Source organism: Dendronephthya gigantea, unplaced genomic scaffold (assembly GCF_004324835.1).
Source record: "Dendronephthya gigantea isolate DGI-Jeju-01 unplaced genomic scaffold, DenGig_1.0 000157F, whole genome shotgun sequence".
In the NCBI taxonomy this organism is placed as follows: domain Eukaryota; kingdom Metazoa; phylum Cnidaria; class Anthozoa; order Malacalcyonacea; family Nephtheidae; genus Dendronephthya; species Dendronephthya gigantea.
This window is the reverse complement of record NW_021163167.1, coordinates 182,633-470,990: the sequence shown is the minus strand read 5'-3', so window position 1 is coordinate 470,990 and position 288,358 is coordinate 182,633. Positions and strand designations below refer to the sequence as shown.

The 288,358-nt window shown below is 35.5% G+C and overlaps 14 protein-coding genes, 10 long non-coding RNA genes and 4 pseudogenes across 30 annotated transcripts in view; 10 read left to right on the top strand and 18 right to left on the bottom strand.

Moving 5' to 3' along the window:
- Window positions 1-17,683, top strand: part of LOC114537453 (fibrillin-2-like) — a 17,996-nt gene extending 313 nt beyond the window's left edge. The window contains exons 3-16 of the mRNA XM_028558497.1: window positions 815-937; window positions 1,244-1,366; window positions 2,310-2,432; window positions 2,739-2,861; window positions 3,794-3,916; window positions 4,223-4,345; window positions 5,225-5,347; window positions 6,963-7,091; window positions 9,567-9,682; window positions 11,126-11,196; window positions 12,794-12,981; window positions 16,094-16,228; window positions 16,323-16,440; window positions 17,272-17,683. Coding sequence (XP_028414298.1) covers window positions 815-937; window positions 1,244-1,366; window positions 2,310-2,432; window positions 2,739-2,861; window positions 3,794-3,916; window positions 4,223-4,345; window positions 5,225-5,347; window positions 6,963-7,091; window positions 9,567-9,682; window positions 11,126-11,196; window positions 12,794-12,981; window positions 16,094-16,228; window positions 16,323-16,440; window positions 17,272-17,404 — 1,751 coding nt within the window. The 3' untranslated portion in view covers window positions 17,405-17,683. The remainder of the gene's footprint in view (window positions 1-814; window positions 938-1,243; window positions 1,367-2,309; window positions 2,433-2,738; window positions 2,862-3,793; window positions 3,917-4,222; window positions 4,346-5,224; window positions 5,348-6,962; window positions 7,092-9,566; window positions 9,683-11,125; window positions 11,197-12,793; window positions 12,982-16,093; window positions 16,229-16,322; window positions 16,441-17,271) is intronic.
- A 4,229-nt stretch (window positions 17,684-21,912) lies between these two features.
- LOC114537471 lies at window positions 21,913-26,778 on the top strand. Its single transcript, XM_028558506.1, has 15 exons — window positions 21,913-22,570; window positions 22,684-22,792; window positions 22,946-23,169; window positions 23,311-23,360; window positions 23,470-23,551; window positions 23,707-23,883; window positions 23,957-24,102; window positions 24,168-24,276; window positions 24,461-24,544; window positions 24,745-24,925; window positions 24,995-25,084; window positions 25,178-25,316; window positions 25,390-25,458; window positions 25,559-25,746; window positions 25,811-26,778. Exons 1-15 carry the CDS (start codon window positions 22,055-22,057, stop codon window positions 26,467-26,469), a joined length of 2,823 nt encoding a protein of 940 aa, XP_028414307.1. The 5' UTR covers window positions 21,913-22,054; the 3' UTR covers window positions 26,470-26,778.
- Window positions 26,779-30,587: 3,809 nt separating this feature from the next.
- Window positions 30,588-34,088, bottom strand: LOC114537441. Of its 2 annotated transcripts, XM_028558481.1 has the most exons (6): window positions 33,933-34,088; window positions 33,200-33,341; window positions 32,581-32,773; window positions 32,360-32,507; window positions 32,207-32,266; window positions 30,588-32,063 (listed from the first exon to the last, which is right to left on the bottom strand). In XM_028558481.1, the coding sequence occupies exons 4-6, from the start codon at window positions 32,466-32,468 to the stop codon at window positions 31,315-31,317; spliced, it is 918 nt and encodes a 305-aa protein (XP_028414282.1). In that variant the 5' UTR covers window positions 32,469-32,507; window positions 32,581-32,773; window positions 33,200-33,341; window positions 33,933-34,088; the 3' UTR covers window positions 30,588-31,314. The 2 variants fall into 2 exon arrangements, with proteins under 2 accessions (XP_028414282.1, XP_028414283.1); XM_028558482.1 differs by having other exon boundaries at window positions 32,360-32,773.
- Window positions 34,089-42,113: 8,025 nt separating this feature from the next.
- Window positions 42,114-68,052, bottom strand: LOC114537457 (fibrillin-2-like). The gene is made up of 19 exons (XM_028558502.1): window positions 68,019-68,052; window positions 66,046-66,162; window positions 62,892-63,014; window positions 61,662-61,790; window positions 59,866-59,981; window positions 58,965-59,035; window positions 57,864-58,051; window positions 55,054-55,188; window positions 54,356-54,478; window positions 53,917-54,039; window positions 53,571-53,693; window positions 52,537-52,665; window positions 51,444-51,559; window positions 49,896-49,966; window positions 48,207-48,394; window positions 47,441-47,575; window positions 44,259-44,381; window positions 43,489-43,609; window positions 42,114-42,467 (listed from the first exon to the last, which is right to left on the bottom strand). The coding sequence occupies exons 1-19, from the start codon at window positions 68,050-68,052 to the stop codon at window positions 42,332-42,334; spliced, it is 2,301 nt and encodes a 766-aa protein (XP_028414303.1). The 3' UTR covers window positions 42,114-42,331.
- Window positions 68,053-71,054: 3,002 nt separating this feature from the next.
- On the bottom strand, window positions 71,055-74,666 carry LOC114537452 (uncharacterized protein K02A2.6-like). The gene has a single exon (XM_028558496.1). It carries the CDS (start codon window positions 74,664-74,666, stop codon window positions 71,055-71,057), a length of 3,612 nt encoding a protein of 1,203 aa, XP_028414297.1.
- Window positions 74,667-76,275: 1,609 nt separating this feature from the next.
- On the bottom strand, window positions 76,276-77,028 carry LOC114537458. The gene is made up of 3 exons (XR_003688586.1): window positions 76,999-77,028; window positions 76,703-76,819; window positions 76,276-76,315 (listed from the first exon to the last, which is right to left on the bottom strand). It is a non-coding gene; the product is annotated as an uncharacterized LOC114537458 (long non-coding RNA).
- Window positions 77,029-78,562: 1,534 nt separating this feature from the next.
- Window positions 78,563-80,106, bottom strand: LOC114537465. The gene is made up of 3 exons (XR_003688592.1): window positions 80,077-80,106; window positions 78,972-79,088; window positions 78,563-78,582 (listed from the first exon to the last, which is right to left on the bottom strand). It is a non-coding gene; the product is annotated as an uncharacterized LOC114537465 (long non-coding RNA).
- A 1,179-nt stretch (window positions 80,107-81,285) lies between these two features.
- LOC114537466 lies at window positions 81,286-82,025 on the bottom strand. Its single transcript, XR_003688593.1, has 3 exons — window positions 82,006-82,025; window positions 81,715-81,831; window positions 81,286-81,324 (listed from the first exon to the last, which is right to left on the bottom strand). It is a non-coding gene; the product is annotated as an uncharacterized LOC114537466 (long non-coding RNA).
- Window positions 82,026-82,419: 394 nt separating this feature from the next.
- On the bottom strand, window positions 82,420-83,174 carry LOC114537461. Its single transcript, XR_003688589.1, has 3 exons — window positions 83,145-83,174; window positions 82,852-82,968; window positions 82,420-82,458 (listed from the first exon to the last, which is right to left on the bottom strand). It is a non-coding gene; the product is annotated as an uncharacterized LOC114537461 (long non-coding RNA).
- Window positions 83,175-83,557: 383 nt separating this feature from the next.
- On the bottom strand, window positions 83,558-84,306 carry LOC114537460. The gene is made up of 3 exons (XR_003688588.1): window positions 84,277-84,306; window positions 83,990-84,106; window positions 83,558-83,596 (listed from the first exon to the last, which is right to left on the bottom strand). It is a non-coding gene; the product is annotated as an uncharacterized LOC114537460 (long non-coding RNA).
- A 1,539-nt stretch (window positions 84,307-85,845) lies between these two features.
- On the bottom strand, window positions 85,846-86,572 carry LOC114537467. Its single transcript, XR_003688594.1, has 3 exons — window positions 86,543-86,572; window positions 86,250-86,366; window positions 85,846-85,862 (listed from the first exon to the last, which is right to left on the bottom strand). It is a non-coding gene; the product is annotated as an uncharacterized LOC114537467 (long non-coding RNA).
- A 1,520-nt stretch (window positions 86,573-88,092) lies between these two features.
- On the bottom strand, window positions 88,093-88,841 carry LOC114537462. The gene is made up of 3 exons (XR_003688590.1): window positions 88,819-88,841; window positions 88,525-88,641; window positions 88,093-88,131 (listed from the first exon to the last, which is right to left on the bottom strand). It is a non-coding gene; the product is annotated as an uncharacterized LOC114537462 (long non-coding RNA).
- Window positions 88,842-91,512: 2,671 nt separating this feature from the next.
- Window positions 91,513-92,269, bottom strand: LOC114537463. The gene is made up of 3 exons (XR_003688591.1): window positions 92,240-92,269; window positions 91,943-92,059; window positions 91,513-91,549 (listed from the first exon to the last, which is right to left on the bottom strand). It is a non-coding gene; the product is annotated as an uncharacterized LOC114537463 (long non-coding RNA).
- A 386-nt stretch (window positions 92,270-92,655) lies between these two features.
- On the bottom strand, window positions 92,656-93,415 carry LOC114537459. The gene is made up of 3 exons (XR_003688587.1): window positions 93,386-93,415; window positions 93,088-93,204; window positions 92,656-92,694 (listed from the first exon to the last, which is right to left on the bottom strand). It is a non-coding gene; the product is annotated as an uncharacterized LOC114537459 (long non-coding RNA).
- A 15,580-nt stretch (window positions 93,416-108,995) lies between these two features.
- Window positions 108,996-114,841, top strand: LOC114537451. The gene is made up of 16 exons (XM_028558495.1): window positions 108,996-109,494; window positions 109,841-109,943; window positions 110,406-110,626; window positions 110,783-110,832; window positions 110,999-111,080; window positions 111,469-111,642; window positions 111,731-111,876; window positions 112,154-112,265; window positions 112,380-112,463; window positions 112,589-112,769; window positions 112,928-113,017; window positions 113,129-113,200; window positions 113,475-113,535; window positions 113,716-113,784; window positions 113,942-114,129; window positions 114,306-114,841. Exons 1-16 carry the CDS (start codon window positions 109,036-109,038, stop codon window positions 114,839-114,841), a joined length of 2,628 nt encoding a protein of 875 aa, XP_028414296.1. The 5' UTR covers window positions 108,996-109,035.
- A 5,102-nt stretch (window positions 114,842-119,943) lies between these two features.
- LOC114537442 lies at window positions 119,944-123,286 on the bottom strand. Of its 3 annotated transcripts, none has more exons than XM_028558483.1 (6): window positions 122,892-123,286; window positions 122,505-122,640; window positions 121,875-122,065; window positions 121,302-121,446; window positions 121,127-121,186; window positions 119,944-120,778 (listed from the first exon to the last, which is right to left on the bottom strand). In XM_028558483.1, the coding sequence occupies exons 1-6, from the start codon at window positions 123,048-123,050 to the stop codon at window positions 119,994-119,996; spliced, it is 1,476 nt and encodes a 491-aa protein (XP_028414284.1). In that variant the 5' UTR covers window positions 123,051-123,286; the 3' UTR covers window positions 119,944-119,993. The 3 variants fall into 3 exon arrangements, with proteins under 3 accessions (XP_028414284.1, XP_028414285.1, XP_028414286.1); XM_028558484.1 differs by having other exon boundaries at window positions 121,314-121,446; XM_028558485.1 differs by having other exon boundaries at window positions 122,523-122,640.
- Window positions 123,287-138,584: 15,298 nt separating this feature from the next.
- On the bottom strand, window positions 138,585-144,814 carry LOC114537450 (low-density lipoprotein receptor-related protein 2-like). The gene is made up of 7 exons (XM_028558494.1): window positions 144,700-144,814; window positions 144,403-144,492; window positions 143,987-144,106; window positions 142,861-143,239; window positions 140,661-141,040; window positions 139,616-139,735; window positions 138,585-138,697 (listed from the first exon to the last, which is right to left on the bottom strand). Exons 1-7 carry the CDS (start codon window positions 144,812-144,814, stop codon window positions 138,585-138,587), a joined length of 1,317 nt encoding a protein of 438 aa, XP_028414295.1.
- A 4,725-nt stretch (window positions 144,815-149,539) lies between these two features.
- Window positions 149,540-159,874, bottom strand: LOC114537449 (adhesion G protein-coupled receptor E2-like). The gene is made up of 7 exons (XM_028558493.1): window positions 159,871-159,874; window positions 159,539-159,655; window positions 158,427-158,543; window positions 157,415-157,531; window positions 156,548-156,664; window positions 156,151-156,267; window positions 149,540-149,676 (listed from the first exon to the last, which is right to left on the bottom strand). Exons 1-7 carry the CDS (start codon window positions 159,872-159,874, stop codon window positions 149,540-149,542), a joined length of 726 nt encoding a protein of 241 aa, XP_028414294.1.
- Window positions 159,875-163,387: 3,513 nt separating this feature from the next.
- On the bottom strand, window positions 163,388-169,050 carry LOC114537473. Its single transcript, XR_003688595.1, has 3 exons — window positions 168,998-169,050; window positions 165,019-165,084; window positions 163,388-163,694 (listed from the first exon to the last, which is right to left on the bottom strand). It is a non-coding gene; the product is annotated as an uncharacterized LOC114537473 (long non-coding RNA).
- Window positions 169,051-174,233: 5,183 nt separating this feature from the next.
- Window positions 174,234-181,405, top strand: LOC114537445. The gene is made up of 5 exons (XM_028558488.1): window positions 174,234-174,313; window positions 177,046-178,067; window positions 178,545-178,822; window positions 179,065-179,142; window positions 180,888-181,405. Exons 2-5 carry the CDS (start codon window positions 177,058-177,060, stop codon window positions 181,349-181,351), a joined length of 1,830 nt encoding a protein of 609 aa, XP_028414289.1. The 5' UTR covers window positions 174,234-174,313; window positions 177,046-177,057; the 3' UTR covers window positions 181,352-181,405.
- A 4,374-nt stretch (window positions 181,406-185,779) lies between these two features.
- On the bottom strand, window positions 185,780-200,331 carry LOC114537439 (methylenetetrahydrofolate reductase-like). 3 transcript variants are annotated; one of them, XM_028558476.1, is made up of 11 exons: window positions 200,025-200,331; window positions 196,670-196,879; window positions 194,771-195,000; window positions 194,105-194,218; window positions 193,461-193,654; window positions 193,048-193,245; window positions 192,008-192,382; window positions 191,327-191,509; window positions 190,988-191,089; window positions 190,117-190,239; window positions 185,780-187,287 (listed from the first exon to the last, which is right to left on the bottom strand). In XM_028558476.1, the coding sequence occupies exons 2-11, from the start codon at window positions 196,867-196,869 to the stop codon at window positions 187,036-187,038; spliced, it is 1,971 nt and encodes a 656-aa protein (XP_028414277.1). In that variant the 5' UTR covers window positions 196,870-196,879; window positions 200,025-200,331; the 3' UTR covers window positions 185,780-187,035. The 3 variants fall into 3 exon arrangements, with proteins under 3 accessions (XP_028414277.1, XP_028414279.1, XP_028414276.1); XM_028558478.1 differs by lacking the exon at window positions 200,025-200,331 and adding an exon at window positions 196,952-199,071; XM_028558475.1 differs by lacking the exon at window positions 200,025-200,331 and having other exon boundaries at window positions 196,670-199,071.
- A 160-nt stretch (window positions 200,332-200,491) lies between these two features.
- On the top strand, window positions 200,492-205,391 carry LOC114537470 (dipeptidyl peptidase 1-like). The gene is made up of 5 exons (XM_028558505.1): window positions 200,492-200,974; window positions 201,456-201,681; window positions 202,397-202,644; window positions 203,339-203,611; window positions 204,677-205,391. The coding sequence occupies exons 1-5, from the start codon at window positions 200,572-200,574 to the stop codon at window positions 204,892-204,894; spliced, it is 1,368 nt and encodes a 455-aa protein (XP_028414306.1). The 5' UTR covers window positions 200,492-200,571; the 3' UTR covers window positions 204,895-205,391.
- Window positions 205,392-208,694: 3,303 nt separating this feature from the next.
- LOC114537476 lies at window positions 208,695-208,812 on the top strand (annotated as a pseudogene).
- Window positions 208,813-209,601: 789 nt separating this feature from the next.
- Window positions 209,602-209,722, top strand: LOC114537474 (annotated as a pseudogene).
- A 1,832-nt stretch (window positions 209,723-211,554) lies between these two features.
- On the top strand, window positions 211,555-211,673 carry LOC114537475 (annotated as a pseudogene).
- Window positions 211,674-216,173: 4,500 nt separating this feature from the next.
- On the top strand, window positions 216,174-220,528 carry LOC114537468 (annotated as a pseudogene).
- Window positions 220,529-224,073: 3,545 nt separating this feature from the next.
- Window positions 224,074-224,871, top strand: LOC114537469. Its single transcript, XM_028558504.1, has 2 exons — window positions 224,074-224,269; window positions 224,354-224,871. The coding sequence occupies exons 1-2, from the start codon at window positions 224,087-224,089 to the stop codon at window positions 224,822-224,824; spliced, it is 654 nt and encodes a 217-aa protein (XP_028414305.1). The 5' UTR covers window positions 224,074-224,086; the 3' UTR covers window positions 224,825-224,871.
- Window positions 224,872-254,068: 29,197 nt separating this feature from the next.
- Window positions 254,069-264,131, bottom strand: LOC114537456 (nucleosome assembly protein 1-like 1). 2 transcript variants are annotated; one of them, XM_028558500.1, is made up of 20 exons: window positions 263,992-264,131; window positions 262,828-262,880; window positions 262,697-262,752; window positions 262,265-262,311; window positions 261,719-261,767; window positions 261,343-261,435; window positions 260,223-260,330; window positions 259,691-259,754; window positions 259,467-259,540; window positions 258,408-258,515; window positions 257,974-258,024; window positions 257,281-257,369; window positions 257,050-257,120; window positions 256,651-256,725; window positions 256,141-256,157; window positions 255,668-255,742; window positions 255,523-255,561; window positions 254,900-254,917; window positions 254,689-254,766; window positions 254,069-254,100 (listed from the first exon to the last, which is right to left on the bottom strand). In XM_028558500.1, exons 2-20 carry the CDS (start codon window positions 262,871-262,873, stop codon window positions 254,071-254,073), a joined length of 1,188 nt encoding a protein of 395 aa, XP_028414301.1. In that variant the 5' UTR covers window positions 262,874-262,880; window positions 263,992-264,131; the 3' UTR covers window positions 254,069-254,070. The 2 variants fall into 2 exon arrangements, with proteins under 2 accessions (XP_028414301.1, XP_028414302.1); XM_028558501.1 differs by having other exon boundaries at window positions 259,691-259,751.
- Window positions 264,132-288,358: the final 24,227 nt, after the last annotated feature.

The window sequence follows — 288,358 nt, the reverse complement described above, 5'->3', positions numbered from 1 at the left end:
CATTTATATCCGTTTAGAATGTTACAGTAACAGTTAATCATAAAAGACTTTTATACTTCACTGAAAATGACAATAATGACCTTTACAGTTTAATTGGACGTTATTATTTAAAGAAAACCAACTCGATCGCTTAAAGTGCCTATACCATATTGTGGATTTTCAATATGTAAAAAGTTTAAGGTGTTATTAAAAAAATGCAATACATTTTGTTAGAGAAAAATCTTGATGGATTTATCTTAGCCTTTAAAGTTACCGGACCAGACCTCAAATCCTGAAATGCAGATCAGTTTTTTTTTGTTTAATTTATTTGACGCCATGTCCGGCAAGTTTAAAGGCTAATAAATCCATCCAGACAAAATTTTTTATTAACAAAGTATATTGCAAAGTTTTTTGAAATATCTTAAACTTTTGATGTATTCAAAATCTACAACCATGGTATGGGCAGTTTGTTATTCATGATTTATTATATGGCTGTTCAAAATCATTTCTTCTGATTAGTTGAGAGTGGGTCGTAAAACCCATATCCGGAGTGTGGTCCGTTTACTCCGTACCTGGACCAGTTCAGGCGTATAATAAACAGATTATTGACCTCGCTTTTTCAATCTGTGCTGTGAAATTTTAGACCGAGGTTTTTGCATGGATTATTCATTATCTATTTACGTTTAAGATGTTAAAAGTTAATCATAAGAGGCATTTATACTTCACTAAAAGTAACAATTATAACTACAGTCTAAATGGACGTTATTATATAAACATTCATTAAAGAAAATCAACTCGTACTATGTTTAATATTCATGATGTATTACCTTTAAAGATGTGGACGAATGCACATTTAAAACGCAAAAATGTCACAGCCAAGCAACGTGTAAAAACACCGCTGGTTCGTTCAACTGTACCTGTAATGAAGGTTATACAGGAGATGGAACCATGTGCACAGGTACGTAGTTTGCATTACAATTTCGTCATTATTTTGCTCTAAATTTAAAATCTAAAATTCTGGAATCGGCCGAGACCATTAACAGGCAGGCATGTAACGCTGTCTTTGGCACACCTATAATTATACTATAAATTATGCTCAGCAAGATAATAACCATTAATAGTTATTGATAAAAAGCATTTATACTTCAAAAAGTGACAATTATAAATTAATTATAATGTCTAATTGGACGTTATTATATGAACGCACGTGCATTAAGGTAAACCAACTCAGTCGTTTAATATTCAATCTTTATTGCCTTTGAAGATATTAACGAATGCACAGTTGGAGCTCATAATTGTCACAGTCAGGCAACGTGCAGTAATACCACTGGGTCGTTCAATTGTACCTGCAATGAAGGTTATTCAGGAAATGGAACCATGTGTGAAGGTATGCAATTAACAATACAACTTTGCAACCGCTCCCACAACAATTGCACCCGTTCGTTTCTCATCTATTGTCTAAACGCGGTTTGCCAACAAATTTACCTTATATGCATATGAAAGTCGTCAACATTTATATCCGTTTAGAATGTTACAGTAACAGTTAATCATAAAAGACTTTTATACTTCACTGAAAATGACAATAATGACCTTTACAGTCTAATTGGACGTTATTATTTAAAGAAAACCAACTCGATCGCTTAAAGTGCCTATACCATATTGTGGATTTTCAATATGTAAAAAGTTTAAGGTGTTATTAAAAAAATGCAATACATTTTGTTAGAGAAAAATCTTGATGGATTTATCTTAGCCTTTAAAGTTACCGGACCAGACCTCAAATCCTGAAATGCAGATCAGGTTTTTTTTGTTTAATTTATTTGACGCTATGTCCGGCAAGTTTAAAGGCTAATAAATCCATCCAGACAAAATTTTTCATTAACAAAGTATATTGCAAAGTTTTTTGAAATATCTTAAACTTTTGATGTATTCAAAATCTACAACCATGGTATGGGCAGTTTGTTATTCATGATTTATTATATGGCTGTTCAAAATCATTTCTTCTGATTAGTTGAGAGTGGGTCGTAAAACCCATATCCGGAGTGTGGTCCGTTTACTCCGTACCTGGACCAGTTCAGGCGTATAATAAACAGATTATTGACCTCGCTTGTTCAATCTGTGCTGTGAAATTTTAGACAGAGGTTTTTGCATGGATTATTCATTATCAATATATTTACGTTTAAGATGTTAAAAGTTAATCATAAGAGGCATTTATACTTCACTAAAAGTAACAATTATAACTACAGTCTAAATGGACGTTATTATATAAACATTCATTAAAGAAAATCAACTCGTACTATATGTTTAATATTCATGATGTATTACCTTTAAAGATGTGGACGAATGCACATTTAAAACGCAAAAATGTCACAGCCAAGCAACGTGTAAAAACACCGCTGGTTCGTTCAACTGTACCTGTAATGAAGGTTATACAGGAGATGGAACCATGTGCACAGGTACGTAGTTTGCATTACAATTTCGTCATTATTTTGCTCTAAATTTAAAATCTAAAATTCTGGAATCGGCCGAGACCATTAACAGGCAGGCATGTAACGCTGTCTTTGGCACACCTATAATTATACTATAAATTATGCTCAGCAAGATAATAACCATTAATAGTTATTGATAAAAAGCATTTATACTTCAAAAAGTGACAATTATAAATTAATTATAATGTCTAATTGGACGTTATTATATGAACGCACGTGCATTAAGGTAAACCAACTCAGTCGTTTAATATTCAATCTTTATTGCCTTTGAAGATATTAACGAATGCACAGTTGGAGCTCATAATTGTCACAGTCAGGCAACGTGCAGTAATACCACTGGGTCGTTCAATTGTACCTGCAATGAAGGTTATTCAGGAAATGGAACCATGTGTGAAGGTATGCGATTAACAATACAACTTTGCAACCGCTCCCACAACAATTGCACCCGTTCGTTTCTCATCTATTGTCTAAACGCGGTTTGCCAACAAATTTACCTTATATGCATATGAAAGTCGTCAACATTTATATCCGTTTAGAATGTTACAGTAACAGTTAATCATAAAAGACTTTTATACTTCACTGAAAATGACAATAATGACCTTTACAGTCTAATTGGACGTTATTATTTAAAGAAAACCAACTCGATCGCTTAAAGTGCCTATACCATATTGTGGATTTTCAATATGTAAAAAGTTTAAGGTGTTAAAAAAATGCAATACATTTTGTTAGAGAAAAATCTTGATGGATTTATCTTAGCCTTTAAAGTTACCGGACCAGACCTCAAATCCTGAAATGCAGATCAGTTTTTTTTGTTTAATTTATTTGACGCATGTCCGGCAAGTTTAAAGGCTAATAAATCCATCCAGACAAAATTTTTATTAACAAAGTATATTGCAAAGTTTTTTGAAATATCTTAAACTTTTGATGTATTCAAAATCTACAACCATGGTATGGGCAGTTTGTTATTCATGATTTATTATATGGCTGTTCAAAATCATTTCTTCTGATTAGTTGAGAGTGGGTCGTAAAACCCATATCCGGAGTGTGGTCCGTTTACTCCGTACCTGGACCAGTTCAGGCGTATAATAAACAGATTATTGACCTCGCTTTTCAATCTGTGCTGTGAAATTTTAGACAGAGGTTTTTGCATGGATTATTCATTATCTATATTTACGTTTAAGATGTTAAAAGTTAATCATAAGAGGCATTTATACTTCACTAAAAGTAACAATTATAACTACAGTCTAAATGGACGTTATTATATAAACATTCATTAAAGAAAATCAACTCGTACTATGTTTAATATTCATGATGTATTACCTTTAAAGATGTGGACGAATGCACATTTAAAACGCAAAAATGTCACAGCCAAGCAACGTGTAAAAACACCGCTGGTTCGTTCAACTGTACCTGTAATGAAGGTTATACAGGAGATGGAACCATGTGCACAGGTACGTAGTTTGCATTACAATTTCGTCATTATTTTGCTCTAAATTTAAAATCTAAAATTCTGGAATCGGCCGAGACCATTAACAGGCAGGCATGTAACGCTGTCTTTGGCACACCTATAATTATACTATAAATTATGCTCAGCAAGATAATAACCATTAATAGTTATTGATAAAAAGCATTTATACTTCAAAAAGTGACAATTATAAATTAATTATAATGTCTAATTGGACGTTATTATATGAACGCACGTGCATTAAGGTAAACCAACTCAGTCGTTTAATATTCAATCTTTATTGCCTTTGAAGATGTTAACGAATGCACAGTTGGAGCTCATAATTGTCACAGTCAGGCAACGTGCAGTAATACCACTGGGTCGTTCAATTGTACCTGCAATGAAGGTTATTCAGGAAATGGAACCATGTGTGAAGGTATGCAATTAACAATACAACTTTGCAACCGCTCCCACAACAATTGCACCCGTTCGTTTCTCATCTATTGTCTAAACGCGGTTTGCCAACAAATTTACCTTATATGCATATGAAAGTCGTCAACATTTATATCCGTTTAGAATGTTAACAGTTAATCATAAAAGACTTTTATACTTCACTGAAAATGACAATAATGACCTATACAGTCTAATTGGACGTTATTATTTAAAGAAAACCAACTCGATCGCTTAAAGTGCCTATACCATATTGTGGATTTTGAATATGTAAAAAGTTTAAGGTATTATTATCTTAGCCTTTAAAGTTACCGGACCAGACCTCAAATCCGGAAATGCAGATCAGTTTTTTTTTTGTTTAACCGATTTGACGCGATGTCCGGCAACTTTAAAGGCTAATAAATCCGTCAAGACAAAATTTACAAAGTATATTGCAAAGTTTTTTAAGATACCTTAAACTTTTGATGTATTCAAAATCCACAACAATAGTATGGGCAGTTTTATATTCATGATTTATTATAATGCGGTTTAAAATCATTTATTCTGATTGGTTGAGAGCAGTCCGTAAAACCCATATATGGAGTGTTGTCCGTTTACTCCGTACCTGGACTAGTTCAGGCGTATAATAAACAGATTGTTGACCTCGTTTGTTCAATCTGTGCTGTGAAATTTTAGACAGAGGTTTTTGCATGGATTATTCATTATCTATTTACGTTTAAGATGTTAAAAGTTAATCATAAAAGGCATTTATACTTCACTAAAAGTAACAATTATAACTATACAGTTTAATTGGACAGTATTATATGAACATTCATTAAAGAAAACCAACTCGGTGGTTAATATTCATGATTTATTACCTTTGAAGATTTGGACGAATGCACACTTAAAACGAATAATTGTCACAGCCAAGCAACGTGTAAAAATACCATTGGTTCTTTCACTTGTACCTGCAATGAAGATTATACCGGAAATGGAATTACATGCGAAGGTATTTTTCATTACAACTTTGGTGATGCTAGTGCGACCATTGCTCGCGTTGGCTGCTCATTATTTGTGAATCCTGGTTGCACCGTCTTAAATTTACCGAGTGTTAATCCACCGGCTATAAAAATTAATACGCTTGAATTTACTCGGGATTAAAAGCTTCTTGTAACTTTTATTTATCAGGAACCATAGTTATGATTTGCACAGTCTAGTCTTGCATTGTATACTCTTACATATGCAGCATTAGTTTGTCGATTTGAAAGTAAAGCATTGTTATTTGTTGAGGAAAACCTCGTCACTGTAAGCGCAAATGCGGTCTTTCTTTTTTCGCATAGATAGAGTTTTCTTCATACCTAAATGACGCGTGAAATTATCCAAAACGATTTTGATGTCATGATCTGCTTAAACCTTTCGTACATAATACAAATCGGTATTATACCCTAGCCGGCTGATGATTTTTTCCCGATTTGCTAATATTATTTTGGTGTTCAATGACTGTGAATATAATGAATTTTTAAATGAAGCAATGAAGAAAATAAAAGTAAGCTAAATTTTAATTTGATATCCTGACTTATATGTCTTTCCACATTCAATGGGGGTTTATTCCAGTTCAAGAGCTTTAATTTTTTTCACGTTATGGCAAATGAGAATTTTTGGTACATCCCATCTAACAATAGACCTTTTCAGCTTGTATGCAAATTGACCCATTTCAAGTTATTTTTCTTGGTTATTCCATGGTCACAACATATGAAATAGGTTAACTTAATTGCATGTAAGCTGAAAAGGTTTATTTGGTTCGATTGGAATCCAATCACATTACATGAAGGTGCGAAATTTACTTCTATAAATACGCTTCTTTACTGTCTCTCTAATTCAATTTTACTCTTTAAATAAAAGCAAACGATTATTACAACCTCGTACCCGAGGCAAATAAGTGCAAAAAAAATAAATCTTCGCGCTAGATACATCACAATTTTAATTGACTGCAATGACGTGAGGAAGCAGAGTATCGGCGCAGTTCATTAGGCTTAGTTGCACTTACTGCTTCCTGATAAAAAATCCCAAGATCAAAAATCCTAAAATCAAAATACATCGGATCGCCTTCAATTTAGGTGCAGCGGGAGGTTTCCAAAAAAGGTTAAATTTAATTCCAGCAGAATCTAGCTAGGTTAGCGTTAACCGGTTTTTAATAAACAACTGGGCGACCAGGATTCTTTTGAAGCTGCTCAAACTTTTAGTTGGAGATATTAATGTAGATACACCTTAAATGAAATGCATTTTATTCAAGTTTTACTCTCCCGAGCTACGTGCAAAAATGCAAAACATCCTTTTCAACAAATGCATGAAAAAGATTTCTTGTCCAATAAATGTAGAAATAACCCATAACATGAGAAAGAGGCTCAGGGGCGAAGACCGCAAGCCTCGTTCTCGAGTTATTACTTATTTCCATACCTATTTATCAAAATGAAAAATTCTTTTTCGTCAATGCGGTGAAGAAGGATGTTTTGTATCTTTGCGCGGCTCGTGAGAAATCCATCTCATTTACTTAAGGTAAAACGATAATGTTGTGACGTAATTACCCAAAAGGTCTATTGGATTTTCCATATCTTTCTTTCCAGACATAAACGAATGTGTTGGAGAATCGCGAAAATGTTCAGGTCAAGGTCAAGAATGTGTTAACTTCCCTGGAGCATACCGTTGCCATTGTACCAGTCCACGACAGCAAATTGTTGATGAAGAATGTACTGGTAGGTTTCGCGTGCATGTAGCTTAACATCGTTGGCAACCTGGGTCACCTGCATGTGCCTGAACTTCCTCTTAAGCCGATTGTTTGTTTTCAATGCAATACAAGCCTAGCCAATTGCTGATAACCAGTCTGGTTCACATTTCGCGCATGCGCCTAATCAACAAAAACATCGATTTTCTAATGTCCAGCATGCACTGTCCATAAATCTAGAATTTAAACAACTTTGGGTCTGTATATTGTGCGACAAAATGCTCTGGCGTCATCACAATATCTGGCCAGAATTTGTACCCCTAAACATTGCTTAAACATCACGAGTACTATAATTCCTGAATTGTACTCGACATCGCATGATTAGCTCTACAAGTTGCATATTTTGCGAGTTGTAATTGCACTATTTCTCATAGCGAATAAAAAAACACTCTAGTATATACAACTAGCCAGTCGCCATTCAGAATACAAAATATGAAATTTATCAATTTTTGTTTTTCAAAATGTATTTATTACCAAGTACTGAAAATTTTGAAAATTATCTTGGTTGATTTTGTAACCATCCGAATGATTTTGCCAAAGTAAATAAAATAGCGCGAAATTATTTGCATAGAAACTAAACAGTCCTGTACGTCCTAGCAAAGGCTATAAAGTTACGAAATACTAGAAAAAGTAGAAAATATTGTATAAAAATCTGAAAGAAGTGTGTTAAAAATTATGTCTTAAGATGGTCTAGTAGATTAAAATTTTCTCTCTTATTTTGAAAAAGATAAAAATCTTTTCATGACATATTGCAAGCCAAGTTGCTCTGAGTAAAAAAAGAATTGTAGGAATCTTCAATCACTATACAGTAATCCCTCGCTAACTCGAACTCCCAAGGGGGAAGAAAAATTGTTCGAGTTACCGGGGGTTCGAGTTAACCGGAGTTGGTGTCAGATTACGTTTATTATAAGTAATACAATAAGATATAAAATCCAATCGAATCATTCTTCAAGGGATACCAGGCCTCTCAATATGAATGGTCAGCGAGAGTGGACGACGTTTTGAAATTAAAAAGATCGAAAGAATACAAAATGAACTAAAAAAGTTAGATCAATAACGACCGTAGCACCACACAAAATCTTTTAAAATTTATAAGCATTTATATACAATTATACACTGATTAACTTGTTGTTATTTTGATCGTTTCCAGTTGTCAAAATTCTATCTTCTCACATTTTAAAGTTTGCTGATCTATGATTCGAAGCCAAAATTCGAGTTAACCGGATATATTTGACCAAGGGGTGACAAAATTTGTTCAAATTAGCGAGGAGTTCGAGTTAAGCGAGTTCGAGTTAAGCGGAATAAATTACTGTAAAAAACATTATCAAATTCAAGGGGAATTGGATTTAGTTCGAGTTAGCGAGGAGTTCGAGTTAAGCGAGTTCGAGTTAGCGGGGGACTACTGTAGTTACCCAGACCAAAAACATCAAATGGTGGAAGATAGACGATTTTTGTGAACACGATAACAAACTGGGTTTTGACGCTTGAACGACTGAACTAGTTTTATTTAGTTCTAAATATTTTTTCTCGGAGCTGAACTAATAAATAAAACTTCTGCAGTAATAAACGTTTTGCCATCGACTCCTTTTATTTGCTTGAGGTAAAACCTTAATTAATTACATTTTTCGTTTAATTCTTGCGTTCTTCATATACTTTTTGAGAACAAATATTCAGTATCGATTACGGAAACGTTTAAGTTTGCACTTTTCATCCCTGGAAATTTTTAAAACAGAATAAATCGTGATTTCAATGTTAGTACATTTAAAAGACTGCGACAAAGGGCTACGAAGATTTTACGATTTTATCATATCAAAAAGAAACAAACATTTATGTTTGGGGTAATGAAGCGAGTGGTGCAATGCATGATTATGAACGATTTAAATATAAATAAAGCTCCACTGGACCAAAAATATGTACTTACATCAGGTACTAATAAGTTACACAGGTATTGTAAAATCAACATTTCGTTTTCCAATATAAGATCGTTTTGTTGTCATAATGTATCTAAACATTGATCGGCAATACCCCTTAGGTTTAGACAGTGTTGTAAACAACTTGTAAAATGAATTTGTACTAAATAAGATTTGAATGCACATGCAAACCAGTTACAAACACTAGTGGTTGTATTTTTCCGATACAGTCAATCTAATTTGTATGTGGTATACAGGGTGTGAATGTGACCTTATTCACGAAATTTGGTTGGGTAAAAATGTCATTAATTATTCATGCTTTGATATGATTATACAGTGTTTGCCAACCATCACAGAAGATTATGATTAATGAAATAACTCAGCTCGCATTCATTTTAGTACACGCATACACTCCATACAGTATGCATGACTCTGTTACACAATTAAAATTTTACAGTATACATGTCCTGTCCTACCCCGCATAAACTAATTCAATTAAAACGCAACTTACACGCGTCTTCTCTTCCCTTTTATAGATATTCAGGCCTCTGTCGAAGGTCAATTTGTGATTATAAATCGCGTCTACATCTCTGCCTATGATGATCCACAAAGTTTAGAATACTTTCAATTTACTGAACTGTTACTCAATGAGGTACGTCAGCAACGTCATTCTGATAAATATTCATGGTGGCTCGTGTGCTTTTTGCTTAAATTTCTATTATGTTTTGCCGCACTGATTGCCCGCCCCCCCCCCCTTTGAATAATTGTGCAAATTTTAAACGATTTCGCGCAACGTATATTCAATGCGCTAAAAATTTAGATAATTAGCCTTACTTTTTCGAAACTCATAAAACAATATTTAAAACTGCGATGGTAAGTAATCGACTATAAGGTTTACCGTTTTAGAGGTGTAAGTTTCGTCCTTGTAACGGACGATTATACCTATATAATTTCCTGTAAAAGATTTTAAAATCTTCAGCGATAGAAGAACCGACGTCATGCATGAACAACGAAATGTTATGTTTAATACACAAGAGAGTTTTTCTTTTTTAAGAAAATTACTAATTTTGCAACGTAAGAAATTAGTTTATTTGTACAAGGTAAAACTTTTTAAAACATGTTCGTAAGAATTGGGCGATTGTGATTGGAAATGGGAATGGCTGTTTCAACCCCTAAAAGAAAAATTAACTTTAACTGAAATCATCAATTTATGAACACAACCACGTGTATTTGTTATATGCAGAGCTTTCTATCTTTTACCCGGGCCTGTGCATGTCAGTGCAATATTCACCATTGCACTACACAAATCCCGGGGTAACAAACCAAAAGTTAAAAAAATTGATGACTTAAGTATTAATTGATTCACCATGCAAAATGTCAAAAAAGTTTAATTTTCTTACAAAGAAACATCGCTGATATTCCAATAATACTATAATCCTAATATTAACACTATAAAAAGTCCACAAAACGTAATGTTTTCTGAGGTATCGGTAAATAAGTTTTTTACTCTATATCAGATATCACTTGCCAAAGAAAAGCCAAACACGGTAAACAGCGAAATATGCGCCACACGTGATTATAGTTGTTATTTCCCATGAGAAATAGCGCGTTATCTCCCTTTGCTGGGGTTGCGTGGGCGACGTTCGTCACTCTCGCGTGATTGTAGCAAAAACAAAATGGCCGACAGTTTTGGTTAGGACTGATAAAGAGAAATTAAAACACTCTTTGAAATTTCAGTTTCCAGAGATCCAAAACAAAATATGAAATAAAAATATTTAGGAGGAAGTAGAACTGACAAAAGGTAGTTCTTTGTTCATGAGAACGGGTTTTTCAATTCAAATTTAATTAACATGTAAACTTTCAGTGAAAGATTGACTGAGATAGTCGATCGAGTTAAATTTTTTACAATTTATTGTATAGCAAATATACCACTTGCTCCCGTCGTATATATGCATGGCTGATAGCCAACTCGGTGCTATATACGCATCTTGTCGGATATCAGCTGATATAATCATACGACTTGAGCTCGTGGTGTAATTTTTAAACATATATATACATAAATATGTACAATAATTCATATTTTGTCTTCTTATAGCTTACGAACCTCTACACGAGAACAGCGAGGCTACGTTTCACCTTTCAGTCAATCATCATTTTACGACTATTGTAAGTTTTAACAGCCTTTTTGAGATTTTGCTCAACTCTTTATACAGCGCCTTAGCTGTACAGGTGCATATACAGGGTGTCCCAAGAAACCCCTCAAAACTTTTACAATCGCGTGTTCTTAAGATTTCAATGATCAACGGATTTCTGCCTGCGGGGACTTAACGCAAATCATAAAATGCTAAATACAAAAATGTACAAATTGAAACTTCAACCCGTGTTGAAACTTTGTGTTGTTGTCAGGTAATCGCGTAAATACGGACAAAAAAAATTCGCTTTGAGAATGCTTTTTCGTTTGTTTATTTCATTTTTATGTTCAGTCATAGTCCCTTTAAGTTATTGTCACTTTGGATTTTTTAAAGCGCTCGAAGAATCGAAATAGGTCTACTACCGGCCTTTACAGAGGAAATTAGTCGAGCATAAGACGAATATATGAATATACACTCCACTCCCAGTTAAGCCTTTAGCTACAGTGCTCTCTTTATATACTTCTCTTTACGCATTTTTGGTTTGTTTAGATTTCGTTTATTACAGAAACGGACTGAAGCCCCGTTTACCCTATACAGTAAATTTTTTGGAACGGCACAGCTAAAATGGGTACGCGTGCCCCATTTCTTAGTGCTCAAGCTGACAATACAAAGGTCGGGAAAGAATAAAATGGGCAGTGGTATGCTCATTTTTCCGTGCCGTGCCGATTAACTGAGTGTAGTGTAAACGGGGCATGAGCCATCATATTTTAGCTTTTCATAACCGCGTTAAACCTAAAAATAATATGTGGTCCCAGCATACAATATATACAGACGATGGAGTTTTTTTTATTTGCTTGGTGAAGACGCAATGTTTGCGAATCGCTATTCAGTGTATCGAACAAATAGAAAATTCCCTAGTCCCCGCAAAACGCTGTGCGAAAGACTATTTACTCACAGAGATTTAAATTTCACTTCTTGCTCTATATGATATATAGAGCCTATCGATGGAAGTCCTAAGATAAAAGTTCGTAGGCTATAAGGGCTGCATGTATGCCTCGAGTGACGAGTTTATTTATCTTGGGGGATTTTGATTCATTGAAAGGTTGCTCTATTTTGTGCTGTTTTTTTAATATAGCCGTATTATTTATAGGGTTGCACTTTTTATTCCATTTTAGTAAAAAATTTTGTCGAATTTCTCACATTTTTAATTGGAAAAACTGATCCACTTGAGCGTTGCATACTTGCTAAACTCCCCCCCCCCCCCCACCGCCTTTGTAGCTTTCTCAGCGATCGACTCGAAATCCGTATCGAACCGTTACAAATATTATATGATTTACATGCAGATTTTTCCGTGGAAATCGCCCAGATCATTCACAGAAATAATTGTTTCCTGTTATCGTAATTTCTACTTTCTTAGTGTCATATACATTTCAGTCCCGGGCAAAATTACTGTATCAAAATCTAATCCCCATAAAATTATGGAACTGATAGAAAATATATTATTCGCGATTAACCTATCGAAATGCCACTGGATGCTAAAGAACAAAAGTTTCTGGTGGTAAACGTGAAGTCACGAATCTTGCATTATAATATGTTTAGATAAGTCTAATTTTCTCTTTTCACGATTACAGCCCAGGATCTGTTGTTTCTGATTACGTTGCAACATTCAATGATTCCACTGGAATAAACAGTAACAATATTCAAGACGAATTGGTCGAGTCAATGAATTTCACACAAAACGGCACATTTCTTGGGGCAGATCTCCAAATCAGCAAGAGCACAGATCGCACTGTAGTAAAAGGCCTTTTCAGTGTGAAAGGTATGTAACTCCCAAATATATTTTCGTTTTATTGAATATTTTCGCTAGAAGAAATACATGCATGCAAAATCCGCTCGCCTGAAGCAATTAACATATTTTCCAACAGTAAAATTTTATAATAGGCGAATTCATATTAGAGACGGGAAACTCGTCTAAGAGGGGAAACTCGTCTAACGTGAATTCGATCACAGACGCGTTTCTCGTCCGAATTTACCCGCCTAACTTTCCTGTCTAAACAGACGGGTAAGTTGGACGGGAATCCCGCGTCTAAACAATTTTATCGTAATAATTACGATACCCTTTTTGGCATTACCCGACCCATCACACGTATAACTTTATCCATTCCTATTCAATATATTTTGACGAAGATTTAGCATCAACTTTCCCGTTTAATATATGAATTCGGCTAATGCTCGTTTCTGCTGAATGATCGAAGGCGTATAAGTAAAATCCTATATAGCTATAATCAAGTACAATTATAAAGTCGATTCTTGCAGATTCAACAATGATCACAATTGTCCTGCGAATAGTTTGAACAATTTTTAACAATACTACAAACCAGGTTCACATTAAAAATAAATGCTTTACTAATCAAAATAATTTTAACGAATTTGATGAAAATAATTCAAATTTGTTGATAAATCCACAAAAATCCACATAACTTACAAAACACGTGCATGCTTTGAAATAAAAAATCTACCTTTTCAAAAACATGTAAGAACAAATGATTTACCAGAATTGAAAAACTGTGTAATACTGCCCCTGTGCATAAAAAATCATTTCCTTCTTTCACTTTTAGAATCTTTGATTTTAGCTATCCGAAGGCATAATTTACATTCTCTTTTAATCAATTTCACGAGTCAATTTATCGTAAATTTTCAAGATCATCCAAGTGAAAAAATGAATATTTTTTTTAAAAAAATTCAAAATATCAGTTATGCTGACGCGAACCGATATTTTATTTTAGCTAATAATAGCACATTTGCAAACGTTTGCTAGTCACCAGTTTCAACTCGTGTTGAATTTATACAAAAACACGTCCAGCGTCCATAATGACGGGCAACTTCAATTTAGTATTTGCATTCCCGGTAATTAAATTCTCCGGGCGGAATTAGTACCCTTGCCCGGCGCCCTGTAAAATATGCGCAATTTATAAACTTGTACAATGCATTACAAGCATTTAATGAAGCACAAATATAATTCCGACTGTATTTTCATCGAACAGAGAGCTGAGAGCTTATAGGACGAAACAGATGTATAGACATCTCTTACGTGAATATATATCACATTCGATGATAGGATCGATTAACGCGTCGTAGCATCAAGTCATGCATAGACATAATTCGCGCAGTTTTATATAGCTAACATTTAGATTATTTACTATGCAAGTATTTTGGCTATTCCGGATCCTTTAAAATAATTGGAGGATAAAATTTTTTTACATCATACATCTCGTTACATTTATTTGACAAAGAAACGCGGTGTATTTTGTATCTGTGAACTGAGAAAATTGCATGAGCAACTAAATGAATCATAGACATATTAGCAATAAACCTTTTGCTTGATTCAGTGTTTTGTTTAACCTGGACCTTTAAATTTTTTCTGGCAGAAGTCAAAGCCCTGAATCTGTTAGATAGGGACAAACGTGTGGTTGTTTAGGGCATGAAAACTTTGCACTATCCTTGGATCCCTAAGAGAAATATTATTTACAACAGAATATGATTATGCAAATGTTGCACATGTGCAAGGGAGAGAAAATGGTTTATATCTTAACTACAAATACATGCATGCAGCAATCCTCGCTATTTCAAAGTCAAGTAGATGCTCTTCCGAGCTAGCCACAACTCAGGTTATATTGTGAAACGACTGCAATGAATTGACAGCTAATAATAGTTCTGATAAAAGTGAAGAAAACATCACCCATATTTCTGCTGCATTAAGCGCCAGGTAATATTATGGACTCTTATACAGCCTAAGTAAACAGTAGCTACGTCAAATGTTATTCCTCGAATATTTATGTAGCGAATATTTGCATTTTCTCAGTAGTCGACGTTAAAAACATTTAAGTGAGATTTTTTACCAAAATTCAAATTTACACTTTCAAAAACAGTTAGAGCAATGTTGTGCTCGCTTTTCGTAATCAGTTATGTCTTTGCAAAACGACATGCCAAGTTCATATAAAATAAACTGGATCTCGGCAAGTATAAAATAATCAAAATTGATATGTACCTCTTTTTTAAAAAACACTTGGTACCTTATATATTATGTATCGGCACATCCTCATCCGTATCTGTATCTGTATATTAACTTATATAGTTTATCGATATGTTTGCCCAAAATAACTTTTCGTATTTTATTTTGTATAATGTTTTTAAAGTCGTCAGCAATTTAACTGTCATTTCGTAAACTCTTTTGTAAAAGTGTTTCATAAACTTGTTTCAAAATAAAACGAGAAAAAACAAGATAAAGGATGACAGATACAGTGGCGTAGCCAGCCCGAAAATTTAGTCATGCTATGCTAATTTTTTGGTGTAATTGACTGCGAAAACAATGAATTTCTAAAGAAATGAATAATGTTAATAACATAAAATTTGCATAGCATGACTAAATCGTCAGGCTGGCTACGCCACTGAGCAGATAACAAACATGGACACAGTTCAATAGAAAGCGGTGTAGGATAAATAATTCATAATGTGCAAACTTATAAGTGTTTTAAAAGGGTGCATCAACATTGTTTACACTTTATGAATTACAGTATGATTATTTTTGTACCGAACGATGGCAGTGTTCGCTATATATAATATACTCGATAAAATATAATATTAATTGATTCGAGATTTGAGTCATTTCATAATATGGGTTTAGGTCAGGTTAGCTTAGAGGCTTGTGTACTTGGTTTGAAGTAGCGAGGGGTTGGTGTTGCTGCATGCATGTATTTCTAAGTTATGTTGTATATGCAGTACACTATTTATTTAAAAAATATCACTTTATATACCAATGAGACTATATTAGCACATGCTTATAATTATATTATATAAATATCATGCATGTAACTATACCGTAAAGGAGATATACGTACACTCTTTTTACAATCTTTTTTTTTCTTTAACAGATTATGACGAATGCAATAAAAGTAGCATCCTGCATACTCCTGATTGTGGTAACAACTCACTATGTATGAACACAGACACAAGTTATAAGTGTGTTTGTCTTTCTGGATATGAAAAAAGTAACGGAAGCTGTCTTGGTAAGCATAAACACGTTCTGCTATACGGTTAAATATTCTATTTGTCTCAAAGTTTTGCATTTCTAATGTTACAATTCTTAACTCATTTTATTAGCCATTACTTTTGACAAAGATGATGTCAATATCGTCAGGAATTTGATGATTGTAGTCGTTATATGGAGTACACTGTGTTTTGCGATCGCCATTATTCTGGTTCTTATCGCTGGATTTAGGTAAGCCCCATTTACACTTGTTGGACTGAGATTTTTACTTTTCGTCGTTGAAAAAAAATTCTATTGATGCCCGTTAATTGTTCATGCAGGACGATTTCAGGTATCAGGTGTACGCGCATTGGGGGTAAAGAACTTTTAGTATTAACATATTTATATTATACAATAAAAACAATACAAAATGGATGCTTGGAAATACGGAAATTATTTCTTGCTGGTTGAACCCCGTTGGCGTAAACAAATTTCAAAATTCAAAACTAAGCCGACCATATTGCGTATTTGCTGTGACGTAGGGAAGAGTGATGTGTTCCCGACGGCTTTTCACAAAATTCAACCAAAAAGAGTTTGTATTTTCGCAAATTTCTCATATTTACAATGGCTTTTAAAACAAAAAAAATGTTTCGGAAATGTTTTGGGAAGTCAGTTGCCACATAGATTTAGTTTTTTGTGTATATTTTTGTATTTATAAGTACGAGTATTTTGATGTGTAACTTTGTGTATGTAGTTCGTAAATGTGAAAATACGACTTGAGAGTTGCCAACCTTATGTAAACATATACATAATACATAATTCAAGTGAAGTGCACTGAAAAAAATGGCGGCGCCCGCGATGATATGTCAACAGTTGAATTAAGGATGAGGATAATTCATGTAAAGCAACACAATAGCGGGCTATCTGTGATGTAGCCTGGCTATAGCTATGTTATAAATCTGCATAATCTCCCACGTAAAACAGTTGAGCAATGAAGATTGATTTCGCGTACTCTTTGAATAACATTTACTAATGCATAACCAACGAAAACTCCTATCTAATATGGTTTTATTATCTTATTAGCATGTGTGCAGAAGTGTATGATGAAAAACGTGAACAATTTGAGACAGAATTGCACTCAATGCCAGAGACTGTCACTTCTCCCGTCTACACGACATATCCTGCCATGGAACATTATTATGCAGACAACGAGTAAACATACTTTTTGAAATGAGGCCTATAAAATTGTTTTGCGGTTTTATGCACAACATAAAAATTTGTCCATAAATTTAATTATCTATGCACTCACATAACGTACTTATTGATTTCACGTATTATAATATTACTACTTTTATACAGTTTTTATACAGTTATACACTATTTAGTCGGCTATCAGCTCATGGTAATCGACTCGAGCTCGTGGTAATTTTTTTTATAATGTAGCTACTATAAACACCATTTTATGATAGAAATAAACATTGCGTAAAAAAATTAACCAGTTTCGCTATTGATTTACTTTCAGTCGATCTTTCGCTGAAAATATTATTAAATTTAATTTAAAAACGCGTTTTTATTAACAAAAAGCTGTTTATTGTCAGTTCTAATTACGGTCTCGCACGTAAATATTTTTTCTCCCATTTTGGTGATTTGTTTTAAATAATTTATGTGGAAACTAAACTTTCAAAGTGTTTTAATATCTCCTTTATTACTCCTAAGCATAACTGTTGGCCATTTTGTTTTTGCTAGAAGCGGAGTAATAGGGAGTAATAGAGAGTTATATATGGTTCCAGTTTTATTAAAGTTTATTACTGTCCCCTTTATGGTAGTTGCTACCGTAACCGTTTCGACAGACTATTCTACGGTTTCTCTGGATGACAGAATTTACCTGGAATGCTAGTGAGTTCTGCTGGTTCGTCAAGCTCTTCAGTCGTGATACTTTCGCGATGAAGTTGTCACCCTACGAATTCGCGTTTGAACGTCGGAGGAAATTGTTTCTCCTTGATCCAAGAACTTTGTAGCCTTTCGACAATAGATTGTCTGCTTTTTAAGATGGTAGGTAACTCGACGATGAAATGAATATTTGGGTTAATGCTATCTAGATTTTCAAGGGCACTTTGCACATCTTTGCGTTTCAGAGATGCATTGGAATCGTATCTTCGCCACCTGCAGGCGGGCGTAGGATAGGGTATTAGAGAGTTTATGATTCACTACGTTGCTAGGAAAGAGCGTTAGAAAGACTTGGTGACAAGCGCGGCCAATGCGTCGTGTGTGATTCCGACGCGTACTCTACGATTCTACAACGGAATTTTGTCTATTTTACGTTGTGATCACTACGCTACGAACTTCAATATCGAATATCGAATATTTTTTCATTCAAAACGTGAATATAAGATCTTATCTTTTGTTGTGTAATGAATTTATTCTTTTTATTCTTTTAACTACATTTTCTGTAGTATTCGATCGTTAAATTTAGTAATTTATTAGTAGCGTCCACATTTTTATCCTAGAACTGGAAGATTACAAAATACATATCCGAGATTGCATAAATTAATAAACAACGAATTACAACCACAAGCTCATCATTTTCTATTTCTTCTTGGCTGAACCTTTTGTGTTTCCAGTACAGGAGGCACTAGTGCAATTTGGACTGCCGGTTTGTTTCTCGAAAAGTTCAATCACGAAGTTCGTTTAATATAATCGTTTTCCATTTATATTATGCTAGCGCGTTGTGTTTGGTAACGTAAGGAACAGAATGGGATTTGGCTTGGGCCGCGTTTTGTTACCAAGCCTCTCTAACGCGTCTTCTCTAGCCGCGTCTTTTAACGCGTCTTCTCTAGCCGCGTCGTGAATCGTAAACTCCGTATTACTGCAAACGATCATTATCTCTGCGATGAAAGCACTATAACACTTCCAGAGACTTCTGGTGCAGTAGAGACAGCCTTCGAATTTAAAGCAATCTTTAAAGACTAATCATGAAGTATATCGTTACTATAAATAAAAATATCTTAAATAAAAATAAGTTGTTGCACAACGTTTGACACCACCGTTTTTTGCAATGTGGATGTTACGTAATATGGTTCTATAATTCTTATGCACATAAAGTTGAATATTTTTTGGCTTCAAACACGATTGGAATTCTCCATTATATTTAACAGATCGAGGGTTACATCAATAATTTATAATTTTCCTGTTGCCGTGCATGTTTTGATGTGATATTTTATGAAACTCGCACGTTTCCACTCTATGAAAGCTGCCCATAGTCCTGCACCTAGAACAAGTCAGGGAGATGATCGTTTTCCCCAGGGCACGAAAACTCCAAGATCGTGACGGAGATGATGTTAATCAGCCTTCTTTAGAAGAAATGCGGTGCCAATGTCGGGAAAAAAGGTGTGTCTGATCATGGCCGTTGCAATCTAGGATAAGAATCTGAGATATATAGGCTAGTTCACACTTAACCTTGGCAAACCGGTTTTATGTAGATTTACTATACGTTAGGTTTAGATTTACAATACATTTACACAACAACAATTGTCACACAACAAAAAATTAAATTGGACACATGAAAAAGATTATTTTACACGTAAAAAAATTTTGGGTGGAAAAAAAATGGACGAAAATTCGTCATAAGAAAAAGATTGAGATGAAAAAAAATTGACATGCAAAAAAAATTTGAAAGAAGAAAACATTTGAGAGGAAAAAAAATTTGGACACCTGAAAAAAATTGAAACGAAAAAATATTTTGCCACAAGAAAAAAAATTGACATGAAAAAAATTGAGCACAGGAAATAAAATTGAGACGAAAAAAATTGGCAGGGAAGAAAAAAATTGATACGAGGGGTACAATCTCCGGGCAATCTACTCTTACACGGCAAATAAGGCGCAGGTCTCAAACCGTTTAACCAACGCGCTGTAAACACACAAATATTGTTACACAAGAATAAAATTAACACAAAAAGAATTTGGACATATGAAAAAAAATTGGACACGTGAAAAAATTTTGGGTGGAAAAAAATTTGGACAAGAAAAAGGAAAGGAAAAAAATTGGATAGAGGAAAAAAATCGAGATGAAAAAAAATTTGGACACAGGAAAAAAAAATTGACAAAAAAACTCTACCGTCTATGATTAAGAACATTGGCGACTTTGAATGCGACCATTTTGTCAAAATAACCTGCAAAAAATTGTAACACAAGAAAAAGGTTTAAAGCAAAAAAGTTTGGACACAAGAAAAAATTTTCGCAGGTAAAAATTGAATACAAGAAAAAAAAATTGAAACGAAAATTTTTTTGCTACATTTCGACTATTTTCTGTCAAAATAACCTGGGGTACAATCTCCGAGCAGAATTAGTGCTCGGCAAATCAGGCACAGATGTCAAAATGTCCCAACGGCCCGCTGTAAAGTTTTTATTTTTCACTCTTTTTTCTCTCTTTGTTATTTTTCTATTTTTTTTGGAAATAAATTACAGCGTTTTTCTCCAAGCATGCGTAGAACCAAAGTGTACGGCACCTAAAATACAAAAAAAGGTTTTAATAAGGTTTCAATATGCTAGCCAAGTAAACATCAATTTCAAATTTAAAGATTTCATTGGTTAAGAGTACTTCGATTTCAGCATTGAGATCCAGTGCACTAAAAATTACGATTTACCCTGTTTTAAAAACTTCAAGAGTATAATCTTAAATCCATAATCGATCCCGAATATTTATTCTTTAAAAGATATATAAGGAAGGCGAGAAATAGATGAAAAGTTTTATCATTTCGAGTTTTACCCTGAGCAAAGGGGGACGATTGGCTTAGTCAATTGTATTCCGTTCAGTTTAAGTGAGATATTTTATATTTATTACCTGCGAAATGTTTATAATACTGCAAAAGTTTTATTTTTTGTAGACTCTAAATAAAACGAATGCCTTCGTTCCAGCGTTAAAACCTGGTTAGTTATCGTGTTTGAAAAAATCGTCCATTTTGCATCATTTGGTACGTCTGGTGTTCTTAACTTTTTTTCTCAGAATAACCTGCGTAGTACTATAGAAAGGATTAAATTTATAGTTATCCGAATTTAAAGAAGAAACTGCCAGACCTCCTTAATCCCACTCTTTAATTGCGAGTTGTAATTGTACTTTTCCTCATAGCCAATAAAAACTCACTCTAACTAGCCAATCAGCGTTCAAAATACAAAATGTAAATAGCGGAAGTTAAATTATAATAATTCTAAATTTACTATTTTCCAAGTGTTGTTGGGATAAAAATTTAGTAATTATATCCATGCTCAAAAGATTAAAGAAAATATATAATTAATAAACAATAATCGTGCATAGTTTCGAGTGCAATTTGGAAAAAAACATGCACTCTGCACTCGTGAGTTCAAGTCACAAAATTCAACTTAATTTCAAAATAAAACAGTTTCAATTAACGTTTCAACTTTTTACAATAACAATTATAACAGTTCGATGAACGTTTTGTCAGTATCTGAATCACTCTCGATTATGTGGAATCATCGTTTCCATGATTGTTCGCGTGGTCGTCTGTTGGTTTTCACCGAGAGATAAAATAAGGCCTTCGGCTTGCGTACTCCCGAAGCAACTTTCTCCTTGAGTTTAAAACAATCGTGGTTTGAAATTCCGAGGCTTGCAATTTAAACCACCTTGTCTGGTCTTCGTTAGCAAAGAAGTTTGTGTTGTATCGCAACGCCATTGTCCGCTTCGACAATGTTAAAGTCACCGGTTTCACATGTTCTAAAACGCTTGAAGCATGGGTTCTAAATTTTAGAACGACGCAATTAAGCGTCGCCAGATTATAATCTAAATAATCTAAGCGACGCTTTCGTTAGTTCAGTGTTAGTTACCAGGACCGGCGGGAAAGTAAATAACAACATGGCGGCTCGTCGAAGTGCTATGTTATCCACATCACAGCGTCCAAAGCGCTTTAAAGCGGCGAAAATCAGTGTTTTGAGTGTTTCAACGTCGGGAAAAAAATCAAGAAAAAGCTTTTCTTTAAAAGTTCGGAAAAATACAATTAGTGACAGAAGTGTTGATAGACAATATGGCCAAGGAGAGTTAGATTCAGCGGTGGATAATATAAATCAAGGCACATTTGAACAGGAAATATTTGACGAGTCAGATCAGGAGGGCCCTGTAACGTCTCAACACAATAAACGGAGATTTAAAGAGTTCAGTAGCTGGGGAAATATTCGGGAAGAACTGTTAAACGGCCGAATTGAGACAGAGGCCGAGGGGTTCTTTAATAGCAGCCAGAAATGTTGTGAATGTGGGCAAAATCAGGTTGATGTTCGTTGTAACGAATGTGGCATTGAGCAGTATTTCTGCCTATTATGTGCTGAAAATATTCACGGGCGACGAAATTATTTCCATGTTTTGGAAAAGCTTCAGGTAAATGCAATTCATACTTTATTTTCATGTAGAAAATAAGTAAATGTTAGCAAAACACCATGCAATCCAGAAAAAGAGGATAGAGTGTCATTTTTGTTTTCTTTTATATGTAGGATGAAAACATTGTGCCATTTTTTGTCAATCATGTTGTCATTGGAAGAGAGCATCAACAAAACTGTCCATCAGCCCAACCTAGAAATGTTGTTTGCATTGATCAGTTTGGTAATTAATTTCCTTTGTATAAACACATATATACTTGTAAGAGTTGTTGTTATTGTTAAAGGAGTTTCCATACATCTCAGGATAGAGTTTATCCATGAAATTCAAACATGATTTAGATTGAATAATTAGTTGCCAATTCTGTATGATATTTAGGTCGCCAACATCATAAACAGATACTGTTTTGTGATTGTGAGAAGGATGCTGTAACATTGATGAAAATGAAGTTATGGCCAGGAAGTGCAACAAGACCAACTCTTGCTTTCCAGGTTCAATTAATGGAGCTGGCTCGAACTCTTCTATTGGAGTGTCATGTTTCCCTGAAAAAGTTTTGTGATGCGCTAGGAATTTTTTCCAAAAAATCAACTCTTCCAAAATGGGTATAGTATTGTTTGTTTAAACATGCATTATCATTGCTACTAGAGGCTCACATTAGACTTCCACCACTGTGACCATTATATTAAAAAACATAACATACACATATCTTATTAATGGCTCACCAGATCACAATTTTTTGGCAGGTTAACAATATCTACTCCACACTAAATACTGATTCATTTGATGAATATCGGTAGAGTAACTATATAATTATTTTTGATATGTGGTACTGTAAATTCAGAAATGTAGAATGCTTATATGTTTGCATATCATATAATGCTGTATATATATTTAAAATCTAGCTATCATCAGTATTTGCTTGGAACTGGCTTTCCCATTAGAGAACAAACCATCACAAAGCACTCATGTCCTCTTTGTCCTAAGGTACAGTGGTAGTATTTATTAATTAACTGCCACATTAAATTTCAGGTTTGATTTAGAGCTGTATTACCTGTATATAGACATATAGTAAACATTGTCTTTGCACAAATGGCGTTGTAAAAAATAGTTTTGCAAGTAACTTGAATTTCTTCTTATAGGAAGGGGAATCTGGTATTCTTATAGAATCTATGGATGCTTGTTTTGGTTTGGTGCGAAAAAAGTCTGCTGCCAAATGTATTCTTCCCCCACGGCATCAACTGACTATGTTCGCAAATCAAACTGATGTTGATGAATTTGTTGAAAATTATACATCCAATGCCAAAAAAGCTGATACAGTAAGTATGCAATTTGAACCAATAATCTTGAACAACTGAAAGTGTTTTTATTAAGTCTTTTTCTATTATTTAGAGCTGCAATGAGTTTAAGGCTGGGGAAGTTAACAGTATGCTTCGGTCCAAAGGAAAAAATAGATTATATGATGAGAAAGGTGTTTTTGGTCGTGTATGCAGACATGATTATCCAAAAGGCTTTATAAATATCAAACATGGTGAAAGGTACAGTAATGTGTGTACAAATTGCCCATATATGTTTCACATGTTAATAGTTAATCATTTTACAGAATTGCATACTCTGTACATGAGCTAGAGCGAGTAATCAGGACTTCAGATGAAAATTGCAAGATTAGAATGACATATGATATTGCTTGCACATTGGTAGCACATTTAAAGGTAAACAAATGTACTAGTAAAACTAATTGAATTCTTATACTGGACTGTTTTTTCAACAAATTCGATTTTATTTAGCAAACAACTAAAAACATTTCAAATTTTCAATGCATTTTTGCTAAGTTGCATTATTGGGACATGTATTTTGGCAAATCAAAAATGTATATGCAGTATGGTATTTCTTTAGAAAAATTCAAGACAAGATATTTTGGACCGCATTGGGTTTGCAATACCTATTTTTCATTGCTATGGCCATAAGTCATCATGCCAGGTGATTTATTTGTTCTTTAACCACTAGTCTCTACTAATGTAGATGGTAAATAGCAAGGCTTTGATTAAATCAACAGCTTTATTACTTCAAAGGTTATAAAGAAGACTGCCACTATATAGTATCGCTGATAATATTGTTAATGTACTTCATGAAGTTCATACTTTACCTACCTGTTGAACTTCAATATTTGAACCTCTCAGGTAGAATTTAGTCCAAGACGACAAGAAGGGTATGGCCTGACAGATGGTGAAGGCATTGAAAGGCTGTGGTCTTACCTAAGAGGGTTTTCCTCAATCACCAAAGAAATGAGTGCTGGACGACGAACAGATGTGCTAACTGATGCTTTGTTACATTATGGTGCTCGTCAGCTTCGAAATTTCGGTATAGAATTGTCTTTAGGAAAAATAAGTGTGTAAAATAATTTTAATGTGCAACAATTGTATTGTTCAGGAACTTCATTGCAAGCGAAACTTAAAAGGTGCTCAAGTATAATAGTGCATACATTGTCGCAAATACAAGAACTATTTTCCAAATTGCCAGGTAATTTAAATAAAGCCTTTATATTAGTGTACTGACTATAAAAGAACAAAAATGTACAGAATATACGGTATAATAACTTCGTAATAATTTTAGTTGCATATGATCCGTTCCTTATTAACACTTGGATGGAAGAGGAACGCAAATGTATTCAAGAAAGGAATTCCAAGAAAATGCGTTCGTTGACATGGGAGGAACAATATGTTCAAAATCTTCTCCATCTTTACCAACTGAGGTAATTCTACTTTTGGACATTTGTATATTTAACTTAATTTATAACTAATGATCTTCTTTTTAATGTCTCCTAGAGCTCAGATTGGAAATATTCCAGAAGGAGATCACAGCCAACTTACAGATGTGGTGAAAAAAAGCAAAAAGTATAACAATTTTGTCGAGGGTTATAACTTGATGAATCAGCTTACTAGTGTATTGCATTCTCAACATTGTTACGTTGTCTCATGGATTCTTTTCTAATAGGGTTTTAAAAGCTGTTCAGCGTATAGAAAAACAACAAAAACTCAAAAAGAGATGGAAAACTGGAGAGAGTAAGTTCAACGCCGCCGCCATTTCTCTTGAACAAAGAAGGCAAGAGTCTGTGATGGAATTGACCTACTCTTCAGCGGTTGAAAGAATGTTTCTTATCTCTCTCAAGAACAAGTACGCAGGTAATGTATACGACAGGAAGGTTTTCAGGTAGTGTATTTTTATAACTTTAATATTTTTTGGTAGATGGGCAAGCAATTGCAGTCAAATTGTCCAAACAAATTTCACAAAGAACCAATGCCATCAAAGCTGCAGTTACCAGGTACAATGCATCATTGAATTCACTGGAAGACTGGATCCAAGAATTACCAGCAGAAATGCAATTTGAGGAAGCCAAAGATCCAAATTCCGTCATATACTCCCACCTAAATCACCAACAAACCAACGACACAGTGCCCTCCGCTGTGAAGAGAGCTGCAATTGATTCACATAATTTCTTAGAAAGGTGCAAAGAAGAACAGAGTATTCTGCTTTTAGAAGTCGAAAGGCTGTTTCGATACTACGTGGACAGAAAAGAAGAACTTGATAAGTACTGCATCACGCACTCTGGGGATCAACCAAAGCTCGTGAATGGTTTAATTGCAATGGCAAAGCAAGAAATTGTTGAAATATATAACGCATTATTTTTATTGAAGTCAAACCTTTCTGAGCACCTCAATGTGGAAGATATAATGATGAATGAAGTATGTATCAGAAAAATTGAAGCAGAACATTCGTGTGCTAAAGGTATGGGAAGAGAATTTGAATCCATTTCAAGTTTCGATGACGAAGTAGACGAAGAAGACACGCCATTGCTGGATTTTTCCGAGGACGATTCGGAAAGCTCCGATGACAGTCTAGAATAAACAAGTGAAGTCACTAAGACACACGCAGATAAAAAAGTGTAAATTCATATTTAAATACAATGTGGTCATGGGATCCTGTAAGCAGGTCATGTGGTCGTGTAAACATGTTTGTCCTACTTAAGGACTGTGTACTAGATTAAAAACAAATTATATGCACACATATTGTTCACACTCCAATGTATTTTTGTGTGCTTCATTTACATTCTAATTTAATTTATGTCAACTTACCCCATCTTAGGGTGCTTTACCACACTAACATAGCGTAGGTCACCTTAACTTGCCGCATAGTGGGGTGCTTAAATTGATACTTAAACGTAAGTTAGATCATGTTGATTCTTGTGTAATTTTTACATCTTAACCTAAGATGTGGTCATTGGGATCCTGTAATCAGGTCATGTGGTCGTGTAAACATGTTTGTCCTACTAAAGGACTGGGTACTTGATTAGAAACAAATTACACGCACTGCGCTTGTTCACACTCCAATGTATTTTTGTGTGCTTCATTTACATTCTAATTTAATTTATGTCAACTTACCCCTTCTTAGGGTGCTTTACCACACTAACATAGCATAGGTCACCTTAACTTGCCGCATAGTGGGGTGCTCAAATTGATACTTAAACGTAAGTTAGATCATGTTGATTCTTGTGTAATTTTTACATCTTAACCTAAGATGTGGTCATGGGATCCTGTAAGCAGGTCATGTGGTCGTGTAAACATGTTTGTCCTACTAAAGGACTGGGTACTAGATTAGAAACAAATTATACGCACAGAGCTTGTTCACACTCCAATGTATTTTTGTGTGCTTCATTTACATTCTAATTTAATTTATGTCAACTTACCCCATCTTAGGGTGCTTTACCACACTAACATAGCGTAGGTCACCTTAACTTGCCGCATAGTGGGGTGCTTAAATTGATACTTAAACGTAAGTTAGATCATGTTGATTCTTGTGTAATTTTTACATCTTAACCTAAGATGTGGTCATGGGATCCTGTAATCAGGTCATGTGGTCGTGTAAACATGTTTGTCCTACTAAAGGACTGGGTACTTGATTAGAAACAAATTACACGCACTGCGCTTGTTCACACTCCAATGTATTTTTATGTGCTTCATTTACATTCTAATTTAATTTATGTCAACTTACCCCTTCTTAGGGTGCTTTACCACACTAACATAGCATAGGTCACCTTAACTTGCCGCATAGTGGGGTGCTCAAATTGATACTTAAACGTAAGTTAGATCATGTTGATTCTTGAGTAATTTTTACATCTTAACCTAAGATGTGGTCATGGGATCCTGTAATCAGGTCATGTGGTCGTGTAAACATGTTTGTCCTACTAAAGGACTGGGTACTTGATTAGAAACAAATTACACGCACAGAGCTTGTTCACACTCCAATGTATTTTTGTGTGCTTCATTTACATTCTAATTTAATTTATGTCAACTTACCTCTTCTTAGGGTGCTTTACCACACTAACATAGCATAGGTCACCTTAACTTGCCGCATAGTGGGGTGCTCAAATTGATACTTAAACGTAAGTTAGATCATGTTGATTCTTGTGTAATTTTTACATCTTAACCTAAGATGTGGTCATGGGATCCTGTAAGCAGGTCATGTGGTCGTGTAAACATGTTTGTCCTACTAAAGGACTGGGTACTTGATTAGAAACAAATTACACGCACTGCGCTTGTTCACACTCCAATGTATTTTTATGTGCTTCATTTACATTCTAATTTAATTTATGTCAACTTACCCCTTCTTAGGGTGCTTTACCACACTAACATAGCATAGGTCACCTTAACTTGCCGCATAGTGGGGTGCTCAAATTGATACTTAAACGTAAGTTAGATCATGTTGATTCTTGAGTAATTTTTACATCTTAACCTAAGATGTGGTCATGGGATCCTGTAATCAGGTCATGTGGTCGTGTAAACATGTTTGTCCTACTAAAGGACTGGGTACTTGATTAGAAACAAATTACACGCACAGAGCTTGTTCACACTCCAATGTATTTTTGTGTGCTTCATTTACATTCTAATTTAATTTATGTCAACTTACCCTTCTTAGGGTGCTTTACCACACTAACATAGCATAGGTCACCTTAACTTGCCGCATAGTGGGGTGCTCAAATTGATACTTAAACGTAAGTTAGATCATGTTGATTCTTGTGTAATTTTTACATCTTAACCTAAGATGTGGTCATGGGATCCTGTAAGCAGGTCATGTGGTCGTGTAAACATGTTTGTCCTACTAAAGGACTGGGTACTAGATTAGAAACAAATTATACGCACAGAGCTTGTTCACACTCCAATGTATTTTTGTGTGCTTCATTTACATTCTAATTAAATTTATGTCAACTTACCCCATCTTAGGGTGCTTTACCACACTAACATAGCGTAGGTCACCTTAACTTGCCGCATAGTGGGGTGCTCAAATTGATACTTAAACGTAAGTTAGATCATGTTGATTCTTGAGTAATTTTTACATCTTAACCTAAGATGTGGTCATGGGATCCTGTTATTAAGTCATGTGGTCGTGTAAACATGTTTGTCCTACTAAAGGACTGGGTACTTGATTAGAAACAAATTACACGCACTGCGCTTGTTCACACTCCAATGTATTTTTGTGTGCTTCATTTACATTCTAATTTAATTTATGTCAACTTACCCCATCTTAGGGTGCTTTACCACACTAACATAGCATAGGTCACCTTAACTTGCCGCATAGTGGGGTGCTCAAATTGATACTTAAACGTAAGTTAGATCATGTTGATTCTTGTGTAATTTTTACATCTTAACCTAAGATGTGGTCATGGGATCCTGTAATCAGGTCATGTGGTCGTGTAAACATGTTTGTCCTACTAAAGGACTGGGTACTTGATTAGAAACAAATTACACGCACTGCGCTTGTTCACACTCCAATGTATTTTTGTGTGCTTCATTTACATTCTAATTTAATTTATGTCAACTTACCCCTTCTTAGGGTGCTTTACCACACTAAATAGCATAGGTCACCTTAACTTGCCGCATAGTGGGGTGCTCAAATTGATACTTAAACGTAAGTTAGATCATGTTGATTCTTGTGTAATTTTTACATCTTAACCTAAGATGTGGTCATGGGATCCTGTAAGCAGGTCATGTGGTCGTGTAAACATGTTTGTCCTACTAAAGGACTGGGTACTAGATTAGAAACAAATTATACGCACAGAGCTTGTTCACACTCCAATGTATTTTTGTGTGCTTCATTTACATTCTAATTAAATTTATGTCAACTTACCCCATCTTAGGGTGCTTTACCACACTAACATAGCGTAGGTCACCTTAACTTGCCGCATAGTGGGGTGCTCAAATTGATACTTAAACGTAAGTTAGATCATGTTGATTCTTGTGTAATTTTTACATCTTAACCTAAGATGTGGTCATGGGATCCTGTAATCAGGTCATGTGGTTGTGTAAACATGTTTGTCCTACTAAAGGACTGGGTACTTGATTAGAAACAAATTACACGCACTGCGCTTGTTTACACTCCAATGTATTTTTGTGTGCTTCATTTACATTCTAATTTAATTTATGTCAACTTACCCCATCTTAGGGTGCTTTACCACACTAACATAGCGTAGGTCACCTTAACTTGCCGCATTGTGGGGTGCTCAAATTGATACTTAAACGTAAGTTAGATCATGTTGATTCTTGTGTAATTTTTACATCTTAGCCTAAGATGTGGTCATGAGATCCTGTAAGCAGGTCATGTGGTCGTGTAAACATGTTTGTCCTACTAAAGGACTGGGTACTAGATTAGAAACAAATCATACGCACAGAGCTTGTTCACACTCCAATGTATTTTTGTGTGCTTCATTTACATTCTAATTTAATTTATGTCAACTTACCCCATCTTAGGGTGCTTTACCACACTAACATAGCGTAGGTCACCTTAACTTGCCGCATTGTGGGGTGCTCAAATTGATACTTAAACGTAAGTTAGATCATGTTGATTCTTGTGTAATTTTTACATCTTTAAGATGTGGTCATGAGATCCTGTAAGCAGGTCATGTGGTCGTGTAAACATGTTTGTCCTACTAAAGGACTGGGTACTAGATTAGAAACAAATCATACGCACAGAGCTTGTTCACACTCCAATGTATTTTTGTGTGCTTCATTTACATTCTAATTTAATTTATGTCAACTTACCCCATCTTAGGGTGCTTTACCACACTAACATAGCGTAGGTCACCTTAACTTGCCGCATTGTGGGGTGCTCAAATTGATACTTAAACGTAAGTTAGATCATGTTGATTCTTGTGTAATTTTTACATCTTAGCCTAAGATGTGGTCATGAGATCCTGTAAGCAGGTCATGTGGTCGTGTAAACATGTTTGTCCTACTAAAGGACTGGGTACTAGATTAGAAACAAATCATACGCACAGAGCTTGTTCACACTCCAATGTATTTTTGAGTGCTTCATTTACATTCTAATTTAATAACTGCGCTCTAACGAACACTCTAACATCACCTTGCCCTATCTTGGGGTGCTTGGTCACACTCAAACGTAAGTTAGATTATGTCGCTTGTTGGTGTATTTCAAAAAAGTAATCTTTAATGTACATGGTTTACTTAATTACAACATTGAGCAGAACATGATGAACGTAACAACAGATAGTTTGTAAATACAAGCCCAATACAAATGCAGTGTTTCCCTATGATGACGATAAAAATTTGGGTTGGGACGAGCTTGTGGCATCCGCAGTCAATCAGAAGCTCTCATTTCTCTTTATGATATTTACAAACAGCAGAGTCTGCCAAAGAGCCGCTTGAATTAACTTCAAATCTTAACTACAATATACTTAATTAAGAAAATCCCTGATGCTCCAAACACTTCACAATTGAAGTGTCAAAATCTACTGGTAGAACAATTGTCGTACGATTACATAGGAGCAAATGTTTCTTCAGCCGCAACGACCCCAGATTGCCATCAAAACAAATCACATTTAAGGCTTTGATTGATGTCTTTTTATGGAGAAGTTTAAATTCTAAATTTGAGGTCGCTTTATCCAGCCAATATCCTGAAATGCTGTCTTCTGGACTTAGAGATTCTATCTCCGTTGCGGTCCCAGGATGATAGAAAAGCCAATATGGGTCTTCTGTCTCGGTGTAAACTGGTAGAATATAACCTTTGTGTCTGAAACTGCTCTGATAGTTCGCGATAAGCGCTGACATAGCATCCTTTTCAAAATGACTGTGTAAATCTGTCATCAGGACTTGGAAATCACTTGCAGATAAATCCGGGTCAGCAACTTCTAAATCGTCCTTCTTAATTGACGTTTCTCCTGACAAAATTCTACCAATTTTGTCACTGTCTACAATTTTTGTTAATGCTTGGGAATGCTTTGAAGTGAGTTGAAGTGTTTCTTCACGGTCACTAGCCTGATTTTCAACGATGAAAAACTTTATGTTTTCTGAATTCTTCATAATGGCTTGAATGGTATTAGCACCATAGGAAGTTGGCTTTTTGAACTCTACACCATCAGGTAACCCTGTTACCTCAAACCCACCCTTATGGTAAGGTACACGAGCACAAAGTTTTCCAGAAGCCTCACCTGTCAAGCAGAAATACATACACATAATAAATTTACAATATATAGGTACTAAATAGATTAGTTTGGCATTCGACGCATGTCATGAGTGATGATTGAATAATTATATTTTGTACAAATATAAATGTAAATTATGCTAAGCTTACGGTATTTTCTGTTGAACATTGCAGCAACATCTGATGCTGAATACTTTTCGTTCGGGAATTCTGCAAAAAAAATAAGAACACAAATAATGATTAAACATCTGTAGTCAGTATTTAAAACATAAATGTACATACACATGTACTGTTCATACAAACCAAAAAATTCCATAAACTTTATTGTTGCCTCATTGTTCTCACTAAGGTACTTCAGACCTTTGCCAGTACCATAGTGGCTAATTTCTTTTGACTCATGCTCAAAAATCATGACCGATGCATCACAACCAAGGCTTTCCAAATATGACAACTAAAAAGATATAAAACACTAATTTGTTTTATATTATTAACTAGAATGACTTGTATGAAATATAAATGTATACCTGTGCTATTAGTTGTTTCTTTGCTTTCAATACTTGAGCTTTTTTTGTTTTGGTGTTAGCTCTGTTGTGCAATTATTAGCAAGTTCTCTAGCATTTTCTTTCCATTCTTCACATTTTTCCAATGAAAGTGATTTCCACTTATCAACTGCAAACTTCATTTTAGCTGACTTGCTTGATAACATTTGGCATTCGTCTAAATATTAGATTTCATTTATGTAAGTCATTTTACATACAAAATTACAGATTAAATATTGTTATACTATTTAATACTTTTTTGGTTTCAGCCCTATTTTAAAAATATTGATTTGAAATGACTAAAACCTAATTGGCATATCATTTGCAGATTTACAGAAGTTCTAATCAGAAGCAATCCACCTGGTTGCTTCTGTTGTGTTTGTCAAATTGTTCATGGAACTTATAACATGTTTTTGCACTGATGAATGCCCAGGTTATACTGCACATAACAAATACATGTGGTATTTACAAAGAAAAGGTACCAACTTAAAGACCCTTAATGGTAAATTATTCATTATTTTTTTGCATTGACAGAGTTTAAAGTTTAGCATTGCTCAAGTATAACATTTTTTAAATTAGTCACATGTTAGAAGAATACTAAAACCTGAATTCATCATTTGGGAACAGAAAAGATTATATCCAGTGATTGCACGTTTAGATGGCGGCTTGTTGGACTGTCTCTCTTCCAAATCATTTACAAAAGTAGAGCTTGCTTTTCGCTTTCTCCTTTCATTTCCTATCCATTTCTAAAAACAATAATTTATTTTACACATTATGGGTAGTCATGGCATGCTGACCCATGCATTTGCAGAAGCATTAACCATTATATACTATAATTAGATATTCAAAATACATGCTTAGAGAACACATTAATTTAATGTCTTTTAATTACAGTTGGGGTAGTTGTTTTTGGTCAACTAGTATTAAACAAATATATATTCTGCCAATTGTGCAATAGAATCTTTTTATTTCAAATAGTTTTCTATTGCATGGTTGCTTTCACTATTCGCTTTTTTAAATGGAACATTCCATCTTTCAAGTAATTATGTAATATAATTTAATTACATCCTTACCATTGCACGAATGAAAACAATCTGACATTATTAGTTCATTATAAAATGTATAATATAGGATACTCAAATGCTATAAATACGATAAACAGGCATAACTTTACAACACCGTACTAAATATAAATTGAATTTACACGAAACCAAGTAATTAAAGCATTATTATATACACCTAGAAACATTAATTTTGTTGTGAAACGATCACAAACGTTTAATAACATAACGTTTGCCATTTGAAGGGTTTATTTATATTAGAACAAATTCACTAACCTTGACTTTATCAACACTAAGATTCGCTTCTTGCGCAGCTTGGTCAATGAAAGCATGCATGCATGGAGACGTTGTGGTCATGCCTTTATCATAATATTCACAAAGAATTCGTTTTTTTTCATCGGTCAAGACAGCATAACAACCCCTTTCTGTCGCCATTTTGTTTATATTCAACACGTTGTAATAGTTATCCCAGCTTGCTTTGCGCGTGCGGATTAGATTATTTAGATTATAATCTGGCGACGCTTAATTGCGACGTTCTAAAATTTAGAACCCATGCTTCAAGCGTTTTAGAACATGTGAAACCGGTGTTAAAGTCGTCCATTTCCATTGGTGATGCTATTGCCTGCCCCGAAGACCAAACTACTGAGTAAGTAACCACTACATTGTTTGCACGAGTACCTCTGGTGTTTTGTAGCCGAGTTTTTCTTTCTCCCAAAGGATCTCTTCTTCCTCTTGCGATCGCCGTCGTGCTTAATTTGGTCTTTTCCCTCGACCACTTTCTCGAAGCAATTTAGCTTTTCACTCTAAAACTTTCTTGGATGTCGTGAAACTCTATCTCGTATTATGGAAAAAGTATATCCTCTTTCTCTGAGATGTCTGTCAAGGGAAGTTATCATTACTTTGAGGCTGTCTGGTTGGTAATCTTCACCCTGTTGATTTTTAACTTCAGCAAATTATTTAAATCGACCGGCTCATATTTTTTTATTTCGTTGGATATTTTTTTTCAAAACGCGATTAGTTCCACACTCGTAGGCAAGGTCAGCCTCGTACCCAGGCGCTTTAATAGTAAAAAATAATGTTGCATTCAGTTATTGTATAGAGGTCGGCCAAAATAAACGCGAGCGCGCGGGGAAATGAATTCAACATGGAAACAATCGCATGAATTATACAATATAATACAATACAATATAATTATATACTATAATTACTTGAATTAGATCCAGGTTTTTACAGATACACCGGTTTTTAAAAATGTTATAGGTTGATTAATATTGAACATTTCATGTAACAAATCATACTTACTTTTAAAAATCAAGTTGTTGCCATATCGCGTTAAATTCATCATCGGATTATTAAACCTGTAAACAAAGGAATATGAGTTTATCTTTTATTTCATGAACAGAAACCTCTGAATATTTTGTAAATGCGCTCGCTTTTTCTCAATAGTAATATGTAAATACGGCATGCGATTTTAATAATATTCGAGTACTACCAATATAGTCACTCCGACGGAAAATATTTAAATAAAAGTACCTTCAGATGATTCTTCGCCAAAGGAAACGTTCATAATACTTGGCTAGCCCGTCGACAGTCGATCCAGTAAAAAAATTATAACAATGAAAATAAAAACTGCAAAATACAAGCGTTTTCCAGAAATCGGTCACGATTTGCCAGAAATCGGTCATTTTCACCCAGGCGTTTCCTCGCTAAAACAAACCTCCCCAAGAACCCTTGCGCGCTTCCTTTTTTCAGCTGAACTCTATGCAATACCTGGATGCAACGTTATATATTTTACTATTAAAGCACCTGGGTACGAGGCTGAGGCAAGGTACTTTTGGCAGTGTTTGCATTTTTAGAACTGTCCTGCAAATCCTGAATTGTAGACTCGGTCGCCAAAGAAAATGCATTTAAGACGCCAGCCATTGTTATTGCTTTTTGTGAGATTGATAATTCAATTTTACTTGTGAAATATTTTGTTTAATTGGCTCTTATGCATGACTGCTTCATTGCTTGACTAACCAATCAGGAGCCCTATCAAAAACGTGTTAAAGAAATCAGCACTGGAATTTCCTATTTTTGGAACTGGGATTTCCTATTTTTGCGTGGCACTGGAATATCCCAAATATTACACTGCTCTAAAACAATCAGAATTGAGAGACTTTTTATGTATATTTTTTATGTATACCGATAGTTAACAAATCAACTTACGTGACCAGTTGACTTTGTAACCATGCAATCGTATTATTTTGGTTGCGTTAAGCAACTTGGCTAAATCATTGTGTGTATAGCATCATGAGAAATTGCCGTACCGTTAGACCAGTCTATGTTTGGTAAATTAAAGTCACCACATAGCAGAATCTGATCAAAGTGGGCATCCGATGCACAACGTAGAGTTTTCTTCAGTTCCTTCAAGTAATCTCTGTTAGTATCTGGTGGTCTATAAAATACTATTGCCAGGAATTTTCTTCGAGAGTCAGGTCTCAATTCGCAAGCTAGAATTTCAGCATTGCCCTCGAGGTCCTTTCGTCGGAGACTTTTTATCACGTTTCTTACTGCAAATAATACTCCCCCTCCAGTTATGTTTAATCTATCTCTCCTGTAGATCGTAAAGTCAAGACCCGGCACTGAGTAGTTCGCAGTTTAATATATGCGATTTTAACCATGTTTCAACAGCAAATATGCAGTCCACATCAACAGCTAATGTTTGAAATTCGTTGACATCATTGACTAGGCTTCTGGCATTCATGTACAAACACCGAATATCCGTACAGTATTCTCGTTGAGCCGGACCAGGTAGCGGATGTATATCGCCACTTTGGGTTATCGTTATGATAGAAGGATTATAGGACGCTGTACAATTGGCATAATAGTTTAGTCGTCTCCTCAAAAAGCCGAGTCGCTTGAAATTCAATCGTGTTTGGACTGTTGAATGAATTCGTTGAATAAAGGCTATAGAGCCACGTTTCACGTCGCTATTTACTTCGTTGACCAAGTTAGCATCAAGTAGCTTTACATTTGTAATGTATTTAGGATCAATATTACGTATTTTCAAGTAGAAAAGCAATAGAGACAGAAGCACCCCGAAGACACGTCCGTCCGCCATGCTTGACAGGGTTATTGATTGATGAGGTTACTGACCGAAACATCAGACCACCTCAGTTATCGAGTGTTAATACAGCTTATGAAAAGTTTTTTCTCCCTTTTTTAGGTGAAATGGTAAAATTTATAATGCAAGCTTGCGAAGACGAGAAAATAGAATGTGAATACGCTGCTGGGGGTATTGTAGGTAAAAAGATTATTATTATTTTTATATAACACCCCTGATCCCATACATGATAAGTTTAAATTTTAGTTTCTTTTCACTACACAAAAAAAACAAACGAAGGGTGTCATATCAAAAATTCTTTCAGGAAATTGTAAGATGCAGTTTTGAGAAAATTTGCATTAGATCAGAAAGGGAAAATGTCGGACTCACCCCAGAAAGATAGGAGTGCAATTAAAGATCATTTTATGTGGATTTTCCTACAAGAGGTAAAAATATATTGGATCTCATAGTTACATCCGTTCCAGAAAAGGTGTCAAATGTTGTCGGTTTCAACGATATTTTGTCCACTGATCATAAATTGATAAGTTTTAAATTAAACCTAAGGATATCACGCAAACCTAAGATTAAGCGTGCTGTTTATAATTTCAAAAAGGCTGACTGGGTCGGTCTTAGTGAAACACTCCGGCACACCCCATGGGACATGTGTTTTGTTCCTAATGATGTTGATTCATCCCTCTCGAATTGGTGTGACTTCTTTACATCCGCCGTTAATGCACATATCCCGAAATGCTTGATTAAAAATGTGCATAATCACCCATGGATCGATGATGAGCCTTTGTCTATGTTAAGACAAAAGAATATTATGAGAAGGAAAGCAAACAAAACGGGGTCAATTAATGACAATGTCAAATTCCAAAGCTTGAGGAAATCAGTAAAACAGCTGATTACACAGAAGAAAAGGGAGCATGGTTGTAAACTTAAAGAATCCATTACAAATAATCCGAAGCGCTTTTGGTCATTTGTAAAGTCATCTACACGAGACAAGGCATCGCCTCATCTCCTCCGGGATGGCCAAGTTTTTGTGAATGATCGGGTTGCTAAAACCAACAAATTAAATAGTTTCTTCCACTCTGTATTTTCTCCCAAGGAAACTTTTACCCAACATTCAAATCCAGAATCTATTTGTTCGTCTACTGCTCAATTGCCTGAAATTTGGGTGACTGAATCTGAAGTCGCGAAAGTCTTAAAGGGCATAGATCCTAATAAAGCGTGTGGTTCGGACAACATTCCTGGGATGTTGTTATTTAAGACAGCCGATGCAATAGCTCCATTACTATGTCGGCTTTTCAATCAGTCCCTGTCGGAGGGCTGTGTTCCTTTAATTTGGAAGTGCGCAAACATCGTACCTGTGCATAAGAATGACGACCCAACTTTAGCAACGAATTATAGGCCAATATCATTATTATGTATTATCTCCAAGGTCTTGGAACGTTGCATTTTCAATCATTGCTTTCAGTTTTTAAAATCAGACATAAATAACATTCAACATGGATTTATGCAAGGTCGATCAACTGTGACCCAGTTATTGACAGTCTATCACGATATACTGGATACCTTAGCGAGTGGTCGGGAAGTGGATGTTGTACATCTGGATTTTTCTAAGGCCTTCGATAAAGTGTCGCATAATCTATTGTTGAACAAACTTGATGGTTATGGGATACGAGGTTCTCTTTTGCAATGGTTCAACAGCTATCTTTCTCATAGACATCATCGTGTAGTGTTGGAGGGGGAATTCTCAGATTGGCTGCCTGTAACATCTGGAGTGCCCCAGGGATCAATCCTGGGTCCTCTACTATTCATCATATATGCCAACGACATGCCTGACTGCCTTGACGAATCTAAGTTAGCCTTGTTTGCTGACGATTTTAAACTTTTCAGAACTATGTCATCTGGAAATTCTTCTGCTGCTCTACAATCTGATCTTAATAGTTTGCACCAATGGAGTAAGGATTGGAAAATGACTTTCAACATCCCAAAATGTCTGGTACTACATATGTCCAGAAAACGAACACCAAGTTACATCAACACGGAATATTACCTCGGGGGGCAACGTCTACAAGTGGCAACTGCTACTAAAGACCTCGGAGTCATTATATCTAACAATCTGTCGTGGTCTATCCATATCAGTCGGATGTGTGCAAAAGCCAACAGAACCCTAGGTCTCATTAAACGCGTTTGCGGCAAGGATATAATAGATCAAGAGACCCGGAAGTTACTGTATATCACTCTTGTAAGGTCACAACTGGAATATGCTTCAAGTCTTTGGTCGCCATACACAGCTAAAGAACGCGCACTAATTGAAAATATTCAAAGGAGAGCAACTAAATTTATTTTAAATCACTATGGCCGAGACATGGCATACAAGGATAGATTGGCAAAACTGCACCTGTTGCCACTTGAATATAGGAGGGAAATTGCTGATCTCACTTTGGTATATAAATACAAATGTGGGATACTCAATGTGGATTTTAGTAACTTGTACATGCCTGTTTCCTCCCATTATAATACTCGTCGAACAGATAGTAATAATTTCCGTAACAACTTTAATCACAATCAATGCTACTACCAAATCTCGTTTTTTCCAGATCAATCAAATTATGGAACAATGTCCCACATGAGTTAACAACTTGTAATCAGAGTGTTACTTTTTTTAGGAGGCAACTTTTTTCTATGTACAATGAAAAACTTTTAACATACTCTCCACCATAATAGTTTTTTAAATAAATTTTATATTTTTGAATTGTATTATACTACACATTAAATAGACATAAGATAGTTTTATCTGCATGCAAGGAGATGATATCAATTGGGATTTTATCCTGTTTCTTCCCCTGTTGCTTATACATTATCATATTGTAATGTAATTTAGTGACAAATCCTATTAAACTAAACTAAACTAAATAAAGTTGGCATGACATAATATAACCACATTACACTACGTTTTTTCTCCCTCTACATAAGTCCATGCGAAGAGAAGAAAGGATTTTATACCTGATCCTTTAATAACAACTTATAGGGATGACAGAAAGACTTGAAGAAAATATAATATAAGATACCTAAATTCCAGAGGTCAAATGGTGGTACTCCAGTACCATTCTTCCACGAACACCCAATTTTGTTGGAATAGCTCAGACCACGTCTACAACCATACAATTTCACAGTGCCATCGCTGGTAATACTCTTCTGATGCTATTCTTGTTAGCCAAGCCTACCAATGCTTCGTTGAGTATGAGTTGTGTGTCCATATTGAACATTACATCTGCACCTACGACAGCGAGGTTCGTTCATTTGTAAATATCCAAAAGACGTCATGAAATACTCCTTCTGAAAGACTGTATTTAAAATAAAGAACATTGTCGTTGGTCAAGAAACAAAAGCAACTGAAGTCATTGAAATACAGCAGAGGCTCCAAAAGGCATGTTTAAAAGAGTAAAGTGTCCCTTTCAAAATTTTTCGTTTCGAAAGATATTGAAAAAGACATTCAAAAAACGAGAGCAGGCTTTGCCTCATCCTCTTCATCCCATGTTTTTTATAAAGACGACAACTTTTAAAATTGGATCTAAGCTCAGGACCGCATCAAGAATCCTAATTGTGGGATAAATATTTATGATATACGTCTTCCTAAAGGATTAATTTTTAAAGCAGTTATCGCTACAGTATGACCTAAACATAAGTATTTGAATATAAAACCCCCAAAATTACGTGGTGTAGCTATTGCTCTGTTTGATTTAGCTTGGACTGTCATTGTATGATGGTAAGGAAATTTTCAGGACAACACGTTTTCATTTCAAGTTTTGCGCTGAGAGCACTCGGGCAAAAAACATGAGTCGCAGTGTACTAATACCTTGTATCAAACTTGAGTGATCGCAGCCATTCTGTTTTGGCTGCAAATGGTCCTCGGAGGTAATCGCATACCACACATTCATTAAAGGACCTATGATATCCTGCAGTGTACTTAGCCGTCCAGTAGTCGAAGGATAACTGTCGAAATCCAAGTTCCCAATGTCCAGCTAAATTCCGATAACTTCCCCGTTGCCACTGATATGTCATCACGATAGCTTAAAACTCGCAGCAATCGATGCAAATCAATATCATCATCAAAGTGGGTTAGATAAGGTGCTATTAATAAAGTGATATTAATACGGGTTTTACCCCGAGAAAACAAGAGGTCCAATTGGCTTATTCTATTGTTTCATTGTTCTATTGTATTGTTCTCTATAATTTATGAATATATGCAAAATTTTTTCGTCGCTTTACCTAGCAAACTAAAACTCTCATTCCCCTTGTTTTGGGAAAAGATAACTGAAAAAGTAATAAAGCTAACTTGATAAAATTTTCATAGTAGTCTCTAAAGACAATTGGATCGGACGTGAACCTAAAAGTGTTGTATTTCGTTCAGTCTAAGTAAAAAACGACTGTTTATTTCAGATAGATCGTAGATATATTTATAGTTTGTAAAACGCTTTATTAGAGGTTCAGTACGTCAGGCTCCGGAGGCTCCGAGGCAAAAATATTTAGAACTAAATAAAACCAATTCCGCCGTTCTAGCGTTAAAACCCAGTTTGTTATCTTTTTTACAAAATTTGTCAATTTTCAACCAGACTCTAACCTTTTTATGCAATGTTTATTTCTCTCATGCATTATTTTTATGAGCTCGGTATGTCGTTTTGCGAGGACGTAACCGCATATTTAAGGCTTTACATCATCGTTTTAACTTCAAAAAGAGTTCATGATAGTGTAATTCGGAAATTTCATACAATAAATATGGGTAGTGTCGCAGCTCCTCGCAAGAATGATTTTTACAATACATTTCTGTTTCAACCAATAGCATAGCTTCGTTCTTTAGAAAGCATAGAAAAGCATCATCCAATTTGACGAAAGTTTTCGATCACTGTGACATGATTCACAAATATCGCTTTGAAGCTTTAAATAGAGTCGACTGCAATCACATGGTTTCAATAATCGAAAAACACTATTCAACGTTTAGTGTTTCGGGATTCTTTTATTTTTGCTGTTTTGAAGGTTTAGCTATAGTGAAGTTTTAACTAAGTCTATATGACTATAACTGCATGCAACGTTATGCAGCAGGTAAACGATTTCACTTCACCCTTACGACTGTGTTTGTTTGCGAAAAATGTGAAGCATCAGCTATTATAGTAAGGAGATGGATCTGGCCAGCTCAGGAAAAAGGTTTGCTTCGTTTGAAATGGCAAGAGGTTTCTGGATACAAGTATTTCTAGTAAAACAACTATACCACGAGCTCGAGTCGTATATGAGCTGATAGCCGGTCATATTTGTTTTTAAATATGATTACAAAAGATCGTCCACCACATCTAATAATTCAACTGTGATTTATTTATTCCTAATTTTGATTAAACATTAACATCTATGTATACACGGAAGTGAATAAAAAATACATACTGTATAAAAGTAGTAATATTACGTGAAATCAATAATCTAAGTATGTACTTTATGTGAGTGCATATAGATAATTAAATTTAGGGACAAATGTTTATGATGTGCATAAAATCGCAATACATTTTCATAGGCCTTATTTCAAAAAGTATGTTTACTCGTTGCCTGCATAATAATGTTCCATGGCCGGATATGTCGTGTAGACGGGAGAAGTGACAGTATCTGGCATTGATTGCAATTCTGTCTCAAATTGCGAATGACGTTTCTCATCATACATTTCTGAACACATGCTAATAAAAAAATATTAAATAGGAGTTAATTTTCGCTGGCTATATGCATTCATAAGTATTATTCAAGGAGGTATACAAAATTAATCTTCATTGCTCAATTGTTTTACGTGCAAGATTATGCAGATTTATAACATAGCTATAGAAAGGCTGAACTAACTAGCTATGGAACACAGAAACGCCAAGCGAAATGTATTATCATGAATCTAACAACATTCGACAAGATTTGCTTACGATTTTTTATTTCAAATATGAAATGAAAGAAAAACTAAGCAATTCATTTATGATTTCTTGAACTGGAGGTAGACGTGATAGGCATTGACAGTGGACAGCAAAAATTGAGTACTGGATTTTATAAACCTCTAGCTGATCTGAGTAATAAATTCCACAAATAAAAAAGAAGCTAGATTCTCGACAAAATTGAATTTAAATTTTTCAATTCATATGACTTCGGCACCAGAAAATTTTAAGGAATTCTATTGTTTTTATGCGTTTTTCTCCAACTGTAAATTAGAATGAAATGCTTTCGCTCCTTGTGCTATTACTTAAAAGAACAGCGACAATTATCTCTAGGCGCATGATTACTCAGTTTTGTCGAGGTGCCTCATGACGTCATGATATCAGATCAGCTGCCCTTGTATTCGTAGCTAAATTACCAAACTTAGCCACAATTGGTTGACGACAGTTTGAAATTGAGATGGCGTGAAGTAGAATAAAAAAACCTGTGCTTGATGAACAATTATCGAGGATCAATAGAACAACACCAGTTTATTAATTATAATCATCAATCTATAATACTCTCGTGCACAGTGTTATGGTATTTATTTCGAGGGTTGAAAATAATATCGAACGAGTTGGGGGCCGCGAACGAGTGAGCTATAATTTTTACGACGAGAAATAAATTCCAATGTGCGTACACCTGATTTATATAGGTGGATAATAAAAACCGTCCTTGATGAACAATTAACGAGCATCAATAGAATTTTTTTTCAACGACGAAAAGTAAAAATCTCATGTGGCTTACCTAAATCCAGCGATAAGAACCAGAATAATGGCGATCGTAAAACACAATGTACTCCATAAAATGACCGCAATCGTCAAATTCCTGACGATATTTACATCATCTTTATCAACCGCACTGGCCACTAAAAGGAGTTACAAATTAAAATCTAATCAAATCAATTGGCGACATACGTAAATTATGAGAGGCGTATTTTTTACAAGCTACTTTTAGAATAGGTTTATCATACGTTATTTGATATTAATGATAGTTATATCAAAAATGAATTAACAGCTTCTGATTAGCTAACAGCCACGTTTGAAATCGTCATGTTTAATTTGTACGTGGCCTCGCGAGATCAACGATATGTTGATGAAAAGCGAATTTCGCCTTTGATACTTTTGATATTACGTCATTGTCCCAAGGAGCCAGAATGTGAAAATTAAGGACACTTAACACAAAAACGAGCAAACGAATTTGCAATTTTCATTTAAACACAGAAGCAAATGAAAGAATTGTATTAACTTATACATTTATCTATTAATTTGTATACGTTTTGTTCATTTTTGAATATTTCAAGGACATTTTATCTGGATATTTCAAGATGAAATTTGTCCTGGATATTTCAAGGACATTTTGCCTTGGATATGTATATTAAGATTAAAGCTTAAATGTAGGATTTTAGTGATAAATTCTCGCCTTCTGGCAAATCTGCATTACATGCATTAAAAATGCATAATTTTGAAATAAAAATGTATATTATGACAAACCAAATAGTAATGCAAATCACATACCTTCGCATGTAGCACCATTTCCTGTATAACCGTCGTTACAGGTACAATTGAACGACCCAGTGGTATTACTGCACGTTGCATTACTGTGGCAATTATGAGTCCCAAGTGCGCATTCGTCAACATCTTCAAAAATAATATAATTGAAGATTAAACGACCGACACTGTTTAATAACTCGATGTAGCTACATATTATGTTCATATAGCAGTGTCAAATTCCACTGTCATAATTATGAGTGTTGCTTTTACCATCTTATCAGTGACAATTAATTATGAGTTCAAAGTTTGCATTCGTCAACATCTTCCAAGGTAACAAAGATTGAATATTTAACGTGGGAGTTGGTTTCGTTTAATGCACGTTCATATAACAACGTCCAAATAGACTGTTTAAATTTTAATTCCTCCTTTTATGAAATAAAGATGTATTTTATGACAAACAACGCGTTGCTAGATTGTCACAGTTGTCAGTGCCAAGTGCACATTCAACAACGTCTTTAAAGGTAATAAATCATGAATATTTGGCGAAGAAGACGGGCAGTTTCGATGAATGCGCACATTCGGTGCAGAATACTATTTTAGAGCTGCGATTATCAATTGGATAGCAAATGAGAAATAATGGAGAAATAAGGACTGAAGAAATATTCCAGAGTATATTATAGCATAAAATCATCTGAAGCACTTCTTTCGTAATATCGCATGAAGCAGCGCACGCATACATGCATGTTTAAAAACGTGGAACACTCATGTATAAACCATATACACACGTAAAAACGCACGAGTTGTAACAAGCCTGCAGCAAGCTTGTCGCAAGCTCGTTTCAACAAGCTTGTTGCAAGATTTATTCGCACCGCTTGTCCCAAGTTGTTGTGACGGACGTGTAGCAAGTTGTTGTCAGACTTGTAGCAAGTTTGTTGTGACAATGCTGTACCAAGGTTGTTGCCAACAAGCTTGCTACAAGTCTGACAACAACTTGCTACAAGCTTGTTGAACTTGAGCTGTTCCAAGCTTGTTATAACAAGGCCGTTACAAGCTTGTCGCGACAAGCTTGCTGCAAACATGGCCGCGCATTAAATCTCGCTTGAAAACACGCGTGTTTTCCCGGAGATTGTGAAACAAAAAACAAACAACACAAAGTTTGATGTAAAAATCATATTATTTTAAAAACAAATTCAAAGGTTAGCAATTAAATACAAACTTCACATTTGAAGTACCAAGATTACTAAAGGCTCAGTACAAGAACATATGTATTTTCCTTTCTGAGTATATAGCCTAATAATCAGTTCGTAAGAAAAGTTTCTTTGCATTCATATGGTAAAAATTAACTGGTGCATGAATATTCTTGTATAATACCAGTATTTCAGTCACTTGTTGAATTGACTTCGTCGTCCCATGCAAGAATCAACAGCTAGCTGCACCTCATTCCTATAATTCACTTTGTTTGATACGACTTTCCGGCCAATACCTCAGTTTAGCTCCAGTTTGATAATCAAATTCCTATAAAGTATAATATACAATGGCTTCAGGAATCAGTTACTTTAAAAAATATGCAAATATTTTTGAGGAAACTGGTTTGCAAATACGTTGAGGAAACTCCATCCTGTCTGCTGTGGCGAGGGTCTTGCTTGCCATCCAAGTCTAATGTCAAATAAGTAATGTACAAATACTTTATTACCATAATACGTAAATATATATTATTATTTCTAATCAGAGCATGCTAAAAACATACGCACAGATATTAAAAATAGGAAATTTTGCACTTTACCGCACACCTACTCGTCATTAAAAATATTTGAATTATTGAATACAAAAAACCGGCAAAGTTTCGATTTTGATAAATATCCACAGAAACTAACAGTTCAATGTTTATAAAAAGCAATAAATTCAACAAATATTTTAAAAACTATATAGTTTTAAAAGGCTAGCTTGTGTACTATAATAAATTGTGTTGCCGGCGTTGTGTACGCCATATCAATATTTGGATGAATTAAACGCACATACCTTTATTAAAACGTCGAACTGTAGTATTCTTCAAACTTTTTTAAGTTGCCCATCCGTTTTAACTGATATTTCAACGTTTATTAAACTTTTAAAGGCTTAAAAATCAAAGGTTTTGGCACAAAGATAGCTCAATGACCAGGTGAATCAGTGACTCTTGAAAGAGCAGGGAAATTTGCAAATATACTGACGTATATTTCAACCAATAAGATCACTTATACATAGTTTAAACAGAGTCTGAACCAATGAGATTACTCCGTTGAAATCGTCACTTCCTCAACGGTTCAACGGTTATAGATATCCTTGAAACAAGGAAATGTTCATCTGTAATGTTTTTAAGGAATTCGGATTCTTTTCAAATCTTATTACTAAAAGAAGTTATGTATATATATCAAATTTATTGAACAATGTTCAAACGGAGAAAATGCAAACGGGACACGAGATCCCATGCGAGGCATTCTTCCGAACTTCGTTGCAGAGTGTTAAAGTGTTTAAAAGCTCGTTGATCTTGCTTTTTCCATTTGATGAATGGCAATGATGAATAAAATCATATTTGGCCCAGTTCAAATTGATTTTGTTGTTATCGGAAAACTTTTTCCGTTAACAATGTCGCTACAATTTGTTGGAACTGTCTTGTTACAGCATTGTCACGCGCAGCCTTCGTACAAGCTTGTTGTGACAGGCTTGTTACAAGTTGATGACTATAACAACTTGTCAACAAGTTGCTCCAACAAGCTTGGTACAGCTTGTTGTCGACAAGCTTGCTACAACCTGTTGTCTCAACAAGCTTGTTACAACTTGTCAACAAGCTTGCTACAAGCTTGTTGAGCTAACAAGTTGTCAACAAGATGTGAGATTTTTAGGTGTGTACCACGCAGGTTGGTAAGTCTCGATTTCACTGCATGCGCGCAAAAACATTATTAGGAAAGAATACGTTAAAAGCACTTAAATTCCTTTGGAAAACAACTTAGTATGGACACGATTCGCCCAGGATAATTCAAGAACACTTTTTTGATGGTTCATTGCCATTTTATGTCTTTTAACCGAAGGACAATAATGCATTTCCTTTAAATTGGGGATTTTAGCAATAGATTTTAAATTGGTTGCAAATCTGCATCATAAACAATAAAAACGCACAATTTTGAGACAAATAGATAACCGTAGGTATGCATGAACGTGTTTATGCTTACCAAGACAGCTTCCGTTACTTTTTTCATATCCAGAAGGACAGACACATTCATAACTTGTGTCTGTGTTCATACATAACGAGTTGTTACCACAATCAGGAGCATGGATATTATTTTGTGGATTGCATTCGTCATAATCTGGGAAGATAAAGACCGTAAAAAGACTGTACGTACAGTATAATTATCTTCTTTAAGGTATCCAGCAACCCCCCGATATTTCAAACCAAGTACACAATCTCCTAAGCTTACCTGACCTATGTTATGAAACCCATATTATGAAATACTCAAATTATGAAATTATGATTATTATGAAATAATCAATCAATATTATATTTTTTCAAGTATAAAATATTATAGCTAACGCTGCCATCATTCGGTACAAAAAGAATCATACTGTAATTCATAAAGTGTAAACATGTTGATGCACTCTTTTAAAACACTTATAAGTTTACACATTATGAATTATTTCTCTTACACCGCTTTTGGTTGAACTGTATCAATGACTATGTTCTTCTTAGTTACCTGTCATTCTTTATCTTTTTTTTTTCTCGTTTTATTTTCAAACAAGTTTATGAAACGCTTTTACAAAAGAGTATACGAAATGAAAGTTAAATTGCTCACGACTGACATTTTAAATTCTGAAATTCTATTATAAAATTTCACTGTTGGAAATATATGTTAATTGCTTCAGGCGAGCAGATTTTGCATGCATGTATTTCTTGTTGCGAAAATATTCAATAAGTCGAAAATATATTTGGGAGTTACATACCTTTCACACTGAAAAGGCCTTTTACTACAGTGCGATCTGCGCTCTCGCTGATTTGGAGATCTGCTCCAAGAAATGTGCCGTTTTGTGTGAAATTCATTGAATCGACTAATTGTTGTTTAATATTGGTACTGTTTATTCCAGCGGAATCATTGAATGTTGCAACGTAATCAAGACCAGCAGATCCTGGGCTGCAATCGTGAAAAGAGAAAATTAGACTTATCTAAACATATTATAATGCAAGATTCGTGACTTAACGTTTACCAGAAACTTTTGTTGTTTAGCATCCAGTGGCATTTTGCTATATAGGTTCATCGTGAATAATAAATTTTTCCTATCAGTTCTATAATATTATGAGGATTAGATTTTGACACAGTAATTTTGCCCGGAACTGAAATGTATAATTGTGACACGGCGAAAGTAGAAATTACGATAGCAGGATACATATATTTCTGTAAAATTTTAATGATCTAGGCGGATTCTACGGAAAATATCTGTAAATCATATAATAATTATAAGGTTCGATACGGATTGCGAGTCGATCGCTGAGGAAGCTACAATGCCGACTGAAGGGGGGGGGGGGGGGAAGGAAAGCAAGTATGCAACGCTCAAGTGGTCAGTTTTTCCAATTAAAAAATGTGGTAAATTGGACAAAATTCTTCACTAAAATGCAACAAAAAGAGTAATCCTAAAAATATTACGGCTATATTAAAAAAACAGTACACAATGGAGCAACCTTTCAGTGAATCAAAATCCCCCAAGATAAATGCGAGGAATACATGCAGCCCTTATACCAAACGAACTTTTATCTTGGGACTTCCATCGATAGGCTCTATATACCTTATAGAGCAGCAATTGCAATTTAAATATCTGTGAGTGAATAGGCTCTCGCCCAGCGTTTTGCGGCGACTGGAGAGTTTTTCATTTGTTCGATACACTGAATAGCGATTCCAAACATTGCGTCTTTACCAAGGAAATAAGAAAAAACTGCCTCGTCTGTATATATTCTATGCTGGGACCATATATTATTTTTAAGTTTAACGCAGCTATGAAAAGCTAGAATACCTTGGATGAAGCCCCATTTACGCTACACTCAGTTTATCGGAAAGCCAAGGCTAAAAGGGCATACCATTGCCCATTTCATTCCTTCCCCTCCTTTGTATTGTCTGAGCACTAATGAAATGGGGTACGCGTACCCATTTTAGCCATGCCCTTCCAAGAAATTGACTGTATTGTGTAAACAGGGCTTCAGTCAGTTTCTGTAATAAACGAAAACTAAACAAACCAAAAAAGCCTGAAGAGAAGTGTATAAAGAGAGGACTGTAGCTAAAAGCTTAATTGGGGGGGGGGGTATATTCATATATTCGTCTTATGCTTGACTGAAGGGAATATGACTGAACACAAATATGAAATAAACAAACGAAAAAGCGAATTTTTTTGTCCGTATTTGCGATTACCTGGCAAAAACACAAAGTTTCAGCCCGGCCTGAAGTTTCAAATTGTACATTTTTGTATTTAGCATTTTATGATTTGAGTTAATTCCCGCAGGCAGAAATCCTTCATTCAAATCTCAAGAACAGGTGATTTTTAAAGTTTTGTGGGGTTTTTTGGGACACCCTGTATATGCAGCTGTACAGCTAAGGCGCTGTATAAAGAGTTGAGCAAAATCTCAAAAAGACTGTTAAAACTTACAATAGTCGTAAAATGATGCATTTCTGAAAGGTGAAACGTAGCCTCGCTGTTCTCGTGTAGAGGTTCGTAAGCTATAGGAAGACAAAATATGAATTATTGTACATATTTATGTATATATATATATATGTTTAAAAATTACACCACGAGCTCAAGTCTATATCGGCTGATATCCGACGAGATGCGTATATCGTACCGAGTTGGCTATCAGCCATGCTATATACGACGGGAGCAAGTGGTATATTTGTTATACAATAAAGCTACTATTTTCTGAACGAAATAAATATTGTATAAAAATTAAACTAGATCAACTATTGGTTTTATCTCAGTCAATCTTTCATTGAAAGTTTACATGCATGTTTTTCATGAAAACCCGTTTTCATGAACAAAGAACTACTTTTTTTCGGTTTTACTTCCTCCTAAATATTTTTATTTCATATTTTGTATATTTGTTTAGGATCTCTGGAAACTTAAGTTTCAAAGAGTGTTTTAATTTCTCTTTATCAGTCGTAACCAAAACTGTCGGCCATTTTGTTTTTGCTACAATCACGCGAGAGTGACCAAATTTTAATGCTGCCCACGCAACCTCTAAAAAGGGAGATAACGCGCTATTTCTCTAGGAAATCAATCAATAACAACTATAATCATGTGTGGAGCATATTTCGCTGTTTACCGTGTTTGGTTTTTCTTTGGCAAGTGGTATCTGATATAGAGTAAAAAACGTATTTTTTTACCGAGACCTCAGAAAACATTAAGTTTTGTGGACTTTTTCACTATAGTGTTAAGATTAGGATTATAATATCATAGGAATATCAGCAATGTTTCTTTGTAGAAAAATTAAACTTTCTTGACATTTTGCATGGTGAATTCATTAATACTTAAATCATCAATTTTTTGAGCTTTTGGTTTGTTACCCCGGGACTTGTGTAGTGCAATGGTGAATATTGCACTGACACAGGCCCCCGGGTAAAAGATAGAAAGCTCTGCATATAACAAATACACGTGGTTGTGTTCATAAATTGATGATTTAGCTTAAAGTTAATTTTTCTTTGAGGGGTTGAAACAGCCATTCCCATTTCTCTCACAATCGCCCAATTCTTACGAACATGTTTTATGCAGTTTTACCTTGTACAAATAAACTCTGTGCAAAATTAGTAATTTTTTTGAAAAAGAAAATCTCTCATTATCTCTTATTAAACATAATATTTCGTTGTTCATGCATGACGTCGGTTCCTCTCTCGCTGGAGATTTTAAAATCCTTTACGGGAAATTTTAGGTATTAAGCCGTTACAAGGACGAAACTTACACCTCCAAAACGGTAAACCTTATAGTCGATTACTTACATCGCAGTTTTAAATATCGTTCTATCAGTTTCGAAAAAGTAATTTTGAACACATCAAATATACGTTGCGGGAAATCGTTTAAAATTTGCACAATTATTTAAAGAGGGGACGGGCAATCAGTTTGATAAAGCATAATTGACAGTCCAAGCAAAAAGCACAAGAGCGACCATAAATATTAATTTTTTTATGAATGACGTTGTTGACGTACCTCAGTGAGTAACAGTTCAGTAAATAGAAAGTATTCTAAACTTTGTGTATCATTATAGGCGGGTTTGTAGACGCGATTTATAATCACAAATTGACCTTCGACAGAGGCCTGAATATCTATAAGAGGAAGAGAAGACGCATGAGAGTTGCGGTTTAATTGAATTGGTATGTATATGTGGGGTAGGACATTCATGTACACTGTAAAATTTTAATCGTGTAAGTAACAGAGTCATGCACACTGTATGCGAGTACTAAAATGAATGTGAGCTGAGTTATTTCATTAATTATAATCCTCTGTTATCGTTGGCAAACACTGCATTATCATATCAAAGCATGAATAATTAATGACATTTTTACCCAACCAAATTTCGTGAATAAGGTCACATTCACACCCTGTATACCACATTCAAATTAGATTGACTGTATCGGAAGGATGTAGCCCTTTGTCGCAGTCTTTTAAATGTACTAACATTGAAAATCATCATTTATCATTTTTTAAAAAATTTCCAGTGTAAACCTATATGTTTCCGTAGTCGATACTTAATAATTTTTCTCAAAAGTATATAAAGAACGCGAGAATTAAACTTTTCAGTACTTGGTAATAAGTACAATTTGAATGTTAAAATTGACAGATTTCGTATTTTGTATTCTGAATGGCGATTGGCTAGTTGTATATACTAGAGTGTTTTTTATTGGCTATGAGCCAGAGGGCAACTCCAATTGCAAAATATGCAATTTGTAGAGCTAATCATGAGATGTACAATCCAGGGTTAATACTCGTAATGATATTTTAATTACGCCAGGGCATTGTGTCGCACAATATACAGAACCCAAAGTTGTTTAAATTCTAATTTTATTGACAGTGCATATTGGACATTAGACAATCGATGTTTTTGTTGATAAGGCGCATGCGCGAAATATGAACTAGACTGTTAATCAGTAATACCCTGATGGGCTAGGTTTATATTACATTGAGAACACCGGTGTAAAAATCTCATTATAAGGATACAGAAACTATCGGCTTAAGAGGAATTGCAGGCACATGCAGGTAGCTGAGGTTGCCAACGATGTTAAGCTAAATACGCGAAACCTACCAGTACATTCTCCATCAATAATTTGCTGTCGTGGACTGGTACAATGGCAACGGTATGCTCCAGGGAAGTTGACACATTCTTGACCTTGACCTGAACATTTTCGCGATGCTCCAACACATTCGTTTATGTCTGCAAAGAAAGATATGAAAAATCCAATAGACCTTTTCGGTAGATACGTCACAACATTATCGTTTTAAATTCTGAACCACTTTAATTCAATCAGATGGATTTCAAGTTTTACTCTCGCGAGCCGCGTGCAAAGATACAAAACATTCTTCTTCAACACATGCACGGAAATAAGTTTTCATTTTGTTAAATAAGTAAGGAAATAAGTCATAACTGAAGAACGAGGCTCGCGGTCTTTGCCCCTAAGCTTAGTCAAGAACTAGCTTATTTCCACATTTTATTGGTGAAAATAATTTTTTTAAAACTAGCCAGTGGTGTTTTTACATGTTGCTTGATTGTCACAGTTGTCAGTGTCAAGTGCGCATTCATCAACATCTTTCAGTAAAGGCAATAAATCATGAATATTTGGCGAAAAAGGCGGGCAGATTCGATGAATGCGTACATTCGGGGCCGCTGCGATTGCAAATTGGATAGCAAATGAAAAATGGTTGAGAAATAAGAAAGACTGAAAAAGTTTTTGCATTAAAACGAGTTCTATATAATAATTCGATCTTAGGTTTCTTTTTAATTAAACTAAATCTTTATTGCAAATGAAGATAAATTTATAGCCTTAATAAATGTGGACGACTTGCATACAGATAATAAAAATTTGTTGGCAAACTTCGTTTAAAAAATCAGGATCTTAGCTAGACTTTTTAATTGGGGGACCGTTGTTAATTTATACACATCCACGTTTAAATATCATAAGAAATATCGAAAATAAATCACTTAACAATAGGTCAAATATTTGAATATACACTCCCCGTGCAATTAGGCTTCTAGTTACGGCTCTGTATTCAAGATGATCAATGCACGGGAGAATTGTCGTGCCAGTGCATCGTTACAAAGTTTTATTGTTAATTGCGTACCTTCACACATGATTCCATTTCCTGTAAAACCTTTATTGCAGGTACAAGTGAACGACCCATTGGTATTACTGCACGTTGCTTGACTGTGACAGGTGTGATTCCCAAGTGTGCATTCATCAACATCTTCAAAGGTAATAAAGATTGAATATTTAACGAAGGAGCTGGTTTTCTCTAATGATTAACTGTTAACGGGTTATTAATAATCTTGCTGAGCAGTTTATAATTATTATAGTTACAGGTGTTCCAAAGCAGCAGTGTTGTTAGTGTTGTTCGCATTCCGATTCCAGAAATTTAGATTTTAAATTTAGACCAAAACTATAACAAAATAGTAATGCAAAGCACATACCTTCGCATGCAGTACCATTTCCTGTATAACCGTCGTTACAGGTACAAATGAACGAACCGGTGGTATTACTGCACGTTGCCTTACTGTCGCAATTATGAGTCCCAAGTACGCATTCGTTAACATCTTGAAAGGTAATATAATTGAAGATTAAATGACCGAAACTGTTTAATAACTCGATGTGCATATTATGTTCATAATTATAGCAGTGTCAAATTTCACTGTCGTAATTATGAGCGTTGGTTCGAAAATCTCATCAGTGACCATTAATCATGAGTCCAAAGTTTTCATTCGTCAACATCTTCTGAAGTAACAAAGATCGAATATCTAATGCACGCTCGTATATTGTAACGTCCAAATAGACTGTAGAAGTTATAATCCCTCTTTTTATGATATAAAAATGTATTTTATGACAAACAAAATAGTAATAAAAAGTACATACCTTCGCACGTAGTTCCGTTTCCTGTATACCCTTCATTGCAGGTACAAGTGAACGACCCATTGGTGTTTTTACACGATGCTTGATTGTTACAGCTGTCATTGCGAAGTGCGCATTCATCGACATCTTTAAAAGTAATAAATCATGAATATTTGAAGAAGACAGGCAGTTTCGATGAATGCGTACATTCGGTGCAGAATAATATTTTCGAGCTGCGATTACTAATCGGATAGCGAATGAAAAATATTGGAGAAATAAGAAGGACTGAAGAAATATTCCAGAATATATTATATCATAAAACCATCTATAACATTTCATTCGTAATTTGCATCGCATGAAGTAGCGCACGCATCCATATTTAAAACAGGAAACACTTATATATGTATAAGCCATATACCACGCAGGTTGGTAAGTCTCGATTTCATTGCATGCAAACAACGTTAATAGGAAAAAAATACTTTAAAACCACTTAAATACCTTTCCAAAAACAACTTAGGATGGACACGATTTGCCCTTGATAATTCAATAACACTTTTTTACGGTTCATTGCCATTTTATGTCTTTTAACATAAGCACCATAATGCATTTCCTTCAAATTTAGGATTTTAGCAATAGATTTTTACTTTGTCGCAAATCTGCATTATAAACAATAAAAATGCACAATTTTGAGACAAATAGATATCAAACGTGTTTATGCTTACCAATACAGCCTGTGTTATTTTTTTCATATCCAGAAAAACAAATACATTCATAACTTGTGTTTGTGTTCCTACATAACGCGTTGTTACCACAATCAGGAGTATGGATAATATTTTGTGGATTACATTCGTCATAATCTGGGAGGAAAAAAATATTATCACATTAATTTTAACGATCGTAAAAAGAATAAAATGGCGGAAAGTTTTTTGCAAACAAACTAAACATCCCTGGCAGTGACGTAGCCAGCCTGACGATTTTGTCCCGCTATGTAAATTTCGAGTTATTATAATTATTAATTTCTTTAGAAATGTATTGTTTTCACAGTCAATGAACACCAAAATATTAGCATAGCGGGACAAATCGTCAGGCTGGCTACGCTACTGATCCCTGGAGGAAATAAAAAGGCCAGAAAGGTAATTGACAGTTCGCAACAAAGTACCAAAGTTGTACGATTTTCTTATGATAATAATAAACAAGTAATGTTGGTTGTACAATTAGGGATTAACTCTCCCCGACGACTTGTCCTATTTTTGCAAAATTTTTAAACATTACTCGTAATTTAATCCCGCTAATTGTAGTCGCAATCGCACGCGTGTAATTATTAATAATCATAAAAGCCTTTGTCAAAAACAAAATATTTACGAAGAAAATACGAAATTTATGTAATGTGATTATAAATAGACTACTAAGGAAAGGTGTACCCCTAAGGGGATAGCGTTGCCGACGATAATTAAAACTCTTATATGGACGGCCTTTGCCCCCCTATCCAAAAGACCGACAGGTAATTGAGTGCACGCAATATGGGAAAGGTGGCGAATGGCCAGCATCAATTTGAAAACTAACAAAGACCAAATACCCAAACCACAAACGGTCAGTTTAAGCGTGACATCGCAAAAGACGGAGTTCGTTTAAAGTTGAACCCACCTCCTCCCCAAAGCCTCCACTAACAATTAGGTACATTCGATGATTTACAGTAGCTGATATATATAGAGAGAGGACTGTTATATCTCAATAAGTGATGTTGTTATATAGGCGCTGTGTATTTTAAATGTGATTGGTTCATTCGTAGTCACATGACTTTAAATAAATGCAATGTTTCTCGCCAGGGAAACAAGTGAAAAATTGTTGCCCGCATATTGTCATAAAAAGTTTTTTGAAATGAAATTGTCGTGTAACATGTATGTTTTTGTTCCTATATAACAAAACATTTAATGTTCGCTACACCTCGGGAAATAGTGAGTTTTGTTTTCCCTCGAGCCTCAATGTTTCCCTCGACTTCGTCTCGGGAAACATTCAGACTCTTGGGAAAACAAAACTCACTATTTCCCTCGGGAGCATACATTAAGTGTATATTAGAAGGTGTATATATATATAAACATGTACTGGCGGTAGTTTGCCTCCACCCTTTTCTGAGCATAAATATTTGGAAACTTAAGGGAATGTATTCATAAATATCGTTTTGTTTGACAGAAATAAAGCGGCTAGGAGAACCATCACTCCTAGCCAATATTATCCCAAAACGGCGTAAAATTTAATGTGTCGTTATTAATGCTCTGAAAACTGAGCTAGCGGAAAGGGTATGCAAAATTCATGGCTGGCAATATATCTATTCGGAAATAAATCACATTACATAAAGGTATTTTGTGCCTAATCCATAATTTTTGGCCCTGAGAATTGTAAATCAATATTGCCTCGGTGATATTCTTAGGATAAACTATTTTCTCTGTCTGCATGGCACCAAGTTTAGAAATTAATGAGCGGAATCCCTTCGCCAGTGTAAACTTTTATATGCACGCATGTGCTTATTCTTTTGTGAATATATAACATGTCTCTTTGGTCATGATTTTCAAACTAGGAATCCATAGATAGTGCAAAGTTTCATACCCTCTAATACCTCATTATAGGGTTTTAACTTCTGTCAGTAAAAATCTAAGGAACCCGGTTTAACAAAACCCTGATTCAAGCAGAAAGTTCATTTTCAATATTTCGATTGCTCTTAAAATTATCGTGAAATTTGTACGCTTCATTTACCAGGCTAGATTACAATTGTAATTCCAAATTATTTCGTTGATTGTACAGTTGCATGTGAACTAATGAGATAGTATTTAGATGCCTGTATGTAAGGGGACAGATTTTGGTGAAAAGGCACTCCTGTAGCAATGCGTAATAAACGAAATATAGAATGTTTGCAAAGCATTGTTTGACCCATTGAACCTGCTATCATCATATTTAGACGATTGTGATATTCTTGATACTCGTTCGTGAAACTTCTACTTGAAGCTCTGTTCACACGATCCAATTTTGTTGGATCCAATTCACTTCTGAAGTGGTTTAATAGTTTGTTCAGTTGACTTGCAATGAATATGGGCAGCAAATACACTGAAGCCAATTCAGTATTGTTTCATCGATAATAGGCTATATCCCATACGTCAAAAGTGAATTGGATCGATCAAAATTGGATTGTGTAAGGGCACCTTTGCCCCAATTGCCCGGTAAGGGGGGGGGGGGCAGTTGTATTCTTTTTGAATTCACATCAGCTATATAAAATTATGTATCATATTCATCTTACTAATTGCTTCAACCCAATTACATCATTCTATAGAAACGCAATATCTTGTAATTTAAAGCCATAATAGAAAAATTATATGACAGAAGCTTCTCGAGTTTTTTCCTTAACTTGAGCCTGCCTGACTGCCGCCCGCTATTAATTTTAATACTTTTACACAAACGCCTCTGCGGACGAAGGTAGTGCTGTTGTTATATGTTAGCCAAAATATTGGATAAAGCGTTAATATATTTTGGAGTTAAATACCTTTCACACTAAATTGGCTTTTTACTTCAGTGAGATTTGTGCTCTTGCTGATTTGGAAATCTGCTCCAAGAAATGTGCCGTTTTGCGTTACATTCATTGACTCGACTAACTCTTCTTGAATATTTTCATTGTTTATTCCAGCGGAATCATTGAATGTTGCAACGTAATCAAAACCAACAGATCCTTCGCTGAAATCGTAAAAAAGAGAAATTAGACTTTACTAGATATATAATGCCAGATTCGTGTCTCAACGTTTACCGCCAGAAACTTTTGTTCCTTACAAATGATACTTTGAAACTCGTGATCTTTTCGTCATTTGCGAAAGTATATTTTGAAAATGTGTGGAGACGGCATACTCTGTGGCGTAACAAACCTGACCTGACGATTTAGTCATGCTATGAAAATTATTATTATTCATTTATTGCTTTTATTCATTATTCATTATCATTATTCATTTATTGCTTAGAAATTCATTAATTGCTTTCACATTCAATCAATACCAAAATATTAGCATTTAGCATCTAAATTGTCGGGCTGGCTGCGCCACTGGGGATCAGTAGCGTGAAAACCATAAATTTCTAAAGACATGCATGAATAATTATAATAACTCGAAATTTACGTATAGCGGGACAAAATCGTCAGGCTCGCTACTACGAACGTTTACAGTGTATTAAAACGTTTACAGTGCTATAAAATTTTTTTCTTATTATCATTATTCGTTTCTTTAGATATTCATTAATTGCTTTCACAGTCAATCATCACCAAAGTATCATCGATTGATTTACGGTGTACAGTGACGGATCAAAGGCAAGTGACGCATCAAAGGCAAGTCAGAATAATGGTAGATTTCTACTTATAGAGGAAATCCGTTCAAAAAACAGTCTCAAAAACACTCAAAATTGAAATCACACAATGTAATAGTTAGACAAGATAAAAGACCTTTATTAACCATATAGTTATAATTATTACAATATACATCAAATTTTAACAGCAGCCCGGTGATTTCAAAATTTTGTGTTTTTTTTGACACCTTTACACCTAATTCTAGCTACGGCCGTGAACAAAGAGTTGAGGAAAATTTCAAAGGCTGCTAAAACTTACAATAGTCGTAAAATGATGATCGACTGAAAGGTAAAACGTAGCCTCGGTGTTCTCGTGTAGAGATTCGTAAGCTATAGAAAGACAAAATATAAACTATTATAGATAATTATATATGCATATACTAATAATATGTTTGTATTCTTGTATTCTTATGCATATATTAATAACATTCTTGATATTTTGCATGGGTAATCAATACATGAAGAATCATCAATTTGCTTTCGGTCCGTTACCCCGGGGTTTATGTAGTTCAATGGTGAGTATTGCATTGACACAGGCCCGGGTAAAAGATAGAAAGCTCTGCTTATATGGTGTTGTTCACAAATTGACGATTTTAGTAAAAAAACTTTTTAGTATTTTTTAAAAAAGGAAGTCTCTCATATGTAACTATTAAACATAATATTTCGTTGTTCATGCATGACATCGGTTCTTCTTTTGCTGAAGATTTTAACATCCTTTACAGGAAATTTTAATGGGTATAAACGCGTTGCGAGGACCAAACTTATAGGTATACCTCCAACACTGTAAACCTTATAATCGATTACTTACAATCGTTGGTTTAAATATTGTGTTATTTCAAAAAAGTAAGGCTAATGATCCGAATTCAGAACACTTTTTCTATTCACAACACTTATAATGATACGCTAGTCAAACAACTAAAGCATATGGGAGTGTAGGAAATATGATGGATGATCCATCCATGCAAACGGAATTTTTTGCAGTTTCGACATGAAGTGTTCAGACGCCAATTCCATTGACCAAATTTATCTCTATTCCTCATTGAAACTGAAAATGTATATCAGTGTTGATGAATGGAATACAAAAACAAAAATATCGAAGCAAAAAGCACATGAGCGATTTCATGAATATTATTTTATAAGAATGTCGTAGTTGTACATACCTCAATGATTAACACTTGAGTAATTTGAAAGTATTCTAAACTTTGTGTATCATTATAGGCAGGGATGAAGACGCGATTTATAATCACAAATTGACCTTCGACAGATGCCTGAATATCTAAGAGGAAGAGAAGACGCATGAGAGTTGTTGTTTGATCGTTTAGGTAGGGTAGGACAGTCATGTACTGAAAATTTTAATTGTATAATGTTATTAATGTAATGTTAAAATTACGGCGTGCTAATTGGCCGATTTATTTCAGTAATAATACATTTCGTTGATTATTACATTTTGTAATCATCGGCAAATACTGTATTATCATTGGCTAAGAGGAGTGGGATTTGAGCGGCTCGTCCAACTTTGGTAAAATTTTCAAACATCACTCCTACTATTAATCCCGAATTGCACTCGGTCGCATGATTTTAATTGCACATTTTGCAATGTGTAATTACACTCTTGCCAATAAAAGATATATTATATTTAATAAAAAACATTGCAGTATATATACAACTAGCCAATCGGCATTCAGGATACAAAGTAAGAAAAACAAAATGAAAAAATGGCGCTTTTTTTCACAAAAAAACTAAACAGTCCTGAAATTCCCAAGAGAGGCGAAAATATTAGAGAAAGTAGAAAATCTTGGATAAAAATCGACCGAAATGATATACCTACATCAGATACTAATAAGTTATACAGGTATTGTAAAATCAACATTTTGTTTTCCAATATAAGATCTTTTCGTTGTCATAATATATCTATATATACTTTGATCGGCAACATCACTTAAGGTGGATTTCTATTCAGTACAAAATGTCGCATGGTCGACAATTTAGCTCAATTTTCAATCCCGATACACAAAGCACGCGAAATTTTAAACAAAAATTCAAAATGGCTGCCATGAAACTGAGACGGATTTTCTTCATTGAACTGCAGGTAACCTGGAACGCTATTATGAGCTGAAATACTTGACGCTAGATGTTGGGCTGGGTGTAAAATTAAAGCTATTGAAAAGTTATATTTCGAAATTTAAAGATTTAAACTACAAGGAAATTTTTAAAAAAAAACAATTACCAACCGCCAAAAAATCGAGAAATTTTCAAATATTTTTTAGATAATTATCTTTGTGGAAATCATTTTTATAGGGCTGAGTTTGCAAACAACAACAAATTTGCCTTTTCGTAGTTCGCTGCTGTTATTCCTTTGTCTAGGAGAAAGTTTCTCAAATTATACACATTCAAGGTTTCATCTGTTATCGTCGTGATATCCATTGTTATAGGCTTGTAGTATATATTGTTTTCAATGTTTTGCTTGTCCGAACTCTATCCCGCTCCGCAAATTAGACAATCAAATTTTTCCATCCAAAACCAACGCGCCACGTGCGGAAAGGTCTATTAGAAAAGCGATCGCAAAAAGTCGATCGCGTGACATTTTGTACCCAATGGAAATACTCTTTTAACCACGTGACGGAACGCGAGGTACTAACTCTGCCCAGATATTTTAACAACACCAGGACATTGTGTCGCACAATATACAGAACCAAAAGTTACTTAAATTCTAATTTTATGAACAGTGTATGGTTGACATTAGACGGTCTAGTTGGTCGTTTTTGTTGATTAGGCGCATGGGCGAAATATGAACCGGAATTGTAATTGGTAACACCTAGATTGGTTATTTTGGTATTACATTCAGAACACTGGTGTCCATATCTCGTTATAAGGTAATGAAACTAAGAGGAATTCCAGGCACATGCAGGTGGCCGAGGTTGCCAACGATGTTATACTTCATGTACACGAGACCTACCAGTACATTCTCCATCAATAATTTGCTGTCCTGGACTAATACAATTACAACGGTATGCTCCAGGAAAGTTGAAACATTCTTGACCTGCACCTGAACACTTTCGCGATGCTCCAACACATTCGTTTATGTCTGCAAAGATAGAAATGAGAAATCCATTTAGCCTAATATTGTAGAAAAGCAGAATTAACTAAAAGTTAGCATCAAATGTGGTATAACAACTCCCTAAAATAGACAATACCCTTCTCGACGTTTCGACCCGAGGACCTTCGTCAGGAAAGTTAGTATTAGCATTTCAGGAGAGTTAGTTTTTCAAAACAATTCTCTTGACGAAGGCCCTCAGGTCGAAACGTCGAGATGTATTTTGTCTATTTCAGGCAGTTGTCATACCACATTCGATGCCAAATTGTTTTGAAGACGCTGCTCTTTGGTTATTTTAACTAAAAGTTAATCAAATATTTGCATGTAGCTGCCTTCATAAGAGAGTTTTTTTGAGAATTTTTGAAAATAAGGCACAATGTATCCTATTAACAAAGATCCCTCCCTCCCTTGTGGTTGTCAATTGCAAGGAGATTCCCTCGCATTTGTCGAAACCCGGGGCCCATCGCTATGCTTTCCCTGGCAACGTGTCCCTGAAATATCATACAAAAGCAAAAGCTCAATTTCATTCAGTAAACTGTTGGCATTGACGTTGTTTATTTCTTGGACTTTACTTCTTTCTATCGTTTTTAAAGTTAGCTTTTTATCGTTGTATCCTTGTATTATTCTAATCTGTGAAGGTATTAAAATTTATTCCTTCTTGGACACCGTTTTTTTATCATTTTGACACTAAATATAATAACAAATACTGACTAGGCATCTCGGGAAAACAGGGTTTTTTATCCTGGTCCACTAACTGTTGCCCAAAGCACACAGCTGACTTTTTTCTAAACTTTTAAATCGACAAGCTAGTGCCGCATTTGCAAGTTTTGCCGCGTTGCTGGACTGTGACGGTTTATAGTCCGGTTAGGACTAAGTTGGGAGGGGGTTAAATATATTTACATACATTTACGTTTACATATCATAGGAACAATAGCGTACAAAATATATCAGCTGGAAGTAGGTCGAATATTTGAATATACTCTATCCCAATTTAATGAAGCTTCAAGCTATGGCCCAGTAATACGAAAGCTGATCAACGAACGGGACAATTGTCGTGCCAGTGGTTGCAAAGTCGTATTGTTAATTCCATACCTTCACACGTGGTTCCATCTCCTGTATAACCTTCATTGCAGGTACAAGTGAACGACCCAGTGGTATCATTGCACGTTGCTTCACTGTGGCAATTGTGAGTCCCAACTGTGCATTCGTTAACATCTTGAAAGGTAATATATATAATTGAAGATTTAACGAACGAGCTGGGTTTTTCAACGTACGTTTATGTAATAAAGCCCAATTAGATTGCGGTGCCCGCGCCAAGTTTGGCACCGCATTATATTCTGCCTGTGAGTTTGTTTGTTCGCATCAATACGTTTCCTTAATCGCCAAGTAAAAATTCCTTGTACATACTTGGAATGCTTGGAATTTTTTCCTAATTATTACTATTAATCTTGTTGTACGTTTGGCAAATTCCTTTTTTAAAGGAACGTTCTTTTTTCAATTTCAATCTCAAACTCTGATAATTGCGTGTATCTCTGCTTTTATGCACCCAAGAAGGACAAAAATACCACCATTCGATTCAGCGTAAGAAATTATACTTACAGGTCTTAAATATATTACTAAACAAGAGTATTCGCAGCGATTTATGACGTTTGAAAGACAAACGAAATTGAATTGTTGACAAATCGCTCAAAATTACTATGCTATACTTTACTAGTAATAGTAAGTTTGGTCTTTGACATCTTTCATATCGTTGGTTTTCTCTTTTAATTTTCGTCCTTAAATAAGTGGATCGGTCTTACATTGCGATTTATTTTATAGTACTTTGAGCCAAATATATTCCATTTCGAAGGTTTTAAAGTATAGTTTCAATAACCGAACTTTATGACAAATCGCTCAAAATTATTAAACAAATTAAAAATGCAGTACGCTTAATCCTTGACTTCTGTATCGTTGCTTTTCTAGTTTCCGGCTCTACGCCAGTTTATTCGTCTCACGTTTCTCTTCATTTTGATAGTATTCTTAGATATTATTTTTAGCCTAAATATTTTATTTCTGAAGATTTTAAAACGGCGCAATTCTGACCTTAATGTACCAACCAACCAGGCTGCGGCCGACAGGAGAATGTAAGTTGGTGATGTCGTTAGAAATGAGCGGACGTTTTATTTCTAGACAAGCATTGCGGGCACCGCATTTTAGTACTGTGTCTGGTTGTATAGTTGTTCCTTTTATGAAGTATAAATGTCTAACTGATGACGGATTATTATCTTCCGAGCTGTTTATATTATATACCTGTGCCAAAAAGACAGTATTGCGTGCTTGTTCATCGTATCTTATACCCGAATGCCGATTTAAGAAATTTTAACCAAAACTACAACAAAATGCTAACGGAAAGCACGTACTTTTCCACGTTCATATAACTTTTTTTTTTTTTGTAAGAGAAAATCATTACCCTTACAACGTAAATTATAGTTTTGGTTATTAGCGATTTGGAACAATTTGTTCATACGGCAATTCGTTATTTTTCACTTGATACACTTTTCTTAATGAGAGTATATAATTATCTTCATGGTAGTTGCATGGATGTCCAGAAAATGCATTGAAAGGAATTTTGAGTCAGTTTGATTCTGCCAGACGTGCTAGACTTTCAACTGAATTTCAACTGATTCACGCGCTCATTTACATCTTCCAGCAATGTGGCCTTCATCACTAATTGGATTTGCTTGAGCACAAAATTGAAGGTTTATGCCCTCAATTGAAGGTTTATGCCCTCAATTGAAGGTTTATGCCCACGCATCAATAGGGCGTGCATATATAGGATGGTTTTGTCAACTGATTCTCCAGTGAAGCTAGCAGCTGAGATATTTTGTGTTATAATATCCTTGTGATCACTAATGTCCCTTAGGGCTTCAATCGCCATGAGCAGTTTATAAAATATTTCCAAACGCAGTGGAAAACCAATCGTCAATAAGATTAGTTATTGTAATGTCATTGTTGTAAGGCTATTCCACTTGTTTTTATATGGTGGCGAATTTATCTTAATTACCGACAATAAGCCGCTGGAGATAATATATGGAAAGAGAAATGCAAAGGCCTCTACACGCATAGAGCGGTAGATTTCACGATTATAGCCCATTTTAAAGTAGTGTATAAATCTCGCGCGGAGAACCCCGCAGACTATTTATCAAGACATCCCACTGCAAAGAGCGTACACGAACAAGAGAAAATGACAGAGGTGTAGCTATAAATATTTTACTGTAATTAAATTCAAGTATCGAAAAAACAAATGGAGATCCTACACTAAAAGGTTTACGTGCTGCAATAAGACTTAACCATTGGGGATCTCCAGTCGTCAACGAGTATAAACATGTGAAAGATGAACATTCGATTTTTTCCGATTTTTATCGCATAGTTGTACAACACAGTTTACGACAGAGAGCATTTCATATCGCGCATGAACATGTACTTAGGTATACGTATACGGAGAACAAAAGCTTTGCTTCGGGAAAAGGCGTGGCTTCACCACATCGAAAACATGATAAAGAAGACTATGGATAAGTGCATCACCGGTCAAGCGGTTGCAAGTCCAAACCCACCCAGAACCAATTACCATCGCAGAGATGCCGAAAGCCTAATAAAAGTATTGACTTTTACGGGCCACTCGCGGCCGGAGAGTATATCTGCTTGTAGTCATTGTTCGTTATTTACGATTTCCAGAGAAAAAGGTGGTAAACTCTACAAAAGCTTCCGTGATAATCAGCCAAACTTGATAAAATATTCACGGTGCACGGCATCCCCAAAACCATTCGATCCGACAAAGCACCGCCATTCATTGGGGAAGACAACTTCCGTTGTTTACAGACTATAGGTATAAAAGCTGAGTTTCGACGCCCACAGTGGCTCCAAGGCAACGCAATTATAGAATGCTTTATTCGACCACTCGGCAAAGCTCTAAAGACTGCAAAGCTTCACGTTTGCAAGCATTAAATTGAGATTGATTTTGATTTATCAGTACAAATCTTTTGTATTTTTCCCCAAATAAAACATTCTAAATAATCATAAGCAAACTGAGCAAACCAGGAAATTAAATAATCGTGTGAGCTACTGTAGATAGGTGTCGGTGAAACAGCAATAGAAATATCGCTCGCATTCAAATCTTCGCCTTGCAATAGAAATTCAGAGAAAATATATTTCGACAAAGGATATAACAAATAATTTCGAACATCCAGATATTCTATCCTTACGTTACCTGTACAGTTGTAGCCATTGCCCTCATAGCCCATGTTACAAGTACAATTATATGAACCACCAGTATCGGTACAATTTGCCTTTACATTACAAGGATTTGTTTGACATTCATTGATATCTAGAAACATATTACAGATAACATTGGCAAGAAGAATATTGAGTTTGATTTTGATAATCTGAAGAAAAATTTTTCCATACTTTTCCCCAAAACAAAAATATTTTATTAAATATCTATCAACAAGCTGAGTAAATGACATGGTGAACAATAGCAAATGAAAAAGAATCTAAAATCCTCACTCCATCTTTAACTTAGGCACGCTGGAAGGTAAAGACTAAGTCATGGGTATATAAAACAACTACGAACGCAAACAAGGAAATAAGAGTAATCGTGTGAGCTAGGTAGCTGTCGGGGAAATAGCGGGTAAATATCGCTCGGGTTCAGCTTTGCCTTTCCGAAAGAAAGCCGGAAGAAAATAAATTTTGACAATGCAATTATACCAAATACCTTTGAATATGCCGATATTCTATTTTTACGTTACATGTACAGTTATAACCATTGCTCTCATATAGCCCATGCGACAAGTACAATTATATGAACAATCTGTATTAGTACAATTTGCATTTACATCACAAGGATTTGTTTGACATGCATTGATATCTAGAAATATAATTATTACAGATGACGTTCGCAAGGACTACATTAAGATTCATTTTGATCATCTGTACAAAATTTTGTATTTTTCTCGAAAATAAAACATATTACTATCAATCTGATTTAGCTGAGTAAATGGCATGGTGAATAATTGTAAATGAAAAAAGAATGTAAACTTTTTTCTCCTTCCTCAACTTAGGCACGTGAGATCCAAGCCAAAGACTAATTCATGTTTTAATTATTTAACTATTATAGCAAACAAAAATGGGAATTAAACCATTCATGTGGTCTACCTAGCTGTCGCGGAAACAGCGGATAAATATCGCTCGCATTCAGATTTGCCTTTGCGACAGAAGAACAGAAGAAAATAAATTTTAGCACTGCATGATATAACAAATCATTTGAATACGAGAATAACCTATTTTTACGTTACCTGTACAGTTGTAACCATTGCCCTCGTAGCCCATGTGACAAGTACAATTATATGAACCATCAGTATTAGTACAATTTGCATTTAAACCACAAGGATTTGTTTGACATTCATTGATATCTAGAAATAAATCATAGATGACGTTCAAAAGGATTTCATTGAGTTTGATTTTGATAATCTGTAGAAATCTTTTTCTTTACTTTTTCCTAACACAAAACTATTTTATTGTATAACTATTAGCAAGCTGACTTAGCTGAGTATATGGCATGGCGAACAATTGTAAATGAAAAAAGAATGTAAAATTTTCTTTATGCCGATATTTTATGTTCACCTTACCTATACAGTTGTAACCATTGCCCTCATAGCCCATGTTACAAGTACAATTATATGAACCATCAGTATTAGTGCACTTTGCATTTACATCACAAGGATTTGTTTGACATTCATTGATATCTAGAAATATATTATAGATTACGTTCAAAAGGATTTCATTGAGTTTGATTTTGATAATCTGTAGAAATCTTTTTCTATACTTTCACCCAAAACAAAAAATTTTCATTATATAATTATTAACAATCTGACTTAGTTGAGTTTATAACATGGTGAAAAATTGTAAATGAAAAAAGAATGTAAACTTCTTTTTCCTTCCTCAACTTAGGCACGTTGGATCCAAGCCAAAGACTAATTCATGTTTTAATTATTTAACTATTATAGCAAACAAAAACGGGAATTAAACTATTCATGTGGTCTACCTAGCTGTCGCGGAAACAGCGGATAAATATCGCTCGCATTCAGATTTGACTTTGCGACAAAAGAACAGAAGAAAATAAATTTTAGCACTGCATGATATAACAAATAATTTGAATACGAGAATAACCTATTTTTACGTTACCTGTACAGTTGTAACCATTGCCCTCGTAGCCCATGTGACAAGTACAATTATACCAACCATCGGTATTAGTGCAATTTGCATTTAAACCACAAGGATTTGTTTGACATTCATTGATATCTAGAAATATATCATAGATGACGTTCAAAAGCATTTCATTGAGTTTGATTTTGATAATCTGTAGAAATCTTTTTTTATACTTTTTCCTAACACAAAACTATTTTATTGTATAACTATTAGCAAGCTGACTTAGCTGAATATATGGCATGGCGAACAAATGTAAATGAAAAAAGAATGTAAAATTTTCTTAATGCCGATATTTTATGTTCACCTTACCTATACAGTTGTAACCATTGCCCTCATAGCCCATGTTACAAGTACAATTATATGAACCATCAGTATTAGTGCACTTTGCATTTACATCACAAGGATTTGTTTGACATTCATTGATATCTAGAAACATATTACAGATAACGTTGGCAAGAATTATCTTCAGTTTGATTTCGATAATCTGTAGAAATCTTTTTCTATACTTTTTCCCCCCAAAAATTCTTCATTGTATGATTATTAACAAGCAGACTTAGCTGAGTATATGGCATGGTGAACAATTGTATATCAAAAAAGAATGTAAAATTTTGTTGATGCCAATATTCTATATTAACCTTACCTGTACAGTTGTAACCATTGCCCTCATAGCCCATGTTACAAGTACAATTATATGAACCATCAGTATTAGTGCAATCTGCATTTACACCACAAGGATTTGTTTCACATTCATTGATATCTAGAAACATATTACACATAACGTTGGCAAGGACTAAATTGAGTTTGATTTTGATAATCTGTACAAATCTTTTCTATACTTTTCTCCAAAACAAAAGTATTAAATAACTGTTAACATGCTGAGTATAATTACAAATGAAAAAGAATCTAAAATCCTCTTTCCATTTTCAACTTAGGCATGTTGGAAGGAAAAGAATAATTCATGGGTATATAAAGCAACTACTAGAGCAAACAAGCAAATTAGCTAGAGTAATCGTGTGAGCTAGGTAGCTGACGAGGAAGCAGCGGATAAATAGCACCTTTCGAAAAGACCGTAAGCCGGAAGAAAATCAATTTTGACAATGCATATAACAAATACTTTTGAATATGCCGATATTCTATTTTTACGTTACCTGTACAGTTATAACCATTGCCTTCATAGCCCATGTGACAAGTACAATTATATGAACCATCAATATTGGTACAATTTGCATTTACATCACAAGGAGTTGCTTGACATGGATTGATTTCTAGAAATATATTATAGATGACGTTTCAAAGATTACATTGAGTTTGCTTTTGAAAAAATATTATTCATTATATAATTATTAACAAGCAGACATAGCTGAGTATGTATGTATGTATGTAACCTTTATTTAAAAAAAAAAACTTGATCGACGCTAGCCTCATCAACATTTGCTGGTTTCCATGAGGGGCGTCGATATACATGCAAAAGGAAAGTAAAAAATAACTATTTACAAACGAAACATGAAAGAAGAGAGAAGGTACAAAGTTAGTAGAAAATATGTACATTAAAGTTTTACTTATTATATGGTGTGACCTATTTAATGTGATATTCGTTTGAAAACGTATTCTGATTCTGCTAATTTTGCTTCCAGAGAAAGGCTATTCCAAAGTTTCGCGCCACTATATTTGAAACTTTTTTTAAGGAAATCCCTTTTCGGAAGAGGAAGAGCTAGATCAGTTAATTTCGTGAGCAATTGTAAATCAAAAAAGAATGTAAAATTTTGTTTATGCCGATATTCTATGTTCACTTTACCTGTACAGTTGTAACCATTGCCCTCATAGCCCATGTTACAAGTACAATTATATGAACCATCAGTGTTGGTGCAATTTGCATTTACATCACAAGGATTTTTTTGACATTCATTGATATCTAGAAACATATTACAGATAACGTTGGAACGGATTACATTGAGTTTGATTTTGATAATCTGTACAAATCTTTTCTATACTTTTTTCAAAAGAAAAATATTATTCATAATATAATTATAACAAGCAGACTAGCTTAGCTGAGCATATGGAATGGTGAACAATTGTAAAACAAAAAAGAATGTCAAATTTTGTTTATGCCGATATTCTACGTTCACCTTACCTGTACAGTTGTAATTACCATTGCCCTCATAGCCCATGTTACAAGTACAATTATATGAACCATCAGTATTAGTACAATTTGCATTTACACCACAAGGATTTGTTTGACATTCATTGATATCTGTAATAATTAAACACACTCTGATTTCATATTTTATACTTTATATTTTAAACTACAAAACGTCCCCCAAACTTTAACACGCTCCTTTCCTCGTATATCTCTCGTCCCCATGCTCCCGCCTAATAACGTCAATCATTACATCGCTTTCTCTTTTTTTTTTTTTTTTTTAAAACTCAACTGAATAACTATGAAATGTTTGTTATTGTTCCCAGTTCCCAAGTTTTAGGACACTAGTCCAGATGGTATTGGGTTACCAAATCTGTTTACAGGTTGTTGTTTTCTCGTTGATCTTCTTGGTGGTGGTTGGTGTTCTTCAAAATCCTGCATCTCATGATTCTCATCTTCGACTCCGTTACCTCGTGCATCATCCACGTTTTTGGTCTTCTCTTCGTCACTACTTTGAACAAAGTAGTTCATCCGCAGGTTTAACTACTTTGAAATGAGACACATTGCGTGTGATAGTACGTCTGTCGTTTCTAGCTGTGGCTGTTGCTCCTTTCCTCTTCACGATCGTAAATCGCTCAGGATTGAATCTAGGAGATAGCTTGTTAATTGGTTTTTGTTTGCAAATAACAATGTCACCTTCCTTGATTGTGGATGTTTTGGTGTTATTCTTGACATCATAATATTGCTTATTACTGATCTTCCTCTTCTCAATGTTTTCCTTAGCGCTTTAATGCTTGTTAACGATTTTCTTTGTTGATAGCTTAGGTAGACTTCCTTGAACCTTTCGGTTTAACAGTAACTCACATGGAGGTATCTTAGTAGTGGCATGCGGCGTTGAGCGATAATTTAATAAGAATCGTTGAAGTTCTTGTCTCCAATTCTTTCCCTCTAACACAGAAGTCTTTATCACTTTTCCTAGCGGCTTCATCACTCCTCCGATTACCATTCCCTTGGGGCCATAATGGAGTGCTTCTGGTCCATTCGACTCCCAAGGCAGCCATGTATCTTTTGAAGTCATCCCCATTAAAAGGTGGGCCATTATCAGTTTTAATTGTTTTTGGAATGCCGTGAGTTCCAAATATACGGTCTAGCTTAGGGATACAGGCCTTCGCTGAAGTTGACTTCACAATTTCCACTTCAGGAAACTTAGAATACGTGTCGGTTACCACAAGTAAATACTGTCCACAGTGGGGAATAGGACCATAAAAATCGAGTGCCAAGCTTTGCCATGGCTCCGTTGCTGTAGGCGTAATCCTCATCGGTTCAGGTGGACTACCGGGACCAACAGCTTGACAAGCCGCACAGTTTTCAATGGTTTTAATTTTACTATCCATTCCAGGATACCAAATTTTCTCTCGTAATAGCGCTTTAGTCTTTTCTATTCCCTGGTGTCCCACATGGCCAAGTTGCGTTGCACGGTCTTGTAATGAATTTGGTAAAACAATTCTGCTTCCCTTCAGAAGAAGGTCTCCTGCTTTCGTTGCTGTTAGTTCTTCCGCACACATGTGATAAGATTTGAGTTCTACATCCTTCTCGTCCCATTTCCCTGTTTTTAAGCATTCCACAACTCTGCTTAAAGTTGCGTCTGACAGGGTGGCATCCTTGATTTCTTGGAGTGTCATTGACTTTGTAGGCGCGTTGTTAATGATATAGTTTACATAATTATCTGCAATCTTTTCTTCGACTGTGGTTTTTTCTTGAGTGCTGGTAGGATGACGGCTCAAATAATCAGCTTCATTAATTGTTCCCTTCTTGTAAATCACACGGAAGTTGTACGGTTGCAACCGTAACATCCAGCGCTCTATACGAGCTGGAGGCTTAGATTTCGGATTATTGAAGATTGCTTCCAGAGCTTTATGGTCAGTATAGACATCGAACTCACTACCTAGAAGGAACAGTCGAAAGTGTTTAATTCCCCAAACTAGACTCAAACCTTCAATATCTGTCTGAGAATATCGACTTTCAACTGGAGACAGGGCTCTACTTGCGTAGGAGATAATACGGTACAGTTCTCCGGACTTTTCTCGTTGTGCTAAGATTGCACAAATTCCCAAAGGCGATGCATCAACAATAAGCAAGCTTCTTTTCTCTGTATCGAAATAAGCCATAGTAGGAGCTTGTGTCAATTTCTTTTTGATCTTCTCAAAGGCTCTTTGGTGAGTATTGTTCCATGTGAAAGCGACACTTTTTCTTGTGAGATTCCTCAGCGGTGTAGTAATTTCAGCATACTCTGGAACATACTCTCGGCACGTGTTAGCTAGACCCAAAAAACTGCGTACTTCGCTGGCATTCTTTGGTGCTCTGGCTTTGACCAAATTTTCTACTCTTGCTGGATCAGGTCTTGTTCCGGTTGCTGTAAAAATGAGACCATAGAAGTTAATCTCGTTGCGTAGGAAACTACACTTCTCGGGTTTCGCTTTTAAGTTGAGTTCATCTAGTCGTTTCAAGCAGTTTTCTAAGGCTTCATCGTGTTGCTTTCGTGTTTTCCCGTGAACGATTATATCGTCTGCGATATTCTTTACTCCACAAATGTCACTAAGGTGTTGTTGCAAAATGTTTTGGAATATTTCTGGTGCACTGTTTGTTCCATAGTTCAGTCGTTTGTAACGAAAGAGGCCTTCATGTGTCGAAAATGTGGTTATGTAGCGACTTTCTTCGGTCAGTTCTAACTGATGGTAGGCTTGTTTTAGATCGATCTTCGAGAAATATTTCGATCCATTCATCTCAGCACGAAAGTCGGAAAGGGTTGGCATGATATGTCTTTCCCGCTCAATCGCTTCATTGGCTGCCCTCATATCAACACAGATTCGTGTTCCGCCATCCTTCTTTGGGGTGCACACAACGGGCGAAATCCAGGGTGTAGGTTGGTCACAGACTCTTTCGATCATATCTTTCTCCATCAATTTTTCTAGCTCTTTTGATACATCTTTGCGAATATGATAAGGTATCCGGCGCTGCGGCTGAACTACCGGTTTAATATTCTTATTAATATGCAACCCGACTTGTTGAGTGTTCAATTTTCCTTCACCAACGAAAACATTTGCATATTTATCAATAATTTCCTGGATATCTTTATCGGCGCATTTCGGCGTTGATGCAAGCGCTGGCTGGCTTTTATCCGTGCTTTTATTGCTTTTTCCGGTGTTTTCCATATTCTTCGAAATGACTTCCGGTTTAGAAACTTCCGGTTTCAGTGGCGTCTCAAGTTCAGTGACTTTGTTTACCAATTGAATTAATGCCAAATCTTGAGCGGTTTTGGCACTAAGTAGATTTCCAGAGCCACCTTCGACAACATGAATAACCGAGACAGTATAACGTTTGTTCGACTCCAAGGTTGCCTGAAATTGACCTTTAAGAGGTAGTGGTTTATCCGAGCCATAAGCAAATATCTGTGTGGCACTCTTGCACAATTTTACGCTGGATTTGAGGCGATCGTACGTTTGGGAATCGATGACATCAACTGTGGCTCCTGTATCAACAATGAAATTAATGTTAGTTGAATTTATCCGTATGTTTGTTTTCGTCTTTGGGTGGTCTTTGGTTTTGTTCTTCACTGCGTACACATAATCGTCTTCTGAACTGGTCTCCGTCGAGGAATCGAGATGTTTGTTGACTGCCCGTGCATGATTTTTTTGTTTGGATTCTGATTTCAATTGTTCTTTTGATTGTTCTCTTCGTCGGGGCGATTCTTTTGGAAGTTGTGACTTGGGAAAACGACGCGATTGTTTCTTTCGACACACTCTCGAAAAATGACCAAGTATACCACACGCATTACAAGTTGAATTGGCAGCTGGACACGGGCGATCCCCATGAGGGTAAGCAAATCCACAATTATAACACATAGATTCAGCTGGTCTTCTCTCCACTTGATTAAGTTGTACATCTTTAAATTTTTCTTCCATCCCACTGGCTTGGGCTATACTGGTTTCAGATTTGCGACCATCGATCAACATATCTTTCAGTGAATAATTGCTTTCTTTCAACGCTTTCTTACGCAGTCTTGAAGATGTCCCATTGCACACAATTTGCATTTTTATCTCAAATTCAACATCAGTGAACTCACAATGCTTTGCTAATCTTCTCAAGCGTGTGTGAAATTCATCTATTGTTTCATTATCTTGTTGCGCTGCTTGTCTAAACATATATGTTCGGTAAATACGACTTTTCTCCGGTTCGAAATATGCAGTGAGGGCGTTGACAGCTGCTTCGTAATCTTTCTCGTCTCCTGTGTCTGGCAGTATTTTAAATATTTCGTGAACTTCAGGCCCAGCTTGGTACAGCAGAAGTGCTCTTTGACGTGCAGTATCCTTCACATTCGTAGCGACTAAATATGTTTTAAAACGTTGAATCCATTGTGTCCATCGAGCGCTTGTATTCGTTGGATCAGCCTTCGGTTCGAACAAAGGCATTGGCTGTAAGCCATTCATTGTAAAAAAATTTTGTCCTCGTCGCCAATGTAATAATTAAACACACTCTGATTTCATATTTTATACTTTATATTTTAAACTACAAAACGTCCCCCAAACTTTAACACGCTCCTTTCCTCGTATATCTCTCGTCCCCATGCTCCCGCCTAATAACGTCAATCATTACAATATCTATAAACACATTACAGATAACGTTGGCAAGGACTACATTGAGTTTGATTTTGATAATCTGTAGAAATCTTTTCTATACTTTTTCAAAAAGAAAATATTATTCATTATATAATTATAACAAGCAGACTACCTTAGCTGAGCATATGGAATGGTGAACAATTGTAAATCAAAAAAGAATGTCAAATTTTGTTTATGCCGATATTTTATGTTCACCTTACCTGTACAGTTGTAATTACCATTGCCCTTATAGCCCATGTTACAAGTACAATTATATGAACCATCAGTATTAGTACAATTTGCATTTACACCACAAGGATTTGTTTGACATTCATTGATATCTAGAAATATATTACATATAACGTTGGCAAGGATTAAATTGAGTTTGATTTTGATAATCTGTACAAATCTTCTCTATACTTTTCCCAAAACAAAAGTATTAAATAACTCTTAACAAGCTGAATATAATTACAAATGAAAAAGAATCTAAAATCCTCTTTCCATTTTCAACTTAGGCATGCTGGAAGGAAAAGACTAACTCAAGGGTATATAAAGCAACTATACTAGAGCAAACAAGCAAATTAGCTAGAGTAATCGTGTGAGCTAGGTAGCTGACGAGGAAGCAGCGGATAAATAGCACCTTTCGGAGAGATCGAAAGCCGGAAGAAAATCAATTTTGACAATGCACATAACAAATACTTTTGAATATGCCGATATTCTATTTTACGTTACCTGTACAGTTATCCATTGCCTTCATAGCCCATGTGACAAGTACAATTGTAAGAACCATCGATATTGGTACAATTTGCATTTACATCACAAGGATTTGTTTGACATGCATTGATTTCTAGAAATATATTATAGATGACGTTTGAAAGATTACATTGAGTCTTATTTAAAAAAAAATATATTATTCATTATATAATTATTAACAACCAGACTTAGCTTAGTATATGGCATGGTGAGCAATTGTAAATCAAAAAAGAATGTAAATTTTGTTTATGCCGATATTCTATGTTCACTTTACCTGTACAGTTGTTACCATTGCCCTCATAGCCCATGTTACATGTACAATTATATGAACCATCAGTGTTGGTGCAATTTGCATTTATATCACAAGGATTTGTTTGACATTCATTTATATCTAGAAACATATTACAGATGACGTTGGCAAGGACTACATTGAGTTTGATTTTGATAATCTGTAGAAATCTTTTCTATACTTTTTTAAAAAGAAAATATTATTCATTATATAATTATAACAAGCAGACTACCTTAGCTGAGCATATGGAATGGTGAACATTTGTAAATCAAAAAAGAATGTCAAATTTTGTTTTTGCCGATATTCTACGTTCACCTTACCTGTACAGTTGTAATTACCATTGCCCTCATAGCCCATGTTACAAGTACATTATATGAACCATCAGTATTAGTACAATTTGCATTTACACCACAAGGATTTGTTTGACATTCATTGATATCTGGAAACATATTACAGATAACGTTGGCAAGGATTAAATTGAGTTTGATTTTGATAATCTGTACAAATCTTCTCTATACTTTTCCCCAAAACAAAAGTATTAAATAACTCTTAACATGCTGAGTATAATTACAAATGAAAAGAATCTAAAATCCTTTTCCATTTTAAACTTAGGCATGCTGGAAGGAAAAGACTAACTCAAGGGTATATAAAGCAACTATACTAGAGCAACAAGCAAATTAGCTAGAGTAATCGTGTGAGCTAGGTAGCTGACGAGGAAGCAGCGGATAAATAGCACCTTTCTAAGAGATCGAAGCCGGAAGAAATCAATTTTGACAATGCACATAACAATACTTTTGAATATGCCGATATTCTATTTTTACGTTACCTGTACAGTTATAACCATTGCCTTCATAGCCCATGTGACAAGTACAATTGTACGAACCATCGATATTGGTACAATTTGCATTTACATCACAAGGATTTGTTTGACATGCATTGATTTCTAGAAATATATTATAGATGACGTTTGAAAGATTACATTGAGTTTTATTTTTGAAAAAAAAATATTATTCATTATATATTATTAACAACCAGACTTAGCTTAGTATATGGCATGGTGAGCAATTGTAAATCAAAAAAGAATGTAAATTTTGTTTATGCCGTATTCTATGTTCACTTTACCTGTACAGTTGTTACCATTGCCCTCATAGCCCATGTTACATGTACAATTATATGAACCATCAGTGTTGGTGCAATTTGCATTTACATCACAAGGATTTGTTTGACATTCATTTATATCTAGAAACATATTACAGATGACGTTGGCAAGGACTACATTGAGTTTGATTTTGATAATCTGTAGAAATCTTTTCTATACTTTTTTAAAAAGAAAAATTATTCATTATATAATTATAACAAGCAGACTAGCTTAGCTGAGCATATGGAATGGTGAACATTTGTAAATCAAAAAAGAATGTCAAATTTTGTTTTTGCCGATATTCTACGTTCACCTTACCTGTACAGTTGTAATTACCATTGCCCTCATAGCCCATGTTACAAGTACAATTATATGAACCATCAGTATTAGTACAATTTGCATTTACACCACAAGGATTTGTTTGACATTCATTGATATCTGGAACATATTACAGATAACGTTGGCAAGGATTAAATTGAGTTTGATTTTGATAATCTGTACAAATCTTCTCTATACTTTTCCCCAAAACAAAAGTATTAAATAACTCTTAACATGCTGAGTATAATTACAAATGAAAAAGAATCTAAAATCCTCTTTCCATTTTCAACTTAGGCATGCTGCAAGGAAAAGACTAACTCAAGGGTATATAAAGCAACTATACTAGAGCAAACAAGCAAATTAGCTAGACTAATCGTGTGAGCTAGGTAGCTGACGAGGAAGCAGCAGATAATAGCATCTTTCGGAGGATCGAAAGCCGGAAGAAAATCAATTTTGACAATGCACATAACAAATACTTTTGAATATGCCGATATTCTATTTTACGTTACCTGTACAGTTATAACCATTGCCTTCATAGCCCATGTGACAAGTACAATTGTATGAACCATCGATATTGGTACATTTGCATTTACATCACAAGGATTTGTTTGACATGCATTGATTTCTAGAAATATTTAGATGACGTTTGAAAGATTACATTGAGTTTTTTTAAAAAAAAAATATTATTCATTATATAATTATTAACAACCAGACTTAGCTTAGTATATGGCATGGTGAGCAATTGTAAATCAAAAAAGAATGTAAAATTTTGTTTATGCCGATATTCTATGTTCACTTTACCTGTACAGTTGTTACCATTGCCCTCATAGCCCATGTTACATGTACAATTATATGAACCATCAGTGTTGGTGCAATTTGCATTTACATCACAAGGATTTGTTTGACATTCATTTATATCTAGAAACATATTACAGATGACGTTGGCAAGGACTACATTGAGTTTGATTTTGATAATCTGTAGAAATCTTTTCTATACTTTTTAAAAAGAAAATATTCATTATATAATTATAACAAGCAGACTAGCTTAGCTGAGCATATGGAATGGTGAACATTTGTAAATCAAAAAGAATGTCAAATTTTGTTTTTGCCGATATTCTACGTTCACCTTACCTGTACAGTTGTAATTACCATTGCCCTCATAGCCCATGTTACAAGTACAATTATATGAACCATCAGTATTAGTACAATTTGCATTTACACCACAAGGATTGTTTGACATTCATTGATATCTGGAACATATTACAGATAACATTGGCAAGGATTAAATTGAGTTTGATTTTGATAATCTGTACAAATCTTCTCTATACTTTTCCCCAAAACAAAGTATTAAATAACTCTTAACATGCTGAGTATAATTACAAATGAAAAGAATCTAAAATCCCTTTCCATTTTCAACTTAGGCATGCTGGAAGGAAAAGACTAACTCAAGGGTATATAAAGCAACTATACTAGAGCAAACAAGCAAATTAGCTAGACTAATCGTGTGAGCTAGGTAGCTGACGAGGAAGCAGCGGTTAAATAGCACCTTTCGGAGAGATCGAAAGCCGGAAGAAAATCAATTTTGACAATGCACATAACAAATACTTTTGAATATGCCGATATTCTATTTTTACGTTACCTGTACAGTTATAACCATTGCCTTCATAGCCCATGTGACAAGTACAATTGTATGAACCATCGATATTGGTACAATTTGCATTTACATCACAAGGATTTGTTTGACATGCATTGATTTCTAGAAATATATTATAGATGACGTTTGAAAGATTACATTGAGTTTTATTTAAAAAAAAAATATTATTCATTATATAATTATTAACAACCAGACTTAGCTTAGTATATGGCATGGTGAGCAATTGTAAATCAAAAAAGAATGTGAAATTTTGTTTATGCCGATATTCTATGTTCACTTTACCGGTACAGTTGTTACCATTGCCCTCATAGCCCATGTTACAAGTACAATTATATGAACCATCAGTGTTGGTGCAATTTGCATTTACATCACAAGGATTTGTTTCACATTCATTTATATCTAGAAACATATTACAGATAACGTTGGCAAGGATTAAATTGAGTTTGATTTTGATAATCTGTAAAAATCTTTTCTATACTTTTCCCCAAAACAAAAGTATTAAATAACTCTTAACATGCTGAGTATAATTACAAATGAAAAAGAATCTAAAATCCTCTTTCCATTTTCAACTTAGGCATGCTGGATGGAAAAGACTAACTCAAGGGTATATAAAGCAACTATACTAGAGCAAACAAGCAAATTAGCTAGAGTAATCGTGTGAGCTAGGTAGCTGACGAGGAAGCAGCGGATAAATAGCACCTTTCTAAGAGATCGAAAGCCGGAAGAAAATCAATTTTGACAATGCACATAACAAATACTTTTGAATATGCCGATATTCTATTTTTACGTTACCTGTACAGTTATAACCATTGCCTTCATAGCCCATGTGACAAGTACAATTGTACGAACCATCGATATTGGTACAATTTGCATTTACATCACAAGGATTTGTTTGACATGCATTGATTTCTAGAAATATATTATAGATGACGTTTGAAAGATTACATTTAGTTTTATTTTGAAAAAAAAAAAATTATTCATTAAATAATTATTAACAACTAGACTTAGCTTAGTATATGGCATGGTGAGCAATTTTAATCAAAAAAGAATGTAAAATTTTGTTTATGCCGATATTCTATGTTCACTTTACCTGTACAGTTGTTACCATTGCCCTCATAGCCCATGTTACATGTACAATTATATGAACCATCAGTGTTGGTGCAATTTGCATTTATATCACAAGGATTTGTTTGACATTCATTATATCTAGAAACATATTACAGATAACGTTGGCAAGGACTACATTGAGTTTGATTTTGATAATCTGTAGAAATCTTTTCTTTACTTTTTTAAAAAGAAAATATTATTCTTTATTTATACAAGCAGACTACCTTAGCTGAGCATATGGAATGGTGAACATTTGTAAATCAAAAAAGAATGTCAAATTTTGTTTTTGCCGATATTCTACGTTCACCTTACCTGTACAGTTGTAATTACCATTGCCCTCATAGCCCATGTTACAAGTACAATTATATGAACCATCAGTATTAGTACAATTTGCATTTACACCACAAGGATTTGTTTGACATTCATTGATATCTGGAAACATATTACAGATAACGTGGCAAGGATTAAATTGAGTTTCATTTTGATAATCTGTACAAATCTTCTCTATACTTTTCCCCAAAACAAAAGTATTAAATAACTCTTAACATGCTGAGTATAATTACAAATGAAAAAGAATCTAAAATCCTCTTTCCATTTTCAACTTAGGCATGCTGGAAGGAAAAGACTAATTCAAGGGTATAAAGCAACTATACTAGAGCAAACAAGCAAATTAGCTAGACTAATCGTGTGAGCTAGGTAGCTGACGAGGAAGCAGCGGATAAATAGCACCTTTCGGAGAGATCGAAGCCGGAAGAAAATCAATTTTGACAATGCACATAACAAATACTTTTGAATATGCCGATATTCTATTTTTACGTTACCTGTACAGTTATAACCATTGCCTTCATAGCCCATGTGACAAGTACAATTGTATGAACCATCGATATTGGTACAATTTGCATTTACATCACAAGGATTGTTTGACATGCATTGATTTCTAGAAATATATTATAGATGACGTTTGAAAGATTACATTGAGTTTTATTTAAAAAAAAATATTTCATTATATAATTATTAACAACCAGACTTAGCTTAGTATATGGCATGGTGAGCAATTGTAAATCAAAAAAGAATGTAAAATTTTGTTTATGCCGATATTCTATGTTCACTTTACCTGTACAGTTGTTACCATTGCCCTCATAGCCCATGTTACATGTACAATTATATGAACCATCAGTGTTGGTGCAATTTGCATTTACATCACAAGGATTTGTTTCACATTCATTTATATCTAGAAACATATTACAGATAACGTTGGCAAGGATTAATTTGAGTTTGATTTTGATAATCTGTAAAAATCTTTTCTATACTTTTCCCCAAAACAAAGTATTAAATAACTCTTAAAATGCTGAGTATAATTACAAATGAAAAAGAATCTAAAATCCTCTTTCCATTTTCAACTTAGGCATGCTGGATGGAAAGACTAACTCAAGGGTATATAAGCAACTATACTAGAGCAAACAAGCAAATTAGCTAGAGTAATCGTGTGAGCTAGGTAGCTGACGAGGAAGCAGCGGATAAATAGCACCTTTCTAAGAGATCGAAAGCCGGAAGAAAATCAATTTTGACAATGCACATAACAAATACTTTTGAATATGCCGATATTCTATTTTTACGTTACCTGTACAGTTATAACCATTGCCTTCATAGCCCATGTGACAAGTACAATTGTACGAACCATCGATATTGGTACAATTTGCATTTACATCACAAGGATTTGTTTGACATGCATTGATTTCTAGAATATATTATAGATGACGTTTGAAAGATTACATTTAGTTTTATTTTGAAAAAAAAATTATTCATTAATAATTATTAACAACCAGACTTAGCTTAGTATATGGCATGGTGAGCAATTTTAATCAAAAAGAATGTAAATTTTGTTTATGCCGATATTCTATGTTCACTTTACCTGTACAGTTGTTACCATTGCCCTCATAGCCCATGTTACATGTACAATTATATGAACCATCAGTGTTGGTGCAATTTGCATTTACATCACAAGGATTTGTTTGACATTCATTTATATCTAGAAACATATTACAGATGACGTTGGCAAGGACTACATTGAGTTTGATTTTGATAATCTGTAGAAATCTTTTCTATACTTTTTTAAAAAGAAAATATTATTCATTATATATTATAACAAGCAGACTAGCTTAGCTGAGCATATGGAATGGTGAACATTGTAAATCAAAAAAGAATGTCAAATTTTGTTTTTGCCGATATTCTACGTTCACCTTACCTGTACAGTTGTAATTACCATTGCCCTCATAGCCCATGTTACAAGTACAATTATATGAACCATCAGTATTAGTACAATTTGCATTTACACCACAAGGATTTGTTTGACATTCATTGATATCTGGAAACATATTACAGATAACGTTGGCAAGGATTAAATTGAGTTTGATTTTGATAATCTGTACAAATCTTCTCTATACTTTTCCCCAAAACAAAAGTATTAAATAACTCTTAACATGCTGAGTATAATTACAAATGAAAAAGAATCTAAAATCCTCTTTCCATTTTCAACTTAGGCATGCTGCAAGGAAAAGACTAACTCAAGGGTATATAAAGCAACTATACTAGAGCAAACAAGCAAATTAGCTAGACTAATCGTGTGAGCTAGGTAGCTGACGAGGAAGCAGCAGATAAATAGCATCTTTCGGAGAGATCGAAAGCCGGAAGAAAATCAATTTTGACAATGCACATAACAAATACTTTTGAATATGCCGATATTCTATTTTTACGTTACCTGTACAGTTATAACCATTGCCTTCATAGCCCATGTGACAAGTACAATTGTATGAACCATCGATATTGGTACAATTTGCATTTACATCACAAGGATTTGTTTGACATGCATTGATTTCTAGAATATATTATAGATGACGTTTGAAAGATTACATTGAGTTTTATTTAAAAAAAAATTATTCATTATATAATTATTAACAACCAGACTTAGCTTAGTATATGGCATGGTGAGCAATTGTAAATCAAAAAAGAATGTAAAATTTTGTTTATGCCGATATTCTATGTTCACTTTACCTGTACAGTTGTTACCATTGCCCTCATAGCCCATGTTACATGTACAATTATATGAACCATCAGTGTTGGTGCAATTTGCATTTACATCACAAGGATTTGTTTGACATTCATTTATATCTAGAAACATATTACAGATGACGTTGGCAAGGACTACATTGAGTTTGATTTTGATAATCTGTAGAAATCTTTTCTATACTTTTTAAAAAGAAAATATTATTCATATTAATTATAACAAGCAGACTAGCTTAGCTGAGCATATGGAATGGTGAACATTTGTAAATCAAAAAAGAATGTCAAATTTTGTTTTTGCCGATATTCTACGTTCACCTTACCTGTACAGTTGTAATTACCATTGCCCTCATAGCCCATGTTACAAGTACAATTATATGAACCATCAGTATTAGTACAATTTGCATTTACACCACAAGGATTTGTTTGACATTCATTGATATCTGGAAACATATTACAGATAACGTTGGCAAGGATTAAATTGAGTTTGATTTTGATAATCTGTACAAATCTTCTCTATACTTTTCCCCAAAACAAAAGTATTAAATAACTCTTAACATGCTGAGTATAATTACAAATGAAAAAGAATCTAAAATCCTCTTTCCATTTTCAACTTAGGCATGCTGGAAGGAAAAGACTAACTCAAGGGTATATAAAGCAACTATACTAGAGCAAACAAGCAAATTAGCTAGAGTAATCGTGTGAGCTAGGTAGCTGACGAGGAAGCAGCGGTTAAATAGCACCTTTCGGAGAGATCGAAAGCCGGAAGAAAATCAATTTTGACAATGCACATAACAAATACTTTTGAATATGCCGATATTCTATTTTTACGTTACCTGTACAGTTATAACCATTGCCTTCATAGCCCATGTGACAAGTACAATTGTATGAACCATCGATATTGGTACAATTTGCATTTACATCACAAGGATTTGTTTGACATGCATTGATTTCTAGAAATATATTATAGATGACGTTTGAAAGATTACATTGAGTTTTATTTTGAAAAAAAAAAAATTATTCATTATATAATTATTAACAACCAGACTTAGCTTAGTATATGGCATATTGAGCAATTTTAATCAAAAAATTTGTTTATGCCGATATTCTATGTTCACTTTACCTGTACAGTTGTTACCATTGCCCTCATAGCCCATGTTACATGTACAATTATATGAACCATCAGTGTTGGTGCAATTTGCATTTACATCACAAGGATTTGTTTGACATTCATTTATATCTAGAAACATATTACAGATAACGTTGGCAAGGACTACATTGAGTTTGATTTTGATAATCTGTAGAAATCTTTTCTATACTTTTTCAAAAAGAAAATATTATTCATTATATAATTATAACAAGCAGACTAGCTTAGCTGAGCATATGGAATGGTGAACAATTGTAAATCAAAAAAGAATGTCAAATTTTGTTTATGCCGATATTCTATGTTCACCTTACCTGTACAGTTGTAATTACCATTGCCCTCATAGCCAATGTTACAAGTACAATTATATGAACCATCAGTATTAGTACAATTTGCATTTACACCACAAGGATTTGTTTGACATTCATTTATATCTAGAAACATATTACAGATAACGTTGGCAAGGACTACATTGAGTTTGATTTTGACAATCTGTAGAAATCTTTTCTATACTTTTTCAAAAGAAAATATTATTCATTATATAATTATAACAAGCAGACTACCTTAGCTGAGCATATGGAATGGTGAACAATTGTAAATCAAAAAAGAATGTCAATTTTGTTTATGCCGATATTCTATGTTCACCTTACCTGTACAGTTGTAATTACCATTGCCTTCATAGCCCATGTTACAGTACAATTATTATGAACCATCAGTATTAGTACAATTTGCATTTACACCACAAGGATTTGTTTGACATTCATTGATATCTAGAAACATATTACAGATGACGTTGGCAAGGATTAAATTGAGTTTGATTTTGAAAATCGGTAGAAATCTTTTCTATACTTTTCCCCAAAACAAAAGTATTAAATAACTGTTAACATGCTGAGTAAAATTACAAATGAAAAGAATCTAAAATCCTCTTTCCATTCTAACTTAGGCATGCTGGAGGAAAAGACTAACTCAAGGGTATACAGCATTTATACTAGAGCAAACAAGCAATTAGCTAGAGTAATCGTGTGAGCTAAGTAGCTGAAGAGGAAGCAGCAAATAAATAGCACCTTTCGGAGAGATCGAAAGCCGGAAGAAAATCAATTTTGACAATGCACATAACAAATACTTTTGAATATGCCGATATTCTATTTTTACGTTACCTGTACAGTTATAACCATTGCCTTCATAGCCCATGTGACAAGTACAATTGTACGAACCATCGATATTGGTACAATTTGCATTTACATCACAAGGATTTGTTTCACATGCATTGATTTCTAGAAATATATTATGGATGACGTTTGAAAGATTACATTGAGTTTTATTTTGAAAAAATATTATTCATTATATAAATATTAACAATCAGACTTAGTTTAGTATATGGCATGGTGAGCAATTGTAAATCAAAAAAGAATGTGAAATTTTGTTTATGCCGATATTCTATGTTCACTTTACCGGTACAGTTGTTACCATTGCCCTCATAGCCCATGTTACATGTACAATTATTGAACCATCGTGGTTGGTGCAATTTGCATTTACATCACAGGATTGTTGACATTCATTTATATCTAGAAACATATTACAGATGACGTTGGCAACGATTAAATTGAGTTTGATTTTGATATACTGTACAAATCTTCTCTATTTTTTGCCCAACAAAAGTATTAAATAACTGTTAACATGCTGAGTTATTACAAATGAAAAAGAATCTAAAATCCTCTTTCCATTTTCAACTTAGGCATGCTGCAAGGAAAAGACTAACTCAAGGGTATATAAAGCAACTATACTAGAGCAAACAAGCAAATTAGCTAGACTAATCGTGTGAGCTAGGTAGCTGACGAGGAAGCAGCAGATAATAGCATCTTTCGGAGAGATCGAAAGCCGGAAGAAAATCAATTTTGACAATGCACATAACAAATACTTTTGAATATGCCGATATTCTATTTTTACGTTACCTGTACAGTTATAACCATTGCCTTCATAGCCCATGTGACAAGTACAATTGTATGAACCATCGATATTGGTACAATTTGCATTTACATCACAAGGATTTGTTTGACATGCATTGATTTCTAGAAATTATTATAGATGACGTTTGAAGATTACATTGAGTTTTATTTTGAAAAAAAATATTATTCATTATATAATTATTAAACCAGACTTAGCTTAGTATATGGCATGGTGAGCAATTGTAAATCAAAAAAGAATGTAAAATTTTGTTTATGCCGATATTCTATGTTCACTTTACCTGTACAGTTGTTACCATTGCCCTCATAGCCCATGTTACATGTACAATTATATGAACCATCAGTGTTGGTGCAATTTGCATTTACTCACAAGGATTTGTTTGACATTCATTTATATCTAGAAACATATTACAGATGACGTTGGCAAGGACTACATTGAGTTTGATTTTGATAATCTGTAGAAATCTTTTCTATACTTTTTTAAAAAGAAAATATTATTCATTATACAATTATAACAAGCAGACTAGCTTAGCTGAGCATATGGAATGGTGAACATTTGTAAATCAAAAAGAATGTCAAATTTGTTTTTGCCGATATTCTGAGTTCACCTTACCTGTACAGTTGTATTACCATTGCCCTCATAGCCCATTTACAAGTACAATTATATGAACCATCAGTATTAGTACAATTTGCATTTACACCACAAGGATTTGTTTGACATTCATTGATATCTGGAAACATATTACAGATAACGTTGGCAAGGATTAAATTGAGTTTGATTTGATAATCTGTACAAATCTTCTCTATACTTTTCCCCAAAACAAAAGTATTAAATAACTCTTAACATGCTGAGTATAATTACAAATGAAAAAGAATCTAAAATCCTCTTTCCATTTTCAACTTAGGCATGCTGGAAGGAAAAGACTAATTCAAGGGTATATAAAGCAACTATACTAGAGCAAACAAGCAAATTAGCTAGACTAATCGTGTGAGCTAGGTAGCTGACGAGGAAGCAGCGGATAAATAGCACCTTTCGGAGAGATCGAAAGCCGGAAGAAAATCAATTTTGACAATGCACATAACAAATACTTTTGAATATGCCGATATTCTATTTTTACGTTACCTGTACAGTTATAACCATTGCTTTCATAGCCCATGTGACAAGTACAATTGTATGAACCATCGATATTGGTACATTTGCATTTACATCACAAGGATTTGTTTGACATGCATTGATTTCTAGAAATATATTATAGATGACGTTTGAAAGATTACATTGAGTTTTATTTTGAAAAAAAAATATTATTCATTATATAATTATTAACAACCAGACTTAGCTTAGTATATGGCATGGTGAGCAATTGTAAATCAAAAAAGAATGTAAAATTTTGTTTATGCCGATATTCTATGTTCACTTTACCTGTACAGTTGTTACCATTGCCCTCATAGCCCATGTTACATGTACAATTATATGAACCATCAGTGTTGGTGCAATTTGCATTTCACAAGGATTTGTTTGACATTCATTTATATCTAGAAACATATTACAGATGACGTTGGCAAGGACTACATTGAGTTTGATTTTGATAATCTGTAGAAATCTTTTCTATACTTTTTTAAAAAGAAAATATTATTCATTATATAATTTAACAAGCAGACTAGCTTAGCTGAGCATATGGAATGGTGAACATTTGTAAATCAAAAAAGAATGTCAAATTTTGTTTTTGCCGATATTCTACGTTCACCTTACCTGTACAGTTGTAATTACCATTGCCCTCATAGCCCATGTTACAAGTACAATTATATGAACCATCAGTATTAGTACAATTTGCATTTACACCACAAGGATTTGTTTGACATTCATTGATATCTGGAAACATATTACAGATAACGTTGGCAAGGATTAAATTGAGTTTGATTTTGATAATCTGTACAAATCTTCTCTATACTTTTCCCCAAAACAAAAGTATTAAATAACTCTTAACATGCTGAGTATAATTACAAATGAAAAAGAATCTAAAATCCTCTTTCCATTTTCAACTTAGGCATGCTGGAAGGAAAAGACTAACTCAAGGGTATATAAAGCAACTATACTAGAGCAAACAAGCAAATTAGCTAGAGTAATCGTGTGAGCTAGGTAGCTGACGAGGAAGCAGCGGATAAATAGCACCTTTCGGAGAGATCGAAAGCCGGAAGAAAATCAATTTTGACAATGCACATAACAAATACTTTTGAATATGCCGATATTCTATTTTTACGTTACCTGTACAGTTATAACCATTGCCTTCATAGCCCATGTGACAAGTACAATTGTATGAACCATCGATATTGGTACAATTTGCATTTACATCACAAGGATTTGTTTGACATGCATTGATTTCTAGAAATATATTATAGATGACGTTTGAAAGATTACATTGAGTTTTATTTAAAAAAAAAATATTCATTTATAATTATTAACAACCAGACTTAGCTTAGTATATGGCATGGTGGAGCAATTGTAAATCAAAAAAGAATGTAAAATTTTGTTTATGCCGATATTCTATGTTCACTTTACCTGTACAGTTGTTACCATTGCCCTCATAGCCCATGTTACATGTACAATTATATGAACCATCAGTGTTGGTGCAATTTGCATTTACATCACAAGGATTTGTTTGACATTCATTTATATCTAGAAACATATTACAGATGACGTTGGCAAGGACTACATTGAGTTTGATTTTGATAATCTGTAGAAATCTTTTCTATACTTTTTTAAAAAGAAAATATTATTCATATAATTATAACAAGCAGACTAGCTTAGCTGAGCATATGGAATGGTGAACATTTGTAAATCAAAAAAGAATGTCAAATTTTGTTTTTGCCGATATTCTACGTTCACCTTACCTGTACAGTTGTAATTACCATTGCCCTCATAGCCCATGTTACAAGTACAATTATATGAACCATCAGTATTAGTACAATTTGCATTTACACCACAAGGATTTGTTTGACATTCATTGATATCTGGAAACATATTACAGATAACGTTGGCAAGGATTAAATTGAGTTTGATTTTGATAATCTGTACAAATCTTCTCTATACTTTTCCCCAAAACAAAAGTATTAAATAACTCTTAACATGCTGAGTATAATTACAAATGAAAAAGAATCTAAAATCCTCTTTCCATTTTCAACTTAGGCATGCTGGAAGGAAAAGACTAACTCAAGGGTATATAAAGCAACTATACTAGAGCAAACAAGCAAATTAGCTAGAGTAATCGTGTGAGCTAGGTAGCTGACGAGGAAGCAGCGGTTAAATAGCACCTTTCGGAGAGATCGAAAGCCGGAAGAAAATCAATTTTGACAATGCACATAACAAATACTTGTTGAACTATGCCGATATTCTATTTTTACGTTACCTGTACAGTTATAACCATTGCCTTCATAGCCCATGTGACAAGTACAATTGTATGAAACCATCGATATTGTACAATTTGCATTTACATCACAAGGATTTGTTTGACATGCATTGATTTCTAGAAATATATATAGATGACGTTTGAAAGATTACATTGAGTTTTATTTTGAAAAAAAAAAAATTATTCATTATATAATTATTAACAACCAGACTTAGCTTAGTATATGGTATTGAGCAATTTTAATCAAAAAATTTGTTTATGCCGATATTCTATGTTCACTTTACCTGTACAGTTGTTACCATTGCCCTCATAGCCCATGTTACATGTACAATTATATGAACCATCAGTGTTGGTGCAATTTGCATTTACATCACAAGGATTTGTTTGACATTCATTTATATCTAGAAACATATTACAGATGACGTTGGCAAGGACTACATTGAGTTTGATTTTGATAATCTGTAGAAATCTTTTCTATACTTTTTCAAAAAGAAAATATTATTCATTATTAATATATATAACAAGCAGACTAGCTTAGCTGAGCATATGGAATGGTGAACAATTGTAAATCAAAAAAGAATGTCAAATTTTTGTTTATGCCGATATTCTATGTTCACCTTACCTGTACAGTTGTAATTACCATTGCCCTCATAGCCATGTTACAAGTACAATTATATGAACCATCAGTATTAGTACAATTTGCATTTACACCACAAGGATTTGTTTGACATTCATTTATATCTAGAAACATATTACAGATAACGTTGGCAAGGACTACATTGAGTTTGATTTTGACAATCTGTAGAAATCTTTTCTATACTTTTTCAAAAAGAAAATATTATTCATTATATAATTATAACAAGCAGACTACCTTAGCTGAGCATATGGAATGGTGAACAATTGTAAATCAAAAAAGAATGTCAAATTTTGTTTATGCCGATATTCTATGTTCACCTTACCTGTACAGTTGTAATTACCATTGCCTTCATAGCCCATGTTACAAGTACAATTATATGAACCATCAGTATTAGTACAATTTGCATTTACACCACAAGGATTTGTTTGACATTCATTGATATCTAGAAACATATTACAGATGACGTTGGCAAGGATTAAACTGAGTTTGATTTTGATAATCTGTAGAAATCTTTTCTATACTTTTCCCCAAAACAAAAGTATTAAATAACTGTTAACATGCTGAGTAAAATTACAAATGAAAAAGAATCTAAAATCCTCTTTCCATTCTAAACTTAGGCATGCTGGAAGGAAAAGACTAACTCAAGGGTATATACAGCATTTATACTAGAGCAAACAAGCAAATTAGCTAGAGTAATCGTGTGAGCTAAGTAGCTGAAGAGGAAGCAGCAAATAAATAGCACCTTTCGGAGAGATCGAAAGCCGGAAGAAAATCAATTTTGACAATGCATATAACAAATACTTTTGAATATGCCGATATTCTATTTCTACGTTACCTGTACAGTTATAACCATTGCCTTCATAGCCCATGTGACAAGTACAATTGTACGAACCATCGATATTGGTACAATTTGCATTTACATCACAAGGATTTGTTTCACATGCATTGATTTCTAGAAATATATTATGGATGACGTTTGAAAGATTACATTGAGTTTTATTTTGAAAAAATATTATTCATTATATAAATATTAACAATCAGACTTAGTTTAGTATATGGCATGGTGAGCAATTGTAAATCAAAAAAGAATGTGAAATTTTGTTTATGCCGATATTCTATGTTCACTTTACCGGTACAGTTGTTACCATTGCCCTCATAGCCCATGTTACATGTACAATTATATGAACCATCAGTGTTGGTGCAATTTGCATTTACATCACAAGGATTTGTTTGACATTCATTTATATCTAGAAACATATTACAGATGACGTTGGCAAGGATTAAATTGAGTTTGATTTTGATATACTGTACAAATCTTCTCTATATTTTTGCCCAAAACAAAAGTATTAAATAACTGTTAACATGCTGAGTATAATTACAAATGAAAAAGAATCTAAAATCCTCTTTCCATTTTCAACTTAGGCATGCTGCAAGGAAAAGACTAACTCAAGGGTATATAAAGCAACTATACTAGAGCAAACAAGCAAATTAGCTAGACTAATCGTGTGAGCTAGGTAGCTGACGAGGAAGCAGCAGATAAATAGCATCTTTCGGAGAGATCGAAAGCCGGAAGAAAATCAATTTTGACAATGCACATAACAAATACTTTTGAATATGCCGATATTCTATTTTTACGTTACCTGTACAGTTATAACCATTGCCTTCATAGCCCATGTGACAAGTACAATTGTATGAACCATCGATATTGGTACAATTTGCATTTACATCACAAGGATTTGTTTGACATGCATTGATTTCTAGAAATATATTATAGATGACGTTTGAAAGATTACATTGAGTTTTATTTTGAAAAAAAATATTATTCATTATATAATTATTAACAACCAGACTTAGCTTAGTATATGGCATGGTGAGCAATTGTAAATCAAAAAAGAATGTAAAATTTTGTTTATGCCGATATTCTATGTTCACTTTACCTGTACAGTTGTTACCATTGCCCTCATAGCCCATGTTACATGTACAATTATATGAACCATCAGTGTTGGTGCAATTTGCATTTACATCACAAGGATTTGTTTGACATTCATTTATATCTAGAAACATATTACAGATGACGTTGGCAAGGACTACATTGAGTTTGATTTTGATAATCTGTAGAAATCTTTTCTATACTTTTTTAAAAAGAAAATATTATTCATTATACAATTATAACAAGCAGACTAGCTTAGCTGAGCATATGGAATGGTGAACATTTGTAAATCAAAAAAGAATGTCAAATTTTGTTTTTGCCGATATTCTGAGTTCACCTTACCTGTACAGTTGTAATTACCATTGCCCTCATAGCCCATGTTACAAGTACAATTATATGAACCATCAGTATTAGTACAATTTGCATTTACACCACAAGGATTTGTTTGACATTCATTGATATCTGGAAACATATTACAGATAACGTTGGCAAGGATTAAATTGAGTTTGATTTTGATAATCTGTACAAATCTTCTCTATACTTTTCTCCAAAACAAAAGTATTAAATAACTCTTAACAAGCTGAGTATAATTACAAATGAAAAAGAATCTAAAATCCTTTTTCCATTTTCAACTTAGGCATGCTGGAAGGAAAAGACTAACTCAAGGGTATATAAAGCAACTATACTAGAGCAAACAAGCAAATTAGCTAGAGTAATCGTGTGAGCTAGGTAGCTGACGAGGAAGCAGCGGATAAATAGCACCTTTCGGAGAGATCAAAAGCCGGAAGAAAATCAATTTTGACAATGCACATAACAAATACTTTTGAATATGCCGATATTCTATTTTTACGTTACCTGTACAGTTATAACCATTGCCTTCATAGCCCATGTGACAAGTACAATTGTATGAACCATCGATATTGGTACAATTTGCATTTACATCACAAGGATTTGTTTGACATGCATTGATTTCTAGAAATATATTATAGATGACGTTTGAAAGATTACATTGAGTTTTATTTTGAAAAAAAAAATATTATTCATTATATAATTATTAACAACCAGACTTAGCTTAGTATATGGCATGGTGAGTATTTTTAATCAAAAAAGAATGTAAAATTTTGTTTATGCCGATATTCTATGTTCACTTTACCTGTACAGTTGTTACCATTGCCCTCATAGCCCATGTTACATGTACAATTATATGACCATCAGTGTTGGTGCAAATTTGCATTTTACATCACAAGATTTGTTTGACATTCATTTATATCTAGAAACATATTACAGATAACGTTGGCAAGGACTACATTGAGTTTGATTTTGATAATCTGTAGAAATCTTTTCTATACTTTTTTAAAAAGAAAATATTATTCATTATATAATTATAACAAGCAGACTACCTTAGCTGAGCATATGGAATGGTGAACAATTGTAAATCAAAAAAGAATTGAAATTTTGTTTCTGCCGATATTCTATGTTCACCTTACCTGTACAGTTGTAATTACCATTGCCCTCATAGCCCATGTTACAAGTACAATTATATGAACCATCAGTATTAGTACAATTTGCATTTACACCACAAGGATTTGTTTGACATTCATTGATATCTAGATACATATTACAGATAACGTTGGCAAGGATTTAATTGAGTTTGATTTTGATAATCTGTAGAAATCTTTTCTATACTTTTCCCGAAAACAAAATATATTTTATGAAATAATTATTGATAAGCGGCGGATATGACATGGTGAAAAATTGCAAATGAAAAAGAATAGAAAATCCTCTTTCCAACTTCAACTGCAACATTCTGGGAAGAAAAGGCTAATTCATGGGTATATAATATAACTACTAATAAGCAAATAAGAAATTAAACTGATCCTGTGAACTAAATAGCTGTCAAAGAAAAAAAAATTTTGACAGTGGATATAACAGATAATTTTGTGTATGCCGATATTCTGTGTTCACCTTACCTGTACAGTTGTAACCATTGCAATATATATATATTACAGATAACGTTGGCAAAGATTATATTGAGTTATATTTTGACAATCTGTAGAAATCTTTTTCTATATTTTTCCCCAAAACAAAATATACTTCATGAAATAACTATTGACAAGCTGCGTGTATGACATGGTGAACAATTGCAAATGAAAAAGAATTTAAAATCCTCTTTCCATCTTCAACTTACACATTCTGGGAAGAAAAGGCTAATTTATGGGTATAAAATACAACTACTAGAATAAACAAGGAAATTAAACTGATCCTGTGAACTAAATAGCTGTCGGGGAAACAGCTGTAGAAATATCGCTCGTGTTCAGGACTTGGATTTGCGATAGAAAACCAGAGAAAAATAAATGTTGACCGTGGATATAACAGATACTTTTGTCTATGCCGATCTTCTGATTTCACCTTACCTGTACAGTTGTAACCATTGCCATCATAGCCCATGTTACAAGTACAATTATATGAACCATCTGTATTAGTGCAATTTGCATTTGCATCACAAGGATTTGTTTCACATTCATCCATATCTAGAAATATATTACAGATGACAATCGAAAGGATTACGTTGAGTTTGATTTTGATAATCTGTAGCAATTTTTCTCTATACTTTTCCCCAAAACAAAAATATTTTATCAAATAATTATTACCAAGCTGGGTGTATCGTATGGTGAACAATTGAAAATTAAAAAGAATCAAAAATCATCTTTCCCGCTTCAACTTAGGCTTTTTGGTAAACAAAGACTATTTCATGTGTAAATATTAAAACTACTGGAGCAAACAAAAAAATTAGAGTAATCGTGTGAGCTAGGTTGCTGTTGGGGTAGCTGAGCTAGGTAGTGTGAGATAGGTAGCTGTCAAACCATTATCAAATTTCCATCTACTATTTTTTCCCAAATATTTTTTTAAAAAAAATTGTTAAAAATATTCTTTCCGCTGTCTTACCTGTGCAATTAAATCCATCTCCAGAATATCCAGGATCACATGTACAAAAATAGGATCCATCTGTGTTATTGCACGTAGCATTGGAATGACATGAAGAAGATGTTTGGCATTCGTTAACATCTGAAATGACAGTTGTAGCATTTTTATTTTCATTTTCTGTCTTTTACTTATACATTCGCGAAAAACATTATTTCTGGTGTAGGCCTATAATCTGTTCCATTAAATCCGTCTCCTGTATATATCGAGAATTAGATATGAAGATATAAGATCCGTTTGTGTTATTGGACGTAGGATTGGAATGACATGGGGGAGTTTTTAGGCATTCGTCAACATCTAATATGGCATTTTTAGTGTTTATTGCTCTATATGAATAGATTGAATAAATTAAATCATAATTTGTTTCAGAAGATTCAGAGCCTCTGATTGGCTAAAAGCCATGTTAACTTGAAAAAGAGTTCTGGAAAGTGCAATTACTTTGAAGTTTTGATAAAACAATGAAATCACTGTGTAATATATTTTGTGAAAAAAAAACATTCGGCGTTTAGCCCTTCAGTTGCCAGTTCGGGATTTAGTTTGAGCTGTTTTGATGTTATTAAAGTATATAACTTTTATTTAAGCTGTGAAAATCTATAAACTGCAGCTGGAAAACGGGTAATGTTTACTGTATTTTACCATTCACTAGACACTACTCTTTAAGCACTAGTTGTGTTTCGAGGGTTATAATACATCTTTTTCGTTTTTTATATTATAATCATTCCATTTGAATAGAAATTTTAAATGCGAAGCCTTTTAGCTAGTATATAACCATGTATGGACCATAGAAAAAAAAAACGGTTGATACCCTCATTTAGTGTTTGATTTTGATAATCTGTAGAAATCATTTTCTATACTTTTACCATAAAAAAATATTTCATTATATAATTATCAACCATCTGACTTAGCTGAGTATATAACATGGTGAATACTTGTAAATGAAAAAAGAATGTAAAATTCTCTCTCCTTCCTCAAACTAGGCACGTTAGATCAAAGCCAAAGACTATATCATGCTCTAATTATTCAACTATTAGAGCAAACAAGGAAATTAAACTAATCGGTGAGCAGATAGCTGTCGGGGAAACAGCAGTAGAAATATCGCTTGCGTTCAGAACTTGGATTTGCGTTAGAAAACCAGAGAAAAATAAAATTTGATTCTAGAATAACAGATAATTTTCTTTATGCCGATATTCTGTGTTCACCTTACCTGCACAGTTGTAACCATTGCCCTCATAGCCCATGTTACAAGTACAATTTATGAACACCTGTAGTAGTGCAATTTGCATTCACATCGCAAGGACTTGTTTGACATTCATTGATATCTGAAAATATATTACAAATGACGTTCGCAAGGATTATAATGAGTTTGATTTTATAATCTGTGCAAATCTTTTTGTACTTTCCCCAAAATTAAATATTTTATCAAATAATTATTAACAAGCTGAGTATATGGCATGGCGAAAAATTGCAAATGAAAAAGAATTTCAAATCCTTTTCTTTCTTCAACTTAAGCTTGTTGGAACGACGTTAAAAACTAATAAATGTTCTCATTATTCAACTATATTAGAGCAAACAAGGAAATTAAACTATTCCTGTGAGCTAGATAGCTACCGGGGAAACAGCTGTAGAAATAGCTTGCGTTCAGAACTTGGATTTGCGATAGAAAACCAGAGACAAAGAAAATTTGACTGTAGAATAACAGATAATTTTGTTTATGCCGAATCTGCGTTCACCTTACCTGTACAGTTGTAACCATTGCCCTCAAGCCCATGTTACAAGTACAATATATGAACCATCAGTATTAGTGCAATTTGCATTTACATCACAAGGATTAATTGTTTCACATTTATTAATATCTAGAAATATATTACAGATGACATTCAAAAGGATAACATTGAGTTTGATTTTGATAATCTGTAGAAATCTTTTTCTATACCGTTCCCCCCCAAAAAAATATTTACCAAATAATTAAAAAGCTGGGTGACCGCATTGTGAACAATTGCAAATGAAAAAGAGTCAAAAATCCTCTTCCCGCTTCAACTTAGGCTTGTTGGTGGGCAAAGACTATTTCATGTGTAAATATTAAAACTACTAGAACAAACAAGGAAATTAGAGCAAGCGTGTGAGCTAGGTAGCTGTCGGGGTAGCTGAGCTAGGTAGTGTGAGATAGGTAGCTGCCAAACCATATCAAATTTCCATCTACTATTTTTTCAAAAATTTTTTAAAAAGAAATTGTTAAAATAATTCTTTCCGCTGTCTTACCTGTGCAATTAAATCCATCTCCAGAAATCCAGAATCACATGTACAAAAATAAGATCCATCTGTGTTATTGCACGTAGCATTGGAATGACATGGGGAAGATGTTTGGCATTCGTCAACATCTGAAATGACAGTCGCAAAATTTTTTCTTCCATTTACTATTCTTTCTCAAACATTTGTTAAAGATATTTGTTAAAATAATATTTCCGTTGTCTTACCTGCGCAATTAAATCCATCTCCAGTATATCCAGAATCACATGTGCAAATATAAGATCCATCTGTGTTATTGCACGTAGCATTGGAATGACATGGAGAAGATGTTTGGCATTCGTTAACATCTGAAATGACAGTTGTAGCATTTTTATTCATTTTCTGTCTTTTACTCATACATTCGCGAAAAACATTATTTCTGGTGTAGGCCTATAATCTGTTCCATTAAATCCGTCTCCTGTATATATCGAGAATTACATATGAAGATATAAGATCCATTTGTGTTATTGGACGTAGGATTGGAATGACATGGGGGAGTTTTTAGGCATTCGTCAACATCTAATATGGCATTTTTAGTGTTTATTGCTCTATATATTGAATAGATTGAATAAATTAAATCATAATTTGTTTCAGAAGATTCAGAGCCTCTGATTGGCTAAAAGCCATGTTAACTTGAAAAAAGAGTTCTGGAAAGTGCAATTACTTTGAAGTTTTGATAAAACAATGAAATCACTGTGTAATATATTTTGTGAAAAAAAAACATTCGGCGTTAGCCCTTCAGTTGCCAGTTCGGGATTTAGTTTGAGCTGTTTTGATGTTATTAAAGTATATAACTTTCATTTAAGCTGTGAAAATCTATAAACTGCAGCTGGAAAACGGGTAATGTTTACTGTATTTTACCATTCACTAGACACTTCTCTTTAAGCACTAATTGGTTGTACGTTTTCGAGGGTTATAATACATCTTTTTCGTTTTTTATATTATAATCATTCCATTTGATATAGAAATTTTTAAATGCGAAGCCTTTAGCTAGTATATAACCATGTATGGACCATAGAAAAAAAAACGGTTGATACCCTCATTTAGTGTTTGATTTTGATAATCTGTAGAAATCATTTTCTATACTTTTACCATAAAAAAATATTCATTATATAATTATCAACCATCTGACTTAGCTGAGTATATAACATGGTGAACACTTGTAAATGAAAAAAGAATGTAAAATTCTCTCTCCTTCCTCAAACTAGGCACGTTAGATCAAAGCCAAAGACTATATCATGCTCTAATTATTCAACTATTAGAGCAAACAAGGAAATTAAACTAATCGTGTGAGCTAGATAGCTGTCGGGGAAACAGCAGTAGAAATATCGCTTGCGTTCAGAACTTGGATTTGGGTTAGAAAACCAGAGAAAAATAAAATTTGATTCTAGAATAACAGATAATTTTTTATGCCGATATTCTGTGTTCACCTTACCTGCACAGTTGTAACCATTGCCCTCATAGCCCATGTTACAAGTACAATTATATGAACCATCTGTATTAGTGCAATTTGCATTCACATCGCAAGGACTTGTTTGACATTCATTGATATCTGAAAATATATTACAGATGACGTTCGCAAGGATTATAAATGAGTTTGATTTTTATAATCTGTACAAATCTTTTTGTACTTTTCCCCAAAATTAAATATTTTATCAAATAATTATTAACAAGCTGAGTATATGGCATGGTGAAAAATTGCAAATGAAAAAGAATTTCAAATCCTTTTTCTTTCTTCAACTTAAGCTTGTTGGAACGACGTTAAAAACTAATAAATGTTCTCATTATTCAACTATATTAGAGCAAACAAGGAAATTAAACTATTCCTGTGAGCTAGATAGCTGCCGGGGAAACAGCTGTAGAAATATCGCTTGCGTTCAGAACTTGGATTTGCGATAGAAAACCAGAGACAAAGAAAATTTGACTGTAGAATAACAGATAATTTTGTTTATGCCGATATTTTGTGTTCACCTTACCTGTACAGTTGTAACCATTGCCCTCATAGCCCATGTTACAAGTACAATTATATGAACCATCAGTATTAGTGCAATTTGCATTTACATCACAAGGATTAATTGTTTCACATTCATTAATATCTAGAAATATATTACAGATGACATTCAAAAGGATAACATTGAGTTTGATTTTGATAATCTGTAGAAATCTTTTTCTATACTTTTCCCCCCAAAAAAATATTTTACCAAATAATTATTAAAAAGCTGGATGTACCGCATTGTGAACAATTGCAAATGAAAAAGAGTCAAAAATCCTCTTTCCCGCTTCAACTTAGGCTTGTTGGTGGGCAAAGACTATTTCATGTGTAAATATTAAAACTACTAGAACAAACAAGGAAATTAGAGCAATCGTGTGAGCTAGGTAGCTGTCGGGGTAGCTGAGCTAGGTAGTGTGAGATAGGTAGCTGCCAAACCATTATCAAATTTCTATCTACTATTTTTTCTCTAATATTTTTTAAAAAAAAATTGTTAAAAATATTCTTTCCGCTGTCTTACCTGTGCAATTAAATCCATCTCCAGAATATCCAGAATCACATGTACAAAAATAAGATCCATCTGTGTTATTGCACGTAGCATTGGAATGACATGGGGAAGATGTTTGGCATTCGTCAACATCTGAAATGACAGTCGCAAAATTTTTTTTCTTTTATTTACTATTCTTTCTCAAACATTTGTTAAAGATATTTGTTAAAATAATATTTCCGTTGTCTTACCTGCGCAATTAAATCCATCTCCAGTATATCCAGAATCACATGTGCAAATATAAGATCCATCTGTGTTATTGCACGTAGCATTGGAATGACATGGAGAAGATGTTTGGCATTCGTTAACATCTGAAATGACAGTTGTAGCATTTTTATTTTCATTTTCTGTCTTTTACTCATACATTCGCGAAAAACATTATTTCTGGTGTAGGCCTATAATCTGTTCCATTAAATCCGTCTCCTGTATATATCGAGAATTACATATGAAGATATAAGATCCATTTGTGTTATTGGACGTAGGATTGGAATGACATGGGGGAGTTTTTAGGCATTCGTCAACATCTAATATGGCATTTTTAGTGTTTATTGCTCTATATATTGAATAGATTGAATAAATTAAATCATAATTTGTTTCAGAAGATTCAGAGCCTCTGATTGGCTAAAAGCCATGTTAACTTGAAAAAGAGTTCTGGAAAGTGCAATTACTTTGAAGTTTTGATAAAACAATGAAATCACTGTGTAATATTTTGTGAAAAAAAAAACATTCGGCGTTTAGCCCTTCAGTTGCCAGTTCGGGATTTAGTTTGAGCTGTTTTGATGTTATTAAAGTATATAACTTTCATTTAAGCTGTGAAAATCTATAAACTGCAGCTGGAAAACGGGTAATGTTTACTGTATTTTACCATTCACTAGACACTTCTCTTTAAGCACTAATTGGTTGTACGTTTTCGAGGGTTATAATACATCTTTTTCGTTTTTAGTGCAAAGTTTCTGTGAAACTTTGCAGTATTGTGGTGAGTGGCGAAAATTCACATCAGACAGTCAGTCAGTCAGTCATAGTGTAAACTCCGGGGGGCGGAGTGTTTTTTGTTTGTCGTCTTTGATCCTATGTGGGTGGGTATCAGGAAGTTTGTTTGATCAAGTATATAGTTTTCTGATTTGTATATTCTTTAGCATTTTCAATTTGAACAAAATAGGAAAGAATTACTGTGGTTATTGTAAATTTTATAACATTCGTTACGATGATATGTGTGTTGTTCCCCCCGGTACACGCGATTTCATCTTGAACAGCGCATTAATGCGCATAAGGCCGCGATTAATATTCAGAAGCGCAAAATACAATAAGGAGCGATGGAGCGACGAAGTGTTGTTTTGAAATATTTTAAGCGAAAAGCGAGCAAATGTTCGAGAATTTGTGAACTCATTAAACGCAGAACCAAGAAAGAATACGTCCACATCCACTATCGTATTTTAACTACACGCATAACATAATATACACGACTTATTTTGATAATGTACTTCACGAATCTAACATGTGTTGATAGCAATTGATACTGCTGTATAATCGACTATGGAGGTTAAAATTTTTAACCATAACAGTGCTTAATAATTACTATTTGTTATAGAGAAACAATGGAGCGAGACAGTTCTGTTTAAAATGTACAAATCTGAAGCAAATGGCGATTACTAGCAAGTGCCGATCAGTATTATCAGGTTAAATGTATGCTAAGCTGCTACACGACATGCACTATTACTACACGTAATAAACACTATATTTGAACTGATCATTGATGCGCGCATCGTGTTATAAACACACGCATCGAATATTACACTGCGCGATTTATTTAGATCGTATACTTCATTGAATAGAGTGCTAGACAACACAAACTTCATGAAGCATAGGATTGTTTTGTATTTTACGTATTGCAGTTAATTCACGCTAAAATGTTGACAATTAAGTGCTAATATTATTTAGTTCGTTTTCTTACAGTACAACTTCATAGAGCTATATTTATTTAGTGCTTTGTATTTTATTTAGGTAGGCTATAGTGCGATTGCGCGCATATGGTTATGTAAATAGACGGATCGGTTTTGAATATATACAGGCGTCCAATCAGTCCAAAAGAAGGGCAAAGTAATTATTTCATCTGCGCGACCACATTTTAAAAGTCCCGTACGCCTATGCATAAACCAATTTTACTGTCATAAAAAATGCTTCAAAATGAAAACTGTGGATCCACACAGTGGGCATCAAGGCTAATATTGTTATGGTTGATATCCATATATAATATCGCGACTATAGTAATGTAATTTGAGTATGTTTGGTTATATTTTCGTGCTGTGTGGACAAGTGATCGATTCACGCATCGGTTATGTAAATCATGCAAGGTTTATTTACTTTAATTAAGGTTTATACAGTATAGTGCAATTTGAAACTATCTTGTGGGATTCTTCTCAGAAATATTTTATTATAAAATGTTGACATCATTTATTTAATACTTCAGTTCAGGCGAGAACGGGTTGTTTGTTTGAGCTATATTCGTCAAAAGCACAACTCGCAAAATAATGATGTACGTAAAAATTGAGCTAGACGCGAGAACACTCATTGACAAATATATATATATATATATATATATATATATTATATTATATATTATATATATAATTATATATATATATATATATATATATATAATATATAATATGGATAACCGCGCATTTTTGCACAATCACAAGTATAACAGCATTTGCATTATAGCTAAAACTTTGCACTATCCTCGGATCCCTAGTTTATATTATAATCATTCCATTTGATATAGAAATTTTTAAATGCGAAGCCTTTTAGCTAGTATATAACCATGTATGGACCATAGAAAAAAAAAAACGGTTGATACCCTCATTTAGTGTTTGATTTTGATAATCTGTAGAAATCATTTTCTATACTTTTACCATAAAAATATTTCATTATATAATTATCAACCATCTGACTTAGCTGAGTATATAACATGGTGAACACTTGTAAATGAAAAAAGAATGTAAAATTCTCTCTCCTTCCTCAAACTAGGCACGTTAGATCAAAGCCAAAGACTATATCATGCTCTAATTATTCAACTATTAGAGCAAACAAGGAAATTAAACTACTCGTGTGAGCTAGATAGCTGTCGGGGAAACAGCAGTAGAAATATCGCTTGCGTTCAGAACTTGGATTTGCGTTAGAAAACCAGAGAAAAATAAAATTTGATTCTAGAATAACCGATAATTTTCTTTATGCCGATATTCTGTGTTCACCTTACCTGCACAGTTGTAACCATTGCCCTCATAGCCCATGTTACAAGTACAATTATATGAACCATCTGTATTAGTGCAATTTGCATTCACATCGCAAGGACTTGTTTGACATTCATTGATATCTGAAAATATATTACAGATGACGTTCGCAAGGATTATAATGAGTTTGATTTTTATAATCTCTTCAAATCTTTTTGTACTTTTCCCCAAAATTAAATATTTTATCAAATAATTATTAACAAGCTGAGTATATGGCATGGTGAAAAATTGCAAATGAAAAAGAATTTCAAATCCTTTTTCTTTCTTCAACTTAAGCTTGTTGGAACGACGTTAAAAACTAATAAATGTTCTCATTATTCAACTATATTAGAGCAAACAAGGAAATTAAACTATTCCTGTGAGCTAGATAGCTGCCGGGGAAACAGCTGTAGAAATATCGCTTGCGTTCAGAACTTGGATTTGCGATAGAAACCAGAGACAAAGAAAATTTGACTGTAGAATAACAGATAATTTTGTTTATGCCGATATTCTGTGTTCACCTTACCTGTACAGTTGTAACCATTGCCCTCATAGCCCATGTTACAAGTACAATTATATGAACCATCAGTATTAGTGCAATTTGCATTTACATCACAAGGATTAATTGTTTCACATTCATTAATATCTAGAAATATATTACAGATGACATTCAAAAGGATAACATTGAGTTTGATTTTGATAATCTGTAGAAATCTTTTTCTATACCGTTTCCCCCCAAAAAAAATATTTTACCAAATAATTATTAAAAAGCTGGGTGTAGCGCATTGTGAACAATTGCAAATGAAAAAGAGTCAAAAATCCTCTTTCCCGCTTCAACTTAGGCTTGTTGGTGGGCAAAGACTATTTCATGTGTAAATATTAAAACTACTAGAACAAACAAGGAAATTAGAGCAATCGTGTGAGCTAGGTAGCTGTCGGGGTAGCTGAGCTAGGTAGTGTGAGATAGGTAGCTGCCAAACCATTATCAAATTTCCATCTACTATTTTTTCTCAATATTTTTTAAAAAAAATTGTTAAAAATATTCTTTCCGCTGTCTTACCTGTGCAATTAAATCCATCTCCAGAATATCCAGAATCACATGTACAAAAATAAGATCCATCTGTGTTATTGCACGTAGCATTGGAATGACATGGGGAAGATGTTTGGCATTCGTCAACATCTGAAATGACAGTCGCAAAATTTTTTTTCTTCCATTTACTATTCTTTTCTCAAACATTTGTTAAAGATATTTGTTAAAATAATATTTCCGTTGTCTTACCTGCGCAATTAAATCCATCTCCAGTATATCCAGAATCACATGTGCAAATATAAGATCCATCTGTGTTATTGCACGTAGCATTGGAATGACATGGAGAAGATGTTTGGCATTCGTTAACATCTGAAATGACAGTTGTAGCATTTTTATTTTCATTTTCTGTCTTTTACTCATACATTCGCGAAAAACATTATTTCTGGTGTAGGCCTATAATCTGTTCCATTAAATCCGTCTCCTGTATATATCGAGAATTACATATGAAGATATAAGATCCATTTGTGTTATTGGACGTAGGATTGGAATGACATGGGGGAGTTTTTAGGCATTCGTCAACATGTAATATGGCATTTTTAGTGTTTATTGCTCTATATATTGAATAGATTGAATAAATTAAATCATAATTTGTTTCAGAAGATTCAGAGCCTCTGATTGGCTAAAAGCCATGTTAACTTGAAAAAGAGTTCGGAAAGTGCAATACTTTGAGTTTTGATAAAACAATGAAATCACTGTGTAATATATTTAAAAAAAAACATTCGGCGTTAGCCCTTCAGTTGCCAGTTCGGGATTTAGTTTGAGCTGTTTGAGTATTAAAGTATATAACTTTCATTTAAGCTGTGAAAACTATAAACTGCAGCTGGAAAACGGTAATGTTTACTGTATTTTACCATTCACTAGACACTTCTCTAAGCACTAATGGTTGTACGTTTCGAGGGTTATAATACATCTTTTTCGTTTTTATATTTATAATCATTCCATTTGATATAGAAATTTTTAAATGCGAAGCCTTTTAGCTATAATAAACCATGTATGGACCATAGAAAAAAAAAACGGTTGATAACCCTCATTAGTGTTGATTTTGATAATCTGTAGAAATCATTTCTATACTTTTACCATAAAAAAAATTTCATTATATAATTATCAACCATCTGACTTAGCTGAGTATATACATGGTGAACACTTGTAAATGAAAAAAGAATGTAAAATTCTCTCTCCTTCCTCAAACTAGGCACGTTAGATCAAAGCCAAAGACTATATCATGCTCTAATTATTCAACTATTAGAGCAAACAAGGAAATTAAACTAATCGTGTGAGCTAGATAGCTGTCGGGGAAACAGCAGTAGAAATATCGCTTGCGTTCAGAACTTGGATTTGCGTTAGAAAACCAGAGAAAAATAAAATTTGATTCTAGAATAACAGATAATTTTCTTTATGCCGATATTCTGTGTTCACCTTACCTGCACAGTTGTAACCATTGCCCTCATAGCCCATGTTACAAGTACAATTATATGAACCATCTGTATTAGTGCAATTTGCATTCACATCGCAAGGAACTTGTTTGACTCATTGATATCTGAACATATATTACAGATGACGTTCGCAAAGATTATAATGAGTTGATTTTTATAATCTGTGCAAATCTTTTTGTACTTTTCCCCAAAATTAAATATTTTATCAAATAATTATTAACAAGCTGAGTATATGGCATGGTGAAAAATTGCAAATGAAAAAGAATTTCAAATCCTTTTTCTTTCTTCAACTTAAGCTTGTTGGAACGACGTTAAAAACTAATAAATGTTCTCATTATTCAACTATATTAGAGCAAACAAGGAAATTAAACTATTCCTGTGAGCTAGATAGCTGCCGGGGAAACAGCTGTAGAAATATCGCTTGCGTTCAGAACTTGGATTTGGCGATAGAAAATCAGAGACAAAGAAAATTTGACTGTAGAATAACAGATAATTTGTTTATGCCGATATTTGTGTTCACCTTACCTGTACAGTTGTAACCATTGCCCTCATAGCCCATGTTACAAGTACAATTATATGAACCATCAGTATTAGTGCAATTTGCATTTACATCACAAGGATTAATTGTTTCACATTCATTAATATCTAGAAATATTACAGATGACATTCAAAAGGATAACATTGAGTTTGATTTTGATAATCTGTAGAAATCTTTTTCTATACCGTTTCCCCCCAAAAAAAAATTTTACCAAATAATTATTAAAAAGCTGGATGTACCGCATTGTGAATTGAATGAAAAAGAGTCAAAATCCTCTTTCCCGCTTCAAATTAGCTTGTTGGTGGGCAAAGACTATTTCATGTGTAAATATTAAAACTACTAGAACAAACAAGGAAATTAGAGCAATCGTGTGAGCTAGGTAGCTGTCGGGGTAGCTGAGCTAGGTAGTGTGAGATAGGTAGCTGCCAAACCATTATCAAATTTCTATCTACTATTTTCTCAAATATTTTTTAAAAAAAAATTGTTAAAAATATTCTTTCCGCTGTCTTACCTGTGCAATTAAATCCATCTCCAGTATATCCAGAATCACATGTGCAAATATAAGATCCATCTGTGTTATTGCACGTAGCATTGGAATGACATGGAGAAGATGTTTGGCATTCGTTAACATCTGAAATGACAGTTGTAGCATTTTTATTTTCATTTTCTGTCTTTTACTCATACATTCGCGAAAACATTATTTCTGGTGTAGGCCTATAATCTGTTCCATTAAATCCGTCTCCTGTATATATCGAGAATTACATATGAAGATATAAGATCCATTTGTGTTATTGGACGTAGGATTGGAATGACATGGGGGAGTTTTAGGCATTCGTCAACATCTAATATGGCATTTTTAGTGTTTATTGCTCTATATATTGAATAGATTGAATAAATTAAATCATAATTTGTTTCAGAAGATTCAGAGCCTCTGATTGGCTAAAAGCCATGTTAACTTGAAAAAGAGTTCTGGAAAGTGCAATTACTTTGAAGTTTTGATAAAACAATGAAATCACTGTGTAATATATTTTGTGAAAAAAAAAACATTCGGCGTTTAGCCCTTCAGTTGCCAGTTCGGGATTTAGTTTGAGCTGTTTTGATGTTATTAAAGTATATAACTTTCATTTAAGCTGTGAAAATCTATAAACTGCAGCTGGAAAACGGGTAATGTTTACTGTATTTTACCATTCACTAGACACTTCTCTTTAAGCACTAATTGGTTGTACGTTTTCGAGGTTATAATACATCTTTTTCGTTTTTAGTGCAAAGTTTCTGTGAAACTTTGCAGTATTGTGGTGAGTGGCGAAAATTCACATCAGACAGTCAGTCAGTCAGTCATAGTGTAAACTCCGGGGGGCGGAGTGTTTTTTGTTTGTCGTCTTTGATCCTATGTGGGTGGGTATCAGGAAGTTTGTTTGATCAAGTATATAGTTTTCTGATTTGTATATTCTTTAGCATTTTCAATTTGAACAAAATAGGAAAGAATTACTGTGGTTATTGTAAATTTTATAACATTCGTTACGATGATATGTGTGTTGTTCCCCCCGGTACACGCGATTTCATCTTGAACAGCGCATTAATGCGCATAAGGCCGCGATTAATATTCAGAAGCGCAAATACAATAAGGAGCGATGGAGCGACGAAGTGTTGTTTTGAAATATTTTAAGCGAAAAGCGAGCAAATGTTCGAGAATTTGTGAACTCATTAAACGCAGAACCAAGAAAGAATACGTCCACATCCACTATCGTATTTTAACTACACGCATAACATAATATACACGACTTATTTGATAATGTACTTCACGAATCTAACATGTGTTGATAGCAATTGATACTGCTGTATAATCGACTATGGAGGTTAAAAATTTTTTAACCATAACAGTGCTTAATAATTACTATTTGTTATAGAGAAACAATGGAGCGAGACAGTTCTGTTTAAAATGTACAAATCTGAAGCAAATGGCGATATTACTAGCAAGTGCCGATCAGTATTATCAGGTTAAATGTATGCTAAGCTGCTACACGACATGCACTATTACTACACGTAATAAACACTATATTTGAACTGATCATTGATGCGCGCATCGTGTTATAAACACACGCATCGAATATTACACTGCGCGATTTATTTAGATCGTATACTTCATTGAATAGAGTGCTAGACAACACAAACTTCATGAAGCATAGGATTGTTTTGTATTTTACGTATTGCAGTTAATTCACGCTAAAATGTTGACAATTAAGTGCTAATATTATTTAGTTCGTTTTCTTACAGTACAACTTCATAGAGCTATATTTATTTAGTGCTTTGTATTTTATTTAGGTAGGCTATAGTGCGATTGCGCGCATATGGTTATGTAAATAGACGGATCGGTTTTGAATATATACAGGCGTCCAATCAGTCCAAAAGAAGGGCAAAGTAATTATTTCATCTGCGCGACCACATTTTAAAACACCCGTGTCACATATTCTCAGCGGCTGTAACCCAAGATTTCTCAATTGAGAAGTGCAGGTCTAACCCAGGCCAAATGATCATCTAAATCATTCAATATAATATTAAGCGACCAATCAGAATACTTGATATAAAACAGTTTAATCTTTGATTTGGTTGTATTTTATTATTATTCAAGAAAATTTCGCACTTCACTTCGGCGCAATTTTTTACAATTATGCGAAAGGCGTGCGTAAAAACTGTTGTGTTGGGAAGAAATGGAAAATCGTCAATAACTACACCGTTAACTGTTGATGTAGAAACAACAGCTTCAAATAAGCATTCGACAAGCCTCCACGCAGATTTGCATAGTGACGAATCGTGCGATTTGCAAATCGATCATAACGCTCAAACGCCTCATGAATTACCAGTCGTTGACGATTTAGAAAATGAAGAATCGGCCACACAAAGAAGAAATGTTAGTAATTATCTCAACTGGGAAAAAATTCGGCCTCAATTGCTGAAAGCAAAGTTCGAAGATGCGATTTTACCGAGTGGTGTCATGTGTGGTGTTTGCTCTCAAAATGAAGCCAATATTCGCTGTAAATATTGTGGTCCACGGCAGTTTTTTTGCGAGAACTGTGCTATTGAACAACACGAAAGTCGAAATAAGTTTCACGTGATGGATAAATGGATGGTATTGTCTATTATTAATGTTGATTAAAAAAACTTTAAAAATATGATAATATTTGCTAGCTTTTAAAAGCTCTCCTCCGTGGCTTAATTTCTATAAGGAGAAGCCAATTTAATGGCATAAACGTACGTCAAAGATGTCGTTTCATTCTATAATTTCTTATTCTATTTAATAACTATTTGCAACCTACATGTTACATATTTTCAAGATTTTAAAGATGTTGGTCTTTTGCAATACTGTAATATGCTATTTTCACACATTCAGTAAGACTTAAAAAGTTAAAATTCAAATGTGTTCAGGCAAATTAAACCTGCTTTAACCTACAAAACCTACATTCTTTATTTCTTAGGAAACTAAGTTCATCCCACTGTTTCCAGACAATTCTGTAATTGAGTGGGCCCACAATTGTGGGACACAAATTGTCAAGTTGTTTACACTTATTGATGCATTTGGTAAGGAATTTGTTCAGTATTCTTTGTTTGCATTAAAGCTACTAAATCTACAAGGTCAAACTTTCCAACAACTTAAGTATCAAGTTGCATAGGAATTAAAGCTTACCTAATTAAGCAGAGGTTTTATTTCTCCAAACTTTTAAACAGATTAGCCATCCATAAATACACAAACAAAAGCTGCATGCTAAAATTTCAACAAAAGTTAGACTATGATTAAGCTTTTATAACCAGAAACCCCATGCCATGATCATTAATTAACCCTCAGATATAATGCAGTTGCATGGATTAACTAAACAAGTGTGTAATTTCATTTTTTCTGCTGTAGAACAATATTGTTTAACAACCTTGTCTATTGTATGTTGGAACAATAGATATTATTTGGACTGTGAGAATTAACTGCAATAATTTTAATTTAATTATTGATTGCTATTGAATATTGCTACTACTTTCTATGATTGTTAGGTAATCAACACTTGAAGCGAGTGGCTTTTTGCAGTTGTGAAAGCCATGCTGTGACACTACTCCGGTTGCATTTCTGGCCTGGCTCTCCAGAAAGGCCTACTATTGGCTTTCATTTTAGAATTATGGATTTAGCTGAAAAGTTGTTTCTACATAATCAGGTTCCTTTGAAGGATTTTTCTGAGATAATCATGGAATTACTTCCATCACTGCAACCTGTTCATGTAAGTATTCAAAACCCTAAAATATAATATACAGAATTACTTTTCAATCATTCAGTTGCATGTATTCCACCCTTATTTTTCTAATTAGTTTAGAGCCAAAATATCAATTTTGGAAGGAAAAAAATTTAGACTGAAAAACTATTTTCTACATTTCAGGTTAAATCCTTTTACCGCACTTTAAATTCTGGATCTTTTGAGGAATACAGGTATGTACACTTTATTAAGTCATGCCTATTGATATATACCCTCTCTTTTACTGGCACACCCCAGTTATATTATACTTTATATTATACATTTTGCAATTAGTATGATTAGTACAATTATTATAATAGTATAAAAGATATAGGTACCGGTATTTTTTTTCTTTTCAAGATATTTTAAATACAAATTAAAATATCTGGATTCCTATATCCCAGGGCTATATAACGGTGTCATTTGTCCTATATGCCCAACGGTAAGAAATATATTTTGTTACAGTATTTATATTTTTTATTTATTTAATCAAGGTTTGCCATTATTTTGCCATGAAGGGCTTTACAACAGCTTATCTCCAAATATGTTATAGTAACTGTCATGCATGTAGTAGTTATAGGTTAAGAGAAGAAACTCTTAAAAATAGATGAGAACCAGCTTATCTCAACTTACATTAATTAGTGAAAAACACTGATATAATTTACTTGTAATTTACATTAATTAGTGTTTCATTTAGAGATTTAGATACCTAGGTTGCATTGCATGGGATACCAATAGTAATGCACTGTATATATGTTCACCCAGTGTGGTACTCTTTCATTTCATCAATGAATATATGTTTAAGGTCAATTCTATGTATATACCTATAGGAAAGTGGAACCTTAATTGAATGTGTTGATGCATGTTTTGGTCTGCCAAGAAGGAAAGGGAAAGGTGATATAAGCATTTCTTCACGCCACAAGACATTGTTGTTCAGCGATCAAGATGATGTTGATAACTTTGTTGATAATTATGAACACACAAAAGAGAAATCACAAACACAGGTAATTGTTTAAAAAGACGTTTGATTTGTTGCAAGCAATTTGTTAATGTGATTTGCAAAAAACTGTTTTAATATTATTTGTTTTTAAGGACTGTCACAGATTTCATGCTGGTGAAGTAATTTCAGCAATTAGAAGTAAAGGCAAAAATAAACTTTTTGATGAAAAAGGAGTGTTTGGCAGGGTTTGTCGGCATGACTTTCCAAAAAGCTTACTCAGCATCAAACATGGTGAAAGGTACATTCTTTTATCACTTACTATTTCACTGGTTAGCTATATTGTGAATACCCTGTTTTTATCATGCTAGACCAAATTCCATAAATAGTTTTAGAATTCTTATTAATCACATTTGATCACTATTTATATTCAGTTGTGTCAAGAATAGTAATTAGCATTAACATCTATAAGGTTTTTTTTACAGTAATCATCAACCACTTTCTATGTACCAACTATTTAAATGCACAAAAACATTTTGTGCGAATTCACCTTGTAAGTAAATTTCGCATCATTTTAGAATTTCCTATGCTGTATATGAGCTAGAAAAACTAAAGGCTGGCATTTCTGCAGAATCACTCAATTATGTTCTGATGTACGACATTGCCTGTGTTTTATCAAACCACCTGCAGGTTCTGTGTATAATTGCATTTTATTATTTTTATTTGGTATTTTCAAAAATCAGCATGATTCAAGAATTAATGATAATAATGTTCTAAATACAAGCATGCAATTTTTTTATGAAGGGCTCCGGCCAGCAGTCTTTGCTGTCGAATACAACTCTTGCAATACCAATATTTCATTGTTATGGGCATAAAGCCTCTTGCCAGGTAATTGTTTAAAAGAATTACATTTATGCGAAATGGACTGCATCTTTAGGACTTTAGAACAATTCCTTTAAGGCAGATTTCAAAGTTGTATGGCAACCGACCGTTCAAGTCCACATTCAATTTAGGTCAAATATAGTCCACGAAGAAAGGCCGAATGTTGGTTAACCGATGGAGAAGGCGTTGAGCGTTTTTGGTCATTTCTTAGACAGTTTTCCTCAATAACCAAAGAAATGTCTGTTGATAAAAGAAGTGATGTGCTAACTGACGCTACTATCCATTATGGTGAACATCTTGTTGCAAAATTTGGTAATATAATAGAAATTCAGTAAATCATTACCACTATTCGCTGTTCTTAGTGTGGATTCTCTAGGGTGCGGCCCAAGTTTATCTTTTTTTCATTACAGTCACACAACACAAAGAACCTCAAATTTTTTATTGCTAGTATGATCTTTTTTAAATTATAGGTCCTTCTCTAAAGTCGAAGCTCGTTAGGGCGCAGTCTTTGCTGATCACTGTTGACCAAGAATTGAGCAATTTAATCGCGAATTTGCCAGGTACGTTTTTCACAAGCGACTCGAATTCAAGTGCTTAAAATAATGACATTTTCTAGCAAACGCCTACCGGTACATATGACATGGTTACGTTCGTGTTTCTTATTATGATAGATGAGTGTAATGAGGCTAAAATTCGGAGCTGGATCAAGGAACAATTTGAAGAAATTGCACCAGTTATGGAAGGTAAATAGGTAAAACGTGCGGTGATATGCTGATGGATTTAACTAAGTGTACTTCCCACTTTTATAGTATACCTTTTTTAAATGGGATGTGTGGTTTTTTGTATATGAGTGAAAAGCGGACTAGTTTTCCTTTTGAAGCTCTGAAAAATTATTGCTAATAACCAGAATTCCGTTTCGATAGAGATACAAGCTGTTTGGGGAAATTGAGATCTGTGTTTTTTATACAAATATCAACAATAGCCTACTAAAATAAAGTCTAATATTTTATCGCCTAGACCTTGAATACCAGTGGGATGAATCTTATGTGGATTTACTTCTTTCAGCAAAAAAGTTGCGGTAACAAAATATTTTATGCAGAGAATAACAATTTCGGAATATGGCACTGCATATAACTTAGTTCACACTTATAAATGCTTATTCTGGTATGACTGCTTATTCCTATGGCATTGCTAGACATTTCACTTGTGTGTGCAAATGTATTTTGTTCTTGATATTTGGATTTTGTACTTTTTTCAGAAACGAAATGAGTTTTTCAAGAGAGGAAGAGCCGGAAAGGATTCCCAACATTGAGAGAAGGATAAGTAGGTGGGACATGCGGCTATACAGTGATAATTAAACAGACTGCTGTCTGTTCAATTATTAGTTGTTATTACATCTGCTGTTGTTATTGCAGGTATTCGTATTGCAGCTGTACTCTTCCGTCTGGCTATTGTTATTAGTTGATTCCTAGTTGGTTTTTTAGGAATGAAAAAGCGTTATATTCCCTGGAGAAACGTCATGGTGTTCGAACAAGATGGAAGAAAAAAGAAAAAGCATATCAAAATGCGTATACAAGACTTATTGCCAAGAAACAGCAAAAGTTACTTCATACCCTTCATAGGATGGCGTCGGAGAGAATGTTTTTATTAGAACTTAAAGCAAAATATGCTGGTATAGAAATATTTATTTTATGCTCTTTTACTTATCACACTACAAATAATGTATGTCCGAATACGCCTTTTCTTCCGTGAAGGTACTTTCTTCATTGGTGTTTATCTTTTACATGTATCTCCACTTGGATTTCCCTTGTTTTACTTAGTTGCCTCCGATTCTACTCCTTTTTTCAGATGGTCAAGCTATTGCAATAAAGCTTGGCAGTCAAATCGATCGCGTGGTCGCCAACATCACTCGGAACGTAAGCTTGATTAATGGGATGAATGAGAACGATGAGATTTCCTTTGATGATGTAAAGGATCCAAACGGGGAAGTATATCATGGTATTGTCGAACCCAATATTGAAACAGGAGTACCATCAAGAGTAAAAAATAGAGCGGTTGATCTTTTGTGTCTTAAAGATAGGTGTGAAGAGGAACAAAATATGGTGAAAAAAGAGATGTCTACATTTATTCATTTCTCACCAAACAGATTGAAAATAATTCAATCATTTATCGATCGTGAAGTTTCCAGCGACGACGAACTTGGTTTGCACTCCCTCGCCATTGAAAAGATGATGTTTTATCAGCGCCAAGTAAACGTAGTGAATGAGTTATGGTCCGGATTTAAAGTTTTACCTTTCACTACAGAGGACAGTGAGATGGTGGAGCCCATATCAGCCTTATATAAAGAAGATCTAGAATTTTATGATGATGTCGAATATATGTAAATACATACTATACTTGGAGGGTGAGCTTACTAAACATGTTGTGAAGATGTAACATTCTTATACAATGTGGGTAAAACTGACCCCTGTCTTTAGAATTAAAAAACATAAATAAAGTCGCTGTCAAATTTCATTTGGAAGGTGAGCTTACTAAACATGTTGTGAAGATGTAACATTCTTATACAATGTGGGTAAAACTGACCCCTGTCTTAAAAGTTAAAAAACGTAAATAAAGTCGGTGTCAAATTTCATTTGGAGGGTGAGCTTACTAAACATCTTGTGAAGATGTAACATTCTTATACAATGTGGGTAAAACTGACCCCTGTCTTTAGAATTAAAAAACATAAATAAAGTCGGTGTCAAATTTCATTTGGAGGGTGAGCTTACTAAACATGTTGTGAAGATGTAACATTCTTATACAATGTGGGTAAAACTGACCCCTGTGTTTAGAATTAAAAAACATAAATAAAGTCGGTGTCAAATTTCATTTGGAGGGTGAGCTTACTAAACATGTTGTGAAGATGTAACATTCTTATACAATGTGGGTAAACTGACCCCTGTCTTAAAAGTTAAAAAACGTAAATAAAGTCGGTATCAAATTCATTTGGAGGGTGAGCTTACTAAACATGTTGTGAAGATGTAACATTCTTATACAATGTGGGTAAAACTGACCCCTGTCTTAAAAGTTAAAAAACGTAAATAAAGTCGGTGTCAAATTTCATTTGGAGGGTGAGCTTACTAAACATGTTGTGAAGATGTAACATTCTTATACAATGTGGGTAAAACTGACCCCTGTCTTAAAAGTTAAAAAACGTAAATAAAGTCGGTGTCAAATTTCATTTGGAGGGTGAGCTTACTAAACATCTTGTGAAGATGTAACATTCTTATACAATGTGGGTAAAACTGACCCCTGTCTTTAGAATTAAAAAACATAAATAAAGTCGGTGTCAAATTTCATTTGGAGGGTGAGCTTACTAAACATGTTGTGAAGATGTAACATTCTTATACAATGTGGGTAAAACCGACCCCTATCTTAAAAGTTAAAAAACGTAAATAAAGTCGGTATCAAATTTCATTTGGAGGGTGAGCTTACTAAAGATGTTGTGAAGATGTAACATTCTTATACAATGTGGGTAAAACTGACCCCTATCTTAAAAGTTAAAAAACGTAAATAAAGTCGGTATCAAATTTCATTTGGAGGGTGAGCTTACTAAACATGTTGTGAAGATGTAACATTCTTATACAATGTGGGTAAAACTGACCCCTCTTAAAAGTTAAAAAACGTAAATAAAGTCGGTGTCAAATTTCATTTGGAGGGTGAGCTTACTAAACATCTTGTGAAGATGTAACATTCTTATACAATGTGGGTAAAACTGACCCCTGTCTTAAAAGTTAAAAAACGTAAATAAAGTCGGTGTCAAATTTCATTTGGAGGGTGAGCTTACTAAACATCTTGTGAAGATGTAACATTCTTATACAATGTGGGTAAAACTGACCCCTGTCTTTAGAATTAAAAAACATAAATAAAGTCGGTGTCAAATTTCATTTGGAGGGTGAGCTTACTAAACATGTTGTGAAGATGTAACATTCTTATACAATGTGGGTAAAACCGACCCCTATCTTAAAAGTTAAAAAACGTAAATAAAGTCGGTATCAAATTTCATTTGGAGGGTGAGCTTACTAAAGATGTTGTGAAGATGTAACATTCTTATACAATGTGGGTAAAACTGACCCCTATCTTAAAAGTTAAAAAACGTAAATAAAGTCGGTATCAAATTTCATTTGGAGGGTGAGCTTACTAAACATGTTGTGAAGATGTAACATTCTTATACAATGTGGGTAAAACTGACCCCTGTCTTTAGAATTAAAAAACGTAAATAAAGTCGTTATCAAATTTCATTTGGAGGGTGAGCTTACTAGGGATGTTGTGAAGATGTAACATTCTTATACAATGTGGGTAAAACTGACCCCTGTCTTTAGAATTAAAAAACATAAATAAAGTCGGTGTCAAATTTCATTTGGAGGGTGAGCTTACTAAACATGTTGTGAAGATGTAACATTCTTATACAATGTGGGTAAAACTGACCCCTGTCTTTAGAATTAAAAAACATAAATAAAGTCGGTGTCAAATTTCATTTGGAGGGTGAGCTTACTAAACATGTTGTGAAGATGTAACATTCTTATACAATGTGGGTAAAACCGACCCCTATCTTAAAAGTTAAAAAACGTAAATAAAGTCGGTATCAAATTTCATTTGGAGGGTGAGCTTACTAAAGATGTTGTGAAGATGTAACATTCTTATACAATGTGGGTAAAACTGACCCCTATCTTAAAAGTTAAAAAACGTAAATAAAGTCGGTATCAAATTTCATTTGGAGGGTGAGCTTACTAAACATGTTGTGAAGATGTAACATTCTTATACAATGTGGGTAAAACTGACCCCTGTCTTTAGAATTAAAAAACGTAAATAAAGTCGTTATCAAATTTCATTTGGAGGGTGAGCTTACTAGGGATGTTGTGAAGATGTAACATTCTTATACAATGTGGGTAAAACTGACCCCTGTCTTTAGAATTAAAAAACATAAATAAAGTCGGTGTCAAATTTCATTTGGAGGGTGAGCTTACTAAACATGTTGTGAAGATGTAACATTCTTATACAATGTGGGTAAAACTGACCCCTGTCTTTAGAATTAAAAAACATAAATAAAGTCGGTGTCAAATTTCATTTGGAGGGTGAGCTTACTAAACATGTTGTGAAGATGTAACATTCTTATACAATGTGGGTAAAACTGACCCCTGTCTTAAAAGTTAAAAAACGTAAATAAAGTCGGTGTCAAATTTCATTTGAAGAATCGTAATTAAAATGTTACGAAGTGAAATTTAAGACAGTAATATGAAATATTTGGGAAATAAGAAACCTTTTTTTAAACCTGATATGCGCGTATAGTATTACTTTGCTCTTGTGTTGCGAAAACAAAGCCAAAAGGCAAAGATTCCCGAGGTGTATTTTCGTTATTTGTCATTTATAGCCATTCTATAGCCATTCTATAGTCATTTTTGGCCATTCTAGAGCGTCTGTTCTAGATCACTCAGTTATTCAGGGATAGTTTGTTATCAGTTCGAGACATTAATTTCAAGGTAAACGAGACTGTAATTTCTATAAGCATATAGTTCTACATTTTATATCAATATTCACACTCCGTATTACTTATTACGCGAATTTGTTTGTTTGTAGAGCCCTATGATGGGAAGAAATAAGTTCAGAAGAAATATGACATGTTTTCCCTCGAAGGTCAGATCAGATTTGCCAATGAGAATTGCAATTTTGGTATTCATATTGGTACAAATTTTCACGACGTGGTAGTTGCCATAGCTTGTTCCTTTTTTTTCTTTGCGCAAGGAGTGACCACATGCTGCAGCTATGACGCTATAACTTATATGGGGCGATTGCTATTTCATTATTACATATCAAACAAAAATGGCTCGTTTCCCTAGAATTGCGCTACGAAAATATAATTAAATCGTGAATGAAATCTTTGAAGCACAGCATGATACTATAGTTAAAGAATAACTACCTACTTAGTACAGTTGGTGATACATTGATGAAAGAAGGGGCGTGTATGAAGATGTATTGAGACTAGTGTATATCACAGTATATACAGGGCTAATTTTAACAAATTTTAACTTTAAATAGTAAAGGTCTTTGAATGAAGGCCCTTTCCTTCCTACCTACTGAAAGTATGAAATATTTCTACGCTCTTACCACTCTTGATATCTTCATATTTTTAACCTAAATAATTCCGAATAATTTTATAGAGAAAAGACGGTGTCTGTCGAATTTCAACCTGCCCCCAGTATGGAAATTACATGAAACGCTTGGATAATCATCTGTCAGTATTCCATAAGGGTACAACTAGGGCAATGAACGACAGCCTACCTCACCCGGGCGCTTACAAAAGTGCTTATTTGGAAAATCTTCGACAAGGAAAAACAAATTATGTCATTGCTAATCTTGGAAAAAGTAAAGACCTCAGTGACGGAAAAATTTCAGCCAGAAAATCAAGTGTTCCCAGCACATCAAGTGTCGCCAGCACATCAAGTTCCTCTACACATAAAAAATGTATTGTAAAAAGGCGTTTGTTTTCCAAACAAAGTACGTCTACAAAGCAAAAGTTTGTTAAAAGAGGCAATTTTGAATTAAAATTCAGAAGTAAAATTGCAACAGCATCTGAGGACCAAATGAATCAGAATTCTTCCGACCAATTGGTTTCGCTTGAATCATCGAATAATTTCATTGGGGAATGGTGTGCTCATACTCTAAGATTTTTGATCCACAATACTTACTCGTTCAAACTTGGATCTTTACTATCTTTTATAAGAGAAAATCAATCATTGGAAGACTATCACAAAACCAAACTATGCAAAGATGTGTTTGGCGAAGTGCCATTAGATTTTCTAAAGGCCCTAAATTACCACAGAAGGCCGTTAAACAGCTACTTTCAGCGATTAAGATGTCTTCCAAACATAAGTCAGAAGACTGTGGATCTATGCATGCTTGTGAGACAACAGGTGGCAAATGTGTGTGTCCAGAACTAGACACAGCCTTTTTTATTTTCTGCAGAAAACCCTGTTTAAAGGAAAGGTTTGACTGCAAGAAATGCAGTAACTGGGCGATTCATACACACGTGTGCTTTGATTTTTTCTCATGCACCGTGTGTGACAAATATTACTCTAGCACAAAACCGAACTGTGGAAAATATTATGTTTAAATATATCGATATAAATTTGTAACCTGAAACCTTCCGATATTTAATTTTTGCATTTATATATATATATATATTGCATTTAATAAATACTGCATTTTTATTCGGTATTTATCGTGATAAATGACTGAAGCACATGATATATATTGAGAAAATATTTAAACTGGAGTCTATGAAGTACATGAGTCTACGATGAACCAACCAGAGCCCGAGCTAGAAGCCTTATTGGGGGAGGGGAGTGCATGTGTATTCATATCATTCGTTTTATGCCAAACTGATCATGAATACTATACATGATTATATCTCCCCCCCCCAATTAAGCAATCTAGCAACGGCCCTGGTACCAATTGACTATAATAATTAACCCTGTTACCCTGATAAAAAATTTGACATCATTTCCATTCGCAAGTATTTTCATTACGTAGTTTACCTAAAACTCCTTCGATCGCAAATCTAAATTGTTTTGGTAACTTAAAATTTTCAGTAGCTGCTTCCTCTATTGAAAAATATAATGGTCCATGAGCAGAACGAATAAGGTTCTTACCCGTAATAATGTCACTATGCAAGAATGTGTATGTGTCATCATCTACAAGATCCAACCACTGACCCCGTATTTTGGCCGAGGATACACACTTGGCTATACGCAATGGCTTATCATTCGTACGAAACAGCCAAAATCTTTCTTCTGCAGTCGTGTGTACAGGTAAAACTATGTTTTCAACCTGTCTTGAATGTTGCATGTTATGTCCAACTGCTAACCATGCATCAGGTGAAAAATAACCTTCACACAAACCATATAAGTTTGCCTTCTCTTCATCACTTAAATGCAAATCAACCACCTCAATCTCCTCCTCCATAATTCGCTTCTCAGAATCGGCCAGCACCCTTTGCGCAGCATCTTCTCCAGCAATTTTTACTAGTAAAGGTTTCACAACATTTACAGTTCCTTGTAAATCACCATTGTTACCAGAAACTGCAGTCGGGTAAACATTCAATGGTTCGTTGAGAGTTGGATCTTCAATGATGAATTTTATTTTGTCTGCAGCCTCCATGATTTTCTTTAGTTGCAAGGAACCATAGTTATATGGTTTCTTAAAAGAAATATCTTCAGGGAGACCAACAACTCTGAATCCACATTTCGAGTACGGCACCCGGCAGCTCTTTCCAACCGCTTCACCTTAAATTTAGAAATAATTCTGATGTTGTAAACATTTACAATATACTTTTCGGTTATCCAGTCTAGCTCTTATGAATCATCTCATGAATCATTATAGTATATTGCTAATAATTGCGCAACACCACTGATCATCGGGTGAAGTATGTATTCATCAAAGTTTAGTTGTACTGTAATAGATTCTTCAGGGCTGGTTGTATAAGAAGATGGTTAACCTTTTAACCTACGATTTACCTACGCAACCTATACAACCAGCTGTGATTGTTAAGTTACAGTATTTGCAGCCCTTTAAAGTTTAAAAACACATTACCGGTAGCAGTTGTGAACAATTTTCTGACAAAAAAGACTTACTGTATTTCTTGTTAAAGAGATCTTGCACATCATTTCTGCGGTACTTCTTAACAGAACTACCTAAGGTCATGTCATTGGTACTTTAGTTATAAACATAGAATCCCATTGGAATTGCTCTAAAATTGTCACAAGTCTTAAATAAAATTATTTTACCAGTGACCTGTAGAGAACTTACCAAAATACTCACGAAATTTTATGCCAATATCGGGGTTGCAAGATAAAAAATGATTTCCTTCATTGGATCCCAGTTGGAAAACAGTGCCTTCATTGTTGATCATCAAAGATGAAGTCTGGCAGCCCAAATCCTCCAGTATCCTGATCTATGGATAAACACACATCTAATGATCACATAATGATTGCCCTGTTTAATTTTTGTTCAACTTACAGTTTAACTATTGCACTGGCCAGTTTGGTAGTGTGGGGCTTTTTTGTCATTAATCATGCTATTTATCATACCATTATGATGTATATGTTTCTTTATCTATTTTGGCACTAAACTAAGGGAAATACTAATCTCTGTATGGTGCCTTAGAAAGCCAGGTGCTCTTATTTCTTGTCCTAACCCTACATTAACCTGTGTTATTCTCATTTAGCCAGATCCACAGTAGCCAAGCTTACCTGTTACTAACATAGAAAATTCTAGAAACCAAGATAAATGATAGCAAAAGAATGGGATGGGAGACCTAGTGCTCAACTATTCTAATTTAACAATATTACAAGTGCCAAACCAAATAAAGGTTTCCGCTACCTCCTCGACTAGCTTTTTGCAGTGTCTTTCAATAAGCTTTCTCTTTTGCTCATCATCCAACACTTTTATATCAACTGAGCTAAGGGCTTTAGCAGTTTCACCATATTTCTTTTTTTCATCCTCATTTTGCAAATTCCACCTTTCTGCAGCTAGTTTATTCCTTTCAGTATTAGACAAGCCTTTACACTCATCTAAATTAACACAGATATAAAAACTATTTTAGATACACAAAAAACCACATCAACCAACATTTTTGAAGAACTGTTTTTTCATCTCATCCAATAAGAGAAAACTCAATATGATGACTATACATTTTGCCTAATATTTAGTTCAATTGTTTTTTCATTTTAGAAATTTGAGCAGCATATTAGCTACTAAATAACATTTAGACATTCAACCCTTGTTTTGTAATCTTTCCAACTCAATTACCATTTCAATGTATTGAATATAATTATGAAGACTTCCTCTCTATTGAAGCCTTATTATAGGGCAAGTGAACACACATGACAGGGCAAAAATTAGGTTTAGGAGATACCATACCAAGATATAATTTGATTGTTAATGCCTGACCTAGCTCCATGCAATAAATATTGTTAATTTCAAAAATTAAATAAAGACAATTTCACTAACCAGACTTGAAAAACTCACTGCAAAATACATTGTATGAATGTGGTCCTTTTATGTGTTTGGCCCTCTTCAATGTAGATGTTTCATCAAAGGTTTGGCTGGTTGAAGGTTGTTTCCTTTTTTGGTTACCAATCCATTTCTAGGAATAAGCAATATACAGTGTAGTACACATATAAAATTGTAACCAATATATAATAATATAGTATACAGTAATTAGAAGGAGCACAACAACACAATTTTGAAGTACAAGCATAAAATCTTATTTATAGTTATTAAGCAATTCAAACAACTTTTTAAATAAACACTGTTTATGCATGTTACACTTTAATATATCTATTGAAAAAGACACTCTGGTTAATTCTTTAAGATGCACAGATAATCTGGGTTTACCTTAACTTGCGTTTTCGTCAGGCCCGTTTCTTGCGTAGCTTGATCGACTTTGCTGTCATATAAATGACCTGTTCCAACCATTCCATTACCATATAATCGCTCCAGAACGATTCTTTGAGCATCCGTAATACGATTTCTTTGACGTTTTGACGGTTCCATATTTTAAATGTCGAAATATATCAAAATAATACTAAAATTCTATCGAAGTGCAGTCGCGACGAGTGAACAAATTAGCATACACACAAATGCGCATAGAAAAGCACCGTTTATTGGATCAAACGTATTTGACCTTTGCCCTTTGCGCATAGCTGGCCATTGAATGATTTAGATGATCATTTGGCCTGGGTTAGACCTGCACTTCTCAATTGAGAAATCTTGGGTTACAGCCGCTGAGAATATGTGACACGGGTGTTAAAAGTCCCGTACGCCTATGCATAAACCAATTTTACTGTCATAAAAAATGCTTCAAAATGAAAACTGTGGATCCACACAGTGGGCATCAAGGCTAATTATATTGTTATGGTTGATATCCATATATAATATCGCGACTATAGTAATGTAATTTGAGTATGTTTGGTTATATTTTCGTGCTGTGTGGACAAGTGATCGATTCACGCATCGGTTATGTAAATCATGCAAGGTTTATTTACTTTAATTAAGGTTTATACAGTATAGTGCAATTTGAAACTATCTTGTGGGATTCTTCTCAGAAATATTTTATTATAAAATGTTGACATCATTTATTTAATACTTCAGTTCAGGCGAGAACGGGTTGTTTGTTTGAGCTATATTCGTCAAAAGCACAACTCGCAAAATAATGATGTACGTAAAAATTGAGCTAGACGCGAGAACACTCATTGACAAATATATTATATATATATATATATATATATATATATATATATATATATATATATATATATATATATATATATATATATATATATATATATATAATATGGATAACCGCGCATTTTTGCACAATCACAAGTATAACAGCATTTGCATTATAGCTAAAACTTTGCACTATCCTCGGATCCCTAGTTTATATTATAATCATTCCATTTGATATAGAAATTTTTAAATGCGAAGCCTTTTAGCTAGTATATAACCATGTATGGACCATAGAAAAAAAAAACGGTTGATACCCTCATTTAGTGTTTGATTTTGATAATCTGTAGAAATCATTTTCTATACTTTTACCATAAAAAAATATTTCATTATATAATTATCAACCATCTGACTTAGCTGAGTATATAACATGGTGAACACTTGTAAATGAAAAAAGAATGTAAAATTCTCTCTCCTTCCTCAAACTAGGCACGTTAGATCAAAGCCAAAGACTATATCATGCTCTAATTATTCAACTATTAGAGCAAACAAGGAAATTAAACTACTCGTGTGAGCTAGATAGCTGTCGGGGAAACAGCAGTAGAAATATCGCTTGCGTTCAGAACTTGGATTTGCGTTAGAAAACCAGAGAAAAATAAAATTTGATTCTAGAATAACCGATAATTTTCTTTATGCCGATATTCTGTGTTCACCTTACCTGCACAGTTGTAACCATTGCCCTCATAGCCCATGTTACAAGTACAATTATATGAACCATCTGTATTAGTGCAATTTGCATTCACATCGCAAGGACTTGTTTGACATTCATTGATATCTGAAAATATATTACAGATGACGTTCGCAAGGATTATAATGAGTTTGATTTTTATAATCTCTTCAAATCTTTTTGTACTTTTCCCCAAAATTAAATATTTTATCAAATAATTATTAACAAGCTGAGTATATGGCATGGTGAAAAATTGCAAATGAAAAAGAATTTCAAATCCTTTTTCTTTCTTCAACTTAAGCTTGTTGGAACGACGTTAAAAACTAATAAATGTTCTCATTATTCAACTATATTAGAGCAAACAAGGAAATTAAACTATTCCTGTGAGCTAGATAGCTGCCGGGGAAACAGCTGTAGAAATATCGCTTGCGTTCAGAACTTGGATTTGCGATAGAAAACCAGAGACAAAGAAAATTTGACTGTAGAATAACAGATAATTTTTGTTTATGCCGATATTCTGTGTTCACCTTACCTGTACAGTTGTAACCATTGCCCTCATAGCCCATGTTACAAGTACAATTATATGAACCATCAGTATTAGTGCAATTGCATTTACATCACAAGGATTAATTGTTTCACATTCATTAATATCTAGAAATATATTACAGATGACATTCAAAAGGATAACATTGAGTTTGATTTTGATAATCTGTAGAAATCTTTTTCTATACCGTTTCCCCCCAAAAAAATATTTTACCAAATAATTATTAAAAAGCTGGGTGTACCGCATTGTGAACAATTGCAAATGAAAAAGAGTCAAAAATCCTCTTTCCCGCTTCAACTTAGGCTTGTTGGTGGCAAAGACTATTTCATGTGTAAATATTAAAACTACTAGAAAAACAAGGAAATTAGAGCAATCGTGTGAGCTAGGTAGCTGTCGGGGTAGCTGAGCTAGGTAGTGTGAGATAGGTAGCTGCCAAACCATTATTAAATTTCCATCTACTATTTTTTCTCAAATATTTTTAAAAAAAAATTGTTAAAAATATTCTTTCCGCTGTCTTACCTGTGCAATTAAATCCATCTCCAGAATATCCAGAATCACATGTACAAAAATAAGATCCATCTGTGTTATTGCACGTAGCATTGGAATGACATGGGGAAGATGTTTGGCATTCGTCAACATCTGAAATGACAGTCGCAAAATTTTTTTTCTTTTATTTACTATTCTTTTCTCAAACATTTGTTAAAGAATTTGTTAAAATAATATTTCCGTTGTCTTACCTGCGCAATTAAATCCATCTCCAGTATATCCAGAATCACATGTGCAAAATAAGATCCATCTGTGTTATTGCACGTAGCATTGGAATGACATGGAGAAGATGTTTGGCATTCGTTAACATCTGAAATGACAGTTGTAGCATTTTTATTTTCATTTTCTGTCTTTTACTCATACATTCGCGAAAAACATTATTTCTGGTGTAGGCCTATAATCTGTTCCATTAAATCCGTCTCCTGTATATATCGAGAATTACATATGAAGATATAAGATCCATTTGTGTTATTGGACGTAGGATTGGAATGACATGGGGGAGTTTTTAGGCATTCGTCAACATCTAATATGGCATTTTTAGTGTTTATTGCTCTATATTGAATAGATTGAATAAATTAAATCATAATTTGTTTCAGAAGATTCAGAGCCTCTGATTGGCTAAAAGCCCATGTTAACTTGAAAAGAGTTCTGGAAAGTGCATTACTTTGAGTTTTGATACATGAATCACTGTGTAATTCTTTTGTAAAAAAAACATTCGGCGTTTAGCCCTTCAGTTGCCAGTTCGGGATTTAGTTAGCTTTTTGATGTTATTAAGTATATAACTTTCTTTAAGCTGTGAATCTATAAACTGCAGCTGGAAAACGGGTAATGTTTACTGTATTTTACCATTCACTAGACACTTCTCTTTAAGCACTAATTGTTTGTACGTTTTCGGGGTTATAATACATCTTTTTCGTTTTTTTATTTAATCATTCCATTTGATATAGAATTTTTAAATGCGAAGCCTTTTAGCTAGTATTAACCATGTATGGACCATAAAAAAAAAACGGTTGATACCCTCTTTAGTGTTTGATTTTGATATCTGTAGAAATCATTCTTCTATTTACCATAAAATATTTCATTTTATTTATCAACCATCTGACTTAGCTGAGTATATAACTGGTGAACACTTGTAATGAAAAAGAATGTAAATTCTCTCTCCTTCCTCAACTAGGCACGTTAGATCAAGCCAAGACTATTCTGCTCTAATTATTCAACTATTAGAGCACACAGAAATTAACTATGTGTGAGTAGTAGCTGTCGGGGAAACAGCAGTAGAAATATCGCTTGCGTTCAGAACTTGGATTTGCGTTAGAAAACCAGAGAAAAATAAAATTTGATTCTAGAATAACAGATAATTTTCTTTATGCCGATATTCTGTGTTCACCTTACCTGCACAGTTGTAACCATTGCCCTCATAGCCCATGTTACAAGTACAATTATATGAACCATCTGTATTAGTACAATTTGCATTTACACCACAAGGATTTGTTTGACATTCATTGATATCTGAAAATATATTACAGATGACGTTCGCAAGATTTAATGAGTTTGATTTTTATAATCTGTGCAAATCTTTTTGTACTTTTCCCCAAAATTAATATTTTATCATAATTATTAACAAGCTGAGTATATGGCATGGTGAAAAATGCAAATGAAAAGAATTTCAATCCTTTTTCTTTCTTCAACTTAAGCTTGTTGGAACGACGTTAAAAACTAATAAATGTTCTCATTATTCAACTATATTAGAGCAAACAAGGAAATTAAACTATTCCTGTGAGCTAGATAGCTGCCGGGGAAACAGCTGTAGAAATATCGCTTGCGTTCAGAACTTGGATTTGCGATAGAAAATCAGAGACAAAGAAAATTTGACTGTAGAATAACAGATAATTTTGTTTATGCCGATATTTGTGTTCACCTTACCTGTACAGTTGTAACCATTGCCCTCATAGCCCATGTTACAAGTACAATATATGAACCATCAGTATTAGTGCAATTTGCATTTACATCACAAGGATTAATTGTTTCACATTCATTAATATCTAGAAATATATTACAGATGACTTCAAAAGGATAACATTGAGTTTGATTTTGATAATCTGTAGAAATCTTTTTCTATACCGTTTCCCCCCAAAAAAATATTTTACCAAATAATTATTAAAAAGCTGGATGTACCGCATTGTGAACAATTGCAAATGAAAAAGAGTCAAAAATCCTCTTTCCCGCTTCAATTAGGCTTGTTGGTGGGCAAAGACTATTTCATGTGTAAATATTAAAACTACTAGAACAAACAAGGAATTAGAGCAATCGTGTGAGCTAGGTAGCTGTCGGGGGTAGCTGAGCTAGGTAGAGTAGTAGCTGCCAAACCATTATCAAATTTCATCTACTATTTTTCTAAAATAAAATTGTTAAAAATATTCTTTTCCGCTGTCTTACCTGTGCAATTAAATCCATCTCCAGAATATCCAGAATCACATGTACAAAAATAAGATCCATCTGTGTTATTGCACGTAGCATTGGAATGACATGGGGAAGATGTTTGGCATTCGTCAACATCTGAAATGACAGTCGCAAAATTTTTTTTCTTTTATTTACTATTCTTTTCTCAAACATTTGTTAAAGATATTTGTTAAAATAATATTTCCGTTGTCTTACCTGCGCAATTAAATCCATCTCCAGTATATCCAGAATCACATGTGCAAATATAAGATCCATCTGTGTTATTGCACGTAGCATTGGAATGACATGGAGAAGATGTTTGGCATTCGTTAACATCTGAAATGACAGTTGTAGCATTTTTATTTTCATTTTCTGTCTTTTACTCATACATTCGCGAAAAACATTATTTCTGGTGTAGGCCTATAATCTGTTCCATTAAATCCGTCTCCTGTATATATCGAGAATTACATATGAAGATATAAGATCCATTTGTGTTATTGGACGTAGGATTGGAATGACATGGGGGAGTTTTTAGGCATTCGTCAACTGTTATGGCATTTTTAGTGTTTATTGCTCTATATATTGAATAGATTGAATAAATTAAATCATAATTTGTTTCAGAAGATTCAGAGCCTCTGATTGGCTAAAAGCCATGTTAACTTGAAAAAGAGTTCTGGAAAGTGCAATTACTTTGAGTTTTGATAAAACAATGAAATCACTGTGTAATATATTTTGTGAAAAAAAAAACATTCGGCGTTTAGCCCTTCAGTTGCCAGTTCGGGATTTAGTTTGAGCTGTTTTGATGTTATTAAAGTATATAACTTTCATTTAAGCTGTGAAAATCTATAAACTGCAGCTGGAAAACGGGTAATGTTTACTGTATTTTACCATTCACTAGACACTTCTCTTTAAGCACTAATTGGTTGTACGTTTTCGAGGGTTATAATACATCTTTTTCGTTTTTTATATTATAATCATTCCATTTGATATAGAAATTTTTAAATGCGAAGCCTTTTAGCTAGTATATAACCATGTATGGACCATAGAAAAAAAAAACGGTTGATACCCTCATTTAGTGTTTGATTTTGATAATCTGTAGAAATCATTTTCTATACTTTTACCATAAAAAAATATTTCATTATATAATTATCAACCATCTGACTTAGCTGAGTATAACATGGTGAACACTTGTAAATGAAAAAAGAATGTAAATTCTCTCTCCTTCCTCAAACTAGGCACGTTAGATCAAAGCCAAAGACTATATCATGCTCTAATTATTCAACTATTAGAGCAAACAAGGAAATTAAACTAATCGTGTGAGCTAGATAGCTGTCGGGGAAACAGCAGTAGAAATATCGCTTGCGTTCAGAACTTGGATTTGCGTTAGAAAACCAGAGAAAAATAAAATTTGATTCTAGAATAACAGATAATTTTCTTTATGCCGATATTCTGTGTTCACCTTACCTGCACAGTTGTAACCATTGCCCTCATAGCCCATGTTACAAGTACAATTATATGAACCATCTGTATTAGTGCAATTTGCATTCACATCGCAAGGACTTGTTTGACATTCATTGATATCTGAAAATATATTACAGATGACGTTCGCAAGGATTATAATGAGTTTGATTTTTATAATCTGTGCAAATCTTTTTGTACTTTTCCCCAAAATTAAATATTTTATCAAATAATTATTAACAAGCTGAGTATATGGCATGGTGAAAAATTGCAAATGAAAAAGAATTTCAAATCCTTTTTCTTTCTTCAACTTAAGCTTGTTGGAACGACGTTAAAAACTAATAAATGTTCTCATTATTCAACTATATTAGAGCAAACAAGGAAATTAAACTATTCCTGTGAGCTAGATAGCTGCCGGGGAAACAGCTGTAGAAATATCGCTTGCGTTCAGAACTTGGATTTGCGATAGAAAACCAGAGACAAAGAAAATTTGACTGTAGAATAACAGATAATTTTGTTTATGCCGATATTCTGTGTTCACCTTACCTGTACAGTTGTAACCATTGCCCTCATAGCCCATGTTACAAGTACAATTATATGAACCATCAGTATTAGTGCAATTTGCATTTACATCACAAGGATTAATTGTTTCACATTTATTAATATCTAGAAATATATTACAGATGACATTCAAAAGGATAACATTGAGTTTGATTTTGATAATCTGTAGAAATCTTTTTCTATACCGTTTCCCCCCCAAAAAAATATTTTACCAAATAATTATTAAAAAGCTGGGTGTACCGCATTGTGAACAATTGCAAATGAAAAAGAGTCAAAAATCCTCTTTCCCGCTTCAACTTAGGCTTGTTGGTGGGCAAAGACTATTTCATGTGTAAATATTAAAACTACTAGAACAAACAAGGAAATTAGAGCAATCGTGTGAGCTAGGTAGCTGTCGGGGTAGCTGAGCTAGGTAGTGTGAGATAGGTAGCTGCCAAACCATTATCAAATTTCCATCTACTATTTTTTCTCAAAAATTTTTTAAAAAGAAATTGTTAAAAATATTCTTTCCGCTGTCTTACCTGTGCAATTAAATCCATCTCCAGAATATCCAGAATCACATGTACAAAAATAAGATCCATCTGTGTTATTGCACGTAGCATTGGAATGACATGGGGAAGATGTTTGGCATTCGTCAACATCTGAAATGACAGTCGCAAAATTTTTTTTCTTTATTTACTATTCTTTTCTCAAACATTTGTTAAAGATATTTGTTAAAATAATATTTCCGTTGTCTTACCTGCGCAATTAAATCCATCTCCAGTATATCCAGAATCACATGTGCAAATATAAGATCCATCTGTGTTATTGCACGTAGCATTGGAATGACATGGAGAAGATGTTTGGCATTCGTTAACATCTGAAATGACAGTTGTAGCATTTTTATTTTCATTTTCTGTCTTTTACTCATACATTCGCGAAAAACATTATTTCTGGTGTAGGCCTATAATCTGTTCCATTAAATCCGTCTCCTGTATATATCGAGAATTACATATGAAGATATAAGATCCATTTGTGTTATTGGACGTAGGATTGGAATGACATGGGGGAGTTTTTAGGCATTCGTCAACATCTAATATGGCATTTTTAGTGTTTATTGCTCTATATATTGAATAGATTGAATAAATTAAATCATAATTTGTTTCAGAAGATTCAGAGCCTCTGATTGGCTAAAAGCCATGTTAACTTGAAAAAGAGTTCTGGAAAGTGCAATTACTTTGAGTTTTGATAAAACAATGAAATCATGTGTAATATATTTTGTGAAAAAAAAACATTCGGCGTTTAGCCCTTCAGTTGCCAGTTCGGGATTTAGTTTGAGCTGTTTTGATGTTATTAAAGTATATAACTTTCATTTAAGCTGTGAAAATCTATAAACTGCAGCTGGAAAACGGGTAATGTTTACTGTATTTTACCATTCACTAGACACTTCTCTTTAAGCACTAATTGGTTGTACGTTTTCGAGGGTTATAATACATCTTTTTCGTTTTTTATATTATAATCATTCCATTTGATATAGAAATTTTTAAATGCGAAGCCTTTTAGCTAGTATATAACCATGTATGGACCATAGAAAAAAAAAACGGTTGATACCCTCATTTAGTGTTTGATTTTGATAATCTGTAGAAATCATTTTCTATACTTTTACCATAAAAAATATTTCATTATATAATTATCAACCATCTGACTTAGCTGAGTATATAACATGGTGAACACTTGTAAATGAAAAAAGAATGTAAAATTCTCTCTCCTTCCTCAAACTAGGCACGTTAGATCAAAGCCAAAGACTATATCATGCTCTAATTATTCAACTATTAGAGCAAACAAGGAAATTAAACTAATCGTGTGAGCTAGATAGCTGTCGGGGAAACAGCAGTAGAAATATCGCTTGCGTTCAGAACTTGGATTTGCGTTAGAAAACCAGAGAAAAATAAAATTTGATTCTAGAATAACAGATAATTTTCTTTATGCCGATATTCTGTGTTCACCTTACCTGCACAGTTGTAACCATTGCCCTCATAGCCCATGTTACAAGTACAATTATATGAACCATCTGTATTAGTGCAATTTGCATTCACATCGCAAGGACTTGTTTGACATTCATTGATATCTGAAAATAATTACAGATGACGTTCGCAAGGATTATAATGAGTTTGATTTTTATAATCTGTGCAAATCTTTTTGTACTTTTCCCCAAAATTAAATATTTTATCAAATAATTATTAACAAGCTGAGTATATGGCATGGTGAAAAATTGCAAATGAAAAAGAATTTCAAATCCTTTTTCTTTCTTCAACTTAAGCTTGTTGGAACGACGTTAAAAACTAATAAATGTTCTCATTATTCAACTATATTAGAGCAAACAAGGAAATTAAACTATTCCTGTGAGCTAGATAGCTGCCGGGGAAACAGCTGTAGAAATATCGCTTGCGTTCAGAACTTGGATTTGCGATAGAAAACCAGAGACAAAGAAAATTTGACTGTAGAATAACAGATAATTTTGTTTATGCCGATATTCTGTGTTCACCTTACCTGTACAGTTGTAACCATTGCCCTCATAGCCCATGTTACAAGTACAATTATATGAACCATCAGTATTAGTGCAATTTGCATTTACATCACAAGGATTAATTGTTTCACATTCATTAATATCTAGAAATATATTACAGATGACATTCAAAAGGATAACATTGAGTTTGATTTTGATAATCTGTAGAAATCTTTTTCTATACCGTTTCCCCCCAAAAAAATATTTTACCAAATAATTATTAAAAAGCTGGGTGTACCGCATTGTGAACAATTGCAAATGAAAAAGAGTCAAAAATCCTCTTTCCCGCTTCAACTTAGGCTTGTTGGTGGGCAAAGACTATTTCATGTGTAAATATTAAAACTACTAGAACAAACAAGGAAATTAGAGCAATCGTGTGAGCTAGGTAGCTGTCGGGGTAGCTGAGCTAGGTAGTGTGAGATAGGTAGCTGCCAAACCATTATCAAATTTCCATCTACTATTTTTTCTCAAATATTTTTTAAAAAAAATTGTTAAAATATTCTTTCCGCTGTCTTACCTGTGCAATTAAATCCATCTCCAGAATATCCAGAATCACATGTACAAAAATAAGATCCATCTGTGTTATTGCACGTAGCATTGGAATGACATGGGGAAGATGTTTGGCATTCGTCAACATCTGAAATGACAGTCGCAAAATTTTTTTCTTCCATTTACTATTCTTTTCTCAAACATTTGTTAAAGATATTTGTTAAAATAATATTTCCGTTGTCTTACCTGCGCAATTAAATCCATCTCCAGTATATCCAGAATCACATGTGCAAATATAAGATCCATCTGTGTTATTGCACGTAGCATTGGAATGACATGGAGAAGATGTTTGGCATTCGTTAACATCTGAAATGACAGTTGTAGCATTTTTATTTTCATTTTCTGTCTTTTACTCATACATTCGCGAAAAAATTATTTCTGGTGTAGGCCTATAATCTGTTCCATTAAATCCGTCTCCTGTATATATCGAGAATTACATATGAAGATATAAGATCCATTTGTGTTATTGGACGTAGGATTGGAATGACATGGGGGAGTTTTTAGGCATTCGTCAACATCTAATATGGCATTTTTAGTGTTTATTGCTCTATATATTGAATAGATTGAATAAATTAAATCATAATTTGTTTCAGAAGATTCAGAGCCTCTGATTGGCTAAAAGCCATGTTAACTTGAAAAAGAGTTCTGGAAAGTGCAATTACTTTGAAGTTTTGATAAAACAATGAAATCACTGTGTAATATATTTTGTGAAAAAAAAAACATTCGGCGTTTAGCCCTTCAGTTGCCAGTTCGGGATTTAGTTTGAGCTGTTTTGATGTTATTAAAGTATATAACTTTCATTTAAGCTGTGAAAATCTATAAACTGCAGCTGGAAAACGGGTAATGTTTACTGTATTTTACCATTCACTAGACACTTCTCTTTAAGCACTAATTGGTTGTACGTTTTCGAGGGTTATAATACATCTTTTTCGTTTTTATATTATAATCATTCCATTTGATATAGAAATTTTTAAATGCGAAGCCTTTTAGCTAGTATATAACCATGTATGGACCATAGAAAAAAAAAACGGTTGATACCCTCATTTAGTGTTTGATTTTGATAATCTGTAGAAATCATTTTCTATACTTTTACCATAAAAAAATATTTCATTATATAATTATCAACCATCTGACTTAGCTGAGTATATAACATGGTGAACACTTGTAAATGAAAAAAGAATGTAAAATTCTCTCTCCTTCCTCAAACTAGGCACGTTAGATCAAAGCCAAAGACTATATCATGCTCTAATTATTCAACTATTAGAGCAAACAAGGAAATTAAACTAATCGTGTGAGCTAGATAGCTGTCGGGGAAACAGCAGTAGAAATATCGCTTGCGTTCAGAACTTGGATTTGCGTTAGAAAACCAGAGAAAAATAAAATTTGATTCTAGAATAACAGATAATTTTCTTTATGCCGATATTCTGTGTTCACCTTACCTGCACAGTTGTAACCATTGCCCTCATAGCCCATGTTACAAGTACAATTATATGAACCATCTGTATTAGTGCAATTTGCATTCACATCGCAAGGACTTGTTTGACATTCATTGATATCTGAAAATATATTACAGATGACGTTCGCAAGGATTATAATGAGTTTGATTTTTATAATCTGTGCAAATCTTTTTGTACTTTTCCCCAAAATTAAATATTTTATCAAATAATTATTAACAAGCTGAGTATATGGCATGGTGAAAAATTGCAAATGAAAAAGAATTTCAAATCCTTTTTCTTTCTTCAACTTAAGCTTGTTGGAACGACGTTAAAAACTAATAAATGTTTCATTATTCAACTATATTAGAGCAAACAAGGAAATTAAACTATTCCTGTGAGCTAGATAGCTGCCGGGGAAACAGCTGTAGAAATATCGCTTGCGTTCAGAACTTGGATTTGCGATAGAAAACCAGAGACAAAGAAAATTTGACTGTAGAATAACAGATAATTTTGTTTATGCCGATATTCTGTGTTCACCTTACCTGTACAGTTGTAACCATTGCCCTCATAGCCCATGTTACAAGTACAATTATATGAACCATCAGTATTAGTGCAATTTGCATTTACATCACAAGGATTAATTGTTTCACATTCATTAATATCTAGAAATATATTACAGATGACATTCAAAAGGATAACATTGAGTTTGATTTTGATAATCTGTAGAAATCTTTTTCTATACCGTTTCCCCCCAAAAAAAATATTTTACCAAATAATTATTAAAAAGCTGGGTGTACCGCATTGTGAACAATTGCAAATGAAAAAGAGTCAAAAATCCTCTTTCCCGCTTCAACTTAGGCTTGTTGGTGGGCAAGACTATTTCATGTGTTGAAATATTAAAACTACAAACAAACAAGGAAATTAGAGCAATCGTGTGAGCTAGGTAGCTGTCGGGGTAGCTGAGCTAGGTAGTGTGAGATAGGTAGCTGCCAAACCATTATCAAATTTCTATCTACTATTTTTTCTCAAATATTTTTTAAAAAAAAATTGTTAAAAATATTCTTTCCGCTGTCTTACCTGTGCAATTAAATCCATCTCCAGAATATCCAGAATCACATGTACAAAAATAAGATCCATCTGTGTTATTGCACGTAGCATTGGAATGACATGGGGAAGATGTTTGGCATTCGTCAACATCTGAAATGACAGTCGCAAAATTTTTTTTCTTTTATTTACTATTCTTTTCTCAAACATTTGTTAAAGATATTTGTTAAAATAATATTTCCGTTGTCTTACCTGCGCAATTAAATCCATCTCCAGTATATCCAGAATCACATGTGCAAAATAAGATCCATCTGTGTTATTGCACGTAGCATTGGAATGACATGGAGAAGATGTTTGGCATTCGTTAACATCTGAAATGACAGTTGTAGCATTTTTATTTTCATTTTCTGTCTTTTACTCATACATTCGCGAAAAACATTATTTCTGGTGTAGGCCTATAATCTGTTCCATTAAATCCGTCTCCTGTATATATCGAGAATTACATATGAAGATATAAGATCCGTTTGTGTTATTGGACGTAGGATTGGAATGACATGGGGGAGTTTTTAGGCATTCGTCAACATGTAATATGGCATTTTTAGTGTTTATTGCTCTATATATTGAATAGATTGAATAAATTAAATCATAATTTGTTTCAGAAGATTCAGAGCCTCTGATTGGCTAAAAGCCATGTTAACTTGAAAAAGAGTTCTGGAAAGTGCAATTACTTTGAAGTTTTGATAAAACAATGAAATCACTGTGTAATATATTTTGTGAAAAAAAAACATTCGGCGTTTAGCCCTTCAGTTGCCAGTTCGGGATTTAGTTTGAGCTGTTTTGATGTTATTAAAGTATATAACTTTCATTTAAGCTGTGAAAATCTATAAACTGCAGCTGGAAAACGGGTAATGTTTACTGTATTTTACCATTCACTAGACACTTCTCTTTAAGCACTAATTGGTTGTACGTTTTCGAGGGTTATAATACATCTTTTTCGTTTTTTATATTATAATCATTCCATTTGATATAGAAATTTTTAAATGCGAAGCCTTTTAGCTAGTATATAACCATGTATGGACCATAGAAAAAAAAAACGGTTGATACCCTCATTTAGTGTTTGATTTTGATAATCTGTAGAAATCATTTTCTATACTTTTACCATAAAAAAATATTTCATTATATAATTATCAACCATCTGACTTAGCTGAGTATATAACATGGTGAACACTTGTAAATGAAAAAAGAATGTAAAATTCTCTCTCCTTCCTCAAACTAGGCACGTTAGATCAAAGCCAAAGACTATATCATGCTCTAATTATTCAACTATTAGAGCAAACAAGGAAATTAAACTACTCGTGTGAGCTAGATAGCTGTCGGGGAAACAGCAGTAGAAATATCGCTTGCGTTCAGAACTTGGATTTGCGTTAGAAAACCAGAGAAAATAAAATTTGATTCTAGAATAACCGATAATTTTCTTTATGCCGATATTCTGTGTTCACCTTACCTGCACAGTTGTAACCATTGCCCTCATAGCCCATGTTACAAGTACAATTATATGAACCATCTGTATTAGTGCAATTTGCATTCACATCGCAAGGACTTGTTTGACATTCATTGATATCTGAAAATATATTACAGATGACGTTCGCAAGGATTATAATGAGTTTGATTTTTATAATCTGTGCAAATCTTTTTGTACTTTTCCCCAAAATTAAATATTTTATCAAATAATTATTAACAAGCTGAGTATATGCATGGCGAAAAATTGCAAATGAAAAAGAATTTCAAATCCTTTTTCTTTCTTCAACTTAAGCTTGTTGGAACGACGTTAAAACTAATAAATGTTCTCATTATTCAACTATATTAGAGCAAACAAGGAAATTAAACTATTCCTGTGAGCTAGATAGCTACCGGGGAAACAGCTGTAGAAATATCGCTTGCGTTCAGAACTTGGATTTGCGATAGAAACCAGAGACAAAGAAAATTTGACTGTAGAATAACAGATAATTTTGTTTATGCCGATATTCTGTGTTCACCTTACCTGTACAGTTGTAACCATTGCCCTCATAGCCCATGTTACAAGTACAATTATATGAACCATCAGTATTAGTGCAATTTGCATTTACATCACAAGGATTAATTGTTTCACATTCATTAATATCTAGAAATATATTACAGATGACATTCAAAAGGATAACATTGAGTTTGATCTTGATAATCTGTAGAAATCTTTTTCTATACCGTTTCCCCCCAAAAAAAAATTTTACCAAATAATTATTAAAAAGCTGGGTGTACCGCATTGTGAACAATTGCAAATGAAAAAGAGTCAAAAATCCTCTTTCCCGCTTCAACTTAGGCTTGTTGGTGGGCAAAGACTATTTCATGTGTAAATATTAAAACTACTAGAACAAACAAGGAAATTAGAGCAATCGTGTGAGCTAGGTAGCTGTCGGGGTAGCTGAGCTAGGTAGTGTGAGATAGGTAGCTGTCAAACCATTATCAAATTTCCATCTACTATTTTTTCTCAAATATTTTTTAAAAAAAAATTGTTAAAAATATTCTTTCCGCTGTCTTACCTGTGCAATTAAATCCATCTCCAGAATATCCAGAATCACATGTACAAAAATAAGATCCATCTGTGTTATTGCACGTAGCATTGGAATGACATGGGGAAGATGTTTGGCATTCGTCAACATCTGAAATGACAGTCGCAAAATTTTTTTTCTTCCATTTACTATTCTTTTCTCAAACATTTGTTAAAGATATTTGTTAAAATAATATTTCCGTTGTCTTACCTGCGCAATTAAATCCATCTCCAGTATATCCAGAATCACATGTGCAAATATAAGATCCATCTGTGTTATTGCACGTAGCATTGGAATGACATGGAGAAGATGTTTGGCATTCGTTAACATCTGAAATGACAGTTGTAGCATTTTTATTTTCATTTTCTGTCTTTACTCATACATTTGCGAAAAACATTATTTCTGGTGTAGGCCTATAATCTGTTCCATTAAATCCGTCTCCTGTATATATCGAGAATTACATATGAAGATATAAGATCCATTTGTGTTATTGGACGTAGGATTGGAATGACATGGGGGGTTTTTAGGCATTCGTCAACATCTAATATGGCATTTTTAGTGTTTATTGCTCTATATATTGAATAGATTGAATAAATTAAATCATAATTTGTTTCAGAAGATTCAGAGCCTCTGATTGGCTAAAAGCCATGTTAACTGGAAAAAGAGTTCTGGAAAGTGCAATTACTTTGAAGTTTTGATAAAACAATGAAATCACTGTGTAATATATTTTGTGAAAAAAAAACATTCGGCGTTTAGCCCTTCAGTTGCCAGTTCGGGATTTAGTTTGAGCTGTTTTGATGTTATTAAAGTATATAACTTTCATTTAAGCTGTGAAAATCTATAAACTGCAGCTGGAAAACGGGTAATGTTTACTGTATTTTACCATTCACTAGACACTACTCTTTAAGCACTAATTGGTTGTACGTTTTCGAGGGTTATAATACATCTTTTTCGTTTTTTATATTATAATCATTCCATTTGATATAGAAATTTTTAAATGCGAAGCCTTTTAGCTAGTATATAACCATGTATGGACCATAGAAAAAAAAAACGGTTGATACCCTCATTTAATTATTAAGTCAATCAAACTCCTCCGACAGTGTAAACCACGCTTTTTTTCAAAAATACTGAGCAATTTTGGTTTCTTCCAAAAAAGTGATAATTTTTTTTCGGAACTAGCTATATCTGCATGATTGAGACCCCGTTTACACTAGAACTAAAGTTTCCGGATTCATCACGAAAGCGGAATGTTTTAGTACCGGATTCATGTTGCTGTTTACACACGCAGCAATTAATCTGATAGAAAATGTACTCGGTTTTAAGCCGTATCCGGAAACTTTGAATCCGTAAAAGTGGAAACTTCGTATCCAGAAACATTTGAATCCGGAAAATCTTTTTGTGTAAACGCTTTGCACGACGAATCCGAAGAAATAACAAATTACACAAAATCTCTGCGTACCTTCACAATTAGTTCCTATCCCAGTATAGCCTTCCTTGCATGTGCAGAAATAACTTCCTGGTGTGTTTGTACACGTTGCATTATCATGACAATATCCACCAACACAACATTCATCCAAATCTGAAAAAAATAAGTTGTGAGGTGCGTCAGTGAAGAATTCATTCTTCCTTCTAAACTTGTTTAGGATCGATTGATTTGGATCATAAAAGGCTTAAATACTTTCAAAAACACTTACTCAAAATTATTTTTCAATAATCATTTGCACATCAAAATACAATACTTGGCCGAGTATGTATTTATGTAAATTATAAGTATGTAAGTTTAAAAAGGAATGTTGTTAGTTATTTCTTATCCTAAGAAAGCTAATTCTTAAATTTTTACATATGAAACAACTAGGCTACATGTTAAAAAATTATGTACTTTATTCTATATTGGTGCTTTATATTTAGCGACAAATAAAGTTAAATTGCTGATGAGCCCTGTTTACGCTACACTCGATTTATTGGCGTGACACAGCACGGCTACATGGGTACCCGTACACATTTTGGCCTTTGTATTAGTAGCCTGAACCCTATTAAAATTGACTGTAGCGTAAATGGAGCTATGATTTTTCTGTGTTTATACACCAAATGAACCTGCCGCCTTTTAAAATGCCTATATCACTCGTGGAATCTTTATGCATTTCAAAAGAATGTAAAAAGTTAGTTAATATATTAAAAAAGTTTTTTGATTTAGTGCAACAATTTTGAAGATACTAGCCCTTAAACTACCTGCAGTTCCTGAGTCCCAGGCTCCTGTAAACAATGGGCAGTTTCAATTGAATGGCCGTGTTTAAACCCAGGAGGTTGGGACTCAGGAGCCGCAGGTACTTTAGAGGCTTGTATCTTCGAAATTATTGCACTAAATCAAAAAACGTCTTTTAATATATTAACTAACTTTTTACGTTCTTTACAAATGCATAAAGATCCCACGAGTGATATAGGCACTTTAACCCTTTTCTTGGTAATTGTTTTTATGAATAAAGTTTTTTTAAAGTTTTACTCGCCTTCAACAACAGTTATTTCTTGTGGTGAATCACTGAGAAAAAATGAATATTGGAAAGTAGCATTGGGTCTGTCAAACACATCTATACGTTTCCTTGTGCTATCCATTACATAGAAATTATCTTTCCCTATTGCAACGTTTACTGAACTCGTTGTACCAGGGTAGAACTTGACTTCAGACGTTGAACCATTGAAATATGTTTTCATAAGAGAATAACTATCACTAGCATCGATATAATCAATCCAATAAATAACTTCATACTGAGGGTCAACTGTCAGATATTTTGGTGATGTGTCGTTATGGTAAACAACTTCATTTGTGTCTTTGTCGAGAAAATAGCGAACAATGTCTCCTTTGTTGGCGTCAGCAAACACAAGGGAACTAAAACGGAGAGACATTAATCCAAATTTAAAAGTTATGGTAAAAGCATGCAAATCCTAGCCATGTGATTATGATAATCACAGTATTTCTTTCTTTTTATTGAAGTATGTTAGTTAGTTATGAAATAATAAGCCTATCGCACGAGTTATAGAGCGATTCGCTGAACAATATATTGATACTGGACAGTGGTTATAATACACTATATATAGCTGGGCCCTATCTCTATAAAAGAAAATCACGGATAAACTTCCAGTCATCTAAAAAATGAAAAAAAAACACTGCGCGTCGCCATGAACGCAAGAATTTGGTGATTTAAAACGGCATTGACCCATCTTGGGGTTGGTGCAATATATTTTTTTTAACTTGATCGCCAGACTTGGATATTTTTTTTTCTTTCTGCATATTGGTTTGGTATGTTTGCTAGAGTATGTCCATGCAGTTTAAGATGACATCAGTGATGTGGGGTCGTAAAGATACACAGATTAACGAATTATACAATTTATACCCTTATACCATAATTTGGACGAATTATACCATTTCACACATTTTACATTGAAAGTAGTCCTTGCACGCGTGTATAGTGCAAGTTATCAATCTGGGGCCGGTTGTATGAAAACTGGATAGCGCCATCCACTAGATAGTGATTTTTTCAATTGCTTTAAGATTGCCCGTTTTTGGGTATAACTTTGATTAAATCTTAGTATTCCTTAATTAATTGAGAATCATCTTTAATAATTGTTGGTTACGAAGCTGAAATTTTATGGCTCTTTGAGTATTTTTAGAACGGTTGAAAAAACCACTATTCGGTGGATAGTGCTATCCGGCTTTCATACAACCGGCCCCTGTAGTTTAAAAGAGTTGATACGAAACTAATTTGGGGCTCATCATTCTTTTAAAATTTTAATCGCATTTAACTTCGCCGCATGCATTTAAAACCTGGAACTCAATTTTTAGGTCCTGGGAAATCGAATTCGTCCGAGTTGATTCCTCTATGAGTTTCAGAAACATTGCGACAATTTTGGCTGTAAATTTTGATGGTTCCTTGTTGAAACACGTAAATACAGTCGTTATCATGCATGTGTATATATAGATGTACCAAGCTGCACTGAAGAGGCGTTGAACGCCGAACCATTCATGTCTGCAGATTGCTTTTCTCTGTTGAATGATATGACCTTCGTACCATATCAAAAAAATGAGCTGATGACATTATAATTTCATTTATAAATTCCGTTTTTATAATAATTTATAAATTCCGTTTTCATATATTTCATGGTATTTAATAATTAAAATAATTTACCAAACCACTGACTATAGATGAGTAACTTAACTTGCAGAAAAAGATACGAACATATTGTCGTATTTTTGCCATTTTTTCACAAAAATATGACGGTAAACTTTTATTCTTTGAAAATATAGGGCGGTTGCGAGTCGCTATGACTACAAATAAACTTATTTTCTCACATACCACGGACCCTCCAAACCCTCAACCCACATAAATTTTCTTTCATGTAACCATCCCTATGCTTAACTAATTTCGTTTAACTGAGGCGAGGGGTTGCTGCATGCATGCATGTATTTCTAGTTAATTTATCTATTAGCTGATTGCCGACAAGGCGCGTAGCACCGACTATAAATGTATGTATATGTATGTATAAGTCTTTATTAAAATTAGAATGTTGCATAAAGGAGTCACAACAAACGTGGGACATTGCATCTCTCAAAGTGACGAGCAACAAATTTTTGAGCGAGTAGATCAAAATTTTGTTTTATTATATATTATAATTTAATTTTATTCATTCACGTGTTAATTATTTGCGCACCTGTTATCTGGATCACTATCCAAGTCGACAACATTAGCAATATTGGTTGGATTAAGCTTCGTTGTATTTCCAGTATTCAAGTCAATAACATTTAGTGATTTGAATAGTCCAGTAACGTAGTAGACCTTTCTTGTTACATGATCTACTGTAAACCGAGAGATGGTCGTGAGAGATGCTATCGTGGTTGCATTACTTCCGTCCAGTTTAACTGTGATCAGACTGGTGCCATCGTAGTAGAGGAGTCTTTTAGTCCCAGAATCATAATTTAGTTTCACGTCGGTTGCGGATAATATGGTCACTGTTGTGTTACCGTCAGAGAATACGCCTTTGATAGCATCGGTTGTTGCATAGTATATGGCTTCCACTTTGCACGTCAACACTACCCAAATTTCAAAAAATAATTATTATAGAGAATACATAGGCAAACTCTCACCGTACTCTCAAAATACCTACAACACTCGCCGTTAAACGTTAAAAAGACTTTAATAACCCATATCTATAATTACTATTCACTGTAATTTATATACAATCTCCGCTTTGATTGGTTAGCCACATAGAAATAATTATGACGTCAAATTTGCAAAATATTATAACTCCCGGTATTTGTAATTAAGACTATATGTAATTATTGCGTCAATTTTACAAATAATTCCTGGCGTTCTGTAATTATTAAGTCTTAAATATAAAATAATAGTTTTTTAAAATCAATTTAAAATCAATAAATAAGAAAATAACTACTCAATAAAGTAGTTTTACCGTATAAAGCGCCCCTGGTTAACGGGATTCAGGGCTAGGCAGAATAATTTACCAGACCTCGAAAGTTGTAATCGCATTGGCAGATTATTTTAAAATATTCTTTAGAAATCCATGATCAATAGCGTTGTTATTAAAGTATTTTGACTTTAAAATTAAGTTTTTTAATTTATTCTGCCTAATCCTAAAACTGCCACTGGAGCCTAACTTTTGGCTTGATAATTAATTCTCAATATCACGCTCAATCTCGTGACGAGATTCTCGTCCAATATTTTTTTCATAAAATTATGCATTTTACATCATTCCGAGAACACGCCCTAGATTACATGACAGCTGAACCCGGCCCTTATGACAGCTAAATCCTTGCGATTACCTTCACAAAAGAAGCCATCGCCACTGTAGTTTGCTTTGCAAGCGCAGTAGAAAGATCCATCCACGTTTGTGCAAGTTGCATTTGTATGACACGGAGCATCCCGTTCACATTCGTTGATATCTATATTCGATATAATTGTACAAATTTACGAAATGATCCCCTTGAATAAATAAATTAAGTAATCCAGTATTTCCCACTTGAAGGAAGAAAAAAGATTGAAACAGAAATGACTGTGTAGCTAGTTAACGGATTTAGCATTTTAACATCGTATAATTATCATACACAATGCAGGAGTTGCCAGTCGCGGACGTTTATAAAGACAGTGGTCTGTAACATAAATCTTTGTGATGTGTTCTAAAACTTTGATGCAATTGGAAAATGAGAAATGTTCAAAAAATGACCACCCTAGAACTTGCCTGTGCAATTTGTTCCATTCCCTTCAAACCCAAATAAACACTCGCACGTGTAAGAACCGTTTGGATCTCCCTCCGCACATTCATCGATGTCTGTCGAAATTTAAAATGATGAGGTTAATTAAATTAGGTTGATATGAATGGATATACACCGTTCTTCCCCCAATCCAATTTTTTCGTGATTAAAACATTAATAATATCATTATCTGAATATCGAATTTAGCGTTATTGATAATTTTTACATAATATATAATTCCACAGTAAATGGAGTTCTAGGGTAGGGATATCCCGATGAAAAACCTGTGAGTTTGTAAAGTGCCCAATGATACCATTTAAATTTTACAATTGAGAATTTGACATTTTCTGTCGAAAGCGTCACTTTTTGAACTGCACATTTTAGGTAAGAACGATCCATTTTCCGTTAGAACTGTTCACTTCGGAAAATAGGCGGCGCGCGTTAAGATTTCTGCATGGGTGTCCAAATATTGCAACAATATGAAGCTTCGAGCAATGACAAACTGACACTGACAGGCGATCTCTTTTTGCATTGTAACCTTATATCACAAATCGTTATAACGAAAATGACAAAAAAATTATGTAAATATTATCTAATTAGCTATATAGGGAAACGTCGCTTGAACATGTACGAGACGTACAAATCCACACGATTTGCATCAAATGCGACTGACATACGGTCATGATTATACAGTGCCGAACAAAATTTATTTCTATCAGGGCTTACTGCGCGCTGATTACTCCGGCGTCAGCGACGGAGTTGAAAATTCGCCTCGGTTTTGTTTTGTTTTTGTTTTTTTTTTTATTATTTTTCGTCGTCGCAAGTCTGTAATGGCGCGAAACATTCTAGTATTTAAAATGTGTATATGATTGGATCTATCTATGTCCCAGTCTTGTCTCCCAAGAGTTGTGGTGCACAGCTTTGGCTAATTTTCCGATGCGCGATTCGATTTCGCTCGCATGATACGGCAATTCCTCCAAGAGGAACAAATAAACCGTTCTTTTCATGCTTTTCGATTAAGTTTAGACTGAATTGGGGTAAGAATATATTTAATACGTGTAGATTCTGGTCCTATTTTAGTAATATCGCTGCTATTTCGCCGTTTAACAAGATGATGTGGTCGTGTATGGGCGCTTTGACTCGTCGTAGTTTGCACAGGATTGAAGATTTAATATAACTATATAAGCGAGAATTCCAAAGGCAAAGTGTAAGACAAAGCGAATGTATCATACCGTTTATTTACATTCTTGAACGATTTAACTTCTATACTTTTTAAAGTACGATGTGCTTCTGAATTTCGCGATCGAACATTTAGGTTCGCAAGGCATCTAAATGCGAATATGAACTGTATTGTTTATGTTCAGAAGCTCTATATTGAAGACTGGCACGTGCGCCGGAGTTAACGCCAGAACAGGCGTCTTGTTTCTATTTTAATTCAGATCAGTGGCTGTGATACTGTAAAAGGTGTAATGGTACTCTATTATATTACATCGAGTACATTAACATGACTGACCGCATTTCGTAATTCGTACACATGTACAATTATTTAGGTGTAAGTTGACGCTATAGCATTGCAATCTTCAACACCATGATTAGATAAAAATACACCTTTAGCAAGTAAATTTACAATGATTTCGCTGTTTATATCCGAGTGTTTACTTTGCATCAAGTGCACCAGATTCAGGTATATTGACATACTTTGGTATTTGATTTAGATTCAGGTATGTTGAGTAATCATACAACAACTTATGTGTAGATTTTCACTGTTCGAGTGTAAACATATCTACCCCTATGAAAATTTCACACAAGGATTTCATATATGAAACCTCATGTGGAATTGAAACACTTCCTATATGAAAATTTCACATGTGAAATCATTCCATATAATTTATATGATTTTTATCAAAGAATATTTATATATGAAATGATTTCAAATATGAAATTTTTCACATATGAAATAGTTACAAGATAATAAATGACTGCATGAGTGAATTTCAATATATGGATTGAATTTATTGGATTAAAACTTATACCATAAAAATCTAAATACAAAAGATAACCATTTTAAATACATAGATATATTTATTTATAAAATTGAAAAAAAACAATTTAGCTAACATTTCAAGAACAACACTTATCAAGTTTAATTTTATTTTTCCTTTACATGCCATTTTTCATGATTTCATCCTTTATCTGTTTGCACATAGCATTCCTTTTCACTATCTTCACTGCTCTGCCTCACACATTCTAATAAAAAGTAAATATATCAGTTTATTCAAATGCACTCATGTTATCTCACTTTCATATTATAAACTAATTTCATCATACAAGACTATATTGCTAGCTACACAAAACTTAATTTACCAGCTTTATCACCACTATAGTATACAAAGCTTCTATGGCTAAGGGAAAGTCATGCTAGTAGCTATTAAATTTACAGGAGGTCAAACATATTAACCATATTATCATTTGAACTTTAGCCAGATCAACTTACCAATGTGAAGTGAGCACCACATTCAATACAACATTGAACAGGATAATCAACACCATATTCAAAATCACCATATGACTCAATTCCATCGTTCAAACGTTCAAAATTCAAATATTGTTTAAACACATTCCAAACATTTACTAAAAGAATTAATGCACTAAACAAATCAATTGGAGTCAAAACTTTATAGGTTGTAACAGAACAGACAAAATCAACATGTGCCAAAAAAAGAGGTTTTGCACCAATATTTTTATTGCTAATTTTATCATTTTATCATTTTGCATTTTTATTGATAAAAATGTTGGTACAAAATCTCTTTTTTGGGCACATGTTAAGTTGATTTCATCTCTTTTGTTACAAGGTATAAAGTTTATTCTCCAATTGACAAATTTAGTGCATTAACCTTTTAATAAATGTTTGGACAGGGTTTTAAACAATATTTGAATTTAGAATGTTTGAATGATAGAAATGAGTCATATGGTGAACTTGAACATCTTGTTGATTATTGTGTTGAATGTTGTGTTGAATGTGGTGCGTACTTCACAATAGTGATCAAGTTGTTTGTCTTTATTTTCCTTGCCAGACAAAGATGATTCCTGGTGCGTTTCTAAATCAATGGCCACCAACAGTATATTTGTCCATTTTTATTATTTTTTTTGCTCTGTCCACCAAAGCAGGTGGTGTAGGCATCAACTAATTGCAGAAAAAATAATTGCATTACTACTTTTCTCAAAAACAGTACTCTGGAACAAATCTTAAATTTCAGCTAATTGAAAACCGCAAAATTTTAAAAATCTTAATCCTGGAGATTGATGACTGTATGTAATGATTTTAAGTCAGTCTGAGTGAGACTCAGACATGAAATGGCTTTCCCATCAATACTTTCATGTGTAAAAAATAACATAAGCAACAATATAAATTCCCTCGTATTTTCATATTACTGTTATATGAAAAAGAATTAAGAGTAATCAATATAAATTGAACAAATTCCCCGTGATTCATCTGTGATTACCGTGATTTTGGGCGACGAGTTATAAAAGCGAATATATATATAAAGATCAAGTGATCAACACAAACAATATTAAATACCTGACTAACTTCTTTAATTAAAACCATTCTTTACTAGACCACATGAACAAATCATCAGCAAAGAATGCTTCTTAATCCACAGATTTACATCTATATTTCGAATACTCCACACGGATATATATTAAATTTTTGATGCGAAAACAAGTTTCCCAAACCATATTTACCAATTACCATTGGCATTTACCACCATAGCCAGCAAAAAGTTCGAGACGTGATGTAATATGAGCATACCGATCTAGCACTCTCCGGGTAGCAATCGGGACTGGCCGTCCAATTTTGACGCATTACGTGTATTGAGATACAACTGCCGTACTTGTAATTTTCCTAGTTTTAAATATAACGCGTGTTTTCCGCTTTTGATAACATTCCTGTAGCGACCAAGGCATTTCATAAACAGCTTTGCACTCGAAAGTAATTTCATAGGTAACCAAAATTCCTTATACAATAAAAGATGGGTAACACGAAAAAAAAACGCAATGTTATGAAAATTTGAACTGATAAATTATGAACTTTTTACAATCTCGCATGTGAAAGAAATCTCATATGTATCAGATTAAAATTACTCATATGTGAAACAAATTTCACATGTGGAGCTAGCATTTCCTATATGAATTTTTTTTCACATGTACAGGAGAAATTTAATGACATGAATGGTGACGATTTAAATCATTTTATCAAAGAAGCCAGATCGATGCAAGACGCAAAGATGCAAGATTTCATGTATATGAATCGTGTTACATATAGGAAAACTTCATATAAAAAAATTGAAATTCATATGTGAAAGTAGCAATTCATATTATATGATATTTATTTTTCACATGTGAACGTAAAATTTCATATGCATGATATCGATATTTAGATAATTTCATATGTGAAACCAAAAATTTCGTATGTGAAACTAAAATTCACACATGAAACCAAAATTTCATATCTGATTAATGGGAAACCAAAATTTTACATTTGGTGATTAATGTGAAACCAAAATCATTTATATACAATTTACTTTTCACATGTTTAAATGAACGTCATACACAGTTTAAATTATTTCATTTGTTGAAGCCAAAAATTTCATTTGTGAATTGTTTTTTACATACGAAAACTCATGTTAAAAAAATAAATTTCATATTATTTGAAAGTAGCATTTCTTATGTGAAAATCAAATTTCATGTATGAAGTGTTTAATTTCATATATGAACATGTTTATTTCATACATGAAACTCCTATTTCATAGGTGAAATGTTATACGAAATTTTAAGGAATAGCACTATGTAGGTGTACATTAACCCTATCGTAAAGTATAATATTACCTAAAGAATTAGGTAAAGTTACATCATTTTAATGTAAACGTACATTAAGTTTGTTCAGGTAAAGAATTTTTTTCACACCAAGAAAGTGTTATAGGAATGCTAGCATGGTATATGCATAGCACACTCTTCATAACACTTAGAAAAACTGAGGCAACATTTCGTACAATGCAATTCCGGATTTATAATGAAACAACCAAGTTTTGGTAAAATCTTAAAGTATATTGTACTGATACACTCTCATATATCCCAAGGTTTACCTGTACAGCTAGCGCCGTTTCCAGAATAGCCTTCGTGGCAGGTACACACATACGAGCCATCTTTATTAGTACAATTTGCATTTCCATCGCAAGGATTTGTTTGACATTCATTAATATCTGTAGGGAGATACTGAATGATTTTAGTGCAAAAAACCTTTTTTTAAAAATTAATCATATAAATATATCTTTGTCAGTAGGTAACCCCCCCCATATAGCGAGGAAATCACGCACCGCGTGGACCCCACGCGGGACGTCGGAAACTATCGGATTTTCCCGAAGATATGCGTGGTCTCCACGCAGGATGAGAGTGCGAAGTTTTTAAGCGTAATTAAGTACACAGAAAAGATTGGCGAGGGAAATATTTTATTTGTCAGGTTACACATTTCGTATATTAACATTTTAATGGTATTTTCATAACATTAGGACTGTTTATTTTAAAAGTTCGTTTTCTATGTATGCTTTGCGATGCTTCCCCTCTCAGTTCATACTTTAATTTTTATCAGTTGTTCGTAACATGTGTCAATATGCCCATAACGAATGCACGAGCGCCATATTATTTCCATACACCAATTGTCATGTTATCGACAAGGGCATCCAAGATTTCATAACGTTTGTCAATATATCGATGACGAACGCAAGCGTGCCAAATCATTCGAATAAACCGTTTGTTTGTAAATGTTTGACTTTCATTCCAGATAGGTATCCATCTTTCTTTTGCCTTTTCCGTCAGTTCATTTAGAATTTTATTTTCAAGACTGGAAAAACACATGTCGATACGTTGTATAAGTTCGTCCTTCCATAAAAATCTGATGTTGGCTGTCATAATGTCGAATGATAAGTAATATGCTGTAGCGTTTTCACAGTAAATGAAGCATCTTCGGTTACAAGATCCGCCTATTGTTAACGAAACTCAAACCTAATAGCCCTTTTAATGTTGGCGATACTGGATAGTAATGAATTGATCAGACAATAGAGGGATTAATGTGAATATAATTAATTACGCTAAAAGCATTGCATTGAAACGTTTCCCCTGGTTAGTTTGCTAACAAATATTATACACTAAAGGATTCGGGGTAAAAATTTTTTACTCAATTTACTAACCCTATTAGTGAGGTGGCTATTTTAATATTAGCGACACTGGGATAATAATGAATTGATCAGATACAGAGGGATTAATGTGAATATAATTAATTACGCCAGAAGCGTTGCATTGAAACGTATCCCCTGGTTAGTTTACTCATAAATATTACACGCTAAAAGATGATTCAGGGGAAATAAGTTTACTCAATTTTCAAACTATTTGCCGTAATGCATAATTTGACTGAAGTGACTCTTTCACAGTGACATTGTGAAAACAAACGAAAGTACGTGTGAGGAATAGTAACGATTTAGTTCATTGATGATGAGAATAATGTGTGTATGATTAATATGAAATTATTAATATCATAGAGATTTCGTTTACGTTCTTTCGAAAATTTGGGGGTTCTTAAAAAAGAACCGGTTTTTTTCTTTTTCTTCTTCTTTTCCTTGCTTTAAATCTTCTCCAGCTACATCGAGAAGGCCTCAACTTCGACTTTGGCACAGTCTTGGTACGCCCAGGCATCCAAGTGTCTGCCACAGGTCTCTAACCAGCCCAGCTGATCAAACAGTTTTTCTGCTTTGGGGCAGCCAAAGCATTCCAAATTAACTGAAGGGATGCTTAGTTTTTTAGAAAATCCCTTTCAATAATTCCGCCTTTGTAGGCAATCGTACAGTTTGCGTTCTTTTTTTTTCCTGTAGAAATTATCCACGATTGCCTCCAACTGCGAAATATGGAATGCTTTGACGCCCTGCGGCACCCCAAACGGTAGTTTGTGGATTTTCTTCTGTACGAATTTGCACGCCTTTTGGTCTTTTTCACTTAAATCCGACCAACGAAGCCCAATGTTAAAAAAGAAGGATTGCCCGTAGGTATCCCCGACTTTGATGATACGGAGCTCCTTGCAGCGGAATTCAATTCCTACTCGAAATCCGTCCATATCCACGACAGCTGCGATGTCATCTTTGCAAGCCATTGCGAACGATGAGCGTGATTTGTGAGCTGACTCAAATATAAAGCGAATTAATTTCGAAAGTGGGCGTGCCGTTCATATATCGTAATATCTCGTTAATCTCGTTCATATCTAGTTAATATCTCGTAAACTTTTCATGAAGTTTTTGCGATCGTCGCTGCACAAACCCTCTCCAATGCCTCGTCAAAGTACATACATATGCGGCCGGAAAGAAGAAAATTTCAGATATGGATTAACGATTTTAACATTTATTTGTCTTGCAATTAAGTTACAGCAATAAATAATAATTTCTTCTAAAACGTTTTTTTACCATTGGACTAAATTTAAAGTCTAATTATCATCATCGTCATAATCTTCACTGTCTTTATTTTCCTCGTCATCATCAATCTCGTGGTCGCTTAAAAGTCTTTTAACAAGAAACTTCTCTTATCAACTGCAGCTTCTATTGCTTCTTCTGGCTCAAAATCATCATTTTGAATAAACGCATCTTTTGTGTTCATTATTTTCTTATGTACTGGATCTTTCTTTAGTTGTCTTATCCACAAAAGGCGCTCTAAGTAGATATTTTCTAATTCTTTCTGGAGTCTAGGCATAATATTCAAGTAAGCTTTCTCTTTAGCAGAGTGCTCATCGAAACCTCTGTTTATGAGGCGTTCTTTCATTTCCTCGAAAGCTGTGTTACTTCTTTGTTTTGCTTCTTCTATTAGTGGTATCCAGGGATCCATTTCCTCTCCAGATTCTGAGTCAGTCGCCGTCGAACTTCCAGACTGCTGAGTAGAAGTTGTTGAGACATCGTCACGGAAATCTCTTTCTTGACTGTCCGAGTCTGTTTGAGACATGTTTTTTTCTTGTTCTCGTAATGGACAGTATTCCTGTTCGTGTCTACGCTGATTGTAACCGCGATTAAAGTATCTTCGCAAAATTGGCAGCTCATTCCCTTAGCACTGAGGCGTGAAAATGCCTTGTTATCGAGCAGTAATGCAGTTTTATGAGCAAATGAGCATGTGCTCATGAGCAGTTATGAGCATGTGCTCATCTGCTCATCGCATAAAATGGCACCCGGTTCATTGAAATTTTTCAGGCCCAATATAATATAATTTATATTGTTCAATTTAAAAAAAATAATGTCGGTTGCAATTTCTATGCGATGAGCAGATGAGCATCTGCTAATGAGCAGTTATGAGCATGTGCTCATCTGCTCATCGCATAAAATTTGTAACCGATATTCCACCTCTAATTTGAAATGGAAAAAACCTGCCCAGACAAATGTTTAAGATATTTGTAAAATTGTTCTACTTAGTTATATTGTTACAAGCGTTAATCCTTATCTTAATTTATGGTCCAAGCAACGCGTTGATTACAAATTTTATGCGATGAGCAGATGAGCACATGCTCATAACTGCTCATTAGCAGATGCTCATCTGCTCATCGCATAAAATTGCAACCGACATTATTTTTTTAAATTGAACAATATAAATTATATTATATTGGGCCTGAAAAATTTCAATGAACCGGGTGCCATTTTATGCGATGAGCAGATGAGCACATGCTCATAACTGCTCATGAGCACATGCTCATTTGCTCATAAAACTGCATTACTGCTCGATAACAAGGCATTTTCACGCCTCCAGTGCTAAGGGAATGAGCTGCCAATTTTGCGGAAGATACTTTAATCGCGGTTACAATCAGCGTAGACACGAACAGGAATACTGTCCATTACGAGAACAAGAAAAAAACATGTCTCAAACAGACTCGGACAGTCAAGAAAGAGATTTCCGTGACGATGTCTCAACAACTTCTACTCAGCAGTCTGGAAGTTCGACGGCGACTGACTCAGAATCTGGAGAGGAAATGGATCCCTGGATACCACTAATAGAAGAAGCAAAACAAAGAAGTAACACAGCTTTCGAGGAAATGAAAGAACGCCTCATAAACAGAGGTTTCGATGAGCACTCTGCTAAAGAGAAAGCTTACTTGAATATTATGCCTAGACTCCAGAAAGAATTAGAAAATATCTACTTAGAGCGCCTTTTGTGGATAAGACAACTAAAGAAAATCCAGTACATAAGAAAATAATGAACACAAAAGATGCGTTTATTCAAAATGATGATTTTGAGCCAGAAGAAGCAATAGAAGCTGCAGTTGATAAGAGAAGGTTTCTTGTTAAAAGACTTTTAAGCGACCACGAGATTGATGATGACGAGGAAAATAAAGACAGTGAAGATTATGACGATGATGATAATTAGACTTTAAATTTAGTCCAATGGTAAAAAAACGTTTTAGAAGAAATTATTATTTATTGCTGTAACTAATTGCAAGACAAATAAATGTTAAAATCGTTAATCCATATCTGAAATTTTCTTCTTTCCGGCCGCATATGTATGTACTTTGACGAGGCATTGGAGAGGGTTTGTGCAGCGACGATCGCAAAAACTTCATGAAAAGTTTACGAGATATTAACTAGATATGAACGAGATTAACGAGATATTACGATATATGAACGGCACGCCACTTTCGAAATTAATTCGCTTTATATTTGAGTCAGCTCACAAATCACGCTCATCGTTCGCAATGGCTTGCAAAGATGACATCGCAGCTGTCGTGGATATGGACGGATTTCGAGTAGGAATTGAATTCCGCTGCAAGGAGCTCCGTATCATCAAAGTCGGGGATACCTACGGGCAATCCTTCTTTTTTTAACATTGGGCTTCGTTGGTCGGATTTAAGTGAAAAAGACCAAAAGGCGTGCAAATTCGTACAGAAGAAAATCCACAAACTACCGTTTGGGGTGCCGCAGGGCGTCAAAGCATTCCATATTTCGCAGTTGGAGGCAATCGTGGATAATTTCTACAGGAAAATAAAAAGAACGCAAACTGTACGATTGCCTACAAGGCGGAATTATTGAAAGGGATTTTCTAAAAAACTAAGCATCCCTTCAGTTAATTTGGAATGCTTTGGCTGCCCCAAAGCAGAAAAACTGTTTGATCAGCTGGGCTGGTTAGAGACCTGTGGCAGACTCTTGGATGCCTGGGCGTACCAAGACTGTGCCAAAGTCGAAGTTGAGGCCTTCTCGATGTAGCTGGAGAAGATTTAAAGCAAGGAAAAGAAGAAGAAAAAGAAAAAAACCGGTTCTTTTTTAAGAACCCCCAAATTTTCGAAAGAACGTAAACGAAATCTCTATGATATTAATAATTCATATTAATCATACACACATTATTCTCATCATCAATGAACTAAATCGTTACTATTCCTCACACGTACTTTCGTTTGTTTTCACAATGTCACTGTGAAAGAGTCACTTCAGTCAAATTATGCATTACGGCAAATAGTTTGAAAATTGAGTAAACTTATTTCCCCTGAATCATCTTTTAGCGTGTAATATTTATGAGTAAACTAACCAGGGGATACGTTTCAATGCAACGCTTCTGGCGTAATTAATTATATTCACATTAATCCCTCTGTATCTGATCAATTCATTATTATCCCAGTGTCGCTAATATTAAAATAGCCACCTCACTAATAGGGTTAGTAAATTGAGTAAAAAATTTTTACCCCGAATCCTTTAGTGTATAATATTTGTTAGCAAACTAACCAGGGGAAACGTTTCAATGCAATGCTTTTAGCGTAATTAATTATATTCACATTAATCCCTCTATTGTCTGATCAATTCATTACTATCCAGTATCGCCAACATTAAAAGGGCTATTAGGTTTGAGTTTCGTTAACAATAGGCGGATCTTGTAACCGAAGATGCTTCATTTACTGTGAAAACGCTACAGCATATTACTTATCATTCGACATTATGACAGCCAACATCAGATTTTTATGGAAGGACGAACTTATACAACGTATCGACATGTGTTTTTCCAGTCTTGAAAATAAAATTCTAAATGAACTGACGGAAAAGGCAAAAGAAAGATGGATACCTATCTGGAATGAAAGTCAAACATTTACAAACAAACGGTTTATTCGAATGATTTGGCACGCTTGCGTTCGTCATCGATATATTGACAAACGTTATGAAATCTTGGATGCCCTTGTCGATAACATGACAATTGGTGTATGGAAATAATATGGCGCTCGTGCATTCGTTATGGGCATATTGACACATGTTACGAACAACTGATAAAAATTAAAGTATGAACTGAGAGGGGAAGCATCGCAAAGCATACATAGAAAACGAACTTTTAAAATAAACAGTCCTAATGTTATGAAAATACCATTAAAATGTTAATATACGAAATGTGTAACCTGACAAATAAAATATTTCCCTCGCCAATCTTTTCTGTGTACTTAATTACGCTTAAAAACTTCGCACTCTCATCCTGCGTGGAGACCACGCATATCTTCGGGAAAATCCGATAGTTTCCGACGTCCCGCGTGGGGTCCACGCGGTGCGTGATTTCCTCGCTATATGGGGGGGGTTACCTACTTTTGTCAACACAATATTATCGCACAAGAAAGTTCTTTCCATATTGTGCATGAAATGTTGACTACAAAATTGTACAAAAGGCGATGCACCTAGCTTATAATTATATACCTGTACAGTTTGTTCCATTTCCTGTATAACCAGTCTGGCACTCACAGTCATAAGAACCATCAATGTTGGTGCAATTTGCATTGTAACCACAAGGGGATGACTGACATTCATCTATGTCTGAAAAAAATTAATTGATTTCTTTAATTCATCCAGTTTTGGCGATATCTTGTAATTATACATATTGTATATATTCATTGTGATGAGATAATTCTTTGCTTATCCTGCATATGTAAATAGCTCTGCATCAAGTAGCAAATATGCTGCTGTCTTTTCGTCGAAACGTTAAGAAGTGCATTGTCTTGCTTTACTTTAAAACGGAAAGTGGTAAAAACATGGCAATATAACCTTACCCGTACATCAAAACCTTTTAAAATATATCTTGTGAGTAAAGTCTTACCGGTACAATTTGTTCCATTTCCTTCAAATCCAGTTTGGCATTCACAAATAAACGACCCGTTGGTGTTTGTGCAGTTGGAATTAAAACCACATGGATCCATTTCACATTCATTGACATCTGAAAAATTATCAAACATCAGTGTCTGTAGATATTTGCCGAATGACCAAAGTCGCCGGTATAGTAGCCTGCAACGCAGACTATATATTGGGGTATATCCCAATATATGTCTGCGTTGCAGGCTACCGGTATAGTCGCGCGCGCACGAGAGCAACTGGATTACGCCAGTGGCCACGAATAACTTTTTGTTAAGCACATAGCTCTAGTGTGCGCCTGCCTTAACATGCATGCGTGGGGATGCATTAAGATAAATTTTGTCAACTTTTCAGGCATATATAGCTATGCATCATTGGCGTATTTTACTAAAAATAACACTTAACTGTATTAATACGGCAATAATGCATTTTTTTTACTTCTGTTCATACAAACACATATTAAAATAATCAACGGACGTCCTGCTTCAGGACACACGAGAGATTTGATCCCTTTATTGTACTTAACTCTTATGTTCCGGCACTTCTGTAAAAAAAGACTAATAATATTGAAATTATATTTAAAAAAGTATTTCTGTTGCCACTTTAAGTTTTGTTCAGAGATAATTTGAGATGCGTATATATACGGTGAAACCCTAAATTTTTAAAACGGTACGAGGAATTTGCTGACAGGAGAGAGAAGCTCGAGAGATTATTTAAAAACGCATCACAAGGTAGGAAGGTCACCACAACCTCTCTTTGAGATTTTTCTAAAGACTGCCCTGTTCTATATAACATTTGCCAGCATTGGTTTTTATCAAGTTTTAAAATAATTTACCTGAACAAATTGTGCCATTGCCTTCGTATCCCACATGACAAGTGCAGTCATACGAACCATCGCTATTGGTGCAATTTGCATTAACATCGCAAGGATTTGTCAGACATTCATTAATATCTGTAAAAATACAAGTTGCTTTAAGATACCCTGGGCGCATATAAACGTGCGCAAGTGCGCTTGGGCAGTGCGTTCTCATTAGCTGGCGTCAAATGTAATCGGAATCGGATTTAAAAAATCGCAATTATTAGCTAACGTTGCGCTAATATGGAGACGTATTATACAGGGTGTCTAAAAAAAAACGCAACCACTTAAATATGCAAGAACATCAATACAGCTCTAAAGCGAAATGGATAAGCACTCTTAATCCTTCATTTAAAATGCTAAAAGTAATTTTAGCCGAACTATGGTGCAAACCCGAACAATATTAATATTTTTGCATATTTAAGTGGTTGCGTTTTTTTTGAGACACCCTGTATAAATCCGATTCTCCATTACGTCCTCTACACCCGCGAGGGCTTTGTTACGTACGCGCGATTTGTTTCAAAGGCCGGTGACGGTCGCATGGGCAGACTTTCAAAAGCCGCCTTGCCTGCCCGGATGAAGCGGGCGGTAATGGAGAATCGCCTTTCCCCGTTAGACGTGTCAACGCCCGTGCAGGCTAGTTTTGGAAGGCCATGAAACTATATTATAGAACATAATTTGTGATAGCGAATGCCACTTAGCAGCCAGCAGGTTGTCACGACTTCGTATCTAAGCGTTTGATCTAATGCGAAAATAATTGCAAATTCGTTTCTGTTTTCATACGACTCAGTTTAATAAGAATCCCATTTTTCTTGTTTTTTAAGATTTTCGGCTTGGTTTAGAAATATGGGTGTTCAGGAATCATGTGAATAACTATTAAATAAGAATACAACTTGCTCATAAGCTTTTTAAAGAAAAAAAAGTGGCAATGAACCGCATGACTGAAAATGCCTATAAATGGAAAATATCGATTGATAACCAGATCTTATACCTGTACAATTTGTTCCATTTCCTTCATACCCGGTTTTACATTCACAAAGGTACGAACCACCAGTGTTTGTACAGTTTGCGTTGAAACCACATGGGTTAGACAAACATTCATCAATATCTTTATATAGAAAAAAAGGACGAAATTATTAATCGCTTACTTTTAATATTACTCTACTAAATCTATTTTCAGCCTACACTCCATTAATCAAACGATGTCAGATAATCCAGTCCTGGAATTATACGAATTTATCTGGATATTAACTGATTATTGACCGAGCGTGAGGTGTGATTAGCCTCGGTCTGATATTCCATAGTACAGATCGAACAAGCGAGGGCAATAATCTGTTTATTATATGGCTGAACTGCATGAGACATCCGGGATATTGGTCCAAATACGGAATATACGGACCACGGTCCGGATATGGGTTTTTACGCACCGCTCATCAACCAATCAAAATAGAGGATTTAGAAAAGCCATATAATATAACCTGTTATACAGAAATTGATGTCATCAAAATTGCCAAGCAAGTCCGTTAGATTTTGATTAATCATGCATCTTAAGATAACGCTAGTGTTCGGACGACTTGAAAAGTAGTTTGTTTTCATTCAGGAACAGCTTTTAGATGTGGATGTCTTGATCACCTCACTCAATGAAAATGCTCTAACCACAAGTTCCGCAATACGTAGGCGAAATTTTATTTAAATAATCCTAATTATTTATCTTGTTTGCGAGTTTTTGAATGATATTTGGCTGATCATTTCGGTTTATTAACGGTTTCGGTTTATTAATTGCATAATAGACCAACTTTTGATTTAGGCAACAAAAAGGAAATTTCTGAAAAGTGCGTACTAAATTTAGTAAAATTACCAAGTTTAGCTGCAAGATATTGTAAAGTAAGAAAAATATAGCCATGCGAAATTGGCAATTTTGCATGCTTTTTTGTAAAAAAAGTGTTATAAAAATTTGGTTATGCTCTTTCTAGCTGTGGTGATTTATTTCCTCATTGAAGTTAAGACCTTTAATTACCTTTATTCTACACGGAGTGAAGTGTCACATAATCTTAAAAAGGTGAATGGTGAAATGGTGAATCTCCACAGAAACTGGTACTGTACCTGTACAATTTGTTCCATTTCCCTCATATCCTGTTTGACATTTACACATGTAAGAACCAAAGGTGTTTGTGCAGTTTGTATTGAATCCACATGGGCTATTTAAACACTCATCGATATCTAGGAAGTTTGGACAAAAATGCGATAATTTATAAGAAATAACGAAATTACTTTTGGTCAACTCTAAAAACAACCAATATGTTTTTGATTAATCAAAACACGGCTGAAAATGTTGTGCTGCTCATGGACTTGAGTGTCAACAAGTTGCATAAACTAGTAAAACTTTAGGCGATTATTGTAAGGTGTTAACAATCATGCGTGAGGGTGCGACTGACTCATTTTTGTTACCGAAAACAACAAGAGCTGTGTGTTCATGCCTGTACTTATTTCAATAATACCTCTATTATAAATTATTTAAAATCATGGTAAGGTAAGTCACAGTGATCATGCAGTTCTAATCCTTGCTGCAATTTTGGAAATGTCAAAAAGTTAAGACTTGTCGTCTAATGGACACTCATATATAGAATTCTTCTAAATATAGGCTAGATTAAATATCCATTTTAATCGGTATTGTCTGGTGCATTCCAACTTCCACTTTCCGTATACCTTGGCAATGTGTTTGATTTCCAGTGAATCCAGTGTCACATGAACATACAATGGTGCCAGGAGAGTTAGTACATGTCGAGTTTGCAGGACAGGTGTTATTTAAAGCACAATGGTCCTTATCTAAAAGAAGAAAACAAGTCAGGTAGCTACTGTTTACATGAGCCCAGTTACCCGAGATTGGGCGAAACGAAAGATAATTTTGAGTTTATTAAAATAAGTCCGTTTATGAAACCAAACAAGCGCATATCCCATGATTACATGATCACATCTTATTTTAGAGTATAAAAATCATCTCAGGCTTCGTTTTGCAAACATAATTTGCTGAAAATTTGGAAATTACCTGAAATATTATAATTTTATTCCTCTAGATATACCTACTCGTCACGCAACCGCCCTTTTCAAACACGTATATATGCACGTATATACGAAAAATTATAGAGTTTTACATTGGATCGAGTAAATAGCCTCTATATAGCTAAGTTCCGAAACAACGAGAGCTGGAGGTCAGCGAAACCCGTTTTAAAAAGACAAAATACTTAAGCGTGCAAAAATCATATACTATCATTCTATCAAAATTAGTCGAAAAAGAAATTAAAAGAAAATAAAGTGTATTTCTGCGGGAACTTACCTGATACAACAATCATTCTTGTGGCTTCGGTTGAAAGTGAAATCTCTGTAGGCACTGTATATGTCGATTTATTATATTTATCAATTTTCGATTTTGTTGTATCGAGGATATAATAATATCCATTTCCATCTGCAATGTCTACGGTTGTAATACTTCCTGATTGATCTGTTCCTATCTGTGAAGTCTGACCATCGTACGTTGTTTTTAATATCTTGTAAACTGTCTCAGAAGTAAATAAAATCCAATATACGGTTTTATTCACGCTATCAAGCGCAAGGTGAGTGCCTATTCCAGAAACACCAGAGTGAAGAGTTGGATGAGTTCCATCAACAAGACTGTACCGGATGAGATTTCGACTGTTCGTAAGATCAGTGGTGAAAAAAATTGATCTAGGTTGAAAAAAATTCGATATCAAATTATTTGATATTGATGCGTTTATTATATAGTTATGTAAAAGATAGATCATGGTTACATAAAAATTATATAAAGCATGCAGAAACTAAACAGGCAGATACAAAGACTAATGGATTATTTTATACATGTAAATAGTTTTAGTATAGTTGTGTTTCTTATCTAAAGATTCCCAGCGTAACATATTCGATCGGCCGTCAACAAATCGAATATCAAAAGTAGACCCCGTTATAACTCTGGCAGCACGATTTTGCAGTCACTGAGACGATAGACGCTTAACTAGGGAGGGGGACGAAAATTTGTGCCCTGATCTATTAATTCCGACCTCTTCAATTGCTGAGTGTTTGAATTCGATTGTTTAGCATGCAGACTGCTATTGAGAACAATAAACCGGTAATTATCGTATGGAATTTAGAAACACCTTAATGGTTTTCAGTTTTACTCTCAAAAGCTATGTGTAAAACATCCTTCTTCAACGCATGCTTTAAAAAGAATTTTTAATTTTGAAAAATAATACGGATTTTGAAAAATAATACGGAAATAATCTATAAAGCGAGAACGAGGCTCGCGATCTTCGCCGCTGAGGCTTGTTATCGTGTTATGGCTTATTTTTACGTTTATTGATCGAGATAAAACTTTTTCTCTATTAAAACACCATCTCATGCATGGTAGTTGGATTGTTATGTTATTTATGCGCATGCACGAAAGAAAAAAGACGGGTAATAATAAACGCCATCATGGCGGTTAATCAGAAAATTTCCGGCTCCCGTAAATTGATACTTGTTAACTATTTTGACTATTTTAACTATGTTTACTATTTTGACATGTCGAGGGCATTCGATAAAGTTAGGAACACTAAGCTAATGCATCAGCTATATTTTCGTTATATCTAAGGAAAGGTTACCAACATCTGGTAACTTGCTGGTGCAACATCACGACCACTTGCGGTAAAAAACTGGTGTGCCCCAAGGCTCTATTCTTGGTCCCTTGCTGTTTCTTATGTATGATAATCACCTATATGAAACCGTGAGCACCTCAAACATTGCAGCCTTTGCGGACGATACAAAACTTTACAAACCTATAAACTCTGTTGCTGACGCGTCGTCGCTAAGATCTGACAAACTTCCAAGAAAGTTCTAGCAATGTGAACCTTGAACTGAGCGCTGAGAAATGTTAAGTCTTACGAATTACAAGAAAGCTCGCCAAAATAGATTTCCCTTACAATCTGCATAATTCTGTCCTGAAAGAACTGATCACGAACGTGTGGATCGACCACATCCAATCTGACATGGTCTGAACATATTGAGGTACAATGTGCTCAAGCAACAAAAATGTTGCTACATTAGAAGAGTTAATAATATAAACATTACCTATATATTTGGCTTTTGTTCGCTCGAAACTACATGGGATGTTAAAGATTCTCAAAAAGGTTGTGCCACAAACTTAAAACCATGAAAGAACAACAAGATCAGCTGACACCAACTGTTTACTGTTGGTCACCACAAAGTGCAAGACTGCGACATTTCAGAAATCGTTCTTATCCAGATGTGCGAGAGTATGGAATATACTACCAAAGGAGCTGATATTTCGTAGTTTCAAGAACAAACTTTATATATATATATATATATATATATACATTGCAAATTGGCAATGAATATTTATAATGCCGAAGATGCTAGAACGTGGAAGTCTATATGTTTGTCTTGTAGCGTGTCTCGTAAACTCTTCCGTTCGACTTCGTCTTGCTTAATGTCCTGTAAATGATTGTGTCTTCGTTTTGTCTTCTGTGTTGTATTATTGTCAAGGGCTGCTGTAATTGGCGTAAGCTGTAGCGTATACCCTGACATGTAATTGTCTATCATTTGTGCTTATTATTGTATTGTATAAGTTTGTGTGTATCTGGCAAAGCATAATAAATAAATGAATGAATAAATAAATAAATAAATAAATAAATGAATGAATAAACATCCTGATTGTTTACGAGTTTTTATGTTGAGAACGTCAACATATTATGTCAACGTTTTCCAATTTTAAAGGTTCAATTTTTAACCATTACTCAAGTAACTATTACTTTAACCATTACTACTGAATAAATAGATATATCAAATTGAAATTAAAATTTAATTTACCTGTTATGGGGGTCGATTTGCAAATCCCTAAAATCATTGTCTGGTGATACACCAATATCTGGTAGGTCGTTCCCATCATAGTCAATCAATTTAAGGTTAAAATCAGACTTGGTGAGATAATAGACAGTTTGATTCGCTGCATCAACAGCAAAGGGACCGAAATTTGATGGAACCGAAACATTTTTCAAATCACTCCCATCCAAATTTGAGTTATACAGTTTCTCACCGTCCTTATAATACCAAAGACGGTAGTTCAGTTCGTCGTAAGCAAGGGTAGCGCTTGGTGTCTTCACCAAGGCTTTAGATTCTCCACCATCAATAGAAACATAGGAAATGTGAGTGGCGTTTGAATAGAAGATGTATTCAATTTCAGCTCCATTGTTTCCTATGAAAAGTTAATTTTATGCATGATTTGAAAGAAAAGTGGTGCAAATTGGAAAAGTAGAGGTTTATCATTTCATTATCTAGCATTTGAATTACATTCGACGCCACCAAAATGCGACGTATATAACTTGGCAAACAGCAGAATATATCAGTCTCGGTAACGTGTAAGTTTAGCAAACAGAAAAGCAATTCCTTGTAGGCAAAGCATCTTTTAACCTGTAGGCAAACTTTGCCGCCGATTATAATAACTACAGCAACAATGCTTTATCATACGCCCAAGGTTTAAACAGTTGTTTTGCGTGAAATAGAAGTGCGTTTTTATTGATTGGGTAATTGAAGCTTTAATCAAATAAGAGCAGGCATTATAATATCACTGCCAGCAATTACTGGATAAGGCTGAGCATGATATCAAGAATTATTCAGACCGAGGTCAAAGTTATTTGCTGAAGCGAAGCTGAGCGTGAAAGTTTGTATTTTTTTCATTCATCTTTGGACATTTGAAGCCCGGTTAACGCTATATAAACGTTTCTGCGTTCACAGTTAAAAATTTAAATTTGTCAACTTCAAGTTCTAAGGGGTTGATTACATGGTGTCAGCCCGGGCTGAGTTTGTAAAGGCTGGAATTAGACCTATTTCGATTCTTCAAGCGCTTTAAAATCCCGAATGACAATAACTTGACCTTTAAGGGACTGCACATAAAAATGAAAAAAATAAACGAAAAAGCATTGTCAAGGCGAATTTTTCTGTCTGGGTTTAAGTTTATTTACGATTACATGACAACAACCCTAAGTTTCAGCCCGAGCTTAAATTCTTGTCATGTAATCGCGTGCGCAATTTTGTTAGGATTTTATAACAACCCCGGGCTGAAACTCGGTCTGCGCTGAAAACACTTCATGTAATCAGCCCCTAAATGTTTTGCATGTTTTGAATATCATGCAGGATTATTATTTAACTCAGTGTTAAAACGTAATTGGAATAATTATGTTTCCGCTGTCGCGTTTTTTGTACGTACGTATACGCACGTAAAAGTTTAAAATAATTTAAATTATATATGTTGGCATTATAATAAACTATATATACGAACGTTTTAGGCTTTACGTGCGTGTAAAAAACGCGAAAGTGGAAAGCATCCCTTGCGATCTGTCGTTAAAAAATGCCAACTGTGATCACAGAAAATGATGAAATAAAATGAAAACTGCGGGCACGATTTTTATTCTGTAGAAAAAATATTGCACACTGTGTGCAGTGACGTGCAATAGACTTGTGCAGTTCGTGATATAGATGTAGCTACATCGACTAATATGTATAACTGTATTGTACGTTACCTTCTACTGGAAACAATTGCCAAAAAGTGACGATGAGTAGGGTGAAAACCCCAACACCGCGCATATCTACAAAAAACAGGAGATATATTTACATTTGTCATCACTCTCTGGCATTAAATGGCAATTGGCTGCTGGCACAATACTGTCTTCTGCAATATGCCGTTTTGCAAAAGATAAAAGTAAAAATATTACTCGTAAGTAGTCGTACGGAGCATGAAAGAGGCATAAAATTAAGGACCATAACTAGACCACTTAATAGACATTAAGAGGTGCTTACGTCACACTATGTAAAATGAGGTTAATTTTTCCTACATGTCTCCCACATTGCATTGCAATTAATTGTTTGACAGTCGCGTGACGTAAGCACCTCAAAGGTAACAATAGCGTACAAAAGAAATCAGTCCGGCATAAGACAAATATATGAATATGCCCCCCCCCCAATTAAGCTTTTACAATCTTGCATGGCCAGAAGTTGATGGCACTGCATGTGCAGACTAGCACTATTTCTCATTAGGTTTTAACTACCACCACCCCCCCTTCTCCTTTGCAATGTTGGTCTCTATATAGTAATGCTTTAATACATAATTGTAATTAATGGATGACTTGCATGCGCTTTAAGGCCCACACAGACAGGGCGCGAATTGGCAACGCGGCGCGAATTTTCAACGTTTTATATTTTTCAAAAGCAAATAAATTTTAACTTATCAAAATTTTCTTGTAGATTACATAAAAATAATAAATTTTGATTGCTCTAGCGTGCATAGAGTCCAAATTTTGATGCCAGAATTTAATTTATATGCTTCTGAAAACTGAAAATTCGCGTCGCGTTGCCGCTTCGCGTCCGGTCTGTGTCGACCTTTAGACTAACTTCTTCTTATCTCGGCGGTAAAAGAGCTTACTAATTAGTAAAACTGCAAAGTTTGGCTGCGAATTGTTGTAGATTACGAAACAAGTACGATCGTACTACAGATAGGGACCAGGAACTGCGTAACCGAGTTTAATTTCTGAACTGCATTGTATTTATAACAATGGAGAGGACAATGTATTTCTAATCGTTTCCGTTTACTTTACTGAATATTAATGATATGTATATATTATTTGCTGCAAATATATCAAGAATTGCTTGTAACTTGCTTCAAAGGTCAAAAGTAAAAATTCGAACTCCGTCAATCGATGCGGAATAATGCTTAGAATAATTGTGCCAAGTTTCATTCCGATCAAACAAGTAATGATAGAGCCTTGAGGTTTTTTTAAAGAGCGTCGCCCCCTAACAACAACAAGATTAGCAACGGTTAGGGACCAGTTCCTGGTCCAAAAATATAGCCGTGCGAAGTTGTCGATTTTTGTATACTTTTGTATTATGGCCGGAAGTTTGTAACTAAATACAATGTAGTTGCACATGTCCGCGCGTAATACAAAAGTATACAAAGTTTGCCAACTTCGCATGGCAGTATTTTTCGTATTTTACAAAAATTGCAGCCAAACTTTGCATTTGCACTAATTCAAATACGTTCTTTTTAGGCGTTTTATGACGAAATTTTCGGCTGATTTTTGACGAATTGAGGTGTAATATACTAAAAAATTTTGTTAAAGATATTGTCTTTTGTATTCTTAATATGAATTTTCCTGTGCGGCCCGGTCCTTCTGCAGTTGCACATTAAAAATATTATCAATCTCATAAGGCAGTTCAACCATACAAAGCGTATATACACATTTGAACACAGTCAGTTGGCGGAACGTACAAATACCCAAGGTAAGTAATTCGATCATCAAAACGTTGCAAAACGGCTGTTCTGTTAATCCAGAGGTCTGCAAACAGTGGGCAACATCCAGGGTAAAGGCAATTTTAGGTGTTGTACTTTTGCTATATGTATTTTATAGTAAAAGTTAAAGACATTATTGTTGAAGTTAGATTCAAATTAGTTTATATGCAAATCACCATGGTAATGATATTACCATATTCTGATAATTTCTTACCAAATTTCTGGTAATGATATTACCATAATCGTTGTTTTCTTTGTTTGAAACAAACAAATCAAAGGGTTTATTTATCAGTAATCTAGCAACCCTGCATGTGTATAACCTTATAAGTCTATCTCCAACGCCTTATAAGTCTATCTCCCACTCGTTCGCTGCGCTCACTTGAACATAAAATCCATTTCTCCGCCCATAATATCGTAAATATATTTCATATTTCATATATGTTTCATATTTTGATAGACAATATTTTTACACACAAGTTTAGTATGTGTTAGTTACAGCAGAAATTGTGCCGCTTTTTAACGAATTATTAGAGACCTTTAGCTTGACGTTGACGATAACCCTCTAACGGCAAACAGAAAAATTCATTTCGAATTTTCAAAACAAATGCTAGGTTTCTGAGGCCGCGAAAATTGATGCATTATTTTCAAACATAGAATGATTACTGAGATAAATTGTGGGCGAGCATGTGTCAAAAATCTAATTTTAAATGTTATTTGAAATTAACCGTTTGCTGTTCGCGGTTTGTCATATTGGTTAAGCTAAAGGTCTCTAATGACGGTCGCAAGTCGTGCTTTGTTCGTAAATGTTGTTCATTTATCAAAGCAATCTACAGTACAATCCACATTTATTTCGAAAGTAAAAATATTTCTGGCATTTCTTTACGTCGACGGGGTTTTTCCTAGTAACAAGCTGGTAATTGCACAGCTTCCATGGCGCTCAACGGGCCTACTTCGGTCAGTAGCTCAGTCCTTACCTGCTTGCCGCTCGACTCTCGTCTGAAACTCAATTGCATGCATATCTAAATTATCTGTCAAAGCTTTTAACAATTCTCAGAAAAACAAACGTTTTTAATTGCCGTATAGCCCTTATCCATTGTAGACTACACGCGTTATTTATTATAATCGGCATCCTCTCCCCGCAGAGGTGAACAATGCATGCATGTCAATGCTAATTCATTTTACATTTTGCCGATTTGCAAATATTCACTTATATATCAACGACTTTTGAACAAACTTTAAAGTAATTACTTTGATGATATATTAGGCTTTAGAATATGGTAGCTACCTTATTCTGCTTTTAAATTTTTCCCCTGCTTCAGTTGAGTTTTATAAAGCAGGAAGACTTTACGTCATGCAGCTCGTCATGCACGCTCCCACTGAGAAAGAGAGTCATAACAAATTTGTACATTTCGACCGTTTGAGTCAAAAGAACGAACCCTGAATCAGAGTACAATTATTAACTGTAATTGATGAGCATTCAGCAATTCAAATTTCCTAATTCCTTTACTAAAGAAGGCGCAGTAATAATCGTTTTAATAAACCGACGCGGATTCCCTACTGGTAGTGATAATTTTTATTTAGTCAAGTGCTAAGCTTTGAAATCAAACCTAAAAATATATCTTGCTGCTACAATATTAAAAAAGCTTTTGGTCGTGACTATAACTTCGACCACTGTGTATACGAAATTTGTCATTCCCGCCAAATCCGGTTCTGTTTAGTTTGTTGTTTTATCGAAGTTGATCAACAAACTTGATCAAAAGACGTATACGTACTTCTATTCGTACTTCTAGTCATCGATTCTAGTCATCTGACAAATAATTTTTACCAATTTCCCATCATATCTTTGATGCAATATTCAGTCCGGATTTTTCTCTTCTGTTATACGCAATCCAGCGAGTATGATTCAAAGCACTAGCCCTTACATGCACACGCCCCCGTGACTTTCTTACTCGTTTAAACCGATGAAGAAAAGGAAAATTGCGAAAAAATTGCGTGTGCAAACGAGCAATTAGATTTTTATACACCTTACATGCAATTTAGGGTAGTACAAATGTTTTAGAAACTTGGTCCGTTATGTTTATGTCACGATAACAATGCGTACACGCAATATAATATACTATGTTATCGATTTGAAACATTAAACTCGTACTGGTTTCGTTTAAAAAGAGTTTACAGACCTCTAACTAAATAATGGTTGATTGAGAAAAATGACCCACCTTTTCAATTTCTGTTATCGCTGTTTTTGATCTTTGATTCAAGTAAGTAAACACTGTAAAGCAAAATGAAAGCTGTACATGCATTTACTCAATTTATTGTGTATGGATCGAAAACAAGAATTCCCTGCTGGTTCATTTCAATTTCTGGCATTTATTGTTTGCAGGTCTCCATGGTAAAATGTAAACATGTTGTGATTTCAAGTTTCTAATTTTACCCCATCTATCTATTTACTAGTTATTCGTAATTATGGTCGATTGCTGGCTTTCGCCTGGCGCCAGCGTTTTTTTAAATTGTTTGTCACATTCTAAACTTTTAAAACTCGCTTTGTTGCAACTCTAATAATTATAATTAAGACTATTCTAGTCTGTTTAAGTGACTGACAAATATCATATAAATCTCGTTATAGCTTGCAGCCTCGATCAACAAATCCGAACCAGGGTTGCCAGATTTCTAAATATAAATTAGCCGAATATTATGTTACCATGCATAATCCTTGTTTTCTCTAAAAGGGTCGACTACGACAATGTTTGGGTTTTTTATTCAGCAAACTGACAACCCTGAACCAAAATCGGGCTCCTGAATAAAAATTTTGGGAGAAGAAGCTATTCCAAAGTGTGTTAGTCAACATTCAATGGTGGATTTGAATGACGAATGGTGGCGAAGAGAATCAACCAAATTTGCTTACTAGGGAGTTTACGATTAATAGCGCAGCCAGCTCGACGACGCGGTTGCAAAACAAAAACACTCCACACGCGATACAATAGGTATGCATAACGTGTGCTTAATGACATCGTTCTCATTCTTACGACGCCTTCAATTCAGGTATTTTCACGACTCTCGATGATCTGAAAGTAGCGACAACATGATAGCTGTTTGATATAGCTTATATGAAACTGCAATATCAGCCAGATATCCGATTTTGCTAATTTTTTTCTAATTTTTTAATTTTCATTTTTTAAATTTGCAATTGAAGCATTAGTATGATTATTTCAAACTCCTAGCAGCGTAATTAATTTCCCGTAGCTTATTTCTGGCAAAATAATCAGTGACTATAATATTTATAGCGACGTTGAGCTAACGCGTCGTAAGATCGTAAACTGCGGTCTACTGTTGAAACGACGACGGAAGATAGTTATGTGAGGGTGGTGCTGATATTCATATTTTAATTCATGTTTAGCATGATGAGTACCTTTTGAAATTGATTGTTTTTACGGTCTGCTATAAGGGGCTGTTTACATGAGCACAGTTACCCGAGATTCAACGAAACGTGAGATGATTTTGAGGTATTGAAATGAGCAGACAACATGATCCTGGCAGTCGTATAATCACCACAACAATAGAATGTGCTTGTTTGGTGTCGTAAAGACTTATTTCAATACCTCAAAGTCCTCTCACGCTTCGTTGAATCTCGGATAACCGGGCTCATGTACAAACAGCCCGTAACATGAATATACACGATCTTTTGCAGTCATCAGATACATTCTGCTTCGTCTTGAATCTACTGTATCTCGCGTTCGTCGGCGATATCTGGACCGTCTACGATGACAACGTCATTCTTGTTCTCGACTGTATTACTGTCCCTGCATGACTACATGTTGTCTAGAGGTTTGTTGTGATTGTACTTTTTTTTCCTCGTCTCGTAAAATCCTTTTAATTGATTGTGATGGACAATCCACAATCCATGCACCCGTCCAAGGTTTTTTCAGCTTCATACATCTCCCTTTCCTGGTTTTCCGATCTTTCCACCTTACCTGATCTCCTTCTTTGTACTGAACATTTCCTTTTGCCCACCTGTCGTAATAATGTTTTTGTGTGTTCCGTGCGAAGACTCGAGCGTTTCCCTGCTGCAGGCATTCAAACGCTTCAGTAATTTTTTTCTTCAGTTCCGTTGCATACTCAGTGTGAGATTATACAAATACTTAATGGTTTCCGTGTTTAGATGGCCTGATCCAAACACGGGCTTCGACTATTCAGAACACGCGTTATATATATACATGTTATTTTATAAATATTGTTTACATGCAGTTTGTTGATCATTCATGGCATTCTAAGAATGCCATTCTTGTTTGAAACATGGAATACAGATAAGATGGAGCCATACCTCTCATACATTTAAAAACCATTACTGTGTCTCTTAGGGGCTGTTTACATTAGCCCGGTTACCCGCGAGATTCAACGAAGCGTTTGATGATTTTGAGGTATTGAAATGAGCAGATAATATGATTCTGGCAGTCGTATAATCACCACAACAATAGCATGTGCTTGTTTGGTGTCTTAAAAGACTTATTTTAATATCTCAAAGTCCTCTCACGCTTCGTCGTATCTCGGGTAACCGGACTCATGTAAACAGCCCCTTACGTTTTAAACGTAACATGTATTTAACTGGTAACCAATTCAACTCCTTAAAAGACGGAGTAATATGGTCGAATTTTCTTTTTCCCGTGTCGATACGTGCAGGAAAATTTTGAACTTTTTGTAGTTTTGCAATATTTTTTTTCGGCGAATTTGCCCATATGGTTGAACAGTAATGAACAGTAATAGAGCTTGCTAAAGACTAAGGCATTTATTACGGCACGGAGTAGCGTTGCTAAACCCCTGAGGACATCCAACATGGGGATCCACAACCTCTGAGGACATCAGAGTCCTTGGCCAGGACTGCATAATTAATTGTACCATAAACTACATGCACAAAGCTGTAACGCGAGTTTAAGGGGTAACTTCGACCTTATTTACAATATATTTTGAGCACTTTTCCCTAAAGACCCGTTCTCCCACAACTAATTTTTCGTTTGGTGTCTCGGTTGGTTCTTTAATGACTCTATAACATTGTGTTGATCCGACCTGAAGCGTTAGAATGCAGAAAAATCCAGTGCAAAATTGAGTAAATCGGTCGAAATTGATGAATATAAATCGGCGATATCGAACGAGAAATGAGTGGAGACTACCAGACTCCCACAATGCAAAGAAACTCCTTGCAATTGGCAACCACGAGAGAGGGAGGGATCTGTTTTAATAGATATGTTATGACTGTATTCTTTTCAAAAGTTCTTTGTTTCTCTTTTATGTCATTGCCATATGCACATATGCAATAGTCATACTGCACAGTCATATGCAAATAAGTTGTGGAAACCCAGGAGACTACTCATTATTCTGTTTATCTACGCTTATCCTGTTACCAATGTCGGGCAGACATTTCCGAGTGTCCAAAATCGCATCTTTACTACACAAATTTTTTAACCGTAGTCCGTAATCCCTGAAGATCGGACTCACCGAAAATACGTTTAAAACTAGTTACCCTAACTATAACCCCCTTTACACTATACACTCAACTTATTGTCATGCACGGCACATTTAAAATTGATACCCGCGTACCCAATTGTTTTATTGTTCAACCTACCAAAAGGCCGAGCACAAATGAAATGGGCTCTAGAACCCATTTTAGCCGCGCCGTACCAAAAAATCGAGTGTAGTGTAAACGGGGCTTATAAGGCTTATTTGAATAAAATTTATAATAATTAATTTTATGAAAAGCCGAGCGCTACAGAATGGACCACTTGCATAACAGCCCAACTTTTGATTTGGGCAACAAAAAGGGAATTTCCGAAAGGTGCATGCTAAACTTGGCTTCGAAATTTTGTAAAGTGCCGAAGATATAGTCAAGCGAAGTTGGCAAATTTTGTATACTTTTGTATTACGACCGGACGTGTAACACTTTCGGTCGCAGTAAAAAAGTGTTCAAAATTGCCTACTTCGCCTATATTTTCCGTACTACGAGACATGTGGTGATTTATTTTCTTTTTGTTACCAAGATCACAAGTTGATCTATTATGCAAGTGGTCCAAGTATCTATACTGATTATGGCATTTGAAAGAAACCAAGACGCCATGCAGCTAGGCGTTAAGCTCGCGTTGTTCATACAGAAATTTAGCGTGACGTGGTCTGAGGTCTTGTTGACTGACTACAGAAGTGTTGGCGTTTTCGAACTTATGAATTAAGTTTTACTTTTACATGAAAACATCGCATGAATCATGGTATTTACTGATACATAGAACACAATGCATAAACATCTTATCCCTCAAATATCACGAATAAACGAATAAAACAAATACTACAAAAGTTGCTATGGTGAATATTTTTAATATAAAGAACTCTCTGTGAGCCACACTGATAGGGACACTGATATAATCGCTATTTGTCTCCTGGCGTTCAGCATTAATTTCTCTCTGACTTGTCGTGTTCGTTCTTGTTTATACATTGCAGCACTTCGTAAGGCAGTCCATTGACAGAACTGCCCTAGAGTTTTCATTCAAGTGATACTAGTGAGATCTCGTGTACCTCTTAAACGATCTCGAAAGAATCAAAAAGCGTGAAATGCATAATAATACTATAGTATATCCATCAGGCATCAACATCATACCAAGAAACATCATCAATTGCTGAATTGGTCCCTTTCGTCGTACGCCGCCTTACACATAAACTTTTAATAGATTTCAAACGATACCTTTTGTAATTTGTAAACGTAATTCAGCGTGTGGTTGCAATGTTTTAGTGATTAGTGAAGTATACTTTATACATCCATTGAATAAGGCAAGACAATGCATACGATCCTGCTTGAAATTAAACTTATGCTTATGGGAGAGGTATTTCGATTTGTTTTAACCACAAAAGGCTATAGTCCACGTATATATATAAACACAATGAATTATGAATTTACATCTTCATGTGACACGCTATATAAGTTTAGGAGCCTATAATTTTGAGTGTTCAGCGTATTACAGCTGTAGCATGCCAAGATAAAGAGTAGGCTGATTTATCTGACGAATGCCACATCAGTGTAAGAAACTATTATGTAGCCAAGTGTAATCAGTAGCGTAGCCAGTCAGACGATTTGTCCGGCTATGCTAATATTTTGGTGTTGACTGTGAAAACAATAAATTTCTAAAGACATGAATAATTATATAATAACTTGAGATTTACGTAGCAGGACAAAATCGTCAGGCTGGCTGCTGGCTACGCCACTGAGTGTAATCATGAAAGATGCCAACTGCAAATTGTCGAGTCGTTTTTCACATATAATACTCTGGTTTAGTTCCATTGAGCATTTTGTTACACTCCAGCAAGCTAGCAAGGTATGCGTGTCCACTTTGCATAACAAAATGGAGGGAAACAATGCCTAAAATTGTAAATTGTATTATACCTAAGAAAAGAGATTTTGTACTGAACAGCATGATAGTGAAACGTCATTCATACTCATCTATTCCTCTGTTTTTTATCATTTATACACGTTTGGGGGCCAAAGCAAGCGGACTGCGGTGGTGAGTCTACATCATTTATCCTTATATTCTTGTGGTATAGACTATATAGCTATATATGTCACGAAAACAAGTATTTAAGTTGCCAATAAGAATGCTATAGACAAGTGGCGAGACATCTTTGTTTACTTCTGTAGTGTGAATTATAAAACTACTAAACGAATTTATTTGAGTCCAAATTTTTCGCAACGCTAATACTGTTTATTTAACAACTGCATTGTATGGCAGTTACCTATTTGCGAAATTATTTATGAAGAGTTGTTTGGAATGCTCCATAATTGCAATTGTGTTCAAACCATCTCTCAACAGTCTCGGTTCGGATTTTAACAGGACTTGCCAACGTCACTTGTCATTTCATAAAAGTAAGCAATCAGAATAAACCACTTTATTTCGACGCCATGCATTCACTCGACGGATTACAGTAAAGAGATACAAACGATGAACGGCTATATATCATATATGTATATTAATTAATTAATATAAATAAACGGTATAAGTGCTTCTATCAAAGTAACAAAGAACCTCTATTTTCAGTTATACCTACTAAATACTTCGATTATAACTGCTTCGATTCCCTTTCTTGTTTATTCCTATGGCTATATGATAACCCTAAATTTCTCATTCCTTCACTCCTAGCTCTTTCTAGGACAAACTAACTAATTCACATTACAATGCCCAGTCGATTCAAAGCTGATAAATAAAATTTCTTTATGGAAACAGACAAGCATTGACTTATTGACTGCACAGAGTTCCTCGAAAACAAACAGCTATCATGGGTATATAATATACAGTTAAGATACTAACACGAAGTCGATCAAGGCAAAAATGTGCGAATTGTTGGATTTTCTTAGATATCGTGCAGCTCACTGAACATAGCATATTACCAAAAATAGCTATAACTTTTGTCTTTATACCAACAAAATTACCATATTCAAACGTCCGCGATCAAGGTCACTTAATTATATATCTTTGGTTCTAAGAATTAGATTAATCAAATGTCGCGACAACAGTTTAAGTCGTTTTAAGTTATCTTTGTCTCCAGAACTTTTCCATTTGACAGATAATGTTAAAACTGAATCATAGTATTATACTTTCGGGGGTATAAAACTAGCTTTGATACTGAGTAATTTTTTATGGCTAATTTTTATAACAATGTATGCGAATCCTGTATTGGGTAAACAGGGCCTGAAACATTCAACACAATTTATCTGCGAGTTTGACTCAAGGGTCGAAAGTAAAATGTCGAGGGTCAACACGCTGGTCCAACTTAGCTAAGTTTCTCCCACTCGTGCAGGCTCATATTGTCAGCGGACAACTTACATAAAATTGAGAGCAAGGCGTAAAACGAAAAGCTTTTAATTTTGTATGCGAAGACCGCTGAAAAACTGAGCCCTCTTTACCGGGAGAAAATTTGCCGAATATGACCAACGTGCAAGGATAAATAAAAAATCAAGAGAAGAAAGAGTCAAGAAAAATCGTCGAAAGGATAGATTTGCCGTGATAGATTTTACAGTTTGCCTGGATTTACACTCGGTCTGTTAAATTAATTCGAGGTGCCAAATCAACACCTTGCGGTATTGGTAAAATTTTGAATCTATGGACACCAGAGCAGTATAAATGTGTTACCGTTAAGTATAATCTACAAGAACATGATTGAAAGTTAAAATCTATTTCCTAGTGGAAAGTGAAAAACTTTAAGAGTCTCGCCGCGTTGCCAAATCGCGTCCTGTCTGAATGAGCCTATAATTATATAAATTGCCAACGCCAGACTGTAAGAAGAAATATAAACAAAGGCGGGTTCCCGCCGAAAGCGAGTTTCAATATATCCAGCCCCTAAAATTATGGTTCAAGACGACGAGTCGTTTTCATAGTAAATTTATCTATTTTCAACTAGAGTTCTGATAGTAGTACTTACGATTATGTACCTTAATAGGTATCGACTATTCCTGCACGTGAGCTACATCCTGGCCAAAACCATTGACTACACTCAAAATGATTTGTAGTTTTTTTATGCAAAACATCATCATTTCTGTCTCAATTTCCCCCCTCGCCCCCCTAATCAATGTCGAGTCCATCGGCTAAATACTTGAATAAGTTTTGACCAGTGAACTTATATACAACTGGAACAATAACTCCTGACAAACACCCTTATTCAGCTTGAAGCCAAAATAGTTTTTCTGAGTTTTGAGACGAAATACTTGACACCAGACGTTGGGCTGTGTGTCAAATTAAAGCTATTGAAAAGTTATATTCGATGTAGAAATTTCAAGACTTGAATTACAAAGGAAATATATAAAAAAACAATTACCAACCGGCAAAAAACCGGGAAATTTTCAAATATTTTTTAGATATTTCCCTTTGAGCTAAAGTCACGAAATTTCTGCACGAAATATAACTTTTTAATAGCTTTAATTTCATATACGGTCCAACATTTGGCGTCAAGTATTTCAGCTCAAAACTATAAGAAAAAGTAAAACGCACTGACTTCAATTTCCCCCTCTGAGTTATCGTTCCAGTTTGTTTACAGTTCAATGGTTTTGACACATCACCCAACATTGATTTGTGGGGGAAAGGGGGGAATTTTGAAATATATTCCGTGACTACTGACTGTAGTGTCAGTTAACACTGAGCGTCGTCAATGTTTTGACCAGGATTGTAGGTCATGCAGTGACTATCGCGCCGCGCGCAAACATCGCAGCAGCGATAGGTATTAATAATTTTTTTTATAATTTAAGGGTTGGTTTGAAATGAGGGTATCAACTCGAAATATTGGCATGGCCGCGATAGTAGCAGTGTTTCTGGTTCTAATCAGAGAATGGTATACCTATTATAAAACAAGTTTTGCAAGCTTCCATTTTACAGTAAACACCCCGCGTCCTCATTTTGTGGAACCAAACACAACTTGCGTTTCCTTCGATGTTGCATTGGGAAATACGTTGCGAAGCGTTGCCAAGAACATTCTGGATGTGCAAAAAGACTTTGATGCTACAGAACTTAACTCATATTTATTAGGTTTTCAATTTAATGAAGTGAATGGTCTATTAAATTTTATTGGTCAGGATACGATCAGTAGACCCAGTCCACCACCACAAGGACCAGTTACTAACGCAAAAAGCCAAGAGGTTTGCCCTGAAAAGTTCGCTGGAAAAGATTTGGGTTATGGTAAACCATATTATCGTTTAGGCTATGCTCGCGTCAAATGTGACACCTTTGTCCCTATTAATCAACTGGTAACCCTACTAATGTACGTCCCACGTGAACATCCTAAACCTGCCATGAGTTACCTTAGCATGATGACAACAATCTCCAATGACTATCCTGAAGTGCCGGTTATTTTAGCAACTGAGAAAGAGTTGAATAAGGAAACTATAAGAAAAATATCCGGCCTAAAAATAAAGTTCAAAAATGATGTGATCAAAGGAAATAAAGGAAGCATGTGGGCAAAATTACTTGAGCAAGTGGCAACACCATATGTATTAATAGCACCTTATCTAACCCACTTTGATGATGATATTGATTTGTATCGATTGCTGCGAGTTTTAAGCTATCGTGATGACATATCAGTGGCAGGAGGAAGTTATCGGAATTTAACGGGACATTGGGAACTTGGATGTCGACAGTTATCCTTCAACTACTGGACGGCTAAGTACACTGCAGGATATCATAGGTCCTTTAATGAATGTGTGGTATGCGATTTCCTCCCAGGACCATTTGCAGCCAAAACAGAATGGTTGCGATCACTGAAGTTTGATACAAGGTATTAGTACACTGCGACTCATATTTTTTGCCCGAGTGCTCTCAGCGCAAAACTTGAGATGAAAACGTGTTGTCCTGAAAATTTCCTTACCATCATACAATGACAGTCCAAGCTAAATCAAGCCGAGCAATAGCTACACCGCGTAATTTGGGGGTTGTATATTCAGATATTCATGTTTAGGTCATACCGTAGCAATAACTTAATCCTTCAGGCATAAGACATATGTAACCCACAATTTGGATTCTTGATACGGTCCTGAGATTGGATTCAATTAAATATTTGTCTCTAAATAACATGGGATGAACAAGATGAGGCAAAGCCCGCTCTCGTTTTTTGAATGTCTTTTTCAATATCTTTCGAAACGAAAAATTGGGAAAGGGACACTTTGCTCTTTTAAACATGCTTTTTGCAGCCTCTGTTGTATTTCAATGACTTTTGTTTCTTGACCAACGAGAATGTTCTTTATTTTAAATACAGTCTTTCAGAAGGAGTATTTCATGACCTCTTTTGGAGATTTAAAAAAGAACGGAACCTCGCTGTCGTATGTGCAGATGTAATGTTCAATATGGACACACAACTCATACCCAACGAAGCATTGGTAGGCTTGGCTAACAAGCATAGCATCAAGAAGATTATTACCAGCGATGGCACGGTGAAATGGTATGGCTGTAGACGTGGTCTGAACTATACCAATAAGATTGGGTGTTTATGGAAGAATGGTATTGGAGTACCACCATGTGACCTCTGGAATTTAGGTATCTTATATTATATTTTCTTCAAGTGTTTTTGTCATCCCTATAAGTTGTTATTAAAGGATCAGGTATTAAATCCTTTCTTCTCTTCGCATGGACTTTTGTAGAGGGAGGTAAAAATGTAGTGTAATATGGTTGTATTATGTCATGCCAACTTTATGATGAGGTTACTGACCGAAATATCAGACCACCTCAGTTATCGAATGTTAATACAGCTTATGAAAAGTTTTTTCTCCTTTTTTTAGGTGAAGTGGTAAAATTTATAATGCAAGCTTGCGAAGACGAGAAAATAGGATGTGAATACGCTGCTGGGGATATAGTAGGTAAAAAGATGATTATTTTTTTTTATATAACACCCCTGATCCCATACATGATAGGTTTAAATTTAGTTTCTTTTCACTAAATTCAATCACACCCAAAAAACCAAATGAAGGGTGTCATATAGAAAATTCTCTTAGGAAATTGTACGATGCAATTTTAAGAAAATTTCTATTAGATCAGAAAGGTAAAATGTTGGACCACAGACAGAAGTTATAACGATATTCTCACTTCGCAAATCACTCTGCTCAAAGACATTGTTCACAAAATTTAAAGTTATTATTTCTGTTAAATCAAAGAATTTTGATGCTGTTCGATTAAGTTTAGATTTAATTGGGGTCATAAAATATATCTAATACATGTAGATTCTGGTCCTATTTTAATAATATCGCTGCTATTTCGCCGTTTACAAGATGATGGGCGTGTTGACACGTCGCAGTTTGCACAGGATTGAAGATTCAATATAAATATACATAAGCGCGAATTCCAAAGGCAAAGTGTAAGACAAAGTGAACGTATCATGCGGTTTATTTAGCTACATTTTTGAACAATTGAACTAGAATACTTTTTAATGTACGATGTGCTTCTGAATTTCGCGATCGAACAACCTTTTGATCTAAATGCAGCCTCGTCCCCCGGCGCGTGTTTTATTAATCGGTGTTTTATTAATATTAATCGCGTAGTAATGTTTGTCTCGCGGGAGGACACGCACGAAGCGACAGCGTGGGGGAGAACGCGCCTGGCAGAAAATGTATTCAAGATGGCGGAAGAAACATTCAAAGAATCCGAAGATGTATTATGCGCGATTGCAGAAAATACAAGAAAATATAAGAATTTACCTTCAATATTCACGTTTTCAAACGATTTGTTAAGTTCTTCAACCATTTAATACTGTAATGCTGTTCTTATTCAAGGTATCAAAGATTATCAACAATGGAAATTTCACTTTTCGACACAAATTTCACTTTTCGAAACATTTTCTGCCAGGCGCGTTCTCCCCCACGCTGTCGCTTCGTGCGTGTCCTCCCGCGAGACAAACATTACTACGCGATTAATATTAATAAAACACCGATTAATAAAACACGCGCCGGGGACGAGGCTGATCTAAATGAGTAATAACTGTTGATTGTTTATGTTCCGATGCTTTATATTGAAGACTGGCACGTGCACGGCACGCCGGAGTTAACACCAGAACAGGCGTTCTATTTCTGAGAAAAAAAGGGTTATATGAAAGTGCATTCATCATAGTTAAGGGTTACATGAAAGTGCATTCACCAGACACACCAAATGATGGAGAATGGACGATTTTTTCTAACACGATAACTAACCAGGTTTTAACACCAGAACGAAGGAATTCGTTTTATTTAGAGTCTACAACTTTTGCAGTATTATAAACATTTTGCAGGCAATAAATATAAAAGATCTCACTTAGACTGGACGGAATACAATTGAATAAGCCAATCGCCCCCTTTGTTTGCTCAGGGTAAAACTCGAAATAATAATTTTCATTTATTTCTCGCCTTCCTTATATGTATTTTTAAAGAATAAATATTCGGGATCGATTAGGGGACATTTAAGATTATACTGTTGAAGTTTTTAAAACAGGGTAAATCGTGATTTTTAGTGTACTGGACCATCTCAATGCTGAAATCGAAATACTCTTAACCAATGAAATCTTTAAATTGGAATATGGTATTTAATTATTGGCTAGCCTATTAAAACCCTATTAAAACCTTTGTCTGTATTTTAGGTGCCGTGCACTTTGGTTCTACACATGCTTGGAGCAAAAACGCCGTAATTTATTTCGAAAAAAAGTACTTCGAAGCCTTCGAAAAAATTCGCCCAAAGTTCGAGAACGCTGGTTTTTCATTCCAGTCGAGCAAATCTGGAACAACAGGTTTTACTATATCAACTAAAAACTGGCAAGTTAATATGTATGCTCGTGAATCACTCGAAGACAGTCAAATGTCACAACAGAATCAACTACCTACTAAAATTCGCATAGGTAAGGACTGGGTTACGGTTCCGCGAAATCCGGGAAGGTTGGCACGAGGAAAATTTCTCGCTCAGTATTTTAGTAGTTCGGAGTATCTTCGGAAGAAGTCGTACTATCCACCCGACGCTCCTGCAAAATGCCCAGACCCAGATCATTCAGCATGCTTGGATCAATATCCGATTGGTGGCAATGTGCAATTTCTAGACAATGTACCATAATTGCAACTTTAGTCTATTTAAACTGTAGTATTTAATATTTAATCTTTTACTATTTTATTATTACGATTGTGGTGTTTTTAATTTAATTGTCGTTTTTCTTAGACAAAACATGCTTCTATCAGAGGAAGACCATTGGGTGTCGGCAAATACATAGCTACCTTTTAAAATTTTCGATTATCATTTTAGACTCGTGGTTCATTGCGTGGGTGAACTGATATTTTATCACTTGATTTCTTATTTGTCTTCTCTTTATCTTCCAAAGTTATTGCTTTATCGGGTTTAGTCTCAGCCTCCTTTTCTTCGTTGCCAAGGAATTTGAGATCTCAGTTTGAATTATTGATAATTGGATTAATTGGCTTTAGGTTTAACCTTACTTTTGTCGTTTTTCGCAGTGATTTTTGGACCAGGAACTGGTCTCCAACCGCTGCTAATTTTGTCATCGTCGTCGTTGTTGTTGTTAGGGGGCGACGTTCTTTAAAAAAACCTAAGGCTCTATCATTACTGGTTTGATCGGAATGAAACTTGGCACAATTATTCTATTGTTGTAATACAATGCAGTTCAGAAACTCGGTCACGCAGTTCCTGGTCCACTATAGTACGATCGTACTTGTTATCAGTGTTCTGGGAGTTGAACCCAGAGGCCAGTTTATTTCTCGAGTATTTCAGCGAAATTTTAATTTCTGATCTATACAATCTTTAACCATAAATCTCTCGAGAGGTAAATGTGGCCTTTGGTAAGTTTGGCTGGCTTCTTAGTGTCGACGGCGAATCTAAAATCATGTAATTTATCAATGGCAAATAAGTGGCCTATAAGACTAGCGGTAACCGTATCTGAATTAACCGAATTATTATCCGAATTGCGTCATATTATATGTAATCAAAACCCAAATCACTTTCGCCCCGAACATGGACATTGTTTTTTTTAAGGAGGGAAACCGCGGAGTACCCGGAGAAAAACCCTCCTCCGAAATCGAAATGACGGAGTTCCGAAACCTATATCCGAAACAGCCGAAGTTCCGAAACCTAATGGGGCCCCCCAACCTAACTATTTACTCTTATTACAAAATACATCTATTTACAACTTATAACCTAAAAAAAAGAACAATATAATCATTAAGAAACAAATGTCGCCGCTGCATTGAATATTTGAAACGCCATATTTGAAACGCCATATTTGAAGGTTGAAATGGGAATTAGCGCGCGCAATGTCGTGTCAGATAAACCCAGATGTGGATTCTCAATCATGCCCTAAACCTAACTTAACCTATGGTGCATCCTATATCGCACCCTGGTGATCCTCCACAAACTGGGTTGCATGCCCCTATACGATTGTCTGTTTGTCAAACTCCCATCCAACCTTCGCAGAGACAACATTTTAAGCCTAAAAATGTCGCTCTTTTTCCATGATAGTGCGTCGCATACCTTAACGAATTTTCACTCCAACGTTAACACAATCTTATGTTCCCGCAGAATTACGATTTGTTGAAGTATTTAAGTACCATGTATTGACATCACGTATTTCAGCATCGCTTTCAATTTCATTGCATTTTTCGCCGCGATTGCGAGCGCAGCGCTCGTCCAAAAAAACTCATCCAAATGATCGTATTGAAAATTATTTTCAATTCCCTAAAGAACCTATTTCTGCATAATGTAGTCAGGAAACAAATTAATCCTAAAAATTATCAGCTCAAATGTTTGTTTTTGGTGCAAGCGAAATCATGAATGCTTGCGTGATTTGTTCACTTTAAACCGATGCAGACTAGAGCATAATATACTATAAACCCCTTGCTAAAATTATTTGTCATGCTCGTAGGTTTAGGCGCTAACAGGAGCGGATGATTTTCAACACAGAAATACAAATGAGGGGCCCCTTTCACCCGTATTTCTTTAATGTTAGAAGCGGCCGGTTAAAAAAATCCTAAACTGTAAGTTCGAAAATTGAAACTCAAGAAAGGTAAACTGAATATTATGCAATAGTCTAAGCATCACATGCACGCTTTAAGAATGATTTTGATAATCAAATGCCAAACAACTAAAGAAAACGTTCCCTTCAGAAATGACTCGCGTTGTTAAATTCCGACCCTCTGCATATAGCAAGGTCAATAAATAAGGACATAACATGACTGTAAGCATATAGCAAAGTCAGGAAGTGCAAAATACGAAGAAGTACAAAACTCAGGAAGTACAACAAGCACGTCTAGAATCTGGTCGTGAGCATATTGCTTGCTTTTACAGCAAATCTTAGCCATGACCCGTACGCATATATAGCAAAGGTCTGGGAACGAGTACAAATGCCAGTCAAAAGGACATCTCCAAAAATTTAAACATGTGAGACTTCAATTTGGCGAGTTTCTGAAAATCATTCCATCCGTGTACATTGTAGACCTTCTGCTCAATTTCCGAATACCTTCGAGGTTCCAGATGTGCTCTTGAAGTACGAGCCTTCGTGAACACTCCAGGAACTTCATAGCTCAGTTGCTTGGACGCGCCCCGGACACTCGGCTGTGAACTCTCCCCGAATATCAGCTAGGCCCGCAGGCCTCCCGAAAGATGAACACACAAACGGCGGCGCCTCCCCCCACATGCACACAACTGACACCCGGAGAAAATCAACATCACAGTCAATCATTCAAAGCATGCTCCGGTACAGGGGGCTGAACTACGAAATCACTGGAGCATTCACGAAGATTCCTACTTTAAGAGCACAAATGAAACCTCGAAAGCATTCAGAAATTGCACAAAAGGACAACCATGGACAAAAATGAAATAATCCCCATGCCCTCACCCCATTGAAGTCCAACTTGCTATCATCAATTTCCTTGCCCTTGAAAGTGGCACCTGCAATTTTTATTAGAAAACGTCTGACGCATTTGCGTGCACTTAGGGATCGCCTTTAATCACTTTTCTTAGAGCATAAACGCCCCCCTGCCCCCCCCCCCTTTTAGCGGTCTGGGTTGCGCGGATGTACAGACCAAGAACAGTCAAAGCAAATATCGAGATGTGGCACGTTGTGCATTGGATTTGTCAAAAACCATACTGAATCTTGCGCCTACAACATTCCCGCTGTTTTGGCGAGTTGTTTTAACGAGGTTTACATTTGTGAAACCGATGTATACAGAGTCTATATTGACAGAATTATAGACAGTCTTGTCTGAAATTAAAACCGATATAAAACATCGTGTATCTTGTTCTGATATAATATAAATTTTTGTTCCTAATTCTCGCGCGAATTGGAAGTAGGCCCATAACACTGAAATTAAGTTACTAAAGACTTAAAGACGACAATATCACGATTCAGAATACAAAGTGTTCGCTTTGATCTTCAACTCAAACGAAACCAATTTATAAGTTCTCATCACCCGCATAAATAATCTATTTACGAAGAAAACAAATCGACAAACCGATTACATGCATGCCCAAGGCCCATAGTCATAGAAAATTATATCTAAAATCTGGTCTCGCATGAACTAACCTTACACGTTGCCATTTCCCTTCAAATCTTGCGCTTTTTCTCCAGTTTTTGCTCTAAAGTGACAAGAAATGCCAGTGCGAGTTATAGAAAACGTATGATGGTTGAACTAGTCCAATATTTAGAAGATCTGTATTTTTACAAAGGCAGTCTGTATTACAAAGGTTAGCATGCATTCAAATTCAACAAAACGCGTTGATCCATAGCGGAGAACATTTAGAAATAGGTTGTTTTTAAGTATAAATACCTGTAGAGACGTAGTCATCAACAGCGCTAACAAGATAGACGCCTTGTTATCCCCCCACGTTCTCGTGGTTTTGAAGATTTTTCACAATACTATGTCCAAAACGTCTAGCCCTAACAAGCAAATGTTCAATAACGACTTTCTGTATCAAAGCACGCCCAACTCCTTTCCAAATTTCCCTCCTCACGTCATCAAATTCTCTGGCCATAATTGGTCGGAAAAGGAATACATGCACGCTATTGTTTTAAACTGGACGAGGGCTTCAGTAATTTACTAATTTGCCTGTTTTATTTACATTTCAAAAGAATGAAAGGGTCTATAGGTTGGCTTAACTGTTGACACTCTTCAAGAAAGAAATCCATCTTGGATAAGACAGAATAAAATAACGTCCTGTACAAATTTGGAAAAGAAACGCAAAATGATGTAAATTAGTTAAATTGTAACTCGTTTTGTCGAAATTTGAAGGCTTACGTTCAGTGCTTCCCAGCGATAGACTACATGACTTCGTTTTTAAAAGTTTCACAACTGTGACGCAAAACTAAGACGAATTATTGGAAACAGGTATCAAAACTTACGCTGGTATATTACATGCCATTTGTATTTTGTACATATTTTTTGACTGCCCTAATTGCAGATACAGAACTTAAAAAATCTACTGAAATCGCATGCAAAAATGTAAGCCGTATGCTACAATTCTCAGATTTATTAAAACTCGTACAACTTAAAACAATGTTTTCAATAATTGTACCAAACCATATTTTGGGCACTAGGTATAAAATAAATGCCAACATTTGTGAATACGTACAATGATATAACTTATGCATGAGCCGTTTTACATAATATGGCTAAAAACATGATCATGCAGTTTGCATGGTTACCATGCATGCATACAATCAAACTTTGCATGCATAGTGGGTTTCAATGAATATAGTGCAGTTCACTACCCTTCCACAACGGTTCAAATAAAAAGCTACAAGCAAATTTTTGCAAACAAATGGTACAGAAACGCATCCGTCGGTACAGAAACGCGAACGTTATGCGTATTAATTTTATCAACAACGGTTTTGGTTTGATTAAAGTGGGAGTCAAGTTCGTTCTACTTATAACAATGTGACGACATGTTTTGAATTTTTCTGAACATAAATTCTACACTTAATATGTATATATGCATTTTGGACGCGTCGATTCAAAAAATATAGATAATGAGATGAGATGATAATGAGATGATAAACCTCATTCAGCTCCACTGTTCGAATTGCATTGGACGCGACTTAACTGCGATGTTTAACCCGGGCCATAGAAGCGTATCGAACCTAAATTGTGTTAGATATTCAAACTGCAGCACGTCGTATTTTAAAGACAATATGAAGTTCAAAATGTAAACGAGCCGTTTGTTTGGACTAGACTTCCACTTCAATGTGCCTGGCGCACACTGGTGAACTTAGCACGAGCAGATGTCATTCGTGACAATTGTCACTGATACATGCATGTTCCTTAATCTGCGAGGATATCTCAAAGTTTAGGAATTTGTGAAGGTGACAGTGACACGTGTGCGTGCCAAGTTCATCAGTGTGCGCCAGGCTTTAGCGTGATATATACATGGACGTAGGAAGCATCCAGAGATTGGGGGGGGGGGCTCTAGCTTCCAGGGGCACTTTTTGTTAATAAAAAGGGTAGCTAAAAATATGTATTAGGACGGTTTGATTACCAAAACAGCAAGTACACGACTAGTGTATATTTATGCTCTACAGAAAGATTTGGGCACCTGTAAGTGGGCGGGCATACGTAGGGAACAAAGAGGGTACTTTAGATTTTAAAATAGCATTTAAAGCTACATCAACATCTCCAAAAAGACATTTTTCATCACGAAAAGGGCACTTTTCGTCCCCTGAAAAATTTGAGGGGGGGGGGGCACGTACCCCATGGTTCCTACGCCCCTGAATATATATATCTATAGGCAATTATAACAAGTTATACTCTACTATGCCCCGACGTAACTGTCTTTAAATGAGATTCGACGGAAAGATTTGTTTCTTTTTTCATTTCTGCCAGCTTGAGTGCTTTCTTTATTGCTTCAAACAAACAATTCCCAGCGACATAATCATTATCAACCAAATTGACCAACATGTAGCTATCGTGAATAGTGTCGATAATCTCACGTGATTTTGATTCCTCGGGATATAACCTTGCCCATTGGTGTTTCCACAGAGCAAATGCTTCATCCTGAAAGTAGAAAAAATAAAATTATAACGTGAAGTAAAATGTCGTTTGCAAAGACGTTAGGTACAAATTTACACTAAGAAGATCCAAACTCGTGTAAGCCAGACCTACGCTAGTATGTAGTTTATAGACACAGCTTCTGTTGACTATATACATGCATGTTCCCCGTGTCATCAAAATACACGATACAAGACAACAGCAACAAATTGCATTTTCTCAAGATATATTTTCTCCACAACATAAAACAATGCAACCAAAATAACATCATACTATAGTCAGCTTGGGAAGATTTTTTATTAATCATATTTTCCCAGCAATACTGTTACTCAAACGGCTGGCTCTAAGTGATGTTGACCTAATAAGCATACTTTGGACGGAATGGACCAATTCTGTGGTATACTCGAGCCGTGATTATGTGAAAAATCAGGAAGTGAAATATGAAATATTGATTTTCGGTTTTTTGAGGCTTTTTATCGAAAGAAGTGAAATCGATCTAGGTCTATAGCAAAGATACAACATTAAACGTGTTTTTTTCAATAGACCAGGGAGCAAGATTAATTGAATAAAATCGACTTTTGTCATTCGGAAGAAGTTTGATTTGAATGATATTTAAGCATCATTTTGAAAACGTATAATGTTAATAAGATAGGTAACATACATGTGAGGAGAACGCTTTGAAAGTAGTTTGAGATGTAGAATTGTGAGTTTCAGAGTTTGTGTTTTAGTTTTTACGTGAATAAATTAGAAGTTGATCGGAAAAGAAGGGCTTCCTTACATGAAATACGGACAGAACACTGAATTCGGCATATTGATTTGGGTAAAACATATTCAATAGAGTGAAAATTATTTTAAACCTATATAAAAGCGTGCAAGCTTCGTCCAATTTATCGATCCCTGATTTGGCTGTTGCCAAAGGATAGGTTTAGCTATATCATATTACAAACTATAAAATTAGCTATAAATAAATAGCAAATTACATGCAGATTGCTGCAGACAATCCCAACAAACGTTTAAACTTTATTTTCATTATTTTTTATACGGACAATGTTTTTATTCTAACTGACATTTTATAAAACAATGGAATTTAATTCATTTTTGTAGCTTGTTTTAAAAAGTTACTTTAAAGATTCCAGAATCTTAAAACATGTCTTTTGTCCTTTTCACCTGCTTTTTTTAGTTTTCAAACCGTTGATGAGTTCAGGCACATACAAGTTCTGCCAGTGTTTTACAATCTACAAACCGAATAAAACGCTATATACCTAGCTTGCAGGCTTGAATATATTACCTCATATATCATCTTATATTTTATTTATTTACATATTAAGATCGACATGTAACCAAAATCATTGTGATTATGCTGGTAAATCAGGTAATTGGCTAACAGCATTTACAAATTGTGTTCAAATTTCACCAACATTGTGAAATCAACATAGTATTTATGCTCTGCAACAGACGACATCCAACAAGACATCCTTTTTTCAATTAAGACACTCCGACGTCATTCGACATTGAAGTTGGGAACCATCACAACTTTACAACATTCAACGTTATTTATTCCTAAAAATAAATGCTGCAGTGCAGCTTGTTACGACGAAATGTTGTCTTGTAAATATGGATATTCTTCATGAGATATTTCGCTGTGCGTTACACGAAGTATTTTCGTTTGCATGGGAAGTTTGTGAAAAATTTTGCATTATAGTACATGATATTTCGATAACACTGATTCTAAACCACAAAGCTCAGGAGTTACGAATAATACGATGGCAGCTTTTAAAGTATTTTTATACTGGTTTTTATTCTTCATAGGACTATATCAGTGACACGTCTAGCAGATCTAAAGTATATTTTAAATTGCACATGCTCTAATGAGATCATCTGCTTCTACAAAAAACCGCGTATCTATACGCGACATAACGATGAAATATAATATATGATTAGTAGATTAAAATTTATGGCTGATAAAGAGCATATAATTATATAGATTAATTAGCCTGAAGCAGTCTAAGACTTGCTGTATCAATGACACGAGTGACGTTACCGCATGTTATATATAAAGTGTAAAAAAGACAGCTTTAATGGACATATGCATCGACAGATTTTTGAAATTCATAACATGCAGTCCTTTAAGTTTCAGAAATACTTTACAAGAGTATAGAACACCCTTCTTTTAGCGACTATTATGTTACGATTATTGGAGAAAATGTTATTAGATTTGGGTACGGAAAACATTTTTCGGCATGACTTATGTAATATTTTATCAATTTAGCGAAAAAGGAAGGCGAAAATGTAGTGAAAGATTTTCATTTCAAGTGAAGTGATGTGGTGCATGATGATTGCAATGCTATGTGTCATGCGAATATAAGCAACACTTTAGCGATTACAACTCTTATAATAAGACCCAAATATATAAGATAATATACAGTAATAATGTAATATATAACAATATTTTACTTGCGCTTCTTTTTTAATATTACATTATATTAAGGACATTAAAAAATAAACTTCCCGCTTTGCTTGACAGCTCTCGGACTAGTTGCTTCTAGAACTAGTTGTTCTTTTGGTTTTGTATATAATGGATTTAAATTCGGAATTTATATTTTACCTCATGAAGTATAAATCAAACCAATACTACACCCGCTGGACACTACAGGGAAGGGATCGCATGCATGCAATCAATCACCTTATAACCAATCCAGGAAGATATTTCTACTCGAGGGAAACAAGATGTCAGCATTTCAGCTGAAACACTGTGAGCGAGCGAGCTTTCAAAACCAACCTCAAAAATACCTGACGAATGACGATAAAAGCAATAATCTCTTTAACTCATATTACCTTCCAGATCTGGAAACTAACAGGATCAACAACAGTGGGTTGAATAATCTCTTTGCCAGGAAATACTCCCCAAGTGACAGCAACAGGGGAAGCCAACTCTTCACTGATTATGTCAATCTCCCCCTACAAACATTAAAATGGACCAAAAAGAGAGTGAGCAGAGTTATATAGTTATATTCCAGAGGCGATACTGAAGAAAAATAATAAAACCAACCAACAAACACCGGATGTAAAAATTTATATAAATCGCAAAAGAAGATAAATGAATAAATCAAAACATATTTCTTGCAAAGATGACAAAAAAACTTATAGAATTGCAACTTCATCGTGACCTATACTCACGAGAAATGTTATAGCGCAATTCAGCAGGAATGGTAGTTCAAGTCAGCAGGAATGTTACAATAGCCCAATTCAACAGGAATTTTAGTTGAAGTCAGCAAGAATGTTAGCGCAATTAAGCAGGAATTTTAGTTCAAGTCAGTAGGAATGTTAGCGTAAGTGAGCAGGAATGTTGTTAGTTCAAATCAACAGGAATATTGGCGCAATTCAGCAAGAGTGTTACTTGCGTGCAAGAGTGTAAGTCAGTAGGAATGTTAGTCCAAGTCAGTAGGAATGTTAGCTCAAATCAGCAGGAATGTTAGTTCAAGTGATACCTCGACTCGCAATCACCATTATTAACATTCCTTTGGACAAGAAAGTTGATACACTTCCCTGACGATACTCCATGATGGTCCCCCCAAAATATGGTCTTTTTGAATATTTTAGTAAATAAAACGGCTAAATTCAAAGCCGTTACAGACAGTGTAGACCATCGAGAAAATCAAGATATTATGAGACCTTTTATCGTGTTAATTATTAATAAATTTCTCACTTTATGATCAACAACATGATAACTGACACCAGGATAGTCCATTTCTAAAACTTCCAATAACTTGTCAACAACTTCCTTTCTCGTGAAGAACTCCAAATACGCCTAAAATAGAATTTAAATGCAGCTCATTCAATGTTTCCTTGTATAGTCTTAAACGTTGAGCTCTGAAGGCGGAATGTTTTTGCTTATTTGTACATATAAGGCAATATTGAGAACCCCAACGTACACACACTGTATACTGTACAAAGGCATGTTGCTTAATCATTATTGTGATCAGCTATATTATTAAAACTCGCATAGAATTACATAAATGATACGTTTGTATTTACTTTTTGCTACCTTTTGATAAACGTATCCACCAGCTCCTCCCCAACCGAAAACTGGATCAGTTGACTTGGCAGCATTAGCATGTGGTTGACTGTTAATAGTCAACACTCCACTACGATTCACCTCCACAAGATCATCTGAAACCTCTGACGTCTCAGGTGCCAAATCATCTTCATTCCAGGGAAGCATGGTTACCTAAAGAACAACGAAATTATTGGAGATGCGGATTTAAACGGCTGAATTATCAAAAACCATCAAAACCGTTTATGTCAAATCATTCTGTGATGAAGAGTTGATGAATAATAGTTCGATAGACATACAGACAGAATGACAGACACAAACAGATATACTGATAGAATGACAGACACAAACAGATATACAGATAGAATGACAGACACAGGTAAACAGACACAGATAAATAGACATAAAGATAGAATGACAGACACAGATAAACAGACATACAGATAGAATGACAGACACAGATAAACAGACATGCATACAGATAGAATGAAAGCTACATACAAACAGACATGCATACAGATAGAATGACAGACAGAGATAAACAGACATCAGGTACAGATAGAATGACAGACACAAACACAGACAAAGAGATAAAATGACAGGCACAGACAAACAGACATACAGATAGAATGACAGACACAGACACGGACGGATGGAATAACAGACAGATACCTTTGATCCGTTGACATTCTTCTCTCCACTGATATAACAGACAAAGACATCATAAACATCTTGAACAGAACTCAACTCTTCACCCCACATTTTTAACAAGGTCTCCTTCTTCGTTCTGTTTCGCAAATAAAACAAATGGTAATCACTGAGATCACCAAACGATGCCGCAGCCGAGTCTCCCCATCGACTGTTCGGAAACTCGTCCCATTCGGACGTGCGATGTACATAACTCTTTGTTCGCGATGCCCAAAATATTGGACGAACTTCTTCCTTGATTCGCTTCACGTTCGCTGAAGGTTTCCAAGGTAACGAACGTGCGTACAGTGGCTCAAGTGACCACAATTTGGTCTGCTTCAAAATTTCAGTCGTTGCAACCTATAAGTATACAATCTTAGGTTTAATTGAACCCCGACCATGCAGGATGACTGCGACAAATTAAAACTACAAATCGTTTCCTGACAATAATTAACTGTATTTAAAAATATTTTTTATCACTAGCCATTTTTTCATATCAGAAATATCTTTAAATATTTATAGTCGTTTTTATTTCAGTTGGTCCAACATAATTCTAAAAATCATTACCACTGTAAATAGTTTAAACACTGCAGAATCTTCAGTTATTTGTTTGCCCTATTACAAGATAATTTTGTTCTTGGAAGGGGCTCAGAGTTTTCCAAATCAACAACAGCCAAGGCCTTCGACACCCGGGGCCCATTGTATCAAGCCCGTTTAGCTTAAACGGTGGAAAAGTCAAAAATTAAATAACACTCTTATATACATCTCACTTGAATGAGTCAACTTGAATATCATGCACTGAATATGTAGTTGTTAACAGTATCTTTTGTATTAAGGTTAAAAACATTTAGTTTGCTTGTTGAATAAAACGATAGACTTATTTTCTATTTTAAACTCAACCACCGTTTACGCTAATCCCTGACTATTACCAACATACTTCAGCTTCATATTTTGGGTACTAAAAAGAACTATATATCAAGTACTCGTAAAGACAATAATGATGCTGAATCGCTATTGTGAAATACCTCGCGGTTCAAAGTATAGAAGTGGATCCCAGGTACAAGCCCACTAGAGAAAAGTTCGTTGACCATTTTAATGGTATAGTCTACACCATATGTACGGATAGCCAAATCATCGTCTTTGATTGGTTGGATTGCTTCAAGAATTTCCTTTGGTATATCGAGTTTCGATAGTTTAACTAGATGTCGCAGAGAATCGTAACTCTAAAAGATCCGTTAGAATATTGAAGTACATATATAGATACGGCATATTTGTAGCGACTTTATAAGCGACTTTATAAAAAAAGTTAGCTCAATGGGAGAAAAACGAGCCGGGAAAGAATCATCTAAAACTGTCTACAATAAAAGCAATGATTCTTGTGGGTAAGTAAATCAATCCATTAGTTTTTAATCCACGAATTTTAGTGAGTCAAACAAACCTGAATAGGCATGACTCCAGGTATGATAGGTACATCAATACCAATCTCACGACAATCTTCAACAAACTTAAGAAATGTTTTGGCTTCAAAGAAAAGCTGGGTAATGATAAAGTCCGCACCGGCGTCAACTTTTTCCTTTAAATGTGTCAAATCTTCCTCGTAACTATTACAGTCAGGATGGCCTGTCGGGTAACCTGGAAAATATTTCACTTTTTTAGATATTGCAACGAGGCCGCCCAGAGCGAGACCCCACTTGGGTCTACTTGGATGTACCTTAGGTGTAAAATACTGATCTAAATAAGAAACAAACGTGAACTGAACTCGTCAGTTGTAGAAATACGACGTGTATTTGTCGGAAAACAAGCACTGTATGTCGTACTGGCACTAAATTCTAGGCGTTATTTACAAAATAATTTATTCCTACTATTACTTTTTCATATCTTTCTTTGATGTTGAAATGTTTGAAGTAACATTAGCAACTTGCCAGTCTACGAGCCTCATAAATAGCCTGAATGGCCTACTAGACCCCTACGCAGACGTGTATTTTAAATGTTTTGTTATATCCCACTTCGTGCTTACTTCATACGAAAGAAAGCCTGCCCCCTCCCCTGTGTTAATCAAATTGGTTCTAAATCATTGCTAACCTGCGACACAAATCGTAAATGAATCACCGAACTCTTGTCTGATGTGTTTCACCAGGTCAGCAGCGTATACCAAATTCTCATCCACCACTTCAAAATCTTCACCATGAGGGGGATCTTTATTCGAAAAGAAAAAATTCAGAAAAGCGCAACTACGGATTGCTATGATTATAGACTGTGTACAGGTTTTGCTATTGTTTGAGAAATATTATAAAAACATCACAATCAAATTTGAAGTATTGTGTATATTGGTAATTTTCTCTCAAACACATCCACACGCGCTAACTGTCAGAGTTTTGCAATATCGACTGGTACGAATACTGACCAGAATATTCGCAATGTCAAATGCATTGGGGATTTGAGCCTCTCTGCTCTTGATGTTGATGTTCTTTCTATGAGACACACTGTGTGTAGAATTCTTCGTTTCTGTCAATTTAAATCACTCGGGCGAACCTGTCTCGATGAAATTAAAGGGTCTTCCTTTCGAGAGGAAATGATACACATTTCAAATTCACGCACAGAACAATTGAGAAAAATGTGTCAAAAACCCTCTGGCAGGAATCAGACCGAAGGAGGGACAGTCGACATTTTTTTTTCATGATCTGTTCCTGGATTCAATTTGAAACGTGTATGATTTCCACTGGATGATAAAACAACCACTCAGCGCACCTCCTCTCAAAGCAAGAATATTTCTTATGCCCATTGATTTCGCTTTGTATAAATGCTTCGTAATAGTTTCCCTCGTTTCATTCGCACAGGTAATATGCAACATAATCTCCACACCACAGTAGTTCAATGCAGCACCAGCAATTTGCATTGAGCTTGTCTCCTTATCACCGCCTGGGTCACCAGCGGCATGCCACGTAATGTCACAAAATAATGGAGAGCTTGCCGAAAACCTAGTAACAGAAAATAGTCTCGGAAAAAAGGTAAATAAAACTCGCATGGCATACCACAATATCATGCGGCACTTATCTTTACATCATTAGAGATTTGCTGGACGTGATGTAAAATCTAACATTTTTATGAGAATAATAGGATGAACAGTAATAATATAACAATAACAATTTTTTTCTTATTTTGTGCGAATATCTATAATAATAATAATCAAACGCGCATTACAATATACTTATACAATAATAATATTATAAGAATTAAGCTAAAATATTCAATTTACCTAGTTTATACATTAAAAATAAATTTAGAAAAATAGAGAACATGCGTTAAATTTATCTACTGAAAAGCTATCTTGAATATATAATATTATAATATTATACGGAAATAAAGAAATCATTTGCACTGCAAACAAAAAAGGATGAATTCATATTAGAGTTTATTTGATTTCAAATCGTTTAGAATTTCTATGTTTTTCATCCCTCAATGGATCGCTGGTTCATCCGGAAGTTCCTCTCGATTACTGGTCGTTAATGGCTGCTGAAAATTACTTTAGACAAATCTCGAGGCGTATCACCTCACCGAGAGTGATACTTGCCATACAATATCGTTAAGAAACCATGTATGTTACGTTCATTTCGTATTAATGTGTTTTTTATCTGAATTTTTTTATGCATGCATCCATGCAATAATGAAAATTTATACAGGAGTACAAGAGTTCGTTTTCTCAATTAACAACCTAAAATTTTCGTTACCTACTTGCAACAAACTCGGTCGCCGGCGACGACCATGCACACCACACGGGAGGTGGTGAATATAGAGGCAGGCGGTGTGAACTCTATCTTTGGGAGTGTATTTTGGCTTTGTTCCGCACATTGTTTTATAAAACAAAAGCAATCACCATTTTGTTTTTAAACACGTCAGGGTTACAGGTTTAGACCGAGGTTTAAGTTTAGAGCTATGGTATCTCAATATACTAGAGGTTTAAAGGGTCTTAATTTCGAGTGGTATTATACACACTTCAACTTCAAGCCAGGAACAGTTGATGGAAAAATGAGTCAACTATAGGTCTTCCGGCAGGAATCGAACCTACGCTTTTGCGATGCCGCTGCAATGCTCTTGCCACTTCCTGCCGGAGGACCTATATATAGTTGACTCATTTTTCCTGGCTTGAAGTTGAAGTGTGTATAATACCACTCGAAATTAAGACCCTTTAAACCTCTAGAATATTCCTGCATCGAGTGAAGTGCCAAAAATCATAATTGATTTGCATCTCAATATAGTTTAAAGTTCACATATATCACCATTCAAAACGTTGCCAAGCAATGCAAAAGGGATTTTGCTTTTCGACATTGTTTATTAGAGATAATCCTTCACTCAATCGAGTCTAATATTTTCTTGGAGTTTATAAAATAAAAGAGAAATGATTTCCAAAAAAAATAAGTAACTGTATAGATCCCAGGCTCCCAGAAAATATCATTGCAAAGTTTAGTTGCGAGATATTTTAAAATGCGGGAAATATAGCGTGGCAAAGTTTGCAAATTTTTATACTTTTTTAAGACATACGGAAATTGTTTTGACGTGATTGCATTTCCTTGCATAGATAAACAGTAGTCTATAATGCAAAAGGTCTATTGCACTATCATTTGAACTGTCATATTAGTTTAACCGTACTTTTCTAGTTTTCCAATCAAGTTTGCCGCCCCGGCTGGCGTTCTTGGCGGGAAAAATTCCAGCGAGAAGAATTTCTTCTCTAATCCCATACTTTGTTTGATTTTCTCGATGAGAGAGAGTGGTGTCGATGTTCCTGACGACGGCGAGGGACATTTTCTCTTCGTCAGGACACCACTCTCGAATGAGTCTTGTACCATCATTTAGAAAACTCTACAAAGAAAACCAAAATGATCAATAACTACCTCTGATAAATACTATAGATGTGACTTTAAGATAATATACCGCGCTGTTTCATTGCCGCAAATTCATAGTTTGCTTTTTGATTCTTCGATGTCGGCTTTTCCTATCATTGCGAAGCAGATTTTGCCAAGCGTCGGATTGTTCACCCGCCAATAAGGAACGTGAGCTTGGTTTAGACCTTCGTGAGACAGTCTAAATGAATGGTTGTTGTGATAGTAATTCCTGCTCAGTACGAAAGGAACAGCAGATTCAGACAATTGGCTCATGCACTTGCCTGAAAAGACAATGGTGCGAAGCTACCATCTGTTGGATTATGATTGAACGCTCTAAATGAGAATCCGTGCTAGAACAAAACGCTGTGTTTTCTTAGGAAGTCGCATTTAATCAATTCTTCGACTGGAATTTCCGTTTATTACTCAGTGAACTGCTAACGCGTAAAAATAAAGATGAAATTATGTAGACATAGCATGTAGCGTGCATCAGTGCTATACATTGGGATGCAGGCAATTAATGATTTTTTATTGCAGAAAGCCAACATAAAGTTGATACCTGCACAAAGCCAGCGTTAGGACGACCTATTCACCAAGACTGATCGTGAACTCATACGTTATATTTGACGAATTAGTTTTTATCTCAGGCAAATCCGGCTCTTATAAAGCCTTGGCTTAAGTCTATAATCCCAGATTATTACGGAATATAAAACAGTACGGTCAAATTTTAAATCCTAATTAGCTTTGGGGCATACTGAAATATGTCCTAAACACGAAATACTACTGGAAAGTTCTCTTTCAAACTGAAAAACTTATAGCTAAAAAAATTTTTGGTTAAGAATGATAAATTATGTTTGTATACATAGATAAGCAATTTCAAGGCTAAATAAAGTACTCAATTCTATAATTTTACACCTCAGTCACACACGTGTTATTTAAGTTTTAACAAATTAACACATTCGTGTTTGCGTGGGATGTTATCCAAAGTTTTGATCTTTACTCAACCGCGTGTTCATAATGCGATAACTTGAAGTAATACACACGTGTGTGTGGGACTTAATTCACATTAGGCATTACTCTGCTTTACATACTCTAGTATGGCAAAAGAGGAAGTTACTAACAGGAGAGTTATAACCGAAAAGTAGTTTAGACCACGCCTAAACATCGTCCTCTGTTCACAACGGCGCGCCCATTTTTCCCAATGAGAATTACTCCGTATGAAGGTCATAGAGAGGGTTCAGTACCATTTGCAATAACTTTGTGTTCACAAATATGTTTATGAAGAGAGTTGTTTCCAAAAACCTCCAACTTTTGTAACTTCAGCCTTCAGGGGCAGATAAATTATAGATACATTTTATTCCTGTCAACTTTGACACTACAATTTTATTGCAAAAACGTTACAGACTTTCCAAAACTGACATCATCACTCTCTTTATAGTCACAATTGTGAATGCATGCTAGAACATTTTAGAAATTTTCTGTGACTCTCTGAAATTTTTATACTGTTAAAAAGAGAGTTACTTATGTTAGAGATAGGAATCATCAGCAGAGTTGAAATTAGGCATGGTCATTGGGAAAAGAGGTGTGGTTTGGACCAGGCCAAAATTTAAATCTCCAAAATCATAACTCTCTAAAGTAAGTCTTCGCTTTATAACTCTCCATTTGGCTGGCTATGCTAAGACTATGAGGAACATTTAACCCATTAAACAAAAATACTTCACCCTGAATGTAGCACCCAGGTATTATTCAGTATAGTATATAGTATAAAATTCAGAATAGTATATAGTATTGACATGGCTTCAAATAACAAGTCAATGCCAAAGGCAATATATTTATGGATGGATTTGTCTTCCATATCTCTTCTGACAATCCTAATGGATTTTGTGCAGTTCCCCACTGATCAAATACCCTGCTTAATAGTACAATGTGTTAAATCTCAAGCTCATTGTCAGATGTAATGGTATATTGTTACAGTGTTCACAAATGAGTCAAATATAAGGGTTCAATGGTTCTCCTTTAGACTACAGCACTTAAGGATTTGTAGAGTCCTTAAGTGCTGTAAAAAAATTGTTGCATGGCTGCTTCTTGTCAAAATAAAGTAAAGTGGGATCTTTTTTAAATGAAATTTAAGCTGTGTAACATGCATGTTTTTGTTCCTATATAACAAAACACTTAATGTAAGCTACCTCGGGAAATAGTGAGTTTTGTTTTCCCTTGAGACCCTTGGGAAAACAAAACTCGCTATTTCTCTTGAAGCATACATTAAGTGTATAATATCATGGTAAGTGTACCGGTATTAAGTGTATTCTATTTGGTCACAAACAGGATGAGAATGAAACAATAATTTGCTATGTTCGTCTAATATTGAGTCTAAAGTCTAGAATAAAGCCAGAAATTTTTTAAACTGATATGATTTCTGTGATAATTAACTAATACAACACATACAAACATATATCATATGCTAGTTCACTAACCCCTTGGCCTAAAAAATAAAGTAAAGCCCCCATTTTATGAATATAAATTAATACTCATCTTATGATACAAAAATCAATGAAAAATTGAAGATGTCGTTGGAGGAAGGGTACCTAGACCTTCAAACAAGCATATATTGAATGTAGATGTAAGATTACATCAGCCATTATGATTGGATATGACAGCAGTGATGTCTGACATAAATTACCAATAATGATTAAAAAAAACGCGGTGTTAATATGCCTTTTGTTTGCTTCCAGACCAGATTAGGCAGGCCAGATGGGTCGGAAAAGCACGCAGATGCAAAGTAACGCATGGACATGGTTGTATCCGAATGTGAAATATTCAAATAACTATTGTTTCATCACAATCAATGTGAATTGCGTTAGCCGTATTAAAATCTGTATAGCCGTATTAGAGCTCTTGGCAGTGCTCTACAATAATCTTCCAGAAAGGTACAGGCCCCTGTCTTTGAGTATTTTTTTTATTCGCCAAATATATATATAAAATTGCAATCGAAATCAAACCTCGAAATTCTATTCAATAATCAAACCGGTTTGAACCTGTTGTCAGACAACTTGATACTCCGTTATACAAATATATATTATAATAGTATCAGGAAAGATTTAATATAACACGCGATATCTACTTACATCTTACATAACATTCTTTTAGATTTAAACAGAGCTTTCCACCTCAACTTTTGCACTTTAACCTTGAGTAATTCTGTACGTGACTGCAGCAGTTCGTGGTTCAGTGCTATGCCAGTATGCCTGCCATGGTACACGTGTTCGCAATTGTTTCATCAGTGTTCCATGTGATAGTGTTACGACCTGGGAAAATTACTGGCACGATTTGCTGGTTAAATAAGCTTGAAGTTTAACTTCAGAATTATCTTTGTCTTAAAAGCCTATGATTTCTTTCATTAAAAATCATCCAAAGAAGTCACGATATTTCTATATAAATACTATGGATTTTTTAAAGTTATTCATTCATTACGATTGAGCCCGTGATTCAAAACAAAGCTCAGGAAAAAGTCAGAGGAGAAAAGTAAATAAATGTAGTTACAATCCGAAACGTCATGTAAGCAACAATGTTGCAATCATCTGTTCTGCATAAATTATTCGGTTTGCTTCGGCACATGATTGTACTGTGATTGTACATTTTTGAAGATTTCTCCTTTGTTCGAATTGTTTCATTATGCTTTTGAATACGATTCTCGTTTTTGCGACATTTTTCACGACTATTCGAGCTGATACCCCTGCAAATTGCACATTTGAAGATGTTCAGGGCACGTGGACGTTTTATATCGGTGAAAATGGCCACGATAATACATTGAACTGTAATACAAGTTGGAAAGCTGTCACCCAACTGCGCGTTCACTTACTGTTTCCAGACATCGCCTTAGATGATGACTATAACAAAGGATTCTGGACAATGATATATAATCAAGGCTTTGAAGTTGTCATAAATGGCACCAAATTTTTCGCTTTTTCAAAATATGTTGCATCGGGAAGTAAGGTTACGAGTTATTGCGACCAAACAATGCCAGGTTGGTCACATGATGCGCAAGATGTTAGCAAGAACTGGGCATGTTTTTATGGTAAGTTCAAGTAAAGTCATAGGCAGCCTAAAAGTAAGCATGAGCCATCAATGTTTAGCATGCTTATTTTCGGACAGCCTGATGATGGCAAATGATAGCATGTGTAACGTTAACCTATACTTCAACCCAATTTTTACTCTAGGAAATCATGATCGAGACTGTCAATTTATTTTAGACAGGATATATTGTCATCATACAATACAAGGTCACCTAATGGTTGGTGTTAGGTTTAAATAGCATTTTACTGTTACCCCCACTTGTAAGTAAACTAGATTTCCAACCTTGTGGTACTCTTAATGACAACAGTTTTTCAATGTTGTTAGGGTCTGGGTGAATCATTTTGGGCCAAATTGTGTTAACATATTGTTTGGTCCTGAATTATTTTCTTAGGTTTCATCCATACTAACCTGTATGTGTTGATTTCCAATTTATTTCTTATCTTGCACAGTCTTATCTCGCAATATTTTTTGTTGATTTACAGGAAAAAAGATAAATTCCATTCAAGCTCCAAAAGTTAGCAACATGGCATTCCTGAGTTCATCTAAATATGACAAACCATACCGACTAAACAATGACTTCATTGTAGCCATCATTGAGAAACAAAATCATTGGTTTCCCACGGTGTATAGGGAGTATGAAAAACTTACACTGCGAGAAATGATGTATAAAGCTGGAGGACCAAAGAAGTTCCAATCACCTCCTCCAAGGTACAGTAGTAATTGATGGTGTTGGTGTGCATCTTACATACAGTCTATCCTGTATGGCAAAATACTTCTCCCAAAAGTATACTACACTGGATGTTACTTTAAGTAGCGATAGGAAGTTGTATATATAGCAATAAATGTACTAAACCTACATAGGCAAAAACTCTGAGCCTATAGTTTATCAACATGCAACAATGTTGTGCTGCCATTATTGTTCACACTTGTCAACAACATTGAACAATGATGTTGAAAATGAATCAGGTGTAACAATATTGTTCAATGTTGATAACAACTCCAATGTTGATGACAACTCTGAACAATGTGGTCAGTAAAACATTGCTCCATCCTGGTCATATCAATATTGCATCAACCTGATCATTTTTAGGCATGTAGGTTATTTTTCTTTAATCCCTATAAATGTACAGTTGATTCAATGAAGTTGTTCTTCAAAGCCTTAAATTATGACTTAGGTTACTTTTATTATTATGGCTATTATTTGGCTACTATATTTTCATTATTTTAGCTACTATATGGCTATTACTTTTGGCAGTTATTTTGGCTGCTTTTATTAATAATTTTTTTTTATTATTTTATTATTTTTTATTGTTTTTGCTACTCTTATTATTTAGCTATTTTCATTATTTATTAACCTACTATTATTGTGGTTACTTTCCAAGGCTGTTCCAAAACACATTTGCCTCATCATTTCTTTGTTTAGACCCGTCAAAAAAGAAGACCTTGAGGCCGCTGATAAACTACCAACTTCTTTTGACTGGCGGGATGTAAATGGCGTAAACTACGTCAGTCCTATACGAAATCAGTTGCAATGTGGCAGTTGTTATGCGTTTTCTACCATGGGAATGTTTGAAGCCCGGTCACGTATTAGCTCTAATCTCACCACTGGTTACATTTTGTCCACCCAAGATATCGTCAGCTGTTCTGAGTACTCTCAAGGATGTGAAGGAGGTGACGCGTAATTTTTTTCATAACCTGTGCTGGGTTTTTAAAAGCCGATTAGCTTTATAGGTACTGAGCCTCCTAGAAACATTTGAAGTTAAGCAAATTTCTATCGAATTCTACTAAAATGCGGGCAAATTTTCGCATAAATCGGCAATTTGCGCTGACCTAATTCCAAAAACTTTTCCTGAAATCGTTCGTCTACCGCTTCAAAATTTTCCTTCCCATGGGGTCATACTAATTACCGACAAGAACCGACAAAAACCGACAAGAAGCTGAGAAACACCGACAAGAAGCAGAGTAATTAGTATGACCGTGAAAATTTTCCTTCCCATGCCCATGGTTTAATTTTGGATTAGTACAGATCTTCAAATATAAAACTTTTGGAATTGAATCCTCAACTCAGTCTTTAGGGCACATGAGCCTGGTTACCGAGATTTAAAAAATTAACTTTAAAGTATTGAAAAATGTCTTTTTGAAACAGAACAATCGCATACTATTGTGAGTATGATTACACGACTACCAAAATCGAGTTATTTACACATTTCAATACCTTAAAGTCCATTTTACGCCAAGTTCGATCTCGGTAGTCAGGCTCATGTGAACAGCCCCTAAGTAAAGCGCAAAAGTGTCTTTATAAATCAAAGTGGAACTACAATTCCTATGGTGGAAGGCTAAACGAGAAAATCATTATATTTTTAAGGTTTTCCTTATCTCATCAGTAAATATGGTATTGACTTTGGTTTGGTTGAAGAATCTTGCTATCCTTATGAAGGAAAAGACAGCAAGTGTACCGAATCATCCTCATGTGCTCGTCATTATGGCAATAACGACTATCACTACGTTGGCGGCTTCTATGGCGCCTGCAATGAGCCGTTAATGCGGTTAGAACTCGTAAAAAACGGGCCTTTTTCCGTAAGTTTTGAAGTGACCTCCGATTTTATGCACTACAAAAGTGGCATATATGTCAATCCAGGTAAGTAGACGGATGAAAAAATCTTCTATCGCGAGTGCGGGCTGTCACAGTTACTATTAGGGATCTAATAGAAGATGCACAAATCTACGTACGTATAGAGGTGACATGAAATCAGCCGGTAGCGTTAGAAAACGAAGTTTTTATTAGTTTTACGTGCAGCACTGACCTTGATCACCAAAAGGAGTCCATAATTTTTATTCCTCTCCTTATATGTCACTATAAAGAACAAGAAGCAGTATATATTATTTAGTAAATGACATATAATCAGGCATACACTACACGGATTAAACTATAAGACATTTAGAAACTGTGAAAATGACGACAGTATTACTTCACGTCCACGTCGTATAGATTTGGTGTATTTTAAGGTCCCTGTGATTAATTGATGTAGTTCACCCCCTGAAGTCTTCATGTCGACGCTTAAATTGCTTGAACTGGTGAAGTTGTGATACACGGCAAAAATTGATCAGGTTGTAGCAGCAGGAGTGAACAATGTTGTGCGTGTGCTTCATCCTGTGAGCAGTGTTGTTTGCACTGTTGTCGAACCATCAACTACTTGCTTACGCTGTTGAAACTTGTTGTCATACTTGTAATCATACCACCTGATTGTCATGTAACATGTCATACAAAGCCTCTTAAAAGCCACGTTTGAAATAGTTCCATCAATCAAATAAGTGTTCACTGAACTCCATTTTTGTTTCATATTTGCCGCTTATTCTTACTCAAACTGCGAAGATTCACCAATACAATGTGGTATTCCCATAGCCATGTTTCGGAAAAGCAGTTCTAAATAATCTTCTGTGATATCTGTGATATACCGTTGGCGGACAAGCGCGTTCTTAATTCGTCAACTACATGGTAAAGTTGTTGGTAAAAAAGACATGATTTGCCCCCAAAATATGTCATATCGCAGATTTTTTATTATATGGTCTATAAACTATACGTAAACCGCGCGCTATTATAAATGTCTATTTTCACTACTTTGAGTTTTGATTTCTTAAAGCTAATTCATATAGGAATGTTTGTGTATTTGTATTAATGGTGTTTTATATTATATATCTGCAGGTTTGAAAGATAAATTTAATCCATTTGAAATCACCAACCACGCTGTCGTTGTAGTTGGCTATGGCGTCGATGAAAAATCTGGAATGAAATACTGGATTGTTAAGAACAGCTGGGGTACTGGATGGGGAGAAGATGGATATTTTAGGATTCGACGTGGTACAGACGAATTGTCAATCGAGAGTATTGGAGTAGCAGTTACTGTTGCGAAAGATTTTTGAGCTCATTTTTCTTTGAAAACATTTTACTACGAAATCAATTCTTCATAATTTTATATTAACAATAGCAATGAGTGGGTGTAAGTCATTTACGTGCAGTGTGTGTGGTTGTCTTTGCCAATCAAATTTAGCAGCATGCATATAGCGATAAATCATTTGATGAACAATGTGTGTATTATAAACTGAAATATATGTTAGCTAAATATCCAAGGTCTAAAACGAACGAAAACTATTAAAATCAATCATTCTCAAAGTTCGAATGCAATGTTTGCGAAATGAAAAGATATTGTAAGCAGATTTTGCATAAACGACAAAATGGAATCTAGAGTAATGTAATAGTAGCATTCCGTTTTCATACCATCCGTTTTCATATCGTGTGAACGCAACCCTGGAAAAAAGTTTAATATACGTAACTTTTCTCTTTTTTCATTTATGGAATCCAACTTTGCATGATTTAAAGCTTCGTTATACGTCGACTCAGGGTGAATAATCCGTAATGCTCGTTTCCTCCCTATTTTTAAACGCAACAAACATATTTTTATATCGTTAAATAAGGAAGAAAGATCCGGCTTCAATATCTTTCAAAATAGAACGGAATTTAGGCCCTACTTGTACCCGGCGAATCGAGCGGCCATAAAGTCAGAATTATCAAAAAAATTATAGCAAACTGAGCCGTTCAGTAATTTATACCGAGTTTCCTTTCGAGAATCATGACTATTTTGACGTTAAAAACCAACAAGTGTAGTTTCAAAATTCAAAACACCAAAAGAATTACTGTTTCTTCCATTATGACATATTGCCAGAAAAAGTTTCGCGTTCAAATTATCACGCAAATTTGGGCTGCGATAGCTTTATAGTTGAAAGGATACCTATATCTTCTTTTAATTTTAGTTTGGCCCAGAATGATGTAAGAAATTACAGCAGTGGAAACTTGCAACTATTGCTACTATTTCAGGCCCAAATTGACAATTTTCATGCCTACAAAACTTTATCCCATATTTTTTTGTATTTTGGAATATTTTGCAACCAAACTTTGCAATTTACTAATTTTAGAATAAAGATACACTTTTTGGGAAAGGAACACTTTTTGGTTATAACAAACTTGTTTAATAGGAAAACAGCGAGCTATCGACGATGAAATCAAGTCAACCTTTGAGGGATTGTTGGTATTTTTTTTTATTCGCCTATTTATTAATTACAAATTTTCATTTTGATTAAGACCCCTAGTTAAACCATACATAGATATATTACATCACATTTGAGGATCCTATTACAAAAATAAAAGAAAGTGCGTGACTTTGCTTCAAGTGAAGTGCGTATAATAAAGTTTTTTTGGTATAATATTGAGAGTAAATAGTATATGATTCTAATATTTATTAATATATTTTGTTTAAGGATAGTGTTTTTGATTGGTAAAAATTTTTCCGATATTTGTGTAATAATATCTCGAAACAAGTCTGATTTTTCGCTTCGCTGGTCCAAACCTCACAATCTGGGACTGTATATAATTTAATTTACATTTATTCAGGAATCAACACTTTGCAACAATTCACGCTCTAATACACAACTAACTTACAACAATGATTTTAACTTATATTTATAATAACAAAACAGGATGCTTTACCAAACAATGATGCATTTTCCTGGCGCATCTCCTACAGGATGTTTTTCTGTTGTTTTCGCTCCACAACAACCCACATTTGCGTCCGTTTACGTTATTGTGTGGGACATTGGTTTTGCTAGTACGTGCTACCTCAAAAACCCATTTCCTATGTAATATGATACTACACTATTAATATTTACATAACAATTCCTTTAACAATACATATACAATTTACAATCATAACACTATATATTTGCGCATACTATGTAAATGACTATTTACTTATGATTGGTGTACTCAACCATGAAATTGTTTCAAATTAACATCGCTTTTCAAAGGAAAAATGTCGGTAAAGCAAAATCCAAGTTTCTAAGTTTACTGTTTAATATAATCTAGTTATTTGTCTACGGTTTAAACCTGGTTTTCATTCCAGCATATATAGGCTCAAGCATTCGAGATAAAACATCCTGACTTAAATATATATAATAAAGACAAAGTAGGAACTATATATTTTTCTGAAATCTATTTTGTCTTGATTATTGGTTTTCATTAAGCTTGTGTTTTTGCTTATTTCGCGTGGTTGTGCCTGTGTTAATGCATGCGTTTCCTTGTTTTCACTTTTCAAAAGTTCTCTTCTTATGCCTATTTCGCTGATGAAAACCAGACATCAAAAAAGGATGTCAATATGAACATTAGAAATTGATCATTCAATAGAAATTAATATAATTACAAAGCCAAAGTGAATATAAAATATTCTGGCCTCTGATTGGTCGAGCGACTCGGGCTCAGATTATTACGCGATAATCGCCGTTAAGTCTAACAGCACCTCACTTCGTCTCCGTTTCCCAAATTTAAATCCATGAGGATATGAAAGTTATTCACTACTGTCGTAATGCAATCATTTTGTATCGATATTCTTTTTTTAACTTCATATCTCGATTTCCATATTTCTGTCCAAATTATATGCATGCACTGTTCACGTGTCCGTCATATCTAAATATAAATAGTTAATTGTCACTATACGACAACAAAAAAAATATCAATATATAATTATATGCAACATCTAGCAAACGACACAATTTTGAAATCTATTCTGTAAAACACTAGGAATCTAGTAATGGAAACCTTTTCAAATTTATATATTTGTCTGTTTAAGTTTAAGTAGTTTCCAAAACTGTAAACAATTAAAAAATTGGGAAACCACCTAAAATGCTATTAAACAGACTATGGAAACATATTCAAACATTTTTTGGTATATTTACTGTAATAAAATGAACGTCTATACTATTTGAAAATATATTCAATGTTCTCTAAAGTTACCTGGGAAGCTTTGTTCTTCTGTTGTAGCATGTTTGACTTTTCCGAGAAATGTCCATCGATCAAAAGCTTTTGTTTTCTTCAAGGAAAAGTCTACGTCCACAAGTAGGCTGAAGTTAGTAGCTACTTAGTTGGGTGACCACTTGCATGGGAATACTTCGTGTCGTAGACTTCTATTGGCAGGAAATAATTTTCATGTTCTCCTTAAGTTACCTGCGAAGATCTTCTTCGAAGATTTCCCAAAAAAATGTTCCTGCATCAATGTTCCAGCACTTGTCTTCTCTGAGCAATTGTCTACGTCCACGCGACTTGAAAAGCACCGGTACTTGTCTGATCATCTGGGAAGCTTTTGTTGCAGTTTGTTTTTACTTTCCCGAAAAATGTCTTTGGATCAAAAGCTCTTGTTCTTTTTGAGGAAATATCTACGTGCACACCACTTGAAATGCACCTACTGGATGTTAGTACTTGGATGTGTGACCATTTGTGAATACTTCGTGTCGTAGGCCTCTTTTGATTTATAGCCAGGAAATTATTCCAATGTTCTCATCAGAAGTTACCTGGGAAGCTTTCGTTATAGTTTGTTCGACTTTTCCGAGAAATATTTCTGAATCAAAAGCTATTGTTTCTCACAGCAAATGTCTACGATCAAAACACTTTGAAAGCACCGGTCCTCGTCTGAACACCGAAGTGAAAAAAAGTAAAGCAAGTTAGTAAATGAATTGGTCTCCACGTTAGAAAGTTCTTGTGGTGGGCTCTTTTTGATTTATTAGTATGAAATTATTCCAATGTTTTCATTAAGGCACCTGGGAAAGTTTTTATCCAGTTTGTTTGACTTTCCCCAGAAGTGTTCCTGGATCAAAACCTCTTTTTTCGCTGAGGAAATGTCTACGTCCACATACCACTTGGAAAGCACCGATTCTCACCTGATCACCGAAGATAAAACAAGTCGGGCGAAGTTACTTGGATGGGTGACCACTTGTGAATACTTCGTGTCGTGGGCCTCTTTTGATTTTATGTATAGAAAATACTCCAATGTTCTCATTAAGTTATCTGGGAAGCTTTTCCCGAGAAATTTTCTTGCATCAAAAGCTCTTGTTTTTTGTCAGGAAATGTCTACGTCTATACCACTTGAAAAGCACCGGTTCTCGTTTGATCATCGAAGTTAAAACAAGTTGGGCGGCCACCATGGGTGACCGCCTGAAAATATTTCTTGTCGTAGGCTTTTTTCATTTATTGTCAGGAAATTATTCCAACGTACTCATTAAGTTACCTGGGAAGCTTTTCTTGGAATTTTTTTGACTTTGCCAAGAAATGTTCCTGGATCAAAAGCTCTTGTTTTCTCTGAGGAAATGTCTACGTCCATACCACTTAGAAAGTCCGAAGATAAAACAGGTCGCACGAACTCAATAGTTTGATAGATGACCACATGGAAATATTTCGCGTCGTTGGCTTCTTTTGATTTATTCGAAGGAAATCATTTCAATGTTCTCATGAAGTGTTTCAGTTTCTCAACAAATGTTCCTTGATCCAAAGCTCTTGTTTTCTCTGATAAAATGTTTACGTCCACCATATCTCTTGGAAATTACTCCGAAATTAAAACAAGTCGGGCGAAGTTAGTACTTGGTTGGGTGACCACTTGAGAATGCTTCGTATCGTAGTCTTCTTTTCGTTTATTGGTAGGAAATCCTTTTCATGTTCTCACCAAGTTACCTGCGAAGATTTTGTTGCAGTTTGCTTAACTTCCCCGAGAAATGTTCCTGGACCAAAAGCTCTTGTTTTTCTGAGGAAATGACTACGTCCCTACCACTTGGATAGCACCGGTTCTCGTCTGATCGCCGAAGATAAAACAAGTCGGGCGAAGTTAGTACTTTCATGGGTGACCACTTGAGAGTATACTTCTTGTCGTAGGCCTCTTTTGATTTATTGGCAGGAAATTATTCCAGCTTACCCATTAAGTTACCTTTAAAGCTTTTGTTGCAGTTTGATTTTATTCGCAGGAAATCATTTCACTGTTCTCATTAAGTGTTTGATTTTCCCGACACATGTTCTTCGATCAAAGCTCTTGTTTTCTCTGATAAAATGTTTACGTCCATCATATCTCTTGGAAATTGCACCGAAATTAAAACAAGTCGGGCGAATTTAGAACTTGCATGGGTGACCACTTGTGTGAATACTTCGTGTCGTAGGCTTCTCTGGATATTTTGTATAGAAAATATTCTAATGTTCTAATAAGTTACCTGTAAAGTTTCGTTTCAGTTTGTTTATTTGACTTTCCCGAGAAATTTTCTTGGTTAAAAGCTCTTGTTTTCTCTCAGGAAATGTCTGCGTCTATAGCACTAGAAAAGCACCGGTTCTCGTCTGATCATCGAAGTTAAAACAAGGGGAATTGGGTACTTTTATGGGTGACCACTTGCGAATACTTCTCGTCGTAGGCTTTTTTTCATTTATTGGCAGGAAACCATTCTCATGTTCTCATCAAGTTAACAGCGAATATTTTGCTGCAGTTTACTTAACTTCCCCGAGAAATGTTCTTGGATCAAAAGCACCGGTTTTCGTCTGATCATCGAAGTTAAAAAAAGTTGGGCGAAGTTGGTACTTCCATGGGTGACCACCTGAGAATACTTCTTGCCGTAGGAAACATTCTCATGTTTTCATCAAATTACCTGCGAATATTTTGTTGCAGTTTTCTTAACTTCCCCGAACTAAAGCCTCTAAAAAGTTAGTACTTGCATGGGTGACTATTTGTAAATACTTCTTGTCGTAGACCAAAAGCTCTTGTTTTTCTGAGGAAATGACTACGTCCATACCAGTTGGATAGCACCGATTCTCGTCTCATGACCGGAGATAAAACAAGTCGGGCAAAGTTAGTCCTTGGATGGGTAACCACTTGTGAATACTTCATTTATTGGCAGGAATATATTCCAACGAACTCATTAAGTTACCTCGGAAGCTTTGGTTGCAGTTTGTTTTTACTTTCCCGAGAAAAGTCTCTGGATCAAAAGCTGTTGTTCTTTTTGAGGAAATGTCTACGTCCATACCACTTGAAAAGCATTGGTTCTCGCCCGATCATCGAAGTTAAAGCAAGCCGGCGAAGTTAGTACTTGTATGGGTGACCATTTGTGATTACCTCTTGTCGTAGGCCTCGTTTGATTTATTGGCAGGAAATTATCCAAACGTACTCCTTAAAGTTTCCTCGGAAGTTTTGTATGAATTTCCCGAGAAATGTTCCTTGATCAAAAGCACTTAATTTTTTTGAGAAAATTGTTAATGTCCACCATACCTTTTATATAAATTACACCGAAATTAAAACAAGTTGGGCCAAGTTAGTACTTGGATTGGTGACCACTTGGGAATACTTCGTGCCGTAGGCTTCTTTTCATTTATTGCATGGTAGGAAATCATTCTCATGTTCTCATCAAGTTACCTGTTGCAGTTTGCTTAACTTCCCCGAGAGATGTTCCAGGATTAAAAGCTCTTGTTTTCTCTGAGGAAATGTCTACGTCAATACCACTTGGATAGCACCGATTCTCGTGAGATCACCAAAGGCAAATCAAGTCGGGCAAAGTTAGAACTTGGATGGGAGACCACTTGTAAATACTTCAAGTCGTAGGCTTCATACGATTTTTTCTAAAGAAAATATTCCAATGTTCTCATTAAGTCACTTGCGAAGTTTCTTTTTCAGTTTGTTTGACTTTTCGGAGAAATTTTCTTGGGTCAGAAGCTCTTGTTTTCTCTTGGGAAATGTCTACGCCCATACCACTTGGAAAGCACCGATTCTCTTCTGATCATCGAAGTTAAAACAAGTTGGGCGAAGTTGCACCTTTCATGGGTGACCACTTGAGAATACTTCTTGTCGTAGACTTCTTTTCATTTATTGGCAGGAATTCATTCCCATGTTCTCACCAAGTTACCTGCGAAGATTTTGTTGCAGTTTGCTTAACTTCCCCGAGAAATGTTCTTGGATCTAAGCTCTTGTCATGTATGAGGAAATGTCTACGTCGATACCACTTGGAAAGCACCATTCTCGTCTGATTACCTAACATAAAACAAATCGGGCGAAGTTAGTACTTGGATGAGTGACCACATGTGCATGAATACTTCGTGTCGTATGGCTCTTTTGATTTTTTGTATAGAAAATATTCCAACGTTCCCATTGAGTTACCTGAGAAGCTTTTGTTTTAGTTTGTTTGACTTTCCCGAGATATTTTCTTGGACCAAAAGCTCTTGTTTTCTTTGAGGAAATGTCTACGTCCATACCAGTTAGATAGCACCGGTTCTCGTCGGATCAACGAAGTTAAAGCAAGTTGTGCAAGTTGGTATTTGCATGGGTGACCACCTTAGAATACTTCGTGTCGTAGACTTCATTTCATTCATTGAAAGGAAATTATTCCAACGTACTCGTTAAGTTACTTGGGAAGCTTTTCTTGCAGTTTGTTTTTACTTTTCCGAGAAATGTATCTGGATCAAAAGCTCTTGTTTTCTCTGAGGAAATGTCTACGTCCATACAACTTGGAAAGCACCGATTCTCGTCTGATTACCTAAGATAAAACAAATCGGGCGAAGTTAGTACTTGGATGGGTGACCACCAGTGGCGTAGCCAGCCTGACGATTTAGTCATGTTATGCAAATTTTATGTTATTATCATTATTCATTTCTTTAGAAATTAATTGTTTTCACAGTCAATGAACACCAAAATATTTGCATAGCGGGACAAATCGTCAGGCTGGCTACGCCACTGGTGACTACATGTCCATGAATACGTGTCGTATGGCTCTTTTGATTTTTTATATAGAAATATTCCAACATTCTCATTAAGTTACCTGAGAAGTTTTTGTTTTCGTGTGTTTGACTTGGGTCCATGGGTGACCACCTGCGAATACTTCTTGCGGTAGACTTCTTTTCATTTATTGGCAGGAGATTATACCAACGTACTGATTAAGTTACCTCGGAATCTTTGGTTGCAGTTTGTTTTTACTTTCCCGAGAAATGTCTCTGGATGAAAAGCTGTTGTTCTTTTTCAGGAAATTTCTACGTTCATACCACTTGGAAAACACCGGTTCTCGCCTGATCATCAAAATTAAAGCAAGTCGAGCGACGTCACTACTTGTATGGTATGGGTGACCATTTGTGAATACTTCTTGTCGTGGGCCTCTTTTGATTTATTGGCAGGAAATTATTCCAACGTACTCATTAAGTTTCATGGGAAGTTTTCTTGTAGTTTGTATGAATTTCCCGAGAAATGTTCCTTTATCAAAAGGTCTTGTTTTCTCTGAGAAAATGTGTACGTCCACCATATCTCTTGAAAATTACACCGAAATTAAAACTATAGTCGGGCCAAGTTAGTACTTGGATGGTAGTCTATAGACATGCAATTGTCTAGCATTTAGAAATCATGACTCTGAGTAGGTGGAACGTATAAGCCCTGAAAGGGTGACCGCTTGGGAATACTTCGTGTCGTGGGCTTCTTTTCATTTATTGGCAGGAAATCAATCTGATGTTCTCATCAAGTTACCTGCGAAGATTTTGTTGCAGTTTGTTAACTTCCCCGAGAAATGTTCCTGGATCAAAGCTTCGTGTGATCACCGAAGATAAAACAAGTCGGGCAAAGTTAGTACTTGGATGGGTGACCACTTGTGAATACTTCGTACCGTAGGCCCCTTTTGAATTTTTGTATAGAAATCATTCTCATGTTCTCATCAAGTTACCAGCGAATATTTTGTTGCAGTTTGCTTAACTTCCCCGAGAAATGTTCCTAGACCAAAAGCTCTTGTTTTCTCTTAGGAAATGTCTACGTCCATACAACTTGAAAAGCACCGTTTCTCATCTGATCATCGAAGTTAAAGCTTAAAGCTCATTAAGTAACCTAGGAAGCTTTTGTTGTAGTTTGTTTGAATTTCCCGAGAAAATTTCATGGATCAAAAGCTCTTGTTTTCTTTGAGGAAATGTCCACCGAAGATTAAACAAGTCGCACGAACTCAATAGTTGGATGGATGACCACATGGAAATATTTCGTGTCGTTGGCTTCTTTTCATTTATTCCCAGGAAATCATTTCAATGTTCTCATTTAATGTTTGAGTTTCCCAACAAATGTTTCTTGATCGAAAGCTCTTGTTTTCTCTGATAAAATATTTACGTCCACCATATCTTTTGGAAATTACGCCAAATTAAAACAAGTCGGGAGAAGTTAGTACTTGGATGTCCTCATCAAATCACCTGCGAAGATTTTGTCGCAGTTTGTTAACTTCCCCGAGAAATGTTCCTGGACCAAAGCTCTTCTCCTCTCTGAGAAAATGTCTACGCTCATACTCCATCCCACTTGGAAAGATCTGATCACCGAAGATAAAACAAGTCGGGCGAAGTTAGTACTTGAATGGGTGACCACTTGGGAATACTACGTGTCGAAGGCCTCTTGATTTTTTGTATAGAAATATTCCAATGTTCTCATTAAGTTACCTGAGAAGCTTTTGTTTTAGTTTGTTTGACTTTCCCGAAAAATTTTCTTGGATCAAAAGCTCTTGTTTACTCTGAGGAAATGTCTACATCCATACCACTTGGATAGCACCGGTTCTTGTCTGATTATCGAAGTTAAAACAAGTTGGGCGAAGTTGGTACTTTCATGGGTGACAACCTGCGAATACTTCTTGCGGTATACTTCTTTTCATTTATTGGCAGGAAATTATACCAACGTACTGATTAAGTAACCTCGGAATCTTTGGTCGCAGTTTGTTTTTACTTTCCCGAGAAATGTCTCTGGATAAAAAGCTGTTGTTCTTTTTCAGGAAATGTCTACGTTCATACCACTTGGAAAACACCGGTTCTCGCCTGATCATCGAAGTTAAAGCAAGTCGGGCGAGGTTACTACTTGTATGGTATGGGTGACTATTTGTGAATACTTCTTGTCGTGGGCCTCTTTTCATTTATTGGCAGGAAATTATTCCAACGTACTCATTAAGTTTCATGGGAAGTTTTCTTGTAGTTTGTATGAATTTCCCGAGAAATGTTCCTTTATCAAAAGGTCTTGTTTTCTCTGAGAAAATGTGTACGTCCACCATATCTCTTGGAAAATATATCGAAATTAAAACTATAGTCGGGCCAAGTTAGTACTTGGATGGTAGTCTATAGACATGCAATTGTCTAGCATTTAGAAACCATGACTCTGAGTAGGTGGAACGTATAAGCCCTGAATGGGTGACCGCTTGGGAATACTACGTGTCGTAGGCCACTTTTGATTTTTTGTATAGAAAATATTCCAATGTTTTCATTAAATTACGTACATAAAGCTTTTGTTTTAGTTTGTTTAGTTTAACTTTTCGGAGTAAATTTTCTTTGATAAAAAGCTCTTGTTTTCTCTCAGCAGATGTCTACGTCCATAGCACTTGAAAAGCACCGCTTGTCGTCTGATCATGGAAGTTAAAGCGAAGTCAGGCGAAGTTATACGTAGCAATTTTACTTCTTGTTGTAGACTTCTTTTCATTTATTGGCAGGAAATTATTCCAACGTACTCATTAAGTTACCTGGGAAGCTTTTGCTGCAATTTGTTTGACTTTCCCGCTTCAAAAGTTTTTGTTTTCTCTCAGGAAATGTCTACGTCGATACAACTTGAAAAGCACAGTTCTCGTCTGATCATTGAGGTTAGAGGGGAACTGCACTGCCAAAACAATTTGGGTTTATTTGACAGATTGTTCCTTAAATATTTTGGTCTAATTCTTTATAGTAAAGCAGAAATCGCTCGTCAAATTTTCGCGATTTTTGCATATTTCGACGCCATTTTGTTATTTCCAGTGCAGACGCGAATTCGGTCTGCGCCCTCATTTTTGACGTCATTGCGTGCTTCGACGCTTGTTGTTGCTTCGCTTTTCAAGTGTTTTGTACAGAGTTTGTCATAAATGCCAACGTTTTAAGTTCTTCAATCCAGGATTTATGGGATTCATGCAGTTGTAGTTCTAGTGAGAGTTTAGACGAGTTTCATTTGAATATTTCACAAACGGGCGATGCCCTGGGGTATCAGTTCGAACCAAGACGAGATTCCAACAGAACTAGTGAAGGATCATCGGCTGACATAGAAGACGAGCGTATGTCGATTGACAATGAAGAACGCTTGGGTAACCTTGACTGGTAAAACACCGTACTTTTTTAGTTTACATTTGGCAAATTAAGTCTTCTTGCCCTTTAAGCGTATCACTGCCAGCATAATCATTTGTTATTGTTATGTGTTTATGCGAAAATTGCCAGATAATGGATAGGGAGGAAGAATGCGTCAGCTGCCATGATATTGAGCATGTCGCTTAAAAAAATGATGAGTTTTTCCTACAGGAAAAGCCAACCACGCCACATCACTGCAGAACAGATAATCCATGTTTTCATGCAGTCTGTTTAATTCGATAGGTTTTACAGGCCGCTTGGTTACAATACAAACAGGAGTATGGAAGAATAGGCTATGAAGGTCCCAACATAAAGTCTTTCGGCATGTCGTGTACCGTCAGCTAGTACGATGGTGTTGGGGAGTAATAGGGAAAAAAATACGAGTTGGTCTTCCATCTTGTGCTGTTACCTGTATTCGAGCACACTATCCACCACAAGGTGATGAAGATGACTTTGTGTTTGTTGGATTTCATTTTCCTGATGAATATCTTTATTGTTACAGTGTTAATATTTGAGGTATTTGACTTCACTATCACAATACACAAAGACTCCCAGTTCACCAAAACAACAAGTATTTCACTGTTTTTTGTTCAGTCTGGTTTTGTGTTGTTCAATAACATCTTGTTTTGGCGTCCATACCACTTGGAAAGAATCGATTCTCGTCTCACCAACACAGATAAAACAAGTCGCGCGAAGATAGTACTTGGTTGGGTAACCACTTATTTATTTATTTATTGGTAGGAAATCATTCTCATGTTTTCATGAAGTTCCAGTACCTGCGAATATTTCATTTCAGTTCGCCTAACTTCCCCGAGAAATGTTCACGAGAAGCTCTTGTTTTCTCTTAGGAAATGTCTACGTCCATACCACTTGAAAAGCACCGCTTGTTGTCTGATCATGGAAGTTAAAGCGAAGTCGGGCGAAGTTATGGGTGACAATTTGTGAATACTTCTTGTCGTAGACTTCTTTTCATTTATTGGCAGGAAATTATTCCAACGTACTCATTAATTAAGTTACCTGGGAAGCTTTTTTGCAATTTGTATGACTTTCCCGCGTCAAAAGTTTTTGTTTTCTCTCAGGAAATGTCTGCGTCGATGCCTCTTGAAAAGCACCGGTTCTGGTCTGATCATCGAGGTTAAAGGAAAACTCCACTCCCAAAACAAGTTGGGTTAATATAAAAGATAATACATTAAACAGATTGTTCCTGACGTATTTTGGTCTAATTCTTTATAGTAAAGCATAAATCGCTCGTCAAAGTTTTCGCGATTTTTGCATATTTCGACGCTATTTTATTAATTCCAGTGCAGACGCGAATTCGGTCAGCGCCCTCATTTTTGACGTCATTGCGTCCTTCGACGCTTGTTGTTGCTTCGCTTTAATTTACAAGTGTTTTATATAGAGTTTGTCATGAATGCCAACATTCTACGTTCCTCAATCCAGGATTCATCGGATTCAAGCAGTTCTAGTTCTTCAGGTGAGAGTTTAGACAAATTTCATATGAATATTTTACAAACGGGCGATGTCCTGGGGTATCAGTTCGAACCAAGACGAGATTCCAACAGAACTAGTGATGAATCATCGGCTGACATAGAAGACGAGCGTATGTCGATTGACAATGAAGAACGTTTGGGTAACCTTGATTGGTAAAACACCGTACTTTTTTAGTTTATATTTGGCAAATTAAGTCTTCTTGCCCTTTAAGCGTATCACTGCCAGCATAATCATTTGTTATTGTTAGGTGTTTATGCGAACATCGCCAGATAATGGATAGGGAGGAAGAATGCGTCAGCTGCCATGAAATTGAGCATGTCGCGTGTAAAAATGATGAGTTTTTCCTACAGGAAAAGTCAACCACGCCATATCACTGCAGAACAGATAATCCATGTTTTTATGTAGTTTGTTGAAATCGATGGGTTTTACAGGCTGCTTGGTTACAAATACAAACAGGAGTATGGAAGAAGAGGCTATGAAGTTCCCAACATAAAGTCTTTCGGCATATCGTGTACCGTCAGTTAGTACGATGGTGTTGGGGAGTAATAGGGAAAGAAATACGAGTTGTTCTTCCATCTTGTGCTGTTAGCTGTACTGGAGCACACTATCCACCAGAAGGTGATGAAGATGACTTTGTGTTTATTGAATTTCATTTTCCTGATGAATAGCTTTATTGTTACAGTGTTAATATTTGAGGTACTTGACTTCACCAAAACAACAAGTATTTCACTGTTTTTTGTTCTTGCACACTGGTTTAGTGTTGTTCAACAATATCTTGTTTTGGTCCATATCACTTGGAAAGCATCGATTTTCGTCTCATCAACAAAGATAAAACAAGTCAGGTGAAGATAGTACTCGGATGGGTAACCACTTATTTATTTATCTTTTGGTAGGAAATCATTCTCATGTTTTCATGAAGTTCCAGTACCTGCGAATATTTTATTGCAGTTTGCCTTATTTGCCTAAGAAATGTTCACGAGAAGCTCTTGTTTTCTCTCAGGAAATGTCTACGACCATACCACTTGGATATGTTAAAACCAGTTGGGCGAGTTGGTACTTGCATGGGTGACCACCTGAAAATACTTCTTGTCGTATGCCTGTTTTCACATATTGGCAGGAAATCATTTTCACGTTCTCCTTAATAAACCTGCGAAGATTTTGTTGCAGTTTATTTGGTTTTCCCGAGAAATGTTCCTGCATTAAAAGCTCTTGTTCTTTCTAAGGAAATGTCTACGTCCATACCACTGTAGACTAGCGTGTGAGGGGTGAAACTACTCTCCCCGTTTCACTTTTTGTCACATCGGCCAAGAGCCACGCAGCATACCAATACAAACTGGCACAAGTGTATAAGTTTAAATACGAACGGTATAGCGGAAAAAAGGAAGAGAGACATTGTTTTCGATTTTTTGAAACACTTCAATGCAGACATTGTATGCCTGCAAGAGACACACAACGACAACGCCGAACAGGAAAAATTGTGGGCCTCCGAATGGGGAGGCACATGCGTATGGAGCACTGGAGCAACTCGAAGCAGAGGAGTAGGTATTTTAATCAAACCGGGCTCAGGTCTGGTCCTGACCAACTTAAAGAGGATATGGCAGAGACCAAATAGACAAGGTAAGCTTAGCTTTACAACAAAACTTTTTAGATTTTGCTAAATCTATCTCAGATTGACAATTTCCCAAATCCGTTATTCCTACCTCACGCGGGTTTAAGTTAGCAGCACTTAATGTGAGAAGCATAGTAAATCACATTGATGAGCTGCGAGTTTTGCTTGCTACTAGCCCAATCAATGTTCTAGCAATTAACGAGACATGGCTTAATTCTACAATAAGCGATAACGATGTTTACATACCTGGATATGAAATTATACGTCGGGACAGAGCATGTAGTAGTGCCGATGGAAAAACGTATGGAGGTGTTTGCTTTTATGTGCGCTCCTGCGTAAATTTTATACTTCGCAAGGACCTGTTTATCGATGACTTGGAAAATTTATGTATTCAAATTCAAAAACCAAATTCTAAGCCCTTTCTCGTTACAACATGGTATAGACCACCTAATTCGAATACTGATAAATTTAATCATTTCGAAACGTTTATTGATATGCTTGACGCAGAAAATGTCGAGTATTACCTATTGGGCGACCTAAATTGTGACCTTGGATCGCCTACTTTAGATTGCAATTCGAGATCTTTAATTGGCATCACTGAACTCTATGGTTTACATCAATTAATAAATGAACCAACTCGAATTACCGAAACTTCATCAACTATGATCGATCATATTTTTACCAATACACCAGATAATATTGTTTCCTCTGGTGTTTCTCATGTCGGTATCAGTGATCATAGCTTAATTTACGCATTCCGTAAGCTTTCTATCAGTCCACGCAACAAAGGCCATTCTACAATAAGTTATAGAAAACTTAAAAATTTCAACTCTGAATATTTTCGACGAGATATTTCTTTAAGAATGGGACGTGATAAGGATTTATAATAATCCGAATGATATGTGGCGTATATGGAAAACGACCTTTAACAACGTAGTGGAAAAGCATGCCCCTTTACGAACTAGGCGAGTAAGATCTTCTAAGGCGCCGTGGATCACGCCTGAATTAAAAAGGCAAATGCATGAAAGAGATGTTTTGAAAATAAAAGCTATTCGATCCAAAGATATTTGTGATTGGACTGTTTTTAAGAAAGCTCGAAATTCTGTAAACAATGAAATTAAACTTGTTAAGAAAACCTATTATATGAACGCTTTTCATGAAAACGAGAATAATGTTAAAAAAACTTGGGGTATCATCAATGAATTGACCTCAAGAAAACAGATGAGTTCACGAGTAAATGAAATCAAAATAAACGGGGTTTCTATTACTGACCCCTCGGACCTATCTGAGACGTTTAATACTCATTTTGCTACTATTGGACCTAAGCTTAAGGAAAAAATACCTGACGAAGAAAACAATCGCTCGTATTTAGAATATCTTACTTGCCACAATAGTAACATAATATAGAGTTTAAGTCAATAACCCCATCATCAGTTTATTCGCTTCTTAACAAACTTTGTAAGTCCAAAGCAATTGGGCTAGACAAAATATCTGCCAAGCTTCTTCGTCATTGTCCTGACTTGCTTTCGGAATCCCTTGCCGTAATTTTTAACTGCTCTATCATTACCGGTATCTTTCCTGAAGAATGGAAATGCTCAAAAGTCATTCCATTATTCAAACAGGGCGAGCGTAGAGACTTAAATAATTATCGCCCAATTTCGATAATACCGGTTGTGGCGAAAGTTTTCGAACGAATTATTTATGATCAAATTTACGGTTTTCTTACTGAGAACAATTTACTATGTAATAGCCAGTCTGGATTTCGACGTTTGCATTCAACTGTTACTGCACTTCTAGAATCTACTAATAGCTGGGCCTACAATATTGACCAAGGACTGGTCAATGCTGTCGTTTTCCTAGATCTTAAGAAAGCCTTTGATACAGTTGACCATGGAATTTTGTTGTCAAAACTGTCAGCATATGGTCTTGGGGGTGCTGTGGCTAACTGGTTTAGGTCTTATTTAAGTAACCGCAGTCAAAAATGTTATGTCAATGGCCATCTTTCTACCAACCGTACGTTACTTTGTGGTATTCCACAGGGAACTATTTTGGGACCATTGCTATTTTTATTGTATATAAATGACTTGCCAAATTGTCTTGAGCACTCCCAAGCACGAATGTATGCAGACGACACCAATTTAACATTTGCAAGCAATAAAATTGAAGATATAGATTATTACTTTAATCAAGATCTTGAAAATGTTAATAAATGGCTTATCGCCAATAGGCTTACATTGAATCAATCCAAAACTGAATTTATGCTAATTGGCTCACGACAAAGAATAGCTACTTTCCAATCAGACCCATGTTTTAAAATAGACGGAATTCCTATAGACAAGGTTTCACATACAAAATCTCTAGGAGTTCACCTTGATGAAAATCTATCTTGGAATATACAGATCAAGGAATTAACAAAAAAAATTGCTTCTGGTATTGGCGCTTTAAAACTCGTTCGTTCATTTGTCCCAGTTGCAACATTGTATTTAATTTTTAATTCCCTTGTCCAGCCATATTTCAATTATTGCTGTACAGTTTGGGACAATTGCAATAAAACCTTGGCAGATAAACTTCAAAAACTACAAAATCGCGCAGCGAGAGTTTTGACCTTTTCAAGCTATGACACTAATGCCGACATCTTACTCGATAGACTTGGCTGGAAAAAGTTATCTTCCCAACGCCAATTTCAAAAGGCTGTCATGGTTTATAAATCACTCAATGGACTTGCTCCACAATACATGGGTTCCATGTTTGTAAACCGTGACAGTGTCAATCCTTATTCGTTGAGAAACACAAATAGTAAGCTGGCTGTTCCTAAGCCTCGCACAAACTATCTGAAGAATAGTTTTAGTTATAGTGGTGCGATGCTATGGAACAGCCTACCGATTGGGCTACGGCTAGCAAATAACCTATCAAATTTTAAAGCGGGCTGTTCCAAATTATTTTAATCTACATTCACATTTGTATTATATTATATTTCTTGTATATATTCCTTACACGGCTCTCATGAAAAGCAGGTATATTAATTATTAGTTTGATTTATCATTGTAAATATTTTTGTAGTCTTATTTTGTAATTCATAATCTTGTCATTTGTCAGCATGAAAATCCTGATTGAGAATACCGTGTGTAAATAAAGTTTAATAATAATTTAATAATAATAATAAACCGATCAGAGATGTTCTGAACATTGTAATTCAGAAACCGGACGTGTTCGATCGCATATTGGAAAAGTGTAGCTTTTGGAAAAGACTGAGACTATGTGCATACGATTTATCCGTAACGCTGGGAAAGTGAAGAAAAGCAAACATGTTCCCTTGTCAACTGGAGAGGTAAAAGAACAGGAACCAGCATTTACCCGAATTCGAGAAGATCACGCCAGACTCGACCTTAAGCCGAACGGAAATGAGATTCTCGAATGCAACGGTCGCATACAATGAAACAATCCCACCTACTGACCAGACAACGACCCGTACACGGTGAAACTAGTGGAGCACTCCCCCAAGGTGACCCTCCACGGGGGGTGAATCAAACGATGACGAAAGTGCGAGAGAGATACTGGATTCCACGGCTGAGAAGACCCTCCTGATGCGTCATCAAGAAGTGCTTCGGCTGCAAACGATTCCATACGACTCCCTCGCCAAACTCACTACCCGGGAGCAGGGGGCTACTGTAGCGCCTTGTCACCGAATAACTTCGAGCATATCATGTGGTTTCCGGACGGCGCGTAAGGAACTTTTAACAACATTATTTAAATGTATAATTCTTTTAGGATATAGCCTCGCCTAGATTATAGTTTATAATTCTGAAATAGACGCTTAGTTTAATCTTTACGCCTCAAATATTATTTACCTTATATTTCCTCTTGGCAGCAACACTTGTACATATTTATAGCTCATTATCACTTCTTGCCTAAAGATGTTACACTCCTTAATTATCTTGACACTAATCTTAATTGCTTCTCCGCCTCGCCTTTACTAACGATAGTATAAAATAACTTGTGTAAGCAGACAGTCTCGCTTTATGCTCTCAAGATAACATCTCTTCAATCTATTGATTGTATCGACGAAATACTATGTGAAATGAATTATATTATATCAAAATTTCATTAGTCTCCTGAGTATTTGACACTAACTCACACGGAAACAAGTCATATACGGATACTCACGCTAAATACGCTTGTTCATTGAATCTTGCGTTGTACCTCGAGCTGACGACGTCCATGAGTACCGAATCATACACAATTTAAAACAGAACCTATTTGAAGGCCCTGTCACACTGTTGCGTATGATAGGAACGTATGAGTCGCGTATAAAGATCATTTCATTCATTTTTATACGCACGAAAAAGTCTGTAAAAATAGGACATTTTGCATAAAATTAACTTATTAAACGTATGAGTATCGTATGAGTAGCCTGTCGCTGGCGTATGCCAGCGTATGAATAGCTTACGAGAAGCGTTTGAAATGCGCATGTCAAGCATACCAATGGCGTTTCACAGACTTTAATCGTATATAAGCGGCAGTATTTTCACACGGCTCCATTCGAGAAAATGTCAAACCTATAGTGAAAAAAGAAGAAGACACCATGGCAAATAAGAAGACATCATCTACCCGCGGACGAAGAAAAGGAAAGAGGACTCCATCATCAGCCGTTGCCAAAGCTGACGAACAACGTGTTTGTGCACCTGCAGATGTAGTTGAACCACCTGATGATGATGCACTTATTCCTGAGACATCTTTAAATAATGCGCGACATGTTCCTGAGCTCTCAAAGTCCCCAACACAACCTTCCCAAGACTCCATAATTCATCGGCTTTATCATCTGAAACCATTGATGACTTCACTTCCTTCCGGCGGGCTGATAGCAATGAGAAAAAAAGAGGAAGAGGGCGAAAAAAAACCCTACAACCTCAGCGCCACAGAAGAGGAGCTGATGCTGGAGTTTATCATGGACAATCCTGTGCTGTGGAATGTGAAGAACAGATTATAGGCGAAAAGACAAGAAAGAGAAGATCTGGGAAGAGCAAGCATATCAGATGAATAAGACTGTTGACATCCTCAAGGGCTGGTTCAGATCGCTGCGCGACACCAATACGCGCCTTGACAAAAAGAAAAGCGGGGATAGTGCTCCAAACCTGACTAAGAGAGAACAGTGGATCCTCTCAAAGTTTGCCTTCCTGAAGACTGTCACTCGCCACCGACCGGAGCCCATGCAGAGTGTAAGTATACAACCATATTACCTTAGCAACATGATAACCAAGTAATTTGAGACAATTTCCACATGATATTTTTGGTTTTTTTAGGTGAAGGAAACCATCCAGCTTCACAGAGGAGATCTCAATGCTGCCGAGAGCGCCTGCGCTGATATGCAGGATGTCTTAGATGAAGTCACTCCAATACCATCATCTACCGCTGGAAGGTCCCACAAGCGACCTCAGGACACAGAGAGTGACGTCCTTGAGACTCTACAGAAGAGAGTTGCTGAGTCTGGCACCATCCTCAAAGACATCTACAAAGCTAAACAACAGCCCATTACAGCACGAAGTGTCTTTGCAAATTATGTTAAAGAGAGCCTTTTGACTATGTCCAAGTCCAAGTACAAGAAGGCAAGGTCCTCCATCAATAGGTTATTGTCTGAACTCATGGATGAGGACAGCGATGATGAATTTCCAAGTGCAATGGCGGCTCCATCTATCAAAGTGAACCAACAAGGGATCCCTTCTCAACCACCCCACGATTTGCACCCCACTACAAAGTCACCCGAACATTACTAGTCTTTCAGGATTTCGAGACATCATGGAATCTACTGATGCTATTGGATTTCAGGATGAGGTTCTCAACCTTAACCACCAACGTGAAAGAAGTATTGACTATAGACCACGGCGGCTGTATGGCTTCATCATTGTCTCTCGGAGGGCAAAGGCATCGTCACCTACAAAGAAGTAGGGGACACTCTGATAGTCTTTGGTAAAGCATCGGGGATGGGGAATCCTATAGTTCCGTCTTCTGTTAATTCTTTGATTTCAGAGTTGTTGTAGATCTGTGCGTCCGATGATGACCCTTTACCACCGAGGTCTGCCCAGATGAATTTATAATCTGCGTCTACAAGGCCCATGAGTACAACAGAGTAGAATCCCTTTTAGTTGAAATATTGGGATCCACTTTTTGGTGGACATTTGCAGGCAATGTGCTTTCCATCTATAGCACCACATGTAGAAGTTCCACCTCTTGAGGAACTTATCAGATATGGCACGCCATCCCTCTGGCGTGGTAGGGCAGGTCATTACTTCGGACATGTATTCGTCGATGATGGCTTGGCAAACCTCTCTGACAATAAGTGACTGGGTGTTGTGGGGGACCCTCCATCCGTACTTCATGGCTGAATACGTGCTCCCAGAGGCAAGGTGTCGCAAAGTCAAAGAGAGCTTCAGCCCAGGCTCCAGGGGTCGCCTATACCAGGTATGTTTCTTGGTGATCCTGCAGGGACTCACTCTTGCTAGAAGCTCATCAAACATCTCGGGGACCATCCGCATAAAGTTCTTGAAACATCGCGTATCCTCGCTTCGGAGTTCCACCAGAAGTTGGTCGTAAATGCCAAACTACCTTCGCCTTCCGATCCATAATCTCATCCATACCTCACGTCTTTTTCTTTTTCTTTTTCTACTTTTCCTTCTGTTATTTTCTATGTGACGAATCGTCAAAGCTATGAGATCAAACTGGTATTCAAGAACAGCTAACTCCATTCTTTATCCTCGAAGGTACAAGATGATATGAAGGCATCCAACATAAATATATATTATACACAATAAATGACATGCTATAATATTTATATACCCTTTCTCGTAACGTTTGCAATACGCTGAGGATACGACGACCAGGCGTTAACTATACGCTAATTGTACGGTAAATGCGTTATTTAATCGTCAGTCATACGCTAAGCCCTCTATAGACGTTAAACATACGTCACACATAAGTTAGACCTTCGTTACTGATGCGCTATCAACACGTTAGTTGTACGGCACACTTACTCATTTCCGTATGATTAGCGTACTCAACCTATTAGTACAGTACATTTAGCGTCCTTCTGCCGTATTCAGCGTATGACTAGCTTATCTTTACCGTATAAACCATACGTCCAAACACGCACAAGATTTTTAAGCATGCTTAAAAAAATTTTCTTCCTCGGCGTATATCAGCGTATGTGACCGTGCTTGGAACGTGTATAACTTACGCACGACGTACCACCAACATATTTCAGCGTATTCCGGCGTATGCGTATTATTTATCATACGCTGCCATACGCTAATGCGATACGCAACAGTGTGACAGGGCCTTGAATGACTATTCTTATATTATACAGCGTGATATTATGCTCTCCCTAGCAGTTTTAGGAATTAACTGGTCACGCCCAAGTACTACATTTATGACCAAAGAGCTAGGTGGCATCTATCACTACTTTTTCAAGATTCAATTTAGACCGCATTAACTTAATTGCTAGAACTGTTTTAGTGTGATTCCATTGCAGAATGTTGGTTGTTATTTTCAAAAAATTCAGGTCTTTTAGTGCAACGAACTTTTTAGGTTGCATAAATTCTTTAAATGAGTATTAAAATCACTCGTATTGTAGATTACAGATATTGACTTTTTATAGATTACAGACATTGATTTAATAGATCCTTAATAACGTAGAGCTGGCATAAAAATGAATAGAAATAAAATTTTTGTGTTTTGAATGTTTTGTTATTATTTGATCGACATTGAAAACTATACGCAACTTACTGGAATCATTCGATCTTTATTTAAAAATGCAAACACTTTACTATTCATTCATCCTAAAACATTATCGATACTCTCACAAATAACCTCCCAAATAAACTTTAGAAAAAAATAGTAAATAGCATTTGTTTGGTTAAAAATGTACTTTCGGTTTAAAATAGAAGAAGAGTGGGGTAAAGTAATTCACTCTGGACAACAACCATACTGTGCGACATGCAAAGAATTCGGGCACAGTCGGAGAAATTGCGCGCTGACCAGTTCCGACGCTTTAAGAACTAGGGCATATCGCCATTAATTGTCCTACAAAGAGCCAAAACCAATTAAACCCCAGGATCAAACCGATGAAAAGTCCATGGAAAATGACGAACCACCCAAGGATCCAGGCCGAACAACAAGATGAGACAAAGAGTTCAAGCGAAAAGCATGCAATGGAAACGGAGAAGAAAATAACAAAACCCCAGTTGCCTTACCGAACGAAACGAACTCAACAGACAACACAGACCTCGAGAACGACCGCTTCACGAAAGTGAGGTAATGGACGACGAAACAGGCAACGACAAAAAATTACAAATCAAACACCCCAGAATGGATATAAAAACAATACGAAGAAAGGACAAGGAGAAGCTTCAGGTAATTTTTTAACATTCATGCAATCTTTGGACTATATCAAATCAGTTAAGTGTTAATGTGTAGTACGTATTTTAACTATAAACGCACAAGGACTGGACAGACAAAGACAGACAAAGGGGACAAACAGCCCTCGACTTTTTCTAACGACAAAGATATGATGTTGTCTTCTCACAAAAAAACACACTGGACAAACGAACTCGAAAACGAAATACGCCAAAAAATGCCAGAGACTGGGAACATATTATTTAGCAATGGCACAGCCAACGGATGGTTGCGTTATTTCGGCTCACAGATCACAACATTGGAGGCGACACAATGAATTGCAGATGCGCAAATAGGGGCACTATGTAGGCTGGCCTCTTTCGCCAATGCATGTATTTCCATAAATACAAGCTGCGGCAACTCATGCATAATTATAAAACGTATATTCCTAAAATATTTCAGGGTTCTTGGTGAGAGGCGATAAAGAACCGCTTCAAAATCGTTCGCAAATATGACACTAAAAAAGAAGGCTATTACATCCTGCTGACTTGTCATGTAAGAGCGTTCTGAAAACGGCAAGGAAATCTCTCCAGTCCCACGACAAAAAAAAACTCAAAAACTCACTCGGAACTTGTACTGGCAATACAGAACGAAGCTCGGCTGAGTATAAGCCAAACGTGGTAAAACTTTCCGAGATTATGAAAACAACTTATGATGTAAGAAGAGGAGAAATCACAAATAAGATATCGCCAATTGTTGATATTGTAAAAAGATATCCACCCTTAGGAACATGCGATGATGTAAGTATTTATGTTGAGCTTTCTATATTTACATTTATATTTATTTATATTTTCAGGGTGCTGTCATAAGACACACTCAAACATTTCAACTTAGTCGCTAAAAGTCAGCTGGCGAAGCAAGTCACAAACTATTCTGAAACAATTTCATACATCCCACCTCCTCCCCATGCCTGCATCCATGAACCTGGTTGTGATGGTATTCGGGGCTAGGGGGGGGGGCGTTATTGTAAATTTTACCCTCACCTTACTGGGCAAAACAATGTGATACATATGTAAAGTTATATAGTTAATCAGTTCTGTTAAAGTTAATAAATATTACGTCATTTTATTAATAAAATGGCTAGGGGTAATTGTAACCCCTAGCTCAAAATATCCCAAACTCGTGTTTGGCTCTTTCAATCGTAATTAAGACCGCGGGAAAAATGCCCAGTAACGAGCTACGGAAATGCAACATCCATGGGGCGACATGTGAGGAAATAACACAAAGATTACTCGCGCACGATGACAGACATAAATGTATGTATACACATGACACATGCACTAATAATGCATGCCTTGGGTTGCCTCCATCCATCCTAGGTAATATTTGGCAGTGAATGAAAAGGAAGAAATGTGTTCAGTGGCTGCGAGGAAATTTGTGGTTTGTAATGATGAAGAGTTGCAAATTGGGCAAAGGCTAGGGATGTAAAAACACGCAGGCTGGATGAATATCCCTAGGTTTAGCGCTCCGTAAGTAAAGCTAAAGATACAACAATATTGGGATAATAAAGTTTTTATGAAGACAGTAAAAAGGTTTTTTTTACTTTTTCACCAAGATAATCTTCCATCTCAGTAACAAAAAAGCAATTAAATAACCTTGCAGACATACATGAAATCACAAAAAAATATCTCCTATTGTTGATATTGTAAATAATTGTCCACCCTTAGGATCATGCGCTGGTGTAAGTTTATGTCGAGCTTTCCATATTAATTTATATGTATATTATTAATGCATATTAATGACACATTCACTAATATATGCATGTCAACTATATTTGTTATAAATAATCGGGGTTTTTTATGTACACACCATGGCTTTACACGACCTTCCGTGACGCCATTTCTACCCGACGGGGTCCATTTTAATCGAATCAGGCAATATAAATTATACCGAAGTTATCGGGGGGCATTCTTCAAGCAATTAAAATAATATGAAATTCTACATATAACAAGCTGTCCTACGTTATATTTACTTATCTAACCTTGACAATTGTGATTTTGGTTGTCTGTCTGGTGTTTTTCTATTTTAATATTTGCTTTTGAAGTCACAAAATATAAAGATAATACCCAGAACCAAATGTTGTAGTTACAAGACAGGCTAGAAAGGCCCCGGCAAGGGTTCTCCGGGCGTGCCTAGAGCGAAAAAGGTGACGAAACGCCAAGAGAGGACCCGCACGAGCGAAGCATTCGTCGGCCGTAAGCGCAAGTCGACAACGACCGGCTCAAGCACAGGTGTAGTAGAGGGAACGCCTCCGAAACGAAATTTACTCCCGAAACCAACCGAGTCGGCGAAGACCACCACGACACCACCACCAATACCACCACCACTAATACCACCACCACCAATACCACCACTACCAATACCACCACCACAACCAGCAGCCCCGCCACCCAAAAAAGTGCATTTTGAGCAGCCAGAGAAGAGAAAGCCTCTCTGTGCGCAGGCTGTAAAAGCGAACACGGGAACCAAGCGAGTACAACTCATGCAAAGGCTCGCGGCGGCCGGGAAGAAAGACGGGCCCCCAAATCACCTAGAATTGGAATTATTCTGGGGAGCGATGAACGATTGGCAGATTTTAGACGATAGCCTGGTGGCGGCGTTGCGATCGACGTGGGAAGAGATCAATTCCAACAAACGCAGAACGCTAGTGGAAAAGATTCTGCTACTAACTTCCATCCCGAACGGCGTGACCAATGAAACGGCATGACACGTCAATGATACAGTTCCTAACAGTAAAATACGATATCTTTTGATCTCAACAAACAATGAGTATACAAACTAAAATACATGCATTCAGATTAAACACTTTAAGACGTCTCTTGTACCCAGAATACGCAGCCATGCACACTGGAAACGACTAACCGAATACCTTGTTAGGAACCGGAAATATGAAACTGGGGAGAATAGCCCTCGTTCAAAAATATACATTGCAACAGATAATTGGACAGAATGGAGAAAGACGTGAAGACGATCTTCAAGGCAGTTGAACATGTAAAAACAAAATATTTACGAAGGAAATAAGAGATTTATGTAATGTGATTTTATAAATAGACTACTAAGGAAATGTGTATCTCCAAGGGGATACGCCTTGCCGACGATGATTAAAACTCTTATATGATGGGCTTGGTGTCCTATCTAAAAGTCCAACAGGTAATGGATGGCACGCAATATGGGAATGGTGGTCAATGGCCAGCAGCAAATCGAAACCTAAAAAAGACCGGATACCGAAACCACAAACGGCCGGTTTAAGCGTGACATCGCAGAAGACAGAGCTGGGACACCCACTCATTTATTCGTCGCCTACAGTGCGATCTGAAACGTAAACAGGATATTCGCATGTGCCCAACTTTTCAACTCAAGGGCACAGCGAGAGTTTCTCTACACAGTATAGGGGGTAGAACAGTGGAGAAGATCCGCAAATTTGATTTAGGCGTAGTTTCTCGGTGTGCCCCAGACATTGTTATTCTGGAGAAGGCACAAACGATTTGTCCTCCTTAAGGCCCGAAATAGACGGTTCACGCATTGACGACTTAGTTGCTCTATTGCTGGATCAATACCGCGTAAAATTGGTATGCGTCTGCATGATTTCGCCGCGAAAGAACAACCTTTGTTTTGAAAAGCAGCGTTTAATACTAAATAATTATCTACAGGTAGTTTTAGAGAAGGTCCCGAGAGTGTTTTAATGGACACACCATGGCTTTACACGACCTTCCGTGATGCCATTTCTACCTGACGGGGTCAATTTTAATCGAATCAGGCAATATAAATTATACCGAAGTTATCGGGGCCATTCTTCAAGCAGTTAAAATGCTATAAAATTCCACATATAACAAGCTGTCCAACGTTATATTTACTTATCTAACCTTGACAATTGACAAACTTTACTCGTGATTATTTCTTTTATCTATTTTATCTTTATCTCTCATCCATATGAGAGTTCTCACACTTTTTGTGAGTTTTTTGTTGGCCATAGGGTGAATGGTGCGGCGATCTTCGGATCTGCCATGTTCATCCTGCTAACGTTTGATTTTATAATCATTATTTCATTATTTTATTATTTTTTAATTATTATTTTCAACTTGCTTTGCTTCGTTGTTTTGGCGGTAATTTGCCTCCACCCTTTTCTGAACATAAATATTTCCCTCTGCATAGAGTCAACCAAGCCATGCACCAGACACACAGTACTTTATGGCGGAAATTGTTGACAAGCTTGATGCAATTTCAAGTGAATTGGATAAACTTTTGGAAAAGTCTTCACACGCTGAAAGGAGGCAGCTTGATCAAACACCGAAAAGAAGGAAGCTCGAGGATATAGACCTGTTTGAATATGACAAATATATAAATAACTTTTAAAAATATCGTAGTTGGTAAACCCATATTTAGGCCAAGGATATCATGTGTATTTTGATAATTTCTTTTCGTCGCCTAAGTTAGTTCATGACCTATTTTTGCAAGGCACACCATCATCAAGTACTTATACGGTAGACAGGGAGGGTTTTCCCAAATCAAGAAAAGATGTGAAAGTGTGGGCAAGGAAGAAAAAAGCGAGGGAGCATGTGTTGGGAGAGAGAATCAGATGCCCTAATGTTGCAATGGGTTGACAACAAGCCTGTCTCATTAGTGAAATATATTGATTCGGCAAATGAGAAAGTAGCTGCAAAGAGGAGAACAAAGAAGGATGGTGTGTATGCCCATGTTAGTGTAGACCAGCCCTATGCTTTTTATCGATACAATCGGTACATGAATGCAGTGGACAGATCCGATCAGATGCTTGCATGTCACAATGTATCACGTAAATGTTACAGGTGCTGGAAGACTCTGTTCCACCTTGTTGATATTGCTGTTGTTAATGGTTTTCTTCTTTTTAACACCATCGTAGGGAAAACCCTGACAATCCATCTTTGAATCGGCCTAATACTTACACAATTGTCAATTTTAGGGAAGAGATTATAAGGGAGATTAGCGGACTACCAGAGTATGATGTGCCTCCTGTGAATGAGTTGGTCAAGCCTGCTCCTTTGGATGATCAGTTTTCTACTGTCCATTTGATTCGTTTCAATCCAGATGTGAGATGTTACTGTGTTGTGTGTTATGCTGCAGGTAGAGGGCAGAAAAAGGTGACAACCTACTTTTCTGCTCCGCAGTGTAATCCGTATATGCCCACGGTTGGCGAGTTTGAATGTTTCAGTCAATGACACAGTAGCGATTATCCTTGGAGGTCATGAATATTTCTGGTTTGTGCCGTTAGGCTGGACATTTTGTCCAAGATCCAAGATTACAGTTTTGGCATACATTTCCATTTTTAATAAAAATCCTTCAACTATATGTCAATCAAGTGTGTTGTAAATAAATAATCATTTCTACCTATAATGTGCAATATTACAACTGTGATTTGGTTGTCTGTCAGGTGTTTTTCTATTCTAATATTTGCTTTTGAAGTCACAAAATATAAAGATAATACCCAGAACAAAATGTTGTAGTTACAAGACAGGCTAGAAAGGCCTCGGCAAGGGTTCTCCGGGCGTGCCTAGGACGAAAAAGGTGACGAAACGCCAAGAGAGAACCCGCACGAGCGAAGCATTCGTCGGCTGTAAGCGCAAGTCGACAACGACCGGCTCAAGCACAGGTGTAGTAGAGGGAACGCCTCCGAAACGAAATTTACTCCCGAAACCAACCGAGTCGGCGGAGACCACCACGACAGCACCACCAATACCACCACCACCAATACCACCACCACCAATACCACCACCACCAATACCACCACCACCAATACCACCACCACCAATACCACCACCACCAATATCAACACCACCAATATCACCACCACCAATACCACCACCACCAATACCACCACCACCAATACCACCACCACCACCAATACCTCCACCACAACCAGCAGCCCCGCCACCTACAAAAGTGCATTTTGAGCAGCCAGAGAAGAGAAAGCGTCTCTGTGCGCAGGCTGTAAAAGCGAACACGGGAACCAAGGAAGTACAACTCATGCAAAGGCTCGCGGCGGCCGGGGAGAAAGACGGGCCCCCAAATCACCTAGAATTGGAATTATTCTGGGGAGCGATGAACGATTGGAAGATTTTAGACGATAGCTTAGTGGCGGCGTTGCGATCGACGTGGGAAGAGATCAATTCCAACAAACGCAGAACGCTAGTGGTAAGGATTCTGCTACTAACTTCCATCTTGAACGGCGTGACCAATGAAACGACATGACACGTCAATGATACAGTTCGTAACAGCAAAATACGATAATTTTTTTTAAAATAAAAATTAGCGATCAAAATTAATTGACGGCATGCAAAAGAAAGCAAATATAACTCCTTCTTTAGGCTATGTAAAAATTGGAATCGAAAATTCTAGATGAGCTTACAAAGCCTGATCTAATACTCTGCATAAATCTATGAAACCAGATGCAGGTAACGCTGTCCATTGTCAAGTGAAGTGGGTTGATTTGACAAAATAAATTTGGTTGTGGAACTGTAAGAAAAATGAGTCCACATTTAGGCACTACGTACTGTACTCAACTTTAACTATTTTAGTGCCAAGATTGACCAACAAGATTTTTTGTATTTTGATACCAAAGAAACAAATGATATGGCAATCGAATTTTTAAACAGTTCATAATCACAAGATTGTGTATCTGAGGAATTGGGACTTTTAGCATCACATCTCCGCATGGAATAAAGACAATTATACAAGATGAGTATTATTCTACCAAGAACATTTTATGGTAGTTCTGATTTGGCAACGTGGCTGAGAGAGTTTGATGAATGCTGCGATGCCAACAGCTGGAAGCCCGAAGACTACCAGCGTTTCTAGCTCCGTGGTCCGGCAGCAAGCCCTTTTTACGCCATCGACGCGGACGATCGTAAGACTTACGAGGATGCCGTTAAAGGTTCGACCGAAGTTTTGTGTCCTCCTGCGCACCGTGAGAAATTTTATCGGAAATTCAAAGCACGGTCGCTTAGACCTGGAGAAGACTACGCTGTAGGGAGACCCATCCCTCGACGACGGGGCAAAGAAAGCGTTATTGACTCGCCAATTCTGTAAATTTCATATTAAAAAGATGCATAGAGTCAACCAAGCCATGCACCACACACACAGGAATTTATGGCGGAAATTGTTGACAAGCTTGATGCAATTTCAAGTAAATTGGAAAAACTTTTGGAAAAGTCTTTACACGCTGAAAGGAGGCAGCTTGATCAAACACTAAAAAGAAGAAAACTCGAAGATATAGACCTGCAGTTAATCTAGTCTCCAATCAGTTCGCACAATCCCTGAATAATAAAGTATTTGCAGTCACCGGTCACCCTGAATATTAAATGATTAGTTTATTTAAATACTCGCACTAAAGATTTGAAGCCTTTTATTGTATAAATTTTAGGGCCATCTCAATGTTAACAAGCCAATGTTCAAGTGATGGAAGCGGAAAACATTTTGAAAACTGACGACTCTGAATTCGTAAGATAACAAACATTTCATTTGACAAAACAACAGACATTTTACTGATTTAACAGCAAATTAATATCCACAATTGGTGTACAATTGTGCATTATGACAAATTGGTGTATTCAACAATCATGCGATTATTCATTTTTCAAACTCTATACATTTTCGATTTTCAAAGGGACAACGGAAGAAATGCGAGAAGGCGGGGAAGGTTGCGTGGAGCGAAAAGACAACAAAAGCAAGAAACCTGTGCTGGAACAAGAAAAAGTTAATCTAATAAAAAGTATATTTAAAATGCTCAGAAAGTAAGAATTTTTCAGGGTAAGCACATGCATGAACATTTATTTAATCTTTATCCGGAGTAATCTTTATCTTACATTTGGATCGAGCAATATTTTATGTAATACCAAAATAAACATTATGTAATACACGTAATCAAGCTCTGATGCTGCATACCTAGGACCTACATATGTATAGGTAAATATATTTGATATATACTTTATACCATGCAGGCAATTTTCATCTGTGCCACTTTCGCTGCAAGAGCTGCTGCTAAACCCGTGTTCACTACTTGAAGACATAGAATATATCTTTATTGACAGGGTAATGCTGGTTAAGATATTTGGGTTAAGGGGTCAAGATAGTGTGAGGATTATATAATAGTGTTAGGCAGGTGTAAAGATGGCGAGAAATGGCGTTCCGGCAGATATCCGGATAAGGAGGAGCCTCGGCATATAATAAGGTGACTCATAAGCTAGAAGAATCAGTCGCCAAAGTTACTGACAAGAATCGATTGCTAAACAAAAACGTTTTTATCTCAGGTAAGAGTATTCAACGTTTTATTAAGTTACTCGTTATTTTCTCTAACGTTTCATTATTAATAATATAATGGCTACTGTACCCAAAGTTCTCATTCTCGCACATTCTTTTGTATGTCGTTTGAAAGCGATTTGCATATTGGTTTTGATGCGCGTACCACGGCGGACTTTGGTTTGCGAGGTACAGTGTCCATTTGCCTGCATTGGGGGGAGGGGGGAGGAAGTCACACTGTGCAGAAAGTCGACGTGTTTGATCTGGGCGTTGTGTCGGAGTTTGCGCCTGATATTGTTATCCTGGAATTAGGGACGAATGACTTGGCTAATCTGCCGCCCGAAGTCACAGGTTTCCAAATAGAAGAACTGATTCAGCTTTTGATATCCAAATACTCCGTACGTCTTGTCATATGGTACCAAGTTACCCCACGCGCGACGGTGAAACGCCACGCATATACCCACGGCAAATTTAACGAAAAAGCCGCGCTCCTTAATCAATTTATGCGCGTTGTACGTAAGCCATTTGTTGCAAGCATACGGGTTTTGCGCAACCGTCTGCGTCCCCCTTTCTACCAGACGGGGTCCATTTCAACAGAGCGGGTCAATGTAAGCTCTATCGCAGCTATCGCGGTGCTATATTACGCGCACTACGTATGTTATAACCTGTTAGGTTTTTGTGGGCAAAAGAGTGTAGCGCTTCGCCACCGAATAACTTCGCGCAAATTATTGGTTTCCGGACGGCGCGCAAGGAACTTTTAACTACAATATTTGTATAATTCTCTTTTCGATTCCTCAGTGTCTGATTACCGAGCGATAGGTCTGGCCCAACATTAATCGCGATGTACGTCAATGGACCCGAACATGTCTGCAATGTCAACGCTGCAAGGTTCACCGTCACAACTGTGCCCCTCTCTCCAACTTCGCGATCTCCTCAGCCCGATTTTCTCATGTCCACATCGACCTGGTTGGCCCTTAACCTCCGTCCAATGGCTACACCTACCTCCTGACATGCATCGACCGTTTTACCCGTTGGCCTGAAGCCATTCCTATATCCGCCATTACAGCTGAATCAGTTGCTCAAGCACTCGTGCACCATTGGATCGCTCGTTTTGGTGTTCCACACGTCATTTCTACCGACCGGGGCAAACAATTCGAGAGTCATCTTTTTGCCTCACTCACTCGTTTCCTTGGTACAACCCGCATTCGAACTACAGCATACCATCCTATCGCCAATGGTCTCGTCGAACGTTTCCATCGGCAGCTGAAAAGTTCTCTGATAGCCAAGAACGACCCTTCCTGTTGGACGGAACGCGTCTCTTTTGTTCTCCTGGGTATCCGCACTGCCGTAAAATCCGACCTGGGACACAGCGTTTCTGAACGAGTCTACGGTACCACCCTGTGCCAGCCCGGAGAATTCTCCAATCAATCTCCTGAATCCTTTTCCCTTGATCCTACTTCCTACGTCGACCGTCTAAGAAGAACTGTGCAAGATCTAAAAGCTCCAAAAGACCGTCCTCAGCAGCGAACAACCCATCTTCCAAAGGATCTGCAGACCTGCACCCACGTTTTTATTCGCCGTGACGCCGTACGTAAACCCTTAACACCCCATTACGATGGCCCCTTTAAAATTCTTTCGCGATCTACCAAACATTTTAAAGTCGACCTCAGCACTCGTACTGACTGACAGCGTCTCCATCGACCGCCTCAAGCCTGCACATCTCGACACGGACATTGCGTTGCCTTCCACTCCACCGCCTGCAAATCCAACAACTTCCACAACTCAAGAAGCAACACCTGTACGAAAGACAAGATCTGGCCGACGGGTCCATTTTCCTGCGCGTTATGTGTCCATCGTTTATCATTAATATCCATTAACTTCTGAACTAGCAGGGGGCTACTGTAGCGCCTTGTCACCGAATAACTTCGCGCATATTATTGGTTTCCGGACGGCGCGCAAGAAACTTTTAACAACAATATTTGTATAATTCTTTTAGGATATAATCTCGCCTAGATTATAGTTTATAATTCTGTTAGGAAATAGACTCGCCTAGTTTAATCTTTACGCCGCAAATATTATTTACCTAATATTTCCTCTTGGCAGCAACACTTGTACATATTTATAGCTCATTATCACTTCTTGCTTAACACTCCTTAATTAGCTTGACACTAGTCCTTATTGCTTTTCCGCCTCGCCTTCACTAACTATAGTATAAAATAACTTGTAACATTTGTGTTTAGCATACAGTCTCGCTTTATGCTCTCAAGAGAACATCTCTTCAAACTTTTTATTGTATCGACGAATTTATATGTGAAACAAGTTATATTATATCAAAATTATATTCGGCAACAGGTCATATACGGATACTCGCGCTAAAAGGGAAACGTCATCAGTAACTTTTTGAAAAGTTTTTTGTGAATTAAGGGGCGTAAAAAATAAAAATAAGCAGATGGGATAGTTAGTAATTTCTTGGACAACCGCTAACCCTGTGGTGTGTGTTCCTGACTGTTCCAGTTTGTGGAGTATATTGCAATTGTGATTTTTGGCACTCCACTCGATGCACGTTAATTTTAGGGGTTTCGATGCACGTAAAAGCATAGGTTCGATTCCTGCCGGGGACCTAAAGTTGACTCACTTTTCCTTCAACTTTGAATTTGAAGTGTGTTTAATTCCACTCGAAATTAAGACTAATATCCACTGAAACTGAACATGCATGTTCATGCGCTACATGATTGATGCGGAGCGAGCGAGCATGGCCAGAAATGGGGGACAGTCAGCGAAACATATCGCGGGCGCACAAATTCGCAAAATGTTGCAGCGTCAGCATAATACAGCCATTAGCCTTCCTACAATATTCATAAGCAAATTTGCAAATTTTGAAAACTAAATTTAATAAAAAACGATGTCTTTCTACAAAGCTTTGCATAATTTAAGTACGGCGGATTTTTATGACGAAGGGGCACCTCGCAAACGGAGAGTTTCAGGAGCGACGAAGGAGTTTTACGAGATTGAGAGAGTCATTTCGCGTAGAGTTCGTCGTGGAAAGGTAGGTTTTAGATTAATATGTTGTGTGTGTGCGTTATATTTTGTATTACATTGGTTTGTGTGGGTTTTCTGCTTCCAGATTGAATACTATGTCAAGTGGAAAGGTTTTTCCAGTTTGGAGAACACTTGGGAACCTAGACAAAATTTGAATTCAGCTGCAATTAGGTATGTACATTTTTTATTTGCATATTTACATATATAATGAATACCTATTTCCCTGGTAAGTCAATCAGTTTAATTACTCACTAGAATTTAAAGTTGTGTTCTTGATTGGGTACATGTACAGAGAATCTATCATCTATGCTCTGTGTTTAAGGAAAAAATACCATACTTTTCACTTTTGTTAAAATACTTGCTTGCTTTTCTAGTGCATTTGAAAATCCAACACCTTCAACTGAAGCAATAGAACTAGGGAAAGATGCTTTGGCTTGTGGATTGTTGGAACAACTGAAGTCCAGGAGCACACTTCCCACTGTTATCACTTTTCGCCATGATGTTTTAAATTATTTTTTCAATGGCAAGGGTAAGACAAGTAATGAAAGAGGATCAATACTTTTAAATAAAGAGGACTTCCGACGATGCTGCTTTCCTGATAATTGGGACAGAGTTGTGGACTCTATAGGGGATGGCGTCAAAATAGATTTTCCTGTTAAGTTGCGTGCATTCCTGTCATGGAGCCCCAGGACGCATCACTTAGTTAAGGGAACTGTTGTTCCATCTCCACGATATAGACCAGAGAAGCTTAGCATTTCAATGTGCAAAGTTTCATGCAGCCTGACATGAACTGTAAATGCACAACTTGCATGTTAGACTTAATTTTAATTTTTAATTTTAATTTAGTGTGCAATTCTTTAGGACATAAACATGAAGTAGCAGTCAGGTCCTTTCTTCTTTTGTTCTTAATTTCGGTTTCCCAGTAATCTGTATTGCTTTTGCGGTATGGCCTCTTTGCCCGTTCACTGTCACGTAGTTCCCACTGCCTGAATTCTAATTGAAGAACATCTGATGCAGGATTCTTCTTGTTGGATTTGCACAGAACCACACTCCTAGCCACATCATTATTTTTTTCTACCCCCTGTCCAGTGAAGATTTTAACTGATTGATACAACTGCATAAACCTGGGTACATGGTATACAAGTGAATGCATAAGGGGTCACTGCTGCTCTCTTATATCCACTGTGTATTGACGTTGTCCTCAATGATGTAAAAGATTTATCCATTCTCTTGCCATTTGAAAATAATTACCAGGGCTATCAGTACTTGTTTTGTCTGTTGTTATTATCTTGTAAAGTTCATGAAATTTTTTCCATATTTCAGTTACTACATCACATGTCTCAGGCATTAGGCAATCTACTAGCTTGTCAGGAAGTTCAGCTAACAGTTTTTTCTTGTCTGAACCAAGAAGACTAGTGAAATCATATTGCCCTGATCCTTTTCCATCTTCAGTTTTTTCTCCCATATGTCAAAACTGACCCCACAGGACCTAATGGTTGATTGCAATTTTTTGAGGTGTGCCATATCTCTTTCACACTTTTTTTTGTTAAAATTTGTTTTTTTTGTCCCAGGCAATAGTTTCCTGTATAATATTGTTTAACAGGACATCCATTACCCTCAGTAATAGATGGAGTTCGTCCAAAACAACATGATCCAAATCAATCTTAATTAGGGGCTCATTGTCACAAGAGAACTTGTCTTTTGCCCCCTTTTTATTTGCCATTGTGATTACTTCTTCCAATGTACGTTTGAGTGGAGCAGAGTTATAATAGTCTAAATCCTTATCCATCTGCCATCTGTTTTCTTTGTGTACCTTGCACCAAAGGCATGCAAAGTTGGAGGTTGCTGATTTCATGCCCAACACTATTAGGAGGAATTTATAATATCTACCCAGAAAAAATTCGAGGCCAAATTTAGAACTGTTTATTTCAATTTCACTCACCTCAATTAAGTTATTGATTGTTTGAAAAATGGTTCCAAAGGAGTCTTTTAAAGTTTCATAGTTTTCAGATCCTTTTATTACAGCAAATGTATGGTTCCCACTTGCAGACATTACATCCTTTCTGCTTTGAAGTAATGAAAAGGAAAGCAATATAAAACTTGAGTTCCTTGTCATTTTGGCTCCATCTCCTGAAATCTTAACTTGAATTTTTTCTTTACTCCAGTCTACTTCATTATGTACTTTGACAAACTCTCCAATCCTGGTTTTTAGCATGTCTGTAAATGACATTTGAGCACCATCTGCTTTACCAGTGGTTGGGATCACATTACTAATGTCATTCAGTTGGCTTCTCCTTTGCTTTACCAAGTATGACTTTGGAAGACCATCAGTAATCATACTTAACTCATGGTAAAAAGAATCTCCAACACAAAATTTGTCAAGTAGGAATAAAACTTGCTCAATTTTTTCATTCTCCTCATTGGATAAACTATCAAATTTCTTGCAGTCATCAACATGAAGGGAATGTGTTTTCCCTGTCTTCTGTTCAATGACTGTTAGCTCCTTTAACTCCAGGCCAAAAGACTTCATAAACCACAGTGCAATTTTAGCCCGCGACATGAAAGTATTTAGTGTCCTTGATTTTTTTCGAACTTGGGAGACATCTTTGCCTTGGTTTTGAAAACTCTGCTTTTTCTCAAGGCAGTCAATATAATTTTCAAGTTCTTTGTTTGTCTTATACAGTTTAATAATCTCCTCATCTTTCTCTTTCAGAGTAATTAACATTTCACTATAGAGTTTTTCTTTTTCTTCCTTGAGGTAATTGTATTCTTCTTTCCACTTCTTTAATTCATCAATAATGATTTCGTTTTCTCTTTGCAAATCTTTAACAGAAGTTGTCATTCCCTCCAATATATGGAATCGCCTTACTTTTGAGTCGAGCTCCATTTTTTTTCTTCCTCCTTTGGCTTTGCTGTAGGTAGATTTCACTGCTGCAGTAATAATTCTCAATGATTCATTGACTTCATTTCGTGTAGTTGGATCATTAGTGATAGCAAATGCATTTCCAGGGATGGAAAGTTCAAATAAATCAACATAATCCAAACTGTAATCATGGCTTGGACAGCCTTCTTCATTGCCATTTGTACCTGCCTCATTTGCTTGGGCCTTTACTTTCTTTGCCACCATATATTCCTGCCATAATTTTATGAGTTGATAAGGAATATCTACAGCACAGATGACCTGCCTTGAATTTGCTCTTGCTGCATATGCTAATGATGGAGCTTGGATGCCTAATTTCCATTTTAATACGGAATTTATTACAGGTATATCAGACATCTTAAGCGAACTTCAGAGCCAATTTTACACTAGTTAAACAATGTGGGAATTATTTCTTTATTTATAACACTTCAACAAATTGAACGCAACAGTTTCTAAGTTCACAAGTACAAAAGTACATCCAAATATTATGAGCTTGGCGGGTTTTTAATTTGAATTTAGCGGGGTATTTTTATGGTTTTCCCCTCTTTTGGAGCCCTCACTCGCTTATAAACAATAACCAGCGGCTGTATATACAAATGCTTTCAAAATGGCCAACAAAAAATAAAAGAAAATCCTATCGAAGCGTCGCAGTTTCGGGGTTTCGCACTGTCTTCTCCAAGATATTTGTTTACAGCATAGGCTAACAGTTCTCATGAAAAACAGGCTATTTTAAATGCATTTGGCGGAGCGAATGCAAGCCAACATTAATCGAAATCGGCACGAAATGGAAGATTGACTATCGTGCAAGAATTGTAGATGTAAACAATTCGTCGTCGAACTCTTCAAAGAACGCTTGACTGGACTAAACATAGTACACATTCGGCAATCTACTGTACTTAATAAGAGTTTATATTGCGGGATTATATTGTAAAATTCAGTTACTCGGGCGGAATAATGGCAAATCGTGACACATCAAGAGTTTGGGGGAACGTTCATTGAGATATTTTGTTGCTTTGTGGATGTAAACACTTTGCAAATTATATTTTGTTTCGGTATGCGCATTGTATTTGTATGATTATAGTATTAATTCTTAGCATTTCCGCCATCTTGGATTCGCGAAATTTGTTAGTTGTGCGCATAGTTCTATTTCGTCCTTGGACTACGTCACTAAGGAGTCATGTGAGATATGCGCACGCAGATCGAGCAGTCAGTTGCCCGCGTAGTTTTTCGAGCGAGCGGTTGTTTTATGCAAACGAAGCGGAGAAATTTAAATAAATTCACGAAAATTTACTGATATTATGTCTTCTGGCGACGAATTGGAAATGGCATTACTAGAAGAGAAAGAAACAGCGGTGTCGGAAGAAGAATCGATGCCAAAAGTGTTATCTGGATTGGGAAAAACATTGGAGACCATATCCACAGCCATGCTCAACATGGAAAAATCCATCAAGCGACTACAACCGAGCGAAACCTCTGATACAAATGGTGGACCAAAGAAAAAACGACGTTCAGCCTCCCAAAATATAACAGAAACGGACGGTAACATTAGTGATGCAGAGGGATTGCTTCGAAACAATGAACCCGATGCCGACTCGGCAAATGAGGGTGTAATGAGTGATACACATGTTCGACTCGAGCATGACGCTCTCCTGACAGAAATCTCTCAGGATTTGGAACAAGAAGAGGAGGTTGGAGGCAATATAAATCAGCAACTTGCTGATATTGTCAACAAAAGATGGTCCACGAAGCTTATTGACGCAAAACAGAGGGAAAAAATGGATAAATACCCTCGACCAGGGAATTGTGAAAAGATTGTTGTCCCTCGCGTCAATGCAGAAATATGGGACAAGCTTGATAATAAAACTAAGCATAATGACCTCCGTGCTTCCACCACACAAAATTGCTAGCCAAAGTCGGCTCGATACTTTCAATGACGACTGATAAATTATTGCAAATGCGTCATGATGATTCGCCTGATATTGCCCAGATTATTACGATGAATACCGACGCTTTGGCATTATTAGGGCACACCATGTGCGACCTCTCTATGCGTCGACGCGACGCTATCAAACCAAATCTACATAAAGATTATAGTAGCCTCTGTGCTTCACATGTGCCAATCACAACGTATTTGTTTGGAGATAACCTCCAAACACAGCTCAATGACATCCGAGCTTCCAACAAAATTAGTAAAGTAACAGTGCCACATCGGTTTGATAAACCCAAACCATATGGCCGCCACTGGGGTGCTACTAACTCCAGCTCTGGAAGTAAGGCAACAAGGGGGCATTTTTTATCCCACAGCCGGCAGTGGAAACAGCACCCACCAAGATCCAGTTTTCAAACCAAGAAGAACCCAGCACCCAAGCATCAACAGAACCAATGACTATGGAGAAAGAAAGAGAGGCGACAGTTTTAAAAAATTTACAGGTTAGTAATTTTCAGACAGACCTTCCATCATTGGTGGAATATTTTACTAACCGAGTAGATAACTTTCAAGCTGGCCAATTAAGTCACAAACTTTGTGAGTGGCGCAAACTCACTTCTGATTCGGAAGTTTTACAGACAGTCATGGGGGAAGAAATAGAATTTTCTTCCTTACCTCATCAACTTAAGGCACCAAAAGCGAACATATTTTCCAGAGCTGAGCAACTTGTTATTGAACTGGAAATTAAAAAGCTTTTAAACAAAGGCGTCATTGTTCACTCTGCACATGAAGAACATGAATTCATCTCACCAATCTTTGTAAGACCCAAACCTGATGGGTCATACAGGATGATTTTAAATCTAAAAAGTTTGAATAAACATGTAGTTTACCGGCATTTCAAAATGGATTCCATTTGGAATGCCATTAGGCTTATGAAGCCTCAGTGCTATATGGCATCTGTAGATCTAAAAGACGCCTACTATTCAGTGCGTGTAAGTGCCAAGCACCAAAAATATTTAAAATTCTGCTGGAATGGGGTATTGTATAAATTTACTTGCCTCCCCAATGGGCTAGCTCTTGCCCCTAGAAAGTTTACAAAGTTATTAAAACCAGTATACTCATTCTTAAGAAACAAGGGACATATTTCATCACCATATATTGATGATTCCATCTTGATTGGTAGCACTAATAGAGAGTGTGTATCCAATGTCATTGACACAGTAACAGTGTTAGACAAATTGAATTTTGTGCCTCATCCTGATAAATCTGTGTTTTTGCCAAAGCAAATAATTGTGTATCTTGGGTTCATTCTCAATTCTATAACAATGACTGTCTCACTAACACCAGAAAAGGCAAAGAAGTTGAAGTCGGCAGTCATTTGCCTTCTTTCTCAGGATATGCCTCTTATAAGAGAGGTTGCTCAGGTTGTTGGTCTGTTAATCTCTACCTTTCCAGGGGTTATGCAGGGACCCCTTCATTTTAGAATTACAGAGGGCGAAAAAGCTCAGGCCCTAAAACTTAATCACAATAATTTTGACACACAAATGCAGTTATCCAACAATGCAAAATCTGAAACTGCAATGGTGGGCAGATAATATAGAAACAGCAAACAATCTGATCTATAAACCAGAACCAAATGTGACTATGTGCACTGATGCCTCAAAAATTGGCTGGGGATGTGCAATTGAAAATCTTAAAACAGGAGGACTTTGGACTCTGAAAGAGAGCAAATATCATATCAATTATTTAGAGTTGCTAGCAGTATTTTTTAGCCTCAAAGCACATAAAAAACTGGTCTCAACAAAGCATGTTAAAGTATTAGTAGATAATACTACTGTTCAAATTACCTTAAATAAAATGGGAACAAGCCACTCACCAACGCTGAACAGTCTTATCAAAACTATATGGGACTGGTGTTTTGCAAATGATGTATGGATCACAGTTGCCCGTATACCTGGTAAAGATAATGTTGACGCAGACTACGAGTCTCGACAAACTAGGCGTACCACGGAGTGGTGCTAGACAAAGACATGTTTCACAATGCTTGTGCAAAGCTTAATTTTAAGCCAAACATTGACCTTTTCGCATCGCGTATAAATTACCAAGTTAAGCCCTACATGTCATACACTGCTGATCCTGAAGCAATAGCAGTTAACGCTTTTCACCACCCATGGGTTGAATATGATTTTTATGCTTTTCCACCATTCTGTTTAATTAGCCAGGTCCTACAAAAGATCCAAAAGGAAGAATCCGAGGGCCTAGTTGTTATACCCAAATGGCCAACCCAATCTTGGTGGCCAGTGGCAATCCGAATGCTGATACAGTCACCCATCATACTTCCCAGCACAACATCAACATTGCACCTCCCAAGCAACCCATTGGAGAAGCACCCTCTCCACGAGAAACTAGTCCTACTTGTGTGTCACTTATCAGGGAACAGTTTGAAAACAGAGGCCTTTCGGCAACAGCTAAAGAAGTCCTTGAAGCAGCATGGAGAACAGGTACGCGAAAACAATATGAAGGATACTTGGGAAAATGGAAACAATATTGTAGTGAACAGAATATCAATCCCTTTGCACCCACTGTTGAAGAAGGGATAAATTTTCTCGCAGACTTGTTTAAAAAGGGTCTTGGTTACAGTGCATTAAATACAGCACGTAGTGCTCTGTCCTCTATCATACTTTTATCAAATAACACCAACTTTGGAACACACCCGATGGTTTGTCGTTTCCTGAAAGGGGTATTTGAAAGTCGACCATCCTTACCAAGGCACAATGATATTTGGGATGTTCGAATAGTATTAGACTACCTACGAACTCTTCAGCCAACCAGAAATTTAACCCTCAAAACGTTGACGCTAAAACTGGTCATGATTCTTGCTCTTACTTCGGCACAGAGGTGTCAAACTCTTAAAGCCTTGTCACTTGACAGTATGTCGTGCGCAGACGGGAAATATGTGTTCCATTTTGAAAGACTGTTAAAAACATCTAGACCCGGAAAACACCTGGCGCCCCTAATGGTTAAACCATATCAGCCAGATCCCACGCTTTGCCCATTCAAGCTTCTAACAGAGTATATCGAAAGAACGCGGAGTTTAAGAGGAAACTCCCGACAGTTGTTGATTAGCTTCCAAAAACCACATAAAGAAGTGAGCACAGACACCATCTCGAGATGGCTGAAAACAGTTCTAAAACTGGCCGGAATAAATGATTTTTGTGGTCACAGTACAAGAGCGGCATCGTCGTCAGCCGCAACTAACACATCTATTTCTATTGATACAATATTAGAAGCAGCTGGGTGGTCTAACGCTCAAACTTTTCAAAAATATTATAACAAACCATTACGGTTGGAAGAGGACTTTGGTTCATCGTTATTACAAGCTTTCACAAGTTAATTATGCATTCTAGTAAAATTGGAATAAAGTTACTTCGTTGTTTGAGTTCTGTGGTAAATTGTTATCACTCGTGATTACAACACTTTGAACATCTCACATGACTCCTTAGTGACGTAGTCCAAGGACGAAATAGAATTTAAAATTAAACGAGACTTACCGTAAGTTGAAGTTTGATTGTAATTCTATGAGTACTTGGACACGGAAACTAAGGAGTCACCCGCCCATATTACACAATTCGTGTTTGGGTATATTGAGCTTGTTCCCTCCCTTTGAAGGTACTGTTGTAATCTCTCGTTGCGTTAAAAACTGACTGCTCGATCTGCGTGCGCATATCTCACATGACTCCTTAGTTTCCGTGTCCAAGTACTCATAGAATTACAATCAAACTTCAACTTACGGTAAGTCTCGTTTAATTTTAAATTATCAGCCATTTTGTCCCCCATTTCTGGCCATGGCCTGAAGCGAGCGAGCGTAGCAGCAGTCTAATTTGCGCAGTAGGCAGTGAAAAGCAAATTTTTAGGGTTGCGTTGCATTGTGGTTGTGCGCAGTGACGCAGTTGTATCAGGCCTGTTTGTATGCGCAGTTGTGCACAAATTAATCTCACGTTTCAGTGATATGGATTAAATACCAATATGGATTAAAAGTCAAACGTCCAAGTCTGGAAGAGGACCAGAATTAACATACATTCTGTTCTTTATTCGCCTTTGTTTTCATTTATCAAAAGGTTGAAAGTTGCTTGTCGTTTTGCCTGATTTTGCCTTTTTTGTTTGATGGTGTAATTTGTTTTGATTCACAATATAAATATTCGCGCATTGATGTCTAGATTTTTCGTTTAGCATATCGTACGACGCGCGATATACAGTATTGACTATATCAAATCTTATTTTAAGTCTAAAATCGTATTTCAATTTTTTAAATATGCTGCATTAGGTGTTTCTATATTAAACAAAAGATATACCTCAGCTTAAACGTTTTATAATGAACACCAGAAATATTGAAATCTTGGTTAATTAATGCATATATAAACTGTATACAAACTGTACTGTACTTGTTTGCTAAATTACCAAGGTGGTCAGTTCTATGTTTTCGTCTCTCAAATTAAAATGCCTCCCGTTACCCGAATGATCAGAAGAGTTGATGAGGTTTTCTTGGCCCAACTAAAGGCGAATATGGAAAGACACCCAAATGGATCATATGAGCCTCTTTACTTGTCTATTGTTGATTTGAAGGGTAAAGATAAATTTTTCCCAAACAAGATCAATGAATATGTGTATGAAGTACTCGGCGGTACCCACAATATTTTGGCAACTAAGGAATTATCTATAAAGCATCCTAACAAGGCTATTTTCAAAGGGCGTTATGCACGCTTGTTTACTGGTTTGTCAGACGAGGAAGCTTTATGGCTTGCATCAAGGCACAACAGTTCTGGGAGATTCCGCCATGAAATGAGTTTTCAGGATGAGGTAGGTGTACAAACACGGTGGTGGGTTGCTACAGTTATGGTACCTCAATTGAGTGGTTAATATTGTGTACAAATATACCAACTGCGTGTCATATTGGTAACCAGATTTTTCAATCTTTCTCACCACGTATACAAAATATTGTACCGACAACCGCAAAAGAACTAAACAATTTTATATTCCACCTGCAGTTCCGTTTTTATTTTCTAGGTCACATTAGCATAACAACAACTGAAATTACTGCGCACAAAAGACGGCGATAATAATCTCGTGCCAAACGTTAAATGGAGAGAGACCTGTTCTTTCATTTCAGGAAAGACTGTAAGTTGTTTAGGACACATTAATTATAGTAGATAAATTAGTTATGCCATTGCTAGGGGCGAAATTTATTGATTCGCACCAGAAATAAGTCAGAAACTAAGTAAAGGACGGCAATAGAGCGATACAGAGCGAAACATTTTTTTCATTCATATACTGCCGACACTTATACAAACCATATACAGTTTGTGGTTCTGAAAGGAGTCAAATCAAATAAAAAGTATTAAAAATGTTTAGAAAGTAATAATTTTTCAAGGTAAGCACATGCATTAGATGAACATTAATTTCTGGAGCGCCTGCCATCACTAAGCTTGGAATTCTGTCAATATTTTCAAAATGAATGGTAAGGCAGGGAAGAATCTGGGGGGCATATTTCTACCGGAAAGGAATGGGAATTAATACCAATATGCTTGTGAAGGCATTTCATCCTGATTTCAAGTATAAGTACCTGGACGGGAAATACACAGAAGAGTTGACAACTGCTTGTTCAACCTCCTGAAGTACACCCGAGACAAACTGTTTGAGAGGTTAATAAAAGAAGTTAATAAAAGGAAAGAGCACTAACAAATTGAAGACTATACAAGATCGCCACAACAACAGCAAAGGATTGAAAATTCAAAATTGACAGTGTTCAATGCGTCGACGAATCAAAATGGCTGATAAAAAGTGAAAATGGCCCCGACACATATACAGTGTTAGCAGACATGCACAGTCAAATGTCAGCTAAGATGCACAGAATGTAGCATTTCAGTGTGCATACACCAGTATACATGCACCTGTCATCATTATCTCATTCAACACACCATATGCAAGCACATACACCTGTTACAACACTTTTTATCTCATGACACCAAACAGACAAATCAAATGATATTGAAATGGAAGTTTTAAACAGTTTACAATCACAAGATTTTGTACCTGAGGAATTGGGACTTTTAGCATCACATCACCACATGCAAAAAAAGGTGGTGTGTTAGATATTGCTTGGAGGCATGGTTGCTTTTGCAGCAATGAAAAGAGGTTCTGTGCAGCACTGATTTGTTTGTCTAACTGTTGCAATTTTTCTTTGCTCATACATGACTCCGTTTATTCTGACAATGTAAGAAGTTTTTTTTTGATGCCTTGTTTAAGAGATGCAATATCATTTGGCAGCTAACAAAAATATTGAAAAGCAGAAAGGATTTCGATAACCAAGAAAACGCCAAAACGGCCAACAAAATGAACAAATCCAGATTGATAAAACCAAGCAAAGAAGTTATCCTTTCACTCTTTCCAAAAACTAATGATGGAATGTAATAATAATTACCTTTTGATGGGCTGTTTCACAAGCATTGTATGTTAGTTCGAAGTAATGCAGCATTGTGCTTTATTTTATTGTGCTATTGTGTAGCCTTCAGGCTACACTGCCTTGGTAGCTTTTGTGTGACACTAGGTCACACATTAAGTTTGACTGTCGTATAGTAAAGACGTTTAATTACGCGCAAATTATTCAACTAAAATTTATCTACGACAATTGGAGTACAAGTGTAAACCAAAGTACGTAAGTTTAATAGTTATTCGTTATATTCTTTATTGTTTATAGTTAGTTTGTTAATGACATTGGCGTCTATTCATGAATCAAAAATTTAGCTTCAATTCAACGCATCCACAGTATGCTATCTACGCCTAACCTAAACCTACGAGTTACACATCGTGCTATACCGGTTAAAATATCTCGCTATTTCGACACGTTGCGTGACTTGTACAAAGGCCCTTGTTTCTAGTTGATTAAATTTTATTAGTTGTACGTTCGTTGCTGAGTACGAATATTCTATCTCACTTGTATCTGCATCTAACCAACCTGGGACTCTTGTATTCTGCGACCGGGAGTTACATTGTATACATGCTAATATGTTCCTCAATGTCTGTGTTATGATAAAAACTGTGTCGGGAATTGACAGATAAGATTATTATATAGACAAATGTTTTCTTTGATTAATTATAATCTAGTTATGTTACAGTGATTGATAGCATGAAGGTGTATGTGGTGTGGTCACGAGAGCGAGAAAGTTAGTTGGACTGAGACATTCAGTGAGTGAGGAACAATAGTGAGCGAGAGAGAGAGTAAGTTATAGCCCGTGTGCTATCTGACGGTGTGAGTGGTGAGATTCGTTTGGAAATTTGTAACAGACATTTGTAATTATTTACTTCGTTAATATATAAATATACTATGAAAACTATGTGACTTGTTGAGGATGACATTTGGAGGCAAATTCTCGACAACTGTATGGCTTAATACAGTATTAGCTACTGACAGTTAACAATATGAATACATAACTTCTAGTTCAGGACTTGCTTAGTTGCTTTGGTGTTTCAAACAAATTAGTCAAGACGAGAGACAAACAAGCCTCTTTTAGAGAAAGACATCCACCTTGACAAAAAACATCAATGAGAAGAAGCATTGAATTTCAACTTAATATCCATCAAATAGTACTTGGATCAAAAAGCATGGGAAAAAGGCGTGGCAATTATATTGGCAAAGCTAATTAATTAAATTAATTTTGTATTTTTAGTGTCTTACAATTAGCTTTAAGCACTATTTTTATTAATGTGGCATAATGTTAACTCATCCCCACATTTTTTACCAATGCAAAGGTGAGGGCATTCTACTAATTCCTAACCTATCTCGGTACAGCATTATTGTAATTTTTTTGTCTTTGCCTAACCCCCTAGCTTAGGAGCACAAAGACACCCTCAGTTATGCCATCTTGGACCACTAGCTAGTTTCCAGCCTGCCACTGGACATAGATGCATTATTTTTTTACCTTTCAAACATCTAGGGAATGTGTAAAAATCAAAAGTGAACATGATGAATGGTATTGTCAAATAAATGAAAATATATATTTCAATGGTAATTCATGATTCTTCATCCACACAAAAGAATTCATAAGGTAGACAATTAGCAATAGGTTATACCTGCACAATTGGTAAATCAATCAAAATTGACAATTAGGGAGACAATTGTCAATAATTTTCCATTTGCACTCATATTTATGTAAATAATTATGTTAAATATATAATGGAGGAATAGAGAGTATTATTATTTAATATATTTCTAAAAAGTATTTAAAATATATATACTTTAAACACTAGAACTTTATACACTTGCCTTTTGTTTCTTTTGTTTATTATATTGTTTTTACTGACTTTAATGATTTGAAATCACTAGCACAGTGTTTGACATCCTGTACCGTACTGTGGATCAGGGCGCTTATATATAAGCGCCCTGCTGTGGACAAATATGAACACTAGCTGAATGGGTAGTAGAGTACCACACCACTAACGACTGAGCTATATAATAATTCAGTAACTGAATTATATTATAGCTCAGTGACAGGGACATATGAGTCACATGCCCTTTGTGAAATTATTTTACCATTATTATCATAACATTATCGTAGCTCAGTGATCATTATCAATGAGTCACATGACCTTTGTGAAATTATTTTACTAATCCATCATTATCCAGGATAATCTCACGTTATCCTGTAGCAATATCACCCCAGGCATTCAAATAGCATCATAAAATTGTGCATTGACTGCATTCCATATATTCAGCCGCTAGTAGCATGTTTAGCAAACGTCATGACACCTGAAACCTTGTATATATCAATAAATATAGACTCCTAGTTCACATTATAGTTTACTGTTTAGCGCGAACCAAAAATGAAGTTCTTTCAGCAGACATATATATAACTTCCTTACTCAACTAAAGCCAGAAGCATGATCATCAAAGCCAAAAGATTTCATGCGTGCACGATTAATAAAAGCTTTGTTTGCCCTATGGCTATAAAGGTTCCATTTTGACGAAAGCGTCTAAGTGATAGAGCTTGTATCGTAGCACATTATATCGATCCATAATACATAAATATATACTATACTTACATAAAAGTCGCTGTTATTGATCAGAAGTTGATATATTTCAAAGGTTGAAATAATGCACGTGCAAGTCAAATCGTTCAAGACTGCCAAGTCAAGACAGATATCAACGCTACAGATAATAGAAAATATATTGTTTAGGTCCTATTACAGCGATAAACACAATTAAAGCACACATTATAGTATGATATTTATACAGTTTATACTTACATTTCGCAAATAATGTAAAGATGCGGAACGCAGAGAAAAAGCAGACAAACCAGCTAAAGTATGGGGCAAGGTGAGCACGAAATAAACATATGCTCCGGCATGGCATTGACTTAACCAATCAGCAGTCAGCACCCAGTGTTTCCGCCAAATTCGCTCGTTCTGATTGGTCGTCGTTAGCATGCTGCAGCGGTGTAAAGTTTCACCAGCGAGTGTCACTTGTTATCTTATTATGTTATCCATAATAAATACCGCATTCGCGAACGTTTATCGATCGTCTGGCGCACACTACTGATACTAGAGCTTTCTGTTTAGCATTCCAACCCGAGTGTGCTTTACAGTGGTGCTTTACAAAATTGTTTGCGCAGTAATCTGCCCCATCCAGCCTCGGTCCCAGGTGCATTCAATAAAATAAATATACGAACACTACAGGCTTTTACATAGATCAGTGGCTAAGCTGAGCGAGTGCAACCCACTCACGCAAACCTGTAGTCGAGCCTGTAGTCTATGGATATTTCCTGTCTTGATTTTATTTAAAGCGCCTGGGAACGAGGCTGAATCTGCCCTCAAATAAAGCGACTTTTTGTTGCGAACATGTATTTAGTTTCTTGTCATTACGGATTTTATACTTTGATGGCCTGTTAGTACGAGTGCAAACCAACGTAGTAGCTCTCCCCACATTTTTGGCAGTTAAATAAAATTAGTACTAAAGAGTACTAGAAAATTAAAATTTCACTGGGGAGGTTCTATTTAGGACTTACTAACCCCCCCCCCACCCCCCCTCAGTCCCTGATACGCTCCGCAAGCCCTGTTTGGTGCGTTCTGAAACAGCAACTGAAAAATACCACTCTAGCTTGCGTACGGTCAATAAATAACACAATCATGCAAACAAAGAGAAATTAACGCAGATTCTATGTGTAGTAAATTACTATTTAACATTTGAGTACTCTGTTAAATTATTCGACTGTAATGTGCATACTATGATACTCGTATATGCATAGAAAACCCATCTCGAGTCTAAAACGACGAATGAATTTTTTCTAAGAATTTCTATCTTGAAGGTTCTGCACGAAGTTCGAAGCAACAGTTCCAGAGAGTACCACTTTCAAGTGGCTCCTTCATTGTTGTTTGCATTCTGGAGGATTTTCCTGCGAAAAAAACCCACATTTTCAAGTCTTTGCAAACAATGACAGCAAGTTCGATAGAATTCAATGTCTACATCATAAAACACATGGCAACTATGAAAATATATATCAGTTTGTCCGAACATTTCTAATGCAAAATTCAAGGCCTCATGCGATCACGTTTGAGATGGTAGAAATAGGGATGGATCCAGGTGGGGGGGGGGTTCGCAGGGGAAGTGCAGTTGCCGGGTATAGTTTGAGGGTTTAGGTAACACGCCCCGGTAATTCCATTCCTTTCTTTCGCAGTTCATGACTGAATTATTCCTTCGGCGGGTTAAAATCCGTTCAAATGTTGGTACCACAAAAACAAAACTGGTGACTATATAAACTGGTAACTATATAAACTGGTAACTATATAAAAATGTTTGACTGGTTATAATAGAATCTAGTACATTTGCTAGTAAATTTTTGAACCAAAGCACTGATTTGTAAGAATTTCCCAAATCCTCGATACTCTCTCGCCTGCCCAGTATCTGCAGTTATCAATAATTAATAGAATTCAAGCCGGTTCTGTCGAGCCCCTAGTTTGCTGGAGGTGTTTGCCACACTGACCTCAGGTGGTTTAAAATCTGGGTCGTCATCTTCATCGTCTTCTCCTTGATTCTCGTCATCATCGTCATCTTCGTCCTCCTGATTATTAAAAAACATCATTCCAGGTTGAATATCAGAAGCACGTCTCACTTTAGTCTATATTACATGCCGACATTACCGTCTCTACTGTATACAGATATACATTTATCATTTATCCGAGATAGCTACAAACCTCTTCTTCCTCGTCAAACTAAAAACAAGAAATTGTTGAAATAAAATTAACAATTAATTGAAGCAAAGAACTAGCAAGAAAATCAGTGACATTTTGTCGTTTCCTCAAAGACCATGATTTATCATGTCACGATTTCATTGACTACACTATACAGCACAAAAAAAGATAAACTCGGAAAAACATTTTGTAGTTTCAATGACAATAAATCAACGTTGCCGACTGAACTCGAACTTCCTGCAATGGATGAGCAGGAGTAAAATCGACACATATATTCATTAAAACCACATTAATGCAGTTAAACCAGCGACCAGCGTAACCTTTTTATTTGACAAAAATACTAAGTGGTTCCTGTAAGTTATAACTTACAGTTTTCGGTAAGAATAGATTTGAAAAGCTTTGTTATTTCCCCGTTAATTAACTCTTTCCAAAGTAGAATTAATTGCATTGCAAGTTGCAAGAAAAATTGCATCGTGTAGCACGGCCTCTATGCCACATGAAAGGAATTGAACTTAACCGGACGTTTGTTTTTGAGGATCTAAGTTATACTTTAAAAAAATTGTCCCTCCCTTTTCCCACAGTTAACGCAAAAAGGTACAAAATAATGAAATAAACCAGCTTAATACCTCGTCATCCATAGCTTCACCAGTGAAAAATAAAACCGCCTAGAATTACAAAACGTTATATATTACTTATATCCTTGTTATATTTCTGCACACAAAGAAAGATCTGGTAAAACTATAATTTGTTCGTACTTCCATTTGCCTGTACCTTTGGAATGAGGTTTTCTCGGAAAAAATGTCCGATTTCAAAATCTGCTTCTAACAGCTGTTCGGTCTCTTCATCCTGAACAAAAGTATCACAGTGTTACTATATAAAATTCGTTCTCCGGGAATGGAATGGAATTGAATATAGTTATGTTTAAACTTTGAACCCATTCAGTCGGTTTACGCACTCGACTCCAAAATTAAAATTTGGAGTTATTGGGTAACATCGACAGAAAAATGTTGGTCGAGTATGCCCATTCCTTTTGAAATTGTATTTCTTTTGAAAGCTTCTGTTTCAACGGTATGTAAACATGAATACCCCCCTGGATACGGCCCGGGCCGGGGATCGAGAACTACTACAGATATCTTGCCAGAACAGACTTGGTATGCTGTCCTCCTGATTCAATGGCAAGACCCTTGCCATTAATTATCTAAACAATTAGATATTGGTTAGAAACCAATTTTCAAAATACGTACCATTTCTTCCTCCTGTACTGCAATTTCAAATACAAAAGTAACAATAAGTTTCAAATGTTAAATCGACAGTGGGCCACCATGAGACCATACAATTGTGCCTCATTACATAGCAATACTATATTTATTGCATCAATATACATAGGGCAATAAGAGAAATTTAACACAATAGTGAAATCACAATCCGGCTGCTATTATTGCAATCAGATAAGAAATCAGTAAAGCAGCAAAGCATATATTAAGCAAAGAAGTTTTAAAACGCATCAACGAATAATTGAATTGATGGGGGTTGAACATGTTTTTAGTAAGCTTAAGCAAGTGACGTTTTTGTGACAACACAAACGGCATGGATGAGAAACGTCAAAAGACTGGGTCAAGGATTGTGATTGGTGAAAAACAAAAACTTTACTTTCGGTCAACGTACGTTCTGTCAAAAACGCCACTTTGCTTAAGCTCACTTTTATCAAAAATACATAACGTGAACTATGCAACGCCCCTTAATAACGGGATTACCTTCAGGAGGAGTAAAAAAATTGAAAAATGAATCAGCTTTTACTGTCTTGTTCACATATTTTCCTTGTCCTTTTCCTATATAAATCCACGAAATCAAACAAAATCTATTTGTGGGAATAATAACAACGATTTTGCATTACTGCATTTTTTGATCACGTGTTAATCTTAATACTTACAGGGAATTTAAATACAAATTCTCTACGCAATTCGTGACAGGATTTGCAGAGGCCACAGACAGAACATATCACGGTTTAGAACAACCTCGTACCCAGGGTCTTCTGTGTTCACGGGGCGCGGAACTACGCGTAGTTCCGCGCCCCGTGAACACAGAAGACCCTGGGTACGAGGTTGGGTTTAGAAAATCGATCAATTTGTACACAATGGTGAAAAAGGAGTTACCTTTATGCTTTTGCTTCTTCTTTATCACTTTCACGGTGACATTCTTTCCTTTCTTCCAATCTATCGTACATCTAAAACACGAATCTTACAGTAAGCTCTCAAGGTTGTTGTTCTTTGCCAGCTAGTGCGAATTAAGGCGGCCCATGAACCATCTTGTATTGCAGTGGATATGCTGGACACATTTGGATTGGCAACTCAGAGACGTTAGCAAGTACATAGAACAAAATTTACCCTGTCGTGTGAGTTATTTCCGGTCCTTCAAATCCAAACGGTGCTTCCTTGTCAATTTCACAAGATAATTTGTACGTCTTCGTTAATACCTGGCAAAAAATGACACGGATGAGAAGCATTAGACAAATGTTATATGATTGAAAATGCTGGTAAAAGCATATTTCCCTCGACAGGAGAAAGTATACGATTTCGGTTGCTGAACGGATTCGGGTGAGACAGCACGTACAAAAGTAATGTATATGCAGTGGGCGGTATAGTTTATGCCACTTTCTAAAACTTTTATAGAATAAACCGTGTTTACACTAGGGGCTTATAAATCTGACCTGGACCAAGACCCAGCCTAGACCAGGTCTAGGACAAGTCCAGGTAATATGTGCAACGTTCACACTGTCTTCCTTTTTGGTGATATCGGATAACCAAAGTAATTGACAAAATAATTGGAAAGACCCAAAACACGCCAAAAAGTGCTAATACTATTATGAATCCGATAGTATTATAGGTTGAAAATTTGTCAGCGCAAGGTAAAGCCCGTTCATGCAACAAAAATCGGGCATGCTCCAGGTCAGGTCCAGGCCACCTCTTCTGTTAGCCTGGATTTTGTTGCCTAGCCCAGGTCTAAGCCTGGTCAAAGTATGCGCACGTAATGTAAAAGCGGCTTTAAACGTATATACGAGTACAATTGTCTATACTTACAGAATTATTAAAATATGCATTTGGAGCAAAGTGGAATTCTAAAACAAAGCCCTATAAAATGAAATAATGCGATATAACTGAATGTCAAATATGACTTTTGCCAAAGAAATAATAGCAAGAATAATTTCACCAAGTAAACATTAGGTTAGCACTCTTGTGAAATAAAAAAATCAAAATAAAATTTAGTTATGCCCAGCTCTCGCAAAACAAATTAAAAGCATAGAAGTTAACATTGTGCCGCATGAAAGGTAAAGAGGAATGGTGAAACATTAGGTTACCACTCTTGTGAAATCAAAAAAATCAAAATAGCATTTAGTTATACCAAGATCTCGCAAAACAAATGAACAGTATGGAAGTTTACTGATTGTGCTGCATGAAAGGTAAAAGGGAATGCTATATTGCGACAGGGATGTGTTATCCCATAATCTTCATACCATAGTCACTTCTTTTTCTCCTTCACCGCTTTCCTCCGAGGTCTTCTCCTCGTCAATAAACTTCAGATCGATACTCGTTAGGTTTTTCAAAATGGGTTCATCGTGTTCCTAGAGTGCGGTAAAACATTCTAAATAACTTAGATTTATTTTTATGGTTCATGAGAATGCATCAAGAAATTAAAGCAAAGCATTTTTCCACCGACTCGTATTAAGTGAGTGAAAAATAATTGCATGATCCATGGTGCTTCTTAACTCTGGTTTGAATTAATCGGTGAGGTTCCTTCTTCATTTTTTATACGATCCATTTTCGGTGATCAAAAAGTAGATAATTTCTCCCGATAGACATGCAAAGCCTTTTATGCAGCCACAATAGCCATTACCGATGAATTCTGTTATACATGCATGCAATATGAAAACCAGGCTTCAAAAATATATGGCCACGTTCACACGGGACTGGACGAAGTTGGAATTCGTCCTGTCCAGGGGTCGGTTGTTCGAAAGGCGTTCGGCTTAAACGGTAGATAAGGTAAAGTTTAAAAATACTCTCATATATCTTGTGAATGACTTAAACTGCATCTTGTGTATTAAATATGGTATTTACACCGAAATATTTCGTTTCAGTTGTTCAATAAATATATGATTTTGTTTTCCATTTTGAACTTATTCACCGTTTAAGCTAAACGTCTTTCGAACAACCGAGCCCAGGTGTTCACAAGGTAAAAATGCGAAAATTTGACTGGTTCTACGTGTTCACACGAGGAAACCAGTCGACGAGCTTAGGCACGGTCCCAAATTCGTCCCGTCCGTGTTAACGCGTAGCCTCGCTCATTCTGTTGGTTTTTCCAATGCGTGCAAACGGTAGTAGCCAGCCTGACGATTTGTCTCGCTATACTAATATTTTGGTGTTCATTAACTGTGAAAACAATAAACTTCTAAAGACATAAATAATTATAATAACTCAACAACTGTGTGCTTTTGAACCTCGGACTTTCAAATGTTCTTTGCGGTGTTCTTTCTATCAATTTGTGTAATAAATAATAAATGAATAAATGATAGTACCTGAATCATATCCGCAATATGATCCACATTTTTCATCGCAGTTAACCAAAACTCTGGAATACCACGAACATTTTCTACATAAAAACAATTGATCAAGGGTCAACAGAAATACAACACAATCTCATGCACGTAAGTTCCTCTTATCCAAAAAATGCAATTGGTAGTTTAAAGGCAATATATTAGAAGAAATACCCAGGTAGACTGGACGAAGGTTTAACGTTTACCTGGAAGAGTTTCTGTATCTACTTTATTTTCGTCCAATGTTGCCTTATCTTTCAGCTCGTTCTGCTTAAACGACCAAAAACACATTTAAAAATGTAAGTCTCTTTATTTTTTTAAAACATACTCTTGTTGTGTGACAGAATGCAAAACAACTTTCGGAATTCAACAAGGGGGAATTTTGTTTCAGACCAATCAACAGGTTTGCTTACATTTTCAGTAACCCAACAAGAAAAATGTTACTTATTTTTGCCCTCCCAAACATAACACTGGACCCAGTCCACTACTCACTTCATGTCTTTTTGCTTTGCACAATATCAATCGAATCACCTACTGGGCGATAACCATATTTTACGTTGCTAATCCCTTCATATCTGTCTAAATTTCCCTTCAAAGACATTCTTAGTCCCTGCTCGCGCTGCATTGTGCGATAGAAATGTCCGTGCCCAATTTTATTAGTGCTGAGGCAACTAATACGGCCGTGCGGATAAATTGAGTGGAGTGTAAAATAGCGCCCATATCTCCACTTAATCTTACCGACAATTTTTGTTCATTGTCTCCACCATCTTCCTCATCTTCGTCATCACTTGCCCACTCGCATTCCTCATCAGTTGGTTCATAATCGCCATTGATCACAGAATCTCGCTGTGAAAACAATTAATAGGGACCTTATGTAAGATGCATCAAATCTTCGGCGCGGATGTGACATGCATTAAAACAGCCAATAGTGTTAGGAATCCAGTTTTAAAAAACTTTTAATTTGTTTTACGTACGGCTTTCCATACGGCTTTGACTTTGTTTACCAAAAAGAGGCTATAATTTTTTAGTTCTGTTGTAAAACTGTTGAAATAACATCAGCGTCGCTGGTTTGGTGCATCGGCCTGTTTCAGACGTCGAACTTTTCATGTGCCGAACCTCATGTTAATGAGCTAAGTCTTTGTGCGCTTTCCATCAAGCAGCCAAAATGGTCAGACCGGTCATATTTTAAATTGAAATAGAGTATTTCGTTAAAAATATAGCGATAAAAGTATATTTCCCGTGCTAGTCAGATGTAAATAACGATATAGCTACTTAAATGCAGAGTTCTTGAAACACTCTAAAACACCAGTAATCTGCCTGTACTGAAATACAACAGAACACAGGTCTGACCGTTTTTACCGTATAAAGGAAAGCTTTCTTTAAGTTCATCTGCATTAGATTCGACACATGAAAAGTTTAACGTCTGAAACGGGCCTTAAGGTCGTTAATATCATTAACAACGTAACCGCCATGGCTTGCAAGTTTAAGCTTACAATGAATGGATGTCTGTCGACAAAATGGAAAGTAGCAAGCAGCTATATGTTGATGCGTATGAATAATTGTATTGTATTTAGCGTGTATTTCAACATCCACATGGCAGAAAATGATTTGAATTGCTTCTTTAGATTTGAAACATTTAATTAATTAGATGTTGCTGGTTAAATCGTAGTTAACTTCAAAATGAATAATCCTGTCAGTTACTTTAGATACAAGTTAATTTTTTTTGCAGCAGACCCCTTGGGTGAAATGGCGAAAAATAATCAACATTCATTGTAAGTTTGTACCCGAAGTTTACATTATACAAACCCAAATCCAGTTATCTATAACGATTATAAAAATCCTGTAGGTAAAACTGCACCTGTTCGTAAAGTTGTTTAGATTTCTCGGCATATTTACATTCCAAAGCATGGACATCTCTGTAAAATTCAGCTTCAAGTTTCATGCAAGACACCTATACGCAGAAAGGAAAGATGTAGCTGCTTATAATATATGTACTGTACTCTGTCTGTATCAGGAAATGCAGGAAAGTCAATGAACGAACAGAGACAACATTTAAAATAATCAGTAATTAATTTTATCATTCATGTGAATCACTTGAGAATCGTTTGAGTTAATGGTTAGAATTTTTTGGCAAACGCACACTACAGTTATACCAAGAAACAAATATTGTACGTTTATAAATCTAAAAGCTATGTTATACAAGCTAAAATGACTACAGTGTGAGATGTACACACCTGAATATTCTTCAATGCTTTTATTCTCCTTTGAACAGCCTTTGGTAGGCTAAAAAATATAATTAATCATTTCACTAACTCTCCTGAAAAAGGCCCTCAGGTTGAAAGCTCAAGAAGTGCTTTTGTTTATTTTAGGCAGTTGTTATATCACATTTGATGCTAATCATGCATTTGACAACACAATATAAAAGCATACTTATGACTAGTTTTTTAGCGTACCATAGCAGGGCAACATTTAGGTTCACTGGTTGCAATGTCAAATGTGGATATAAAGGTGATACAAATTTAATTCAGAGAAGCTAGTATACCAGTTTATTCTGAAAAAGTTTCAGTAATGGGGTTAGGCCTGGGTTTCACTTAGTCACAATTGTCTGAAACAAATCATTTTGACCATTTCATGTGGAACTTTTTTTGTATTTAAATGGCCATTGGTGATATTGCACACACCAGGAATACATCTATCACCTTGACACATGACTACAAACATTATGACTACATGAATTACCAATCAGGCCTTCATAATAAATATGAAAGTTTATATTTTACCTTTCAATATATCCTGATGATGTTCCAACAACTCTTCCTAATTGTTCCTTTTAAAACAAGCAAAGAAACCTGGATCACAATTATGTCTGAATTTATTTTTGCATTTGTTTTCTAACAAAACACCGGATGTTAGGGTTGGCTGAAAGGCACTTTAACACGGATGAAACTTGACCAACCCCCAGTGTCTTATTATATTAAAGTAATGTATGGACAATTGAATGAGCATTTTTTGTTTTGAGTGACTGTTGAAACAGCCTGGGCAAAACCAAATTCAGCTCATAGCAGCCTTCATCTGCATGCAGTTTTTTTGCTCCCAGACCCTCAGAACTCATGGGCACTTTGATATTTTGTCCCACATCTCCCTAGGAAGCTTGAACATTTTTGTGATTGAACAAAAATTATAGACCAAAATGATTAATTATTGGTATTTACCTGAAGTGCAGCTAAAACCTGTGGATTTTGCATCATATTTGCAACAATGCTTTCCTCTAAAATAAGAAGAAATAGAATGTTTCTAATATCCTAAAACATAGAATTCTGAAAGAAATAAAACATTGACTTACGTTTTGGGGGCGAGCTTCCCTCTGTTGAATCTATATTATCACCCATCACTTCCCTTGAGAAAAGAAAACAAATTTACTGCAGTGGCTATATATACTGCCTGATTTTGGCAACAATGGAGACTTTATGATACATGGAATCCCAATCAACAGCTATAATATTTTGTGTGATGAACTTCCAGAAATATCTTTTGTCTCATGACTTTCTAACAATCCTTTTTCACTCGACTATAGTCTATTTTACTAAGAATTCTTTACCAGCGGGAAACTTAATTTATGAAATGTAAAATTAAACTTTGAATAACATTTTGCAAAGATTTGTGTTATGAAACACACACTTTAATTTGCAAGAATATATAATTCCAAGTTTTGTTTTGTTTTACATTACCACGAAATATTCCCCCATCATTTTACATGTTTAACAGTACAAAATTTGTATTACTGAACTTGAAAACAATAAAAAAATTAATTACATAAAATGTTGCCCATTTGAAGTCCTAAACTGGGATATCCTATTTGTTGGCAGTTGTGATAAGAAAACAAATAATGGCAGCATTGGCAGTGGCATTTGCTGTTGACTGTCACTAATTTGGGTGACTACACAACTGGATATTTACAACAGGAAGACACTATATTCATAGCTGCCATATTTAAGATGATTTGCATGCCAGTTATTAAACTCTATATTTCAAATCTTGTATATCACAGGTGCTAAATACTTATCTATTTACATAATCTAACCTAATCACAACGGTTGCGTTCTTCAAACTAGATCGTAATATCAACTTTCTGTTCCCTTAGGCCTTAGACAACAGACATATTTGTAATTCAAGAAGAACTCTTCAAACCCGAACCAGGTCACCAGCCACCAGGTTAATACAAAACTTGTATTTTTATGGTGGTAAATCACAGAAAAATTTCCACGGGATGACCTATTAACGGTACATGAAGTCGTTCAGGCAAATAACCCTCCTGTACCTTGTTATTCACATTCATCGTAATTATACATACCTGTACACTACAGTCTAGACTAAATAATTGTACAAACGTACATCTTGTATTTTTAATATAAATACTGTATATATTCATTTTATACAAGTTCACTTACGATCGGTTTCTGGCAGCGAGTTTCATTTTATTTACATTATGGTATTATAAACAACGTACCTTTATTAGATGACAAGCTAGCAGCTTTCACAAGAGATACTAAGAACACTGTGCTGAAGAAATGTAGGATGAGCAAGAAAAATAAACACGAGGTCTTATTCTGATCGGGAATGACGGCAAAAGAACTCGAGAGAATGTTCGAAGGCGCCAAATTTTCGCAGAATAATCCATCGTATGATTGGTTCATGCAGTCACGTGAATTATCACAGAAACTTTTGGTGCTTCCACTTAGCATAAAATGTCCACTTAAAGAATTGCATAGCTTGAGACTTTTGAGGGGTTTTTTCCCAGGGACCCTGGAACGATGCGAGGGCAAAGGGGACCAGATTTTCGTGAAAAAGCACTTCTGTAGCATACTAACATCCAATGGTATAACCGTAACTAACATCCCTTTTTCTAGAACTAATCAGGAAAATCAGGGGAAGTCAAATCAGACTCTTGAAATAAAATTTCCTCATTCCACTGAAATTCAGTTAAGATATTTTTGTTCAAGGAAGAAAGCCTCCTACAACATCAAGCCCAATGAAACGTAAAGTACAGCATCATACATGCAAATCCCTATTTACTGTATATGTTTAGATTCAAAGGTTGAGTTTTTTTTAGTGGCGTACAGCCAGCTTGAAGATTTATTCCCGCTTGGTTTGCAAAATGACATATGCTAAAAATGTATTTCTGTAATAAAGGTATTAGCGGCGTTTTTCCTCCGAAGCGAAGGTTGGGTATAAAATAGGTTAAATTGCCATACGCATGGATGAATATCGCACTGGAGTGACATATCTATATTCATTTTCTTCGGTTACAGTTTGGAAAAATCAGAAAGTTGTAATGGTCGTTTCTTGCGGCCAATCATTTGCAAAGACTAACGTCCAATGGAAAAGTTCAAAAGGCAGGGTTAAATTGGGAAAGAAAAAGTATAAATATAGTTAAGAATGCTATAATTGGCGTGTTTGTTAGGGGGGGGGGCATATTCAGTTCCGCCTGTCAGGTCAGGTCTCCTTTCTAAACGGTATCGCTACTTATATATATATATATATATATATATATATATATATATATATATATATATATATATATATATATATATATATATATATATATATATATATATATATATATATATACACCCATTTGCAAAAACGTTGGCCCCAGATAGATAGATAGATAGATACTCGAAGTCTAATTAGAATTGCATATGATTACATTTGCATGGGATTTCAATCATATTACACAGCATATATGCAATTCTAATTAGATTTCGAGTATCTATCTATATATACATATATATCGAGTGAGCTAGTAAAGTCATCCTTATGAAATGCCTATATAGTAATACAAAATACAAAGTGAAATTAGCATATAATTTATTGTATAATGTATGAAAACTGGTAAAATTTTACAAGGAGTCCACTTAATTACACTTTTCAATTAAGATAGTAGAAAACATTTTCGGTGTTTCTTTACAGTTTTAGTATACACCCGACTCTTGTCTATTACAAATCCTACATTCTGATTGGCTACTCAACCATTGTCTAGTCGTGATAGTGAACGTTTGGGAAAAATTTGCTCGCGCGAATGTATAAAATTGATTTAATTAAATTATTTTTCGTTGTAATTGCGGTGTATCGATTATTTTCTCGAAATTAATATAACTAGGTACAGGGTGTATATTAAAACAATTAGATAACTTGCCTTCGTGTCTAATTGTTAAATAGAAACACGCTTCTCAACCAATCAGCACGCGCGTACTATAAATGTTATATTATAATTAAAAATAGTAATAACGGATGAACTGATAAACGACACAAACGAAAACGATTAATATATATTCAAAGCAATTACAATCGTTTTTAAAAACATTTAGCGGTGTCGGAAGTTTTAATTGAGTTCAAACTATTTGCCAAATCTAGTTTAGTCATTAAGAGTCGATAAAAGAAAAAGCCGGCGACACAAAGAAGTCGCTTTCTTCAATTAACGTCGGTATTTTTTCTCCTGGAGAAATATATCAAAATTCAACTTTTTATTAGAATACAACGGTATAGCTAGCTATTCACCTAATTCCAATTCTTGACAATTAGAAGCCGAATTGTGAGGGTTATGTTGCATGATTTTCACTTATACTGTAATTGACTAACAACAGAAAAAACCTTAACGGAATAACGCATTTTGACTAAATTAGCTCAGATGAGAAAAAGCAATCACTGAACATTTCATATTATGCGTCATTGGCTTTTCTACCGAAGCGAATTTCTAGCGAGAAGGGAAACTTGGAGAATTTTTACCTAATTTCAAGAGCCTCCGTTAGATAAAAGAAATCTTATACCTTTGCAGAACATTTTGTTATCAGTGAAGTGGACGTATTGCCTATTTTCCGAGCAGATATGTCGAAATCACACGTAATTTAAAAGAACGTAGTGAATAATATATAGCAATTTGTCAACTGTCAGCGGTTGTTGTATTAGAATGCGCGCGTACGCGATATCACTTTTTTAAAGTCACCTTGCACATGTCAGGAAATCAATAATGTTAAAAGTCATATATTTGTTTAGCCTGGCAGTTATATGAGGCCAGCGCTAATATAATTTTGAAAATTAATGCAAAATTTTCGTAACTTTTCATTTCTTTAGAAATTCATTGTTTTCGCAATGAGTGAACAGCAGCGTGTTAGTATAACCTGGAATAAATAGGTCTTTATGGTAACTATACGAGAAAAATCTGTTTCTAATTTAGTATTAATGGCATTTGAAACGATTTTAATTCAGTACAGTTGAGTATTTTCGATACAAATTGCATGGTTGATCATCTATTCTGACCAACAAAACTGGCGGACATGCAAGGAAACAGTTGTGATATGACCGCGATATGCATGCAGCTCGCATTTTTTTGCTTGTGGAAATCCAGCCTAACTCTTCCTGCATGACTACCGCTAAGTTCAGCACGTCAGCAATGATATTTTCCTTCATAATTTATTCATTATGTGATTAAAATATATAAATTAAGAAAATCGTAATTGAAAAATTCAAATAATCATTTGTCACCAAGTCCGTGTAAAATTGTTATTGACCAATATTGAAGAAAAAATTAGGCTTGTGTTGGCCGAAATATCCGTAATTCGTAGCGGTACCGCGTGCAATTTCTCAATATTGACAATAACGACTCTTAACCGTGCTATTTCCTATGCCGACTAGTTACATATTGTATTGAAAATGAAAAACCATTTCGCTGTGTGAGAAGTTTTCATTAAGTTTTGAGAACCTGGCAAAGTCTTGATTATTTATCTGAGTGTATATTATAAGGAAAGTCAAAAGCCGGTTACATGAGAGCCGGAGTATATAGCAATTTTTTCAATCGCTTAAAAATCTAAATTGAAGTTCTTTTTTAACAATTGCTAGCTCCAAAGCTGAAGTTGTATTGCTCTTCAAGAATTTTAGAACGGTTGAAAAAATCACTATCCAGTGGATAGCGCTATATCTGGCTTTCATACAACCGGCCCCAGATCTACAAAGACTTCGCTGGGCACGTGAAAAATCTACTAGCCTGGGGCCGGTTGTTCGAAAGGCGTTTAGCATGAACGGTGGATAAGCCAAAGTTTAGAAATGAATACTCTTATACATCTTGTGAATGACTAAAACTATATCTTATTCCTGTTCTTTAATTGAAAATTAAACTATTTATATAACAAAACATTTCAGAAGCTGTTCAATAAATACTGATAATATACAAGTGAATGTGTAATATATCAGTCGACATTCAAAATCCAAGCAATTACAACATCCTACTTAATTAAGAATCAGGATCTAATTGCTCGGTTCATGTATAAATTATCGCCAAGGGCATGCATGATATGTTTTTAGATATACAGTTTGTCAGAAGTTATCGTTTCTTTACAAATACTTACAAATACCACTACAAATACAGAACTTTTTTGGAGATAATCAAGATTCATTTCGAATATCACCGTCAGAAACGGCTATCAGCTCAATCTCTCTCAAGTGAATTGAAATGTTGTCCCAATATTTAAGTGAAGAAGAAACCATAAACCTTCTTGGTGTTGTTGTGATATTTGCATTTGTTGGATTGGTGTTGAATCTCTTACTGATATTGTCAGTTATTTCAACGGACGGCTTTGCAGAGAACCCCGCGAATGTATTTGTATTGAGCCTGGCTTGCGCAGATGCTGCAATGGCCTCTGTGTTAGGTCCATTGTATGTATACAATATGTATTATTCCGCCTTCAGTACGTCGCTTGCAATAAGTTTTTTTTTTGCTTTAACGATTACCGGAAGTGTTTTCCTCTTGACTGTGAACCGGTACATCTCTGTTGTTAGACCTTTAAGGTATCCTACCATTGTAACTTTTAAACGATCTCTTGCCATGGCCGGCGTTATATGGTGGTGGTCGCCTTTCTTGTCTTTGTTCTGGCTGTATTGAACTTGATCTTTGACGAGATACCTGATCTGAAAATTCCACGCTACATTGTTTCATTCTACATCATTTCATCAACGGTATTCTTTGTATACATGTACAATTTGGGCAGAAAACACGCAAAATGTTTGGCTCAACAGGCGTTTGCTGTCACCGGTCAACTTCAGGTAGCCTCACATGAATTCAGAAAATTACGTTCGTTGTTCATAATCGCTGGAAGTTTTGGGGCATGTTGGTTGCCAATAACAATTCAAGCTATAACCATTGACCGCAAGAAAGATCCCGTTCAGTTTTATCGTGCATTTTGTTATACTGCTTCTTTGCCACTTGTAAACACAATCATTGATCCTGTCGTGTATTATTTTTGGAGCATAGGTTTTCGTTTGTCACTGAAAAAGCTTAAAAACAAGATTAGAAATTCGCCATACTGCGAACGTTGCAGTTGCTAGCAGGAATAAAAATAACATTGTTGCAAATTTGCACGAACAACGTTAACAATTTAACTTTTTGTTCGGAGCATATAAGTTTTTGTATATATATAGCTATACCTGGAGTTTCTTAAATCAATATCTTTGTTAAAAGATAATAATAGAGCCATAAACCATAGCTGCGCTAAGCTATAGCAGTGATGAACTAGAAATAGATCGATATAAAGTAATAAATAGTTGTTTTCCACTGTCGTGTTTTTTGTATACGACGTGTACGTATTCGCACGTAAAAGTTAAAATCTTTTAAATGATACTTATTAAGTCAACGATTGAATAAATGCATAGCGCCATTGGGTTGGATTCTGTTGATGATTTGGTGCGTTTTTTCTGGCGTAAGATTATTGATACAACAACTTAGAGAGGTCGGTAAAGTTCGAGTTAAGCGCTTCTCGAGTTAAGCCCCGACAATGCCCAACACACCCTTTTTTGCGGAGGGCTTAACTCGAAGTACGAAACACGATTTCATTATTCGAGTTTAGCCACGGGGATTAACTCGAAATACGAAATACGACTTATAAAGCTTAGCGGAAAATATTACATCTTTTGGTCTAAAAAATATTTATGAAAAAACATATTTAACTTTACAAACAAGGGATTAAACAAGTACGATCGTACTATTGGACCAGGAACTGGTGAAGTATAGATTCAATCTTTCTCTCCAGGATGAATTTTCAAATATCTATCAACCTAGGCAATCTTGCGAACGGTTATGTTAGAATTGTCGTTTTTCTACATTTTCCCATCTGCTTTCAATACAAAGACACTTAAAATGTACCGAGTTGCACATCTATGTCAGTCCTAATCTATGCCGCCGTAGCTGGCGCGGAGCTAGCGTTGCGTGCACCGTGCCACTGTCATTATAGTCGTTTTTTATGTATATGTATGCTGGGCAAAGCCTAAACAAATAAATAAAAATAAGTAATGCCCTAGAGAGAAACGCATTTAACGCAATGGTCATACTATAGTCATGAATATATATTGGGTACAAAAAAAAAAAATACACGACCTTCTGGCTTGAACTCACAGGATATGAATATTAATGATATTAAAATTTGCCTCCCGCTACAATCTGACATGGCTTGCAAATCTTCTAAAGAATATAAGCACAAACAATTTAACTGCGTAAGTCGATAGAGAATAACCTTTAAGATAGTTGTGTGAAGTTTTATCACGATCTGGTGCGAAATGACGGAGCCTTAGCCATTTGAACTTGCTTCAGTTATGCATACTAATATTGAATATAATCTATACGGATTACTACGCTACAATTTTTAGTTCTTCTAAATTTCTTTAAATCAAAAAATCAAAATTATAACTCCGTCAATCGATGGGGAATATCGCTAAGGATAGTTGTGTGAAGTTTAATTGCGATCTGATGCGAATTGACGGAGCCTTAGGCTTTTTTAAAGAGCATCACCCCCTAACAACAACAACAACAACAAGATTAGCCGCGTGTGGGACCAGTTCCTGGTCCAAAAATTCACATAAAAATTTGCTTTAACCCTGGGTTAAGCTAACCGGCTTTTGAACAACTGCTTGGCCCTAGATAGTTTGTTGCACTTCTAAAGTTTTACTTAAGTTATGGAATGTAACTCTTTGCCAGCTGAAGTGGAGTTATAATGAGTAATGTTCCGTGGGAATGAAAATCTTTTCATACAGGGATTGACACCTATATACTATATAGACGGATTTCGTCTGTGAGCTATTGCACTTAAAAAGGAAAGAAATCAATTGGGCGAAACTCAATATATGAATAAACACGCTTCCATCCCTTCCTCCCCCTTCCAATTATCGTTCTGGTTTCGGCCCTGTGTAAACAGACCGTAACACAAAAGTTAGGGGGGGGTTGAAAGAAGCTTCCGTTGTGCGCCCCCATCCCCCTTTTCTAGAACTAATCAGGAAAATCAGAGGAAGCCTCATTCCACTGAAATTTAAGATATTTTTGTTCAGGAACAAAGCCTCCTACAACATCAAGCCCAATGAAAGGTAAGGTACAGCATCATACATGCAAATCCCTATCTACTATCTACTGTATGTTTTAGATTCAAAGGTTGAGCTTTTTTTAGTGGCGGTACAGCCAGCTTGAAGATTTATTTCCGCTTGGTTTGCAAAATGACATATGCATGCTAAAAATGTATTTCTTTAATACAGGTATTAGCGGTGTTTTTCCTCTAAAGCGAAGGTTGGGTATAAATAAGGTTAAATTGCCATACGCGTGGATGAATTATCGCACTGGAGTGACATATCTATATCAGGCATGTTCTTCAGGTGCAGTCTGGAAAAATCAGAAAGTTGTAAATGGTCGTTTCTTCGGTGCCAAACAGTTGCAGACTGACGTCCAATGGCAACAGGCGGGGCAAAATTGGGAAAGAAAAATTATAAATTTAGTTAGTAACGAAACTAATGCTATTATTGGTGGTGATGGGGGGCATACTCAGTTCCGCCTGTCAGGTCAGGTTTCATTTCTAAACGGAATCGCTACGACACGCGCGTAAATCCGTGTATCTATACAGTTTAAATAGAGCCTTCTTCATTTTGCCAGTCAGTGTTTCATCCAGTTAGCCTTATTGGAACAAAACTTACAAAAAATATTGCTATTTGTGGTGACCTGTTAGTGACAAACTCGTTTTTCAGTTTATTTAGGTGCGTGTATCGTGTTTACAAAATTAATAAACATATCCCATCACTGCCATGTTTCCGAAAAACGGGTGAATGTAGCCAAATTTTAGCTAGCATGTTATCGGCTGAAATGATAAAGTGATAGAGTCTGTGTTCGTAATCTTTAAACATAATTAATTTTTTAAACATATATATCGAGAGCTAGTAAAGTCATCCTTATGAAATGCCTATAGTAACAAGTACGATCGTACTATTGGACCAGGAACTGGTGTATATATATATATTTAGATTCAATCTTTCTCTCCAGGATGAAATTTCAAATATTTATGAACCTAGGCAATCTTGCGAACGGTTATGTTAAAATTGTCGTTTTTCTACATTTTCTCATCTGCAAGGACACTTAAAATGTGCCGAGTTGCACATCTATGTCCTAATCTATGCCGCTTTAGCTGGTGAGAAGCTAGCGTTGCGTGCACCGTGCCACTGTCATTAGAGTCCTTTTTTAAGGCCGGCGCACACTAGAGCTATGTGCTTAGCAAAAAGTCATTCGTGGCCATCGGCGTAAGCCAGTTGCTCTCGTGTGCGGGCGACTTTTGGCACGAATGACGACAGTCACTGGAAAAGTCGCCCGCACACGAGAGCAACTGGCTTGCGCTAATGGCCACGAATGACTTTTTGCTAAGCACATAGCTCTAGTGTGCGCCGGCCTTTATGTATGCTGGACAAAGCCTAAACAAATAAGTAAAAAATAAGTAATGCCCCAGAGAGAAACGCATTCAACGCAATGGTCCTATAGTCATGAAATATATTGTGTACAAAACAAAGGAAATACACGACCTTCTAGCTTGAACTCATAGTATATGAATATTAATAATATTAAAATTTGCCTCCCGCCACAATCTGACCTGGCTTGCAAATCGTCTGAAGAATATAAGCACAAACAATTTAACTCCGTAAGTCGATAGAGAATAACCTTTAAGATAGTTGTGTGAAGTTTTATCACGATCTGGTGCGAAATGACGGAGCCTTAATTAGCCATTTGAACTTGCTTCAGTTATGCATACTAATATTGAATATAATCTATACGGATTACTACGCTACAATTTTGAGTTGCTTCTAAATTTCTTTAAAATAAAAAAATCAAAATTATAACTCCGTCAATCGATGGGGACGCTAAGGATAGTTGTGCGAAGTTTAATTGCGATCTGATGCGAATTGACGGAGCCTTAGGCTTTTTTAAAGAGCGTCACCCCAACAACAACAACAACAACAACAACAACAACAACAACAACAACAACAACAACAACAACAACAACAACAACAACAACAACAGCAACAACAACAACAACAAGATTAGCCGCGTGTGGGGACCAGTTCCTGGTCCAATAAAAAGTGAAATTAGTATATATTGTATAATGTATGAGAACGGGTAAAATTTTACAAGGAGTCCACGTATTTACACTTTTGTAATTAAGAAATAGAAAACATTTTCCATGTTTCTATACAGTTATAGAAACACGTGTGGGAGTTCCGGGGAGAACGAGAAATAATCAGTTGGAAAACGAGCCCGTAGGGCGAGTTTTTTCACGTTATCTCGAGTTCTCCCAAACTCCCACAAGTGTCTCTACAACCTTATAGAAACATGGGAAACAATTTTTCTATTTCTTTATAATATAACTCAATAAAAAAATTTTGTACAAATATTATAATTCGATTCAATTACAAATTCTCATTACATTACTTCGCTTGTCAAGTTCGACGGGAAAAGTCCCGTGTTTCTATATAGTTAAAAAACTCATTAATATTCAATAGACGTTTTGACCAATCCAATGAACCTTTTTAAACACGTGAGTAGGCTTTTATACTCGATAAAGCACTATCAGGACACTGTTTTATATAAAGACACATGTGGCTTTACATAAAGTTCATGTTCAATCCGATTGGTCGCAACGTCTATTGAATATTAATGTCGTATTTTAAGCTATTCAAAACACTCGTAGGTCGTGTTTTATGCGCTATAAAACGCTCGGCTGCGCCTCGCGTTTTATACCGCATAAAACACTCCTACTCGTGTTTTAAATAGTACTTATAGAATTACGCTTCACGACCAATCAGCACGCGCGCACTATAAATGTTATATAATTAAGAATTAAAAAACGAGTCGCGTGCCTTTATGGTGTAATAATGCACGATGGGGGAAAGTTGGGAGAATACGAGAGAAGCTTGTAAACCAACTTCTCGAGTATTCTCCCAACATTCCCCGAGTGCATTATTACACCATAAAGGCACGCGACGAGCTTTTTTAATTCTTTATAATATAAGAAGAAATTATAGGGCAACAACAAAATTTATTTATTTGATCAACAATGAAATTCTCCGTACATGTTATTTAAAATGTTGCTTAGCAACAAAAACTTCAAAAGCCAGAAGAGTGCATATGGCCTCACAATGCACGCGCGGTAGCCAATCAAATTGCTCGTTAATCATACTTATATATATAAATAATAAATGTATTAACGGATGGAAATAAACGACACCAACGCAACCTCATTCAAGAGCATTTCCCTTTTTGTCATTGGGAAGCGGAAGGAAATGCCCTGGGAACGAGGTTGACACAAACGAAAACGATTAAGAGGAGATATTTTTCTATATCGCGTAATACAGGGTGTATCAAAAAAAATTTCCCAAAATGTAAAATTTTCGTTTTTCAGGATATTTTGCAGAATTTGGCAAATTTTTCTGTTCCTAGAGATAGTTAAGACTTATCTGGTATACCTAGGCCAAGTTTGGTTTTTCATTAACAAAATTACGTTACCGGGGGGGGTTCCTTTCCACTGATATTGAGAGGGCTTGCGCGCGAAAATGTGAAGCTGAAATTGAGATATTATTTAGCTGTCTAAAAGTAGGAAAGCTTTTTAATAAACTGTCAAAGTTTCAGGAAAAATAAAGCATACTGGGAGCAACGCGCGACCCCTAAAGGTGACAAATAATTCATTGCGCGCAGTGGATTAAATGCATCGTTGATTTTCGCGTGACCGATCTCATGCAAGGCTGTGCAAATGAATAAATTAAAGCGAGAAACTGAACAAAAAGACGAAGCGATTTAATAACAAGATTTTTATTCTTGATGTTAATCCTCAACATTTCCACCATTTCTTTCTAAGCAAACTGCGGCTCGTCTGAGCATGATAAACACTGAACGGCGAACCATTTGTCTGTCTTGCCTCAAATTCTCCATTTCGTTTGAAATTCTTTCTTGCAAATCGCCTACGCTACCACCGGCAAATCTAGGCGAATGGACAGACAAATGGTTCGCTGTTCAGTGTTCAGTATGCTCAGACAAGCCGCAGTTCAGTTGCTTAGAATGAAATGGTGGACATGCTGAGGATTAACATCACGAATAAATCGCTTTGTTTTTGTGTTCAGTTTCTCACTTTAATTTATTCATTTTCCCAGCCTTACATGAGATCGGTCACGCTAAAATCAACCATGCATTTAATCCACTGCGCGCAATGAAATATTTGTCACCTTTAGGCGTCGCGCGTTGCTCCCAGTATGCATTATTTTTCCTGAAACTTTGACAGTTTATTAAAAAGCTTTCCTACTTTTAGACAGCTAAATAATATCTCAATTTCAGCTTCACATTTTCGCGCGCAAGCCCTCTCAATATCAGTGGAAAGGAACCACCCCCGGTAACGTAATTTTGTTAATGAAAAACCAAACTTGGCCTAGGTATACCAGATAAGTCTTAACTATCTCTAGGAACAGAAAAATTTGCCAAATTCTGTAAAATATCCTGAAAAACGAAAATTTTACATTTGGGAAATTTTTTTTGATACACCCTGTATATGCTCAAAACCTCAGTTATATCTTCATGCAACAGCACTAAAATTTTCAGCATTAAAAATGTTTTGCAAATTGCAAACCTGAAAAGCATCCAGAAAGTATGCTTACTGTATAATCTCAAAATATTGTGAAAATGAAAAGATTTCTCGGGGTACGCCGAGAAGAAAATGACAGTTGAATCGAAGCTTCTTTTGTATTCATTTCAGTTATAATGGCGTTGACATTATAACATTGTTGATAGCCACCGCATTATAATTTGTAATAACTCCTTTGTTTGCCGGTTTTGCATTCACCAAATACAGTTCGAAACTTAGTTCACAACATAATCTAAAGAATAAAGGTAAAATAAATGGATTTTGAGTGGTACGCCGAAAAGATTTTAGGTTTTGAGCGTTTTCCCACCAAAATATGTGACATAAAAAAAAATCTCCTCTTAATTTATTCAAGGCAATTACAATCGTTTTTAAAAACGTTTAGCTGTGTCGGAAGTTTTAATTGAATTTAAACCATCTGCTAAATCTATAGTTTAGTCATTAAGAGTCAATAAGAGAAAAAGCCGGCGACACAAAGAAATCGCTTTCTTCAATGGATCTTTTGCATAATAGATCAACAAAAAAGAAAATTCCGAAAAGACCAACATGCCCCAAAATATTGGCTGCAAAATATTGTAAAGTACGCGAAATATAGCCACGCGAAGTTGGCAATTTTGTATACTTTTTACTACGGCCGGAAGCGTGTAAGTAAATTAGTTAATTATAAACGCTTCTGGTCGTAGTAAAAAAGTATACAAATTTGGCCACTTTGCATGGCTGTATTTTCCGTAATACTGGACATTTTGCGCCCAAACTTGGCAATTATACTAATTTCGGTATTCTCTTTTTAGCTCTGGTGATTTATTTCCTTTTTCAACTTTTTATTAGAATACAACGGTATTATAGCTATTTACCTTATTCTAATTCTTGACAATTTGAAGCCGAATTGTGAGGGTTATGTTTCATTATTTTCACTTATACTAACTAACATGAAAAAACCTTAGCGAAATAACGTATTTTGACTAGGTTAGCTCAAATAAGAGGAAGCAATTGCTGAACATTTAACAATTATTCGACGAAGGCGAGGTGATTATTGGGAAATATTTACCGAGACGAAGTCCAGGAATTTGTTTGCTTATCTCTTTGTAAGAAACGTCCACAAAACGACTAGCTGCTATTTTGAAGGTGAATATAACAGCGTAATACGTCAAATTTGATCAATCAGAATGTAGGTTTTGTTATATTCACTTGTGCAAAAATAAATACCGGCTAATTAATATTATACGTCATTGACTTTTCTAACGAAGCGAATTTTTAGCGGGAAGGAAAACTCATTCCGTGAAGACATTTCGCAAAAATCGTGGTTGAAAAATTCAGTAAATAATCATTTGTCACCCGTGTAAAATTGTTATTGATAACATTGAAGAAACAAATTTGCCGAAATATCCGTAATTCCTGGTATATACCGCGTGCAATATTTCAATAACGATTCTTAATCGCGCTATTTCCTATGCCGACTAGTTACATATTGCATTGAAATGAGAAACCGTTTGGCTGCATATGTTGGATTTTTTAATTGAGTTTCAAGGACCTGGGAAGTCTTAATTATTCATCCGAGTGAATATTATAAATTTATAAGGAAAGCCCTGATGAAGAGGTGAGCGCCCGTGTAAAGTTTGCATGGTCAGGAAGATTGGTCTTGTATGAGTCATGACTAGTGACAAATGCTTTTGAAAATGCGGGCTTAACCTCCCTGTATATGTACGCCCGGGTAAAATCGTCATCCTTATCCAGAACCGCCTAAAAAAACCTTGGTGGCTACACGATGGATATTTGCCCAGCCTCGTCGAATGAAAATTCAGCTCGGGGCAACGAAAAAACATGACCGATATCAGGCCATTATTATACAAGTGAATGAATTATTAAGCGGCTTTCAAATTCCCAGCAATTACAACATCCTATTTAATTAAAAATCGGGATCTAATTGCCCAGTTCATGTATAAAGACTCATTTCGAAAATCATCTTCAGAAACGTCTACCAGCTCAATCTGTCTCAGGTGAATTGAAATGTTGTCGCAATATTTAAGTGAAGAAGAAACCATAACCCTTCTTGGTGTTGTTGTGATATTTGCATTTGTTGGATTCGTGTTGAATCTCTTACTGATATTGTCAGTTATTTCAACGGAGGGCTTTGCAGACAACCCCGCGAATGTATTTGTATTGAGCCTGGCTTGCGCAGATGCTGCAATGGCCGGTGTGTTAGGTCCATTGTATGCATGCAATATGTATTATTCCACCTTCAGTACCTCACGGGCAATAAGTATTTTTTTTGCCTTAACGATTACCGGAAGTGTTTTCCTCTTGACTGTGAACCGGTACATCTCTGTGGTTAGACCTTTAAGGTATCCTACCATTGTAACTTTTAAACGAGCTCTTGCCATGGCCGGCGTTATATGGCTCGTCGCCTTTCTTGTCTTTGTTCTGGCTGTATTGAACTTGATCTTTGACGAGATACCTGATCTGAATATTCAACGCTACATTGTCTCATTCTACATAATTTCATCAACGGTACTCTTTGTATACATGTACAATTTGGGCAGAAAACACGCAAAAAGTTTGGCTCAACAGGCATTTGCTGTCACCGGTCAACTTCAAACGGCTTCACATGAATTCAAAAAATTACGTTCGTTGTTCATAATCGCTGGAAGTTTTGGGGCATGTTGGTTGCCAATAACAATTCAAGCTATAACCATTGACCGCAAGAAAGATCCCGTTCAGTTTTATCGTGCATTTTGTTATACTGCTTCTTTGCCACTTGTAAACACAATCATTGATCCTGTCGTGTATTATTTTTGGAGCATAGGTTTTCGATTGTCACTGAAAAAGCTCAAAAACAAGATTAGAAATTCGGCATACTGCGAACGTTGCTGTTGCTAACAGGAACAAAAATAACATTGTTGCAAGTTTGCATGCAAGAAACCTTCTATTCAAAGTTTCTTGTTTGTTTGTTTTTTATCAATATTTATGTGTTCATTTTTCTAAAAATAAATGTTTTATTCCTTTGACGCTTCTCAGGAAGAACATCAATTTAATGGTGATGAGAAATGCGTCATTAAATATATTGTTTATGTATGTATATAGTATATGTATGTATACCTATATAGAGTTCTTTAAATCAATGAATGATTCTTGATGATTTGGTGCGTTTTTTCTGGCGTAAGATTAATTATTATAGGTGTATAGAGATTTATGCACAGGAGAATGAGGAAATTAAAATCGTATTTCACTGCGTAAATTAATTTCAGGCAATTTGACTGGAGGTACGATGTTTATCACGTGTGAAAAATATGCATGAAATTTCGATTTTTGTTGCTCGCTGTGTCTTTGTATATTAAAAGCTTGTCGTTGTCATATTGATCTAAACTTTTACGTGCGTGCACGTATACGTGCTGTTTCGCACTTTCGATTCGAAGTACTACTTTAATTTTGGACTAGCTTCCCAGAGGATGTTGCATTGGCCACACTTTTTTGTACGTATTATTTTATCATGTCCATGCGCCAATACACGATACACAGATGTGTTTGCCGTTTGGCTGCATATGTAGGATGTTTTAATTGAGTTTCAAGGACCTGGCAAGTCTTAATTATTTATCTGAGTGAATATTATAAATTTATAAGGAAAGGCCTGATGAAGAGGTGAGCGCCCCTGTAAAGTTTGGTCAGGAAGATTAGTCTTGTATGAGTCATGACTGGTGACAAATGCTTTTGAAAATGCAGGCTTAACCTCCCTGTATATGTACGCCCGTGTAAAATCGTCATCCTTATCCAGAACCGCCTAAAAAAACCTTGGTGGCTACACGACGGATATTTGCCCAGCCTCGTCGAATTAAGATTCAGCTCGGGGCCACGAAAAAACATGACCGATATCAGGCCATTATTATACAAGTGAATGAATTATTAAGCGGCTTTCAAATTCCCAGCAATTACTATCACTTATTAACATCCTATTTAATTAAGAATAAGGATCTAATTGCTCAGTTCATGTATAAATTATCGCCAAGGGCATGATATGTTTTTAGATACAGTTTGTCAGAACTTGGCGTTTTTTCACATGCAAATACTTATACTTAAACTTCAGTTTTGGAGATAATCAAGATTCATTTCAAAAATCATCTTCAGAAACGTCTACTAGCTAAATCTGCCTCAAGTGAATTGAAACGTTGTCCCAATATTTAAGTGAAGAAGAAACCATAACCCTTCTTGGTGTTGTTGTGATATTTGCATTAATTGGATTGGTGTTGAATCTCTTACTGATATTGTCAGTTATTTCAACGGAGGGCTTTGCAGAGAACCCTGCGAATGTATTTGTATTGAGCCTGGCTTGCGCAGATGCTGCAATGGCCTCTGTGTTATAGGTCCATTGTATGTATGCAATATGTATTATTCCGCCTTCAGTACCTCACGGGCAATAAGTATTTTTTTGCCTTAACAATTACCGGAAGTGTTTTCCTCTTGACTGTAAACCGGTACATCTCTGTGGTTAGACCTTTAAGGTATCCTACCATTGTAACTTTTAAACGAGCTCTCGCTATGGCTGGCGTGATATGGTTGGTCGCCTTTCTTGTCTTTGTTCTGGCTGTATTGAACTTGATCTTTGACGAGATACCTGATCTGAATATTTCACGCTACATTGTTGCATTCTATATCATTTCATCAACGGTATTCTTTGTATACATGTACAATTTGAGCAAAAAACACGCAAAATGTTTGGCTCAACAGGCGTTTGCTGTCACCGGTCAACTTCAGGTGGCCTCACATGAATTCAGAAAATTACGTTCGTTGTTCATAATCGCTGGAAGTTTTGGGGCATGTTGGTTGCCAATAACAATTCAAGCTATAACCATTGACCGCAAGAAAGATCCCGTTCAGTTTTATCGTGCATTTTGTTATACTGCTTCTTTGCCAGTTTTAAACACAATCATAGATCCTGTCGTGTATTATTTTTGGAGCATAGGTTTTCGATTGTCACTGAAAAAGCTTAAAAACAAGATTAGAAATTCGGCATACTGCGAACGTTGCAGTTGCTAAAAGGAACAAAAATAACATTGTTGCAAACTTGCACGAACAACGTTAACAATTTAATTTTTTGTTCGGAGCATATAAGTTTTTGTATATATAATAATTATAGCTATACCTGGAGTTCCTTCATTATATCAATATCTTTTTTAAAAGATAATAATAGAGCCATAAACCATAGCTGGGTTAAGCTATAGCAGCGATGAACTAGAAATAGATTGATATAAAGAGTTGTTTTCCACTGTCGTGTTTCTTGTATGCGACGTATACGTATTCGCACGTAAAAGTTTGAAATCATTTTAATGATACTTATTAAATCAACGATTGAATAAATGCGTAGCGCCATTGGGTTGGATTCTGTTGATGATTTGGTGCGTTTTTTCTGGCGTAAGATTAATTATAAAACAACTTAGACAGGTCGGTAAAGTTCGAGTTAAGCCCCGACAATGCCCAACACACCCTTTTTGCGGAGGGCTTAACTCGAAGTACGAAACACGATTTCATTATTCGAGTTTAGCCCCGGGGATTAACTCGAAATACGAAATACGACTTTTGAAAGCTTAGAAAATATTACATCTTTCGGTCTAAAAAATATTTATGAAAAACTTATTCAAATTTACAAACAAGCGATTAAAAAAATTCATGTAAAAATTTGCTTTCAACCCAGAGTTAATTAAGCTAACCATGCATGCAGCTTTTGAACAACTGGCCCTAGATAGTTTGTTGCACTTCTAAAGTTTTACTTAAATGTAACTCTTTGCCAGCTGGAGTGGAGTTGTAATGAGTAATGTTCCGCGGGAATGAAAATCTTTTCATACAGGGATTGACACCTATATACTATATAGACGGATTTCTTCTGTGAGCTATTTCACTTACAAAGGAAAGAACTCAATTGGGCGAAACTCAATATATGAATAAACACGCTTCCATCCCTTCCTCCCCCTTCCAATTATCATTCTGGCTTCGGCCCTGTGTAGGCAGACCGTAACACAAAAGTTAGGAGGGAGACAGATGCTTCGTTGTGCGCCCCCATCCCCCTTTTCTAGAACTAATCAGGAAAATCAGAGGAAGCCTCATTCCACTGAAATTTAAGATATTTTTGTTCAGGAACAAAGCCTCCTACAACATCAAGCCCAATGAAAGGTAAGGTACAGCATTATACATGCAAATCTCTATCTACTGTGTATGTTTAGATTCAAAGGTTGAGCTTTTTTTGTGGCCGTACAGCCAGCTTGAAGATTTATTTCTGCTTGGTTTGGAAAATGACATAATTATGCTAAAAATGTATTTCTGTAATACACTACAGGTATTAGTGGTGTTTTTCCTCCCAAGCGAAGGTTGCGTATAAATAAAGTTAAATTAATTGCCATGCATACACGTGGATGAATTATTACACTGGAGTGACATATCTATATCAGGCATATTCTTCAGGTAGAGTCTGGAAAAGTCAGAAAGTTGTAATGGTCGTTTCTTCGGTGCCAAACAGTTGCAAAGACTGACGTCCAATGGCGACAGGCAGGACTAAATTGGGAAAGAAAAATTATAAATTTAGTTAGTAACGAAACTAATATTCAGTTCCGCCTGTCAGGTCAGGTTTCCTTTCTTATGGCTGCTTTCCAGTTACGCGTTTTTCATACGCACGTACACGCACGTAAAAGTCTAAATCCTTTTGCATGATATCTTTAAAAAAACTAAGTAAATAAATCGAAGGAACTTAGTTTCCTGCTTATTTTAGTATGCATTAGTTGACCTAGATGTTAAATAATGAAAATTTAAAAGCATTTAAAATTTTCCGCACGTGTACGTGCGTATAAAAAACGCGTAGGTGGAAAGCAGCCTTAAACGGAATCGCTACGACACGCGCGTAAATCCGTGTATCTATACAGTTTAAATAGAGCCTTCTTCATTTTGCCAATCAGTGTTTCATCCGGTTTGCCTTATTGGAACAAAACTTACAAAAAATATTGCTATTTGTGGTGTCCTGTTAGTCACAAAACTCGTATTTCAGTTTATGTAGGTGCGTGTATTGTGCTTACAAATAAACATATCCCATCACTGCCATGTTTCCGAAAAACGGGTGAATGTAGCCAAATTTTAGTATGTCATCGGCTGAAATGATAAAGTGATAGAGTCTGTGTTCGTAATCTTTAAACATAATTAATTTTTTAAACATATATATCGAGTGAGCTAGTAAAATCATCCTTATGAAATACCTATAGTAATACAAAGTGAAATTAGTATATATTGTATAATGTATGAAAACGGGTAAAATTTTACAAGGAGTCCACGTATTTACACTTTTGTAATTAAGAAATAGAAAACATTTTCCGTGTTTCTATACAGTTATAGAAACACGCGTGGGAGTTTGGGAGAACGAGAAATAATCAGTAGGAAAACGAGCACGTAGAGCGAGTTTTTTCACGTTATCTCGAGTTCTCCCAAACTCCCACAAGTGTCTCTACAACCTTATAGAAACACAGGAAACAACTTTTCTATTTCTTTATAATATAACTCAATAAAAAAATTTTGTACAAATATTATAATTTGATTCAATTACAAATTCTCATTACATTACTTCGCTTGTCAAGTTCGACGGGAAATGTCCCGTGTTTCTATATAGTTATAGAAATACGCTTCCCGACCAATCGGCACGCGCACACTATAAATGTTAATATTATATCTCAACTGTAAATCATCCAATCAGAAAGCTCGATTTGTACCACGTGATCAGTAAATTAATCATGGAGTTCCATCGAATTTTTTCACATTATGCTATAAAAGTCGAATACCCCGCTGCAGCGGGGTATTCGAGTTTGCGTGTACAACGCGTGGATGCCTCGCACACGACTCGAGGTTGTCAACAATTTCAAAATGGAGGCAAAAGAAGCCATTTCACGCAGCTTTTGTGCTGCCTACACGTTGTTTCGATATAATATATAATTTATAGACCTTCCGCTCGGGCTCCAGGTCTTCAAAAGATAATAATAATGAATAAATGTATATTAACAGATAAAAATAAACGACACCAACGCAACCTCATTCCAAGGGCATCTCCCTTCAGTTTGTCATTGGGGAGGGAAGGAAATGCCCTGGGAACGAGGTTGACACAAACGAAAACGATTAATATATTCAAGACAATTACAATCGTTTTTAAAAACGTTTTAAAAGCGGTGTCGGAAGTTTTAATTGAGTTTAAACCATCTGCTAAATCTAGTTTAGTCATTAAGAGTCAATAAGAGAAAAAGCCTGCGACACAAAGAAATCGCTTTCTTCAATGGACCTTTTGCATAATAGATCAACAAAAAGGAAGATTCCGAAAAGAGCGTACTAAATTTAGTAAAATTACCAACATGCCCCGAAATATTGGCTGCAAAATATTGTAAAGAAATAAAGCCATGCGAAGTTGGCAATTTTGTATACCTTTTTACTACGGCCGGAAGCGTGTAAGTAAATTAGTTAAACGCTTCTGGTCGTAGTAAAAAAGTATACAAAATTGGCCACTTTCCATGGCTATATTTCCGTAATACTGGACATTTTGCGCCCAAACTTGGCAATTATACTAATTTCGGTATTCTCTTTTTAGCTCTGGTGATTTATTTCCTTTTTCAACTTTTTATTAGAATACAACGGTATTATAGCTATTTACCTTATTCTAATTCTTGACAATTTGAAGCCGAATTGTGAGGGTTATGTTTCATTATTTTCACTTATACTAACTAACATGAAAAAAACCTTAGCGAAATAACGTATTTTGACTAGGTTAGCTCAAATAAGAGGAAGCAATTGCTGAACATTTAACAATTATTCGCCGAAGGCGAGGTGATTATTGGGAAATATTTACCGAGACGAAGTCCAGGAATTTGTTTGCTTATCTCTTTGTAAGAAACGTCCACAAAACGGCTAGCTGCTATTTTGAAGGTGAATATATAACAGCATAATACGTCAAATTTGACCAATCAGAATGTAGGTTTTGTTATATTCACTTGTGCAAAAATAAATACCGGCTAATTAATATTATACGTCATTGACTTTTCTACCGAAGCGAATTTCTAGCGGGAAGGAAAACTCATTCCGTGGAGGCATTTCGCAAAAATCGTGGTTGAAAAATTCAGTAAATAATCATTTGTCACCAATTCCGTGTAAAATTGTTATTGATAACATTGAAGAAACAAATTAGGCTTGCGTTTGCCGAAATATCCGTAATTCCTGGTATATACCGCGTGCAATATTTCAATAACGATTCTTAATCGATATCGCGCTATTTCCTATGCCGACTAGTTACATATTGCATTGAAATGAGAAACCGTTTGGCTGCATATGTTGGATTTTTTAATTGAGTTTCAAGGACCTGGGAAGTCTTAATTATTCATCCGAGTGAATATTATAAATTTATAAGGAAAGCCCTGATGAAGAGGTGAGCGCCCGTGTAAAGTTTGGTCAGGAAGATTGGTCTTGTATGAGTCATGACTAGTGACAAATGCTTTTGAAAATGCGGGCTTAACCTCCCTGTATATGTACGCCCGGGTAAAATCGTCATCCTTATCCAGAACCGCCTAAAAAAACCTTGGTGGCTACACGATGGATATTTGCCCAGCCTCGTCGAATGAAAATTCAGCTCGGGGCAACGAAAAAACATGACCGATATCAGGCCATTATTATACAAGTGAATGAATTATTAATCGGCTTTCAAATTCCCAGCAATTACAACATCCTATTTAATTAAAAATCAGGATCTAATTGCCCAGTTCATGTATAAAGACTAATTTCGAAAATCATCTTCAGAAACGTCTACTAGCTCAATCTGTCTCAGGTGAATTGAAATGTTGTCGCAATATTTAAGTGAAGAAGAAACCATAACCCTTCTTGGTGTTGTTGTGATATTTGCATTTGTTGGATTCGTGTTGAATCTCTTACTGATATTGTCAGTTATTTCAACGGAGGGCTTTGCAGACAACCCCGCGAATGTATTTGTATTGAGCCTGGCTTGCGCAGATGCTGCAATGGCCTGTGTGTTAGGTCCATTGTATGCATGCAATATGTATTATTCCACCTTCAGTACCTCACGGGCAATAAGTATTTTTTTTGCCTTAACGATTACCGGAAGTGTTTTCCTCTTGACTGTGAACCGGTACATCTCTGTGGTTAGACCTTTAAGGTATCCTACCATTGTAACTTTTAAACGAGCTCTTGCCATGGCCGGCGTTATATGGCTCGTCGCCTTTCTTGTCTTTGTTCTGGCTGTATTGAACTTGATCTTTGACGAGATACCTGATCTGAATATTTCACGCTACATTGTTGCATTCTACATCATTTCATCAACGGTATTCTTTGTATACATGTACAATTTGGGCAGAAAACACGCAAAATGTTTGGCTCAACAGGCGTTTGCTGTCACCGGTCAACTTCAGGCGGCTTCACATGAATTCAGAAAATTACGTTCGTTGTTCATAATCGCTGGAAGTTTTGGGGCATGTTGGTTGCCAATAACAATTCAAGTTATAACCATTGACCGTAAGAAAGATCCCGTTCAGTTTTATCGTGCATTTTGTTATACTGCTTCTTTGCCAGTTTTAAACACAATCATAGATCCTGTCGTGTATTATTTTTGGAGCATAGGTTTTCGTTTGTCACTGAAAAAGCTTAAAAACAAGATTAGAAATTCGGCATACTGCGAACGTTGCTGTTGCTAACAGGAACAAAAATAACATTGTTGCAAGTTTGCATGCAAGAAACCTTCTATTCAAAGTTTCTTGTTTGTTTGTTTTTTATCAATATCTATGTGTTCATTTTTCTAAAAATAAATGTTTTATTCCTTTGACGCTTCTCGGGAAGAACATCAATTCAATGGTGATGAGAAATGCGTCATTAAATATATTGTTTATGTATGTATATAGTATATGTATGTATACCTATATAGAGTTCTTTAAATCAATGAATGATTCTTGATGATTTGGTGCATTTTTTCTGGCGTAAGATTAATTTTTATAGGTGTATAGAGATTTATGCACAGCAGAATGATAAAATTAAAATCGTATTTCACTGTGTAAATTAATTTCAGGCAATTTGACTGGACGTACGATGTTAATCACGTGTGAAAAAAATGCATAAAATTTCGATTTTTGTTGTTTGCTGTGTTTTTGTATATTAAAAGCTTGTCGTTGTCAAATTGATCTCTATACATATTTAATAAACAAATTACTTCATGGTTGGCTCGTTTGTACGATTTTTATTATGAATTCGTTGTAAAAGATCGCAAACTCACTCGTTCGCGCATAAAAATCGTACGTACTCCGGTACTCGCCAACCATGAAGTAAACTCTATTTATACAACAACTTCGAAGGTTTTAAACTTTTCCGTGCGTGCACGTATACGTGCTGTTTCGCACTTTCGATTCGAAGTACTACTTTAATTTTGGACTAGCTTCCCAGAGGATGTTGGCCACACTTATTTTTTGTACGTATTAATATTTTATCATGTCCATGCGCCAATACACGATACACAGTTCCATTGAAATGAAAAATCGTTTGGCTGCATGTGTGGGATATTTTAATTGAGTTTCAAGGAAATGGCAAGTCTTAATTATTCATCTGAGTGAGTATTATAAATTTATAAGGAAAGCCCTGAGGTGAGCGCCCGTGTAAAGTTTGGTCGAAAGATTGGTCTATTATGAGTCATGACTAGTGACAAATGCTTTTGAAAATGCGGGCTCAACCTCCCTGTATATGTACGCCCGGGTATTTTGGTCGTGTCGAATACAATTCATACAATGCACAATGTGATGATAATGAAGTTACATTATTACTGTCCTCATAGGGGGATAGCATGATGACAAAAAAGAGAAACAAAGAATTTTTGAAAAGAATGTATAATGTATCCTATCAACACAGATCCCTCCCTTCCTTGTGGTTGTCAATTGCAACTGGAATTTTCCTTGCATTGTGAAAACTTGTGAAATTGTGAAATTTCCTTGAATTGTAAAAACTTGTGAAATTTCCTAGCATTGTGAATTAGATACACTTTCGGGCATTTCCCTTCCTCTGTTTTTTCATGTTTTTTCCTATACCGATCGATTGATCCAAAGAATATATTTATAATATAAAACCCTCCCCTAGAACTTGGATATAACCAATTGAAAAAATTCCAGAATGACTGACGTGAACAGTTGCTGTCGTCATCTAGCGTTATTACGATGTTGAATTTTACATGCATTTTTATCCCGCTTCCACGAATTCCGGCACGGAAAAGAATATATTATAATGCAAAAAAACATTACTCGAGAGAACCGGCGAAATTTATAATATAATTCTAGTTTTTCTCTTTAAGTGAATAACTGAGTATTAGGGGGACACCACGTGCTTCGTTTCCAAACTATACTTGGCGCTAGGTGATTTTAAAGGGTTTTTTACTTGTGAAAATTAACCGAAAAAGTTAACACTGGCACTGATAAAAGCCGATGCAGCGATTTTCCACTGCTTCAACTTAGTGCAATTTTACTGGACAACTTTAGCGTCTGATAGCTTTATTCACTCTGATTAGTATTATAGGACAAAATTACATCTATATGTAAGAGGTACATGATAATTTTTTAGGGGGAAAACATTACATTTTACATTTATGTAACAATATTTTGTTTATCGTTCAATATTCTAATCATACATCTATGGAATCTATGAGATTACATCTATTTACAGTCAATCGATCATCAGAATATTATAGAGCATAACCGGTACTTTAACAGTAGTGTAGCTAGCCTGATGATTTGTCCCGCTATGCTAATATTTTGGACGTTCATTTTATAGACCTGTTCGAAAAAGAGCAAGAGACCTGAGCGAGAATTTTCTTCATAATCTGAAATCCTAAATGCATTACAAGCATAGGCTTGG

Excerpts from the sequence above, each read along its gene's own strand:
- LOC114537471 (XM_028558506.1), top strand. The coding sequence starts at position 22,055 with ATGGCGGCTCGTCGAAGTGCTATGTTATCCACATCACAGCGTCCAAAG. Across the intron at positions 24,103-24,167 it reads AATATCAAACATGGTGAAAG|AATTGCATACTCTGTACATG; the intron begins GTACAGTAATGT and ends ATCATTTTACAG. Across the intron at positions 24,926-24,994 it reads TCGTCAGCTTCGAAATTTCG|GAACTTCATTGCAAGCGAAA; the intron begins GTATAGAATTGT and ends TGTATTGTTCAG.
- LOC114537441 (XM_028558482.1), bottom strand. The coding sequence starts at position 32,468 with ATGATTTTTGAGCATGAGTCAAAAGAAATTAGCCACTATGGTACTGGC. Across the intron at positions 32,267-32,359 it reads AAAGTTTATGGAATTTTTTG|AATTCCCGAACGAAAAGTAT; the intron begins GTTTGTATGAAC and ends TTTTTTTTGCAG. Across the intron at positions 32,064-32,206 it reads AATGTTCAACAGAAAATACC|GTGAGGCTTCTGGAAAACTT; the intron begins GTAAGCTTAGCA and ends TCTGCTTGACAG.
- LOC114537457 (XM_028558502.1), bottom strand. The coding sequence starts at position 68,052 with ATGGGCTACGAGGGCAATGGTTACAACTGTACAG. Across the intron at positions 55,189-57,863 it reads AAGCCAATTTAGTGTGAAAG|ATTATGACGAATGTAATCCA; the intron begins GTATTTAACTCC and ends TTTTCCTCCCAG. Across the intron at positions 54,040-54,355 it reads AAACGGAACTACGTGCGAAG|ATGTTAACGAATGCGTACTT; the intron begins GTATGTACTTTT and ends TTACCTTTCAAG.
- LOC114537442 (XM_028558483.1), bottom strand. The coding sequence starts at position 123,050 with ATGGAACCGTCAAAACGTCAAAGAAATCGTATTACGGATGCTCAAAGA. Across the intron at positions 121,447-121,874 it reads GCAAAAAGCTAGTCGAGGAG|ATCAGGATACTGGAGGATTT; the intron begins GTAGCGGAAACC and ends GTTTATCCATAG. Across the intron at positions 120,779-121,126 it reads TCTCTTTAACAAGAAATACA|GTGAAGCGGTTGGAAAGAGC; the intron begins GTAAGTCTTTTT and ends TCTAAATTTAAG.
- LOC114537452 (XM_028558496.1), bottom strand. The coding sequence starts at position 74,666 with ATGAATGGCTTACAGCCAATGCCTTTGTTCGAACCGAAGGCTGATCCA.
- LOC114537469 (XM_028558504.1), top strand. The coding sequence starts at position 224,087 with ATGAATAAGACTGTTGACATCCTCAAGGGCTGGTTCAGATCGCTGCGC. Across the intron at positions 224,270-224,353 it reads GACCGGAGCCCATGCAGAGT|GTGAAGGAAACCATCCAGCT; the intron begins GTAAGTATACAA and ends TGGTTTTTTTAG.
- LOC114537451 (XM_028558495.1), top strand. The coding sequence starts at position 109,036 with ATGCGAAAGGCGTGCGTAAAAACTGTTGTGTTGGGAAGAAATGGAAAA. Across the intron at positions 110,627-110,782 it reads CATCACTGCAACCTGTTCAT|GTTAAATCCTTTTACCGCAC; the intron begins GTAAGTATTCAA and ends TCTACATTTCAG. Across the intron at positions 112,266-112,379 it reads TTTTATCAAACCACCTGCAG|GGCTCCGGCCAGCAGTCTTT; the intron begins GTTCTGTGTATA and ends TTTTTTATGAAG.
- LOC114537445 (XM_028558488.1), top strand. The coding sequence starts at position 177,058 with ATGAGGGTATCAACTCGAAATATTGGCATGGCCGCGATAGTAGCAGTG. Across the intron at positions 178,823-179,064 it reads ATGTGACCTCTGGAATTTAG|GTGAAGTGGTAAAATTTATA; the intron begins GTATCTTATATT and ends TCCTTTTTTTAG. Across the intron at positions 179,143-180,887 it reads CGCTGCTGGGGATATAGTAG|GTGCCGTGCACTTTGGTTCT; the intron begins GTAAAAAGATGA and ends TCTGTATTTTAG.
- LOC114537449 (XM_028558493.1), bottom strand. Across the intron at positions 158,544-159,538 it reads AAATGGAACAAATTGTACAG|ATATTGATGAATGTTTGTCT; the intron begins GTACAGTACCAG and ends TTCTATATAAAG. Across the intron at positions 156,268-156,547 it reads AAATGGAACAAATTGTACCG|ACATAGATGAATGTCAGTCA; the intron begins GTAAGACTTTAC and ends AATTTTTTTCAG.
- LOC114537470 (XM_028558505.1), top strand. The coding sequence starts at position 200,572 with ATGCTTTTGAATACGATTCTCGTTTTTGCGACATTTTTCACGACTATT. Across the intron at positions 200,975-201,455 it reads GAACTGGGCATGTTTTTATG|GAAAAAAGATAAATTCCATT; the intron begins GTAAGTTCAAGT and ends GTTGATTTACAG. Across the intron at positions 203,612-204,676 it reads TGGCATATATGTCAATCCAG|GTTTGAAAGATAAATTTAAT; the intron begins GTAAGTAGACGG and ends ATATATCTGCAG.
- LOC114537456 (XM_028558500.1), bottom strand. The coding sequence starts at position 262,873 with ATGGGTGATAATATAGATTCAACAGAGGGAAGCTCGCCCCCAAAAC. Across the intron at positions 259,541-259,690 it reads AGATACAGAAACTCTTCCAG|AAAATGTTCGTGGTATTCCA; the intron begins GTAAACGTTAAA and ends GTTTTTATGTAG. Across the intron at positions 256,726-257,049 it reads GAAGAAGCAAAAGCATAAAG|GAAAAGGACAAGGAAAATAT; the intron begins GTAACTCCTTTT and ends GGATTTATATAG.
- LOC114537450 (XM_028558494.1), bottom strand. The coding sequence starts at position 144,814 with ATGGATCGTTCTTACCTAAAATGTGCAGTTCAAAAAGTGACGCTTTCG. Across the intron at positions 144,493-144,699 it reads GGCACTTTACAAACTCACAG|ACATCGATGAATGTGCGGAG; the intron begins GTTTTTCATCGG and ends AAATTTCGACAG. Across the intron at positions 141,041-142,860 it reads GATAGTGATCCAGATAACAG|TTCCCTTGTGTTTGCTGACG; the intron begins GTGCGCAAATAA and ends TCTCCGTTTTAG.
- LOC114537439 (XM_028558476.1), bottom strand. The coding sequence starts at position 196,869 with ATGATGGTACAAGACTCATTCGAGAGTGGTGTCCTGACGAAGAGAAAA. Across the intron at positions 191,090-191,326 it reads GTGGATACGTTTATCAAAAG|GCGTATTTGGAGTTCTTCAC; the intron begins GTAGCAAAAAGT and ends ATTCTATTTTAG. Across the intron at positions 187,288-190,116 it reads TTAGTTTCCAGATCTGGAAG|GATGAAGCATTTGCTCTGTG; the intron begins GTAATATGAGTT and ends TTCTACTTTCAG.